The sequence below is a fragment of the Marmota monax genome, unplaced genomic scaffold (genome assembly GCF_021218885.2).
Source record: "Marmota monax isolate L192 unplaced genomic scaffold, Marmota_monax_Labrador192_F-V1.1 WCK01_AAM20220418_F8-fsc00033, whole genome shotgun sequence".
NCBI classification, from domain to species: domain Eukaryota; kingdom Metazoa; phylum Chordata; class Mammalia; order Rodentia; family Sciuridae; genus Marmota; species Marmota monax.
In genome coordinates this window covers 9,597,150-9,885,507 of record NW_026694282.1, presented here as the reverse complement: position 1 = coordinate 9,885,507, position 288,358 = coordinate 9,597,150, and the positions used below count along the sequence as shown (strand labels likewise).

General features: G+C 37.1%; 1 protein-coding gene across 17 annotated transcripts; it reads left to right on the top strand.

Annotated features, from left to right (window-relative positions):
• The first annotated feature begins 72,833 nt into the window (after positions 1–72,833).
• Elavl2 (ELAV like RNA binding protein 2) lies at positions 72,834–226,181 on the top strand. 17 transcript variants are annotated; one of them, XM_058586386.1, is made up of 8 exons: positions 72,876–72,927; positions 155,594–155,684; positions 158,422–158,665; positions 187,747–187,850; positions 212,646–212,799; positions 215,820–216,045; positions 222,740–222,778; positions 223,378–226,176. In XM_058586386.1, the coding sequence occupies exons 2-8, from the start codon at positions 155,613–155,615 to the stop codon at positions 223,706–223,708; spliced, it is 1,170 nt and encodes a 389-aa protein (XP_058442369.1). In that variant the 5' UTR covers positions 72,876–72,927; positions 155,594–155,612; the 3' UTR covers positions 223,709–226,176. The 17 variants fall into 17 exon arrangements, with proteins under 17 accessions (XP_058442375.1, XP_058442369.1, XP_046323337.1 ...); XM_046467381.2 differs by lacking the exon at positions 72,876–72,927 and adding an exon at positions 97,125–97,665 and having other exon boundaries at positions 158,425–158,665; positions 223,378–226,181; XM_046467383.2 differs by lacking the exon at positions 72,876–72,927 and adding an exon at positions 97,125–97,665 and having other exon boundaries at positions 158,425–158,665; positions 223,381–226,176.
• Positions 226,182–288,358: the final 62,177 nt, after the last annotated feature.

Below are 288,358 nucleotides of genomic sequence, written 5' to 3'. Positions count from 1 at the left end.
AACTTCAAGGCAAAGTCAATCAGAAGAGACAAACAAGGACATTTCAAACTGCTTAAAGGAATTACACATCAACAAGACATAACAATTGTAAATATTTATGCCCCAAACAATGAAACATCTATGTACATCAAATAAACCCTTATCAATTTCAAGAATCAAATAGACCAGAACATAATAATATTGGGTGACTTTAAGTCATCTCTCACAATACTCAATAGATCCTCCAAACAAAAATTTTAAAAAGAACTATAGAACTAATAATACAATCAATAATTTAAACTTAACAGACATATATAGCGTATGTCATCCAGCAATGACCGAATACACTTTCTTCTCAGCAGCACACATACCTTTCTCTAAAATAGACCGTATATTAGGCTACAAAGCAACTCTTATCAAATACAAAGAACAGAGATAATACTTTGCATTCTATCAGATCATGATAGAATAAAAGTAGAAATTAAAAATAAAATAAAAATAGAAGATACACTAACACCTGGAGACTAAATAATATGCTATTTAATGACCAATGGCTAGCAGAAGGAAATAAGGGATGAAATTTAAAATGTAATGAGAATAGCAACACAACATATCAAAATCTCTGGGGCACTATGAAAGCAGTTCTAAGAGGTGTTCATTGCACTCATTGAGCTCATTCATTAAAAGAATAGAAAATCACCAAATAATCACCTAACATTATATATCAAAGGAGATATAAAGAAGAACAAATCAACACTGAAAACAGTAGAGACAGGAAATATTTTTAAATAATTCACTGCTGATGTATAGGAGCACATTTGATTTACGAGTGTTAATTTTATATCCTGCTACTTTTCTGAATTCATTTATGAGCTCTACAAGTTTTCTGGTGGAGTTTTGTGTATTCTAAATATGAAATCATGTCATGGCATAAAGGGATAGTTTGAGGTCTTTTCCTATTTGTATCCATTTAATTTCTTTTCCTATTTGCTCTGGCTAGAGTTTCAAGGACAATGTTGAATAGAAGTGATGAATGAGGGCATCCTTGTCCTATTCCATCACAAGTTTTAGGGAATGCTTTCAATTTTTCTCCATATAGAATGATGTTGGTCATGGGTGTAGCATATGAAGCTTTTACAATGTTGACATATGTTCCTACACTCCCTAGTTTTTCTAGTGTTTTGAACATGAAGGGATGCTGTATTTTATCAAAAAAAAATTTTTGCATCTATTGAGATGATCATATGATTCTTGTCTTTATTGATGTGATGAATTACATTTATTGATTTCTGTATGTTGAACCATCCTTGCTTCCCTGGGGTGAACCCTACTTCATCATGGTGCACAATCTTTTTAATACATTTTTTAATCTGATATGAAAGAATTTTATTGAGAATTTTTGCATCTATATTTGTCAGGAATATTGGTCTGAAGTATTCTTTCCTCAATGTGTCTTTGTCTGGTTTTGATATCATGGTAATAATAGCTTCATAGAATGAGTTTGGAAGTATTCCCTCCTTTTCAATTTCATGGAATAATTTAAGGAGTATTGGTGTTAGTTCTTCTTTTGAAGGTCTTGTAGAACTTGAGAATCTGTCTAGTGGAATTTTGATGGAGTCTTATATTTCCTTGCTTGAAATTGTTTTGTTTAAATTGTGGATGTCCTACTGATTGAGTTTGGGAAGGTCATATGTCTCTAGAAATTTGTCTATATCTTCAAGATTTTCTATTTTAGTGAAGTATAAGTTTTCAAAATAGTTTCTGATTATCATGTGTATTTCAGTAGTGTGTGTTGTGATATTTCCTTTTCATCACAAATTTTAGTAATTTAAGTTTTCTCTCTCTTCACTAGCATAGCTAAGGGTTTATCAATTTTACTTATTTTTTTAAAGAACCAACTTTTTGTTTTGTCAAGTTTTTGTGTTGTTTCTTTTGTTTCAATTTTATTGATTTTAAAAGATGAAAAAGAAGAAAAATAACATGATACCTCCTAAAGTTCAAAATTCACCAGTATCTGAATACAGATGTATTGAAGTGAAGGAGGTACTGTATAAAGAATTCAAAAAAATGATTATAAAAAGAGTCAATGAATTCTAAGAGAACACAGAAAAACAACTAAATGAATTAAGAAAGTCAGCACACAATGTGGATGACAAATTCAATAAGGATATAGATGTATCGAAAATGAATCAAACAGCTGGGGATATAGCTCAGTTGATAGAGTGCTTCCCTCACATGCACAAGGCCCTGGGTTCAATCCACAGTAGAAAGAAAAGAAGAGAAAAGAAAAGAAAGAAAGAAGCAAAAGAACCAAACAGAAAGCTTTGATATAAAATACACAATAAATCAAATAAAATATTAAATTGAAGTCTAATAGAGTAGACCATGTTGAACACTGGAAGACAAAGTGGCTGATCCTGAACATTCTGACAGTATTTTTTTATTAGTTGCTCATGACAATACAATGATCTTGACATATCATACATTTGATTCAAATGGGGTATGAATTCTCATTTTTCCACATGTACAATATTAAAGAAAAGAAAATAGGTGACCAAGAACAGAATGTATAAGTACTCTAGGACAACATTAAGAGACTAAATTTAAGAATCAATAAAATTGAAGAGGGTTGTAAGATACAGGCTGATTGCATGGATAACTTCTTCAGGCAAATAATAACAGAACCTTGAGAATGAGATGACTATCCAGCCATTCAACACTCTTTAAATAGACAAGATAAAAACAAAATGAATAATTTTCTACAACACATTATAATTAAAATGTCTAACCTACAAAATGAGGATAGATTTTTTTAAAGCCTCAAGAGAAAAACATTAGGTCAAATCTGGAGGCAAGCCAATCAGAATTACTTCCAATTTCACAACACAAATTTTAAAATTCAGGAGTGCTTAGAATGATGTGTTCCAAGCAGTGAAAGAAACTAACGCAATGGAGATCCAAAATGGCAGGCTAGATTGAGGCTTCATTCTGTGTCACTTAGTGACCTAGGATTCAAGTAGTGGGAATACTGTTCCTCTGCAAGTGATAGAGGACCCTCAACAGCTGCTCCTGCATAGGAATCAAGGTTAATGTGCCCACGGAGGTCTCCAGGTCTCAGCATCAGCCCAGGACTCTTGGATACTCACCCACACAGGGCCCCCAGGAGCCTGAGCCGCACCACCAGCATCAGCACCCTTCCAGGTCTTCTGGCCACCAACCTGTGAAGGAATCCTGGCCACTGCTCCCACACAGGACAACTGGACACTACGCACATGCAAGAATTCTGGCTGCCACTCCCTTGTGAACCCCCATCTATGAACATGGGGCTCCCTCAGTTGCCTCCACCTGAGGACTCTACAGCCACTGCCATAGTCCCCTACACGTGGTAGTCTGCCTGTACCTGGGGACATCACACAGGGCCTAGAGACAGCTATCAGCTACAACACTGCAAACGACAGAGCTGCATCTTTGAACATATCACCCAATGCCACTGCCTGGCCCCACCGGACTGGACCCAACTCCCCATCACTGAAAGCAGCCACCTCCATCTTAGGACACCTCCATCAACATCTTTAGTTGGGGTAACTCCCAGTTTGGAACACTAGCTGGGCAGGTACCAAGAGTCCCCAAATACCCACTCTCCCAAGCAGCCACTAACCCAGCACAGTGACTGCCCAATAAACAGCTCTCTCCAAGACAAGTGTGCAGCTCCCAGAGTGCAATTCACAAAACTTCCCAAGAGAACAGTTCCTGAATGGGAAGCAGAAAGAGAGGGGGTGAGTGAGATATAATTTAGAGACTAGGAATTGTGATATAAGGAGATAAGATCAGGCACCCACATTGCACGAGCAGGTCCCAAAGGAGATCCTTGAGGTGCAGTCTCCCATCCAGAACAGCAAGTGCTATACCCTACTTTCAGGACCCCTGCCCCAAAACCAACCCTATAACCTTGGTAACATTCACCATCCTAAAAGTGGAGATACCAGAAAACAACAGACAACCCCACCTATTGCATAAGAAGGGAAGCAGGAAAGCTACTGAACTCAAACAAAAACAATCCTTGTATCTTCCTTTGAGATTTTTTTTCTTCCTCTCTCATCTCCCACACTCACATCTGCAACATTTGTGAAACCAAGTACTTTTCATGAATTAGTTTACTAAAGACTGGGATGTCTAAATTGTATATTACACTTGTGTTGTATATTCTTCTCTTCCCTAATTTTACATTTTTAAATGTTTCTTAATATTTATGATTGTTTTTTTGTACTGCCCAATAAACAGCTCTATTGTCTTCCCACTTTCTAGTCTCCCCAAAATCACTTCCTGTCTCTCTGCTACTAACCAACTTCCTTAGATTCCTCTTTCACCCTTCCTAAGACCTAATAACTCTATATTCTCACCTCAACCCCCTCAGCATCTCATCCTAAACCTCACCCCTGGTACTTTGTCCACCATCACAAACTGTAGACACTTTTGCAAAATTACTATGTATGTTTTAGATAATGATTGAAATCACCATTTCTATATATTGTGACAAAACTATGAATATTTTAATAGCAGATATTTGGTTTAAGATTGTATATTGTTTGTATTGGAATATGTTTTCTTTGTTATCCCCCTCAAAGGAGAGATATTGAAACCTGAAGGGGCACTATAACCCTAAGGGTACAAACCATAATGCCTCAGTCAGATCCACAGTGCTAGAAGGGAAGACACATGAAAACATGAAAAAACAAAGGAAGAAAGTGCCCAAAACAAATCAAGATAAGAATCCATTGCCAGCACAACAGACGAAATGACAGAGAAGGAGTTCAGGATGTGCATAGTTAAAATGCTCTGTGAATGAAAGGATGGTATAAGACAGCCAATAGAGACAGCAAAAGATCATTTTGATATGGAGCCACATAAGCAAATTCAGGAAGCAAAAGCTTACTTCAATAAGGAGATAGAGGTTCTGAAAACAAAGAAAAAAACAAACAAACAGAAATCTTTGAAATGAAAGAAAAAATAAACCAAATTAAAATCTCAAAAGAAGGTATCACCAACAAGTTAAATCACTTGGAAGACAATGAAGACAAAATATATAATCTTGAAGAGAATGTTGACCATACAGTGAGGACAGTAAGAAACCATGAGCAGAACATTCAAGAGTTATGGGACAAAATAAAAAGACAAAATTAAAAATTATTGGGACAGAGGTAGGCATAGAGTTCCAAACCAAAGGAATGAACAATCTATTCAATGAAATAATATCAAAAAATTTTTCCAAATATAAAAAATAAATTCGAAAATCAAATACAAGTGTCCTATAAGATGCCAAATGTACAAAATCACAAAAAAATCCACACCAAGTCACATTATAACAAAAATGCCTAGCATATGGAATATGGAGGAAATTTTAAAAGTCCCACAAGAGAAAGGAATCAGATTATAAAAAGGGAAAAATCAATTAGGATCTCTACAGAATTTTCAACCCAGACCCTAAAGGCTAGAAGATCCTAGAACAACATATACCAAGCTATGAAAGAAAATAGATGCCAAATAAGAACCTTATATCCAGAAAAATTAAGCTTTAGATTTGATGATGAAGCAAAAAACTTCCATGATAAACAAAAGTTAAAAGAATTTACAACTAGAAAGCCTGCACTACAGAACATCCTTGGCAAAATTTTCCATGAAGAGGGAATGAAAACCAACAATAAAAATCAGCAAAGGAAGGGATTACACTAAAGAAAAAAAACAAAGTAGAAAAAGTCAAGTTAAATACAAAAAATAAACAAAAATGGCTGCAAATAGATATCATGTCTCAATAATAACCCTAAATGTTAATGGCCTAAACTCACCAATCAAAGGACATAGAGTGGGAGATTGGATTTTATAAAAAGATCTAACAATATGCTGCCTTCAAGAGACTCATCTCATAGGAAGAGACATCCACAGACTGAAGATGAAAAGTTGGGACAAAATATACCACTCACATGGACCTCAGAAACATGAATGGGTTTCCATCCTCGTATCAAATAAAGTAGACTTCAAGCCAAAGTTAATCAAAAGGGATAAAGAAAGACATTTCATACTGCTTAAGGGAAGCATACATCCACAAGACATAACAATTATATATATGCCCCAAACAATGGAGCATCTATGTTCATCAAACAAAATCTTCTAAAGTTCAAGAATAAAATAGACCACAACACAATAATTCTGAGTGACTTTAACACACCTCTTTCACCACTGTATAGATCTCCCAAACAAAAGCTAAACAAAGAAACTATAGAATTCAATAATACAATCAATAACTTAGACCTAACTGACATATATTCAATATTACATCCACCAATGAGTGAATACACTTTCTTCTCAGCAGCACATGGATCCTTCTCTAAAATGAACCATATATTATGCCACAAATAAACTTTTAGCAAATACAAAAAAGTAGATACTACCTGTATTCTATCAGATTATAATGGAATAAAATTAGAAATTAATGATAAAAAAATATAAGTTACCCCAACACCTGGAGACTAAATAATATGCTACTGAATGAACAATGGGTTTCAAAAGGCATCAAAGGCGAGATTAAAAAAATTCTTGGAGATAAATGAGAACACTGATGCAACATATCAAAATTTCTGGGACACTATGAAGGCCCTACTAATAGGAAAGTCCATTGCATGGAGTTCATTCCTTCAGAGAAGAAAAAGTCAAAAAATAAATGACCTAACATTACATCTCAAAGCCCTAGAAAAAAGAAGAACAAATCAACATCAAAAGAAGTAGAAGACAAGAAATAATTAAAATCAGCTAAAATCAATGAAATTGAAACAAAATAGACAATTGAAAAAATTGACAAAACAAAAAGTTGGTTCTTAGAAAAAATAAATAAAATTGACAAACCCTTCGCCATGCTAACAAAGAAAAGGAGAGAGAAAACTGAAATTACTAACATACGTGCTAAAAAAGGAAATATCACAACAGACACTACAGAAATGCAGAAGATAATTAGAAACTATTTTTAAAAATTATACTCCAATAAAATAGAAAATATTGAAGGCATTGACAAATTTCTATAGTCATATAATTTGCCCAAATTGAATTAGGATAATATACACAGTTTAAACAAATCAATTTGAAGATGCCAAGAGAAGCCTATCAACCAATAAAAGCCCATAACCAGATGGATACACAGTCAAGTTCTACAAGACCTTAAGAGAAGAACTAATACCAATACTCCTCATATTATTTCATAAAATATAAAAAGAGGGAACACTTCCAAAACATGACGCCAATATCCCCCTAAATCCAAAACCAGACAAAGACACTTCAAAGAAAGAAAACTTCAGACCAATATATCTAATGAACATGGATGCAATAATTCTCAATAAAATTCTGGCAAATCAAATACAAAAACATATCAGAAAGATCGTGCACCACGATCAAGTGGGATTCATCCCAGGGATGCAAGGTTGGTTCAACATATGGAAATCAATAAACATAATTCATAATATCAATAGTCTTAAAAATAAGGACCACATGATCATCTCAATAGATGCAGAAAAAGCATTTCACAAAATACAGCACCCCTTCATGTTCAAAACACTAGAAAAACTAGGGAAAACAGGAACATATCTCAACATCATAAAAGCTATCTATGCTAAGCCCCAGGCCAACATCATTCTAAATGGAGAAAAGTTGAAGGCATTCTTTCTAAAAACTGGAACAAGACAGTGATGCCCTCTTTCACCACTTCTATTTAACATAGTTCTTGAAACACTGGCAAGAGCAATTAGACAGACGAAAGAAATTAAAGGGATACAGATAGGAAAAGAAGAAATAAAATTAGCACTATTTGCCGAAGATATGATTCTATACCTAGAACACGCAAAAATTCCACCAGAAAACCTCTAGAACTAACAAATTCAGCAAAATAGCAGGTTATAAAATCAACACCCATAAATCAAAGACATTTCTGTACATCAATGACAAATTCTATGAAAGAGAAATTAGAAAAACTACTCCATTTACAGTAGCCTCAAAAAAAAATACTTGGAACTTAACGAAAGAGGTGAAAGACCTCTACAAACAACTACAAAACAGTAAAAAAAGAAATTTAAAAACTCCTTAGAAGACTAAAAAATCACCCTTGTTCCTGGATAGGCAGAAATAGTTTTATTTCTATTATTTCTATTACTATCAAAATGACCATACTACCAAAAGCACTATACAGACTTAATGCAATTCCAATCAAAATCCCAATAACATTCCTCATAGAAATATAAAAACGAATCATAATATACATTTGGAAAAATAAGAGACCCACAATAGCTAAAGCAAGCCTTAGCAAGAAGAGTGAAGCAGGTGGCATCACTATACCAGACCTTAAACTATACTACAGAGCAATAGTAACAAAAACAGCATGGTATTGACACCAAAATAGATTTGTAGACCAACAGTACAGAATAGAGGACACAGAGACTAACCCACATAATTACAGCTATCTTATATTAGACAAAGGCACCAAGAACATACATTGGAGAAAAGATAGCCTCTTCAACAAATGGTGCTAGGAAAACAGGAAATCCATATGCAACAAAATGAAATTAAAGCCCTATCTCTCACTATGCACAAAATTCAACTCAAAGTGGAACAAGGACCTAAGAATTAAACCAGAGACCCTCTGCCTAATAAAAGAAAAAGTGGGCCCAAATGTCCATCATGTGAGATTAGGTTCCGATTTTCTTAATAAGACTCCTATAGCACAAGAATTAAAATCAAGAATTAATAAATGGGATGAACTCAAATTAAAAAGCTTCTTTCCAGCAAGAGAAACAATCAGTTAGGTGGACAGAGGACCTACCAAATGGGAGCAAATTTTTACTACACGCTCATCAGAGACAGTACTGATCTCTAGGATATATAAAGAACTCAAAAATCTTAACACCAAAAAAACAAATAACCCAATCAATAAATGGGCCAAGGAAGTGAACACACAATTCTCAGAAGAGGATATACAATATACAATCAATCAACAAATATACAATGTTCAACATTTCTAGCAATTATGCCCTTCAGTAGATGAATGAATAAAAAAATGTGGCATATATACACAATGAATATTACTCAGCAATAAAAGAGAATAAAATAATGGCATTTGCAGGTAAATGGATAGCATTAGAGAAGATAATGCTTAGTTAAGCTAGCCAATTACCCCCCCCCCAAAAAAAAAAACCCAAATGCCAAATGTTTTCTCTGGTATAAGGAGGCTGATTCATAGTGGGGTAGGAAGGGGGAGCATGGGAGGAATAGGCAAACTCTAGATAGGGCAGAGGGGTGGGAGGGGAAGGGAGGGCACAGTGGGGTAGCAAGGATAATGGAATGTGATGGACATCATTATCCAAAGTACATGTATAAAGACACGAATTGGTGTCTTCATACCAATTTTTCATACTCACAAAACTTAACACCAATGAACAAATAACCCAATCAACAAATGGGCTAAGGTACTGAACAGATACTTCACAGAAGAAGAAATACAACTGATCAACAAATATATTAAAAAGTGTTCAACATCTCTAGCAATTAGAGAAATGCAAATCAAAACTACTCTAAGATTTCATCTCACTCCTGTCAGAATGGCAATCATCAAGAATACAGGCAACAATAAATGTTGGCGAGGATGTGGTGAAAAAGTTACACTCATGCATTGCTGGTGGGACTGCAAATTGGTGCAACCACTATGGAAAACAGTATGGAGATTCCTCAGAACACTTAGAATAGAACCACCATTTGTTCCACCTATTCCACTCCTTGGTTCATACCCAGAGAACTTAAAATCAGCATTCTATATTGACACAGCCACATCAATGTTTATAGCAGCTCAATTCACAATAGCTAGACTGTGGAACCAACCAACATGTCCCTCAATGGATTATTGGATAAAGAAAATGTGGTATATATACTCAATGTAATATTACTCAGCTTTAAAGAAGAGTAAAATTATGGTATTTGCCAGTAAATGGTTGGAATTGAAAAATATCATGCTAAAGAAATAAGACAATCCCACAAAACCAAAGGCCAAATGTTTTCTAAATAAAGAATAAAATCAAAAACAAATAAAATAAAAACAAAACCAAAGGCCAAATGTTTTCTAAATAAAGAATAAAATCATGGAATTTGCAGTTAGATTGATGGAGTTTTAGAATATCATGCTAAGTGAAGTAAGCCAATCTCAAAAAACCAAATGCTGAATGTTTTCTCTGGTATGATGATGCTGATCCATAATGGGGACAGGGAGGGGGAGCATGGGAGGAATGGAAGAACTTTAGATAGGACAAAGGGAAGAGAGATTAAAGGAGGGGGCATAGGGATAGGGAAGACTGTGGACTGAGACATTCATCATTACCCTAAGTATATGTATGAAGACACAAATGGTGTGACTCTACTTTGTGTACAACCAGAGACATGAAAACTTGTGCTCTATGTGTGTAATATGAACTGAAATGCATTCTGCTGTTATATATAATAATTTAGAATAAATAAATTTTTAAAAAAAGGAAATAATGCAACAAATATTGCAGCATCCAGCAAAGATATTCACCAGAATCAAAGAAATAAAAGCTTTCCAACATAAGCAGAAATTAGAAGAATTCATGTCAACTAAGCTGGAAAAATGCTTTTAAAAATACTCCACACAGAAGAAATCAAAAGAAAACCACAGAGCTCACAAATGAACAATTCTCAATTGAAGAGTAGCTAATCAAATGAGAAATGGGATGAAATTAATTATTAGAAATAATTAAAAATGACAAGAATTAATACATTTCTTCATATATTAACAATGAATATAAATGGTTTCAACTCTCCAATTAAAAGAAATAACTGGCAGAATGAATTAAATGTTATTTGCAGGAGATTCACCTTACAGGCAGAGACTGCTATGGGCTGAAATAGAAAGAATTGAAATTAATATCCATACACATGGTACTCCAAAACAAGCAGGTAAGTATCTACTGTCATAGCCAACAAAGCAGAATGATTTCAAGCCAAAATTAATCCGAAAAGACAAAGGTCACTTCATAATACTAAAGGGAAAATCCAACAAGAAGATATAATAATAGTAAATATTGATATCATGGATGTTGATGCACATAAAACAGACACTATTCAAATTAAAGATTCAGATAGTCCCCCGTCCTCTGCAATAATACTGGTTGATTTTAACACATCTCTCTCACCAATAGATAGGTCACCAAGACATAAATACAGTAAAGACACTTCAGTCCTACAAACATTATAAATAAAATGGATTTAACAGACATTTATAGAATGTTTCAGACTACAAAAACCAAATATACTTTCTTCTCAGTGGCTCATGGAAACTCCTCCAACAGACATATTTTAGGCCATGAAGCAATTCTTAGCAACAACAAAAACATAATTCCTTGCATTTTATCTGATCATAATGGAATGAAATCAGAAATCAACACCAAAAACCCTACAGAAACTATATAAATACATAGAGATTGAAAAATACACTGTTGAATAATGAATAAATAATAGAAGAAGTTGAGAGAAGTTTAAAAATTCTTAGATTCAAAGGAGAATAAACATTCCAGAACCTCTAGGATACTATAAAGTTTGTTTTATCATTAAGATAGTTTATAGCTATGAGTACTTGCATAGGAAAATCAAGCAACCTAATGATGCATCTCAAGACTCTTGAACAAAGAAGAACAAACCAATCCCAAAACTAGAAGGAAAGAAATTTTTAAGATCAGATTCAAACTCAATGGAATTGAGAATAAAAAATAATACAAAGGATCAATGAAACAAAGAGTTTTTTCTTTGAAAGCTAAACAAAATTCATAACTTCTAGCCAAACTAACCAAAAGAAAAAGAGCACACAAATTAATAAAGTTAGAGATGAGAAAGGAGATATCACCACAGATACTTCTGAAACCCAAGTATTAGAAACTATTTTGAAAGTTTATATTCCAATCAACTGCAAAATCTAGAGACATTGGCAAATTTCTAGGTACATATTACTTGCCCAAATTGAACCAGGAATATATAACAAATCTAAACAGACCACTAGCAAGTAATGAAATTGAAACAGCAATTAAAAGCCTTCCAACAAAGAAAGGCTCAGGACTAGATGGATTCTCAGCTGAATTTGACCAGACCTTTAAGAAATAACTAACACCAATTTTTCTCAAATTATTCCACAAAATGGAAAGGGAGGGAACACTCCCAAATACATTCTGTGCAGCCAGTATAACACTGATATGAAAACTAGACAATGCACCAAGGAAAGAAAACTACAGACCAATATCCCCAATGAACATAGATGCAAAAATCCTTAGTAATGAATTAGCAAACCACATTCAAAAATAATCCAGAATACACCATGGTCAAGAGAGCTCGGAGTGAGGCAAGGGTGGTTCAATATATGCAAATCAATAAATAGAATTTACCACTTAAACAGAATTAAGAACAAGAGTCATGATCATCTCAATAGAAGTAGAAAAGATCTTTGATTAAATGCCTCATCCATTCATGCTAAAAATGCTGGAGAAACTAGGGATAGACCAAATTTACCTCAACATTATAAAGGCTCTATATGATAAACCCAAAGCCAACATCATACTGAACAGAGAAAAATTGAAAGATTTTCTCTAAAATCAGGAACAAGACAAGGATATCCATTCTCAACCCTTCCATCCAATATAGTTCTTAAAACTCTAGTCAAACCAATCAGGCAAGAGAAGAAAATTAAACAAATACAAAGAAAAAATAAATTCAAACTATCTCTGTTCGCTAATGACATGATCCTATATGTAGAAGGCTGAAAAAAATTTAACAGAAGACTTCTGGAGCTGAATAAATGAATTTAGCAAAGTAGCAGGACACAAGATCAACACACGTAAATAAATAGCTTTCAGATACTACAACAACATTCTTTTGAGAAAGAAATCAGGAGAACCATCACTTTCAAATAACTGCCAAAAAAAACAACAAAACTGGAAATTTATATAACCAAGGAGGGGAAAGATATCTACAATAAAAAGAACACTGAATAAAGAAATTGAAGAAGACCTTAAAAGATGGAAAGACCTTCCATGTTCTTGGTTAGGCAGAATTAATATTGTCACAATGGCCTTACTTCCAAAAATAATATACAGATTCAATGAAATCCCAATCAAAATACCAATAATAAAAGCAATTCTGAGCAAAAAGAGCAAAACAGGAAGTATCACAAAGTCTGATATCCAAATATACTACAGAGCCATAGTAACAAAAACATCATGTTATTGTCATCAAAATATAGAGGACAACCAATGGAACAGAATGGAAGACAAAAATATATATTTATACTTCTAGCTATGTGATACATGCAAAAGGTGCCAAAAATATATGCTGGAGAAAAGATAGACTTTTCAACAATGGTGCTGGGAAAACTGGATATCCATATGTAGAAGGATGAAATTAGATTCCTATCTCTAGAATCAAAATGAATCAAAGACTTAGAAATTAGACCAGAAATCTTAGAACTGCTACGAGAAAACATAGGGTCAACACTCCAACATACTGGTTCAGACATTGACTTCTGCAACAAGACCCATAAAGAGCAAGAAATAAAACCAAGAATCTATAAGTACGATGCTATCAAATTAAAAAGCTTCTGCACAGCAAGGGAAACAAGAGCATGAAGAGAAAGCCTAAGAATGGGAAAAATTCTTTGCCAGTTGCTCCTCTGAGAGGTAATTAATATCCAAAATATATGAAGAAATCAAAAAGCTTAACACCAAAAAAATAAATAAATAACCCAATCAATAAATGGGCAAAAGACCTAAGACATTTCTTTAAAAAAGAAACACAAATGGCCAACAGATATATGAAAAAATGTTCAACATCTCTATCGATCAGGGAAATGCAAACTAAAACTAGACTAAGATTTCATCTCACACCAGTCAGAATGGCAAGTCACAAGAGCCAAATTAAGGAATCAGCCCAGATGCCTGTCAATAGAAGAATGAATTAAGAAATTGTGGCATATATACACAATGGAGTTTTACTCAACTGTAAAGAAGAATGAAATAATGGCTTTTGCCAGATGGAAATGGAGAAAATGATGCTATGTGAAATAAGCCAGACTCAGAAAATCAAGGGTCCAATGTTTTCCCTCCTATGTGGAAATTAGAGCAAAACAAGGGGAAAGGGTGGTGGGGGAATCAAATATCATAAAAATTCAGAGAAGATCAGTGGAGTAAAAGAAGGAGAATGAGACTATGGTGTTCGTTATGGAGGTTCCCCAAAAGACAAGTTGTAGAACCATCATCTGACTGTTATATAACTTCTCAGTATTTATCCTAAATAATTAAAGTCAGCATACTATAGCAATACCTACATACCTATGCTTCTAGCAGCACAGTTCACAATAATCACACTGTGAAACCATTCAATGTGTCTGTCACTGGATGAATAAGAAAATGTGGTGTGTATATATACAATGGAGTTTTATTTAGCCAAAAGAATTACAGCCATTTGCCAAACAAAAAATGGATATAGCTTGAGTACATTATGTTAAGCAAATTAAGTCAAACTCAGAAAGTCAAAGGTCTTGTTTTTTCTTTCACATGCAGAAACTAGAGAGCAAAAAGGGAAATAAAGGTGTGGGGACACTCGTACATTGCTGGTGGGATGGCAAATTGGTGCAGTCAATGTGGAAAGCAGTATGGAGATTGCTTGGAAATCTGGGAATGGAACCACCATTTGACCCAGCTATCCTTCTCCTTGGACTATACCCCAAAAACTTAAAAACAGCATACTACAGGGACACAGCCACATCGATGTTTATAGCAGCACAATTCACAATAGATAAACTGTGGAGCCAACCTAGATGCCCTTCAGTGGATGAATGGATAAAAATAATGTGGCATATGTACACAATGGAATTTTACTCAGCAATAAAAGAGAATAAAATAATGGCATTTGCAGATAAATGGATGGCATTGGAGAAGATAATGCTAAGTGAAGTTAGCCAATTCCCCCCAAAACAAATACGGAATATTTTCTCTGATATAAGGAGGCTGACTCATAGTAGGGTAGGGAGAGGGAGCATGGGAGTATTAGATGAATTTTAGATAGGGAAGTGGGCTAGGAGGGAAAGGGAGGGGGCAGGGGATTAGCAAGGGCGGTGGAATGTGATGGACATCATTATCCAAAGTACATGTATGAAGACTCAAATTGGGTGTCAACATACTTTATATATAAACAGAGATATGAAAAATTGTGGTATATATGTGTAATAAGAATTGTAATGCAAAAAAGTACATGTATAAAGTCATGAATTGGCGTGAATATACTCCATATTCAAAGATATAAAAAATTGTACTCTATATGTGTAATAAGAATTGTAATGCATTCCGCTGTCGTGTATTTAAAAAGATAAAATCAATAAAATTAAAAAATAAATAAATAAAAACAAAGGTAAGTCAGTAGAGTTCAGGAAAGGAATCAGGAGGAAAAAGAAGGGCAAGGAAACTTGGAAATGATAATGACCAAATTATACTGCATATTCAAATAAGTAACAACAAATCCCACCATTATGTAAAATCATAATGCACCCATAAAGATACGGAAAAAGTACTAAACAAAATCAATCTATAATAAATATCACATTTACAATTTTAAAAAAACTATGTAATATCTAAAATCTACAAAGAAAAAAATGATAAATTTGGCCATAAAATACCAGAATCAAACCTCACAGCAAAATATTTGTCATATATTTTTGAAATAAACATGTCAGAGAAAAAGAGAAAGGATTATTTTTTAAAGAACTTATAAAAATCAACAAAAGATAGTTCAACTTTTTAAAGAACAAGGATATTAAGTGGCAATTTACAGAAGTAAAACAAAGCAAGTGACCAATACAGCTACGTAAATATGCTCAATCACATATATTGAATAAAAAAATAGTTTTCTAATATCACATTTTACATGTCAATTTGCCCAAAATTTAAAATTCCAAGTATTGTTACACAGCAAAAAAATTTCGCATGGAAATGGAAGGAGACCCTCAGGGTTATACAAAAGTACATACAAGAGGAAGTGAGGGGAAAGGGAAAAATAATACAAGGGGGACAAATGAATGACAGTAGAGGGGGCAGAGAGAGAAGAGGGGAGGGGAGGGGAGCGGAGGGGAGGGGGGATAGTAGAGGATAGGAAAGGCAGCAGAACACAACAGACACTAGTATGGCAATATGTAAATCAATGGATGTGTAACTGATGTGATTCTGCAATCTGTATATGGGGTAAAATTGGGAGCTCATAACCCACTTGAATCAAAGTGTGAAATATGATATATCAAGAACTATGTAATGTTTTGAACAACCAACAATAAAAAATTTTTTAAAAAATGATAAAAAAAATTCTATCTTTTTTAGAATGCAATTCAGCACTATCAAATTTCAGATATGCATGTGCTTTGAGATAATATTTACATTTAATATTACTCCAAAGAAATACTTGTACAAGTGTGCTGGGAGCCATTAGCCAAGTAGGTATGACAATTTCCTTGCCAGCATACCCCATGTTGCTGACATTTGCAGTGACATTGAATGTAGGTGACCTTGCTCAAGGACCAAGGCAGATTAGGGCATTCCAGGTTTAGGTTCCAGGTTTAAGGTTTAAGATTATTCCTGCTGGGAATAGGGCGTATCCTGCTGCCTGAGTTCCCCTTGAGTTCTCATGGGATTCAGACAGTATTTTTTTGGAGATAGAAGCCCAGTGGAGGTGGATTTGGGCAGAGAACGTGGATTTGGGCAGAGAACGTGGATTTCCCCAGAACGTGATTGTAGACGGCTGGTGTGAGTTCGGGAATAAAGAGTTGCTGTTTGAATCTACAAGCTGTGTGGTGGCTCGTGATTGTGTGCCCAGCCAGACTGCGGCATTTGTGCCCAGCCAGACTGTGGCACAAGTGAACAAAAGAAAATATATATTATCAGTTTATTTTATGTATATACATATATATATATGTGTGTGTGTGTGTGTGTGTGTGTGTGTACATGTTATTAAAGAAGAGAATCACAGGGTAAAATGAAGAGAAAAAAGGTCAAGTAAGATGTATAGTTCCATCCTTTAAACAGAAAACAAGTGTATTACATGCTTCTAGGGTTTTTGAGCAAGGCCTATGAACAAAGCTTCTTCCCCATTTAGAGTTTATGGGAAATCAAGAAATAAGACCAACGAATGATAGAGGAAAAACACCATGTTTATGCCTCAACTATATTTGACAAGATGTCGAATGAAGTTTTCACTCTAAAAGAATATTTAATCATGTGAGTAGGAAACTGATAATAAATAAGTCAAGAATAAATAAAATTAATTCAGAAAAAAATTTTTAAAACCTTATATACAGAGACATGATAAATTGTGGTATAAAGGTGTATTAAGAATTGTAATGCAAAAAAAAAAATAAAAATTAATTAAGATACTTATGAGTGCTCTGAGAAAAATAAGAAAATAGCAATAGAGAGAAGATAAGAAGTGTTATTGGGAAGGGAGTTACTCCAGAATGGGTGGCATGAAAGGACCTCTTTGCTGAGTTAAATATGAAAGACCTAGGAGATAAGTCAAGGGCCTTTCAGCACAACAGAGCTGGATGTGCTAAAAGAAATAAAGCTAAAGCCTCATAAATAAAAGCAAGAAAGTCAAAAACTGAAAGAAAAGAGTCTGGAAACAGAGCCCATGGGATATTTACACTTCGATGGGTATTTGGATTTTATTCTGAGTACAATGGCATGGTTTTAAACCAAGACTCATGTGATCAGATATACACTTCAAAAGGACCACTTTCCTGGTAGGTGCAAGGTCTAAGAGCAAGAAGGAGAATAAGGACCAAAGAGTAGAAGAGCCCACTTCAGAGGTTCTACATTACAAAGGCAAGAGCTGATGATGGCTTGCTCTAGAGTGCATGGAAGTAAATGGACTAAGCAAATGAGAAAAGCAAAGGCTATTTATTCTGAGTTTGGTATAGCAAAGCAGTCAGCTACTGTCACTTTTGTTTTGGAAGAGGAGTGGAAAAGCTCTACAAGTGGAAGGAGAGCACTCAGTATTTACTCTGAAGAATTAAAGTCACCATACTACAGTGATACATGCATACCCATGCTTGTAACAGCATAATTCACAATAGCTAAACTATGAAACCAGCCTAGGTATCCATTGATGGACAAATGGCTATAGAAAATGTAATACATATACAGATGGAATTCTATTGAACCATAATGAAAAATGAAATTATGTCATTTGTAGGAAAACAGATGGAAATAGAGGCCATTATGTTAAGCCAAAAAAAAAAAAAAAAGCTAAACACAATAGGTTAAATATTGTGTGTTTTCTCTCAGTTGTGAAAGCTAGAGAGAAAAAAAGGGAAAGTTGTGTGGGGGTATCTTATTAAAATCAAAGGGAGAATAGTAGAAAGAAAGGACCAGGGGATAAGAGGAGAGGAGGGAGGGGGCAAATGCTGGGGAGTGATATTGGCCAAATTATATTATTATATTGTGTGCATGAACAAATATGCAACAGCAAATTCCATCATTATGTGCAACTATAATGCACCAATTAAAAAATGTAGTAAGAGACCATAATGGGAGTGAGGGTTAGCTTCAGGTCTTCAGGTATGCCTGACCCTGGGGCTGTGGATATGGAGAAGCTAAAGGTATACTAACAAGGAGTAGGACATCCTATATAATTGGTTAGGGATGCACACTGGCTTACTTTGGTTGGTCCTACATTGGGAGCAGAAACAAAAATTAGAGAAGCTGTCAGTTACTAATGAAGTTCTGGCCATTTGGGGATGATTATTACAGAAGCTATTGTTTAGCTTTCCATATTTTTACAAGAGATAGTAATCTGGCTTCCTGCAAGTATGACTTAATAGCAGGGTGTAAATACAAGGATTGACTTCCTAGGCAGGTTGTTCTATGTTCCTGGGCAGAGTTCTATTTTACATATTGTCCAGCCACTGTTCATTTACATACTCAGTCTATGAGTTGGTAGTGGTTGAGGAGAAAAATGACTGGCTTCATAATGTTATTTGTCTATGGACCTGATAGGACATGTGAATAGGTTGGACATAGGAGGGTTGGGGAAAAAGAAGAATCTGAAACAACTCCTGCTGTGGAGCCCTCATATTCATTCATGAGTCATAACTGCTTTTAGCATCAAAAAAAAAAAAATCAAGATCTGACTTGGGCCACAAAGTTGGGCACTTGTATCTAGAGCAACAAAATGTTTCTGTAAAGGAACAGTTAACAAACTTTCAGCTTTGCAGCCTATATCATCTCTGTTATGACTCTTCAACTCCGCTGTTGTAGAATAAAACAGCTTTAGATAAAATATAAATCAATGAAAAAGACTGTCCTAAAAAACCTTTATTTATGGACAACGAAATTTCAATTCCAGCCAGGAGCGGTGGGGCACACCTATAATCCCAGCAGCTCAGGAGGCTGAGGCAGTAGGATTGAGAGTTCAAAGCCAGATTCAGATACAGTGAGGCACTAAGCAATTCAGTGAGACCCTGTCTCTAAATAAAATACAAAATAGGGCTGGGGATGCGGCTCAGTGGTTGAGTGCCCCTGAGTTCAATCCTTGGTATCAAAAATCAAACAAACAAACATACAACACACAAAAAAGAGGCAATTCAATTCAATGTGCTTTTGCTTTTTCTAATCATTTAAAAATGTAAAAACCATTCCTACCTCACACATTTGACAAAAACAGACAGCAGACAGGATTTGGCTTAAGGACCAGTCTGCTAGCCCATTATCTAGAGTCAAGGTTTACCAGTTTCATAAGTCAAACATCAGGCAACTGATTATATAGATTATCTTATAATTCTCATGACTCTATGGGTACAACTACTATTATTACCATTTTCATAATTAGGTAACTGAGGCACTGATAAGAAAAGCAACTTTTCCAAATCACTTTCTTACCTACTAAGAGGCAATGACATTTGTTTCTAAACTAACAATATTTGACTTGCGTTCAACATAATACCTCTAATTACTTGGCAGATAACTTCAATACTCTTGGTCTTTCTCAATTTTTTTTCCATAAGATTGAGAATGATAATAATATATATCTAGCATTATACGACTATTGTAGAATTAACATGAAATGTCACAATTTAGTGCATTTTATAAGCTGTAATGCTTTTATCTTACGGCATCATAGTCTCCCTCATTTCATTCAGGTCTTTGCATAAATTTCATGACATGAAAAAGTTTTTACTGATCATCTAAAGACAGTACCCTCAGTACTATCTAGCAACCATGATGCTTTTTTCCTTAACGCACTTTTCATATTCACAGTATAGCACTTTTTTTTTAATTGCCTGCCTCCCCACACTAAAACAACACCAGAATAGTGATTGTTCAGTTTGCCACTATAGTTACCTGTTTTCAATCGGTGTTTGGAAATACCTGGCAGAATTAGGAACTTAATAAATATTGTTAAATAAATTAATATATTCATTAAAAGTTTAATGTTAACATAATATTTTGCCATTTTTCTTTTTTTGCAAGAACTACTAGAAAATAATCTATCTTAGAACACATATTTTTTTTGAGAGGATAGTTACAACACTAAAACAGTTATGGAAAAAATGTTAATAATTCTCCTGTTTCCTTAAAGAATACATCTATAATCTTAGTGTTGGCTCTATTTTGAAGAGTAAAAAAATAAAACTCTTATATTCCATGGAATTCTGTCAGATTAATTCATAATACCACAAGACAGCCAGTAGATAAATACAGAACTTAATAGTTGAAAAATAAAGTAAAAACTGTTGGTTGAGTTGGACGATATTGTTGTAGGGACAAATGAGGCAAGACATCGAAGATAGCAGGAAACAGTTTTATTTGGCTGTAGCCAGGTTCAGAGGGCACAGCCTTTGCTGTAATCAATCAATCCCCTGAACTCCGAAGTTGGGTAGTTTCAGAGTTTTATACCCAGCATGTAAGGGGAGGGCCTCAGAAGTTCACAGTGTGCAGAAGTTCACATAAAAGCAGTTTTTCCTTTCACTGTTCTCGGCAAGTTAACCCTTCAAGGACAACACCCGAGAAGGGGAGAACTTCTTCTCCCCTTTCTTTCCTCCCCCTGCCAGCTATTACCATGGAGCCCAATTGGTAACTTCTCTTATCTTAGAAATGTAGACATCTGAGCCCCAGCTCAAGGCCAGAGGCCTTATTTACACATTTTTACAAACTACTATACTGGATGCGTGTTTGTGAGAAACTAGTAAGGGGGTGTCCAGCACCTGGAATGCTGATTTCTTCCCAGCCAGTGGCCAAGTAAAACAAGGCAACATGAAAATTGGAAGTTCATCTACAATGAACTCTTTTGTAGAGACTATTTTGCTGAGAGTCCTAAAATCGGCCATGGTGAAGATTTCTGGAGAAGCCCAGTTAAGACTTTTCTGTGGAAAAAGGGAGTGCCACTACAATATCTTATAATAATGTTGTGAAGCCAGTCATTTTCCTCCTCAAGATATCTTGAGGAGAGATTACCATACAGTGACATCCTGTCAGTTATTAGTTCCAACTTTTTTCATGTTTTGACTTTTTGATTTTAAATCATTCTGTCATGCTACATCAGTATAAATTCTTAGATGTATCTAGTTTTTCATGCTTTTAAGTTTTGATTCAACTAGCCTTCCTATGTCTTCTAAGCAAGTTCATGTATTTTTCTGTGTGTATGATTTATAGAAGTACCCTAAAATTTATTCTTACCTGATAGCTTCTATTACTTTCTATTTGCTTATTTGCATTTATCCATCACTTAGAATTCCATATTTTAATTATTTTATATTCCTAAATAATTTTTGAAAAGCTACATTTTACTCACAAAGAGAATATCACTTCCTCTTCAGATAAAAATTGTTGTTGTTGTTTTTTTTTTTAATACCCAAAGATCCCTTTTCCAGGTTACATTTTCCTTTCCATTCATGGCTAGAAGATTCATTAACTAACCATTGATTCAATATACCTGGAAGAATTCTTATCTGAATGTATACAAATATACAATATAAATACATAAATGTATACTAAGCATTTAAAAACAGAACTTGATCTATAAATAGATGCTGTCTAAAAAAATAAACAGCAGCAAATTTATCACAATTCTATTTGAAATTCTTGAGTGAGTGATGCCATATTTTCAAACATTAATTGAAAAGCTCCATTATGTGAAATTTACCAAGGATTATATTCTGTAAAAATATTAACCAAGTTAGAATATTGATTAAAAACATAATGTTTGAAATTGAAATGCATGAAAGGGCATAATGGCAATCTAAGAAAACTTCATTTGGTCTAGGAAATAAAGAGCAATAAAAGAGTAAAATTAGCCCAGAATAACATTTTTTTCCCTAATATTCATTCCTTGAATATGTGCATCATCTCAAATCATACTTTGTGTTGATTCTAAAATGACAGCTGCAAAGTGAAAAGATACCAATAACCTCACAATGAAAGAAACAAATATAGCAACCTTCATCACAATTAGAGTTACACTGCAAAGAATAATAATTTATTGACTTTAGCAAAATCTTATAGCTTCATTTCTATTACCAAGATATGACAATAATGGCAAACAATGGACACTTACTTACCCAGAAATATAAGTTTGACTGTTTTAAACATTTTATCATTTGCCTGTAGGCTCTAAGTATGACAAAATATGTGACTTTCAGGAACATGCTACAGAACACAGGCAGATTAGCATTTGTTTTTATCCACTCTTTGATGATTTTTAGACAAAGTGAAAACTCTCCCTTCATTATATTTGTCTCTATGTTGACCTCACTCAGGGACCACCATTGCACAGTAGCACTCTAAAACACAAAAATTACAAAATTCTGGTTGTTTTAGCAATAGCTTATCTGTGCCAGTACTTATTTTTTTTTGTCTAGTGATCTCATATTTCTACTATTCAATTCTTGCTTAAACAATTTTTGGCTACCCTTTCTGGTCCAATTAAAAATTATTCATTCATCCATATATTAAGTCGGAAGACATTTATTAACAGGGTACTACTGTATGCTAGGTTCTAAAAACATATAGATGAATTTTACTGTTCCTAGCCACAAGAATTTTACAGTAAGAGTTACAAGAGTTATAAGTGTGTGTGTGTGTGTGTGTGTGTGCGCGCGCGCACGCGCGCACACGCACATGCATGTGTTACAATAGCAACACTTTGTGGTAAATATCATAATGGTAGCAGGGGAAAAAAGATGGATTTATCTGCCTTTGCAGAATTAGGGAAGGCTCTTCACAGAGAAAGTAATATTGCAAATAATATTTTGGAAACTGAAAGGAAGGAAAGAAGTGCAGATAGGAGAAAACAGTGTGATCAAAGAAACAGAAATGTGTAGGCAAAAAGAGAAGGGTTTTATGGTTGGGGATGGCAGAATATAGGATAGGAACAAAGAAATTAAATGACTATTCATCAAGGTTGTTGAATAAAGTACTCAAAACAGGAGAAAGTTGAATTATAAGATCCCTTTCCACCTCTAATATCAGTCTGTATTCACTAACTGTTGATCACATATATAGCATAACATATTATTCTTGCTTCAATGAGCTATTTGTAAAGTGACTAATCAGCTTCTAATTTACTTGTTAGTAATTCACAAATTCACATAAAGACTTTGCTTACACTTGAAATGCTCCCAATAATAACTGCCAATCCAAAAGTATCTATTGATGAATCATTCTTGTCAACTTTCAAAAGCTGTTTTCTTGTATAAGGTATTCTTGGAGGGGCCAGTATACAGCTTGGTTATCATCTGCTTTAACAAAGTGTCTCATGGATAAGTGATTTGAAGCCCTCTATGACAGCAACACTAAATAAAGATGATAAAAATGATTACTGTTCACTATTAGAGTCCAATAAGTCTCGCAATATAATGTTAATATCAGATTCTCCTAGAAATGAAAATGGCATAAACTTGATTACAAGAAGCTAAATATTTTATTGGGGCATTTTGTATTTCAAATTCTCTTAAACACAACACTGAGTATCCATGTTAATCCCAAAATATTTAAAAACATTTGGGTCAATGGCATCATGCATTCAACATCTCTAATTTAAGAATTAATGTTTTTAATATTCATCATTTTGTGAAAGCAACTTTCCTATATACTACTAAGACCATTCAAAAATTAAATTTATAACATTATGCATTTTTGTTGGCAAATTGATTAATTTAACATTTGATTCCCAACATCTTGGAAAAAGACACTCCTAATGAGTAACAGTGGTCCTGTCAAGAGTTTTGCCAGTCTAGCCAGATCTCTAAAACTTGCCAAGTCCTAAGTGTAGTAGAATAAACACAGACATAGCTTCATAGAGACAGAGTGCCAATTTTTAATCATCCCTTTAATCACCTCCAACATCTGCCAGCTTTCCTCTTTCCGAAAACGCTGCCATTTTAGCATAACCCCCCAAGAGGCAGATGCAAAATACAAAAAAACACGGTACACTGCTTTCCAATTGATTCCCTCTTGGCTTTCAAGTGAATAATGTCCCATCCTGGTTTGGCTGGGATCAGATGGGCAAGACCCCACCCCCACCATCCAACATGACAACACCACAGGAGTAGAGAGTCCCAACAGGCTCTCTCGCAGTTCCTGAAATAAAATAACATAAAGGAAAACCATCTGTAAATGGGGGTCAAAACTGGTGGGAGGGAGGTAGACACTAATATAATATATTATATTATATTATATTATATTTTATATTATATATAATACATATATATATTATATATGTGTGTGAACAATATAAACAAATCACAGAAAACTATACAAGATTCATCAACATATCAAATGCCCTTCTTTAAAACAGCAATTCTGATTGCAAATGAACTGTGTAGGATGAAGTATTGGAGACAGTTTACAAATCAGATAGATTCAAAGAGTGCTTCTACTGGGGCTTGGCTTAGAATAAATCCTGCCTGAGTACCCTGAAATTCCGAGTTTAAATAATCAATTGCTATTGATTTTTCACTTTTGTTCTGCCAACATTTGGTTATTCCCCAGGTCACGCAGCCTTGCCATTTGAGTCAAAGTCAATAAAGAATTTATTTATTCATTAGAATCTGTAGAGGTGGAATGTAATGCTGAAAACTTACATTTAGATTTTCTACAGTAAGTATCAAACATTTTGTGTGGGATTTAATGTGCATGACAAATCTGTATTAAGGACAGAAGCAAGATAACCTTATGTCTTATAAGGACTGTTTTAACTAATTGAATTGCATTACTGCAGGAGAAAAGTAACTTTAAAAGGATCCAACAATAATTTATTTTTGTATCCTTGTACCAGGATTGTGAATATTAATTTGCTCATATTAATAATCATAAAATATCATTATTATTTTCTTTATAATTCTTGGAAGCACAGTACAGTGTTGCCATCTGACCTCTACTGGTCAAGTTCATTGCATGATAAACTACTGGTAAACAGAGTAGCAATATCAAAGTTAATAGTTCCCAGGTTATCTAATCATTGCAATTAGTGCTTATGAAAACATCTCAATTACATAGAAAAATATTTTTCATTTCTTACTTAGTATATTTGCCCTAAATATTCTCTTTAATTTTTATGCAAAGACATCAAAATGCCTTACAGTGCTTTTTAGTAACCAGAAAACTCTATCAATTGCATCCAATGGTAATATAAAATTGGTTTTTTAAGTATATAAAAATTGTAAATGTTGCTCAGAATATTCTGGTAAATTAATAAGATTCCATTTAATCATATCATTTAACAATTATTCTAATACATCAGAAGTTTTTTTTAGAATAATTTTTAATTTCTTTCTGGAAATGTTTTCAAAGGTAACCATTGGTGTACAATCTTAACCACATTTTTAATTCTTTACATCATTTAGAATGTGACTATACCAAACTTATGATTACAGAAACTTCCTGGATCTTTTATATTTATTTATGCTATGAGGTCTTTGTATAGTGCTTTTGTACATCCAGAAAATTTCTCATTAATTTCCTATGCTATCCTCATACCATTTATTTCCTGTTTTACTCATGAGAAAATGGATACAAAAAGATAAAGTGAAACTACTAGTATTGGAGAATCAAGGCTGGGAGCATAGCCCAGTGGAAAGCACTTGCCAAACATACACAAACCCTAGGTTTGATCCCCATTACTCCCCCAACCCCACACACAATTTGAATTCTATGCTTTCCCGCTATATTACAGTTCTATTCTCCTGCTTGAGTTAACCTTTAAGTACAATTAACCCCATAAGTACAATAGTTTCAACAATATCAGTTCAATGGCATTTTAGCTACACAATTTCATTTTGGGACAATGAGGATACATGCCTTCAAACTCAAAATCAATTTATATATATTAATTTATAAAATGAACAAAATGCTTGATCATATAAGCATGATTTCTTGTTCCCAAATAAGTTGATATATTCATATAAATTTAATATAAATGTAAAAAAAGTATCTTTTTTATTTTTTATTTATTTATTTATATGTATTGCTGAGATTTGAACCCAGTGCCTCACACATGCTAGGCAACTGCTCAACCACTGAGCCACAATCCCAGCCTCTAAAAAATTATCTTATAATTTTTAAAGAATTATAAGTTGGGAGAGAGTCTTGACAAAAATAGATACAATAATTATTTGCCTTAAGTTTCTTTTCATTGGTAATCTTAAGAATTCAACATGTGGGTTTTCAAAACCCATGTCCCACCATCCAAAGCACATATTTTTAAATAAGTCTTCAGATTCTTATGGATTTTTGTTCTTTTTCATACCATGTAATTCATTTCTATATTAAGACTGACATTTTGAATCATGAGATATTTTTACCAAATAAAAAATTAAATGATTGAATATCTCAACATTTTCATTTTACAAATACAAAATGCAGATTTCAAAGATAGATTCAACAGTGTTTTTTGTGACTCTAAATGGTATTTTCTTTCTGCTTTTTCAAAACAGGCAAAAAAAAAAAATAAGTGAGGGTTTGTGTGGCATACAAGTGAACACAATTAAGGAAACCCTCATTGTTGTCTTCTGAATAGACTTGTCACATTACTATTCACAGCTTTGTCTAGTGACAGTGGAATATCAAAAAGATACTGAATAATATAGCAAAAATCTATTGTGCCACTGAGATCTAATCTTTGTCTGAATGTAATTGCCTTATTAAAAGATTTGCAAGCTTACTCTTTCTGTGATTCTAAAATAAGCCAAGAAAAACCATGCTGTAAAACTGCAACTGTAGTCCCCATGATATGACAACAGCGTGTAAGTCAAACTGAAAATTAAAACCCCATTCCAGTTCCCCAGCAATGGCATGGATGCTTCTAGTACTGCAATTATCCCTGGTGGTATGAATGGCATTTGGAAGACTTTCTTCCCATGAACTTAGCTTAGAGTGCCTGAGGAACTGCTTATGTAAATATGAATATCTCATTTAGATTGTTATTTATGTTATGTGGCAGTGTCTGCCTCTTAGTATCTGTTCATTATAGCGCATAGACTCAGGATAAGCTCTTTTGTCTTTTTTATCCCCCATCCCCCTTCACCCTGAGACACCTTGCTCTAAGCCTTCCTAGAGGGAGAACAGTTTCACCACGTAGCAGAAGTAAAGAAATAATTGTACATCCTGGCGCCAGTACCCATTATAAACTCTCAACTTTAGTAAACAGTATAATGTATGACCCTTCTCCTCCTTGTTTTTCTTTATCCCTTTTTACATATCATAATGTTTTATGATTTTGTGAAAGGCGTTGCTTCTCAATCCCCTACTCCCTTCTTGCAGACATAACAATAAGACGTAATATAAAGCATTAATGAACTTCAGTGGTGGACTGAAGTTGCTGTTCTCAGTAGAAAAATGAACAACAACCAATTTCATTTTCCTATAATTTATAATATAATTATCTCATTTGGGAAATAGTAGCCAATTTAATAAAACTCCTTCAATGAGAGTACTTTAGGGTGGAAAAAGATGGTAGGAGCTGCTAACAGATTCACTTATATTTCAATAATGTTAAGTTAAAAGAATTTTTTGTTATTCATCCAGCCTTGATGGATTTTTGACAAGTATCAGATATGTATAAAATATTATGTATGGAAATTAGATAAAGGTTTTCTTCAAGTATTTTCTTTCCACTTTAATAGCATAGGAATATTCTATTCACACAAGTGTGAATTTATAATGACTGTTCGTCAAAATGAAAAGCCAGAGTTAAGGCTGATCATAAACTATAATTCATCACCACAACCATCATAAAACTTCAATTTAATTCCAAAAATTACATTGGAGCTCATCATGAAAAAACAAAAATTTGGCATATCAACTAGGGAAAATGGGACTTGTTCAACTTATTAGCAAAATCCAAAGGATGGAAGTTTGTTTGTTATACCAAGCTTCTCCATATAAAAATCCAGATTTGGGTTTGCTATCATAGAACATTAGGACTACATCATTGTCTCTAAAGGCAATATTTTATTCATATGATAGATATATGAATTAACATGACCAAATACATTTGCAAGTAACTCACATGTGCTAATTTATCTGTAGCTTCACTTCTAGGTAGTAACTTCTTTTCAACACAAGTGTTACTTTCCAGAAGAAGGCTCTATCTCGACATATTTTCCAGTTCTTTCCTCTTCAACTCCTTATCAAATCTTAAAAATTTACAATTTATATTTTAAGTTAGAAGATAGAAACAGAATAATAAAAAGAAATAAACCTAAGACTAAAAGAAAGTCTCACATTAAGAAGATAGATACCCAATTATTAGTGTCCCTGACCAAGAATGAGATAAATGCTGCCTTACAATAAGATTAACTGAAGCCTGTCAAATGCATGGTACACAATAGCCCAGTAAAAGCAAAATTTAGGTTACCCTAAATGTCTTTAGAATTTGAAAAAAGACATTGAGTCTCTAACATTTTGCAAGTCTAGTAAGGCCATTCATTTTTCCCCAAAGGCTCCTGAATTAGCGGCAAGAATAGAAGACAAAGTGAACGTTCATTCTACCTTGTCCCATTTCTATTCCACGTTACTCCATGAGTACAATTTAATCAAATGAATCACTCAATGCCTTGGGGTTTTTAACCCAAGATGGACCCAGTTCTGAGAATGAAAGAAGGAACTACTGTCAATTATACCAAGACAACAAGTGTAAGCAAAAGGATCTCATAAAAACTAGGAAGTTCTGGTACCATATCCTTTTCTCCTGATCTCCCAGATCTATTTTTAGGGCAGAATATACTTTCTTAGGACAGAAAAAGTGGGCAACAAATGTAACGCCTCAGATGGAGATTTGGCTGTTCCCGGAGATATCCCTGTGCAGTAAAAGGAGTGATGGGTAAAACTTTAACCTTTGGCATCTTAAATTTTTCATTTGAAGAATGAAGATGTTGAAATGGCAAACGTACAGGAAATATTTCCTATTGTAATATACTATTATTTCTCACATATACCTGGAGATATGAATAAGGAAGGGGGAAATAGCAAATGTTTTACTCTTTGATTTAAAAATGTTAGTAATACATTAAAAATAAGAAAATACACATTGTCTTCTCTTAAAAGTGAAATCTTTGAGAGCCTTTTAGAGATAGCACATAAGGGTCTTAACTTCATAAGGGGAGAAAGCATTTTTTAATAAAATCTAAGTATAAACCAAAATGAAAAAGTGAATTGTGATATAAATATTGTCCTAAAGCTATCAGGTTTTTAATATTTTAGAGGACTATAAATGATAAAATAATCACATATGATTTTTATTTGTAGTATCTACAAAATATCGCTGACATCTCTCCTTTTCTGAGTTTATCTCCTTATAGGCTCCTACACCTTCACTAGAGATTATTTTCTGTTTTCCATTTGTGAAACAAGTTATCTTTGAGATATTGAATATTCATTTCTTACCAGACAGGGATTTTTCTTTAGTAATATATAGGTTCCTAACAAGCAAAATCAGTTGCATAAGTTTGATTCGAGGTAATCGAAGCAGATATGAATGCATTATAAAATAAATCACTGAAAAATACCAATACAACTTTATAGGCATCCATTCTAAGTTTTTTCTACTTGCTAACATTTCTTCACCTTTTGTTCTTAATTCTGCCTTATGTAATAAGGGTTAGCCTAAATGTCTTTAGAATTTATGCAGAAGATAGAATATGCCTCATATCTCTATGAAGTATTTATTTTATTAAGTATTTATTTATTGAGATTATTTTACAATCTATTTTCATCCTGTGATATATATATATATATATATATATATATATATATATATATTCATTATCACAGTCTTGTCTTGATTTTAAATTGCAAGATATACTTAGCAACATTTTCATTATTGTCAAGCCAATGAAACAATCGGTAGCCCATTGAAAAACTCTGAATCTTGCTGGACATGGTGGTGCATGCCTGTGATACCAGTGGCTCGGGAGGCTGAGGCAGGAGGATCACAAGTTCAAAGCCAGCGTCAGCAAAAGCAAGGTACCAAGCAGCTTGGTGAGACCCTGTCTCTAAATAAAATACAAAATAGTGCTGGGGATGTGAGTCAGTGGTCAAGTGCCTCTGAGACCAATCCCCGGTACCAAAAGAAAAAGAAAAAGAAAAACTCTGATTCTCATATAATACATGAAATGTATCCATAACAAATGCAGATTTTTTTAAAAAACTACAATCTATTTTAGATATTAACTAAAAAGTCTTTATAAAACAGTGTATTCTTCTTTGAAATTCCTGGAATCTGACCATTTTCAATTTTAATTTGTTATATATGACAGCAGAATGTGTTACAATTCATATTACACATATAGAGCACAATTTTTCATATCTCTGGTTGTACACAAAGTAGAGTCACACCATTGGTGTCTTATACATGTACTTAGGGTAATGATGTCCATCTCATTCCACTGTCTTTCCTACCCACATGCCTCCTCCCTTCCCCACCCTCCCCTTTGCCCTAACTAGAGTTCATCTAATCTTCTCATGCCACCCCCAACCAAACCACATTATGAATCTGCTTCTTTAAATCATAGAAAACATTTGGCATTTGGATTTGGGGGATTGGCTAACTTCACTTAGCATTATATTTTCTAACTCCATCCATTTACCTGCAAATGCCATGATTTTATTCTCTTTTAATGCTGAATAATATTCCATTGTGTGTGTATATTTTATTTATATATATAGATATAGATATAGATATAGATAGATAGATATCACATTTTCTTTATCCATTCATCAAGGGCATCTAGGTTGGTTCCACAGTTTAGCTGTTGTGAATTCTGCTGCTATAAGCATTGATGTGACTGTGTCCCTGAAGTATGTTGTTTTTAAGTCCTTTGGGTATAGACCAAGGAGTGAGATAGCTGGGTCAAATGACAGTTCCATTCCCAGTTTTCCAAGGAATCTCCATACTGCTTTCCATATTGGCTGTACCAATTAGCAGTCCCACCACAATAAATGAGTGTGCCTTTTCCCCCACATCCTCACCAACACTTATTGTTGTTTTTATTCTAAATAGCTGCCAATCTGACTGGAATGAGGTGAAATCTTAGTGTAGTTTTGATTTGCATTTCTCTAATTACTAGTGACGATGAACATTTTTTCACATGTTTGTTGATTGATTGTATATCATCTTCTGAGAAGTGTCTGTTCAGCTCCTTGGCCCATTTATTGATTGGGTTATTTGTGTGTGTGTGTGTGTGTGTGTGTGTCTGCATGTGTGTTAAGATTTTTAAGTTCTTTATATATCCTAGGGACTCAATAGATGGGATGGATTCAAACTAAAAAGCTTCTTCTCAGCAAAAGAAACAGTCAGTGAGGTGAATATAGAGCCTACAATTTGAGAAGAAATTTTTACCACATGCACATCAGATGCAATCTGACCTTTTTAATTCTATATCTGAACTATACTATGATTCACATTTAATTTGCCTTTGTTTTACTAGACGTAAGCTTTTTAAATTCAATGCTATATTAGCTACAATACAAATCAGAGACAATGTGCTATTTAAGTTTACTCTAAGCATCATATATTCTCTGACAGATTTTATATTATATGTTGGTATTGCCATAAAAGATCTAATAATTTTATGTCTTCACAAATCAATTTGGATTAAATATGAAAACCACCTACACATTTCTTAATTAACCTGCTGATACTTATAATAATATTTTTAATTTGATAGTGTTTTAAATGAAAGCTATATATAAGCTTTAACTAAAATAATTTCTACTATAGATTTTTATTTTACTTTTTTTACTCTATCACTTTTATCATATTGTTAACACAACTGTTACCTAAAATTTGTAAAGCAAAGAACAGTAAAGAGACAAAAAATATCCACTGTCTCAAGATCTGAAGACAGTCTTTATTACCCTTTTGGTAATTTTCCTACAAGCCTTTATTCCATAGATTTTTTTTAAGTTGGTTCAAATTACACTGTATAAAACTCTATATCCTGAAATTTACATTTAACATCATATGATGTTTCTCACAGTAGTATAAACTATTCAAGAAAGTCAATTTTAAAGATGCTATGAGAATTACATTAGGCAGACAAAGAAAAGACTCAGAAGGTTCAAGATACAAAGTCACTATGTGTTAGCATATGTCAGCTATCTTCATTAAATTTACTATTATGTATAATCAACCATAAAGTTCTATTGCAACAGATATGAATATCTGATCATTAAAAGATATTTAGGTTCCTTACATTTTTAGGTTTCTAAATAAATAATGCTGGATTTGATATATTTTATATGAAAAGCTATTTCAATGTTTTATATTATATCCTTAGGAGAGGCTTCCAGAATTGAATTACCAAATCGAGTGGAAAACACATTATCTAAGACTTACTACACAGTATCAAATGTTTGCAGAGAGTTGTCTCAACTTTTGTTCCCACTCACAGTATATAAGATTGGCCCCTTTATGACATCCTGACTTTCAATGTTCTCCATGTTTTTTTTTTTTCTGGCACATACTTGTATACTCTAATCATGTTCTTAGTATATCTGGCTCTAGTACCATATCATCTTTTCTGCTTTGAAGAATGTATAATTTGTCATAATTTAAGAGTAACAGAAAAGCCACATGAATAATACAAAGAATTCCCATTACCCTTTACCAGATTCCCTGAAGGTTAGCTTTTTATTACATTTGCCTTATCTCTTTCTTTCTCTGTAGACTTAGACATAATTTTTTTCTAAAATGTTTAAGTTGCAAAGTGACACTACTGTATTTCACACACCACATGTTGTATTTTATGGCACTGACAATTTAAAACCCTCTTTATTCTAAATCTCAGCTAATTTGATACATGAAAAATAGTTTCTTGATTTAGTTTACATTTCTCTGTTGATTGAAGCTGAACATGTTTCCATATATTCACTATATCTAATTTAAATAATTTATGTATTATAATTTTAATTTATATATTCTTTTGTTACTCATCTGTTGATGGTGCTTGCCCAATATATATAACTTTTACTTACATATTTGCTCACCTACCAAGATACAAACACTCCTCAAGAGCAGGAAAGACCAAGTACCTGCTCACATAAACTTATAACCTACTTTGAGAGTAAAGGTGGAAGACAATAGCTTTGTTTAAAAAAATAATGTTTAACCATGGAGACTATCTTTAGATAAAAACGCACATGCAAGTACAATGAAAGAAAAAGGAGCCTGTTCTCTCAGAGCAGCAATGATGGAAGACTCAGATCCCATCCAATTCCCTCTCCCTTTCCTCTCAGCTTGCAAGTGTCACAGAACTCCAGCTGATGCCCACTAGCAGCTGTATAAAAGCTATCAACAGAGGTGGGCTTCTAAAATTTTTTACATTATTTATACAAAACGTAAATATATAATTATATATCAAAAAGTAATTGTGTGAGATTTTCCCCTACTGTGTATTTTTGACTTGTTTTGCCCACAATCCGTGAATGAAGCTTATGTTTAATGCAGACTTTTGTGAGAGGTTCATCACATGACAACTGTCCTCTAGATATGCTCGCTCCTTCCTTCCTTTTTATGTTCCTACAACACTAGTACCTATGGTGTCAACTGAAATAAATTCGTGGGTATGTAAATTTCCACACATAACTGTTCTCCCAGCTCTTTCAAAGGTAATAAAGTACAAGTAAATTTGTTGGCTCCTTCCCAAGGCTTCTGAGAACCTGTGTCTATCTAGGAGTGAGAGGAGGGGACATCTGAGTCCCTCTTAAGCAAAAGCAAAGCCATTTAAAAAATAATTTATTAGAGCTGGGCACAGTGACACACGCCTATAATCCCAGTGGCTCAGGAGGCTGAGGCAAGAGGTTTGTGAGTTCAAAGCCAGCCTCAGCAAAAGCAAGGCACTAAGCAACTCAGTGAGATCCTGTCTCTAAATAAAATACAAAATAAGGCTGGGGAAGTAGCTCAGTGGTTGACTGCCCCTGAGTTCAATCCCCAGTACGAATAAATAAATAAACAAATAAATAAATAAATGAAATAATTTATTGATATGAAACTAGACTCCTGGCTCCATTTTGGCCCCTATACCCTATAATGTTTACCTTTCTTTTTTTTTAAGAGAGAGAGAGAATTTTTTAATATTTATTTTTTAGTTTTCGGCGGACACAACATCTTTGTTTGTATGTGGTGCTGAGGATCGAACCTGGGCCGCAAGCATGTCAGGTGAGCGCGCTACCGCTTGAGCCACATCCCCAGCCCATGTTTACCTCTCTTTACCCTTCTTCTCATCACTCTCATCACAAAATGATGTTGACTCCTAATAAGAATATTTATTCAAGAAAAATTTGTTATCATATTCTCAGATTGGGCAGGGAATATAATCTAGGAAAATATTTAAAGTTGTCTTTTCAATTAATATATTTGCCTAATCTCTCCTAACACATATACAAACTCTTTCAAAAGTTCTCGTATCAAACCCAAGAAATCACCTAGAATCCTCTGGATTCTGATCTGCTTAACATTTTTTCATTCACCTTTTTCTTATTTAGTTATCCAGGGAGAAGTTGAAACTCAACTCTTTTACATGAATTTTTATTTTATTAATTTTAATTTTAGCTTTTCTATGGGTGTGAAATACAGCTCATTTGCATTTCTCAAATAACTTATGATATTTTCATGTTCTTATTAACCATTCATTTACATGTTTTGTGAAGCATCTGCCTTTTTGCCTGTTTTTGTGCTGGATTATATGGGTTTTCTTTCTATTTGTAGGCATTTTTCTATATTTTAATTACATTCCTCTATAGCCTCAAAGAGACAAAAACAGATATAGAGAGAATATTTTTTCCCTGTGATTTGCTTCTCAATATTGTCTTCTTCCCCCATTCTAGCACTTATTTAGAAAAGTTTTACATATTAGGATAAAGCAGAAGTCAACCTGGAATCTGATCATTTGCAACCACACATTCCTGATGTAATAGTAGTCATGAAGAAAAGCCTCTAAAAAGTATTACACTTGAGTAATACTAAAACGAAGGCTCTAGCCCTTCATCAATCACCTCATAATGAATGTAAGCTTTGGCCATTGATTATCTCTTATAACAAAATACTTAAAGGGGCCTGTGCTGTAGTTCATGGATAGAGCACTTGATTAGAATGCATGAGGCCCTAGGTTCAATCCCCAGCACAGGAAAAAAAAAAAAAATCCTAAAGCAAACCAATGTCTGCCATTAGTTTTTACACAAAACCCACAATCCATATTGCCACCTTCAGAGACTGACATGTTTTTCTCTGTATACAGATGAAAAGCCCCACTGGTAACAAAATGGCACATCAAGAAAATAATCTCAGGCTGGGGTTGTAGCTCAGTGGTAGAGTGCTTGCCTCGCATGCGTGAGGCCCTGGGTTTGGTCCCCAGCACCATGTAAAAATAAACAAATAAAAAAAGAATAATAAAGATATTTTTAAAAAGAAAGAAAATAATCTCTACTATGTCTTTATAAATTGCCATAGTATTTTTATTTACAATGTTAAAAGAATAAAAACATACACTAACAAAAATTGAACTCAGGTTAGCCAAATAATACCTCTCAGAATCTTTCTTGTGTTTCTTGGATAAGGACCCTGAAGCTAGAATGAGTGTCATTAGTGAGTAGTCTACTTAAATCCTCATTAATTTTGGGATATTTATGTGGATTGTGTAGATGTTATGCGTTATTTGGTCTTTTGAGCTTTCATCAGTAAGTTATACACAATCGATGGTTCCATTTTTTTTCCTGTGTATGACACACACATATTCTAGTTCACTTACTTTGTGTTAACATGTCTCACAAGACATTTGCTTCTATATTTAGTTTCAGCTATCCACTATATTTTTCTTATGTTATACAGAAGGGACCAGCAAACTATGGCCTGTAAGCCCACTCTTTTTGTAAGCAATATTTTATAATAATCCAGCCACAATCATTCATTTATACATTATCTACAGTGGCATTCATGATATGGAGACTGAGTTCAAAGTTTTCAGCTGACAGTATACCCTGCACACCTAAAATGTTCTCCATTTGGCACTTGAAGGAAATGTTTCCCAGCCCCTGTTCTATACACAATTGGATAATGAGTACACATACCTCACCACATTTTTGTTGAAAATCAACAGTATGTATATGGATCTATATTTGGACTTTCTATTTTATTCTGTTGATCTACATATCTATTATTATGCTAATACTGCATTGGCTTGATTACTACCTTTTTAAAGTAAATTGTCAAGTCAAATACTGTGAATCTCTACCTTTGTTTTCTTTTACAAAATTGTTTTGGCCATCCCAGATCATTTGCATTTTAATATCAATATTAGAATCAACTTGTCAACTTCTCAAAAAAGGCTCTTGGGATTTTGGTTGGGATGGCATTAAACCTATGGTAATTGTGTAGAAATGTCATTTTAAGAATATTAAACCTTTCATCTATTAATTTAGGTCTTTTTGTTTTTCTCAGCAATGTTTCTTAAGTTGTCAGTATAAAAGAAGTCTTAAATATATTTTACCAAATTTGATCCTAAATATTCTGTTTTCTATTGCTTTTATAAAAGAATAGGTCTTATTTCTCTTTTCTAAGTGGCTTATGCTAAATACAGAAACACAATTGACTGCTCTGTTCACTTGTACAAGTTATTGTGCACAAGGTGCCATATAGATCTTCTAAATATTTACTAATTTTATGTATATTGTTCTACAGTTTCTCAGAGTAGTGTATTAAAATCTTGATCAATGGTTATGAATATGTGTATTTCTTTCTTTGCTTCAACATTGCTTCATTTATTTGGAGCCTCTATTATCAGATGTTTTCATATTTATGATAGTTATGTCTTCTGGTTGAAGTGACCCTTTATCCTAAAATATGGTTATCTATGATAATTCCTGTTTTGATATCTTCTTATCTTATACCAATATAACTAAACTAGGTTTCTTATGCTGTAGTTTGTATTATGTGTCTTTTCGCCTGGTTCTTTGTTTTGTTTTTGTTTTTGTTTTACTCTCAAACTACATTTAAAAACTGTTGTTGACATTGTATTTTTACATCTTACCTTTTATCCAGTCTGATAATCTCTGACTTTTAATTAAATCATTTGTACTATCTCATACTTGGTTATTTATTTGCTATTTTTTTCTTAGACTCTCAGTCATATTTTCCTGTTTTCTGCAAGGCTAGAAAAATTTGTACTGTACATTGAACACTATGCATGATGCAGTGTAGAGACTCTGGATTTTGTTACATTCCTTTAGAGAGTTTTGAGGTTTGGGTTTTGTGAGTGTATGTGTTTAATTTGGTTTTTGTTTCTTTTCTTCTAGTATAAAGTTAAGTTATCAGGATTCAAACTGGAAGCTGTCTTCCTTGTGATGGACAGAATCTGAAATTTCTGTTCAATTTTTTTTTTCTTCACCTTTCCAACTTGATATCCACCTGGCTCTTTAGAGTCTTCCTCATATATGCCCAGTTCAGGAACCAGCCAATGATTTGAGGAGAGATTAGATTAGGAGCTGAACACACTGTGAAGACTTCTGCACAAGATTTAACACTTTCAATCTGAAGCCACTCTGATAGTCCCAAACTTCATCCTCTAACACTAAAAGGCAATAGCTCTGTGGTTTTGCTCAAGTTCTAGCACTGCAGACAAGGAAAAGTCCTTGAAAGAAACTCCATAGAGATGTGAATCTCACACAGTTTAGTTCCCTCTTTCAAGAATTAGGGTTTTTTGTTTGTTTGTTTTTAGGTTTCATTGTTGTTATTTCTTGCTAAGAGCCACAGCCAAGTAATATGATGCATGGCATTTTTGGTTGAAAGGTGACGCCAGCAAGCCATTGAGATGATATGATTATGTTAAGATCTGCATTCATATGGATATTGGGCTCCTGCTGTCCACCTCGGCCTGCTAAGGGACTCCTGGAGAGTTCCCATTGGTTGGGGAAGTGCAGTAGGAGGGAATTCCAGAGGAGGGACTTCCTGTGGTGGTCCGGGAGAACGCTGCGTGTGTAGGTCAGCATATTTCCGGGAGCCTTAGGGGCATTGGCGGCAGTTTCAAAAATAAAGTTTGTTCCTGCTTGAGTGGCTCGTGATTTTGTGCCCAGCCAGACTGCGGCAATTTCTGATTTTGATTAAGTTCTATGCCTTTTAATGTGTGTGTGGTTTTTTAACTTAATCTACATTTTATAATTGTTATATGCAGAATTATCATTCTAATACAAAATCCTTGGTAATTACTGGAATAAGAAGTTAGTAATTTTGTAGATTTCCATCAAAATCTAAAACATTTTGATTGGGATGGCATTAAATTCATGGATAATTTGTGTAGAATTGTAATTTTAACAATATTAAGTCTTTCATCTATTAATGTGGGGCTTTTCCATTTTTATTTTTCCTCAGCAATGTCTCCTAACTTGTCAACATAGATGACTTAAACATATTTTATTAAATTTGCTCCTAACAAATTTCCCAAAATCTATTCTGTTGATCACAGGTAGTTCCTTGAAATGAACAATCAAGAGAATTTGTTATGTGGTCAAATATTTAGGAACTCTACTTACTCTTTCAACCATGATCCTCCTAGACACTTACAACTTCTGGCATACTGAAGGATAGTTCAAGACTTTTGGTAAATAAAACTATTAAACGTTAACAGTGTTTCATTGATTTATAAACACTTATTAAGATTTTAGTATTTTTCCAGAAATATTTCCTGTTGAACTCATTTTAATCACTTTTTTATATTTCATAACCCAGTGTTATTTGCAATACTTAAAAAATACTGCATTAAAAATATAGCTTTTATGCATCAAGGACCTAGGAATTAAACCAGAGACACTGTGCTTATTAGAAGAAAAAGTAGGCCCAGATCTCCATCATGTCAGATTAGGCCCCGACTTCCTTAATAAGACTCCTATAGAGCAAGAGTTAAAATCAAGAATCAATAATGGATGGATGCAAACTAAAAAGCTTCTCAGTAAAAGAAACAATCAGTTAAGTGAATAGAGAACCTACATTTTGGGAGCAAATTTTTACCACATGCACATCAGAGAGAGCACTAAACTCTAGGATATATAAAGAACTCAAAATCTTAATACACACACACACAAACAAATGATCCAATCAATAAATGGGCCAAGGAATTGAACATACACTTTTCAGAAGAAGATATACAATCAATTGGCAAATATATGAAAAAATACTCAACATCTCCAGCAATTAGAGAAATGCAAATCAAATCTACTCAAATATTTCATCTCACTCCAGTCAGAATGGCAGCTTTGCAGCTATTAAGAATACAAACAACAATAAGTGTTGGCAAGGATGTGGGGGAAAAGGCACACTCATGCATTGTTGGTGGGACTGCAAATTGGTGCAGCCAATATGGAAAGCAGTATGGAGATTCCTCAGAAAAAAAATGGAATGGAACCACAATTTGACCCAGCTATCCTACTCCTTGGTCTATATCCAAAGGACTTAAAAACAGCATACTACAGGGACACAGCCACATCAATTTTTATAGCAGCACAATTCACAATAGCTAAACTGTAGAACCAATCTAGATGCCCATCAGTTGATGAATGGATAAAGAAAGTGTGGCACATATACACAATGGAATATTAATCAGTATTAAAAGGCAATAAAATCAAGACATTTGTAGGTAAATTGATGGAGTTGGAGAATATAATAGTAAGTGAAGTTAGCCAATCCCAAAAAACCAAATGCCAAATGTTTTCTCTGATGTAAGGATGCTGATTCATAATGAGGTTGTGGGGGAGAGCATGGGAGAATTATACGGACTCTAGATAGAGCAAAGGGGAGGGAGGGAAATGGAAGGGGAATGGGGGGTTAGGAAAGATGATGGAATAAGATGGACATCATTACCCTAAGAACATGCATGAAGACACAAATGGTGTGACTCTACTTTGTGTACAACCAGAGATATGAAAATTTGTATAGCATGAGTCATAATGCATTCTGCTATCATATATAACAAATTAGAATTTAAAAACTAAAAATAAATAAATATGGTCTTTAGGGGTTGGGGTTGTGGCTCAGTGGTAGAGCACTTGCCTAGCACGTGTGAGGCCTTGGGTTCAATCCTCAACACCACATAAAAATAAATAAATAAATAGAATAAAGGTATCGTGTTCATCTACAACTAAAAATATATTATTTTTAAAATTATGGCCTTATATAGGATTTATATAGGATTTCCTCCCTTAGCATTCATTTCGGAAATTTTTTATTCCAGAAAACTGGCATATTAACCTTTTGAAAATATAGGAAATAACAAAGTCAGTTTCTCCTACTATACTCTCATAACACATAACATTTCTGTGACCCCTGATGTATAAGAATTTTTCTCTACCAAATACCAGTTTCACAGATTATTCTCCAATGGACAATAGCTGAGTGTCCTTTAATTCAATTTAATTTAGATAAATTTTGTATTAATTCACAGACTGAGGACTCCATCCCACAAGACCACCTCCCCTATTTCTAATGGCAATCATAAGCCCAAGTGGTTGTACCTATGCCTCTGACCAACTGTATACAAATCAGAGTTCCTGCAACCCGCTTCTTAGAGTCAGTTAATCTGCTAGAGTGCCTCATAGAATTCAGGAAAACAAATTTGTTAGCTTATTACAAAGGATATTACAAAGGACACAGATGAACAGACAGATCCCCTCCGAGAACTCCTATATGTTCAGATATCTAGAAGTCCTCCAAATTCTGTCCTTTTAGGTTTCATGGAGATATTGCATAGGTATGATTAATTATCTCACTGGTGATTAACTCGATTTTCAATCTCTCTGCTACCTGTAGGCTTCGAGTAGAACAGAAAGTTTCAACCCTATAATCACAGAGTTGGCGCCCCTGGCAACCAATTCCCATCCTGAAGCTATCTAGGGACCCACCAAGAATTGCCTCATTAGAACAAAAGATGCTCCAAGCACCCCGATCACTAAGGAAATTACAAGGGTTTTATGAGCTCCATGCCAGTGACTGGTGGCAGAGATCAATATGTATATATCTTATTATTTCACAACCCATAAACACATCTTATTTGTTTTCTACCTCCATTATTTTATTTAGGGCAATTATATTAATCAATACATTTATTCCCTAACTAGTTAATTTATATTTCCCAATTATTTCACCGTGGAGGCCAATCCTATTTTATTGCTAATACTCAAACTAGAAGCCCACTAAATATCTAGGACAGTTCATAAAAATTTTTCCCATAGGTATAGCACATTATCAGAGAGCACACAGAATAACAATAAGGGCAGAATTACAGCACATAAAGCAAGATGTCATTTGTTTGGTTACCTATTACTATGAAACAAACTGTCTTAAAACTTAGTGCCTAAATCAATAATGTTTTACCATATCTCACAACTTAGTGGGTCAGAAACTCAGGCAAGCTTTAGCTGACTATCTCTTCTCTTCTACATGTCAATAAGACTCAGGGATATTCAGAGAATTTGAGGCTGGTAGAAAGTTTAGATGGCTTCACTTATTTCCCTTGTACCTTATAGGTATGGCTGGTAGACTGGGCTCTATGGGAACCCTCTTCATCTTTTATAGCCTCAGAACTTCTCCATATGATAGCTTCTGCCAAGGAGTCAGGTTTTTGTCCATGGTGTCTCAGGGTTCCAAGAGATAAACTTGGAAGCTGTCATTCCTCTTGAAATAATGCCCAGAACAATGTCAGGAGCCCCTTTCGCCACTACACCCTTTATCAATACAGTCATTTTCCATCCCAGATTCAAGACAAGGGAAACCAGACCCCACACTCTATAGGTGAAATATCAAAGAATTTGTGTTCATCCTTAATATACTACAGCATTCTCAGGATAAAAGGCTGTAGACATTTTGCTGAAAGTTCAATGAAAGAGGAGTTCTGTTCTATTGTACAATTATATAGAAGGGGCAATAAACTAGTAGAAATTAATAATGTCAAGGAGGAAATGATTAGAGACAGTGCAGAGATCAAAAATATGAGTATATTATGAGCAATTTCATGTCAAAATATTTGAAAATTTGGATAAAAGTGAAAAAGTTCTAGAAAAGTATAATTTATTTTAAAAAAAAGAACAACTTCAGGAAAAAATAAAATTACCTAGGTAGTCCTATGCTAATGAAGAAATTTAATCAGAAATAAAAAATCTTGCAATGGAATGCCCATACGAGATCACTAATAAAGATTTCTAAACATTCAAAGAATAAACAATTCCCCTCCCTCTTCCAGAGAAGAGGAATAGAGGTTACATTCTATAAGTCATTTTTATAAGGCTAGCAAAATCTCATGTGAGATATGTTTCTTAAAAAGATAAGTCCATAATTGCCCTTCTTGTGATATCCCAGCATATTAATGACCCCGTTTTGTTGGTATCTTGCTTAAAATATGGCCTACAGTATATATTCAATATTAATATAATATCAAACACTTAATGAACATTATCCCATGTTAATGCATGATGATCAGACCCTTAAGAAACTTAAAGAAAACAGATGAATAGATTCTAGGTGATATTTTTGCTTTTAGATTTTCTGGGTATGACAAAGAAAAGGGATTTTTAATATGAGAGCATACTGTTTTCCTTTCCTTTCTCTCTCTACTAAAGATCATTTTGTCATTGCCCATTAAGATTTTCTTCCTTTTTTGTTTTTTTTTTTTTTTTTTTGGTACCATGGATTGAGCTGAGCAGCACTCAACCACTAAGCCACATCCCTAGCTCATTTTCCTCTATTTTTTTTTTTAAATTTTGAGACAGGGTCTCACTAAATTGCTGAGACTGACTGAACTTGTGATCCTCCTGCCTTAGCCTCCCCAGCCACTAGGTTACAGATGTGTGCCACCTTGCTGGCTTCCCTTCCTATGTTGTGATGAGAATTCCTTCTTTTTTTTTGGAGATGTTCTTTAATGATGCAAAAGTATAAGAAGGAGAGAGTGAGGAGAGAGGGATGATGGAGGGAGTTTTCAGCCATGTCTATTTACATAACAAAGACTTGGGGGAAGGGGACAAAAGAATTGAAATATCTGGGTGTCAGAAGAGTTTGGGGAGGTTCCTCTATAAAATACCTCAGAGAGCTTACAAGGTCAATAAAGACTATTTTAGAAAGTATAGTTTGGAAACATAAATTTGATTCTCATTTTTTTATCTATAAATTCAAATAAAGATTAAAATTACTTTCTAGTGACTTAGTGGTGGTTATTAATAGTGTTAGCCTTTGTTAATTTATGACACCTTCAAAAAATGAGCAACATGAATGACTACAATGAGCATATTTATTCTAACAATAAAAATTAAAAGAAAAAAAATCATTTATTTAACTAGGAGATCAGCTGGAGTTTCTTGTCATGGGAACTAAACATATTTTACTTGAACGAATTTCTAAAATAGTAAACATTTTCAAATATTACAGCAAATCCCAGAGGGATTCATTTTCTCTAGAACCTCTTTTGCCACCATGGTTCTTGCTGCCATGTATATGCAATATCTCTGATATGTAGCTTGAACCTGGATATGAAACTCAACCCTCTGTCCAGTGTAGACAGATAAACACACATTATGCATTTTTGAGTTTGGTGGACTTTACTAGTATTAGAGGGGAACATGGGAAATAGGCTAATATATTATATCCAAACAACTACCAATGAAATATTGAATTTGTGTTATTTTTAAATGCCTTTTTGCTCAATATAGTCTTAGGTTTTCCCCAACTCTTCAGAAGCCCTTGCCCTCTTTTCTCTTTCTTTGTCTTTGTGTAGAACATTCTTCCCTCTTTTGATGGTGAAAATAATAATAGCTAAGTTTTTTTTTAGCATTTCATGTTTCAGATCCTATACTTAATGTTTTAAATATATTCTGATACTCCCCTCAAAAATCCTCTTAATAACTACTAACATTATTTTCCTTTTTACAGAGGAAGAAACTGAAGAATCTAATAATTTTTCCATGGTCACATAGCTAATGGCATGGCTGATAATTGAATCAATACAGTCTGATTCTAGAGTGTCCTTTGAACCACTATACCATACTGCTTCCAACTGTGATATATGACTTTGGCAACTGCCACACCATTTTTTTTTTTTTTTTTTTGCATTTGAACATTTCCCCCATATGTTTGAATTATGATACCTCCTACATCGCATGTTACATTAGCACCCTAAATCTCCACCCAAAGGTACGTATCTTATTATTTCATGAGGCAAAGATCATTTCTCAGTCACCAAAGTCTTGAAAGTATATGCTCCCTAAAGGATGATTCCTCCAGTGTGCCCTGTGGTTATCTTGTGGTTTTGTTGCTTTTACAGACAATTTGCAAGTTGTCGGCAAGGACCCAGGTACAAGGATGCAGGCGGTTGCTCAGGAGTTGTTTGCTTTGCATTTATATGATTTGGATATGAGGTGTTCCCCAAAAGCTCCTATTGATGCAGAAATATTCAGATGTGAAAGACTGGAACTGTGAGAGCCATAACCTAATCAGCTTCAATGGACTGACTTGTGGTAACTGAATATAGGTGGAGCATGGCTGGAGGAGGTAAGTCATTGTGTCTTGCCTTGGAAATATGCATATTCCATGTGGCCCCATCCCACTTGTCACTCTCTCTGCTTCCTGACCCAGCCATGAGTTGAACAGTTGCCTCCACTGGGCCCTCCCTACCCCAATGATATACCTCCTCATCTTATGCCCAGAGTCATGGTGTCAACCATCTATGGATTGAGACTTCTGAAAATATGAGCCCCAAATAAACTTTTTCTACTCTAAGTTGTTTTTATCAGGTATTTTGGTCATAGTGATGAAAAGCTAACAAAAATAGCATTCTAACAGTTTTGGAGCTCAGTTCTTTTGAGACTCAGTGCTTTCTTTGTAATCCCAAATTCCTATCTCACCTTGACACAAAGTACCATTAACCCAAATGAACTTTCTAGGCCAAAATGCTTCTTACCATAAAAGCACTTCTGAGTTCAATTGTTTAAATGGTAACATCTTTTTTTCACCTCATCATGCATATTTTTTAAAGCTTGAGACAAAAATTTGACATAAAACTAAATAACAAAAATATTATTTGATCACATATGTGTAATGATAACTGAAGTTATGAGACTCAAAGCATGTGATCTTCTTGGGAAAGCAGGAAAAGACAACAGGAAAGGGGAGTGGTCAGGAAGGATCTGAAATAACACGCTACCTTAAAACAAGGTAGGCCTTGGGAAATGTGGTGGCTGCAACAACAGAGACAGGTAAATAACATTGCATCCTACCTATGTAGCTTTGATATTTGCAGCCTCTTCAGTGGAGATCAGAAACCAGAAACACAGAAGCAAACAGTAATTAGGAATAAAAAGAGCTGGTAGTGGGAAGATAGAAGTCACTGCACAATACAAGGCTTTCTACTGGAGGCTGGCTGAGGAAAGCAGACAGTAATGAGATTCAAGGCAGAAATCAGCTCCATGACTACATAAACCTGTTGTAGAGAAGATTCATAAAAGGTCCTGAGAACATGAACCCCTAAAAATGGGAGTCTTAGAGGCATCTCAAGGTATTTATACCTGTCAGGGTTCTCCAGAGAAACAGAATGAATAGAATATGAAAAGAGGGAGGAAGGGAAGGAGAGAGGGAGAGAAAAGAATATATAAGTAGAGAGAAAAAAGAGAAAGGGGTGGAGTTTAAGGAACGTCCTTACACCATACTAAGGGGCTCCTGCTTTTGGAATTTGAAACTTGTAGGACAGGTTGGCAGGCTGGAAACTCAAGTGTGATTTTTGTATCATAGTCTTGAGGCAGAATTCCTTCTTTTATGGGAAGACATAGTTTTTGTTCTTAAGGCACCTGACTAAAGAAGGCCCTCTCACATAATCCAGGGCAATGCCTTTATGTAATGTCAAGAGATAGTAATGTTGATCACTTGTACAAAATACTTTCACAGCAGTATCTAGACTAATATTCCGCCAAACAACTGGATACCAAAGTCTAGCCACATTGACATGTAAATTTTAACAAAGTATTCTTTTGAGACATTAGATTCCAGATCCATTTATCAAGGAGAAATGGTCATCAAGCAACAAGGGGGGTTTGCCAACAGAAAAGAAAGATTTGGGACAAAGCCAAGAGCCAGGCTAGTGTAAGACTAGTGGATATTTCTTTGAAAAGATAGTGAAATTCTTTGAGATGATACAGAATTACAAGATTGTGCTATTAAGTTTTAGATGAAGTAAGAATTATCTGTGAAATGTATTTTAAAATGTAGGTCCCTAAATTTTTGATTCTGTAAGTCTGGAGAGGAATTTTCATTTTAAAAATTACCCAAATGATGTTGATGCTGATGCAAGTCACACAAAGATGACAACTGAGGAAAAACTGAAGTTAACAGCCAACATTCCTCTCAGGGCTAAAGAGAAAGTAAATTCCTAAACATAACACAATCTCAGTGAGGACGAGCTTTGCCCACTGAAATGACAGAATGACCAGCTAGGCCTGAATCATGCCATCCCACAGAAGGAAGATCAGCATCGTAAACACAAGAAAATGATAGCCTAGATATGCCAAGCAAATTTAATTTCAGAATAGCCACTTTTGAATGTACAAATGGAATCAGAACTAATCACAATTGAAAGCCAATTCAGGATGTGACCTGTACCCCACTTCCTATCCCTCTGCCTTTCATTTGTTTGCAGTAATGAAATTAGACCACATGGCAGAGAAATAGAACAAAGTAACTGCAATGCTAAGTGAACGGTTTGTTCTCTGTACCCAGTTTTCCAAACTGCTGTTTGGTGGGGGGAGAAGCCTGCATTCTTTGTGCCAAATGAGATGCTTGCAGTTTGCATGACTTATGGAGGGTATAGCACTGGAATGCAAGCATACCAAGGACAAAGCTGCTGAGAGAAGATGGGCTGGGAACAAAGTTTTAACTGAATTACTGTTGATAACAAGAGAATAGAGAGTGAAATCAAACTTTCATCTTATAAGACAAGGCATTATAACTATCATGGGTTTGAAACAGCTCACGGAGCCGTGCAAGCAGACCACATCCCTTTGAAGGTGATCTAATTCATAATTACATCCAAGGACCTCTACCAGTTTCCTTTCACTTAGAATCATGGATTTCTAGAATCTTCCATTTATAAGTGCCCTTGATATTAAATCCAAATATCAAAATCCCCTGCACAAAATACTGGCCAAAGCTCTTCCAGCCTCTATTTTAAAAGCTCTTGACAGAGAGAGTGTTACCTGAGAAGTAGCCCTGGACACTTGGAAACACTAATTTAAAAGTTACTCCCTTTGATATTTTCTTTTTTCTTCTCCCCACATTTCCAGTATGACCCTCACCTCCACTCCATCTTACCACTTACCTCCTCACAAGCACACACACACACACACACACACACACACAGACACCCCTCACATCATGAACCACACACACTCCAACTTCCTAGGGACTTTTACAAACACTGATGTGACAAGGAAGCAGACAAGCAGAGCCAGAAAACATTTGATTCCCCTGAGAAATAATATGGATTCCCCATGGTAATCATTTATTAAGTCTACAATAGTAATATATTATTTAACACTTGGGAAGTCACTGACTTTCAATTTACTAGCCATCTCAATCTTTCATCAGAAAAGAGACTAGAGCTGTAACTACATAAAATATTTCTAAGCATTATAAATTGTTCCTCCCAAAATGTTTGCTTCACTCTTCATACTGAAGGCATCTAAGAAGGTGGGAAGAATGAAATTTATTTTGGTATCAGGTTGACAAGTCAGTAGATAAGTAACAGTGCCATTTCAGAATAGCCAAATTTCATGACCCCTCATTACAGAAGAAACATTTTACAACAAAATCTTTAATGGCTACTTTCTGTAAAAGGGATGTTCTGATCCTATACATTGTTAGGGCCACATAAAATGTGATCTAGCAGTGAGTCAAGGTTCTTAGTGTCTTCTGTGTTTCTCATACCCCAACACACCATAATAGATGAATAAAGTTAGATACAATTTAATTCATTATTTTTATATTTTGGTACCTATATTTTAAAGCCATTAATTTAGAAAGATAGTTTCCTAAAAGTGTTTAAATTTTTTTATTTAATATAAAAATTTTCAAAATTGCTCAGGTCTCTTTTTACAAACACTAGTAGAAAGAATACTAAATTTTTACAAACTTACACCCCATGAAATTGGTAGCACAGCATTATTTACTGATATTTCTTTAAAAATTTACTAAAAGTTAACATAACTATCTCATTAAGCTCATAATTGTACTTGTACATAATATATAGCAAATGTAAAATTAGTTTACTTTGTATGAAAACCTGAACCAAAGAAAGATAAATCTTACCTTCTGTACTTGTCAGCTGTGTGATAATCAAAAAAAAAAAAACTAACTTCTCTGATCTTCTCTCTGTTCATTTGTAATGTAGGCATAAATCATTATTAATCTTTATTTGTATTAAACTTCATACAGCAAAGTTATTTACAAATATTTTAGGTGATATACTGGACACAGTACTTGGTTTATACAGTGAGGCTCAGTAAACCATAACTATTGCCATTGTTTTAGTTATTTTGGGTGACCAAATGTCAAAGAAAAAAATTCAAAATAAACTAGAACCTGCATGTAGTTGCATGTGCCTATAGTCCTAGCGTCTTGGGAGGCTCAGGCAGAAGGATAATTTGGGTCTACAGGTTAGAGACCAGAATGGGCAATATAATGTGACCCTGTCTCATAAGAAAAAGAAAAAAAAAAGGCAGAAAGTTTTCTAGGCTTGGAGTGTAGCTCAGTGATGGAGCACTTGCCCACCATGCTCCAGACTCTGGGTTTGAGGCACAGCATCACAAAATCACAAGAAGATTTTTTTATTGGGGGGGGGGGGGGGCGTGTAGTACTGGTATTTGGACCCAGGGGAATTTAACTACTGAGCCACATTCCCAGCCCTTTTTATTTTGTATTTTGAGACATGGTCATGCTGAGTTGCTTAGGCCTTTGATAAGTTGTTGCTGGCTTTGAACTTTTGATCCTCCTGCCTAAGCCTCTGGAGCTACTGGGATTACAGGTGTGTGCCACCAAGCCTGGCACAAAACAATTTTTTTAAAGAGGTTTTTTAAATCTCTGTGGTGCTTATATGATTCTTTTGCTTTTACAACTTATAGCTATTGAAGTATCATTAATATAAAAATTCTTGTACTTATTCTTGTACTTATTTTTTCTATTAAAAAAAAAGGCTTTCCTAACATACTACATTAAAATAAACATACAGAAAAAGACAGAAATTATCAACAGGCTTTAGAAAAGGAAACTGGGTTTCAGAGAAGTTGCCGTTGATCAGGATCACACAATTAGTGTATTGGAAAAAATCAGTACATGAGGAAGGTCTGAGACAAATTTTAGCACTTAGAGTGATAAAATTATTAGGAAAATCAGAGCGAAAAATATCAATTTTCCTTTAAATTGGATTGGTACAATATCAGAACACTGAATCAAGTAGTTTATGAGCACAGATACTCCAAATTACTGAATTCATCATATAACCCAAGTAAAAAAAGAAATTATCTCTGTCTACTGATACTGTGTTCATTAAACTACAAAATCAAATGTAGAATCTATTAAGACATCACCTTGAATTTTTCCATTTATTTAAAATTAATATGCAATTAATATTACTGTATGATATTAATATACTTATATATTTATTATGATAATGATAGTATATATAATTATATTATTATTGATTTATTATTATAAATATTTCCTGGGAATCATAGAGAGGTGACATTCACTACATGTGGAAAAATGTCAGTTAAGTCTCAGTATTCATCAAAGTATGTTCAACAGTTCATTTTTTTTTTGTTGGTCAAATTATTATCCTGTGGTACCTAATATAAAAAATTCCATAACTAGCAATTTATCAGCAGAATGGGGGTTTTCCCCTTAAATTCTAGTCAGGCAAAGTGTGAATGAGAAAGAATAGTATCAAACAGATGAGTGAGTTGGTCCACCAAAGAGAAGCTCAATAAATATTTGTTGATTATTTGACTAAACTATCCATCAAAGATAAAGAAAGTTACCTTAAACTTAGGTGTATTTCAACTTTGATATTTTCAGCTCATTGTCTTCAAAAGCCATTCTGAAGAAAGAGAATTTTAAAACCTTATGATACATCGTAATTAATATAGGACAAGTCATTTGATGGTAATGGGCAATCAGTTATGTGAGAGATGCCACTCTTCTTAGATATGCATATAAAAGTAGGTTGAAGTAAGGGTGAAATGACAATGTCTGCACTTTGCCTTAAGATATATCAGCGAAAGTATATACAAGAGAAATACATAAACATGGTCATCAAAAGACACATATAAGAATGCTAATTGCAGCACTGTTTCTGATACTAAAGTGAAAATAACCAAATGCTCAACAGATTTGAAATTAATACATAGGAGTCTATTAATACAGTTGAATACTGCACATCAACAAATGAACAAACTACAACAAAGTGCTGCAATGTGGATGGATCACAGATACAACTGTGAGTAAGGAGAGACAAATACAAAAGTCCATGCTATAGGATTTCATTTCAAAAAATTTTCCCCAACAGGCAAAATCTATGGTTATAATGGTAATGACATTAGTTATCCTCAAGGAGGAGTGGGGTCAAGAAGGGGACATAAGAAGAGGGCTTTCTGCTAATGCTGTGCTTCTTAATGTGGATGCTACAGGGTTATGTTCTTATGGTTTGTACACCTTTCTATAGTTTGTTATTCTTCCAAAAAACTATGAAATACTTCTACAAAATAAAGTTATAAAGAAATCTTGGCAGAGTCTTGGTAAGTCCTGAAATTGGGTCATGGACATATGGGGATTTTTTTTCTTTTTTGTCTGTTTGAAATTTGCATAATAAAATTATAATTAATCTGGGCTGAAGTTGTGGCTCAGTAGTAAAACACCTAGCATGTGTGAAAACTTGGGTTTGATTCTCATCAATGTATATAAATAAATTAATAAAATAATAAGGGTCCATCAACATCTTAAAAACTATTTTTAAAAATTGTAATTTGAAAAATGTTATATCATTAGGGACCTGGAAATTTAAAATTTAAAAATCTTGAGGGCTGGGGATGTAGCTTAAGAGTAGAGTACTTGCCAGGATGAACAAAGCTTGGATTCCATCCCTAGCTTTTTTTTTAATAAAAGAGACAACTTGGAGGCTCCTGAATAGCTGTTGATGCTCTAAAATTTATGAGCTTTTAGAGATAACGAATTCAAGGATAATTTAAGGTGTAGGTTTATATAAATATTTATTATAGGTATATATTACATTGAGTCTTTGAAAAACAATGAAGATTCTGCCCCAAAAGCTCTTCTCCTACACACATAAATTAAATTGAGCTACCCACCTTAAAGAGATTACCAGGCTAACACAAATATAATTACATTAGATTTCAACATTTCCTTATTAAAGAGCCCAAAGAAGTTAAACCAATCACAGCACTGTAGAAAGACGGACATTGTCCCTGACACCTGAACAAAACAGCTATGCCTTTGTGATTCTTATTAGTGTTTATCATGTGAACTCTAGAGACTAATTCTGAAAGATCTGGCTTGGAATAGGAAGAAAAGAAAAAGAAAAGGTGAATAGCATCAGAAGTCAATTTTCAGCAAAGATAACTGCAGATTTAGATACAGGCAGAGTTGGACAAAATATCATTAGGGTATTGATTTAAGGAGGTAAAGAAAAATTTTGCCTACAAGGAACAGTACAATATTTCATTATGTTAACATTAAGCCTCAAGAGATTGCTGAATAGAACCTACTAGATATACATGCCCAACACATTGTCTTTCAGATGAGGCCATTTTTAGACTCTTTCTGAGTGTTATTAGTTAAGGTTGCAAACTTAAATAGATATTCTCATGATATATGGAGAAATAAATAATTTCCCCCCTCCTCTTTGATTCATTTCTATGAATATGCTTTTTACATTATATATAATCAGAAAACTTGATGTCTGAGGTAAGGCTGAAAATTAACAGTTCTAAGTATAGATTGATTTTTTTTTTCATTTTGAAACCATTTGCTAGATTATTTCTACTTCTTTTTGTCTAAATTGAAAAAAAATATTTTACAGCAGCCATTTACAACAGAAGTCAGTTCCTTTTTAGGCAAACTGGTGCTGCTTGTTGCTTTTTATGTTACAGCTCAAAAGGAATTCATACCTAGTCACAGGGTATATGAATTGTAGTTAATAAACCATTACTCTCTGTGAACATTATGATTCTGGGTTCCACTATTATATATTCCTTAAATTAAAAATTTAAAAAATCTCTCTCCATTCAGCACAAATAAAACAAGCTTAACAGTAAGTAATTGCTGATCATTTTTGCCAGATATTTTTACTAGAATTGCATGGTAACCATTAAAATGGGCTTGCATTTGCTTTGGGAACATTAATTTTCGGATTAAATAAAATACATGGTCCTATTTTAAATCAGGCTCATTTTATACAATAGACCAATTTTTTAAATGAGCTACCCTACACTTAATGTCATTAGTAAACAATGCATTTAGTCACAGAGGAATACTAGGCTCATACATTTAAAACACTCCAGCATCTTGTTATACCAGCTGAACCCTTATACAGTGACATTAACTTAACAATAGCTTCTTATGAAATTGAATGGATCTAGAAGTACAGATTCTCCAGCACAGATGTTGCCTCCTGTCTAGTCTCTATAAGACAAAGTCAAAATAGTAATCATTATTTCCGTATGTTAAATCTATTTGTCACTTTTCTGGAAAGAATGAAAAAAAATACTGTTATCCTTATCTTTTTACAGAATAAAAATTCAAAGAAGTCTATCAAATGAGTCCCCCCCCCCCCGCCCAAGGAAATAGCTCCTAGCTCAAGAGCTTTATTAAGGTATGTCATATGGCCAATCATAGGGTACATCTGGTAGGTATGAAGGTTAGGATTCTATAATTTATTTATTATTATCATTAATAGCTAGTGAGTACTAAGCATTTACAAGGCAATGTGCTAAATCTTTCATATGCTTGATCTCATTAAAGACAAAAGTCCTATAATAGATTCTATTTCCTCATTTTTATTTCCCCATTTTACAGGTTAAGAAACTTCAATTGAAAAATGGATAAAGAATAAGCTAACACTTACACAACTGGGAAACAGTGAACTCAAAATTCAAATCAAGTCTAAATTACTCTAAACAGAAAATCACCCCAGCCAACTTTTAGCTTTTTACAAAGGTGAATCTTATTTATGCTGTTTTAATTTTGTCTTCTATTCTCCTGTAAAACTAAAGTCCCATCATTTTTTGGTAAAGTGGAAGCTTTGACCCTGACTGTAACACAAATTAAATCTATTTAAGTTATTCACAAATAGGTCTTATTCTCTGTACTTAAATAAACTTCAAATTGTATAGCCTCTATATAATATGAAATAAAAGATAAAAATTAGTAGGTACTCAAATATTTAGATAAGATCAATTTCCTAGTTGTTACCAATTATCAAAAAGATAGTACAGATTTCAAAATAATTATAATACAGAAATAAAATAGGTTTATAAATAAAGAAGGGATTTTACAATATTTGAATCATAGACTATGGAGTTCTATGTTCCACCTTACCATACCATCTCACTCTAATCCACCAACCACAACACTTACATGTGTACCCATCAGAAGATGCTTCAGTACCCTCCAATAGTGTTACCACAAATAGAGATTCCATCTCTGCTTAATTACTCACTGACTTAAGTCTGCTTTATGTTGCCATAAAAAAAAATATCTGAGACTGTGTTCTTTCTTTTAGAAAGGGGTTTATTTTGCTCACTCCTGTGGCTGGGAGGTCCAAACAGCAAGGCATCAGCATCCAGGCAAGGGTTCTCTAACTGTGTCTCAACATGTTAGACAGACAAGGAACCAGGTGTATGCAGAACAGTCCAGCATATGGCCTTGCTTTATAACAAGCTGCTCTCAGGAGATAGCATTAATCCATTCATGAGGATGGAGCCACCATTATTTAATTACCTTCCTATAGGTTCCACCACTTAAAGCTTCTACCACCTCGGCATATCACCACACGGGGGATCAATCTTCCAGCACATGAACCTTTGGGAGACAAACCACATCCAAACTATAGCACTCACCAAAGATGGGAAACAGACTATCTTACAAAGAAGTCTATTGCATTTTCAGTAGGTTCCAATTGCTTATATTTCTCCAAAAATAATGCTCATCTCCCAATCTCACTAAGATAAAAGTTCAAAGCAAAATTGGTCAGAATAACAATTGAAACATTAATGATAAGTCATCTTTCCTCACATTCTGTTTGTCCTTGTGAATTTAATGATCTTTAACTCCTTGCTGATGAATTTAATGTAATCTTAGGACAGAGTAGGGATTAATTCATTTTTTCAGTGGGTTTATTTAAATGGGAGTTTCTCAAAGGTTTTCACCTCTCATGAAAGGCCTCTTATGATTGATTCACTCTCAGGAGTTTTTTGTTTGTTTTTGTTGTACTAGGGATTGAGCCCACGGGTGCTCTGCCACTGAGCTACACCCCCCCCCCCAGACATATTTATTTATTTATGATTTTATTTTATTTTATTTTGAGACAAGGTCTGGATAAGTTCCCAGGCTTGCCTCGAACTTGAGATTCTTCTGCCTCAGCCTCCTGAGTCACATTGCTTCCAGCTCAGGAGATTAACTAGAAATCGTATAGTGTATACGTTTTGTACGTTAAATATGTCCCTCTACAAAACACTCCAATTTACATACACAATTATGACACTTCAGTTTATGCAGAATGAAGAACTGTTTTGCTTCATGAGAATGAGTAAAAGGAAAATCAACCCTTTGTTCATAATTTTTAAAATAACAATTTAAATTATATAGGTATTCAACATGAAACAATTTGGTTTATAGATTCATATGATAGCTCACTAAAAAAGAAATTAGAAATCATTTTACCCATGTTGGAACATCAAAATCAATCAACCAATGGAAGCAACATCTAAAAATCTGACTCTAAGAAAGCAGTTTGTTACTTTCGCATTTCAAAATTTAATCTTATAAAAAATGATTACTTTGTTATTTAATTCTGAGTATTCTGCAGATATGAGGATGGCAAATAATTGTGCTTGTTTTTTGAAACACACTTCACAACTTTTAAGTGGCAGATGAATGCAAATGCCATTGCTCTGAAAGCCATTGGATATTCAAGAGAGGACTGATTTCTTTATCTTTATTCATTTGTAATATTAGAGACTCTTTACTGCATAGTGCCTACAGGTTAAACTTGAAAACAAATCTAGTTTAATTGCCTCAAAACCTGGAGCCAACCAGAGCTAGCAGTCTTCTATCCATTTACTGCAGAAAATGATTCCACAAAGTTTTGTCACAGAGAACTCTCATTTTTAATTAAAAAAAATGCAATGCTATTAATAGAATATGTTAGAATATTTGTTATAGGTAATACAAAGTTTATATTTAAATTTAGATCAATGGGCTAGGGATGTAAGTCAATGGTAGAGCATACGACAGGTCTTGGGTTCAAAACCTAACACCTCAAAAAATAAAATAGAATAAAATAAATTTACACTAACATTCCAAATTATTCCTATGGCTAAATGACAGCAATACTAAAAATTATCAAAAAAAAAATGAGGATAGAAGTTAATGCCACTCAAATAGTAACAAAAGTAGTTCAAAATATATATTTTCAGTTTAAAAGTTCAATGAAAAATAATGTAAAACACCCCTCCAAAAGGAATTATTCATTATGTGAATTATACCTTTAAATATCTAATTACGTTTATGTTAATAAAATATATTTGTTTTCTAAATTTCTCTTTTATACATCAAAAATATTTTAATTAAATATTTTGTTAGACACAGTTGGAACTCTGAAGAATGATGCTACAAAGAATTAACTCGAGTCTCTGAAACATAGTCCTAGACACACCATTGAAAATCTAAGATTTTTCTGTGAACATTAAAAAGATTAAAGATTTCAAATAAACAACCTAATGCTATTATACTTAGGGAACTAGAAAAATAACTAAATTGAAAGTTAACAGAAAGAAATAATAAATACTAAATTAGAAATAATGAAATACAAAAGACAAAAATCAATAAAACAATAAAAAAAGTTGTTTTTTTAAAAAGAAATAAAAACCAAATAATTCTTAGCTAAATTATTAAGAAAAATGGAAGACATGCAAAATAAATGAAAGAAAAGACATAGATGTTTCCAAAATTAAAAAAAAAGATTATAAAAGACTATTATATACAATTATATTCCAGAAAATTTGGAAACCTTAGAAGAAATAGAAAAATTCTAGATACATGCAAGCCTCTAACAAAATTCCAATGGCATTTTTACAGAAATAGAAAAAATAATCCTAAAATTCACATGTAAACATAAAAGACCTTAAACACCCAATACAACCTTAATCAAGAAGAGTGAAGCTAGAGGCATCACACATCCTGAATTCAAAAATATGTTACAAAGATACAGGAATCATACAGTATCATACTGGCATTAAAAAGATATGCAGAGCAAGGGAGCAGAAAAACAAAACAAAAAAAAGTCCCATGCAATTATGGGTTAACTGAACTTTGACAAAGGTGCCAGGAACTCACAATGAAGAAAAGGGTTTTTATAATAAATAATATTTGGATAGTCACATAAAAAGAATAAAATTTCATACTATATACCAAAATCAACTCAAAATGGTTTAAAGAGTTAAACGTAGACCTAGAGGGGAAAATTTCTTAACATTGATTCTAACAATGATTTTTTTAGATATAACCACAAAAGTACAGGCAACAAAAGCAAAATTAGATAAGTGTGATTACAATACATTAAAAAGCTTCTGTTGAACAAAAATAATCATACTCATCCTCGTCAACAACAATAAAGTGAAATGCAGCCCACAAACTGGGAGAAAATATTGGAAAACCAAATATTAGATAAGGCTTTAATATCCAAAGCATTTAGGGAATTCATTAAATTCAATAGCAAAAATACAAATAACCACATTTTAAAATGGGCAAAGGACTTGAATAGACCTTTTTTCAAGAAGACAAATAGCCAACAGTTATAAGAAAAAATGCTCAAAATCACTAATCATCAAAGAAATGCAAATCAACACCACAATGTATGTTATCTCACATGTGTTCAAATGACAATCATCAAAAAGACAAAAGATAGCAAGCTTTGTTGAGGATGTGAAAAAAGGATCCATTATATATTGTCAGTGAGAATGTAGATTGGTATAGCCATTATGTGGAAACAGTATGGATTTTCCTTTAAAATTTTAAAATTAAACATCTGGTATAGTTTGGATCTAAAAATGTTGCCAAAAGTCCAATGTATTCAAGGCTAGTCTGCATCCTGGCACTATTGAGAGGTAGTATATATCCAAAATATTTGAAAGGAGGGTCTCAAAGAGATATTTTCACACCATGTTTCTAGCACCACTGTTTATAATAGCCACCGGGTATAAGCAATCCAAATGCCCACTGCCAGACGAATGCATGACAAACTGCAGTATCTACTCACAATGGAATATCAGCAACCTTCAAAAGGAAGGAAATTCTGCCACATGATACAATATGAGTGAAACTTAAGAATATCATGTTAAGTATAATAAGCCAGTCACAGAAGGTCGAATACTACATGAGTCTGTTAAGTCCGTTTATACGAGGTATCTAAATTAGTCAAATTTATGGATTCGGAAAATCGAATGTTGGTTACCAAAGGCTGGGAAAAGGGGGCTAAGGGATGTTAGCATATTTAACTTTTTGAATATCTGGCATTAGTTACAAGGATTTGATATGAATGGATTCATTTAAACCTTATAACAATTCCTTGAGAACATAACACTATTACCTCAGCTTTACAAGAGAAAACTGAGGCTCAGAGAGTTAAACCAACTGCACTTGCCATTCCACCAGTTAGTTTATTTCAAAACTGTGTGCCTCGAAATGCTAACCTATGCTACTTCTTCATTACTGACTTAAAACCAATTTGATGATAAATGTATATCTCAGCTGGATCAAAGCTATAAAAGTAGCTCAGAGTATGGAAAGAGAGAGGATCCTGTGAAGCAAGCAATTTCCTCAGAAAATAGTGTTACACTGATATGAAGGGAGAATGATGAAAGATGTTCCCTCTTTCAGCCCAAGAAAGAAGCAGGCACAAATGCAAAACTGAAGGGGACCATTTTTGACTACTATGAATAATACTGCTATGTAAATTCAAATGGATATTTTGGGTGGACATATGTTTTAATTTCTCTTGGGTACATCAATAGCAACAGAAAATAGATTAGTGGTTGCCTAGACCTGAGGGCTGGAGTGGGGGAAAGGGGGAGTGATTGCTGATATATTTTGTAGAGGTTGATTAAAATTTTCTAAAATCCTATTGGTTGAAAATTCTCAGAATATTTTTTTAAAACCTCTCAATTATACACTTTTATTAGGTAAATTCTATAATATGTGAATTATATCTCAGGCATCAGTTTAAAAAATGTAAGGATGTACCCAAAACACAAGTAATCAAGATAACAGTTTAATGCAACATTTGTGAAAATCAAAACAAAAAATAATCCAATTTGGAATCAAATATCAAAAACTTAAATAAAAATGGGTTGTTATTGTTTGCTTACTCTACAACCTTGACTTATTTTGCAATGGAAGAGTCATTTCCATATAGTCTTGATTCCAGGGCAGAATAATGTGTCCTTCCCACTGGGCATGTTTACAGGGTTGACAAAGGCATGCTAATAGATTAGAAAGTGATGAGGCTTTGCATGTAATCATTTGGTGTTTGTGTGTTTGGGGGCAGGGAGAGTTTTTAACTGTTTTTTTCACTTTTAAAAATATTGAAGTATATTTTATAAGTGCATGTAGGAGTGCACATTTTTTCTTTTGCTGCAGGTACCAATGTGGCTCAGCAGGGTGCTAGGAAGGAGCTTCCACTGTAGCCAATGAGAGAGCTTGAGATATGTTCTTTGCAGGGGACCCTACCATCTGGGAACTGAGAGGTTTAGATGGTAAAAAAGAAGCTAACTAACCACTTGACAGGTGTTTTAGTCAGCTTTTTGTTATTCTGACCAATACCCAACAAGAACAAGAAAGAAAGAAAGTGGAAAATGATGTGAGTTCTGTCTTTGAGGGATGTAAGATCTATATTCAGAACAAAAGCACTCAACCTAATTCCAAGTATATCACAAACGGGAGTAAGCTATAATACTGCTGTCCAAGTAGGAGCATTTAACACTGGAAGAAAACCATCACAAAACATGCAAGGTGAGACCAGAGCCCAGATGTTTACTCCATCTTATAAATTCACTCCTCATTCCCCAGTTTGTTCTAATGAGTCGGGGGTGGGGGATGTCTAAAATACTAAATTCCCACCCTTTAAACATGACATGAGGAAAACAAATCCATCTTAGTCAAGATGAAAGAGTTGTCAAAATGTTTGTTTCATTACAGGAAAATAAATGCAGTTCTGGATAGATCTGTAAGCACAAGCAAGATGAAAAGAAATAACATGGCAACTAAGCAAGCAAATTAGGAAGAGAGGAAGAATGTTGGAAAGACCCATTTTGAAATATGCCTGGGAATGACAATGCAACAAAGTATATTAATTTCTATGAAAATGTTGTACCATTTAAAGTAACTTAAGAAAAATTAAATTAGAATTCAAAGACGAGTTGAAAGAATGCAGAAAAGATGGACTATAAACCTAGGAAAATAGAGCACTGAAAGAATATCATTAAGGAACTAATAATAAACTTTAAATGCAAGAAAGACTGAGATAATCATAGTAAATGCAGATTTTTAAAAAGAAGAAGAAATTAAACAACCAGAAAGTACCTCATAGAACAGGAGCACTGACAAATTCTATACAACATTGCAACATCTTTTAGGTAGAAAACCCAAAGGAACACAGCAAAATATATACAAAGGCATATTTTTTTAAATGAAGAAACTTCCTCTGAAATGAAGCAAGAATTTAATCTGCAGATTGAAAAGGAACATGAGCTTCAAGGTAACTTTATTACACTCAGCCCTGAGATAATTATGTCTTTAGTGCATCTCATGTTATTCCGCAGCAACATTCCGTGCCAGAAGTCACTGGAAAACATCTAAGAAATTCTGAAGAAAAAGAAATATAATTCGATATTATAAACCTTCAAAGTGCACAAAGCATCCAAAGTGTACAAATCCATATACAAGATATACAACTCCAATGGAACATGCAGAATCTTCAGGCTCAAAGAAGCCTGAAGAAAACAACACAGATGCTTTCTTCTTCACTGAAGCCAAACTAGACTGAAATAAGAACCGGACAGGCACACATTATGTACTGAATAATGAAATCCAGGTACTGAAGAAACAAATGAAAAGGAAAGAAACAGATGCATAAAGAGTGTTAGGTTAATATTGTATCAATTTTAAATATAATAATTATAAAACAATATAAGTGTATCAAACTTGGCAATATATAAATAATGCTATGAATAAGATCAAGAGGTGGAAGAAGGAAAAGGAGAAGGGTAATATCTTCATTGTTCACTTGATGCCATCTACAACTGAAATATATAAATCATAAATCTATGGTCTCAACATCTTAATTTTTTAAGAGAGAGAGAGAGAATTTTTTAATATTAATTTTTTTTTTAGTTTTCAGTGGATACAACATCTTTATTTTATTTTTATGTGGTGCTGAGGATCGAATCCAGTGCCCCTCGTATGCCAGGCAAGCTCGCTACTGCTTGAGTCACATCCCCAGCCCATCTTAATGTTTTTAATAATCTTTTCTTAATAGTTAAAGGGTCTCTTAGGAAATAATATATCTTGTTCTGAATACAACATTTGTTTGAAGTTTAGCAATCCATTCCAATTCATTTCAGCTTCATTTGGCTTCTTTCTACTTCAATACTTATTTATAAAAATAGCATTGTATTATACATTAATAATAGTAAAAAGGGATTTGGGGTGATTGTTTTTTAAAACCTCTTTTTACTTTTCTGCATGACTTGAACTCATTATAATGAGCAAGTGTTATATTTACAAAAATCAATAAAGTAATTTTTCTTTCAAAAGTGAGCAGGAAAGATAAAAACAAGGAGACATTTAATTTTTTCAACAAACTGATTTTGAGCTCAATAAACACCATGTTGTAATTTAATTATTTCTCAGACTTAAATTTTTCTCTGCACTTGGATAGATCTCATCTCAAAATTCCAGATAAGCACTTCCATTTGAAAATCCTTTGATTCTGTAAACAGAATTTAGCATGCAGAATAAGTCCTATCATTTAAATTACTGATTTGGCTGCTAAATAAACAGCATAGAAGAGATCCAAGGTTGGAGCCAGAGAAAATAATGAAGGCTTAAGACTGAAAATTATTACATTATTGTAAGAATGCAAAAAAAAAAAAACCCTGTTTTTTATTTTTATAAAGCGATCCTTTCTTCTGTTTCTTCTGATTATATCTATAGCCATTCCATTTTGGTGAACCCCTGTTTTTTAAGGGTATTGTGTGCTGGTTTTGAATAAATGCTTTCCTTGTATACATAGGTGTGATGCTTTCAGGTGAAAACCAATACTAAACAGAACAGGAATTCTGGTACCACATATGCCTTTAAATAGATACATTCATATAGGCTATTGCTTAGCAATTCCTGTAAAGATTTCCTTAGAATTTTCAGACATGGAACCCCTAAGAGCAAAGAGCCTGGCACATTTTTACTTGCACTTTTTCTTTGAGAATCTTAAGGAATGGATGTCATTACAAATATTCACCATGAGAAACTGTTCCTTTGCTGTGCAGATGTAGGAGACAGAATAATGCCCCACCCAGAAATGTTTATGTCCTAATTCCCACAGTATGTGGATATATTATATGAAAAAGAGAAATTAATGTTGCAGATGGAACTAAGGATACTAATCAGATGCTCTGGAAGTAGGGAGATTATCCTGCATTATCAGGGTGGACTCAATGTAATCATAAGTATCCTTAGAAGTGGGAGAGGAAGGCTGGAATCAGTTTCCAAGTGCTGCAGTGTGAGAAAGCTTCCACCCCTATTTCTGACTTTGAAGATGGAAATGGGCCACAAGCCAAAGAATGTCACTTCCTTCTAAGAAGCTGGAAAAGGCAAGGAAACAGTCTTCTTTAGAGCCTCCATCAGGATTTTAGCTCAAAAAGCCTCTATTGGATTTCTGAACTTCCAACGTGTGTGTTGTTATGTTGTATTTTTTTTAAGTCAGTAAGTTTGTAGCAGTTTGTTACAGCAGTAGTGATAATTAATCCAGTAAAATAAAAACAAAAATAGAAAGGTGAAAATGTGGTACAGCTCTCCTCTCTGGACCATGCTTCTGAACATCCAGTAATACAAGGTTGGCTTTAGGCAAAACTTAAAGTAGCACCTTGGGCAACTTTCTCGCTTTCAGCACCTTACTGCTCTTTCTGGGTAGTTTGGCTTCATAGAAACCACAAATTTTCAAAAATGAAAGATATTCCCCTTAGGATACCTGTACTATACTGTCTTCTCAGAACCAGACAGGTAACACATGCTTCAGTCATTTTCCTCCCTCAGAGTCCTGAGTGATGGGTAGGATAACTGCAATGAGAAAGCCTGTAGTGTACAAAAAGGACTGGCTAGCTGAACAAAGAAACCAGGCATGCAGTTCACTATTGAAAGGACATTCCAAGGAAGTATTCATCTTTTATTTTCATCAAGGGTGGGGAGGACCTAGGGTGTTAAGAGAGATGCACAGAAAAGACAGAAACACAGTCAGCAAGTAAATCCTACAACAAAAATCAGCAGTTATTCAGGCAGGTAGACGGTTGTTTAGTATCAGGGAAAATGAAAGAGAAGTATCAAGCACTTGGACAGGGTGATGAACAAGATCTGTTCATGGGCATACCAATCAGTTAACTGTATAAGGATCTAATATTAATTGGCAAAGAAAAAGGAGAACAAGGGCAAGAAACTACATACTAGGAAATTATGGTTAGAGTTGAAAAACTTTTAGCCTGAATCAATACTAAGCTAAATATTTCTAATGTTAAGATTCACATATTGCCCTTGCTCAGAGGTAAGAGTCATCTAAATGTGTGTTGAAGTTAAACGCCCCCATCAGGGAATGACATAAAACTATATGAGCAGGATATAAGCTCATCATTAAGTGCTTACTGTTGTCCAAACCCAGTACTTCTGAGTCCTTTTCTCACTCAAACCTTTATTTATGAAAATTTAACCAGGTAAACTAATTGAGACAGCATAACACAGTAGAGTTGGACTTCCCCACCTTTACTGCTGCTGCTGCTATTTTGTTTTTATTGTTTATAACCCCTGTACCCCTGGAGGCTGGAAAATATACCATAAATCCATCAGTAACAGTAGTTAATTATGGCAAGTGTTCTCATTTGGAATCTCTCTGGAAAGGATGCTTCAGGCCATCAAGGAATGGTTTGGAAGAGCCTCTTTTTGCAAACAGATGATTCTGTTATATGCTTCCTCCTGCCCACACTGTATCACCAGAATCCATCACACCACTCTATGAAAAAATAACTGGTAGTTCCAACTCATAATCAGAAGGCCAGGATTGAGTTGGCTCTGTGACTAATTTGACTCATGCTCTGGACTAATTCATAACCTACATGCAGAAAAGTCACCTTTTAAGTTCACTTAAAAATGAACATTTCTTTTTTTCTTACATCTTCATACATGATTCAAATGTAAAAAAGAGAGAGAGAGAGAGAGAGAGAGAGAGAGAGAGAGAGAAAAGAAAAAGAAAGAAAGAAAAAACTGAACATTTCACTACCCAGGTCAAAACACCTTGAGGTCCACCTTGTTCTCAAGGTCTTTTTTTGTAATCAGAGGTGAGAATTTGGTATTATGAAGATTGGAAACATTATATGATAAATGACTTTAGCCAAATTATTTCACTTCTTTGTTTCTTAACATTAAAAAAAAAAGAGGATTAAAAAAAAAGAGGTTTGCACTGGAAGGTATTTTTAGACCTTCTAGTTCCTACTGTGTGGCACAGTGAAAAGAAAGGGATTTTGGAACCAAAAGGATATGGGTCCCAATATCAACTCCACCACTTACTGTTGAGTGGAAAATTCAACCTCTAATACTCTCAAATTTTTCATCTGGAAAGTGAGACTAATAACAACATCCACTTTGGAAGACTGTTGTAAGAATTAGCAATCATGTGCATAGATTGTTTGGCAATCTTTAAGATGATCTTTATAAAATTTTCCATGGTAGCCAATGTCATCATCCCACATATAACATGATGACTTAACCCCATTAAAATGTTGTTAGGCTTTTATGAGTATTAATATTGTAAAGGTGCTTGAAGAATGAAATACCTGTTCTTCACATGGGGTAGAGTATCTTAATCACATACTGCCAAATAATATATCATGCTAAAACTCACTGGCCTAAAACAATAAGCATTTACAATTGCTCCTGGATCTCTGGGTCAACAGGGCAGTTCTTCTACTCGGAGTTAACCTTATTCCTGTATCCATTGTAGGTCCTGTGTGCAGCTCTCCTGATCTTGGCTGGATTCTCTTATACATTTAAGAATGGGGCTGGCTGTGGGCTGGTCTGGATGCCCTCAGCTGGAACAAATGAGTCTCCTCCACGTGAACTCTTGTGTTTTACTAGGCTACTCTAGGACTGTTTACATTGTAGTGCCAGGGTACCAAGACAAAGGAAAAGTAAAGGATTCCTGAGGCCAAGGTTCAGAACTGGCATGCTATCCCTACTGCCATATTCTGTTGGTCAAAGCACTTTACAAAATCAGCCCAGACTCCAAAGTTTGGGATACAGATTACTACTCTTAATAGGAGTAACAGCAAACTCATACAACAAAGGAAATACCCCTTTGCTTACGTCTAGAGCAGTGTTTTTTCAACTTTTAGCTTGTATCAAAATCTCTCCTAGAAGGCTTAAATAGAAGTCATGGGGTCCACCTGAGTTTCTGATCTAGTAAGCATGGAATGAGGCCCAAATATTCACATTTCTAACATTTTCCCAGGTGATGCTGCTGCTGACTTTGTATCACAATTTGAGAACCACTTATCTATAGTGAAGCCTCCTCTGTGAATAAAAATTACTTAAAATTTAATATATATGTAATTTTACTTCCAAGTAAATTTTATTTCCTGAACATCATAACGTGTGTTACTCATGATGTATTTCTCTCTTAGCAAAATGTGAAATCTTAAAAATATAAATATTTTAGAGGACTTTGATTTACCCTCCTTCCTGAAAATAAATGTTATTTGAGATCCCGATCTTAAACAATAGTAAACTCTAATCAATCAAAAACCACTGAAAGATTTTACTTCATTACTCTCTCTTTATCTACCACTTCTACATTCTATCCCCCACCAGACCAAATACAATCAGGTCAATGAGGCAAAGGTCTTGTTGAGTCTGATTAGAAAAACTGTCTTTTATATTTTGTTAAAATTAACTGGAAAGAATTCATATTTCCTTTACTCATTGTATTAGGAAGTAACAGGCTCAGAGGAATTGAGTAAATCACCTCTTCTTGATGTGTCATAAACACATACACTTTAGATCCATAGGCATCTATGTTCTGCATTCATCTTAGTTCTCCAAGTAATAAAATACCTCAGAATATCTTTTATAAACTCCATTTTAATTGTAATTTCCTGGTTCTTATGCAATGCAAAGAGTTTTCTACTCTGTATTGACAGGGAGAACAAGAGTAATTACAAAGGTCTTTCCTTTTTTTTTTTTTTTTTTTTTTAAGAACATTTTCCTGGGAAGATAGCATTAGTCACTTTTACTATGGGAAATGAAATTTGAGATACACACTGGAACCAGAACTGGTTTGTCTAGGATCAAACTTCTTTCTTCTATAACAAACAAAATAATAAGTATCCAGTTCATGTTAACTAACTAGAATTAACTCATAATTAGCAAAATTATTTTTAGAGTTGCAATTCTTGGTAGCAACACTTAAAACAGTCTAATATTCTTTAGATTTTAAATATTTCAAAGACTTCTCTATTTGCCTATCATGGTACTATTATAAGTAAAGCTTGATGATCACCTACTATATGCAAAGCATTACACAAAACCCCCCTATTTAATATCCTACTTAATATTCATGACAACTGTCTAAGATAGGTACTATTTTTAATCTTCATTTTTAAAAGATAAAATAACAGGCTTAAATGATTAAATAACCACTCAAATCCAATTGCTAATAAGTAGTAAGATTGGAGCTCAAGTGAAATTCTGTTTGATTCAGAATCTTACTAACTTATCCATGGCACTATTCTGTCTTGCTGCTTGTACTTTTAAAAAATCAACTATTGTAAAGTGATAGTACTAAAAAAGGCTTTGAATCAATTGAACATAGCCTGCTTCAGAATAAGAAATTTATGGCAGAATGGAAGGGGAAAGGTGAAAAGAAAACATCTGGTTTGTTCAAAGAAATTGTAACTGAAAGTAGCTATAAGACTGACATGTTTAGCTAACACATGTGACCAAGTGTGTGGGCCTCCAAAGCAATCACCTTGGGAAGACATATGCTTATTTGAACAATGCCCTCATTGCTGTGACACATTTTCAGATCTGCTGTAAGTCTCATTACTCTGTGTACGTACATAATTGGGGTTTTGTTTTGTTTTTAGCAAATCAAGAAGAAAAAAACACAACAACAACTAAATATCCCACTCTACATTATCCAGTTTTTAAGTGATTGCACACTTAACTTACTAAAATTGACTCTGAACAACTTTTGGGGTATTTTCCTAAATCAAATCCAATTTTCACAGAACATATTTGTTAACATTGCTATATTTCTGCCATTTTCTACAATTGTGATTCAGATTCTAGACATAATTCCTAAAGGAGACATTTAAAAGTGTTGGAGCTATGGCACAGAACCAAGGTCATCAATGAAAAAAATATTTATAATCCTCCAAGGTGAATATTCCAATATGAATACATATTCCAATATGAAAACATTTAAAAGTGAATACATTGTAAAATTTTTATTTGAAAAAAAAAAGGCAGGCCAGGCTTGATCGTGCAAGCCTGTAATCCCAAGTACTTGGAGACTAAGGCAGGGTGATAGTAAGTTCATCTGAAGCTAACCTGGGCAACTTAGCGAGACCCTGTCTTGAAATGAAAAATAAAAAGGGCTAGATGTAGCTTGATGATAGTGTACCCCTGGGTTCAATCCCCGGTCTCCACCCCCAACCCCATCTCATACACACCACACACACACTCACACAAATGATCCTTACAAACCTGGTTCAATAATCTGAGTAGATTATACAACACAAAACTAGAGATGTGGTTATGAGTGGAATCTCATAGAAATCCTCTACCTGGAATTCTTCGACATAGGCTGACATTCAGGGTCATATAAATAATGATGACAGAATTCATTTACAAGGGGGAAAACCACAACAGTACCAATGTGTTGGTTAAGAAAGCTTCAATTTATAGAATAATAAGCTAAATAGCTAAATATAGCTTCAGTAAAGAGCAGTTAATTTCTTCATATATGACAAGAAGTCTAATGTAGGCAGTCCCAAATTGAGTTGCTCAAGTATGCCATAAGGAGCCTAGATCCTCCCCATCTCTCAGAGAAAAGATACAAACTGCTTCATAACTGCATGATGGCTTCTCCACCTTTAGACATTAGACAATATTTCAGATAGGAAGAAGGGAGTAGGGCAAAGGGGCAACAGGTAGGAGCAACTGTCTATTCCTCTTTCATGAGGAAAGCAAGTATTTCCAGAAGATCTCTCAGCAAAGATGTATTTAATTTGCCAAAACTGTGTCAAACAGACATTACTAGCTGCAAAGAAAACTGGGAAATTAAATATTCAATTTTCCAGTCTCTAAATCCAAGTAAGACAAGGAAGGAGGAGGTTGAGAAGTCATGTTGAGTGAGCCAAATTACAATGTCTGTCTCAAAAGGGCTGGCATTTTACTAGGCAGTGTGTTTTCACACTTTATATCATTAAATCATCACAACTGTGGGAGTTGGGTTTTGTTCTTTTCATTTTACTAAAGAGGGAAGTATAATCTAGAGTGGTTAAGAAAATTGTCCAAGTTGCCCTGTTTATAAACATTGGAACCAATTTCTGTTAAAGAGCAAAAATGCTCTTTAATGTGGGTAAAGAAACCATAAGAACATGTAAATAAATGCTTTCCCAGATTCTGAGTATTGAACTTGTTCTTAAAAGGTAGCGTATATGAGAATCCTTAAAAACCCTTATTGAATCCCTGAACAATACTCTTGTTCTTATATGTAACAGAACGTGTTGAGAAATTTCTAAAAGGAGAGAGCCAGGGTCACTTGGGATTAACCACTTTATTCCATTAGTCACTGAAGCCTGCACATGACTCCCAACATTTACCCATTGGTGGGAGATTTATAGATGGTAAATTACTTATTTAATACCTAGCTTATATATTTTCCAGACTTGGTTTTACTTTTATTGATTATAATGTAGTCCTTGATGGATGCCAAAGAAAGTATTTTGCCCTCTATTTTTCCCTGCCATAGATAGAGCAGGGCCTGAAATAAGTCAAGCCTATAATCATACTAATAAAAATAGAAAATAAAACATTCCTTTGTTCAGGTATTACATATCCTCTTTTCAAAGTTGTTCTAACACTCTCATATAGGTTATTATGGAATAGGCAAGAAATTTTTGGTAGGATAAACATTTTTGCAGGATAGGATTTTAAAATTTTATTCATAAGTTTTTCCTTGAGCTTGATATAGCTTTACCTCCTAGAAAATTTTCAATTTACACTTAAGTGTATAATTCTTGCAAAATCTTTATTCCACACTTGCTAGGCTCAAGTTCTTCTCATTAATGCTGAGTGAGTTTTGATATGTCTTAATAATCTCCAACTGTGTAACTTCTCCAGGTGCAACCTTATGTTACATAAGGGTAATACATTTAATATATACTAACTGGGGCTATTTTTATCACATCTTAAAATTTTTGTTTGTTAAAGGATCCAGTTTCTAAATTCATTGTTCATTTTTTTAGCTTGCTTTCCAAAGTGTCAAGAAAAAATTCTTCCATTAGTTAGTATTCCCCTTCCTTCCATTTTTCCTCTCCTAATAACCAAAGTTCTAGAGTTAAAGGAACAGAGAAGAAAGGGAGATCAGATAAATGTGAGTTTAGTAAAGTGGATATTTTTCAGGATGTCTTCAAAATTGTTGAAAGTCAATTGCAAAATGAACAAATAAAAACACTTGTCCAGCCAGCTAATGAGATATTTTTTTCAAAAATGCCCTTGTAGTTTTCAATCAGCAGAATATGTTGAGAGAAAAGTATTCAGTATTTTGCCCAAACAGGTCTTGAGAAAATGGCGACATTTAATAGCAAATCTTTATCATTTATTGTTATGCTTATGATTAATAGCATACTACAAATCCATTCCCTATCTCTAGTCCCAACTATTTTATAAAATTAGACAAAGGAAATGTTTGAAGTTTACAGATGCCCTTAAAACACAATTTACATAGAAACAGTTGTTTGGCCAATTACATATGATACTTACCCTTATTCTTTAGGGTATATCTCTAAGAAATTCTTCAAGACATTCTTTATTAAGTTGGTGTTATTGTTAATAAATCAATTGTTATTAATTTATATTTCTTAATATTTCCAACTGCTCTTCCCTTCTCTCCCCATTATATTTAATTATAGGAAATATGTGAGCAGAAGTCTGGCACTGACCTTCAAAACACAGAATTGGAAAATTGCTTGAAATGTAATGGATCTAAAAAAGGTGGGTAAGCTATGTCCTTTAAGGTTAGGAACTGAAACAACCACAAAAGGTCATTACCACACCCTTCCTTCCCTTTGTTGAAAGTCTGCTGCCAAGAACTCCCTTTCCCATCTATCAAAGTATTTCTTATTAGAAGCAATTAAGAGCTGCTCCTTCTTTTACCTTCCCGAGGATCAGGGATCAGAGGTTCTTTGAGGAGTGGCATAGAATCTTCTTCAGTGCTTTCCCATGGCCTAGAACAGGCTGTAAAACCTATAGACACAAATTTTAAGTGATTAATAAATAGCTGACATAAAAGGGAGAGATGCTTCATTAGACATAAATGCCCCGTTTTCTGTGTCTTGCTTTCTCTTAGCTGCTATAAGACATCAATGATAAAAACATAGAAGTCAATTGCAGAGTGTCAGAGAAGTGGTGCTCCATAAACTCTAATAAACATGAATAAATACCATCTATGTGGTTCTGGAAAAATGGCTCAGAGTGTTTGGAAGGTGCTTTGTGGCCACATCAAGAGGGTGCAGCCTCACAGTAGTAAGTTGGAAACGGAAAGTTGAGCATAAAATAAAGGGGCATATTTATCAACCTAGTATAAAGTATCCTGTAAGGCTTTCCTATAAATGACAAACCCGTGCCTCTAGACTGAGTACTTGGGATCATTAAGAAAATTGAAAGAAAAAAAAAAAGTAGACGTAGATATTTTCAAGGGAGTGGGGGCAATGGGAAGGCAACAAAACAAAGGTCCAAGACTCCCCACAAAGGGAGGCAGGGGAGAGACTTTTTTTTTTTCTTTTCTGCCTTCCTGGGGTAGGCTGGCCAGCCTGGGATAGATACACACAGGGGAGATTCCGAGAGCAGGTGTCAGGTCTGGAGGAGTTGGGGAGCATAAGCAGCGGTGGAGTCCTGCACGTGGTGACTTCGCAGCGTACCTGACAGGACAGCGCGCTGAAGAGGAACCCGGAGCGGGGATGAGTGGGGTGGGGGAGGGTCAGTCTAAGAGAACCCGACCGCCACCTCCTCACCCGACCTTTTCAAACCCCAGGACTCACTCCAGCACTCTGGCAGCCCCTCCTGGGAGGCTTTACAGCCCCGCACAGTGCTCCTCCCGGTAGCGCACGGTCTAGGTGCGGGGTACCCTCCTGCAATTTCTGCCCGGGCGGGGGCCTCAGGTGTTTGTTTTCTTTGCCTCTGCTCACCCAGCTGCCCGCCCTCCAGGTGGCCCCCTGACCTGGGAGGAATGCGGTGCGTGGGGCTGTGCTGTGCGGCGCCTCCCTGAGGTGCGCTGAGTTCCTGGTGCGCGTTGAAGGACAGTGGCAAACTATTGGCCAGTTAATGTCCCGCTCCCTCCTCATCCAGCACCACCCTGCTTTCCTCGCCCCTTCCGCCTTTAGTTTTCTATTTTACGATCTTCTTCTTAAGTTTGGGTAAATTCGCTGTTCCTAATCTGTTTCGTTGGAAAGGACCCGATGGTTTTCCTACTTATTTGAACGCTAATGCATAAAATGAAGTAGTGAGGTGGGAGGTGGGGAAAGAGGGAGGGGTGTGTGTGTGTGTGTGTGTGTGTGTGTGTGTGTGTGTGTGAGAGAGAGAGAGAGAGAGAGAGAGAGAGAGAGAGAGAGAGAGAGAGAGAGGGTGTGTGGGGGGGGGGGAGAACAAGAGTAAGCGCGAGAGACCTACCTAGGGGAGGGCTGGGGGCTTCCCTCTTCTGGAGGACAGACAGAATGATACATACTGTCATTAACAGTTTTGACCCACCCAGACCCCACCCTTCGGTTGCATCCATCACACAGTCATTACAAAGGGGCAGCCCTGTCGCACTGCTTGCCCTGCTCCTGGGGCTCTCCGGCTAGTTTAATGAAGTGCACCCAGCCGGGGCTATTGTGCAGCGCGAAGGAGGCAGGAACTAGACAGCAAGGATCTTAGCAGCTGCTCGCAGCATCCCCGGCTGCAGCAGCCCCGCAGCAGCAGCTAAGCCCAGACCTCAAGTGGATGGATGCCTCTGGAAGTGTTTTCCTGAAAGAACCCATCAGGCAGTGGAAGACTGTGGCAGGGCTAGTGAACTTAGATGGGGCTTTTCTCTCCTGCAGTTGAGCTGGCTGGAGGCAAGTGCAGTCACTCGGGTAATCGCGGGGGTGCTGGGGGGCGGGGGTGGTGGTGGGGGTGGTGGTGGTGGCGGTGGTTTTAAGCCGGTCCTTGGTCAAAAGGCGCCTTGTATCAATTTCCCCTCCAACCACGCAACTCTCCCTTTTACCTTTTGTTTTGTTAGCTTGGCTTTTTCCACCCCCTCCCCCTCCCTGTTATGATCTGAACCCTGCGTCTTGCTCTGGGGTTTGATTGTGCATTTAAATGTAATTCTGATTGGTGACTGTTCTCTTCTTTTTGTTGTGATTACTAGAGATACTTTAGTCCTGCCTTCCCAGTTCTGCGCCTTGCACAAGCAGTTTTGAAAAATTAAGTGCAAAAAGCATGACAAAGCAATATGAGGTTGCCCTGGTAAGTGAACTTTTAAACCAAAAATTACCATTTCTTCTCGTATGCTTGGTTTGTGGGTGGCTTGAAGGGAAGTCCTCACACACAAAGGGTTGGGGGCTGGGAGGAAGGATGATATAAGAAACAAACAAAAAACAGTACTTCTAATTTTGTTTTTCTCCTGTGATCATTAAACAAGTTTTGTGTTTATTTGATACTATTGGGATGGTAATGGACTTGATGCATTTAAAGTGGGTGAGAGTTGCCAGTCAGCAGGGGAGAGGTGCACCGGAGGGAGAGGAAGGGAACTAGGTTATTGTCTGGTTTCAAAAGAACCCTGGAGCTCTGACTTTCTGAACTTGGCACAGAAGCCAGGTCATTCCTGCTAGAAACCCTAAAGAAGAAAAGGAACAACGGGGTCACCCTCCCCTAGTACAACTATCTCTGTGTCCTCACCTGCACCGGAAGATCTTTCCTTTTCTTCTTCATACTTCCTCAGGTAGCAACATTAGAACCCATTCTTCTTAGACAAATTTTTAAATGCTGAATGATGATCAAATAATACTTTTGGAAATTCATTGTGGTCTTAAAAGGAATTGCTTATTACCCTCCTTACCACTGCTTATTTCTCTCCCTAAACCTTTTAAAACTAAAGTGTGCAGATTACTTTAGGCATGCTTCTTCAACATCCTCTTTGGATCTTTTTTTGTTTTAAAATAGGAAGTATATTCCAGGAAAAGATTTCTGAGTTTTGCTCCTTTATCTCATTCATTTTCTGAGAATAGCTATTCAATGTGATATTTGTGGCAAAGCTAACAATTCCAAGTCTGATGAAAGGCCCAACTTTTGCTTTGGAGAATTCTAAGTTGTTTGGATAGATCTGCACTTTTAAAGAAGAATTAATAGTGCTCAGTGTCCTAAAACTTTTTCTTTCTGTGGATCTAGTTGACTTTCAACTTATCTGAGGCTGTTGCCATGGAGATGCCTGGGATGCCCTATATTGGAATGGACCTGCACAGTCTCTGATGAGGCAAGGCCATCTAAGATTTCAAATTAGAAGGATAGGATTAAAAACAAAAATGCCCCCTAGAAGGGATTTATTTTGCCAAGCCCATTCTTAACATTAATTTCTATATGTGTAGTTATGATTGCATATGCCTATGGTTCTCAATATCTATTCTAAAATATTTTTAATAATTATGAACTTCCTATGGTCATAGGAAACAAATAACATTACAATAAAAAATCAATATATTTTAACTTATTTTAACAACTTAATTCTTGTCTATTCTACAAAAAGTTATTGTCACTTACTAGCAAATAGCACAGAAAAGTGATGCCTTATAAAGTCAGTTTTCAGAGTTATCAAAATTGCTTTTAGTCTTTGGTATTTTCAGTTACCATCCTTAACAGTGTTTTCCCTTTGGAGTTTCAAAACCAAATGCCCAACTAACTTATTGGTACAAGAGGAATCAATTCAGTAAAACTTGTGAAAAAAGTCTCAAAAAGAGTTTGGATTAGAATATCTGTATTTTATACATTTGTAATGTAAGAATTTTAATAGGGAAGTTTGCTTTCCTTCTGATTTTAGACTAACTGTGTCATTAACTATATCATTCATTTTGGACCATACTACTCGACTATCATAGCTATTTAATTATGTAATTAACCTTGAACTATATTAATACTATTTGGGGATTTTTAAATACACTTATTTAACTGTATGTACACAATATTAAAAATAAGAATTCATTATCTATTATTGTCTTATAAGTAAATATATGCCAGGTACATATGTAAAATTAGATTATTTTAATAGTTTGAGAAAATATCTTTAGTCAGTTATTCAGTTACACTCAATCTCAAATAAGCACTCAATTTTAGGTTTTTAATCTACATATTGAAAATATTGTTCCAGTTGAAGATGCTCATAAAAATAATTATTTAAAGTAAATTTGATAACTGAAAGTTATCTTCTAAGTTATAATTAACAGTACATGTAGTTTATTTACTTTAAAAGAACTTAAAACTATTTAATGTCATACATTCCTGATTCTTTCCCTCACTAATATGATTCTATGCCAATTTTAGGGTTGTAAATAGTCTCAATATGGAAAACTTTTCATCTCAGATTATAATATTATAATCTATTTTTCTAGAAAGTATAAATATCTTAATATATCTTTTTATACAGAAAATATAGATATTTTATTTAGATGTTTTGGGCACATTAGAAATATAGACTATAAGCAGCGCACAAGACATAGTGCAATTGAACAGGATGGTAATGAGTGAATCTGATGGTATGGGTGAAGGTGGTCACACTAGAATCAAGGGGATATGTATGTCAGAAATGTATGTTTGAACACCACATAAAATAAAAAAAAAAAAAAAAAAAAGAAATATAGTGACCATGTCCTGATATTTTCCCTAAACTGCAGTTCATTATAGTAAATTTTAAAAATAGCAGAAAGCTTATAATGTTTATAATAACAAAATTGTGTTTTGAATTAAGTAGTACTCTCCTAGAAATACTCATTGTTTCACATAACATTGACTTCATTTGAATAAATAGATGTTTATATAAAAAGGAGAAAAGTAGTGAGTTGTGGGTGGGGCGTCCAGGTTATCTAATGTTATATTACACATTTGACCCTTTGTACCATATCTAGGCCTTGAGATGTTTCTGTGAGCAGAGGCAAAAAAGAAATGACTGAAGTAAAATTATTATTTTAAAAATGCAAAATAGCATTCATTTATTATTTCTAATTAGTAGTAAATAGCTGAAAAGTTAACTTTAATAGTTAGCATTTGTCATTACGTTATCTGTCAGGATTCAGTAACATAGGTAAGTACTTTACACACACACACACACACACACACACATACACAATCTCAGTTAATCTTTCTAGTGTGTTGACTTTGCTTAGAAACTGAACAGTTAGGATCAGACAGCTCATAAACCATGAAGAGAAGATTTGAATGAAAATCTGACTCCAAACTTGGGTCCAAAATCAAACAAAATGAGAATCAAATAAAAGAAAAATATAAAATTGTTTGCTAGATTTAAAAAAAAAAAACCCTTCACTTAAACCCCACATAATCTCCACAAACTCTGATTACCTATTAATCCTGGTACTTTGCATGATAAAATATTTTTGAAGAAAATTTCTCTCACAGAAATATCCCTAATTATATCCCGATATTGGGTTTGGATACACTCACCTGGGTTGGCTAGTTATTTCTCTTTTGGAACATTAGTTGGGGAGAATTCATTGCATTCTCCATCCCACCCCAAAAAACAAAAGAAGAAAAATATTAACTCAATTATAATGACAAAAGTATTTTAAAATAAATACCAACAATGCTCACTTAATGAAAGAAAAAAATCTAACTGTAAATCCAGTTTTCCTTAAAAAGGAACTTAAATAAGCAGAGTGATTGTTAAAAATTCTACCAATTTAAATGAGTTGTAATTTTTATCTTAAAGACTTCAAATTTATGAATATGCTAACATTTGCTAAAGTAATAAAATGTTATATGATTTTATAGGTAGCAAATATTTGATGACTTTTTACCATAATATTTACCTTCTAAGTTAGAATTTTTCTTGTTGTATTTATAATCAATTACTTTTCCCCCCAACCATTCAGTGATTAAGGACTCTCTGCATTTTTTTAAGTCCTCATTTGATGAATTAAGAGAAATATAAATACAGAAGGTGATACAGAAAATTAAAAGCTTCACATGGAAACCTACTATCTCATTTCTTTTTAAACATTGATGTTGACAGACTCTAATAAATACTGAGGAAACAGCCTTTTCTGTTAAGATGCTTTACTTATCCATTCATTCATTCATTCATGCATTTATAAAATCTTTGGACCTGGAAGATTAGGACATAGATATTCTATGACTCCTGTTTATTTATTAGCTTAGATCTGCAAAAGTAGAGATGTTAGGATTTCATCAAGATAAGTCAAGCCCCTCTAAGTACCAATGAATAAATGTTAAAGATATCCTTTACATTCTACGGACACCTGTTCAGTATTTCACTTTCACCTGAGGAGAAATGAAAGCACTCAGAATAACTATCTGTGCTTTATGCAATAAATGGGCTCCTGACTTGTTTTGTGTAAATCTTTATTTTTTTCCTGATTGATTTACTTTTTTTTAGAAGTGCTGAGAGCTTGTGCATTTTAAAAAAGTATTTGCATTAATGATCTTGTTAAGTGAAGAACTTTTTAAAAATTGATTCATCCATTTTGTAAGTTTCAGATTTTTCTGAAGTAAAATCATTCAGATCTACCTATTTAACCACATTACTATGAGAGTAACAATAAGTGTTTTTTTAAGTCAGATAATTTTGAACTTTTAAGTACCATGATATAGAATGTGAGGCTTGAGTGTTAAGTTCCACACTGTTCTAGTGATGAATTATATATAACAACTCTGTTTCACTTTGACATTGGAGCAAAACACCTGAATTTTACCCCCAAGAAACTAATTTTAGTGGCTGCCTCATTAAAAATGAAGTTCAGGCTCAGTTTTAAGTCATGGTTAATAAAATATTTATATAATTTTCAATTTTATCCTTGATTTGCAAATTTATATTACATTATGATGTACCAAAATCAATGACTGCATCTAGATATTTTCCTTTCCATTTAAATTTGTCCAAAGTACACAAATCTGTCTTTATAACTAATAAATACATGTAAATATATATATAAAAAGTTATGTGTGCATCATAATGAGGCAAAAGAGAAAAGTTATTAAAGCAGTTTTTCAGTTTTAAACTTATGGGATAATTAACACCACAAAACTAAATTGTAACTGATAAAAATGTTAACCATATTTATTGTTAGCTAAAAAATACAGGAATATTTTAGAATACATCTATAGAGTCTATTTTCTTCTACTTCTCCATTATTTCTTTCTTATAACTTCATACAAAATTATAAATTAATAGGAAAAATATGAACCATTTTTAAGTCAGAGGGGGAAAAAAGGACCTTAAGGAGATTTAACATGGTCTTGGAATCCCTCAAGCTATGCACCTCATTATTCCTGTAAATTCTTTTGAACATGAAATCATTGTATTTTGTGGTAACAATGAACTTATGTGTTGTGGACTTTCACAGCTTCTTAGAGCATGAAGGGTTACAAGGAAAGGTAACTTAATATCAACTAGATATCACTACACTTGACAGACATTGATAAAAACTGAGAAGGCAGTGTTAATGGTTTCAATTTTTTAAATTAGGGATTATGAAGTTAGTAAAACCTGAGGTCATTACCATTAAGAACTAAACACTCAGCTTTTTGAGTATTTACATAAAACTAATAATAATAAATATAAAGAGCTGATTAACATTATACATATTTAATAAAATCTCAAAAATTACCACTATCCCTTGTTAAAGATAATTAGCACTAAGATTGCTATAGAAATCTAATTTGAATTTCTAACGTCTAGTGTTTACTCTATCACCATTATGTCTGATATCATGGCAAAGAATGGTACTTATCGTATGTTTGATTTTTGCCATGAGTACCATAACATTTTGATGTCTCTTGGAGTACACATGAATAATATACTTCACTCAACAAACATTGTATGATTATACTTTTAGGTTAGGCATGATGCTAGAGCCTGGAAATGCCCTGCTTAAAAATGGTTGTGTTGCCAAGTAATGTTCAGGCTGCATATGAGATAGACATGTCAACAAAGGTTATATGCATTGAGATAGTCAGTATTAGAAGTATGACTAAGATGTTTTTAGACCATAGAGGAAGCTGTCACCAATTTGCTTGCAATTGGTATTCATGTGGAATTTAGGTAGTCTCCTCAGTGGAGGTGAATTTTTGCATACTGACTTTGTGGGTTTTTTTTTCATTTTTAAAAAATGTAGTAATAGATCTTCAGATAATATTCAGAAAGATGAAATCTGAATTTTTTTCTCTTCTTTACATTTTGATATGTATTTATGATGAGGGAGAACAGGTTTTCCATGTAGGATGCTGAGTGTTTCAAGATTCATTAGTGTAATTTCTCAGATGCACTGCCTTTGATAAATGTGCACAGCCGGGAGAGCCTTTAATATATTGATTATGTTAGTGTTTAGTTGCTAGTAGCATAATGGATAAAGCCAAGGCTCCATTTTTATTCTTCCATGTTCTAAAAAAAAAATACACCACACACACACACACACACACGTATCCTGTAGATTGTATAAAATATCAAAAGCAAAAGTAATTAAACACTGTAAATGCTGAGGGAGATTGCCCGTGAACTGAGCTAAAATGAAAAAGGGGAGTGATAAAGAGGTTATTTGAGAGGAAATGGTGTGAAAATGTTTTAGAATAGGAAAGAAAGTTCTGCTTCATAACAATAAGATATCACCTAAAATGATTTCACCTTTATATTACTTTCACATTTGCAATGGAGAAGGGAAGTATTTTTCATCTGAAATGTTCCTTATTTATGATCAACTTCATAATTATTTTCTTAAACCCCAAATGTATGTAGTTTTACTGTGAAAGCCCTTCACTTCAGAGTGATTAGAACTTAGTGTGAATATCATTGTGTATTTTGTTCTCTGATAAAAGTGGCAATACAGTTTAACTCGTTCTTGCTGGGATTCTCTCCTTGGCAACAATTTTTTTATTTCCCTGTGTTCATTTTTTAGGAAAATCCTCTCAGCATTGTTATATGTATTATTTTATAGGAAGGAAGTATGTAAAATACACTTGAACTCGTTTTACTTGTGAATTTGAATAGCATTCAGATTAGAATGATTTCCCAGAATTTTGTAGGCTTGCCCAATCCAGCTGTATATTTTATATGCTAATGTAAATTCTATTTTTGTTCCCCTTGGGGGTTTAAGTGATTATAATTGTTGCTCTTCAAAAGCCAAACAGATGATGATTGCTGCTTCAGGAGTATACCAAAAGAAACTGGCTTTCATTAAACCTGCTCATCCACTTCATAATTATCTCCATTTTATCTAGCTAAGAAGCAGGAAAAAATGGCAAGTACAGTTCATTGAAGCCAGCTCAGTTATTTAAACATCGCTTTATTGAACTAGCAGGAGGTGTTAAAGTAGGGGGAATGTTTTCATTCTAATACTGATATGTAGCCAGTGGCCCAACTCAAGAGTTAGTTGAGCATCAAATGCCAGAGGCCACAGAAAATGAAAGGGGAGATATTTTGAGCTATTCTGAGAGGAGTCCTCTAGTGGATACAATAAATAGTACTGCAGTGACAACTATTCTAAAATATTCTTTTTTGCTTGTTCTCCTTCCTATAAGTTCGAAGTGGAGTTATCAATTTAGTATCCACTAAGAAAGACTCAGAAATACATGCTAAATGAAATGGGAGATTTCCTATAGAATGTGGGGGAAAAAAAGAGGGTGGGGGATACTGAAAATTCTACAAGGAGGCGAAATCCTGAGATCAAGAGTCCTTCAGGGAGTTCTTGTGAGCAGTGAGCTTTATGATCCAACCATGGCTCAGAAAGCAAATTCTCATGGAGGCTGGTTTTCCTCAATATCTCTCCTACATGAGTGACACAGTGGCTCTGAGTTATCTGTTCCTTACCCCTAGGCTGGCCTTGGAGTTAGGTTGCACTAAAATATGTTTTTGACCATATATATTGCTGGCTGTCCTCCTTGAACTCTTTCCCAGGGGAATATAAAAGTGTCAGAGCCAACAGCTGTTCAAACTTCCAGCTGTGAGAATGTAACTCTGCTGGTTGGAGAAAAATTCAGAAAGGGCTCTCCCTCTAAAATTTTGAAAGAGCCATATTTTAGAAACCAAATTCTCTTAGTTATAACATTATTTTCATAAACAGCAACCAAAGAAATGTAAGGTTTCATTTTGACTATAGACTTTCATTTTCATGTTCTGTGATAGTTGAGCCAAGTTTCAGACAATTTCACTTACATTTTAACATAGGGTTGTAATCTTACAACTCGATTTTAAAATTTTTGGAAACTCACATCAAAAAGAAAATCAAAACTTTTCTGTAATAATAATAATAATAATAATAATAATAATAATAATTTTTTAACAAAAGAAACATGGACCTGACAGGATTTGGGGTAATTTACTAGAGAGTTGTATACATTAATTTTTCTCTTTCAATTCCTATGCCATAAGAATAAAATTTTTTCAGCATTGATATATGTATTTTGTTTTTTGCTTCACAATAATCCCAGGAATTAAGAAAAGCAAATGTTGTTTTTTATATATATATGAATGTTGTTATATATATAAATCTACAGTTTTAAAACCAGAATCTGGGCATATCAACCCCTTTTATCAACATCTTAATCAACATCTCCTTGATCTACCCACAGCTTGCCAATTAATGATTTTGAATTATATCTAGACTGCAAAGTCTTTTCTAAACCCTGAAAGTAGAATGTTCCCAAGGACTATGTATTTTCCCAGTGATCCCCTAGGTAATCTATGAAATTTGCATTTTTCCATCCTGGGCAACAGGATATCAATGGCTTGTTCTCTGGAAAACCTACATTAAAAACTACCTGGTGGTGTGGCAGCTTTGGAATTCCTGTGTAGAGATTTGCTTGGTTATACAACACTCTAGTTTCCTACCAACAAGCCCTACAAAAGCCATAAGTCTGAGAAAATACCTGCTGCACCTAGACCTGTCCTAGATAAAAAATGATGAAAATTACCTAATTGATTTTCTCACCTCACCATCACTTTCTTGTCTTACATCTAGGACATAACTGTGCTTTGTTATCCTAAGCTTGTGCTGCCCCTGTTACTGACATTGCTAAAATCAAGCTCTGCTAGGACAATATCTCTTTCCCTTCCAAGGTGAAAGGTTGTTAGTCTAAATACATTAATTTCCGTTAATGGAAAAATATTAAGGAGAGTTCTGGTTGTGGTTAATTAAAAGTTGTTACTAGGGAAAATGCCATCATTTTTATAAGACAGTTCTTGTGAGTAACTTGTAGAATGATCATGACAGGCGAACTATTTATTTTTCTGGTAGTTTCTTAACTGCATATTATCTCTTGAGCTCCATCGCTGAAAGGATTGCTTACTTATTTTAAAGTAGGACAATTAAAAACAAACCAATAGGAATACATAACTCAGAAAAATTTGATTTGGTAGTATTGGATTATCTTTCTATGGCTTCAGTAGACGTAAAAGCTATAAATAGAGCACACTAAAATCTATCTTTCTCAGTGGAATGACGGTAATATCACAGGATTATTTCACGTATCTGTTGTTTTATTTTACTAACTGGAAATTCTGGAAAATCACACATATTCTGTGACCTCACAGCCATGTAAATGTAAATAAAATCTTATTAAGATATTCCAGTTAAATTTCTTTCAGCATAACATGAAGTACATATTTGGCAACTATTTGAATTAATCTACTCAACAGAGAACGCTGCTGACTCAAAATAGTTCCAGCCACAGTTTATTTTAACTCCATGTTAACTGAGCAATCTGTCCTGAAAAAAAAAATCAGTAGTTTTTGTTTACTTTATATTCTTTTTTCATCAGGATCATCTTTGGAGCTTTTATAAGCACATTTACTTAGACCTCACCTCAGAATTACTAGCTAGACTCTCCCAGAGTGGAGACTAGGCATATATACTTGAAAAAGACCTCCATGGGTAGATACAGGCATGGATGCACAGCTATGTGTGAGAACCCCGGGGCTTCCTTCTCACCAGTTCTATCATTCATTGACTCTATGGCAGGCACTTTCCTGAGTGCTTGACAAATGCTCTTTCACTTAATGCTCACAGCATCCCAAAATGTGACTATTATTTGTAATGCCCATTTCTTTTTTTTTTTTTTGTATTTTATTTATTTATTTATTTATTTATTTTTTATTGGTTGTTCAAAACATTACAAAGCTCTTGACATATCATATTTCATACATTTGATTCAGGTGGGTTTTGAACTCCCAATTTTACCCCAAATACAGATTGCAGAATCACGTCAGTTACACATCTACATTTTTACATAATGCCCTATTAGTAACTGTTGTATTCTGCTACCTTTCCTATCCTCTACTATCTCCCCTCCCCTCCCCTCCCATCTTCTCTCTCTACCCCATCTACTGTAATTCATTTCTCTCCTTATTTATTTTCCCATTCCCCTCACAACCTCTTATATGTAATGCCCATTTCACCAAATGGAAAACTGAGGCTTAGAAAGGCGGGGCAAAATGCCCAAAGTTGTATATATATCAAGGACATGGGAGAGGCAGAACCAGAATTCATGTCTGCTTGAATACTTTTAACTGTGACACCCCTGAACTTAAAAGCCTTTTTAATATACAGAGAGAAAATGTATGGCTGTATTTTATAGCTGTAATTTCCCACCTAGAAGCTTCAATTTTGCTGCTTTGATTACCATAAGAATATCCAGAGCGTACAGAGATTGTTTCATTTTATAGCCTTAAAAGAGAGTCACTATTTTCGTGTGAAAAGAGACATGGTCTAATAGGTAAACGATACTTTAAAATTATAAGTAAAATGTTTTGCTTTCTTTGTATAAAGGTCACTTTCTACATCAGTTCTTAATTTACAACTCAAGGAACTGCCATAATTTCATTGCAAAGATTATTCAGATATGTGACAATGCTGGAAGGGCATGATTTTCCTTCCAGGTTAGTTCCTTATAAAAATATTAACACTTGTCTAAAATCATTGCTGATAAATGCAGTTTCCAGAGTGGACTATGCAATTTTAAGATTTGTTCTTTCTGATTTAGGGCTGACACCAATATTTAGAATAGTGATGACTCATGGATAGGACTGAAATTTGTTTTTCATGGGTTTATACATTTTTCCCCTTGAATTGCACCAAAAATGGTTTTTTAATTGGCTTTAACTCATGCCCAATAAATTGGATGAAAATTGATTGCCGCAGTCATGTTTGGTTTAAAATTATTCAAGACTGCGCCATGAGTCAAATGAGTGCATAAGTGAAGGCAGTGGCACTTTTTGTCCTCTGTTTATGACAAATAGGGTTTTTTCAAAATGGTCATAATTCCTATTTAAAAATTAATGTATGTCTTCAGTTCTTAAAGCTTAAAATATAGTAACATAACACATGAAACACATCTTATGATAAAAAAGTTTCTCTTTTTTGCTGTTGTTTCTTAGTACCTTGTTTACCAGTTCTTGCAACACCACACATTTAATCATAATAAGCTTTTAAGATAGATATAATACCTAATAGTAGCTCTTATTAAACTCCTAACCATGATATTAGAGTATTTCTAAATAGTAAAATGAAAATGTTTAGTGACTGCATCATCCTGTAGAGTTGAGACAGTGTGCCAGTTTCCCATTCTCTGTAGAGGCATTTTATTTATTTATTTTTGTAGAGTGATTTTAAAGATAAAAATTAAGTGATATGAAAATTGAATTAACTCAGGTGACTGTTTAGGACACTGAAATAACAATTCACTAAATGCTGCCTGTCAGGAAGCCAGTTTCTGTTCTAATTCATTATAATTATTTATTGTACTATGGTTTTCATTTACTTATATGCCATAGAAATGTAAGCAAATCACTTTAAAGACTTTTCTGGTTGGTAAGGAAGGTGAATTTTATGGGATTCTTGAGTGACTAAGGGAAAGTAGGTAATTAGGAAAAAGAAATAATTAAATAAAAAAGAAAATTCTTTGACCATCATAATATGGATTGGCAGTAAATGAAGGAAATAGTTGATGCTCTTGTATCCAATTAATATTAGGTAATTCTGATAGGTTAGGGTAATTACTTCTGATATTGTAGTCTAAGAAACTGGTAGGTCAATTTCTGAGATTTTGTCATATTGCTCTGTAATGTTTATTTTTTATGTGTTTAAATCTCAAGGCTTGTTTTTGTAAGTAAATATTATTTTGTTTATAAAGCATAAAGCTCCAGGGCTGTGAATCTGACCCCACTCTGAATCTAAGTCATCTTTTAGGAGGTCATTTGTCCTTGCCACCCAGTATCTAGCTACTGCTCCAACCTGGTGGCTATGAGAGCCTGAAGCTTGAACTATAGAGGTTCTTTTTTTTTTTTTTCTGTCAAAACACAAACCTACATGTTTTGCTGATTTGTAAGAAAGAATGCATGCTCAGAATTTTTACAGATGTAATAATGCATAAATATAAAGGAAATAGTAACCATAAATTTCATATCACTAATTACTTCAAAATAGCCACTGTTTAGTGTTCTAGTGAACACCCTTTATATGAGGTTAAATAAGCTCAATAATTTTTCATGAAAAATCTTCACATATTATTAAATAATAAGTACACTATCCTTTTTAATGTCTTTATAAATGTTTACTATATGATAATAATACAGGTCAATAAGTTGACCTCTTAAAATATATAAAAACTAAATAATTAAATCTCTTTAAACCCAAAACCAATATTACCTGGTTGCTGGACATCCTAGGAAATCTTATATTTCTCAAAATCCTAGCATGTTTGATCTGAATCATTTTTAAAAAGCAGCTATCAATCTTATATCTTTTCCATTTGTCAAGATAAGTGGCATGGCAAGACATAAGTATGATTATTTCTGATGTAAAAAGAATTTTGTCTCTTTATGTTAACTGTCATATCTATTTTCTTTATGGTTCTGTTCTCTTTTACTTATTATGTCATCTGCTGTGTATCTTTAAAGTTACTGAATTTTACATCTAAAATTACCTAAGAGATAATCTAATAACTAGTAGTTAAGGACTTGGCCCCTGGGGACAAACTGCTACAAGTCAAATCCCAAATCTGTCCATTTCTAGTTACGTGATCATGAACAAATTACAGTGTCCTTAGTTTCCTCATCTGTAAAATGACAGGAATATTGTGAGGGTTAACTGACTCGGTGCACCTAGAGAATTCAAGTGCTTCCTGGCACATTGCACACATCACCCATTATCATTGGGATTACTAATCTAGGTTTCTGTGATGTTCAGTCAGAGTGCTTGCTGAAGGGAATCAGCTAGTTAGTGGGAGAAATCATGCTAGGATTCATGTCTCCTTAATCCCAGCCTAGGGATCTTTGCCTAATGACAATATTTGTCTTTTCACAGCAGTGTTAAGATCTCCTTAGGCACAAAGATACATTTGAGGCACACCACAGCTCAGCAGGGACCCTGCCCCAAAGTTTCTGGTTCCCTGTTCCTCTCCCTCATAGCCCTCTAGACTTGTTGGCATGAAACTATTATCTGAACAGAACCGTGTCATTTTTACAGTGCCTGCTATTCATATTTTGACCATAAAACACTTGCATTATTATTGTAGTCATGCATCCCTCTTCTACAACTGTCAGTCTGTCCTCTATCACTATATTATATGATTTTCCCTCTCATTCCAAAAGGTCTTATTGAGTTTTAGACAAAAGCTCCTCAACCCTGTTTACGTCTTGGATCTGACTCCTGAACCTTTGAATCTCTTCCTGCTTAGCAGTTAAAAAATTCACAGTTGTCAATGGGTATAACCTGTTTCTGGTAACTTTGCATCTGAACTTCCGTTTGCTGACTTTCAAAGCCAGCATATGACTTGACTCTACTAACAACCTGTTACCCTCTGTTTTCCATTCTCCATTTCCTCCACTGTTGACAGCCTGGTCTTCTGTACCAAAACCCTTCAGTTTTTACCTCTGAACCTCCTTTTGTTTGCTCTGAACACAGTCTTCTATCCCAGCAGAATAGACTTATATGAAAAACCTTTAAAACTGAGCACTGAACACTGTAATATATATACATATACACACACACATATATGTATATATTAATATCTTCCTCTTGTATACTGACCTTCTAAAGAGGTTCAAAATTTTGTTTATTCTTTTGCTATGACTAATATGGAGACACATCTCTTTTAGTATTCCTTTTACATCTAGAGAATATTAATATTCTGGAAAAAAATCAATGTTCTATGAGTTAAATAATGAGTACTGACATAAAAGGAAGGCTTTTCTTTTTATTGTCTGTACAAGGAGTCTAGAAATATCAGCAAGAGAAAAAAAGAAATTTCACAGTAAAATTGTGTCAAAATAATTCAAGGAAATGTCTATTTGTTACTCAAAAAGCTTAAACAGTCTGTAACACCATTCATTTATGTTACAACTTTCAACTTGTGTTTACAAAAACTGACATTTCAAACAACCATGTTCTCTAATTTTTTATGCTAGAATGACAGTGACCAAAGGAATATAATATTATTTCTAGTACAACACTATCCTCAGCCTCAAAATGCATATATATATATATATATATATATATATATATATATACTCCATCAGAGAGAGAGATTTTCCACTTAATCATATCAACAAGAAGAGGTAAGGGTAATTGGTGTGAAATGGCAATAAACAAGAGCATTGGCTATTCTGTGTGTTTGCATAAGTGGTTATTCCTGGGGTTAATTATACTTCCTCATAGAAATTTGGTAGTCACATGACTGAGCGTGACCTTAAATAGGTTAATCTTATCAAGTTAAGACACTTTTAGAATGGACACAGATGCCTGTTGAAACTTAAGAATACTAAGTCTAGCAGGGCATGGTGGCACACACCTGTAATTCCAGTGGCTCCAGAGGCTGAGGCAGGAGGATCCCGAGTTCAAAGCCAGCCTCAGCAATTTAGTAATGCCCTAAGTAACTGAGGGAGGCCCTGTTTCTAAATAAAAAAGTAAAATTTTGGGATGTGGCTCAGTGGTTAAGTGCCCCTGACTTCAATTCCTAGTACCAAAACTAACAACAACAACAACAAACCCATTAAGTTTGTTCCATTGTGACTTACAGTGAAGCAAGACCTCCAAAGTTTATGATTCATTCTTTAATCAGGCTACAAATATTTATCTTCTTCCATTTCACTTATTTACTGATAGTTCACATCTATAGCTGCCTCTGTGCCAATCCGTAGTAAAGCAAGCCCAGGAGGAAATTGCAAAACTATAAACTATAAGCAAGATTTAGTATTTTTAAGTGGACATTATTAGTTCTACATTGTTTTGTTTAAAACAAACAAAAAACTATTATAAAAATCTGTTTAAATAGATTGCCTTTATATTCCTTTGAATATTTATTTTGATAGATTTTTCAAGTATAGACAACCTAAGAAATAGAAAACTCAACCTGAAAGCACTAGTAGCCTATGTAATAAGTAGCCAAATATGTGTGTGTGTGTGTGTGTGTGTGTATGGGAAATGTGACAAGGACATTAGAAGTGATTTCTTTTAATGCTATAAATGATCAGTAACTTTTAAAATCTTGCTTTAGAATTAACACAGAATGGTAAATTAGAATAGATAATGTATATATGCATAAAATTGAAAAATATATATCTTGATATAAAATAAAAAAATTTAATTTGATTAGACTGTGATGATATATTTTTGACTCAACTTGATTTCACAAATAATTAACTGAATTATAAACTACATTTAATGTCAAACACTAACATCTGAGTCTAAAGTAACAATAGCCATAATTAATACCAAAGAGAATAAAAGATTACAGGAAGACCAACATTCAGAAACTGCTCTCTACTTCTATTCACCTTAGAAATGTTGCCTAAATTCCTAATGCCTAAGCTGTGCCCCTGAAAATGAGAAATAATTTATGTCCTTCCTTACCTCCTGAGGTTACAATGATAAATATGTAAAAGTGCATTGAGCTTTTTGTGATAAAAGGTACTATAAAAATCTAAGGTGTTTTTATTATTATATCAGTCAAATGGGATCTCAGACTCAGTTCCTTTTTGAAGATCCACAACATTTTATGGGAGAATCATGAAATTGTATTGGGAAATATATTGAAGTCACATAACAGGGCAGACAAAAGATTTTATGTTTTCTGGGGCCTTTGAAACTTGGTTACAATTAGAAATGTGAGAAGATATTTATCATAGACTATGCCACATAGGACATTAATGAGAGCAAATTAAAATATTTAAAAGATTATGTAAAGGCAGGAATTCTAATTCTGGCTTCATCAAACAATGTGTTAAGATACCATTTTGTTTCCATAATTGTAGTTATCTTGTATTGGTTCTTCCTCCATTCTAGGAAGTTTGATTATTTTAACTTATGATTACATTTAAACTCATGCTGAACTTAAATTGATAATTATTATTATCATTTTATAGATCAGGAAACCAAGGATTAGAAGTGATAAAGTAACTTGTCCAAGGCCCTACAGTGGTGGAGTCATGTTCAAATCCACGTACATCTGAAGTCAAAGCCCAGGCTCTTAACAATTTGCAAAACTGTAACTCCTAGAAGGGTAAATTTACAGTGTCTATTTAAAATAGGGTTGTTTTTTTTTTTTTTTTGACAAGCTGTACTATTAAAAACTTATAGAAATAGTATACAAAAAAAATTAGAAGGAAATGCAATAACAAAACCCAAACATACTGTGAATATTTTGTACATTCACTGGGCTATTTAAACCTCCCAAATTTTCCTTTTACTGGGGTCTTCCTGAAAAGTATTCTGATTTGTATTAAGCTTTTATTGTCTCTTGTCTAATTCTATCATTCTGGCATATGATAAGCACTCAAAAGGTGCTTGAATCAAATTGAAATGAGTCTTTTATCAAAAATTAGGAACAAATATTTAGAGATGGGAACTGATTATTGCTCATTTGACCTCTGATGATAAACATAGCATCTGGAAAGAAACAATTAGTTATGTCTGATATTTTGATAATCAAATTATTATCAGTTATACACAAAAATATTACAACTTTTGGATTATTCAAAAGCTTCCAATATTGTTGCTTTTGTATACCATAGAAAGGCTCTTTGCCTTAAGTACATACTATCTTATTTCTTCAGAGAGGAATTAATAATAGAAAATATTTTTTAAAATAAATTTTACAGTTTTGGGTATTTTATCATTTTCATCATTTACAGTAAATTGCTATGCCTTTAGAAACTGGATATATCATTCATTTGTGATAACAATAAGACAGGAATTGTTTTTATATTAATTTCATACTAAAACATTTTATTTAGAATCAGGAAAATATTTAAAGTTATCTTTTAGTTTTGGAAAGTTATAATAAGCTATATTCATGAAATATCTTTTTTTCACATTCCACGCTATAAAACTTAGTGAGAGTGCATATTTTAGTTTTTAGGCAAATTCATCTTCAAAAAGTAACTTTTTACTGCATATATGAACAAAGAATAGTTTAAGCTGTTTATTGTGTATATATTTTCAATTTGATAAAGGAAAACAAAAATAAAATTATAGCCTAAGGGTTCATTGAAGGTGATAATTCAAGCTTGTTTGAGAAATATCAAAATTCAGACTTGTCAGAAAAATATCTTAAGATTATATTATAGTGCCCAAAATGCTGGAATTCATTAAGAGAACATTTCTTAAAATGCTTTTATAGTAGTCATTATTTAAACAAATATAACATTATGGAAAATGACAGTATGGAAAGGAAAACTTAGCTTACATAACCACAAATTTATTTCTCATTAAAGGGTGCACACAATATTCATTCACACATACAGTTGAATTAAAAAAAGAAAATCCCAAACACCTGTTTATTGTTACATGCTATAAATGATTTTCACATATAACTATTCAACAAAAATGTCTTTGAGATTCTGTCTTAATGACATATTTATTTGCTTCCCACCCTATGATTGATCCAATGATTTCAGAATTTAAGATTATTTTTAATATATCAAAATAGTTTAACAATTACTGAAACATGAAATAGAATTAAATTGTTCTCAACACTTCTTCCAACAAATTTATCTTTAATTTTTTTCCATACCTGAAAGTGATTTAAATAGCTATAAAGCAACAGCTATGTGTATTCTAACATTAATTTAAGTTTTGGGGTTAAACAAAATAAGAATTGATTGATTTAAAAAAAAAACTGTATTAACTGTGTTGCCAGCTGAAGGTACCTTTTTACAAATGTTCCTAAGACAAAATAGAAATGCTGTGTAAAATGTAATACAACCTCTGATACACATCACAAACAAGCACAAATGAACTTGCAATCAATCCACTTAAATGCAAAGAACAAGGTACAGTACTGGGTCACTGGTAAATCAAGATGACAACATCACTGGCTATCTGCTGGTAATTTTACATATTAAATTTGGGGGTTAACATTTATTCAAATATTGCATAAAATATTTCAAACCTCATGTTTATAAAAGCAGTAGAGGATGGTGGATATAAAACATGCTATATGAATCAGGTGGTGTCAGGAAACATACTTGGATTTGAGGGGTTCCTTACTTACCCTATTATAATGACCTGGGTAAAGGGGAGAGAGAGTTGAAATATAACTGTTTTTACTGTAAGTAGCTAAGTAGACTCTTTTGAAGTTAACCACTTATGCTATTCTAAAAATCACCCTGAACCCCTCCTGCAACCCAGTCACTTCAACAAATAGGCCAGATTAACTTTGGTTTTGAAAACTCCTGTATCCTGTTGATTTGTTTTTCTTAAAATGGAAGGAAAACTTTGGTGTCCCTTTGGGATCCACTTGGACTGCCCCCATTCTGATAAAGATAATATTCCCTTTTATGCCACATTGGTTAAAATCGTTTCTTCATCTCTATAATGCCAAACTTCAAACAATTTCAAACTTTATTTTTTGAAATTGTTTATTCATGGTAGTCATGATTAGGAATCCTGGCCATATGCCCGTGTCCTTTTCTTCTCCTTGTAGCTTTCCCTCCCCAAATAATTTTTAACTCTGTGGGCTCTTTCCTCTCACTGTTTTTACTCCCATATAAACAAACAACAAACAAACAAACAATATCCCCTTCCAGGCGCCCTCTCTCTGCTTGCTGAAAGCATTTTAATGACAGTTTACTTTAGCCGTCTAACAGCAGACTGCTGCCTCTGCCACCTGAATTTCAATTTCTTAATTTACAGCCCAGATAAAACAGAATGGAGCAGGATCTGGGCTGCTCTCTACATTGGGTTGGCCTTATCAAGCGTGAAGTTTGGCGCATTGCAAACCTATTCAAGTGATTATCTGTTGAGGACCTCTCGAGCCATCTCCATCTCTGCAGCAGGCTGATAAGACAGCTGTTTCTCTAGCCGCGGTGTCTCCCCGGGCCTCAGTCTTCTTCTGATACAAACTCCGCCTTTGTCACCGTGCCCCGGTGCTGTCACTTGCTCTGTGGGGCAAGGGTTTGATCTGAACACACGTGGGGGGCAAAGTGTGAGTGTGTGTGAGAACAGAGGAGGGAGGAAAGAGGATGGAGAGGGCAGAATGAGGGAGGGGGTGGGGAGAGGAAGAGTTAGAGACCTGAGGGATGTTGGGGGCAGGGCGGTGTGCCGGGCGCAGTTGATAGCTCTGATTGACTGGTTGCTCAGCCCAGCTTTATTATTTCAAATTAGACGTGCATCGCACACAAGTGGAAACATAAATCTTCAATATAAGAGCGAGCCTCGGAGCATCGGAAGCAGAAAAACCGTTTCTTTCCAGGTCCCGGTAAAGGGACCCGCGAAAAGACTGATTGCTACCAGCTGAGACAGATGGTTTCCTTTAACTTTGGAAACTGCTATTTTTAATTACTTGTATTAATTTTGCATGAGACGTATTGGCTTCGAGAGGAAGCTTAGAGAAGGCTCTTAACACTTTAACCAAAGAACCGGACACACTGCTTTGATTTGCCCTTTCCCACCTCCAGCTTTTCTTCACCCTCTCTGGGTTGCCTAGATGCCCCTTTGCATGCTAGCAGAGACGTGTGTTTTTCCTCCTAAAAGCTGATACTGAATAACAGAGGTGAGGAAAATCCGAGGACATTCATAGGAGCTTTTACGTAAATGGTCATCTATCCGAGGCTGCAGATATATTTTCAGAGACATCTGGGACACGTGCAACAGATCTTAGTCTGAATATCTACAGGCAAAGCATCTAAAGGAGACTCATGCAAATTTTGCCAATAATAAAAAAAAAAGTGTCTGTGTGTGTGTAGGGGAAGGAGTGACAAATTAGACCGGTCTGCAAGGTTTTGTGCCACACTACATTTATTTATTTATTTACTTATTTATTTAACATAAGAGATAATTCACGTCTTTAAGTGTAAACGGCAACGTCAGAATTTAGGAGGAATTCTCGTTTGAGTGTGCGTCTTTAGTCTTTTCCCTGGAATAGGAGTTTAAGTACATAATGTAAAGAGAAAGTAAAGGATGTTTGATCCTGCTTGCTGCCGCCCTGGCACTGTCCCTTATGGAAATGTTTGCAATATAAAGGGTCATTTACAAAATAGTCGTAGACGCTACTCACCTTTGGATGAAAAGACTTTGCCCCTTTGCCTGGCGGGTGAAAAGAACTCAGAGAATACTGGGGGAGGGGAACAAGAGTGATCCGGCAGGCGGTCTTGCTTCCTTTCCCATTGGTAATTTCGAGGATATAAAACTCTGGAGGTTTATCAGACTTTTCGAAGACTACCTGGATTTGCATTTATTTTGTGTGAGCACTTTGATGAAAGACATGCTCATCCAGGCAAGCGAAATGTATGTAAAAGAGGATGACAGTAGCAGGTGCCCTGTGAATTCGGGGCTCCAAGTCTCTTGGCGGTGGTTGGTCGTATGGCCAAGTCCTAACAAAGTCTCAACAAAGTCCGTGTTTCTACAGAGTAGGAGGGTGTCTTCCTCAAAATACAGTGAACCCAAGAAATGCTGTTTCCGTGTCTCACAAGAAGGGACAGAAAACACTGTACCAGGCTTAGTGAACTTTTATGCAGGCAGGGTCTGCTGGTCTCTGTCCATGGTGCTAATTCCTGCCTCATTCTCTTACCGGGTTGCCAGGGTCTATACTCACATTGGTGTCAATTTTCTCTACAACTTTTCCTGTTTTTTAAACTGTAGGAGGAAAGTTAACATACTACTTTCAGAAGAATAAATAAAAGGGTAATTATCAGGTTACATAACATGTACATTTCTTAGGCAGGCATTAAAGCATTACATTCCCAACATTATCAAAACAAAACACCCAATCTGCCCAACAAACTAATGCAAAATATTTTCATTCATCTAAGAAGGTGTACTGTTTAGAAATTTCACTCTGAGCCTAACATTGTAAGCTCATTTACTCAACTTGTTTTTTTACTTAAAAAAACTCACATGTAGTTTATAGAACCCTTTTCTATAAAATATTAAAATCTCTCCCCCACCTTCAGAAGAACTAATGTGAGTGGGTTATTTATCTTAAACAATATTGTTCATAATAGCTTTAAATATCCCTGAGAGGGGCTGTTATTTTGCAAAGAAACTTCAGTAAAATATTCAATTGAATTCATTACTTTTCAGCTTTTGAGAACCTTTTTTTTTTTTTTTGGCAACTTTATCCACATCAAACTTTTCCCTAAGCTTTCAGTGGCTCCCTCAATCTTTCTTCTTTCTGCTGCAATTCAAAATAATGCCTAGGACTTTGAAGATATGTCAGAGCTAACATGTCTTAATCAAAACAGATATCTTTTAAATGCTTTTCTAACGCAAGTTCAGATGCTGTGGATAATTCTTTGAAGGAAGGGTTGATTGCATTTTTGCTTAATCTAGAGTGAAATGTTTGCACATAGCCTTCCTTAGTTGTAAGAAGTACAGTACATGTTAATATTTCAGACCATGACAAATGAATTTCAAAGTGAAATCTATATCCAGATATAATTTTTGAAAAGTGGTTGTATTTAACTTTTATTTTTAAAAGTTAGAAAACTACATGTTGCTTATGGTTATATCTGTCCACTTAAAGATTTTCAAAATTTAAAACGTCTGTTTTATTTAGGAAATAAATTAATATTTTAGGATATTTTCAGTTTCTTAAATAATTAAAATTAATTTCACCTGTAGAGAAAAGACATGTGGAAGGTGACAATATTTTGAAAATATTTCTCTGACTAAAATGAAAAAGAATATGTGTATACACACATACTGAATCTACAGAATTTAGTATTTTGTATTTGAATAAACAAGTTTATAATTTTCCTTGTAGTATTTTTACATAACACACATGCTAGATTTTCATTACTTCATACCACTCATAGCTTTTGATCTCCCTATTGTTTTGGAAAACACAGCATTGTAATCTACCAGTCTTTCCAGTGGAGATTTCAACACACACATACACACACATTTACATACACGCATGTACTTACATCAAAAAGTAAAACAAAGCATTAGTTTGCACCTAGTTAGAAGGCATTTATATAATATAATGGTAGAGATTTTCTTTACAGTACTAAGATTACATGAACACATGCAACTAACGTGGTAACAACCTAAAAGCATGGTAAAAAGGAAAAAAATTCACTTCACAGATAAGTCTGATGAAATAAAATAGTATAAACTTTTACCCAAATTGTATTTATTTCAGAATTATTTCTTCGTACTGAGCTGGGGGTGCAGGGAGAGATTGAAGGAAGATGACAACAAGCCCAGTCTTCTGTTATTCATACATCTATTATACATAGCTATGATCTGTCTTTTTCTAGACCCTCGACTCCATTTCTTCAAACTGCATTTCCCCTCTCCTTCTTCTTGCCCTGAGTTTTACCCAGGTTTAGAGAATTGTTTTAAATTAAAATTAAGACCCCAGGTGCTGTTGTTATATAAAAAGTGGGGATGGGGGTTAGGGAATCATAATTATAAATGCTAATTACAAAATAACTTATTCAGGCCTTCTTTCCCAACCCCCTGTGATTGTTATGCAAAGTAACAGAACTCAGACATTGTTATACACGTCTATACAGGAGATAAACAGATCCTCTGTTCTTTGCCATTAATCATTTATCAACACTCAAGGACACTCATAAGGAACACTGATTTACTTCTCACTTCCAAATCATTTTGCTCTCTTACCATCTTTCTTTTTCCCCTCCATGACACTCCACCTTCCTGCAATCTTTAATTCTTACCTGTGCCTTCTCTCTCTCCGGCATTCTCAAAGCAGCGACTAGTAGTAAATAAACAGGTAAAGGAATTTGTTCAGAAAGCATGTGCCTTTAGAGAAGATTTAGCACATTGTTTTTTTAAGAAATGTAAGTACTGTCTAGGAAGTTGGCACTACCTTTCAAGATTGAAAGTAGAAATTCTGGCTGGAAAGAACATAGGTCAAGTGAATATCGTCTCTACTTATACATCACTACAATCCCAAGAATCTCACTTGCACTTAGAAGAAGAAATAAATGTCATGAATAAAACACTGTATTCAAGTCTCCTGAATGTTAATAAAATATGGGGTTCTGATAAAGCAATCTTCATCTACAAAGCAGAAATGTTGACAGCACTTGGTCTTCTGGTTAAACTTTCTAAATTTTCAGAGAAAGAGCCTTGGTAAAGGTTCAACTATCTTTACTGTCAGCAATACACGTGTGGTCCAAGAACTGTACTGGCAGCAAATGCAGAAGAGTGGCTTATTCTAATTTTATATACAACTGTTCTTTTTGAGAGTCATCATACACCCTCAAGTCAAGGATCTTATTTCTACTCAGTACCTGTTTTCCTGGACAGGATGTTTATTCTACCCTTTTCTATTCTGACATGAAGTGAAAGCTAATTCACACTGTGCAGCTTTATTTGAAAGCATTTTTTTTTTACTTCTTTCTTAGCACTAAAGAATGTGTTTTTAAAAAGAGAGATCTGCAACATGCATATATTAAAATAGAGAAATACATACAATTGCCTAATATCTCATACAGAATACTGGAACACAAATTGAAAAAGGCATGCGGGCAAGTAATGGATGTACATTCATCCTTTTCACTCAGATCAAAGAGAGTGAGCTCTCAATGACTCATACATTCCGGACAGAGAGTTTAATGTTATAAAGAACTATGCCAAAGATGTAGCAGTGATGGCAAAGGAAATGAATCTTTCGGAAGCAGAAAGATTTAAGAGGAAAGGAGATCGTGCCTTATCGCAAACTCTGATAGTACAGTTCCAACCCTCCCACGTTGCTCTCTCTCCATCTCTCTTAGCTTCTTGCATTTCCCTTCGCCGCCAGTGTTAAGTGTGTACCTCCCCGCACAACTTACCTTGAAACGGGACTCCATTGAGCTCTCCAGAGTGACACAAGCTCGTAGCCAATCGTATCACGCAGCCTCTTCTGGGCGGAATCAATGGGGGCAACTGGACCAATCAGAAACCTGGAGCAATAAGCAAGTTGCGTTGTGGCACGACTCGGCGTATACTTCCGCGCGTGCTGCCCGGGATAGGAGCCTGGCAGAGCAGCTGCACACACGGCAGTGCGGAGGCAGAGAAGGGGTTGGTGATACGGTGCTATAAATCTGTGGTCCAGTCCACCTCCCTTTTAAGACGTCCTCCCCCCTTATTTCTCTTCTCACTTAGAGATGCAGCAGCTTACTCCTGTAGCGACCTACTAAAAAGCAACAAGGGGAAAGACATCGTCTTTTTGAAAAAAAAAAAAAAAAAAACAACGTTCTTTCGTCTCTTTTCTTTGTTCCTTGGTTTGTTTTTCTTGCCCCTTTTTGTTTAGTTGAACGGCAATAGGAGGATAGTCTCTCCGTCTTTTTAAACTCTTTTAAGTTCCCCCTCCCCTTCATATTTTTTTTTTCACCATTTCCTTTAGCATTGGACTTTGGGGTCGAAAGCATTTCTTTTTATTTGCTTCTTTTAAGCCGAGCACAGTTTAGGTTTCGTGCTGTCTTAAGAGAACTATCCAGCAGCTTCTTGCTCATCCTTATTGGGAGAACTGCACCGTTACTTTAAAAACACACATACACAAAAACCTTAAGGGAGAAAGGTAAGTTTCCGTTTGGTTTCTTTAATCATTAGTTGCAGCGATGTGCTGGCAAACCCAGAAAACCTGTAAGTGAGCGGAATACAGAATATGAAGTTAATTGCACATGTTTGCCTCATTTCAAAGCGATTGCTCTGCTTTTTAATTCTGGAGAGCTAGACTAAAAGACAGTGGACGCATGCTTAACATACTGAATGTTCCAGGATGTTAATGGCAGAAACTTAAGTGGTAAATGTGGCCAGGGTAGAGCAGGGGTACAATGGGAGGCTGGATGTTGAGTGAGCTTCGGGATGGAGGTTGGAAGTTCGTTTCGTGGGAAGAGAGGGATAACTTAAGGGGGATGCATGCCTCTACTTTCGGAAAGGAACCGGAGGACCAAAGAAGCTTTAGTATCATTAAAGGGAATCAGAAGCCCGGACTTACAGATTAGACTAGAGGGGAAAAAAAAAAAAACTGGCTTAATTGCATTAACCAGATAGCATGTGCTGGGGAGATGGGATTGCCAGATGGAATTTAGATGCTGCACAGGCAGCGAGTTGTAGTTGACTGAAAAAAGTACATGCCGCCTGAGGGCTGGGGCTGGGCTGGGGCTGGGGTGGTGAGAAGCTGTCAAAACTCATCTTTGCTAGGTATGCGGGATCTAATTCACAGATGCCAATTACCGTAATTCAAATTTAAAAGAAGATAGTCAATTTGGGGCGGAATCTTTAAGCCTGTACCGGATATGAGATTCCCTTTGTTCAGAAAAGCGTAAATAAGATCCTTGGAGCTGTGTCTGTGAAGTGGCGGCTGCCTGGGAACCTCGCTGTGCTGGTCGCTGGGAAGTGGTTTCCAAGCCCTGTCCTTGGTCCTACGCGGCTGAGTTCGCCTTCGGGGAAAGGGGGAACCCCTTCGCAGCCGCTAAGCTTTGCAGCCACCCCAGGAGCCAACTCGGCTACGTAGCCCTCACCCCCTCCTTACCGCTCCCCTTCTTCGAATAGCTATTGTTAAACTGACGCTGGGAGAAAGATGGTTGGGAATGAGAAGCTGGGCATACAGGCATACGGTTCATTTTAACTTTTGTGATATCTCAGGGTTTAGGAGAAACCAGCTGGCTTTCTACTGCGAAAAAGCGAATTCCGGGTAGACATGGGAAAGGTGGAGGATGTTTATGGGGCGGGGAGGGCGGGGGTGGTGGTGGATGGAACGAGGTGCTGGCTTTGCCTAAGAGAAGTTTAAATTATTGGCACGAAGGGGTGTGGGTGAGTGTGTGAGTGAGAGTGCCTTTGAGGCAAAGGATGGGAAAATGTACAAAGCCGGCTGAGGTTAGTTTCTCCTGCTCTCCACCCCACCCACCCTGTAGTTTGGAAAAGCCAACCCACTGCCAGCCTCCCCTAGACTGGACTCTGTCAAAGGATGGTGGGGGCGAGGCATGACAAGGTGGCAGTGCCCACGATGGGCGCTCCGCGGCAGACAGGACCTCGTGTGGCCATTGTTGCTTAATTTATGCCCAGCACGTTGCTACGTACCCACCTATTTCACGTCTGTAAAGAATTAATAGGAAAGCTCTACAACTGGCAAATCGGGGGTTGGATAAGTTCCCCGTTTTCCATTTTCAAGTACCGGTTAGCAAAACTGATGTGGAGACCGGGTATTTTCTCTTGTAATTAAGCTGCAGGTCTGGCTTTACTGTGGTGAGGGTGAGAGAAATAGTCAACCATTTAGTATTTACTCTTGACACTGCTGGACGGGGATGGATGTCTCTGTACTTCCTCCCCGAAATGCATGGCTTCTTTCCCCGCCCCCACCCATGCACGAACACTCAGGTTGTTAAGATTCTACACCTTCAGTTCTTCTCCACATCCCTATTTATTATACCTCTCCCCAGGAAGGTGGGGATGAGAGATGAATATGTTTTATTTCATAGGCCTACAGTATTGACTGCAGCCTATAAAACGTAGGCTTAAAATGAAATGGGGGAGGGAGTAGTACAGAGTAGAAAGTAGTAGCCGAAGAAATTGTTTTCCTAATTGAAAATCAATTCTTAAAGGTCAGAAAAAGGGTGTTTGTGTTTTGGGAAACGGAAGTGTAGGAAATCTGTCTGGGCCCATAAGACTTCTTTGTAAAATGGCTTCTTTAATGGGACATTTGAGAGATCTGTCAGAATTTGAGCAAAAAAATTCCGCAAAAAAAGGTCAAGTGTTTTAAAGTCATCTTTTATGGGATTCATTTTTACAGAAAAACTATTGCTCTTAGTTTTTTTCTGTTGTTCCTAGAGTCTGTCTTAACAGCGGGCCCTTAATGGCTTCTCCTTCCCTCTTCCAACCTAGTGCTTGGGCATCCCGCTTTATAAAGCTAACCTGTTCTGGAGTTCCACATGAAAATCAAGACTAGACAGAAGTGGTTTGGGATACTTGGGAAATTGTTGAGAGAGATGTCTCCCCTAACTTGAAGAAGATAGCTTCGGGAAGTAGGGTGTAGAACATTCTAAGAGTTTTGGGTTTGGACTGGCAAATTAGGTAGGCCTATTTTCGCCTAACGTTTGAAAACTGGCATCTTGTCAATCCTGCCTGCCCAGGAGTGGGATATTATAATTAACTGTTTAGAGGGAGGTCAAAGAAGCGCAGGCGCTTTAAGTAGTTTTCCCAGGAACCTACACAAAGTCAATTAAGGTCACTTAATTGTAGATCTGTTTTGGGGTGACACAGAAATGCTGATATAGAACCGATTAGCTATTTCCGGTGTTCCTAGTCTGGCTTCCCAAAATTGAGGGACGGCCTGTCTCTGTTTCGCCCATGGTTGAGTCCCTATTTTACTATGCCTGATTTGACTTCGCTTAAGAGGGTAAATTTGCCTTCCCCACTCCCGCCCTGGGTTAGAGAAATCCTCCTCCCTCCCTTCCCGCCCCGCCCGTCGCGTGGGGGCGGGGAGCGCTGGGCGCCCTTAGCGGACCTTGCTGCATCAAACCCGCATCATGCCCTTGAAGCTGTAACCTCGGTCACGTTCTTGCAGCTGCTCAGTCGCCCACTGCTCAGTTCCTTTCTCTTAACTCTTGCAATTTCAGGTAGGTATGACAGGTTATATATTAAACGTAGTTTTTTTTTTTTAAACTTAGGGAGAAGGGTTAAAAAAAAAAGCCTTTGCTATATATATATATAAAAAAAATCCCAGTACGACAGGTGCTCTAATAATTAAGCAGCCGAGCAGGTGTAAAAACGTGCTCTAGCCGCGTGGCTCGGGGGTCGGTTTTGACTCTGTTACAGGTATGGGTTGACAGGCACAGGTTTTTCTGGGAAAAAGGGATTGAGCTGGGCCAGGGGGCGGGTCGAGGGAAGGCAACGTTGGGACGCCCCCTCGGTGAAGAGTTGGCCGTTTCGGGGCTTTAGTGGGGGGCACTGGAAGGATGTGGCTAAAGACAGACGCACAGTCGAGTGCAGGATTTCCTACTTGGCATTTGAAGCAGAGTATAGCACCCCTCACAGGTACTCGGGGGCTTATTTAAATGTCAGATTCCATCGAGAGAGGTAGGGAGGGGCAGCAGAGACTAGGCCTTAGTTTCCCGTCGAGGGACAAAATCTTTTGGTTGTTAAGTGGTGGGGGGGGGAAGGAGCCTTTTAACTCTACTTGCAAAATGTGTGTGTATACATAGATATGGTACACAATACACATATATACCAAAGTAACCCTGGCGCAAGCTGCTTTGACTCTGCGTTAGCGCTCAGAGCCTCGGGGTTTGTAAACTTGCACCTGGAATTGGCCGCTTCTGGGCTAGGGACTCTTTCCGCATGGTCTAGTGAAACCTTGTCGAGGAGCCTGGTGGGAATCGGAAGCCCGGAGGGACCCAGCTGAGCGGCTCTGTCCGGCGTCTCCCCGCAGGCACCGACCCGTGGGGTGGCCCGGCAGGGCACGCGCCGGCAGCGGCCGCAGCGCGGCGAACTCGCCGCGGGCCCCGCCTCCTGGCGCTCTTCCAGGCAAGCCCCTCCTCCCCGCTCCGCTACAAACGGCGGGACAGCGGCGCCGGGGCGTCACTGAGGCAGCAGCCAGCCGGGTGAGGAGGGTGGTCGGTGGCTCGGCGCGGGTGGGGCGGGGTTCCGCCAGGTTCCAGTCCGCCTTCCCGCCGCTGCCGCTGCCTCTTCGCGGAACCCCCCCGGAGCGACTCCTCCGCGGTTTGTGCCGTCGCCCGGCTGCACAAGCCCTAGTAGCTGCAGCGCTGAGTCGTAGCAGGCAAGTGCAGGGGGCGTGGGGGCAGGGACGGCGGCTGGGCTTTGCCCTAGGTTCTTTTTGGATGCCGAGGTTAAAGGCTGTGCACGCCACCGCGGCGCCTTACTGGGTACGGCCTCGGCTCGTAAACGCTGGTAGGTGCGGCGGAGGTTGTGTCCGCGAAGTTCCTAGAGCTCGGCCTCTTGCAGCGGGAGTGGAGGGCACAGAGCGCCTCGGGAGGTGGCACCGCCCCTACAGTGGGCACCAACTGGTTGGGGGCGGCGGGAGCCAAGCAGGGCCAGTGGCGCCAGAAAACGTGCAGGGCGTGGACGTGCCGGGTACGGCCGCGTGTGGTGCGAGAAGGAAACTGCGCCGAGACGCAGGTGAGTGTATTGGAGGGAAAGTGGGGGAGGGGGGGTTTTCTAGAAAAAGGGCAGGATTCCTGTAGAGGACTGGCGACCCCGCCTCGTGGGAGGATGTGGGCACTGCGTGCTTCTGCTGCACACACCGAGGTGTTTAGCGTCTGGTGTGTGCCCACTTAGTACGGCGCCTCCTCGCGCGCGGACCTTGGAGCTCCGGAGACATCTGGAGACTTGCAGCGGCCACGCGGTGTGCGGAAGGTGGCGTGAGGCCGTGGGCGCTCTGGGCAGGAGCATGATTTTTCCCTAGTGCTCCTTAGGAGGAGGTCGGGCGCAGCCACGGAGGTCGCATCTCAGGTCTGCGCCGTCCGTGCGCTGCGCCGGAAGCACGGACGCTGTGCCCTGCCAGCAGGCTCAGGGATGCAGCTCATTAGAAGTCGTTGCGTTAGTAGTTCTCCCAGTTCAGCTAGGGGGACTCCACCAGTTGTGGCTCCAGTGCACTACATGTGTTTCTGTGATGGTGAGATTGTTTTTGGTCTTCCTGCCTCCTCCAAACAAAAAAACACCTCGGTTTACCCGCAGGTGCTTCTCCAGCTGCCGTGACAATGACCATCAAACACTTTCCACGGAAAAGCCTACTTGTTATCCTTGAGGGCCAGAGCTCAACACCATGCCTCTAGGTGAGAGCTCCCCACCTGGAGTTGTAGCCTTCCAAATGGTAATTTAAAATTGGGTACATATTTAAATACCATCTTTATGGTAAAATATTTCATCTGCTGCTGTCTTCTCTCTACGTTTTCTGAAAATGTGGGAAAAGGAGGAATTGCTACCAGTTACTTATCCTCCTTTTTACCTCACCAAAGAAGGTGCTTAGCAATGCCAAGATGTAACGCCAAGGACAAAAGAGCTTTTTAACACTTAATTTTTTTCTGCGATTCTACCCTTAATCATTTTGTCTTCATAAAAATGTAGCTCAGCCTCAAAACTTAGGGTAAATAAAGTCCATTTAAAATCACTTGAATGTTAGTTGGGAGTAATTTTCCTATCCCCTTAAGTAAAATCTGTGTGTTTCAAATACTGTTTAGTTGCCCTTGAAGACCTTTTCCTCAAGAATTGTTTTCCAGAGTCCTTTGAGTTTGGCTCTTATGCAAGGTCGTGCTTCACGTGGAAGCTGACCTGGAGTTTCCATTTTGGTGAACTGGTGGAAAAACTCTTCTGAATCTATTTTTTCTTCTGGCCCCCTGGGTATACAAATGGTGACTATCTTGCTGGATGGACCTAAATGTTACTGCATTAATTTGGGCTGTTCTTTATTAGGAAGGTTTGTAGGCATGTTAATTTAACACTGCTCAGGTTGGGGGGGGTATGCTTAGAGAAGTTTTCTTGGAAATGGGGGTGGAGGGAGGAAAAAGGAGGAAGAAGAAAACATCTGGGAAACACAGGCCTGTGATGGGTAGAAAAAAATTAGGTTATGAGGAAACCATTATATCCAATTTTCTGTGTTTCCTCTCTTCTTTTCCTTCTTGTTAGTGATTAAACAGGGCCTCTTGTTACCTAGTTGGGTAACTTTGTGCTGCCACCTTTTGGGGAGTAAACATTTTTTTCCTCTTCAAAGACAGAACCTTAGGCATTTAAGACCCTGTTTCCTCTCTGACCTCTAGGTATTTCCTCCACTGTGTGGTGTATGCTGTCAGGAATCCTCAAGTCAGCTGTTGGGGCAAGAGTATGCACAGCTGTAAGATTCAGAGAATTTTAGTTTGAGGATATGCTGCTTCTGTGGAACAAGAACCCTGTGCTGATCATTATTGTCTGCCAGCCTACCTGTTAGTCACTAAGGAACCATAGTTTCCCTTTCAAGACCCAAGACATCTTGTAGTTTCCTTTTGGTTTTGGTATATTGGTTGGTCATGTTTAACACTGCTGCTTTCATAGAGAAAGAAGATCCTGTCTCTTTTTCTGTATTTTTAGTTAAGACCCAGCTCCTAGTAATTTTAGGAAGAATAATACTACCCCATTTCTTGAATAACACTACCCCAGCCAGAAAAACAGATGTTTCTGGCTGAATCCTTGTAATCACCTTCAGCTATTCTAGCCTTTGGAATTTTACTTGTTAACATGAATATGATTTGTAAACAATGCTTTCTCAGATGCAAGTCTCAAGTTCTCTTCAGCGACATGACAGAACCATCCAGAAAACCCAGACTAATAAGCTAGGATCAGTTTTTTTCTTATCTGAAAAAAAATTTTTTTTTAAACCTGTGATGCTTTTCAGGCATTAGCATGGCACAAGAGCATGGCAAATTATTCTTAATGCTCTTTTCCCCCAAAGAACTGGATACTCTGAAAGGTACCATTCACCTCTTTGATCTCTTGTCTGCATGATAGGTCATTGCTTTTGTTCTCATTTTAAGTACTATTAAATCTACCACATCATCACATTCTTTCTACCACCTTTTTCACTTATAATATTTGCATGGAAGTGAGAGAGGGAAGTGATGTAGCTTAGTTAGCCTGGTCAGGTTATTTTTTTCACAGCATTGTAGGGATTGTGTAGGTGGGATGATACTGGGCCTGGGTGGTGTGCCACCCTGTGGAAAACCTGCCCATAGCAGTCCATCCCAGCTCTTTTTGTTTCAGATACTCTGCTGGAAAGGCTAGATACCATGGTAAGCGACCACATTTCGTCTTTTAAAAAAATTTAGTTAGCATGGGTATTGGGTTAGAGATGGGGCTTCTTTATGGGCTTGTGACCTATGTAGTTGTACATTCCCCCATCTTGCAATACGTTAGAATTTTTGAATAAGAGACCCTTTCTTTTTTTCTTTTCTTTAGTGATGGAGATTGTACTCAGGAGCACTTTACCAGTGAGCAACATCTCCAGCCCTTATTAATTTTGAGACAGGGTTTCTCTCTTCTTTGTCCTGGCTGGCCTTGTGTTTTCAATTCACATATCCTCATTCCTCAACTTCTCAAGTAGCTGGCATTACAGACACATACTATTGCACCTGGCCTGGGACCCTGCATTTTTTTTTTTTTTTTTTTGCATTGGGATCCTCAGATTATGTAGTTTATCCTGGTTTGATGCTTTTCCGGTTGTATTTTGTTTTGGTGATATGTTGTGGAACTGTTAGCAGGCTTTGTGCAGTGGAGATGCCACACCCAGCTTTATGGAGGACATAAAATGCATGGAATGTTTTGGTGGGTTTCATTTTACTCATGTGTAAGTCTTCACTGGTTCTGGTTACTCCCAGAATCTACATTTTGTAATTTATTGCCAAATCTGCCATTTCATGTGTTTCTAATTTGGGAAGAGCATTTATTGTGGATTTGTTTCGAGATCCTAGCTGGTTTACAGCACTAGTTGCTTATTCTTTTTGGATTTCAGGTAATATAAATTTTCTAAGTAGAAGCAGAGGGCACGAAATTGAAAGACAATATTTGCTCTAAGGTTTTTTCAAATTAAAGTGCGTGTTTTATTATGGTTTAAATGGTAACTTTTGGACTCTGAACTAAAAGTAGAAACTGATATAGTAAAATCTTAGGTTTTATGAAGTATTGAGGAAAAATTTCACAAAAAAATTAACAGATTTGGCTGATTGGCAACATAACTTTCGTTTTAGTAAGGTCGCTAGGTGAATCTTATTTCATGGGAAATAAGAAATTATCTCAAATCTTGTGTCATGCAAAACAAAAGGTGGCTCTTGCATGAGTAACACTGTGCTAGTTGCTTTCTTATATGTGTCTTCCCCTCAATACCAGGGCTAAACTTCTGGAGATAGGTCGTTATAAATATATCTGTTTTTGGAAAGGGTGTTATTTTCTCAGAGCTCTGGGTTAGACTGCATCACTTTCACTGGTCCTCTAAACTGCATGTTTTCTCTTTTGAATGTTGCTGAATAAAGTTCTATGACATGCATAGGTTTTCATTGTAAAATATCCTCATGCAGAGAAGAATAGGGGCTTTGGGAAGGAGAAGAATAGGTAAAACAACCAAGAAAGTGGCATGGGATTAAAACCAAACCAGTTTGTAGATTGCTTTATTAACAGCAAGTCAACCACGGTGTTGTCTTCTTTTGTTTTTTAGTCCTTCCTATTATCCAATTATATTACTGATTTCTATCATCAATTTCTGACTGAAAATAACAGACAAGATTTGCGGGTAAAACCCTCTTTCGCACTTTTAAAGAGTCTTTATTTCACAAAAAGACTCAATAGACTTGTTTATGAAAAAACAATAAAAACTTTTTAAAAACATTGACGGTTTTGCTTTATCACCAGGTACATTTTAGATTTCTAGGTTGAAGTACATATGTATTTTTCTTTCATTGAACTTAATACTGCTAGATTAATACTTTAAGGCTTTTTTTCTTTGACTTAAGAGTTTGTATCAGAAAAAGGAAATTTGAATTCTAAATGACTAGTTTTCTTTTTCTCCAGGTTTTTGGTTTTTTTTTGTGTGTGGGCTGTTCATTATTTCAGCAACTTTAAGGAGGACATTAGTGAAATATCACAGAAGTCTGTATTTTCACAAACATCAAACAGGTAAACTGTTCACGCAGGGTGGGATTCTATTTCATTCACTTATTGTTAGTAGCATCAAATTCACTTAAAGCTTGGGTAGACAATTTGACTGATTTTTACCTCCTAAGGACAGTGTGGTGGGGAGTGTTTGGAATTTTTAGTTTTCGTGAATCCCCTTATTGTAGAGTCATCCTAAAATTGAAACTTGTTAATATTGAGGGATCTAAGTGTAGCTCTTCTCTCCCTAGAGAGATGCACATGCACAGAAATTTTTATACAGTTTACAGTTTTGTCCTCTGAAGATTTGTTAAAATGGGGTTCTGTTTGGAAAACAAGGCTTTAGAAATAGGAGTTGTCTTTCACTAATGAGTAGGATGAAGCCATTAGGTTCTTATTTGCCCTTGAGTTAGTGATGGGGTCTTTAAGCTTTCTCGTAAGGATGATTCCAAGTTTGCCTGGCTTCTCGTAGTTTGTTTTAGAATCTATCCTATTTTTGTAAACAAATATTACATGTGTAAGGTCTTCTTGTGAGCATAGCGCTGCCAGTTTATCTGCTGAGTTGTCTTGCCTCAGTAGGTTTTGTCACATAGGTTGAAATTCTTAATTTAGCAGCACCAGGTAGGAAATACTAGATTGGAAGTCTGAAATAACCTGCATCTGGTTTTGACTGAATTACCTATGCCCTTGGTTTCTTACCCAGTGTGTGTATGTAAGTAAACCCTCCCCCCATCTCAAGAATTGGGTAAATAGTATATTGAAGCACAGCATTTTTGGGCAATGTTTACTGTCTGAAATGGTGGTAATAGGTGGTCCCTATAAATTAGTTTCTGGCTTTCAGTGTACTGTGATTATAAGGAACTACTTTTAGTGATTCTTTGTGTTCTGGATGGAACCTAGAGCCAGCCTCTTGCTCATCTATGAAGCTTATCTATACCATGGAGCTAAACCCCCAGCTCAATAATAAACCATCATGTGTTTATTTCTGCCATGGAGGAAAAGAAAAATGCCAAAGTGCAGGAGGTTTTGAGAGTTATGACTTTGAGATTTCAGTTTGGAAATGGATATATTTTGGATGGAACTTGGAGAGTTTAAAATGCATTTTCCTTGAAAATATAAATAATGCTGAAAGATGATGTGTGATTATAAGAACACAATCGGCTAACATTCCAGGAATATAAATTTATTAATGTTTTGCATATTTTTCAGTAATTAAAATTTTAAACTTAAGCATTTAGTAAAATTATCAGTCTATATTTTCTTGATTTCAATTGTTTGAATTTTATTTAATCCCTTCCAAGGATCTATTCCTATATATCACAAAATGGAGTTTACACAAATACATATTTTCCTCTGCTTGTTTCAATTCCTTTTCACCACCCCAAGTGAAAAGTCATTGATGGATGTCTTGCCAAGTAAGTTATTGGAAATTGCTCACTTATTCAGTTCTTAAAGGATGTTTAACAATTTTTTATTCTTTATGCATCATTTGTGTATATCAGAAGTACAAGAGATATTTCTCAAAGCAAATAAATCACAGCATATTTGAAAATAAATGCAGTGAATTGAGTTTAGTGGGGGAAGTATTCCTGGAACTGATCATACTTTTTTTTTTTCCCCCTGTGAGCTGCTTTTCAAAATAGAAAAAGGTGATGTTTTTCTGTTTTAGTGACTTATCTTTACTGAAGGTATCTCTGCTGACATGGGTGGGGGTCCCCATCTTTATTGCAGAATTGTCCAGAACAGGCAAAGTATACAATGTTATATACGTTTTTAATAACCTATTCTCAGGTAAGGTCTATTTTTGAGTTTTCAACCATTTCTCTACTTCCTAAGTGCTCCTTACTGATTGCTGACTTATTTTGTTTAAACCCTTGGGGTCCTTTCTGGCCTTTGGCTATGAATGACTCATGGACTTTTCCCAAATACCAGGTCAGCAGTGTTTTTGACTTTCATCCTTCCCTACCATTGTCTGTGCAAGAAAGTTGAACTACCCAGAGCTTTCCTCTCTGCTGTATGAGCCCTCTGTACTAGCCTCTGTCCCTCGTTTATGCTTCTGGGTCTTGTCCTAGTTCTAGTCTTGGTAATTTTGGGTCAGGTGCATGCCTACACATTTGTCCCTTTAATTTCTTCTGCTTGCACTTTTACATGGTCTCTGATTTGCATTTTACATTGTACTCACTGGAAATATCTTCTGGGTCCAAGTGAATCTCTGCTGTTAGACAAGTGGGTATCAATGGACAAATTGTGCTGCAAGTCCCAAATGGTGATCCATGGGCAGCATATGGACTATTGCTATTTAAAATTTGGGTTGAGCTGTGTTTTCAGAAATAGTGATTTTTTTTTTTTAAGCGTTGTGAAATATAAAGATCCAGAGGCACATATCTTGCCTCTGTAAAAGTTGTAGGGACCAAGCAATACTGAATCCACATTCATCAAGTGCCCCCTTAAGATGAAGCATGATTTGTTTCATTTCAAAATAAGTCACTAGATGTTTGTTTGTTGCTACAGTTCCTGAAGCCATGGAAATTAATACTATACTCGCATACCAAGAAAAAGCAGATAGTTCTGAAGATTTTATGTCTTTTGATTTCTTTGGGTTTGCAGATAATGTTTGAGTTATGTTAGATTGATCATTATAATTTTAGATTTTTGTAGTCTCCTTTACTTCAATTAGGGAAATCTTGTTTTGCGCCACTTCTCCCTTAACTTCTGATTGTAAGTCATTTTCTCCTCCTAGTACAAGATGCATTTCCATCTGCTTATCTTACCTTTTTTCTCCTTTCTCCTGGGGTTCTAGATCTGTCCCTATTGGGAGTGGGGATTTTTCCTTGCCAGTTCCTGGCTTCTGTTTGTTCAAATGCTTTGGGTCAGCAGCAGATTCTTGTTGTGAAAGCCAATAGGATGTTATGAGCTGTTTATAAGAGGCTTGTGGTCCACCTGCTTTAGCTCCTTGATGGTGTCAGCTTAGAAAGGAAATTCTCTCTTCAGATATCTTAAAAAAAAATGATAGGACAGGCTGCTAGGTGTGAGGTTTATGTGTGTTGTTTCTCTTTGCCCCTCATTCTTTTCCTCTTGAGCCTTTTCTCCTGTCTATAGAAACAGCTGGGCAGCTTTAGCAAAGTCTTCTCCCATGCGTGCAGTTGAGCAGGCTGATGCGCCAGCAGAAGTAGAAGGAGGCTCCACATGTTATGTTTGGACCAATGCTGTAATTTTATTTTACAATAAGGAAGGTGGATATTATTAATCTGCTCCTCAGTGTAATAGCATGATTTGAATAGTAGAGAGCAACTTTGGTGTGTGTTAATGTCTGGTGAGATGAATACATATGAATGCTAAGTAGGTGGAAAATGTCATTGTAGAGCCTTCCTTTTGGTGACTTTAAGCACTTATATTTCTAGTTAACTTTTTGTTCAGCCTGGCAAACAGATACAAAGATCTGTTTTATCAACCCGGTATTAATGTGGCTTCTCAGGATGAACAATGCCCATAAAGCTCTGCTCTCCTGGCAGCCACTTGAGCTAGGCCAGCTATAACGATAAATTAGAATGTGTCCCTGTATTGAACATCTTAGCAAAACTCTTAAGAATAATAAGCGCTAAATGCTGACAGTTTTAAAAATTGATGCTGTCTACAGCCCAGCTGATTAAAAAAAAAAAAAATACAGAGTGTGAGTAAAAGTATATTCTTACTTTAAAAAACTAATTTTGAATTTTAACTATTTTTTTTTAAAAGGTACATTTTTTTTGAAGGCACTTGAAAATTCTTGATACTAAACACATTCCATGATTACATGATTCTTTTAGAGCAATACGTTCTTATTTTTAATGCTCTCTTATAGCATTTTGTTTAGGGGATCACCAAGGTTTCTTAGTTATTGGATGTGAATTGAAAATTAGTGAAACAAAAACTATCTGGCATGTTTTATGTCCCTGAAGATTGGGAATCAATCTAATGGAGCTTTTATTGCACATTCAATCAGAATGACTGATAGGGGTAGGTTGGTCGTTAACCTGGAGTCTAGACCTTTTCTAAATTCATGTGTGTGTATGTTTTAGTTAAAGAATTAAAAAAAAAAACAAAAACAAAAAACGCTTCATGTTTTGTATTGGCATTATGTTTAGAAGCCAGGAAGTTTGTGTTGTACTTACTGTTTCTTCACATGTGACTAGTACAAGATAGAGAGGGAGCTTTAGAGAAGTTTATAGGGCATTCTTGTCTTCATACAGTATTCCTTGGTCTGTCTGCTTAAGGATAGGAGGCAGAAAATACTAGTCTAAAAAAAACTCCTCCCGCACACCTAGGAGTTTTAAAGTAGAAAGTGAGTGCTTGAAAACTTGAGGGAAGGGCCATGTCTTTGTATTCTGGACATCAGGAAACAGGTCAGGTTGTTAACATACTGCTTTGGGGAGTTCTTTTGCTTTTATGTCCCTTTTCCTCCCCTTCTTCCATGGCAATTTTGTGCTTTTGATTCTCTTGTGGTATGAATAACTATTTCCTAGTTTGCCAGGAGCCCAGTCATAGGTGGAAATATTTATGCAAAACCTGCCAAGTTTTAAGTTGTAGCTCAAGAGAGACGCTGCTTTGACTGTCTTCATTCTGCTATTGTCCTAGAAGAAGTGATCCATGGCATATATGTGAAACTCAGCCTTACCCTTGGTTTATGTCTCAGCAACATTATGTGCCAGCAGCCTTCTCTGAGTATAATATTTATTTTGTAAAACACCTAGGAAACAGACAATAATTGTGTTTCTTTGGCTCCTTTGCTCTTAGGAGTGCAGTTCCAGGAGTGAGAGGCAAGTTACAGGTCAGAAGCTGGAATGTGTTCAGAAGATAGATCTGTACCTTCTCCTTGAGTTTTCTTCAAGCATTGAGCCGTGTCCTCCAGGAGCAAGTATTTTCAAGGGTGTCAGACTTTAGCTTTTTTACTTCAGTTCTCAGTGTCCTCTGATCTTCTTGTTGCCTTTTTTGCATTAGTAGCATTTACAGGGGTATATTTACTTCTGAAGGTGATTGAACAGTTTTACTTGCTGGAGTGGTTCCTTCCTTCCATTGCGTCTGGCTTGTTGGGGAATAACAGGTATTCTTGTTTCTTGGTCCGTCCTCATGTACATTCCCCTGAGTTTGGTTGATCTTTAAACATTGTCTTGTGGACAGTAAGGGGGGTGTTTGATTTTTGTAATGAATAACAGTTTAGTCTAGATGGGAAGAGGGAAAAGATCAGTTTTAATTTTCCTTTTATACAACTTCTATAGTAACTTACAAATTACTGCCTTTTAAGAATTCAGAGTAAGAAGTAGTATTATATTGGTCAGTCAAGTTGGCATTGTTGGGATGGGGTGGCAGCTTCCCATTTTTAGTTGCCAAACATTTGACTGTTAGGAAAAGAGAAGAATGCACGGAATCAGCAAATTGGGGTGATGAGCTACTTCCCAGAATGATGGAACCAAAAGATGGAGCCTTTCCTCTAGTTCAGTGACAACACGGTGACATGAGCCTTACTATAGCTCCTGGGATAAGCAGTTTTAGAGGTAAGAATGAGGCTCAGAGGTCAGGTGGTTTAAGTAGGGAAGTATAACTCAGTTCTGTACCCCCCCTTTTTTTTTGGGGGGGGGGTGTTCTCTTTCTGGCAGTTCTGCTGGCTGTGATTTTAAGATGGCTGAGACCAGAGATGCAAGTGCAGGAGGCAGCTCAGCGTTAATGTTTAGAGAATATCTTGCTTCTGTTGTGGCTGCTTTGTGATAAATAAAATGGGTGAAGCAAGAAGCACCTGTATCTTGTCTTTAAGCTTAATTGTGTGGTTCCTTCAAGATGGGGTTGTTGTATCAGCTTTTCATTTTATTGTTATTTATTAAAGCTTCACTCTGGTCCCAGTAGCAGTTCAGGAGAATTGCCCACGACTTGTTTCCTCAAGGCCAGATTCCTACCCTGGGATTATTTTAGGTCTGTGACTAGGTGACTTCTGGAAGTGATTCCATCACAGGCTTGTGTCTTCCTGATGCCAGCTGGCAGGAATACTTTTTGGAACCATATGAAGTACGGATTGGTTATTTTCTGTAAGTGAGGGAGTGAAGACACTGTCTACAGACTTATTTTAAGATGCTGTTAAAAATCAAGAAAAAAAGATTGAAATACTGTTTATTCTATTCCTGGTGAAAGTGACATTCAGCTAACCTTGGCTCGATGTAGTAGATAATATGTAAGGGTATTCTTTTTAAATTGTTTTGGGATGTGTTCCAAGTCTGGTGGGCTTTTAGAAATACTACTTTTTTTGTTGTTCTGAAGGGACCAAAAAAAAAAAAAAATCTCAGGTTGGTATTCAATAGGATATATCATGTCCAAACTTGAATTAATAAACTATCTGCCAAGTAGAAACTGATTTTGAATCGTCTTTTCTCCCATAAATTTCTAGATTCAACTTTCTGACAGCAAAGTTTTTGCAACTTTACTGTCCGAAAAATTGGTTGGTGCCAGGAACAGTGGCGTACCCTTGTAATCCCAGCAATTTGGGAAGCTGAGACAGGAGGATTGCAGGTTTGAGGCCAGTCTCAGTAACTTAGTGACCCCTATATAAAAAAAAAAAAACAAAACTCAGACCCTGTCTCAAAAAATAAAAGGGGTTGGGGCATGTTGCTCAGTGGTAAAGAGCCCTCCCAGGGTTAAATCCCACTATCAGGGTGCATGCGTGCGTGTGAGGTGTGTGAATTGGTTGGTGGTAAATGGGAAAGAATACAGAGTGAAGATAATCTTTTTCTTCTAACCTAGAAAGACACATCTGCCTTGTTCATTACTTCTTACAAACCTACTACGTAGTACAAATTCAGCCAATATTTAATTCATATGAACTTATTCAAGTTTGGAAAACAGATATAGAAAAAAAAAATACTGTACTTGAGTTATTTGCCTCTAGGTAAATCATGAGTGATAGGTGATCTTATTAGAAGTTTAATCATTACAAGGAAGTTTTTAGCAAAAGTAAAAAAAAAAAAAAGCTGCTTTAACTAATACTTTATTTCTTCGTGCCTTCGATGTATAATTGTTATATTATTTTTTCATCTCCTAAATGTCCACGGTGATTTATTGTCCCCCAAATCTGTGAGGCTAGTAGCACACCTTTCAATTCGTGATGTCTTAGCTGAATATTGTCATATTCTTTGACTTATTTTTTTCTATGTATATTTTACTCCTTCTAGAATCTAAATATTATTCTTTTGTTATACAAATCTCTTGTAAATCGAAGAAAATAAGGCTATTTAATTTGTTCTTACATATTTCAAGTAGGTGCCTCTGCTATACAATTGACCCAAGGGCTATGCACAGAGGCATAATGGAGCATTACAATCAAGAGGGAGCCTGCCAGGGATGCTCCACTCTGTTTAGCTGTAATTTAGGACATTACTAGATGAAGCAGGAGTAAAGATTGTTGTTAATTTAAAGGTAAGTAGTGTTTTACATCATTCCATTTTGTAGAACAAAACTTTCTCTTAACCTTTGATCTAATGATTATGTACCACTTTCCTTTAATTTTTCAGTGTTTTAAAAATATTTACCCTATCCTAGTCAATGATTTTATTGAACAAAAAGTTCTGTATAGAAGTTTTCCAGTTCCCTAACAGATTCAGAAACATGGGGGCTAGGGTTGTAGCTTAGTGGTAGAATGCTTGCATGGCACATGTGAGGTGCTGGGTTTGATCCTTAGCACCACATAAAAATAAATAATTAAAGATATTGTGTCCAACTACAACTAAAAAAAATATTAGAAATGAAATTCAGAAACATGAAGAAATCCAAGGACTTCTTAAGACTTGAGTGTCCTGTTTTACTTGACATTTTCCTTATGGAGTTTACCATAAGGAAGTTTTCATTATGGCTGGTTTATTGGTCAGTTCTCTGTCACCATAACAAAATACCAGAAACAATTATATATAAAGAGAAAAAAGTTTATTTTGGAGGATTTGGAAGTTCTAGTCCATGATCCAGTAGCCCCATGTAAGGTAGTACATTATGGTGAAAGTGCTTGGTAGAGCAAAGTACTCACCACAATGACCAAAAAACAGAGGAAGAGACCAGGGACCCATAATTCCCCTTCAAGGTTGTACCCTTGTGACTAAGGTCCTCCTAATGGGCCCCAGTTCCTATAGGTTCCAACACCTCCCAATAGTGTCACTCTGGAAATAAGCCTTTAACACATGGACCTTTGGAGGGGACACTCATCAAAATCATAGCAGTTAGCAATTCTTTCTGTTCCCCATTCTTCATGCTTATTTCCTGAATGTTATTGTTTCAAAAAAAAAAATGACGCAAATTTGGTGAATATTTGAAAATATTCAAATTATTTTTGGCAAAATCTAGTATATTTATTGGTAGCCTCTTTAAACTTTAATCTTGAGATGTCTATCTTCTGGAGGGGTTAAAATTTTATGATTTTAACCTTAATGATATTTTGGGTTCTTTTTGTCATCCACTCACCGTTTTGCTTATTGATCTAACTGTTTTTGCCCTATAGTAGTTTGAAACAATTATTTTGCCAGCTTATATGTGAAAATTCTTTGTTTCCTTGTGTAAAATTTACTTTGATCAGTAAATATGTGTTCACACTACATGCCACAGGCGGTCATCTTGAGGGGTATAGTAGTGAACATAATATAGTTAGTCCCTGCTGACATGGATGTTAGAATTCACTGGGAGACATACATGTTAAGTTCTGCAGGTTATTATTTACAACTGGGATTTATGCTATGAAGGAGGATTCTGTGGGGTTCTAACCCAGTGTGGGAGGTGGTTAATTAAGGTCATTTGTTGACGTTGTTATATATCTTCCAGCTATCATATCCAAAGATAGACATTTAGTTTTTAATTGTATAGGTATTAGAATATTAGCATAGATAGGAATCCTTAAAATTAAATTCTCCTTGATAAATTTGTGAAGTCTGAGTCCTGGAGCTGATTCTTCCTACCTAGTTTGTGTCTACTGTAGAAGTGGAGTTTTTTTTTTAAACATTTAAAGAGATTTTAATGTTCTTTTAAGGACAAAACACTTAGGTAGTTGTATTCTAAAAGCTGTACAGAGAAAGCCAAGTTCCACCAAAGTGATCTGTATTGCCTCCATTCTATATTCTCTTCATTCGGGGCTTTGAAAATGGGTTTTTAATTTTAAAATTAAGAATTTTCAGTATTTTTTATATTTTTCCAGTGTCTTGATTGAGATAGTAAGAGCTTTTTTCTTGGTTTAAAGAACTTCATCCATGCATCCAAAGTTGTATTTTGCCATTAGTTGAAATATTGGGTTATGAATGTTTTATATAATCCCTCTTTTTGCTAGGTCATGGCAACCCACCTCATTTCTTTACAGTGTTCCTTCCAGTTTTCATTTAAATTTAAACCTGGAAGGGCATACCATATTGATTGGGAATTTTTTAAAGACATCTGTTGGTGTGGAAGAGGCTTCGGCAGTTTTCTTTGTAGAAACCTTGGAAGACGTTAAGAGCGTTGAAAAATACTTTGTTCTCTTTTTCTTTTTTTTCAGTGCTGAGGATTGAACCCAGGGCCTCGCTCATGCTAAGCACACACTAAGCACATGCTCTACCACAAGCCCTACTTTTTTTCTTAAAATGGCTTGAATGGCTTTTGTACACTCCTTGAATCCTAAGGGTTACATAAGTTTGTAAGAGATTGGTAGAGTCTGGGAATTTAAGCAATCAGAATGACGAGGAAGGAGAAAAAAGGTTAAGGAAATGAGAAGGAAATAAATTCTTCATCTGGCTAGTTTCTTCATCCACACAGATCATCAGAACTAAACCGTACATTGAAGGTATGATATGCTATTTTAAAATGATATCTTTCTAACCTAATTAGATCATTATGCTTACTTGAATATATCATAGTTCCCTTTGAGTGATTGCAGTCTGTGGCTAAAACAGTTTTGTTTTTAATTTTACATGGTCTTTTGGGAAGTAACCTAATGTTCGAATCCCTTTGAGTTTGTTGTCTATAATTATTTAACATGGGTATAACATTTTTTTCTAGTTTATAACTTTGAGATACTAGGCCCTTTCTCTTAGGTAGAGAGAAGGCACTGAAAATACACATAGTAACCTCCTCTCTTGATGGGCTTGGGAGAAAACTAAAATATGACTTATTCCAGGATCAGAGATTTTTTTGTGTGTGTGTGTGTGGGGGGGGGTTGCTGGGCATTGAACCATGGCCTTGTGCATGTGAGGCAAGCACTTTACCAACTGAGCTATATCCCCAGCCCTAGGATCAGAGAATTCTAATGTTACTTCTGGCATGGATAGAAGAGATGAAGTTAGGGAGCTGGTGAGAGAAGAAAGTGCTGGGGGTCAAGCTTGCCAGTTGCCTTGGTTGTCTGCACTCTCCTTAATGACTTTAAAATTGGTTGTCTTTTTAGGGCACTTCTCATGTGTTGTTTGTAATTACACTGCAAATTCCTTGATGTCAGTGTTTTCTGTCTTATACCCTTGTTTCTCGAACACAGTAGGTCTTTTCTTGAATATAGGACATTCTATTTCTTTAGAGATTAAAATTATAAAATTATGTACATGGGGGTAAATATTGCTCGTAACTTTTCTTTTAAACTGGCATTTAGCCTTGGTATTCTGGTCATGATGAAGTAGGCATTAAAGCATATTTGAATAATTATAGTTAATAAAAATTCTTAATATTTAAACTATAATGAGCATTTATGTTTTAATGGACATCATGTAAAAGTAATTAAGTTCTGAATACTAGATAAGTTAATATTTTGAGATGACTTATCTTAGCATTGTTGTTTCTCTTCATCCATCTCTCAGAATAATTAAGACTTTACTCTATCCATTACTTGTTCCGCACAGGAAAAGATTTGGTGTGATGCTTGCGATCAGTTTGACTAGGCTGAAACTATGCCTTTTACATGTATTTATGACCTGTTTACACAGTTTCAAAGCATGCTATATTTTTTTTTAAAAAAATCAACTGCTTCAGGGTTGGACTGAAGTGACTGTTTGCCAGGAATAATGCAGCAAGCTCCAGGGATGACCGCTGGGCCAGTCACTTAATAGCCATGTGAAATTTCCTTGGGCTGTGAGAAGAATGGCTGCTTTCTGCTCAGCACCGAGTCTGTCTGGAAGCAGATGGGGCAGTCGGGGTCTTGGGCACATGCTGTCATCCTTTAGAATGGTTCACCTTAAGAAGGGTTACTGGGCCAGGCTCTTGTGTATACCTCGGCACACATGTGTGTGTGCACACATACGTAATCCAGGGTGCAGCAGCATCTCCATCTGATATGTTGTAGTCCTGCCTTGACATAGAACTGTTTGTTCTGAAGCAACTCATTTTAAAGCAGCAATATGTTAAATGGGCAGCTCATTATTGAGTGCCTCTGGTATGTTGGCAGTTTATCAGCAACAGGGTTGCGATCTTGTCACTTCTTGTTAATGAAGGCTTTTATTTAGCTTAGCAAATCATATTTCCTGTTAACATCCACCTTCTCAAATGGTAAACTTGAAAGGGATGTTTGTGACTTTTTATTAATTAGTAGCCATCAGGGCACTTTGGCCCTTGCTTCTTAGAACCATTTAGCTATATTTCTTCTACCCAGATGTGGTTTCTCTTAAACTAGGAAAATCCCCAAGTGACACTACAATCCTTTTTTGTTTATCATTTTTGAAAATTTTTTTTTTATCTTCCCTATTAGGTGGTCATTTCCTCCAGTCTGATTTTCAAATTGCTAGCAGGAGTTTTATCAGAGCACTTACTTTCCCAGTGCAGCAATTTGACTTTCATAGCACTTGGTTTTTTTTTTTTTTTTTTTTTTTATGGCTGGGTAGCCCAAGAGGATAAGCATTCCATATGCAAGTTTAAAGTGTACTTTTGTTTTCTTCTTTTCTTTTTTTTGTTATGGGTTCTTATTATTGTTGCCCAGTCTGACCTTTAACTTGATCCTCCTGCCTTAGCCTCCCAACCTGGAATTACAGCCATGTTCCACTGTGCCTGACTGAATTTTTTTATGTGGCAAATTCAAGGACATTAGAGAATGTTAGAACTGAAAGAACCCTTACCCATAGTGTTGACCAAACACTTTAATTTTACACATTCAGAACTGATTCTAAAGGTGTTGTTATTGCCTAATGTTTTTGGACTTGTTGACAGCATTTGGCCGTTCTAGACCTATGGCTGGTTCCTGATATGCCTTTTCCTGCTGTCTTTCCTTTATACTACTGCTTTGTTTCTTTTTCTTTTTTTTTCCCCAAATGCAGGTGATGCTTTGGTAGCATTGTAAATTTATAAATTAAAAAGTCTTTTTTTTTTCCAGCAACTAGCATGATTAAGAACACCAGAATTGACTATGAACCAGCAATTTCTTTTAAAAAAAATTATTTTTTTTTAGTTGTAGATAGACACAATACCTTTATTTTTATTTTTTTTAATGTGGTTCCAGGGATGGAACCCAGTGCCTCACACATGCTAGGCAAGTGCTCGACCACTGAGCCATAACCCTGCCCTCCCCACCTGAAACGGCAATTTCTATCTTTAAATTTTAATTTTGCTTTCTTGTGTAAGATCTGTTGTAAGCATTGTTTGAAATAGCCAAACCCTGAATGTTCATCAGTATAGGGTTGGTTGAATTGATATTATATTGTAATATAGTCATCTATATAGTAAGAACTCTATGTTCAAAATGTAGAAAGCAAGAGACAAAGCATTGAGAAAGATCTCTGTGTTGAAATGTTTCCTTTTCCTCACCTGTGCTTGTATTTTCATTGGCCTATTAAAATTGTTTATGAAAGTTGAGTGTGGTGGCACACGTCTGCAATCGCTGGAGGTTGAGGCAGGAGGATCAAAAGTTCCAAGGCAGCCCCAGCAACTTAGGGAGGCTCAAGCAATTTAGCAAGGCTCTGTCTCAAAAATCAAAAGGGCTCAAGATGTGGCTCAGTAGTTAAGTGCCCCCAGGTTTAATCAATCCCTAATACAAAAAAAAAAAAAAAAAGTTAAAGTGTTAACCTCTCAAGTATAGGCTTCTAACTTTTATACTGTTCTGCAGCTAGGATCTTTTTGCATCAGACATATAATTTTTAGATTGTAAAAATACCATTAACAGAATTATTAATTACTTCAAAAGACAATCCTGCTTGTATATTTAGAGCATTTTAGTAGATTTTTGCTTTCTCCTACCTCTGAACTGTTTGTGTTTCACACCTGTATCAAGCCAAGATTGTTCCAGGGAATTCGGAAGCAATAGATGTGAGTGCTGCTTTTCCATTGTTTAAGTCTACTGGGCATCTGTGGGCAGGACTCAGGATGGTGTTGGGTACATCCTTGGTGAGGGCTGCTTCAGCAGTTGGGAAAAGTTCATGAAGCCAGGTGGATGTGAGCAGTACTTCTGGAGGTTTTATGTAAGTTGAGGGAAGATGTTTTTCTAGGGTAAGGGATTAAGCAGGATGTATTCCTACTTTTGACTGTTAGAGCATTAGATGGGTTTCTAGAGGGCCTTGAAACTCTAGCAGGAACATTTCTGTTTCACGTTTGAGAGAACTGCACTTGCAAAGGTGGAGAAAAGTTGAAGTAAAGGACAAGAGCTGCTGTGATGAAGAGCATCCCTGGGGAAGGAGGAGCAGGGCTTCTGGGAGGAGAAGGAAGATGCTCTAGTGCCTGACGGGGGTTCACCAAATGAAAATGAAAACCTACTTGGTAGCCTTTGTATTATTTTGTACTGGGGATTGAACCACACCTCGAGCCCCCCCCCCCCCCCCCCCTTTTTGTTGGAGACCAGGTCTTGCTAAGTTGTTTAGGGCCTTGCTAAGTTGCTGAGGCTGTCCTAGAACTTGAAGTCCTCCTTCCTCAGCCTCCTGAGTCACTGGTATTACAGGCATGCTCCACTGCACCCAGCAGCTTTTGTGTTCTTTAGTAGAGACCCTTAAGATACCCAAGCATTTTGTAAACCAAAGTAAATGTATGACATTAAACAATTTGTGGTGATGCTTTATAAAGTGTCTTTTCTGAAAGTCAGAATGTAAAATTATATCAACCATGGTTTTAGATGAATTTTAGATCAAAGGAAGTTGAAGTCATTAACATTTTTTTTCTTGTAAATCAGGGTAATACTGGGCAAAGAAGTAGTTTACATAGTTCCAGGATTGGAGGAACATCCCTTTGAAGGTAAGGAGAGCAGTAGGAAGCTCTTCTAAGGTTTATCTCTATGTGCTAAAGGAATTCACCACAAAAGAGAACTCATTTAGCAATGAGTTCAGCCAGCAATTTGCAAACCTTTTGGTCCTAGAATCCCTTTACACACTTAACGGGTTTCTAGGGGCCTCAGTTATTTAGGTTATGCTTATTAATACTTACCTTGTTAGAAATTAAGATAACAAAGTGTACAAACATTTAGTTAAAAAATAATAAACCCACTACATATTAATAAAACTATTTTCAAAATGAGGAATATATTTTGTTCTAAAAAAAAGTGATAAGATTGGCATAGTTTTTTCATTGTTCATCCCTGTAATGTGTGACTACAAGTCAACTGTAGTCTCATCTTGTAACAGACTGAATGAAGGAACAGAGATCAAGTGACCTTTAGGAAGCTCTGTTTTGATTGCAGGGATCTGTGAAGAAGGTCTCTGGGGTCCTTGGGCTTCTAGACCACACTTTGAGAGCCACTGGAGAAAAGTGGCTTCTTGAAAGAAAGAAGGCTTGGCCCATCTGAGCCTTAAAACAGTCTGCATTGTTGGGAAGAGGGAGCAGCCAGCTTACCAGAGAAACGTAAAGTTGAGAATGAATACATGAAATCAGAATGATTGACGGGGAGCTTGTCCTTGGATTTGAGGACCTAAATGCCATGAAGGGCTCTGTCATGAGCAACTTTCACCTTGGTCCAAGTCTTGATCTTGCTTTCCTTACCTAAAATTGATACTGTGGGCTAGCTTTTGGAAGGTCTTGTACCACTAATATTCTATGATTTATTCATGTATATATATATTTTTTAATAGTGCTCTCAACACTTTTCTATAAATATGTGCATGCCCACACATTTGCATACACATACTTGGAGTGCTTTGGAAGGTCACATGTGCTAAAAATGCACCTTGGAGTAGTTCACCTAAGCATTTTCTTTATCCTATATTGGTTTCATTGTCCTAGTTTGTTTCTTAAATAGAAATTGACTAAATGGTACTGAGAGTGTATATGGAATCTTAACCTCTTTTGTCAGTTGTTGAACGTGCCTGCACTTCTTTTTAAACCTTCCTTTGCGTTCATTTTCCCTCCTAATTAGTCAAGAGATTAGGTTGGTAAGGAGCTGATAAACCATGATTATCAGACAGGGCTCCACTTCTCCACTCCTGGTTGTTGGGAGAAGAAAATGCCACTGTAGTCACTTTCCCCTTTAAAAGTGCAGAATGGGAGTGTGGTGGTGAGGGGTGCCTGTTAATTGTTAAATGTGAAATCATACACAGAAAAACATTCTGATAGAATTATTTTTTTTCCCAAAGTCAAATTTGCTGATTTAGACATTTTTTAAGCAGTTTGATGTAAGAAGCTCCCAAACATTGTTGCTAAACTAGATCAAGAAATGTCATAACAGTGGCATTTAGCACTCCTAATAATATTTATTTCCATTTAAAACTAAAGTCTTAAGTATGGCTCCTGTAGAGGGTAGCCTGGCTGGTGGAGGTAAGGATTGTTGTTGTTCTGGAATATGTGGTTATAGGAACTTAAATGCTCTGAGAACTGTGTAGCCCTGGAAGGCAAAGACATTCTTAATGTTATCGTAGTTCCTTTTAGATAGAGCTTAGTATTTATTGAACAAATGGCAGTAAAACTCTTCCTTTCAAATATAAAATTCAAGATAAGAAACTTTAATTACTTTTATTTTGGAAATCCCTTATAGCTGTAAAAATGAAATCTTGAACCTGATAAAATTTCTGCCTTGTTTAAAGAAATAAGGCAGCAGTGGGCTTTTAATTTTTTAAAACACTAAATTTGTAGTGCTGTTTTTGTATTTCTTCTGGGTTTTTGTATTTATTTCATATTTCAGGTGTTCAAAAGCAAAGAGCTGTTTTGAGAAATAAAGTCTGGAAGGCTGTTGTATCTGCTGGGTAGCTCCAAACTGAGATAGCAGCAAAGACGGAAGAGAGGGAGGATTGTGCTATGTACTTCACAATGTTTGGGGTGTATTTGAATTCTCTATTGGGTCCATCTCTGTTGGGTTACTGTGATGTGTTCTTCATCTGAAAAGCCCAAAGTGAGGTACTCTTGCTTCATAAGAGGAAGAAGATGCTACCACCAGTTTTCCCATGGCTGGTGCCTAATAAATGAGAATGGATTCCTATGAGGAGATTTTAACAACATTCATGCTCCTTAAAGGTACCCAGGTTGAATGAAGATAGATTTAAATTAGTCTTAGGAAAAAAAAAAATTCCCTAAACTAAACTTAAAGTTTAGTTTTTAACTTTTTCTGTAACTTACTTTCAATAAGTCAAGTTTTTCATTTTGTAGAATATATTTGCAGAAGAGGAGTCTATATTCTGTGTTCACTGCAACCTATTAATCTGAAAGTTTTCCATTCTCACGCTGCTTAAGTCAAAATGAGTTAGCTTTAGTAAAAGGTGGTCATATGACCCATGTCCTTTGAAAGTGTTTTTTTTTTTAACTTTCACTTTATTATTATTTTAAGAAAGTGAATGGGGCTATAGTCCACTTTTAAGATATCTTTGAATGAGAGGGAAGGGGGCTGGGGGAACAAGTTCCAAAGGTCTCAGTCTCTTGGCATTGAAGCATGGAGGCATGTGCTTATGCCAGTAGAGTTGAGTTGCCCTGAGATGTGAAGGGGTAAGCTTAGGCCCTGCTGTGCCTACAGCCTGGTTACAGTGCCTGCCGGTGTTAGAGAAGCTGGGAGGAAGGTTTTTTTTTTTTTTTATTTTTTTTTATTTAGTTGTAGATGGACACGTACCTTTATGTATTTATATGTGGTGCTGAGGATCGAACCCAGTGCCTCACACTTGCAAGGCAAGTGCTCTACCACTGAGCAACAACCCCAGCTCCATAGGCACACTCTTGATGGTTGGACATCTGGACTAAAGACTTCTGTCCTTAACTCCTGTTGCTTAGCCTCCCCAAGCCCAAGGGTCTGAGAATCAGGCTAGCTACCATGAAAGTTGATGGTGACAGTTTAGAGGGGAGCTCTCCAAAGAAGTAGCTACTTTTCCTTATTCCTGAATTGGAATTCTTCAAAGAGTACAGATAAATTGCATAAATGAGAATATTATAGGAGAAACTATTGACGTTAAGGGCTTTGATTCTGTAATATTTAGAATTCTTCAAACCTTGTGTAATTCAAGAGCAGGTCTGTTGTCTGCACCCATGGAGTCCTTAGACAACTAAGTTTTCAAAGTACTTACTTGGTTTAGGTTTGCTGGAAAACCTCTCACTCTTGGGAGAGGAAAAAATGAATGGGGAAATGAAAGGGCTTAGATTTCTCTCTTCAGTGATAAGTAGAGTCCTTTCAGGATTTTCTACTTAATAGTTGTTTTTTTTTTTTTTTTTTTTTTTTTTGCCTAACTGTGTCTGTCTTTTGGTGTATTAGGTCTGTAAAGAATCTTAGTCTAGCCGGAAGGGACTTGGGTGTGGTAAGGCAATTAGAGGCTCTCAATAGAAGATACACTAATTAGTGATCTGCATCTCTTTCAAACGGAGGGTGTTGGCTTCTGGGAGTAGCTGGAGTTACTATTAAGGATCAGTGACTAAGAATTAATCTTGTTTAGCTGCAAATGGGGATAGATATTGTAATTAGATGTAAGAGACACAGTGATCTGACTTGAAAATGTAGACCTTCAAAGTCATTCTGGTTTTCTTACCCTTGTGGTGTGGTGGAGTTTGCCAGCAGACTCTTGTTTTGTGTAGGAGGACACTTGGATTCTACTCCTGTTTGACCCTGAGTGTCTTAGGAGAGCACTTCACTTTTTAGGGTCTCTCTTCTCTCTCAAATGTGGGATGGGAAAGGAGAGAACACAGGGTTGCTTTTCTCCTTTAAAGATTCGACTTGCTTATGTTAGAGCCAGGACAAGAGTTGGTGCTGCTACTCATTACTTTATTTTCTTGTTTATAAATCATGAAGGATTCCTGTCACTGTGGTGGGTAGTTGGAGTTAAAGGTGGAAAGTTTAAAAAAGCCACTGTGAGTTGACATTAGGCTTTGTTAGGCTCTACACTCTCAAGATTATATCTGTCATACTTGGGTAATAATTAGCACTTTAAGAATGCCATTATGATAAGGGATTTAATAGTACTTCCGTTCTTTATATGACCTCCACCTGGGAGAAAAGTTTGTGTACCTATCAAGAGGAAGATGATCAAGTTTGGGATTTAAAAATTGCGAAACCTTGATTAAATGATACCTATTAGGTTGTAATTATATCTATAAAAATGGATGATAGCAGATTCGATGGCTGGTTTTCCTAAAGCAGTCTTAAGATAATGAATTTTAATTCCATGTGTGTCTGGGAACCATTTTAAACCACTAAGGGGGGGAAGGTGGACAAGGTATATCGAAAGAAAGTGTTCATCTAGGTATTTAGCTTTTAGAGTATGTTTTTGGTAGGACAGGAACAGAAATTTTACTGCTCCCTTATCTCCCTTCCCACTCATATGCCCCTACAGGGGCATATGAATCCTGAGTCAACATTGCTTCATTTTATATGAAGTTTCACAATAAGTTTTCAGACGTCAAAGGATGTGGTACATAGAAGTGGTTGTGTCATCATCATTGGAAGGCTTTTTCTTTGTGCCACTGTCCTAAACAGTCTGCATGCATTTACTTACCTAAGTTCTCATAGAACTCTGAGATATGGGTGGTAAACAGTTCTCCCATTTATAGGTAAGTCAACTGTAGCAAGTTATTACCTCAAAGGCATGGTAAATGACAGCTAGAATAAGAACTCACCAGTCTGGCTCCAGAGTGCACGATCTTGACGACTATTCTAGAATTCTGTGTGCCTACATATTAGACTTAAATTGTGGATCAATTTGAGTACAATTTTGCTTTTGCAGCCTTTTTAGCATTGACTTTCTGAACTTCACCTCAGATAAAAATAACCTTGTAAGATTTACATTCATGTTAGAACCTTGTAAGAAATAAAGGACAGTTCTAGCTCTGACACCCCTGCCCGAAAAATTCAGTGGCTCCCTATTGCCCGTAGTACAGATTTCAAGCATTCTAGCCACTCAGTTCCCTGTTATTTTCCAAATGCACTTTTTGCTTCATAAACAACTGCAGTCAATTTTTTTCCTTTTAACATGGCCAGTGAATTTTTACTCCATACCTTTTGTTCAGATAGTTCCTTGTAGCAACCCCAAATCCTACATGACACTGTTTTCATCTCATGTCAGCCTCTAGCTTTTATTCTACCACTTTTAATCCCCACCCCAGCATCCTAAATCTCAGATGTTAATTGCTAATATCTGTTATCAAGGATCATTGTACAGGTTACATGTGATTTACTTTATTACACAAAAGACAATTGGCACAATTTCTCACTTAGTTTGTGTTTATATTTACATGGCTGCTATAATCTGTTAGGGACTTGTGTGTGTTTATTTCAGGGTCGCTTATGTTTTAAGATTCAAGTTAGAGTTTTAGAAAATAGTTCTTTTTCTGTAGTGCTTTCTCTGCTGTAATTTTTGGAAAACACTTGTGGTTTGTTTCTTGAACAGAATGGAGGTTTACTTTTGGGCTAAAATAAAAAAGTAGATTTTATTCTGGATTTTGGTGTTTTTTTGTTTTTTGTTTTTGTCTCAAATCTTAAATTCTTTAAGTTCTATTGTTAGCACCTTAGGACTCAGCTGGGCACATGGTAGCTGTTGAACAGATCAGGACACTGAAACATGACGGTCTGGTTAATTCAGTCTATGTTCACTTAGCTAAGTTGACTACCATGGCATGCTTTTGAATCAATGAGCTTTGTAGTCCACTGTCCCTAGCCTCATTCTTTATGGTTAGCTATCTCAGATACATCAATAATATTGGACCTCAGAAAAATGGGGTTAAAGTGAGTACATAAGCAAGCCCAAATTGATTCCCTTTCTTGAATTTTATGGTGATATTGAGCCAGACAGTATAGTAACCTTTATCAAGGGCCAAGTTAGGATCAGTTGTTCTCAGAATACCTTTTGTTTATTTGGAATGTTCATCTTTGTTTTGAGCCTTAGTTACAGAACTATTAAATATTTTCTTGTGCAGAGAACCACATCTGTAAGTATATATTCGAGAATGTCAGGGCTTTGTTTAAAGATGCTAAACCCTGGATCTCTTACGGAAAGTCATCGCCCAGTGAGGCAAATCACACGTCTTTGGGCCATAATGACTAAGCAGCAGAATTATAATCTGGCAACTTTGTGGCATTACTGTTAGAGTGTAAAGCTGCTTTTGCCTTTTGGCAGTATTTTGTTTTCATCAAGATGATCTCAGCTTTCATTAAGTTTTCATCTAATTGAAAAGATTGATTTTTGAGTAGGTGAGAGTCCTTTTATGTAATGTCTCAAAGGACAGAGTATGGGTCAGATCACTCTTCAAATGGATGGTAATTGTGAGGAAGAGGCTTTTAAAATGGAGATAGCAGGTTACCCAGAGCTTATTGGAACTAAGAGCTTTCATGTGTAAGAAGCTTCCACGTTTGTAAATAACTGGAGCCATAATCACCCAGTGAAAGCCGGAAGACCTAGGCTTGACCAGAGCTCGCTGTAACATCGATCACCATTCTGAGAGTAGCATTTTATAGTAGGACCTAGAAGGTTAGTTACTTGACTTTTGACTTTTAGTTTAACCCTTCCTTGGATTAATGAAATATTTTACTCTTTGAATTTTTGTGTCTTGTGAAATCGAGACCCGATAGAAAATCCAAGAAATGACACACTTGCTTTGTATGATATTCCAAAATATGGTGATGGGAAATATTGAGATCCTGAAAGTCATTCAGAAGCATCCATTTCTGCATTTCCCCAGTTTATGAGGAGGTGGTGGTGCCACAGAGCAGGCTGTGAAGAGGATTCACAATTAAAAAATGATGTCTCAGCTCAGGCTGGATGCTGTGGCTCACGCCTATAATCCCAGCAGCTCAGGAGGCTGAGTCAGGAGGATTGCAAGTTGAAAGCCAGCCTCAGCAATTTAGTGAGGCACTAAGCAACATAAAAGATACAAAATAGGGCTGGGGATGTGGCTCAGTGGTTGAGTACCCCGAAGCAAATAATCTGATCAGATAAATTATCCATTTTATCATGGTGAGCCTCTGACTTTTATGTATGAATTAGGGGTTTAATTTGTTTTTCAAAATAGTTGGCTTTGAAACTACTGCTTAGAAATGTTTTCTTTTGACATCTAAAGAGCAATAATTTTATTTTACTTATTCAGTTTATTTTGATAATTATTGATAAGGTGCATATATAGGTGTTTTATTTTGTGTCTAAGACAAAATTAATATGAAAATTCAGTTAGAGATGTTGATTCTTTTAGTTTTTAATTTTTTTTTCTAGGAGCTGCATATACTTATATAGCTCTGGATCTCTGCATATCATTGAAATGATACAGGGTGAAAAGATTAATACATACTTTGACATACTTTCTCTGTGTAACATTGGTCAGTAAAATTTCCCAGACTTTAGGGGAGAGCAGTTGGTTGGTGTTCTGGCTCTGAAAAGATTAGGTTGCATTTAACCACATGCATTTTCATATGATTTCCTTGAACAGTATTGTGTTCAAGCTCTGATTGATTATACAAGCTCTGCGTAATTTTAAATAATTATTCTTGTTTGACTGATGTAGTTAATTGTTGTGAAAATGTTTGGTACTTTGGAGTTCTCATTCTAAAACTTTTTTAAAAGGAAGGGTATCTGATTCAACCTTGAATTTAAGATAGAGTTATCCATCCAGTATGTATTAGAGTATATCTTTCTTACCGCTTTAATAAATTGTTGTCCTCAGATGCTTTTGAGAGCTCTGGCAGGACAGCTTGCTTTTTCTCCTGTAAGAGGCCTGCTGTGCATGTGCTTAACAGTCAATCTGTCATAGAAGTGGGTGGTTCTTTTCTCTTGATGGGAAGCTGATGGCCTATCCCTCTTGGGCACTTGGTGTTCCAGGAAACAGCCACTGAAGTCCCTTAATGTTGTGCTCTCAGCTTGCGCCTGATTCCCGGCCCTGATTGTAGATCTGCCTAGTATCATCTCTACCAAGCATGCCTAGGTAGAAGGGTAATCTTGTGGAGCAGTGTGAGTGCCCCTGGTCTAGTGGGTGACCTTGGAGCGTCTCTGGGTGCTGCTGTGCACTTTGATTTGGATCAGAGCGATGGAAAAGCCAAGGCTCTCTTAGTATAAACCTGGGTTGAGTCTCAAAGAACTGCCACATACAGGTGTAAGCCATTGGGGGATCTGATAGGTGTCTCTGATGTGTGTATGCTAAGTTATCAGGAAAGAGTCCTTGGAGTTCTGACTTTAAGGAGCTAAGCAAAGTTTTTTGTAGTGGTGGTTGTGAGTGCAAATTGGAGCTAGTGGGGAGAAGATGCCGAGGGGAGAAAATAGCAGTTATGAAAGTATGGAAATGGAAAGTCCATTGTGTGGGACAGAGGCTATTTGGGGAACATATACGATCAAGAGCTTTGTATGCAGTTTGTTGGAAATCTTAGCATGTTACCGTGTTTTGCCACCCATGTGGTGAAAATCAATAAGGATCCAGGGAAGGTTATGAAGCTCATTTATATTTTCATAAAAAGAGGGTTGAAAAGGCTTATTCTGCTATTCTGCAGAGGGAAGGGATAATTGGAAATTGGGAAGATCTGAGAGATTATGTAAGTTGGAAGTTTTTTTTTTTTTTTTTTTTTTTTTTAAGATAGAGTGAGAGAGGGAGGGAGAGAGAGAGAGAGAATTTTTAATATTTATTTTTTAGTTTTCGGCGGACACAACATCTTTGTTTGTATGTGGTGCTGAGGATCGAACCCGGGCCGCACGCATGCCAGGCGAGCGCGATACTGCTTGAGCCACATCCCCAGCCCCATGTTGGAAGTTTTGATATTAGCGTTTTGGTGATGGTTTTGGGGAAAAAAAAGGGACAGTTGAGAGCAGACTTGTAACCTTGGAGATCAAATCTGTGGGTACCTCTCAGGGCCTCTAGACCATACCAGGTACTTAGGATAAATACAGGAGATGGTGAGAAACCAAAAACTTGAATTCCATGTGTGTCACGTCTCCCTTATTTCCTATTTATATGGAATCAAAATTGATCTGTGTGAAAGTTAAACATTCCTGGCTCTCAGATATAAAAAGTAGTTTCTGTTTTCAAGCCTGTTTTCAAAGTCCAGCCAAAGCCTCATGGGTGTCCTCTCTATTCTCTACCACAAGTAGAGTTATGGACATGTTATGAAATTTGTGATTTTTCTAAGTCTTAGAATATTGCTTATATTATTTCCCTTTTGCTCAGATCTTGTAGAAGCAAGCACCTGGCAGGATAATTGATGGGGCCAAAAGTCTATTTGAATGAAAATAGTTGTGTGTCAGAGCAACATTTTGGAAAGAATTCCCTCAATTCCCTTGTGATTGGGTGATGCTTTTTCATTAAATTTTTTCTTCCAGCCACCATTTAGAAAGAGGAAGTAAGCAGAGGGTTACTTTCTAAACTATTGCAATGAGAATAAAAGCAAGGGAGTAAGAAAATGCAAGAGATATTCACAAGAATGTTATGGGTCATTTTGACCTGTGCATGATTTTTTGCGTGAGAAGGCAGGAGAAAAGCAGTAGGGCAGATAAATTGGAAAATTGAAAAGATCCCTGAATGCAGGCCTTATGCATACCATTGGTAGTTTTTAAGCAGGAATAACATAAGATGTTCTGGGGAAGTTGAAGCTAGCAAATACATGAAGACCCGAATGAAGAATGGGTGGAAGGGGACTGGGGATATAGCTCAGTTGGTAGAGAGCTAGCTTGCCTTGCATGCATAAGGCCCTGGGTTCGATCTCCAGCACCACCTTAAAAAAAAAAAAAAAAAAAAGGTGGGATGGACATACAGGAAGCAGTGTAATGTGGTGATAAAGGCTTGGCTTGGTGTCATGTGAATTGTAGGTTGAGGAGTAGTAGTAGTAGTAGTAGTAGTTAGTAGTTGTGAAGGAAGAATGAACAGTTGTGGATAGGTGACAACAGGGATTCAAAAGGGAAAGGGCTATTGTTCAGTGGGTATATTCTTAAGGTTCACCATCCCGGGAGTTTTCAAAGATGGGGTGGCAGCAGTAGGAAGAAAAAGGTGACTGAAATAAAGAATTGGCTTGGGGGTTTTATTAGTCAACCTGAGCTGCCATAATACTATGCCATAGTATTATGGTTGGCTTAGACAATAAAAATTGACCTTCTCTCAGCATTTCTGAAGGTTGGAAGTCCAAGATCAAGGTGCTGGCAGCTTTGGTTTCTGGTGAGACCTTTCTTCCTGGCTTGCCAGAGGGCTACCTTTTCTTTGTGTCCTCATGTGGCCTTTCCTCTGTGTGGTGATGGAGAAATCGCTGGTCTCTCATGTATGGACACCAGTCCAATTGGATGAGGCACCCTTCTTAATGACTTCATTCAATCTTAATTATCTCCTTAAATTCCTACTTCAAAAAGTCATATTGAGGATTAGGGTTTCAACATTTTGGGAGATATAATTCAGTCTTTAACACTAGGACACTTAATTTCTATAGAGATGAATAGAAATGAGTCTCTATTCCTGAATTTCTGATCGAGAGTTTTTCTTTTTCAGTATAGAATGGAAATGCTTTCTGATCTTTACTGTTGGTCAAGGCTTCTAGCTCCCACCCTCTCAGTGAGGTGTTTCCTCTTTGAGGTTTGTTTCCTTTCCTGTTTACAACAGTTCCTGACCAACTCGGCCATGTAGAATGGATGGTTGATATACAATTGATTTCTTTTCTAACCTCTTCAATTTTATAGTCTGACCTCTTGTTACAAACTGCTTTTAAAAGCCCCATGCTTATGCTTTAAAAGCCACTTAAACCAAACTTATATTTAAAAGACACGATGCTTTTGCCACATGTCACGAGGGTCTTGGGAATGTTTCTATGGGATGTCTGCAGCTCTGAGACCCTGTTCCCCCTTTACTCAGGAGCATGAAGAGGTTAGAGGTTCACGATGGGACCTTTGATAATTTGGGTTGGAAATGCTGAGAGATGTGAAGTTTAGGGTGTTTGTTGTCTTCTTTGTATACTTTCTCAGAGCATGTATTTACAAATCCCAGCTTCTTAATGGGATTCTGGTTTTCAAACTAAAGGGAAAATTAGCAGAGGAACCATTATATGTAAAACATAAAGCCAGAGCTCCAGGACGAATGGCCAAAATTCAGTTGTATTAGCTAGCTAGTTTCTAGTTACCCGCCCTGACCTAGTTAGTATTGCTTTCCTGTCTCTTCAGGATGACCATCAGAGATCCAAACCTTGAACTTTCTGCTTATGAGGGACTGCAGTGGGATTTTATGCTTTCTTTGGGCTGAGGTTTGTAGGTGTTTGTGAGATGAGATGAAGGGTGTTATTCCAGTTTCTTTACTCTGGTTTTTAGTGTGACCTCATTTTATTTGAAAGTGAATTCCCATAGCAGCTGATATGCCTGTAATTAATCCTAAGTAGAAATCCATTTCAAAGCCAAAAATGTATTTTTGCTTTACCTGTGCAGGCACCAAATGGGAATAGGGGCGTGTGGGTCTCTGAGAATGTAGATTCAGATGGTGTGGTAGAAATAGCCGCTGTCCTTTCATCCAGGCAGGTGTTTCAGTACATTTTTGTGCCCTCTCTCTCTTTTACCCTTTCAGTCACAAAAGTTTATTTCAAGAATCCCTCTCTGATCTCTCACTGGTATTCATTATACCTGTTAGATCTATTTTGTTTCCAGTACAAGTGAGCAGCAGTAGGACCTATCGTTTCTTTTAGAGTGGTTCTCTAACCAAAGAATGATTTAGAAAATTTCGCGTTTGCTGAAAGGTTTTTAAAAATTCTTCCCAGCAGCTGCCATTTTGTGTGTATCTTAATGGGTTATCCAAGCATTATAGCTGTTTCCCTTTGAAAACTTTGGTTCCAGACATTAGAAATTAATGTAATTACTTCACTGTAGGAACATAGTTCTCTGGACCTCTGAGCATTCTAAAGAGTCTATACGCTGAAGAGAGGGCTAAAAAGAACATAGAGGACTCTTTTAAAAACAACTTCAAACGTTCAAATATTTTTCTCACTTGTAAGTGATATTTAGTAAAGGCTTGGAAGATAAGAAGTTAACACTATACTCTAGTTCCCTCTTTCCCCCCTTTAAGAATATTTATGTCCTTTTCTGGGGCAGGGGAAGATACAGTAGTTATCCACTCAGGTTTCCATCATAATGACTAGAAGTAATAGATTGGAGAATATAAGAAATTATTAAGGAAGCGATTTTTTGCCATTTAGATTGTGGATCTCAAAATCAGTTAGCTAAAGAATTACCTACTGAGTGTGTAGAAGTCATCTTAAGACATAATAAGGCACATGAGAATGCAAATTAGATAGTTTAGTCACTTGCAAAATTTCCTATCATTTGGCAATGTGTCCAGGTTTTAAGTTGTATAGGTAATTTTGAGTAATAATTGAAAATTTATCCAAATCATAATCCTAAATTTAAGTGTTTCCTATATAATTCTTGGTTCCAAGGATTATATACAATCATTTAATGTATATTTGTCCATCTTATGTAAATGTGTAACACATCATTTGATATATAAACTGCCTGGTCATACGTGAAATGATGATTTTGGTTTTGGTAGGTACATTGTGCCTGACATTTAGGAGACATTTCCATTGCTCATGGCTCTATCTAGCACCTGGACACTGGCTAGACTGATGAAGAGGGCAACTGAGTGTAGAAACCGGACAGGCAGGCCAAGCTTCTGTTCTTCATTTACTAGGTCTTTCAAGGCCATCTAAAAATCTAATTGTAAGAACAAAAACTTGGGGAACTGTTTTTGTATACTCTTAAAATACAGAAGCTCTTGGTCTGGTTTCTGTTACTTGGGTTATCTCATTTATTTCTTCCAGTACCTGAGCAAGAAGATATGATGATTTTCTCAACTTTCTAAGCAAGAAAATTGAAGCTTAGAATGGTGAATGCTAGAAAGGGTCACCCCTGAGCTCATGGGTGTGCTTACCAGGCTGCATCTGAGTACTCAGCAAGCCCTCCTTGATTCTTCCCCTTCCTTTATTTTGTGTTCCTATCGGTATTAGATTAGACAAGTGTTACTTTTTCCTTCTCTTCTTAAAATTCACATTCTTTTTGTTATATCAGTTAAAAATATCATTTCATGTTCTTACCTGTAGTCTGAAATATGGATTTCCTAGCTTGTACTTTGTGCTCTCAGCAAATGATTCTAGCTTACCTTTTCTACCTTTTTAATTACTGCTCTGAGTAAAGCCTCTGGTCAGATTTTCCTTGAACTTGCTCTCACCCTGCTGTGCCTGGGCACTTCCACCGATGTATTTTGAAGTCTCGTTTCGCCTAAAAGCTGGATGCCTTCCCAAGACTGATTGTTTGACTCATTGTTTGTTCATCATGACCCAGCGGATAGTCCACTTGTCTTTACGGTGGCTCTCCACTTTGGCTGCACATTATAACCAAGTAAAGTACCAGTGACTGGGCCCTTAGGAGAGATTCTTATTTAATTGTTTCAGGGTGAAGCAGTGCATTGGTTATTTTAACTTCTTTACTGATGAGATGTGAAGAGCTGTGCTTTGGAATCTGATAGACCTGAATCGGCAACTTCGTGGTTCTGGAAAAGTTTATTTTTTATCAGTGCACTTCTTCATTTGAAAACAACCCATTTTGCTAGGTTCTTAGGATCAAATGTGGTTAGTGTATCTTAAAGGGGCTTAGCGCACTACCTGGCACACCCTTAATTAACCTAATAGTCTTAACGTCAAAGAACAACCTCTTTTACAAAATGCCCATATGCCTTCTGATGGTTGCTGTTTGTTTATTGCCCCATGTATGAATTCATGTTTTTCCCATTAAATGTATTTATAGGCCCAAGATCCTCAGTGATGAATTTCATTCTGTGCTTAAGTAAAAGCACACCTTTTAAAAATCTACTAGACATGAAAAGAAGCTTCCAAAGAGAACTAGAGAAACAGCATCAAAACTTCTTGGAATAGAAAAGTAAACTGGGTCATGTGGGTGTTAATTTGAGATTTCAGTGGCTTATATTTTTAAAAGATTTCTCTTTTCTCTCTCCCCCTCCCCATAGTAAAGTCTCTATTGCTGAAACCACTGCATGTTTCCTGATAATACACCTTGTGAACACTTAAGGTCTTATATTTTTATCTTAATAAGCTTCTAGTCCTATTTTTACCTTGCAGTTTAGTTTTTTCTCCACAATTCTTATAGCTTCAGGGTGACTTTCTCAGTGATAAATGTTACCTCCAGTGGTGAAGGGTAGATCAACACCACTTGAAAACAATAACTTTCCATTTTTAAAAGGTGGATTTTTATTGAACTGATTTTTTTAAAGTTAATTGAAACAAGACAGTTTTTTTTTTTTCTTAGCCTTCTCATATGTCAGTAGTCACCATTCAGTTGTTGCCATCTCTATAGCTTAGGGTCCACATATATTTTTAAATCATTTATACATTTATACATATTATTATGAAATATTCATTCAGCTGAGTGCCTTGCCTGAAATAGTCTAAGCTATCTAGTTTTCTATCAATTAGGTCTTCACTGCTTACATCATTTTGAATAAATGAGGTATGAAGATTTAATTTTCTTATAGTTCCCCTTGACTGTTATATAGTATAATTTTGTTCTTGAAGGCATTTTCCTTTTCTATGTTACTTTTTTGAGAATAGCGTACATGACGTGGGCTTTCATGGCAATTCTGAAAGGTGACTTTTCTTCAGTAACAGAAATGCTCCAGTACAGACACAAATGTTTCTGATGTCCTTGGAAAGATTTAAAAATCTCAAGTTCAACTAGCTTGAGACAGTGTCCAAAACAGCAAAGATCAGCCAGGCTGTTTTTCCAGTAGATCAGTCAGGATTCTGGGAGACCTCATCTCTTCAAGGGTGATCTTATATGGTAGTGTCAAGGACACAAAAGTCTGAAATTCTTACCTAGGTCACTGTCTCTTCATCAGAGAATATAAATGAAGTGAACTGGTGAGATAAGCTTCCTGGGTTGGGCCCAGTATCTCCTTTCCTATAAGATGAATTTCATGAACTGCTGGACTATTCCCTTCCACCCTATTGCCCTTTCCAGTTTTGGCCTGGTATTCTGCTTAGGCCAGAGCTAGTCACAAACTCCAAAAATACCTGTGTACAGGTGGACCCAGAACTTGAGCAGCTGCTACTTGGCAGAATAGGTCTAGATTTCTGCCTTACAACTGATTAGTACCTGGAGTAGGAGTTTGGGTTAATGGAGCACAAGGCAGTGAGGGTTGAGTCATAGTAACTCTATTCTGAACCCCCCCACCCTGGGCCCTTAAAAAATACAGTGTGAGCCTTGGAAAATAAATGATTAAAACCTAATGTTTCATTTTGACAATATTTGGGATTTAAAGGGAGCTGCAATAACTCAAAGACCATTAAGTCCCCCTCCCCTTTTTTTTGGTGTCCTAAGACAGAATTTATAGAAATTTTCAGTTTGATATACTTTGGTCTATTCCTGGACCCTCTTGTTTGTGGTTGAGTTCTCTGAATATCTGTGTCTTCCTGTTTATCTTCTTTGATAAGCACCATTTTTGTTTTCTTGTATGATGACTAGTGCTGCTGTGAACTCCCTGTCTCTCCCCAACACTTTGTAACAGTTCTTGGTGTTCCTGTTTCCTGAGCAGTACTGTAAGTAAATGTGTGTGGCCAGTGGTGGTGTGGGGGGCTGCTGGCTTGACCAACTCTGTTTTGCCAGGGAAGGGTATTTAAAATAGACACATTCTGTTATCGTTATCATTTCCTAGGTGCTTTTTAGACATCCACAAGTAGGATATAGATAATTTCTGAAAAGAAATTGAATTTTACATTTTACTTTATAAAAAAAAATTGCATTTCTCATTTTGCCATGAACTGAACCCCTTCCCCCAGCTTGGCACTTGGTCTGCGTATTTCACCTGCAGATATTAAGTGTTCCTTGTACATTACCAATTTACTGAGCTCTGACTTTTCAGATTAAATCTCTGATTAACAAGCTAATTGGCCATATGATATAATGGGAGTTAAGGGTGGTCCCCACCTCTGCCTCCACTTAGTTGAGTGACATTCAGCTAGTCTTAGGCTTTATTTCATTCATGCGAAAAAAGGAGTGATTGGTCACAAGGTTTTCAAAGTCTTTCTAGCATCTTGAGTCTCTGTAATTGTAACTTTCTGTCTATGGAGGCTTGTACCATGTGTGGCTAAATCCCTAGAAATAGATTCCTTGGGCACAGGTTATATCTTCTCCTTGTTGTGTGCCACAGTCCTCTACCCTCCAAAGACCAAATACATCTAAATATGTTTCATTAAGTGTTGACTTAAATGTCCTCTTTTTGAGAGGGGTCTTTTCTTCCGATCACTCTTTTGTTCACATAGCACCCGGTTCTTTATGGCACGGAGTGCAATCTAAACATGACTTTTGTCCTTTGCCTTGTTTAAAACCTGTCTTTCCTACCGAATTCGCTGCATGCCTGTCTTGTTGATGCTGTGGACCCTGTTTGAAAATGACAATAGATAGCCTAGTGCATATGTCCTTTCTGTTTTGAGCCTTTCTGATTTTTTCCCCCACTGTCATCCAGATATAATCCCTGCTTCTCACATTACCAGATTGTGTCCTGTGTTGTGGTTCTGCATGTGTTCTGTTCTTTGCTAGACAGTAAGTGGGAACTCCTTATCTGAGTCATCTTGAGTAGCCAGCAGCATGCCCTGCGTATTACAGAATTTGCATATTAGAATGAATGCAGATGTCTTTGTCCTTCTAATGTGTTGGTATTTCAGGTATATCTATTTTTCTCTGACCTTTTCATTGTGACTAAAGCCTCATTAGAAAGCTCAATCTCCAAGATGCTTGATGCCTTTATTCAGTAACCTCCTTGTTTTCAGGTTGATGCGTGAGCACTTTGTAGTCATCCACAATTGTCCGGGTTTGTCATGCTCTCTGAAGTTATTTGTGTTTCTCAGTTTAACAACTTTGGTTTTGCTTACACTTTCTCCATTTAAGTGGTTCCCAGATAGTGAACAGAGATCTTGCTGTTTTCCATTTTTGGCACTTTGAGCTGTTCCTTTTATGTTTACAAGCTAATTTCTCTTTGGCTATTTCTGTCCTTACAGACAGAAGGACAAGAAATAGCCAAAGTATTAAGATATGAGGTAAGATGAAGTATTAAGATGAGGTAAGGATAATTCTGCCAATGAATCCTCTGGAAGCGGGACAACTACCATTTCAGAGTAGAGGTTGACTACCTTTTACAGCAATTGAAAAAAATTCTGTATTTCTTGCCCTTTGAAGATGTGAGTTTGTTGGATGCCTAGAAGATGAAGTAGGCTTTCCCTCTCTAGCCAGATATTTACCTATTTAGGATCTTGGTATCAGGGAACTTGGCTGAACTCTCAAATGGGAGAGCTTAAGAGGGCCCAGTGAACTGCAGAGATGCAAAAGTAGGAGGAAGGAAAGGACCTGATAGCACATGCACAGGACTGTCAAAGCAGTCGTTCTTCCTTTCTGCTTATCATCTCCCTGACCCCCTTGGCCTTTCCCTGCCATGGGATCTCCATCTTCACTTTTGCGCTCTCATTGTGCCCAAGTCTATTTAGGAAACTGTAGTGGTTAGGCAGCCTTTTAATTGAACTTAATCTCTAAATTTAGGTAGAATTGCCTCATCAGAATGTACCAGGAAGTATACGACTGACTGTACATAGTGATTTGCTTGTTGCAGGATGGTACATACTAATTATTTACATGATAAATTATAGTTCATAGTTTGTTGTTTTAAATGGCTTAATCTCATATATATTTTTGACATACCAAACATTTAATATCAATCACAGCTTGCTGTCAGCTTGGTGACCATGCTGAGGCCCTGTATTGAATACTCTGCTAGGTTCTGAGCAGATGCCCCCTTGGGCTCTGGCTATGATTTTCATAGGTTATCTATAGTGTACGATTCTTAAATTGGCATCTGGACATCACTGTCAGTTGCTCAGTAATATATGTTTGACTTGACTCTTGGTTTGAACATTTTCATGTTAAAGAACTTTTCAGATACCCAGTGCTTTGTGGTTTGATGACGTAAATAATTTGGTACTGGAACATAATATGTAAAATATGACAGAATTCCTGTTAACTTGCACATCAATTTAAGGTAAAAAAAAAAAAAAATCTTCTGAGTAAGTGAAGAAAGAAAACCTTGATATGTATGCAGGTGTGTGTGTGTCTTACTGTTACCTTGATTTTTCTTAAGAAATCAAGGTGATTATGGCACCTTAACCTTACCATAAGCCAGAAATGTGTTAAAAGGGAGAATATGAGAGCAAAGAATAAGTCTCAATAGGTTAGTGTTTTTAAGAACACTAACCTTCTTACTTTGTATGGTATCTAACAGTTATTATTAAGTTGTTTTTTAGTCTGTTATTTAACTTACTTTAAAATCTATTTAGTATGCAGAGTTAAAAAATGTACTTTATAGATAAGGGAAAGTATTAAGGTTAAAAGTTTGTCAAGAGGTCACTTGACAAATTATTAAGAAATATATTAGGACTGGTAGCCATTTTCTTTGGACTTCATGTTGCCTTTACTTCTCTCTGGTCTGTTTCTGTATTTTTGTAGTTGTTAATTTGGGACCTGGAAGGAGATTATTTCCTCCCTTCAGTGCACTCCTAATTCTGACTTTGGTTAATGTGAAAACTTAAAATTCCCACATGCTGTATAGCATTTATTTACTTGAAATTAACCTCTCTGAAGAACTAAAGTTTTTATCATCTTTTGCATGTTTATTTCTGGTAGTGGAGGTTGAACCCAGGGCCTTGTGAATGCAAAGCATGTGCTCTACCATTGAGCCATACCCCCAGTCTGAAGCCTTCCTTTCAAGATTTACGGATGCAATTAATTCTGATGTTTAAGTATTGGAAGTAGTGGTTATATGGGAGCTGTTGTGTGTACATCTGATAATTTTGATTTTAGACTTATCCAGTGCATTTATTTCTGTAACCTTGGCACTTCATGAAGAATATAAGGATTACCTTGGTGTGTGGGCCAACATAGTTATGCATGTGAGCTAAGAGTTTATAATTCTAGAGTTGAGTTCTTACAAGGTCATGGTCATGACCAAAAATATGAGAAAATTTACAAAGACCCATAAGGACTGATACTTTATCAGATTGGAGGTATTTGGTATGTGAAAGCCAAATTCCACATTATTAGCTTGGAAATTTACCTTAAGTTTTGATGACAATCAGGTGTCAAGGGAGAACCATAAACACTTATTAATGTCTTCAAGTAAAACTTGAGAACCTCTAGTCCTGTTTAGTAAGTTCTGTATTGTGGGACTGTTGTTTTGATTCCAGATTCAAATGTAAAATGATCATTGTGCCGAATGTCCTCTTCTCAGCTCATGTTTAAAGTGTGGCCCGAAAGAAGAGAGAGCAAGTTCATCTCAGTTTTTTTTTTTCAGAATGGGTGATGTGTTCTTGCACATTTAGGAGACATACTTTAACTCATAAGAGAGATTGGACTGGAAGTTTGGGGTTTTTTGTTTGTTTGTTTCAAAGGAAAAATACCATGGGTTCTAGGGGGAAATAGTAGCATTAAGGTAATACTCTGCAACCTTAAAGACTTGCAGTTGATAGAGAATAATTTAATGTGCCCTATAAAAACTTCAGTTTTGGAGTTCCTTCAGCTTTTTATTTTTAGCTGTGGCTTTTTAGTTAATGAGAAGAGGTGAAAAGTATAGTTTTTTTCCTGGCCTTTGCCTGAAATTACTGAAACTTTCAATGCTGTGAAAGATCAAGAATTCTTGGAGAACATCAGTATGCATTGCATCGTGCTGTCCCTTCTTTGTTCAAACCTCAATTTCTAGAAAATTTGTTATTTTTAGAGAATAAGAAAGGATGGCGAGTTAATTAATTGTAATTGCTTTGATTTTACCAAATGGACATAGAAACAGTCTTGTAGTAGTTGTACTTTGAAATAGGAAATAAAACAGCTCTGGAGCCAAGGGATGCATTAGATTATGTATTTAAGCAAACCAGGAGCCCTTCCTTGAATATTCACATTCCATTAATCCCCCAAATCATCCATTCACCCTGCTACATAGGAAGCAGCCAGTCTTTAAGCAGGGCTTTGCTTTGTGTGTGTGTCTCTCTCTTTTTTTTTTTTTTTTTTTTTTTTGCCACCAGAGGATTTCTGTGCACCCTGGTATTGCCTTCATTCCACCTTTGGCCTGTTTCAGTCTTTAAGTTGGTTCTCGCAGGGATCTATTTGGGTAAACTGAAGGAAGGCAGCAGAAAAAGTGTTAAGTATGGCTTTTTTACAATTATATTGGATCTCTGCTTTTCCTCTGCCCTACCTCCAACATGAAATTTATGGCATATCATGAACTGGATTATGGGTGTTCAACTTGCAAGTCTGTTTAATGTTAGTTTCAGGGCTTCTGGTGTAATACAAGGTTATTTTCACCTTTTGTGTATGCTAACTTCCCCACACCCCATTTTGGGGATAAAACATTTGATGTTTCTCCATAGTCCCCAGAAAAGACAGGATGTATTCGGTTTTTTGTGTGTGTGTGTGTACAAGCTGGCTTTCAACTCCAAGTCCAAGGAACCATAAATGTACCACATGGTTCTTAATTTAGAGTGCTTGGAGTGTATGTGGTAGTCATAGTAGGGTGTTCAGTAATACAGACTTGGTGCTTTGTCACCTCATTTGTTAAGCTCATCACTGGGACATTTTTATAGACGATGAGGTTGACCATCAAAGATCGTCAGACCAGAATATGTCAGATAGTTAGATAGTTCAATTAATTCACTCCCACCCTGCCCACCCCTGTTGCATCTCAGTGTTGTGCTTTCAGTGAAGTTTCCAAGTATTTTATATGAGGGTTGCCCCTGCCACCTCCAGTTCTCTGACCTCTGCACCTCTCTGCCACCATGGTAGAAAAACTAACATTCTGAGCATGAATAGTCACTAGGCTATGATACTCTTTTACTTGGGACTCAGCCCTAGACCTAGAGGGGACCGGGGTGTCAAGGCAATTTGAGGAAAACTAGAGAAAACGTTCCCCGTTTATAATGGGTAACTGGATGGGCAGTAGCTGTGTGGAAGTGTGGACTCTGTGGCCAATTATTTCACTCCACCCCCTTCCCCTTTTCCACCACCTCTTCTTTATTTTTTTAAAAACAAGCCAGAGTGTTTTTTAAAAAAAATTTAAAAAAATTGGTAAAATTTAAATGTTGAACATGACTAATTAAAATAAAGACAGTGGATAGACCAAATAGCATACGTGCAGACTGTATCCACCCTACAGCTTCCTCTCCTAATTCTGGCCTTCAGGTCTTGGAGCAATACAGGACTGCTTGTTTTCACCGCTTCTATCTCTCCCTTGGCCTCCTCCCAGGAGGCATGTTCATGGTCATAGGTGGTGTTTTAGTCAGCTTTTTCAGTGCTGTGACTAAAGGACTCAACCAGTATAATCATAAGGGGGAAAAGTTTATTTGGGGACTCAGAGGTCTTAGTCCATAGAAGGTTGGCTGGATTCCTTGGGGCTTAAGATGGGGCTGAACATCATGGCAGGAGACTGTGGCAGAGGTAAGGCAGCTTACATCAGGAAGCAGAGAGAGACTCTACTGGCTAGATACAAATATATACCCAAAGCCACGCCCCAATTCCTGTCTGCACCAGCAAACCCTACCACTTCAGTTAATCCCATTAGGGATTGATTCACTGATTAGGCTAAGGCTATAACCCAGTCATTTCTCCTCTAAACCACACTTGAGCTTTCCGGAGACACCACATCTAAACCATAATAAGTGGTTACTGATGACTATTTTTTGAGTACCTTTCCTTTTTTTTTCTCCATTCAGTTATTTTTCTGTAACCTCTTTCCAACTTTGTGCATGAATCATTTAAACACTTTATTGTTTTTTATTCATTTTTGGTTTTACTGACTAACCATCAGCTCTGCCATTGATTTAATGCATAATATATTATTTAAGACTTTCAACTCTTCCCCCCTCCCAGACTCTTCTTCCTTCTGGTCAGGGGCACTGTTGATTGTTAGTTATCATGCCATTTGTTACATGATGCACTTTATACCATGAAGAATGCCAGAGTGGCCACCTGGCTGTTTTTGGCAATGTTTATGATGATCTATTTAGTGTGCAGCCAGCCTTGATGGGAGGGTTCATGTGTTTGCATTTTGGTCAGTTTTTAATGTAGAAGGTCAAGTATCTTTAGTATTAGCAAGTCAAGATTTGGACCATTTTCAATTAGAGCAATTAGAGAGATGCTGCCACATCTGGCCAGCAATGCGCAGTGGTTGCTCTTTTTCAATCCTGTGGCGGTAACTTTCGGAATGTTTAGTGCAGTGGAACATCTTTCCTGTCTAGTTTACTACTCTTTCTTATACCTCACCAATTTCCTTCCTCTTATCCTTACTCTTCTTGAAATGGAAAATGAGAAATGGTGTCCTCATTCCTCAGCTGAATTCCAGGGCCTGCAGTCCCCATGTCTTTGGTGTGAATCTTGGGTGTGAGCTTGACAAAAGATGGCTTTAAAAAAGCATGCGTGGGTAAGGCAGAGGGTATATAAAAATGACATTTCTAAGCCATTCTCCTTCCCTTATAGTGACGCTCAACCGGAGCTTGGCAATCAAAATCAAGCCTCTTTCTTTCTTTCTCTCCCCCCCCCCCCCCCCCGCCCTTGGTACTCAAGAGCTCCCTACCACCGAGCTACTTCCCCAACCCTTTTTCCTTGAGACGGGGTCTTGCTAAGTTGTTGAGGCTGGTCTCAAACTTGTGATCCTTTTGCCTTAGCCTCCCAAATTACTGGGGTTACAGGCATGTAATTTTCCACTGTACTTGAATAGTCAAGGACCTATTTAAATTACATCTAAGAATGTACTTGAGTAGATCTCCATGTCCTTTACAGAAAAATAGTGAAAATTTTGGGGTTTGGGGTCATAGGTCCCTTCAGAAGAGTTTTTTTTAATATTTTTAAATTATTGATGGACTTTTATTTTATTTATTGGTATGTGGTGCTGAGAATCAAACCCAGTGCTCCACGCATGCTAGGCAAGTGTGCTATCACTGAGCCATTACCCCAGTCTCTCTTTTTTTTTTCCCTTAATAATCATTTTATCCAAATTTTGTGAGATTAAAGTAGTGATGATTGTGAAAAATTTTCTTTTTTAGCTGCTCTGAAAGCAATTGCAGTATAATTGCTCTAGACCAGCAGACTGCCTGGTATGTAGTAGGTACTTTCCAAAAGTCTTGCCAATGATGAAGGATTTACTGCCAAGCAGTTTACATGTGAAATCTCCTGTACTGAGAATCCTTTTACAGAAACTTGCTCTTTATATGGGATAAAATTGTAGCAGGAAATGGTTACTCAGAAACTCTAAACCAGAAAAAATTGAGCCAGTGTATCTTTGTAATTTCAAACTTTCATGGTGAAGCTGAAGTCTAGTTTGATGTGAAATACATTGTGAATACTGTGCACAATCTCCTGTTATTCTCTTGCATTTTATTTTATTTTTTCCCCTGGCATTTTGAACATTGGGAAGCAAAATGCTTCATTTATGTTTTGCTCACATATATGTCCAAATTCAGATGCTTAAGTTAGAGGTGGTAGTTTCCATAGCAGCAGTGACTTTGCCCTTTTTATCTTTTTCTTAGATAGTGAAATATTTAGCATAGGTCAGCCTGAGAGATTATTATTCCTGTCTGTGAGTTCTGAAAGGCTTCCTTGTATGCCTTTGACTTCTTGTGGTGCAGGTCTGTTCAGGAGAAGCCCTGTGAAGGGTGGAATGTAAGTGTGTTCACCTTTTTTTTTTTTTTGGTCAGTGTCCAGCACAGTGCCAGGTGCCTTAACTCAGGGAAATTATTACTTTGTGGTCTTGGAGGCTTCTTCTGTACTCCTTCCTCTTCCTGTTGATATTTTACCCATCAGAACTTCGCTGGGCCAGAGAGAAGTGTTAACTTCAAATGTGGTCTTGGTTTCATATATCCTTGATGAGATTTTCTTATTTTAAACTATGATGTGATGACAGTGGAACACACTTGTCTTCCCCTTTCTCCCTTTCTTACTAAGGCTTGCACTGTTGTAACAAAGGCTTGCTGCTAGGATTTTTGTTGTTAGTGCTGATTCAACTTAAAGTATGAGCTTACACTATAAACTTGAGTATTATAATTGGAAATGGGTATGTGTTAGTAGCAGAGCATGAAGGTCTTCTGCCTTACAAATAACCTGAGATGACTTGGATTCCTCAGGTGCATAAGGCTGCAGTAGAAAGTGTCCCCACTTGGCAAGAAATGCAAAAAAACACATGGATTAATAAGTGCGAAAGTTTTTATTTGCCACTTGAATTACACTTCACAGTCATTCATCCTCTTTCTCTTTCTAACTCTTTGCATTTATTGTGACAGAGGTTATAGGCTTACATGGTAGATATGGGCTCACAGGAGCATAGAGGAATTATCTGGTCCAGCTCAGCAGTTCACAGCAGGCACTGTGTTCCCTCTTCCTATGCTGAGGCTGTTTCAATTAGTCAGGAGAAGAAAGGTGGTGAAGCTATTGTAGATGGAGAAAAGAGGTTGAGCAACAGTGGGAAGCAGCCTGGTAGTGGGAGGAACTACTGGGACTGTGTTTGAGCTTATTGTGTGCCCAGGAGCAGTGAGCATGCTGATGGAGAGGTGAGTGGGAACCAGGTCAAGTTGGATGCCTCACTAGGGAGCTGAGATATTGCTTTTAGACAACTTGAGTCAGTCTTACAATGAGAGATGGTTGTAGGATGCTGACTATTTTGGGGTGGATCTGTACCATGGAATAGAAGATAGATGGGAGGTGGGGGAAGCCTGGAAACGGAGCCTTTTGATAGTCTCAGCCCTGTTTTCAAATCGCAGTTTCTCTGCTCAATACCTGTGTATTGAAATCCTCATTTGTAAATTGAGGATAATATGTATAGCTCATAGTGCACAAGAGGATTAAATGAGATTTTTTGTAAAATATCTAGCTTCAGGCCTGGCACCGAACAAGGAATCAATAAATGCTAGTTTCTTTTCCTTCTCCACTTTTTCCTGTACTCTTTCGATTGTAGGATTCATTGAATTCTGCTATAAAAGGCAGTCACATCACCTGACCTCTTTTCTGTAGCAAAAGATACCCAAGTCCTATGGAGAGTTCAGGAGTATGTCTTGTTTTTCTTTTAAAATTAAACTTCTTTAAAATCACAGTGCAGACATAAACAAGTAATGTTGAAATTTAGGTTGCTTATAAAATCATGATAGGAGAAAGATGGCAGGGGGCTATTGTATGGTTGTATGAATATATTTGAATCATTTCCCTGAGTTGTGAATTGTATACACTTTGGTACCATGTGATGATCTCATAATGTTCACACTGTCAGTCTGGAGTCTGCAGTACAGTCATGGATGAGACTTCTTTAGTGCCTTTCTCTTTGACTTATATTCAGATTTCTCATTTACAAGGCAAAGATTGCTTGAATCATCCTTGGAGTCTTACTGGCAAAAAGAGCAAGGAGGGCAGTGATTTGTAATCTTAAATATTAAAATTCCAAGAGGTTGAGCATGAGAAATTGGGGAGGATGGAAGGTGTGTGCACTTTTTGGAGGAAGGACTTGTACTTTTAAAATAAAATGGGCTGGGGATGTAGCTTGATTGGTAAGCGCCCCTGGACTCAACCCCCGCCCCCCCCCCAAAAAAAAAAAAATTAAGGTAAAAATAAGGTAAATTAAAACAGAAAGGCTATAACTCAGATGTGAAACACTCAAAATATTGGCACCCAATATATTTAAATATAGTCTTTGGAGGTCGGGGGTTAAAAATTGCAGCAATTTAAGTAAAAATTTTTATCTTTCTTAGTCACCATTTGTGACTGTGAGCTAAATGTAGTTTAACATAGCATCTGCTTTGGAGGCCCAGGACAGGATCTGACAATCACAGTATGGAAAGCCTGCAAACCATACTTTCTGTCCGCACTGTTCCCTTTTCATGTTAAGACTCTCCCAGCAGAACTGTGCAGCCTGGTTGCCTATTTCAGGGAGACCAGGCCTTACTTGAAAGACAGATGAGGAGATTTTCTCTGGTAGCATTTAAAAGTGGCATCTTCCTTGATCCAGCAATAATGATAATAGCCCCTAATATTCATTTAGCTCTTCAGAGTTTGTAAAGTGCTTTGACATTGTATCTGTCAAAATATGTGTACATAATAAAAGCTTTTAAAGAGAACATACCTGTTTACCCCCTCCTCCCCTTTCCAGAGTGGAAATAATTCAAAGGCTAAGTGCTTTTGTAGTTTGTTTCTTAATTTTCTGATGTTAAAATGTAGTCTGTGATTTCATCTGTATCCTCCTCCTTCAGCCTATGGGAAATGGCTACCACATCTCAACAACTGTCGGAAATACATATGTACACACTCTGGTTATATTACACATTTATTATGCTCAAAGAATTGCTGCGTTATTCATCTCTAAGGTGGAGAAACTTGCCCCTGCAAACTAGGAGAGATCCTTAAGCATTCATTTTAAATGTGCTTTACTTTAAAAGGGCTTTTGAGATAGCATGAAGCTGGAAGTCTGATGAAAGTAGGAGTGGAGGCACTTAGCTGTGTGCGCTAGTCAGGAGTCGTCTAGAGCGGCAGCATCTTGTCTCCTTCCTTGTTAGATAACTGAGATCTAGGATTGGTGGTGTCGACCTGTGTGGATGTAAGTGGATAGCATCGGAGGCTGAGAAGGGCCTTACCTTTTCTATAGTGTATAGCATTGACTTTTGTTCCTTTTTTTAAAAGCATTAAATCTTCTGTTCATTCTTTACAAATTTCCTTGTGATACTGTCAGCAGTCTTAACTTTTTGGAGTCACTAGGAGTAAAAATAACACTAATTGAACGCAATTGTTGTCTTTTTTTTTTTTAAATGTAGTAAATAACCAGGAGCTTAATTACCATAGAAAGTCAGATGTACCAAGAGTTTTTTCCTAGCTGATACGTAGTCTTTAAGGAAAGTTGTCTTTTGAAGAAGAGCTGGACCAAAGGAAGTAAATAATATTCTTGGTAAGAATTTTTAAGATGCCCTAAATTTCCTTACCAAGTAATTTATAGTCGGTCTAAATCGGAAGTGTACATCTCTTGGGAGTCTCATCACTGAACACATCAACTGAACAGAATGTTTTATAAGCAAATACGAGTAAGTGAGGTGATCTACATTTCAGAGAGGGAGAAAGCTGGCAGTGAGTACTGATCAAGAATTCTAATGGACAGGGGAAGAGTACATTTCTCTGCTTTCTATAGTGACTCAATGATTCGAAGATCTTATATGCCCTGGGATACCACATCTTAATTTTCAGTTTCCCCAAAGTCCTACAGAAATAAATTTTAGTCTTCCAGCATTACTTAGGAAATATGTATACCTTGTTTTGTTGATACTTGAGATGCCATTATTTTGGTATAATCTTCTTGAACACTTAACTGTAGCATTTGGCTTCCTTTGTAAGTCCTGCTAAATGACAGCGAAGAGTAAAATGTTAGTCTCAGTGGACAGATGGAGGATTGTGGCTCTTTATAATCGTTGAGAGTTAAAAAATGTTATTGTGTCCATAAGCCTTCCTTGACTTTCATATTTCCTTTAGAGTAGGCATTCTTCCTGTGCTGGAGCTCAAATATGACAGTATTTTAGTTTCTCTGTCCTACAGAAGAGCTATGTTTTAACCTCCCTAATGAAAATACTTAACTACTGGGATTAATTTGAGGATTTCCAATCAGCCTTTCACAACTGGTACTATCCTGAGGGTGTTCCCCATAGCTGTGACTTTCCTAGAAGAATGTGAAGTTAATCCAATTTCTATGTTGATTACTATGTTAAATGTCTTAATTTAGCAGTTGAAATCTATCTGCCTGTACTAAACAAAAACTCTGCTACAAAAGCTGTGGGTGTAGTTGATTTTATTCTTATTGTACTCATATCCTTTTTAGGTTCTATAGCCAAATAATGGCATGGAAATTAATTAGGCCCACTGAGGTTGGAATGAAAGAATGAGGTTGCAATGATTCATCACCAGAAGGTAACAGTTTAGCTTGTTCCAGCCTATAACCAAGATTGAGTTAACCTGTGATTTAACCGTTATAAATGACCTGACTGAAAAATACAGATTTAAAAGTTTATTTCCATTTAAAAAATTGTAATTTATTCTCATTAGTTTTTGTCTACTTTGTTTTTAAACTTTGGGAGCAGGGAGGAAGCTTTGAAATATTTTTTGATTTTTAATTTCCAATGTTTAAAGGGGTTCTTTTGAATTTGAGAGTTGTTCAGTGGTTGCGTCTTTGAAGTTACTGATTTTTTGATTTTATATTTGCTATTAAATGAATCGGTTGCTGAATTCTTATAAATAATTTTATATATGTATATATACACACACACACACACACACACACACACACACACACACACGTGGGGCTGGGATTGTGGCTTAGCTGTAAAGCGCTCGCCTAGCACGTGCAGGACCCAGGTTCGATTCTCAGCACCACATAAAAATAAAGGCATTGTGTTGTGTCCATCTACAAAAAAGATATTCATTCTCTCTCTCTCTCTCTCTCTCAAAAAATTATATAGTGAATAACTCAATATTTATAAACTCAGATTTTTATATGTTGGGTTTTTTAAAAGACAGTCCCCCTCATTTCAGATATCTATAGAAGTTCTTTGTTTATTCATGTGCCCTTGTCCCTAGCACACAATAAAACAGTTGGTGGTTTATCTGAATATGTGAGCACTTGGAGTCTAAACTAATTTCTTGATGATGGATTTTAAGAGTTTACTGCTATCCAGAATCTTCTGAGCATATCTAGAATCTGACAACTTCTCTTCTGACATCACCATGGCCAGTGTCACTGTCATCCTACCCCTGGATTACTTCAGTTGCTCCTCAGCTAGTCTGCTTCCAAACTTGCTGAGTGCTCCTGCACACCCACACACAGTTTATTTTCATAGAAGCCACATGCTACTCTTTTGCTTAAAACCTTTCATGGTTTCCTTTCTTATAGTGGCCTTCTAGGCCTTACGTGGTGTGGCCTCATTACCTCTTTGATGCATCTCCTTCTACTCTCCCTTGCTATTCTTCTGCACTGAACAGCTTTGCCATTGTTGGTCTCTCTACCTAGAATGATCCTCTTCTGATAGTCCCATGGGGGCTGTTTTTGTTTCCTATTATACTTATAGCAAAGTATTGTAAACTTAACAGTACACAAATTTTTTATGTTCTAATCCTGAAGGCCATGAGTCCACCGAAGTGGGTCCTTGGGGGCTAAGATGAATGTACTGGCACATCTGAGCTCTTTCTGGAGGCTTTGGAGGAAAATGCTTCCTTGCCTTTTCCAGCTGGTAGAAGTTGCCCATGTTCTTTGGCTGGTGACCCCTTTCAAAGCCAATGAAGGCCTGTTAAATTCTTCCCATGTTGCATCACTCTGATGCTGACTTTCCTGACCCTTGTAATCACATCAGACCCACCTGAATAATCCAGGATAATCTCTTTTCAAGATCAGTTTATTTAGCAGCCATAATTTCATCTGCAACCATGATTTCCCCCACTATGTATGATAACATATTCAAAGACATTGGGGAGAAGGAAGTGGACATGGAGGGCAGGAAGGGGGACAGTATTCTACCTATCACAGCAGCCAGCTCACATGTTTTTCAAACCTTGACTGCAACCTTTCCTTCAACCTGAAGCTACCCAAGCCCTGTCTACACATTCTCAGGTCCTCTCACTCCATATTTTCATTGCAGATAAAGATACCAGGGTGTTACTTCATTGCTGTAACTCAAGCACCTTGTACTGAATTTAGCCCATGGTAGTCGTATATGTATATTTGTCAAATGGATGAACAGGGTATGAAGCTTAAGCAGATCTTTACTTCCCATTGCCTGTTAATGGACTTAGAGTGTAGGGAAGTACTTGGGACCCTAAACTGAAGTTTCAGAAAGACTGGTGTTGGAGACATTGTATTTTGTTTATAGGAACAATAAAGGGCCAAGAGATGATGTTGGCTGCCAAAGAACATTCTTGTGACTTCTTCTGGTAGCTCTTGAACCTATGTTAGCCTTAAGGACAAAAATCTGAGTTTGAGGTTGTTGGAATCCATAGAGCTGGTGAGTGTGGAGCAGGCCTGTAATTACAGTGTGCCTGTAATCATAAGATTGAGAGCCATGACTTTAATCTGATGTGTTTCTAAATGCCTTTGTGCCTGTAATCCCAGAGGCTTGCCAGGCTGAGGCAGAAGGATCACAAGTTTAGAGTTGGCCTCAGCAACTTAGCGAGGCCTCTCAAAATAAAAAAGGGCTGGAGATGTGGCTCAGTGGTTAAGTGCTCCTGGGTTTGATCTTTGGTACTTTAAAAAAAAAAAAATGGTGTGATGGGGTGGAGAGTTGACAAGGATTCTAGGATTGAGGAACTACCTTGAAGCTTAAAGTCACAAATTATTTTAGGAACATAAAGCAAAAAGATTTAAAGAAAACAAACTTAATGGGTCTGTCTTGTAACTGACATGTTAGCCCTGTGACTTCAGTGCTTGGTTAACTGTTCTCTTAATTCAGTAAAGCCGGCAATGTATCTTGAACATGCCATTTTAGTGACTTGAATGAGAAAGATAAAGTGTTTGTTCAGAATGGTGTCCCCCAGACTAAGGACCCAAAGGGCTACTTATCCAGTGCTCACCTGTGAGCTTCTGTGATGATTTCTCTGCTTGCTTTGTGTGCATTACTTTCTTGCCTCAAGTTCCCTAAAGGAAGATACTTCTTGGCCAAGGCTGTGGGTTTTCTTGCTTTTGCTTTTTGCTGGGCTTAGTTCTTAAATCTGAGAGACAGATGTCTCCAGCTCACCTTGTAACTTGGCCTTTAGAGAGAGAGAGACTTGATGTGATCAGAGGGAAGGCACTGGAATGCCCTGACCTGGTGCTGTGCTACCTTAGGTATGGAGAACCTTCTGGCTGCAAGTTAGTGTGGAGACCAAGGTCACTAGCCACACAGTACCTTTCAACTCTGGGAGATGCTTGTCCTTGCCTCTAGCCATGATTCTTTACAGAGATTGTTTTCATTTGTGTTTACCTAAGCTTTTCTAGTCAACATAAGATTGAGAGCCATGACTTGAACCCTGTGTTCTAAATGTCTTTGTGTCAAAAACCCTTCCTTTTTTTTTTTCTCTTCTGAATTTACCTTTTCTTCTTTCTTGTTCCTAAAATCATATCAAAATCTCACATGACACATCTCTATAACCTTGTCAGAAGCTTGGAACATCTTTATGTCATGATTTTGGATTTGTCCTGGCTTCCATGTTTTTGAGTTGGCAAGTTGGTGAGACAGGTTCTTGAAATAAAACCGTACAACTGATTGCTTGAAAAATCAATGGTTTCCTTTGTTGTAATGTGTAATAGAAATCTGGACTTAAATGGCTGAGGTTGGCTGGTGGGATGCGCCAAAAATTGAAAGTATGATTTCATAATTATCTCTGATATGAAATATTTGAAGTAGGGTAGAAAACCAAGCTACAAGATTTGCATGCAATTAAGGATATGGTTTGTCCTTAGGTTTTTTTGAAGAAACTATTTTTATCCTTTGCCTGCGCAGACCCTTGACATGGGGATAGGGTGGATTGGGGTGCGGATCTTGGAGGCAAGCAGAATAGCATGAGCAAAGGCAGGGAGTGAAGCACTGGACTTTTGGAGGGAGAAGGAAGAGCTCATGATTTTTAGGTCCCTGAATAAGCAGGCTGGAAGAATAGTTATAGAGGCTCACTGGTGTTTATACCACTTCCATTGAGTAACTTACAGGTAAATGATAGGTAATAGGGAGCCATTGATGGTTTAAGAAAATCCTCCTAGGAATAGGCTGATTTTTGCACTGGGGTGAGGAAGGACCTTTCTAGAGGTTCTAATCTGGTGGTCCAGAGGAGGGTGAGAACCTGATTAGAAAGGTAACCATAGCAATGGAGTGGGTATCAACTGCATAGATTTAGCAAATGCTGTGTAGTGGCCATCTCTCCAGTCTTGCTGAGCCTTTAATTACAGAACTCTGGTTACTATATCATGTGGTTGTGGAAACTTGTTCTTCTCAGATACTATACCAAGTGAATTTAATGAGAATTCTGAGAATATATTTAAGATGATTTTGGTTAGCAGTCTTGTCTGTCTTGGTGGTTGTCTGTTGAAGGTTTGAAAAGAGTGAAGAAGCTGATTGTCTTAGCTTTCAGAGTTTTTTTTTTTTTTTTTTCCCTAAAACTAGGAATGATTGTGAGATAGAGACTTCTCAAGAACATCTTTTATGTGATCAGGAACTATTGGACCACTTCAACTTCTCTAATTCTTAGTATTGCCAGATAGGAAAACTAAAGTAATAGCATTAGTCCCACAATTCCACTTTTGCAAGAAACTATAGATATTGAAGTACACAGTGGACCATTTAAAGAAAGAAAGAAAGAAAGAAAAATCAACCTAAAAAGCCTCTATAGCCTTTTGGAAGTAAACTTGGTGACTGTGAAAAAAATTAGTCTGCCTTCCTCTCTCCCTGCAAATTAAAATCCATGCTCCCACCAAACTAATACCTCATTATTATCTCTTGGAGCCCACAAAGATGTAGAATATTCTAAATTGAGCTGTGCTAAAGTGTCTTTTCATAAATTACTATATAGAGAATGATAGGAGGAAAACCAGTCTGAATTGGCACAATTGATCTCTAAATTAAGAGGCAAATATATATTGAAACATTATTTTTTAAGTCTTGAAACTAATGGCTCTGTTTCAGTAGAATATGGCCTTTTTTCCTTCCAAAGAGTTTCAGAGCCAATGGGATCTATAAATAGTACACAGCCCAGTTGTCTGTGGTAGATTGAGTAGAGCAGAATCGCCTGTCCTTAAGTGAAGGGGAAGTAGCTTTACATTTTTAGTAACTGAATTGTTGGCCAGCATAAAGGTAAGGGCCATGTGAGCAACTTATTTATAACTTCCCATAAAGGTATGTGTCTGCCTCAAGCGGAGATACTGTCTGGGGTGTTTGAAATGTAAAAGTGCAGTAGAATCATTTTCCATACACAGCCTTCCTAGCTAGTTGGTTCAGTAAAGTGATTGTTCATATCCCTGGGGCTTTCGGAAGGAGGGGTGTCAATAGATGAGCTCATTATTGTCCACCTCCTATGGAACACAAGGGACTAAGGCCATTATATTTGAATCTGGTTTTATGTAGTGAGGGATGTTTAGATATTCATTCCCAAGGATTTTCTGGACATAAGTCTAGGCTTGGTTTAACCTGCTGGGTGTGGTCCTTTTGCCCTCGTCCTGTGGTCTAACCACACTTGGGTTCTTGTTGTAGTATTTCATGGATATAAAGCACTTTTTTTTAATTTTTTTTTTTTTTTTTTTTTTTTTTTACTTTTTCACAGGTTCAGTTTGACTATAGGTAGTTTTTCTGGAAAATAAAGAACAGAGTCAGGCCGAATTTTCTGGCTGCAGTGGGAGAAGGGAAGAAGAGTAAAACATTTTCATGGCATCCTGTAAAAGTATGTTAAACCCTCTTGGTAGATGCCAGAAAATGGAATCCATCATTGCCCATTATTACTGTACTTCCTAGCATCATGAATGAATCACTTAATAGCCATGGAAATATCTAATGAAAATTTTAAGTTATAAACATAAGGGACATTTTTGGCCCTCCTTTGGTATTCATTGTCTATTTTCAAAGAATCAAAAAAAAATTTTTTTATTATACTGACCATTTAAAGCATCTGCGTGTATGGCTGAAAAGTAAACTTTGGCTTTTGTGCCAATATCATGGCTCTGTTTAGTATTTGGGCAAGTTGTAATAAGTGGTAAATGGCCCATTAACTATATGGGAGGCCTCATGGCAGCACTAATTTCAAATCGTGCTGGGTTTACAATTTACATATTAAAAAATGTTCATTTGATTTTGTTCAGGGACAGCGCTGACATCCTATACAAACATTACTCCAAACAATCCTATTTATTGGTCCAATTATTTCAATTGAAAGATGCTGGTTTACTGCCTCTTTGTATATGTGAACAACTCTCAGTGAAACTGTTAGAGAATAGTTTGACTATAGTGGCAGAAAAACCTCACAGGGTTTCCATTCACTTTTAATTTTAAGTCCCAGGATTAAGGATCATTTGTAGTATAATGTAACAGTGGGGCAGATATAGCTTCTCTTAATGCCCTTTTGATATTTTTGGGAAAGCATACTTTTATGTAAAGCAATCACTTATGAATTGCATGATCGCTTTTTCTCACTACAAAATTTCATTCACATTTCCTCCCTTCTCCCACGCCCTTAAGAGAAAGGACAGCATGCAGTATTTTGCTTTTTTTTATTTTTTAATTTTTGAGGGATGGTTTAAGGTAGTTTTTAGGATAGATGCCAAGATAACTAGCTAATATTGTTTTAAAATCAGGCTCTTAATTAAAAATGCTTACATTTGTGCAAGAAAACTACATGTTAAAATGAATTTAGAAAGATTAGATTGGAATTGCCTCAAATTCAATTAAGCCACACTGCATGGACGTGCTGGGAATATCAATACAATCACTGTAAATTTTGTACAAACTGATTTGTTGCATTATCTTGCTCATCTAACATACGGTACTTTTTGTGTCCATATTGCAGACGGCAACTCCAAACTAACATGGCAGTCAGACTGTGTGATGTGGCTTCTCTGCTTAGAAGTGGTTCGTGGGCAGCAGAGCCTTGGACTGGGGTCTGTGGGATTTTTCTTAAATTCTGTAGGCTACTTTTTTTTAGCATGTTGCAGGAGTGCTGAGGCCATACCAAACACTTGAACCTTTCATTTGGCATACTAATTGTTCTTATATTTAACCTATATGGTATGGCCATCATTAGGATTTAAAGCACATTGCAATTTTAACTAGTGGTATATGTAGATCAGAACCATACTCTTGTATGTAACTTTTTATAATCTAAATTAGGATTTAGCACAGACTCAAAAGAGTGACAACATGCTTTTTTTAAAAAAAACAACAAAAAGTTTTGGTATGGTCTGAATACTAAGTTACCGTAATTCTTTACATTCTGTTTACTATGTATTTTTTTGGTTACTACATTTTGAACTTATTTAAAATTCCTGATGCTCAAAAAAAAAAAAAAAGTTGAAATTGTAAATCTGGCTGGAAATTATTTGCCCAGTAACTGTTGAAAGACTTTGCATTCTGTGAACAGTTGTGTTGAGCCTATCAATGGAATATGCATTATTTGTAAAATATAGCACATTAGTATCATTTTATTCTGAGCAGATGGTCCTATAGCTGAGAGATGCTGTAATTTTCAGTGCACACAGCCTACTGCAGCTGTTCACTTGAATGTTGGCTTAGGAGCTCATTCTTGCCACCTGAACATGGAAATAAATGTGCAATTAAGTGAGGAGTGTTTGTTGTCCTTGCTAAATCCTGCTAATTTCAGTCAGTGAACACTTTATTTCAAATGCCATCCCAATGAGCTTTAGTCCGAATCTCACATTTACAGCTTTCATAGCTTCTGCACATACCCTAACTTTTGAATAGTGGTTTGTTTTAAATGGCTTTGGGCACTTTCATCTTGTAGTTAGTTCATTGTTTTCATAACTGCTCAGCATAGGTTAACCCCCTGAAGGGCAGTCCACTAACATTCAACAAACTCAAACAGTTATACTTTATTAGGAAATCTGAAACCTACCTTCTAATTTTCAGATAGATTTGTTAAGTATAATAAAACCCATATCTTGAATTACTTGATTTTTTTTTTCTTAAGGATTTCCAAAGGTTTCTCTATTTTCCTTGACCTCCTTAAATTATTCTCTGAAAATATTCACCTGAAAAAGGTAGCTTGCAGCTTGGAGAACAAATACCCAATTCTTTGAAAGTGAGATGCAATCATGGAAAGGTTACAAGTTGTAACTAATGATACTGCCTAGCCATTTTGGATTTGGTCTTTTTGTTTGTTTTTATTTTGTATTTTAACTTGACAGCACTGATTTCTTGTCCATTCTGACCAGACTCAATCTGGTTAGTTAACCAGTCTCGATCTGTCTTTGTTGCCTTCTTTTATAAACATCTCTTGACAGTAGAGATTTCTTAGCCACTAATGTGCCCCGTTTATTTTTCTTAGGCAATTTGCTTTAAAAACAACATTTTTTTTTCTTTAGTCAAAATGGTAGCCCTCTTTCCCTCTCCTTTGCTTTTTTTCTTTACCTCAGATTCTTTGCCTTTTCTATATTAAAAATTCCCTAAAATTAGCATTCCATCAATTTAGAGTTGTCATGTTGAGCAGTTGTTCTTTGTGGAACTGAGTGGTGCTTTGAATGAAATGCAAAGGATAATCCTTTCAGTGATGCTTTGATTTTTGGGTTTCCCCACAGTCTTGGCTGTCCAAAGTTAGGTAACCATTGGAAAATGCTTTTGGAAAACTTGGGGCTATGGTTTGTGATTCTTGTTCAAAGAATAATAGGATTGGTTTTTAGGGGACTAGATCCACATTTGCTTAATAAGTGATTTTTGTAGAGTAGCTTGAATATTTTGAGGCCATTTCCCCCAATTCTGTCACTTACCTGGTATTTGCTTAAAATGAAAATTCCTTGGGCTGGTCTGTTTGCAAAAATTGATTTATTTACATTGTTGTTTTGGTGGACTGGATATTTTTTTTTTCCTCAGTCAAGGAAAATATCATACTGAATTGTTTGGGGATTTTTATTTCGATGCTATAGTTCAGTTCCCTTGTTGGTGATCTTTAACTGCCAAGATTGACAAGAATGGCCTATTACATTCTACAAGGTAGACAAAATACAGCTTCACTTTTAAGTTACCCTATAAATCCTTTTCATTCCCTAACATATAACATTTTTCTTATTTCCTACCAATGGTGAGGTATAAGATATTGTCAATCAAATATGAAAAACATTTTCAATATGTAACCAAAACAGTACATGTTGACAAATTTGTATTTTTTACAGTACTCTTGCTCCTTGATTTTAAGTTAATGGATGTCTGTCAGTTTTAGAATATTGAACTTCTTAGGCTAATTGAAAATCCTCTTCAGATTTAGTAGGTCATTTTTTTTTGTTTGTTTTGGTAGCATGTTAAGCACTTTTATTTTCTAGTATGATTTTTAGCCAGGGCTCATTCTTTGCCCTCTGGTACTCTGGACACTGCAGGTGAGTGAGGCTACGTGAGTAGAGCAAGAATGTGATGCTAGAAAATTCACAAGATTTAAGTTGTGCTCATGTGCATGTATGGAATATATATGTGAAAATGTAATTGCAATATTTAATTGAATAACTTAATATGAAGTAAAAATTAGTGTAGGTGTTTCCCTTTTTGTTGAAGCTTTGTTTTAATTTCAGCAGAATAACTTGTGTTTAGTGACAAGTGTTTAAACTCTTAGATGGAATCTCTAATAGGTTGTGAAATATGAATTCTGACATTTCTTGTTTTCTCTGTTTTTAGCAGGTAATTGCTGCCATGGAAACACAACTGTCTAATGGGCCAACTTGCAATAACACAGCCAATGGTCCATCCACCATAAACAACAACTGCTCGTCACCAGTTGATTCTGGGAACACAGAGGACAGCAAGACCAACCTAATAGTCAACTACCTTCCTCAGAACATGACACAGGAGGAGCTAAAGAGTCTTTTTGGGAGCATTGGTGAAATAGAGTCCTGTAAGCTTGTAAGAGACAAAATAACAGGTATGCAGTTTTATATAGATAATTCATGTTGAAAGGGTTATGTTTCAGGATATGAGAGTTTAACAAGTATGCTATTTGGAAATCATTCAGCACTGCTGTTATTCACATCTAGACTTTCTGTTACTGATTGTTCAGAACAATGAAACTTTAGAGTTTTAAGTTTCCTTTCAAAGCATGAAAATTTTGAAGTGCAGTATCCACACACACACACACACACACACACACACACACCCCTAGTTGATTGCAAACATTAAGATTGTATGAAGCATACATAGGCCTCTTGCATATTTTGTGTTGTAAATTTGAGTGCTAATATATATTCATTTGTGTTGCATACCTTATAAGCCCAAAATACCAAACTAAATATTTGAAGTCAGTAAAGAATACTGAGTGTAGTGTTAAGAATGAGACCAGGAGTATGAACTCCTAATTAATCGTGGGACCTTGGACAAGTCAGCTCTTAGCCTCAGGGTTCTCTTGGTAAAGTGAGGTAGAATGCAGAAAAGGGGTCACACTAGGTTATTTCTCAGGTCAGTTTGGATTTCTTCTGAGAGAATACTTTTGGCTGTTCTGTCATCAAGACCTCAGGGATCATTCTCTCTATGGGAGTTCCTAGATTTAGCACCAGGACTTGATTGGCCTCACTATCCTGTTTCCTTGAGCCAAAGATTAAAGTTCACAGGGAATTTATTTATAGAGTCAAACAAAAGCTGATCATTATCATTCCATACCAAATCATTATATTTTTAACCAATTATATTGCTTTAAAGTTCGCATTGATATTATCAGGAAAGTTCTTTTATATTGACTACTGATAATCAGATGGATGAGATTTTTCAGTTTCTTTTCCAAAATGAGACTGAGCAGCATAGTGAAATTTATAAAGAAAGTTTTTGAAAAGTTGGAAAAGGTGGAGAACTAAAGGCTCTCCTTCATGTCTCTGTGAATTTCTTTTTAATTGTTTTTAGCAAACAATATTATTTTCATGTGCATTTCCTAACCTCTTTGACATAAATGATAAAATGTGATAAATGGCATGAAGACTGTGATATAAATTATGTGGTTTGTTTTAATAGCCACATATACCATTAAAAATGCTTAAATGGGGCCTGGGGTTGTGGTTCAGTGGTAGAGCGCTCACCTAGTACGTGCGAGGCCCTGGGTTTGATCCATAGCACCACATAAAAACGGTAAATAAATGAAATACAGGTATTGTGTCCAACTACAACTAAAAAATATTTTTAAAAAATGCTTAAATGCATAAAATCACATTTCTTTGGTATGAGACAAGGAATGGTAAATGAAAATATTAAATCTTACATCTTTGTATTAAGCAATTGCTATGGGAAACATTTTATAGATTTTCAAATCTTATCTCTGATCAGACTTGAATTATCTTATTCTTCCACAAACCTTTTACTAGTTATATGACATAATAGAATAAATTTGACTTCTGCATCTTTACACCCTTGCCTCTCCAGCTTCAGTGTAGTGAACAGTGGTAATAGAAATGCATGAAGGCCAGGTCTGGTGGTGTACTCCTGTAGTTCCAGTTCAAGGCCAGCCTCAGTGACTTGGTAAGACTGTCTCAAAAAAAATTTAAAAAGGGCTAAAGATGTATAGCTCACATTAAGCACCCCTTGGTTTAAACCCAAATACCAATAAATAAATAAATAGTAAAAATAAAAGAATCTGATATCCCAGCTAGATATTGGAAAAACTGTTATTATTTGTTGTCCATTTGCTGCACCCCTTATCCTCTCCTCATTACCTTTTCAGTGAGACGGAGGTAATGGATTTCCCCACTGTGATACAGTTTCTTAAAATACCTGATAACCTAGTTGCAGGATGTTTTTTAAGCTTCAGGAGATAATCATAATTATTCCTCAAAATAAGTATCCCATTGAAAAATCTGAGAAATGCAATAGTTCTCTATCCATGCTGCAGATAATTAGCATATTAAGAACTATAAAGACACTATAAAGTGCAGTAAATAAAACCCATTCAATTTAGTTACCCAGCCTTATTTTATTTCAGAATTTATTTGACAGGGGTGGGTGGTGTCCCCCAACACTAAATTTCCACTGAACATGTTGGCTATAAAAGCTTTTGAAGTCATTGTAGTTGCCAAACAGTTTAATCTGAAATTCTTCCCTAACCTGATCACATCAATAAAATACTAGTATATTCATAAAATGAATGAAGTGATAATGAAATATAAGTTTGAAAACTGAGAAGCTATGCATGAGTATTGCATACCTCTACTTCTGTAACCCTGTTTTTATTTAGCTTACTGACATCTTATTTGTAGTATGAGTGAAAATGGCTTTCAAAAGGGTCTGACTCATTTAGCTTTAAGCAAAAATTGCCTTAGAATTGTTTTTTTAAAATTCTGAACTTTTAAATAAATGTTTGTATTGGACAAAATAGTCTGTTAGATGGTACATATAAAATACTGAGTTCTGAGTGGTTTTATGTTGCGAAGTAGGCATATATTTCTAAGACTTAGTATTAACACCTCTAGGAAGATTTCGAAGGAAATTTGTGGGAATGTGAACCCTGCCCTATTGAGTTTAGAATTGGCCATATTGTGTAGTTTCTCAGTACATATTTTAGAGACAGGTCAGGATTCTTGGTTTCCTCTCTAATTATTCAACTCCTAGGGAGCAGCTGGGTCAGACTTCTGTATTTCGATATTATAGCAGCTTGAACAGTAATTATCTGGGTTATATGAAAACTTGAATCACTCATTAGGAAGGTGATTTGAAATTCTTCCTTTCACTTTACTTAAACCTAATTTAATGATGAATTAGAAAATTATATCCCAGATACAAAAATACCTAGTTAGGAATGTGTGTACCTACCTCTTTCCTAAGTTCAAGAAGAGAGCATATAATTGTCAGTGTTAGCAAATTATGTCACTATTTTGATAGAATGAGGATTGGTGTGGTACATTAGGAAATATCTTCAGAAGCAAATACAATAACCTTCTCTCTACCCTATATTCTATTTATTGTGCTGTTTGTCAGGCCCTCTCTTTGGGCTGGTGCCCAGCTTTATGCCTCAGCCTGTTTCCTCTCTATAGGCATTCATCACAAAAAGCCACTGTTGCTTGCACAGCTTAGCTGGTGTTGGTCCATACTTAAGAGTTCTTAAATCACTTTCAAGTTGTTGACACCTGCTGATGCTGCATTCTAGAGGAGTGAAATGAACTTTCTATTGTAAGGAATGAGTAGAACCAAAAAGCCCTGTAGGTGACCTTAGCCAACCCTTTTACCTGTTTCCAGCAAACAAGTGATGAGAGACCCAGGTTTGTGAAATGACTGGTTCAAGGCTACACAGCTATTACATAGCATAGAGAAGTGTTCAGAATATTGTCTTAGGATTCTCTATTCAGATTTTCTTCTTAGCCTATTGTTGGAGGCATGAACTCATTTTAAAGTTAAGCATAACCATGAAGATATAGTGACACATCCAACAAGAGGAGGGGATTTTGTGGGCCTATTTTTTTGAAAGGAAGATAGAAGATTCATGAGGGAAAGGATTGAAGGATACATAGAATGAACAAGAACATCCATGCTTTCCTAGAAATATTATCTGTGGTTTTGAATTAAGATGTTTTAGCGCACTGTCTCCTGAATCCATCAGCACATCTTTACCTAAGGGAATTAAAAAAAAAAAAAAAATATATATATATATATATATATATATATATATGGGATGCCTTTGGACCTTGCTCTCAGGCAGTTCCCAGGTAATTTCAAAGCCCATCCATTTTGGGCATTGCTGGTGTCCTTGGAAGTCCCCTTGGGGCAAGTGGGAGAGGTGCTGTCTCTGCAGTGCCTAATTCTGTGGCAGGCATTCAGGTTCTCCTCAGCATTGGTCTCTGATGAGTTCATTCTTGGGGATCAGGACTAGAGATGTTGAATGTGAAAGTTCTGAGGCTGTGACTTTACTGACTACCTGCCTTTCCCTGAGTGTGTATGTCTGTGTAGCTAGTATTTTGGAACTCCGGGATGGATCATTCTCTAATGGTTACTTTTCTTTTCTTCTGAAAGAAGAGCTAGACAATTATAGAGGCTTTAGATAATGAGCATTGCTTGTTTTATCCTGGTGTGATGCTTCACTTTTACAACATGAATTGTTTGAGGTGGGACTTGTGCCGACCCCATTAGCTTCCACCTAGAAGCTTTCACACAAGAGGGAAAAATAAAATGCAAAGTAGACAAACAATGTAAACTATAGGGGCCCAAGGAGACTTTGTAGATGTCAACTACCTCTAAACAGGTGGTGCCTTGTAGGTAATCCGGGCCTCTTTTTCTACTGTTAAGCATTGGTATAGTGAAATCTTTTTTATATAAGGGTTATTAGTTTTCTGAGAAATTTTTTATACCTTTATTTTATTTATTTATTTTTATGTGGTGCTGAGGATCGAACCCAGGGCCTCGCATGTGCTAGGTGAGCGTTCTACAGCTGAGTCACAACCCCAGCCCTTCTGAGAACTTTAAAGCTAGTTTTGATCTTGTTTATTCTATGGAATACTGATTTTGAAATGTTATTTTAGTGGCATAGGATTCCCCTAACCTGTTTTTTTTTTTTTTTTTAAATAAAGACAGTCTTAGCTCCTTGGGTTTTAAACAGATAAGTGGTATTCTTATTAGTCTAATGGATACCTTCAAATTTAATAGCATTTATTTGCTGTGATGAAGTCAGTCGATCACAGTGAACACAGGCTGTTTTGATGACCATTAATTTGAAAATGTGGTTCTGTATGTCAATTACAATCTTAAGTGAGTCTGTTAGGATAGGTCCAGAGTAAGGAGATCAAGATACCTGAGTCTCACAGACAAGTAGTTGAAAACAGCAGGGTGGTTGGGCGAGTGGGTGGGTAGTAACTTAATAAACACCTTATTCTGCAGTGTTTGCTATTTAATCAGAAAGATGATGGAAAGGCTTGTGTGTTCCTGGGTTTGTAGGAAACAGATAACTTGGCTGGCCAGGGGTAAATGCTTTGGAGGCTCCAGATGTGTTAACTGGAATACAGTATGTTTGAATTTATTTTCAGATTTTATTGGCTAAATTTGTATAAAAAGAAATTTGTACTGAGTTTGTGGAATCCCTGAGGGAAGTTTGAAACATTTCTAACAGATAAAAGGTACCAGAAAAGCTTTTTGTTTATCAATATGTCTTTAGGTCTAATTATCTCCCATTGTATCTTTTTCTTTTCCAAAGGTCATGGTCAATCATTTAAAAATTCTATGTTACCACTATAGGAGTTGTTTTATGAAGTTTTGGAAAAATACCTTTTGAATTTATTCTTCAAGGTTGTTTTTCAGCTGAACTTGGTTATTTTTATGGAACAATATTCAGTGTTATTGTTGATCATTTTGATCAATTATAGGATAATGAAACTAGAATTTATAAAATTTAAGAAGTCAAATACAGTTCGTTCTTGTCAGAGGAAAGACTTCTACTGTTGGATTAATTTGTAGGTCCTCAGATACTAAACGTAACAAAAGGCGGATTAATTAGAGAAAAGACACGTGACATTTATTAGTATTTCACAGGCTCCAGAGTTCATAGAAATAAGTGAAATATAAAGAGGCAGTTAGACTTAGGGGCTTCTATAACATTTTAACAAAGGAAAGGTTTGGGTTTTAAAGGATGATATATTGTGGGTGAGTGACTAGAAAATACATGGAGACAATTACCAAAGGAAGAATTATTTTTACCATGGATTGTTTATGCAGACTTATCTGGGTCTACTCTATCTCTAATGATAAGAGTCATTTCTCCTCTTATCAGTATGAATAAGGGGACACCTTCATGTGGGTATTTGTTCTTTAGGGCAAAAGGGGGAAAAGCAGAGAATTCTTGCATCTGTTGATTCTCATTTGCCATCAGCTTAAAATAATACTTAAAGCCAAAGTGGAATGTCTTAGGATGGCATATTCTGGGTTTCACCATGAAGTAAGTTAACTCCCAGCTAGCAGACTTATACAGAAAAGCTGCTTCCTTGGGTATCCTATGGTGGTGAGACATTTAATGGCTAGTTGCTGGGAAGAGAAAATGTTTATTGTAAGGAAACAGAAAAGTTTAAAATAGTGCTATTCCCATTAATGGGTAAATAGTCTGAAGTTTTATTTCCCTAATATAGCCCAGGTGTTCATCTTTGTGTTTATATAGTTCCTCTGAACAAAAATGCAATATTATATTTACAACTCACAACTATGCAGTTATCCAATAGCTTTTAAAGAGTATTTTTTGGAATATAAGGTTGAACTTATGAAGTAAATGAATTTTAGGAGTTGTAATTTTATGCATTCTTGGTGCTTGTCCCTGGGACTTGCAGAAAGACTATCTTACTGGGACTTTAGGCACATAATCTTTTTAGTTTAGTTTAACTTTATTCCTTTGGAAGTTTGTTATAAACCACAAATTTCGTTCATGTATTTCAGTTTATACAAAATGAAATTACAGTTCTCTTGCAAGGATTCACACTCATAATTTAGTAAGGCATGAGTGCACATGTTTGCTTATTCCAGACCTTTGTTTTGAGGGTTGTCTTGTTTACCTCTGCATTAGAAGAATGTATATCCCTTCAAAACAAATTGCACATGCTATTAGTAAATATTCTGATTTTATCACATAAAATGTTCCAGTAGGACTGTGTGCTTGAAGAATAGTGGTACAGAATAAAAAGCATTCTCTATTTATGTAGTGGCTGTCATAGTAATGGTTGTAAGTGTGGAAGAGAGAGAAACCAAAATGAGAGAAGATTAAAAAAAAAAAATTTGATACACCACTACTGAATTCTTTTATAGTCTAGAGAATGCTAAAATCCTGTTTTTCCTCAGGTATGAAATTGCCTTTCCCCCCAATTTCATAATGTAGTATAAAATCAACCCATTTTTCTTTTGATGGTTTTAGTTATTTTTATACTATCCTATTTCTTCCATTTATCTTAGCACTACCCTTTGTTCTGTCTGTCTAAATCCTGAACAGAGCGGAACATTTGTATTTAGTACGTATTGGAAAATTTCCTTTGAATATTCCTGAACAGAATAGTTGATCATTGAAGCTAAAGCTGTGCTTCAGAATTTGCCAACTTCTTTAGAGCTTGTTTTTAAGTTAATTGACTTTCAGCTAAGTACACTGCTGCTACTGAATTTTGAAGACTGTGGAAACCCTCAGCGTACCTTTCCAACTAAAAAGGTCAACTTTAACAAATATTTCCTGACATTTTACTTGTGTCATTTGATTTGTCAGGTCTACACAGTGGCTTAATGAGCATGTTTTACTCCTGATCTTTTTTCCCCCTTCTTTTTTGGCACTATTGGAGGCCCCTTTTATTGGTGACAGCATCTGTAATCAAATATTTTTTGCAGGCAGTAAGCAGCAAACTAGCATTGTAAGCTCTTCCAAGTATTGTGAAAAACACAGTTCTTCAGTTAAAAGTATCTTTTGGGAATCTAACTCCTGAGTAATATCCTATGACATACATCATCTTTATCTTTAGCTAATTGAGGGGTGATCATTTTGTATTCTGAATTAGAATAAAGGTTTCTGCTTTATACTTTATGCCTCCTTCAATGAAAGAAAATTGCAAGATGGTGGTATGTTAAGTGTATTGAGTTCCTTACTATCCTGTGATGTGGGCATGATGCAGTTGGTAATAAGGTTTGCCTGAATCCTCCCTATGCTAGGTAGGGTTAAAATAGAAAGTTCATCGCCTCCTCTGCAGCTGGAGAGCTGGTCTCTGGAGCACTGGTTTTGGAGACTTTAGCATGAAAAAAGAACATTGTTATGCTTGCATTTAAGTTCAACCTGGCCCATAGTTGTGTTGTGGGCTTAATGTGAGCTGTTAGACTCCAAGCTTCAGTTTGTTCCATAGAATAGGGAACACAGAAGGTACTTGATCTTGTTCTATTCTTACCAGTTAATTTTTATAAAGTCACATGACAGTTACAGATTTTTTTTTTTCCTGGAGTAAAGCAGTTTTTGGAAAGACATCTTCGGCTAGATCTATCATCGTAGAATTCTTAGTTCTTCATGATGTGGGAAGAATGCAGAGTTAATTTTCTGTCCTCAGCTTTCTAGGTGATTTAGCCTCTATACTTGGTTTTCTAGGGTGGGACAAAACAGGAATAGGAGTAAAAGACAAGACGTGGGAACCCAGAAAAATGACAGATGATTCACCACCAGCCTCTCTGAACAAGAGCATAAAAGTGTGGAGCTATTGCTCTGTGTGGTATTGTGTGCATGTTACTCAGAATGAATTTGCTTGACTTAAAACATGAAGGTACTATCAGCCAACCTTCCCCAATGGGCTGTTAACTTGCCTGGAAGTTGAACAGGTTGTTAAATTTAGCCATAAAATATTGGTTAGACAAACTGTGGCTAAGTTTTACTTTTATTGACATTTTCTTCCTTAAGATGTATATCCCTTCAAAATAAATTGCATATGCTATCAGTAAATATTCTGATTTCATCACATAAAATGTTCTAATAGGAATGTGTGCTTGAGTATCCAGTTCAGAAGCCCAGTATTCCTGCAGTGTTAGCAGATTAGAGGACATAGCAATAGCAATTTTTTTTCCTATCTTTCTTTTCTTCTCTGTTGAAATATTCATCAAAAACATGGAAAGCATTGCTTCATTCAGTCATCACAGATTTTACAGATTTCATTTTGTGTGGGGTGGAGGGGCGATTTTCATGAGGGCATGGTTAACTTAGCAGATGCAATTTTACATCTTGTTTTCCCTTTTTGTTAAACCCTTATGCATATTGTGAATTAGAGTTTATTTTTAGCTGTTAATGAGTTCTTTTCTCATCATTGTACTTTTTGTTGGAACTGTTTTCTACATAATGCTTGGATTTTGAAGGGAGAGTGTATATAGCTTACAAGTCCTGTATCCACCCCCTTCCTCCAGCTCATCTGAAATCTGCATTTCTTGGTGTGGGAAGAGGGACTTGATTGTTTATTACCTTGTAGAGGAGATTAGGTGATGCCCTCTATTCTTTATAATCTATTTGTCCTTGAACTTTTATCTGAGAAAGATTCACCTTAAAATTTCAGGGAGGGAACCAATGCATGTGAATAGGTAAACTACAATTGTTCCTTTTTTTTTTTTTTTTTGCCCAAGATCACAGGAATAGCTGCTGTATTTTTTCACATTATGGTGATTTCAATCTAGTCTTGATGGCTTTCTAGGTAGTGTATTCTGACTCCTCCTTCCTGGTCCTAGAATTAGTCTGCCAGAACGTTTTTTATATCATCAAAATGAATTGTAGTTTGCTCTTAGTTTACTTTAAAAGGTGCCTAAAGGGCTGATTATGATGTGTGAAGCCAGTTGACTTCTCTTGTGCATAAAATAAAGTAGGTATCCTAAATGATATCTCAAGTCTTACTTTGAAGTTATGTGACTCTTGTTTTGTGAACTTGAGTATTGAGTTAGCTCTCCTTACACACAGTGCCAAGTGATTCTACCATGGAGGGTAGAGCCAGCAATTATCTTCTCAAGCAAAATGATTTGGGATTTAATATCTTAAGACAATAAACTAGGTTTGTTCTTAAATCTTTACAGTCTTAGTATTTCTAGGCCTTTATTTCAGGAGCAATTCCATTCATGTTACAATAAGATTAAAATACAGAATTGGCAATATTGATTTATTAGTACAGTTTATATCAACAGATTTTGTTTAAGTGCTGAAAGTTGGACACCTTGGCAAAACATGAAAATGCTCAATGTATTACACCCTCAATTCCACATTGGAGATTCTTCTAAGATGAACCTGTTATATTATTTAAAATCAGATGTGGAATTTTCTGGGCTTCGCTTTTGTGTAGTTGAGACTCTAGTTCACTGAGTGCCACAGAAAATAGTGTTTGTATACATCCATCAACATTGGGAGGGTGTCCAAGAATCTACAGTTTTTGTCTCTCCCCTCTTAGTGAGGGCTGAGATACTGCAGTGGACTTAAGTTAGCTCAAGGTGTACAGCTTCTAAATGGTTTTGGGTGGGTAATGTAAGCACCAGTGAGAAAGGAGCGGGCTTAGCTGCTCTTCAGGCTATGATGAAAGCAGGTCTCAAGCCAAGTTCTTCCACAGATACTGATATTAACAGGTAGCCCCAAAGTGATTCATCAACTATTGTGAGCTTGATGAAGTCCCAGTTGTCTGTCTTTGTGTGTCCCATATTCATATTCTCATTCTCATTTTCTCTCTCTCTCTCTCTCTCTCTCTCTCGCATTGGAGAACCTTAAATGAAATTTACACTTGAGTTTGGTAATATCCCAGAGATGAAATCCTGTATTCTTAGTTTGCATTATGCAAATAAGAAATCCCTTTAAACAAAGTCCAGAACCTGGTTCCTTTTAATACTTACAGATTCTATCCACAAGATGGGACCATCTTGGATTAAGCCATTTTGGGGTTCTTGTGCCCCATTTACAGATGGGTGGGTGGTGTATCTAATTTAGCCCCTCTACATATCTTGAGTACTTTTAATTTTACCAGTAAGAGCCCAGTTCTAACACCAATTGCACTAATTAACAAAAACTGGATTATAGAACAAAACTCATTTTGACACTCATTATTCAGATTAGTAGAGGATTGGTTGTTGATTTAAATGTGGAGAGTATAGAGGTTTATACTTTTGGATATTAGATAGGTTTACACTTGTTTTATGCTAGTTAACTACTTCTGGACTATGTTAATAATAGAACTTTACATGGACACCCCTAGAATTAAGGCTTACACAACTTGTGCCTACATAACATCACACTGATCTATAACACATTTTAAACTTTATTGTAATAAAATATACATTACATAAATGTGTTATTTTAACCATTTTAAACATACAGTTCAGTGGAATGAAGAACATTTATGGTGTTTTGCAACCATCACCATTATCTATTTCCAGAAACTGCATCATTCCAAACGGACATCTCTGTATCCACTAAATAATAACATTCCACCTCTCTACCTTGTCCACCTTTTTGCTTTCTAGTTCTATAAATTTGCCTATTTTAGGTACCTCACATAAGTGAATTCTTATGCTATTGGTCATGCCAGAGTATTTACAGGTAAATTATAGTGATTGTTTTAGGTAGATGATAATTTTTTGCCTGTGGCTATAGAATCTTCTGTGTATTTTATTTCCCTTTCTCTCCATTTGGCTTAAGGAACCAACTCCTACCCCTGAAATAAATAGCTTCTTTGTATTCAAACTTACGTCTTGCAACTTTTCCAATAGAAGAAACACCTAATTAAAATTCTGAATTTGTACAGTATATGATCAGTTTGTTGATTACTTGCAGGGTCTCCATCTTCCCCTTTTGCAGTTCTTCAGCTGGGCTTAGACTTGTCTTAATCAAGTGGAATTTGCCTCTAATCTCTCACTCAACATCTATGGAAGGCCACCTGGAGGAAGAGAGGATGACATGCACATGGCAATTCAGAAAGAAGAACTTAAGTGGTTTTGCTCCGCATCAGTCTCTTTACATGTTTTCTGCTTCACATTTTCCCCAGAGAGTTAGAGCATTTCAGGAATGAATCTCGTGTGGGATTTGGGGACACAGGACACAGTAGCCACATCCCCACACTCCCTTCTCTTTACTCTCATGATCCTTTTTTTGCTGAAAACCTGATGAAAATCTTGGCAGGAGCCATTCCTCACGTGGAGGAGACAAAGGAAAGTAGGGACTCCCTTCTGTGGTTTAGTTTTTCTATTTTCTCTCCTTTCCCTCATACTCATTCCACTCATTCTTCATCAAGCAACAAACAAAAAAAATCTCCCACCAAAATATCAACCAACCAAACACTCAGGGTGGAACCGTTCTTTTTTTTCGGATGACGAGCAATTTGTAATTTAAGAGTGAAGGGTCTTCTGAAGCATGTTTGGGAGGCGATGTTAAAGTACATTTAATTTAGAGGTAGGTGGTCTGTGGCCTGTTTCTGCCTTTACATTATTTCCATTTGTGTTACTGAGCAGAGTAGTCTTTTTAATCATAGGTCTCTTGTCCTGGCCTTCTGCCTTCTCTGTTAGCATCAGCCAAATGCTTGCTGGCTGCAGGAGCATCATTCCACTCTTAGTGACTGTATTTATTTTCAAATGTTGATGATTGACGACTGAAAAGCAGTTGCATGTGTTGGGACTTAACAGAAAGACTTCCTTTTTGTGGGAATTTAATAAAAAAGGATAATGCTCCTCATGGTTAAGATTTCTTAATTTTTTTCCTTTGTTTGTGCTGAGATTGAACCCAGGACCTTTCTTGGAAAGTATGTACTCTACAATTGAGCTACGTCCCTAGCCCCATGGTTTAGTCCTTAATTCAATTTCATGTAAACTTCTCTTCCGCTGCCTGCCTAGTACCTATATTCATAGCGAGTTTCTAGAGGCCTCTTCCTGGGGTCTACTACCTCTGAAACCGTAAGGTGTTGGGAAGATGGGTGAAGATGACTTCAGCTTGACTGTTTGGCAGCCTGGGTCTAAGGTTTTTAGGTGTCCTGGAGAACATCAGCCAGTGTTGTGTTCCTGATTCAAATGGTAGCCATTGAAGAGAGCCTGAGTCATGAAATATTCTGGTAACGTCACTTTTTGTGGTGGTTCCTGCTGGTTAGGGTGAGCCAGAAGTGGAGTGAATTGGACATTTTGTGGAGTGGGTGTGCAGAATGTTCTAAACTGGTATTTGCCTTGTTTTGGAGCTATGGTATAGAAGCAGTATAGACTGGCTTATGAGTTGGTCATTAATATTCAGTATAATCCTTTATTCAATCAAAATGGGAGGTGTTTTTCTTTGCGGTTTGTATGGAAAGATTTGAAGGTCTTCCTTGGATTCAAGAGAAAATTGTCTCATCCTTTCATTTTATTAGGCCCTTTCCATATATGAATTGTCTCTTCTAGTATACAGCTGGTGAGAAGATAATGCCAGAAGCCAATGGGCAGTTCCTTCTGTCCCTGCTGTAGTATAGTCATAGAGCCAGCAGAGGACTTAAAAAGTCAATTGGGCATTTTCTGTCAGGACCTGGGCATTTAAGGAAGTGACTGAAGGGTAAGGGGTGACGGAGACCTAATCTGTCTTTGGAAGTAGTGGTTTTACTTCCTGCCTCTTAATTCTGAGGAGCCTGGCTTACAGCCTGTCCTTCTGAAAATCTTCTGCGTCTCTTAAAACAAATTCTTTTTGGCTAGTTTGCTAGAGTCGATTTGCATTACTTATAATTTAGACTCCAGTGAAATAATTTTTGTGTGATTTTATATTTCTTTCTGTCAGCTTACTGAACACACCAAAAGGACAGCTTCTTGTTTGTTGTTGTTGATCCTACTTTCACGTGTAAGAAAGTAACTTTTGCAATTGCTTAGAAGTCCCTGTTTTGCACTCACCATAGCTATGGTGAAGGAGTTTGTCTCAATAGTTGTGTATGTATGTGTATTTTACAAAGTTACTTGTCGGTGACTTTATATAGTTGGCTCAGATCTGCTTAGCATTGTCAGTGTTGGAGGAAACCAAAATTCTGATATAACTATGCAAAAGTAGAAGAGTAGATACAATGACAATACTGATAGCCCCTCTTGAGAAACCTCTGCAACTTCTCTCCCATTTGATTGCTTCTTGTTCCTCGGTTTCAGAACAACCTCAGGAGGGTTGAGGACCAGCAATGGTGGCTTTTCTCAGACATACCAGATCTTTCTGGGTGTTTCACTTTTAGCTTTTAGTTTTCAGAGGAAATACTTGGTGGAGTCCATTGCTTACTGCAGCTGATATGAGCCACGTGTCTGGAAAAAACAATCTTGCCTATGAATGACCTCCATTATTTATTCCTTCTGCCGACTTAGTCATCATTTAATTAAAGCCCTTTGGTGCTCAAACTCGTGGGGATGTTTATGTTTAGAGACATTACATTTTTTGGTGTCCCTTGGGTTTAGGGATCTACGTCATTGTGCATTTTTTTTTTTTAAACAGTCCTCACTTCTCATTCAAGAGATTTTAAGTCTGATTTTACTTTTATTTTTGTGTGTTTATTTCTAACAAGTAGTTGATGCAGAATCATAAGTGTAATTGTTTAAAAATCGGTGAATTTTCTGTTCTTGCAGCCTTAAAGATATTTGTATATGCTTCCAGGAGTAGAATGGGATGTCTGTTGAGAGGCTGTAAGTGAAAACATGGTGGAGGTTGGGACAGAGGAAAGACCTGGCCAAGATGTCACCAGGCTTCAGAAGATGATACAGAAAGTCTTTGCAGGAAAACCTTCATTAGGCAATAGACTGTGTATTCAAACAGACTTCCCTTGGGAATTGTAAAAATGTATCTTAGTTCCTGGTCATTTAATTTGTAGTTTTCGATAAATTTGGTTTACTTTATTTTACTCTCTTTTCCTTGTAGACAGAATGCAAACAAAGGGACAAGTTAAAGAATAGTAAGATCAAGGGTGTTGGAATAGCAATTCAAGACTGGAAAGTGATTATGTCTTAGTTGTAAAATTTAAAATCTGACTAGAGACAGTCATTTGATAACAATCAAATTTTATAACTATAATCTTTAGATATTTGTTTCTGAATATTCAGTCTAAAGTCTCAATTGCTAAGAAAGAGAAGAAATTTAGTTAATTTCTATCTTGTCAGTGGAAGGAGTAACATTAAGATAGTTAAGTAGCATGGAATAATCAATTGAATCTAATATGTGGAGTATTTTTTCAGTGGGGGGTAACTTGTGATTGAACTACGGGGCACTGGACTCCTGAGCCACATCCCCAGCCCTATTTTGTATTTTATTTAGGTTCTCACCAAATTGCCTAGCGCCTCATTGTTCCTGAGGCTGGCTTTGAACTTGCCATCCTCCTGCCTCAGCCTCCCGAGCTGCAGGGATTATAGGCCTGCACCACTGTGCCTGGCCTGAATATAATATGTGTTTAAAATTTTTAATATTCTAGTGACTTAAAAAAAAATTTATCCCTCTACCTTCTTCAAAAGAATGATATTGAGAGGCAGGCAGTCTTTATCTGATTCTGAAATAATTTCAGGGGTGTTTGAAGATTTTTATACATTTGTATATCACAACTGTGGGTATAAAAGACAGCCTTTTAAACATGGTCAAAGTTCTTCTCCCCTGAAGGTTAGTATTGGGTATAATTTGGGGAGCAGGAAGGTAGGATAAAGAACTCCAATAAGGTACATGGGATTTCTGTATTAAGATTAATTTTGGAGTATATATATTTTTTCTTGCTAAACAAAATCTTGCTTGAGAAAAATAAGTTTAGTAATCTGAATATAAAGGAACACCTTAAAGTTAGGGTTGGTTAGGGAAACCTAGAAGAACTTCACGGGTTGTATTGTATTTGGGAATATAGCTTGACTAGTTAAGTGGTCAGGCAGCATACTTAAGATATTTCAAGTTTTTCCTCAAATAAAAGAGATGAATTTACAATATATAATAGTTATTTGGTTCTCAGTTCCTTTATAAATAGTAGGGAAGAAATTGTAAGCAACAAAATAGGAAAACTCCTTGACACTAAAGGCTATTGAGAATAGGAATGAGCTGAAAGATCAGTCTTTAGTGAAAACTTCATTTCTTTGAGTGTGTTCTTCTAATTGAATAGCTCACATTCTGTATAGCATTCTACAATGTAGGAAGCTGTTTAACAAAACTAACACATGGGTCTGAATTTATTGCGAAGTTTACTTGATAAGGTGATATCATCCATCTTACCCTTTAGCCTTGATTTTTTTTTTTTTTTCCACAAATGAGTTGCCATTTAACAGATGTAGGTCTCGAGGTCATAAAGCTATTTAGCAGGAAGCCTTTAAATGCCTCCCTTTTTTTTAGGGGGTATTTTGTGATGACAAGATAGGTTGTTCTAATCCACCTGTCTTTGCCATGATCCTAAAATAATATTAGTAGAGTTGCCATTATAACATGACCCATTAAATGCTGAAAAATTACATATAGAAGGTACGTCCTACATCACATGGTCCTTAATATTGTTTAATCTGGTGCCATCAAAACATAGCACCTCCCCCAGAGAAGAAATAAATCAAGTATGTTCAGTAGCAGTAGATGAAAGAAAGCATTTTATTTCACATTTTTAGATGAGTTAAATTAAGGTGTTCATAAGTAAGACTTTTTTTTTTTTTTTTAAACACCTCTGACCTTTTTGTAGATTTGTAGGTGTCCTTGAGAGGACAAAATGGTAGTAAACTATAAAGCTATTCTGTTTTGTGGGAAAGGTGTATCCTAAATTGGCCTAATAGTTCCGTAGACCAAGTTGCTGGGTGTGAGGTTTAAGTATTTCATTGTTAATATGCTTTTTAATCATGGTTAAAAGGAAAAAAAAAAAAAAAACAAGCTTCTGTGCCTCTCGGGTTCAGTATGATGGTGTATTTACTGATACTGATGTAGCTGCTATCACGTTATTTCTGTGTCTTAATGGCTTATTGTCTAGGCAAAACCTTTTCTGAGCATTTGTTTCTTCATCCAAGTGCCAATGTGAATTTAAATTTGGGGGATTACAATAGGTAATCTTTCTAACTTTTAAACGAGGTGATTTGGGAAGAACTACCTAAGTGTGATACAAATGTGACAGTCGTAGGAGCTGCACCATTTTGTATTTCTCTTTAGAAGCCATCTGTTAATTGGTGGGCAAATTGCCCTGTGGTTTCAGAGTGGTTTGCTGTAACATAAGCTGTCCCTTAGCAAAAGCAAAATGGGTATTTATTTCCCTCAAAGTACCTCATTGACTTAATTTGTGGCTGTGGTTCCTGTCCGACCCACAGCCTTGACAACTTCTGCCAAGCACTACTCCCCTTCCTCTGTCTGTTATGTTCCATTGAGGTTCTTTCCCCTCTACTGCTTCAGGGCAGCTTTCCTGTGGTCCTTGAAGCTATGTGTGCAGTATCTAAATAGGTTTCCGTTATGCTCAGGAGTTATATCCCAACCTGCCCAAACACAATTGGGCCGTTTGGGTATTTCTCCTAGGCATAAAAAAATCACACTTTTGTGAGACTATTTTAAATTTATGGGGAGGGGAAAAAATGTTCCTCCTGCCCTCTTGAAAATGTAACTGCCTCTCTTCATTAAATATAAACTAAGCAAAATGTTCTACACAAAGAGAAAGAAAATCACATGTTATTTATACCTAAATCTTTGTGTTGAATGGGGACAGTGAACGTCCTTTGGAAATTTACTTCCTTTATCTTTCTAAAAATATCACTAATTTAATTCTGCTCTTTCTTTGACATGAAAGGAACTAAAGTGGACACTTGTCCCCAGGTGGATGCCTTGTATATATCACTTTGTAGCAGTCACTTTAAGGTGAAATGTTTTCACTTTATTGAAACCTTCCTGATATTGTGATGCTCTCCACTGTTCCCTTCCTAGTGACCCAACCACCTTCCCTCCCTCACTCTTTTTTAACTTGATGTCACCATATGATACATGATGGGGTCATTTAGTAGTTATGTATAATATTATAACTCACACACAAAATGTCAAATAAGGTTTATTGCTTATGGTAGTTTTTGCCTATTTATGGTGTTATTAGTACTTTCTCTCCACTTATAATAGCAGTTTAACTGGAGGAAGAAAGCATTCAAGTCCACACAGTTTTGCAGATATACAAAGGAGGCCTCAGAAAGTCATAAGCCTTCACTGGGGCAGTTACCTTGGGCTTTGATTTTTGAAGGTCGGAGTCATTCTTAACTGTTAAACATGTAATGAATGAATACATGTAAGTATATGGGGTTGGTGCACTGTATTAATCTTTGGGTATTAACCTGTAGTTTAAAAGGGTCCTTGCTCTCTTGTTACTTTTAAACAGGTAAAAAGCTGTCATGCCAAGGAAATGCAGACCCTCCAGGGTCTGCCTGCCTTACCTTTCCTTTCTGGCCCTTTCTGTGGAAGGTCAATTGAAGGTAAAAACATATGTGGTCCAGAAGTTCAGTTTAAGGAAATGTGGACTTGTATCTTTTGAGCCTTTTATGTTCCTTATGAGCCAAGAGTACATTTGACAGAGACTTGGAGAAACGCAGCAAGGGGTGTGCCTTGGAATGGGAAGATCTGGGTTGGGTTATCTGGATAGAAGTTAGCCATTGAGGATTGGGGCAGTTTGCAGGGACTTGATGTAGGCTTTTCATCCTCTGACTTCTGTTGTTTTAGTTCCCATTGGTCCTAGATCAGCACTTGGGATTTTCTTGGCCCTAGTTCTGTCTGGGGCCTGTCTCTCTGTTCAGTGTCCCTTACTGCTTGGTGCAACCTGTAGTTTGGCCACTTTACAGAGTCATGTGGTGCAGCTCTGCTCTTAGGGTGGAGTCAGTTCAAGTATCTCTACACAGACCACGAGCTGTGCAAGGTGACTTGGGCCTGAGTGTCGCCAAGCTTCTGCACAAATGCCACCTTCTTTATATTCCTATTTCCTTAGTTTCTCTGTTAGGAAAAGCCTGAATTTCATCTCTGTCTTGACACATTTCAGAGTTGATTTTTCAAGTTCATCCTTGGTTATGCCTGAAACCCCAGTGGTTAACCTGACTTGTTCCGAGTTCATTAGATGCCTGCACACCCCTTGTTTACATTTGTGAGCATCTTAGAGGGCAGGGACCATGTGGTATTGATCCCACCTTCTTTTCTACAGCTAGGAAACCATACTATGCGTATGAACGCATTTTACTGCAATCTGCTGAGGAGAGAAGTGTCTTGTGTGGGAGACAGTTTTGGCAGTAGTGGAACATGTTTGTCTTTAGCCATAAGAATTACTTTCTGAGTTTCTGGAAAAGGAGTATGTAAATCAGGACCCATTTTAAATGAATCTTGTTATAATGCAGTTATTTCCCATGTATCTGTTTTGTAATGATGAATATGTTTTGAGGGCTTAAATGGTCTGCTCTCCTACAGGAAAATATTCCTTTCAAAAGGTATTTTTCTTTCATATGTGGTCTCTTCATGGATTAAGAAGGAACTGTGAAGTTTCAGTTAATTGATTGTATGACAGTGAACAAGAAATAAAATGCAGGTTTATTTGAAGATTATAAGTATTCTAATTGGAAAATTGTGATCTTTAGATGCATAGGACTCTGCCTCAAACTAATTCCCAAGCTTGGTCAAAGGCAATGCAATGTACACTGGGAAGACCAAGTTTGGAAAGTTCAGATCTGGCTTTGAAACCTCTCTGCCATTTACTAGCTAGCTTTGTGTCTTTGAGCAAGTTAATTAGTGTCTCTGAACTTCTAGATTTATATCTGTAAAGTAGGTACATATATATTTACTCAGCTCTGTTAGAATGAAATATGAGTATATGAATTATAAGGATCACGATTTGCTTGATAGAAGTGTTAAGTAGCAGTATTTTGCTTTCAGGCAGCTAGAGAAGTGCATATGGGACATAGGGAATGCACTTTTCCTCACAAACTTACTGACCTTTTCCATACTGGAAAATTTGGGCTGTTGAACCTTTAACTTTTGGATGAGAAATATTTGGGGTAAAAGTAACAACAACATATATTTAAGAAGAAAATTGATCTCTAACAAAAATTCTTTATCATGTGGACCTGGTGGGTTTTATGTAATGTTTCCCATTCTTCTGGACAAGAGAGGGACCTCTGTATAGGGGTTTGTGAGACTCTGGTATAATTTCAAAAAAGGGCACCGAGCTAATTATAGTGCTTAGGATCTTTAAATGTTTTTTCTTGGAATATCTTCATTAAAAAAAAAAAACAAAACACCAAAAAACGATGTCTTACAGAGAAAGAAACACACGGAACCTGTGCTGCTGCTTAATGGACTGCTCGCTGGTCCCTTTGAATGTGCGCACGTGCCCATATGAAGATTGACACCAGCTGGTAGTGCAGGCAACAGCAGATGCCCTTTTTACTACCACATTTGTTAACTGGTTTCCTTCTTTACACAGTACTATTTTGAGGAATACAGATCCTTTGCCCTCATCCCAAATGATATTTACTTGAACAACTCCATTGCCTTTCAAGTAAGCACAGGATAAATCAGATAACTTAAGTTTGTGGTGGTAGTGGGGTCTGGATCAACATTATGATCATTCATTATGATCAACAAACAAGTGAGAACATTGTAGTGGGCCCAGACCTTTAACTGAAAGTAGATTGTGCATCAGCCTGGAATTGTTGGTGTCCTAACTTTCTTTGAACTGTAGGGTTTTTCTGGCTACCTGCCAGCTTTTTGGCTTTTGCTCGCATCATGGTGGCAGCAGTGTCTGAAGGTAGAACTGCTGATTTTTCTTTTTGAACAACCACTTAATAAGTAAAAAGACCTGGCTTTGGTTTTGGTGCTGGGATGCTCTGCCACTTCACTCCCATTCAAGCTGGAGAATCTGCTCCAAGTCAAGAGTCTGATCCTAAGACATATATACCAAAAGGAGTTGGTTTATTTTCTCACTTCCTGCAAAGATAATTTTTCGTAATCTTCCACTTGGATGTAAGACATCTTAGTACCCAGTGCAGTACTTGATGAGAATTTAGAGAATTTAATATGCTGTTTCTGTTCTTGATAGCCTAAGACTGAGTTGTGTGGGAGTTCTTAATGTTGTCTGGAAACGTGATATATTAAGAACCCACAGTTTTGCCAACTTAAGCAAGGTCACACTGCATTGCCAGCAAATTCATAATTACTGGGACTGGAACTATAGGAAATAGAACTTTACCAGTTGCATAATCAGGGGACAGATATGGCCATTAAAATGAACTTGAAGGGAAAGTGCCGTGGTGCTGAGGACATAACTGCTCCCTCTAGAACTAGGGTGCTTAGGTAATTTACCAAATGACCACTATTTACGACTCCTATTTCAGCAGAAAAGTTAAAATTTAAACTCTTCCATGTATCTGACATTCTGAATATCATTTGAAAATGTTAGGTCCTTCAGTCTGAGGCCAGCTTTGTTAGCATAGGGGTAGAAGATGAGTCTTTGAGTGAGCCATCTGTTTTCTGTATTATGTGAGTCTCTAGGTTGAATTCTGTATCCTTGTGATAATCCCCATTAATGTCCTTTGGGAAGTTGGTAAAAATGCTTCCAGCATTCAGAGAGGCTGGTGTGCACTGTAGTAATAGGAGCTTGCCAGTCTTCTACCTCACCATTTGATCTTACTTATTAGAGGGCAGCAAGGAGGAAGTGTTTAATGTGACCTGAACTGGTTGAGTGTTTAAATGGAAGGACCCAGGGCATCTGGCATACTGCATTGGAGGAGACTCCAGCTAAGTCAGGAATTAAAATTTGGAGAGAAACGTGACTACAGAGGATTGCATCCCTCTGTTCTTGTAAAGATTCTCTCAAACCTTTCCCCTGTTGTGTGGTACGCACATGTTTTGCTGTATATCAGATCCGAACTATTAAGAAAGCTCCTTGGTAAAGTCTGGAGCACACTGCTCTGCTGCCAGAGTTATAGTGCACAGCCTGTCTGAACAGACATACATAATGGGTGCCCAGGAACAGAAAGTCCATCTGAAAAATGACAGCATATTTGTAACTTTATTGTGTGTTTGGGGGAGGAAGAAAGAAGGATGTTACAATGAGAGAATTAAATCTTTGTTAAAAACATAAAAATTTTTTCTTCAGAAATTAGAATTTACCCAAAGCAAGTTATTTGCCCCTTTTTTGTTGTTAAGGTGTGCAGCTTTATATGGGGGTTGTGTTTGGAGACAGCAGATCTTTTCATTTTTTCCCCCCCAAGTATTATTGGACCTCAGGTTGCAAGAGTCTTGCTTGACACACAGGACCATAGATGACCTGTTTCTGATAACTGTGGAATTTAAAAAAAGATTCATGCTGCTTTTATTCTTTTATTTCATAAAACACTACTACTGCTCTAAATGAAATAATAGATACACATCAATCAGTGTAGTCACCTTTTATTGTTGATTCAACTACCAGGTTTTTACAGAATTCACTCTGCATTTTATTTGACTTGTGCATGAATAGTCTCGGCAGACTTAATTATATTAGTGAAAAAGCACTTTCAACAAAATTATATGCTGACATCCCATAATTCATACTTACAGATTTGTCAAACAGATTTATGTAAATCTATCAAATTACTCTAGATGACATTATTTTTCAAAATTGAGATTTCATTTTAACAGTATTTATAGAAAAATTTTATATGAAAAATTTTACATGAACTATTTAAAAAAATATATCACTCCCTTAAGAAGACAGAATACTGTAACATTTTAGCATCTTGTCTCTCTCCACCTGTACTCTAAACCACCTATATAGGGACACAGGGAACATATTTATAGGGGCAACTCTCTCCTAAACCATAAGCTCCTGGAAGGCAGGTGCTGCTGTTTCTTCCATTTGTTCATCCTCCTTTCATTTATTCAGTCACTGAACATTGACTTAATAAAATACATACTAGGGCTGCCTTTGTCAGGAACTGGGCTCAGCCTGCCCTTGCTCAGCAGTCCAGTGGGATGGGCGACATCCAGATTAAGTCACTACACATACATAGTAAAAGTTAAAATCAGGGGCTGTGAGAGGACTAGGGAGGAGTATTAAAGAGTGTACATTTGAATAGGACAGGTTATGGCAGGAAAGGGTCTCAGAAAAAGTCTCATAGGACATGTGACAGTTGGCCAGCTCTGGATGTCTGTTCCAGGCACTGGGAACTGAATGTGTACTTCAGGGCGCAGGTTTAGTGGAAGGTGAGCTAAGATTGGAAGTAAGCAAGAAGCCTGCAATGACTGGAGGCCAGAGCAAGGTCAGAGTTGTGTTTTAGGAAGGTCATCCAGAAATTATATAGTGGAGGATGGCTGGTTTTAGAGTTACTAGGAGCTTAGGGAAGGGGTGATTGATTGCTTGGGATAGTGAACAGTAATCCAATCAGAATAATAGATGAGAAGGGATGTTAATGGCAGAGGAGAAGCACCTTCTGCTGGTTGAACTGGCAGAACGTTGATAGCTGCATGGTAGAACTTTGAAGGATGTTTGCTTGCACACCTTGGTGGTTAGTCTGTGGGCTGCTTCCTTCAAATCTCTGGTCATGGTATTTTAATAGCAGCCCTGCCACTCCTTCTACTCCCCACTTGCATCTCTCATTTCTTATTTCCCCTTATTCTTTGACTTTCACTGTTGCTCTGTAGAATTTGTTCATTTGCCTCCCTGTCTCACATTGCAAACTTTTATGAAGAGGAGCTTCTTGAGTCCTCAGGGTCTAGCAAAGAGTAGGCCTCCCATAATCCTTGAATAGATGGATGCTTAATGCAGGTGAGAAATATGTAGGGTAACTTTTTCCCACAATTTCATGTTCAGAAGCACCTCATTTAATATTGGTTGAATAAAGTTAATGTGCCAGGTTTATAATCAAGAATTATGACAATCTATTGCCTTTAGCTGTAGACCAGAGGGGGTAATTTGATATTCTGAACATCAGTAGTAATTTTAAATAGAAAAGACTAAATAAAGTGACCTTTCAATGAAACAGGTCCAGAAGATTGTGTGTTTTTAATTAAAATATGCAATTAAATTTTTAATTAAAGTGTGCTATTAAAAGCAATGTAGGTGGCAAGGGAATGGCCGATGCTTTGAATTACGCACAGTTTGGGATAAATTGGCATTTGCTGTGTTTCCCACAGTAGCACTGTGTCACTAAACAGATTCCCTTCTTGTTTTGTTTTTGTGCTCTGACCCTGTGTAGCTCATGATGGTCCTCAGTCCCTTTCAGAGGCCTGAGGGGTGTTGAGGGACTGTGTTCACTTGACTGATTCTAAGCAGCGTGTTCATTATAACAGTTCTCCTCGCCAGGGGCATTTAAAAAAAATGTTTTCCTGTATCTTTTGTGAAAAAGGGATTCTTTTCCTGTGACATGCATTTGAGAGCCTGTCAAAAGTCAGAGGTCGTATTATTCTTCAAGTAGCTTCCTCCATGGCAGAGTTCTAGAAGTGTAAAGGTCTAGGCCTTGGGTTAGTGGCTGCAGAATCCTTGAGATCAAGCGAGCACAGGTGGTTTATGAGGCTAGCCTGGGACAAGTGGTGTTGACCCTGTTCTTGATGTTCAGTTGCTAGGGAGATTTTTTTTTTTTTCTTCTAAAGATGAGATTTATTTGTCTTAAAGCTCTTTTTGGAAGAGCCATAGCTTTGTCATTTTAGTCAGAATTTTCTTTTAAGTCATGTTGGTTTCCATGATGGTTATATTTGGAATTTAAATGTAGAGTTTTATAAAATTTTTAAAGAAGTGTTTCTTGGTTTTAGGATTATCAATATGTACATTCTAAATTCAGAGTGAGTTGAAAAATAGATTTGGATGATACGGATCAATGGCACTTGGTTTCCAAGCTTTTCCTGGTGGCTCATGATGATGGGTAACTGATGAACAGGAGAGTGGGAAAGAGGATTCTGGCTAAGTGTTTTTTCCTTGGTGTTTAATTTTGATACTACTATTAGATTTTTAAAGATCTGCATTCATTTATAACCAGAAATGTTTTACAAATTAAGATATAATTTATTGCTTGGTGTGATGATGCATGCCTATAATCCCAGCTGCTTGGGAGGTTGAGGTAGGAGGATTGAGAGTTCAAAGCCAGCGTCAGCAACTTAGTGAGGCCCTAAGCAACTCAGTGAGAATCATGTCTCTAAATAAAACACACAAAAAAAGGGCTGGGGATGTGACTTAGTGGTTAAGTGCCTCTGAATTCAGTCCCTGGTACCCTGCATGACACCTAACCCTGCAATATATTTTTGGGGTGTGTGTATTTGTGTCAAAAGAATGAAAAGTGGGCTTGGAAATCCATATATAGTGAAACTGGTATTTGCACAAAAATACACAGAAACTTGAGATTCTGGGTAACCAGTATTTTTTTTTTTTTTTGTAAGAAGATGCTTGGTGGCATTACAGGCATGTTGAAAGTACTTTAGATTCAGGGGAGAACACAGCATTTGATAGTCCTGGGTTACAAGGCCTTACATCACAACTTTATGCTTTTCCTTTTTGAATCATAGAAACAAATTGACCTTGCCAAGCTTTAGGTATAATTTTTACCTTTTTCTAAATATCAAACATGATTAATGTGAGACTACAACTAAACAGCAAATTATATGTAGCTGAAAGGTGAGAATGGGGAGAGTACTGACTGTGATGATTTTGTATATTTTAGGCATCTAATAAATATTTGCTGACTTGGCTGACTTAAAACAAAAATCTATAAAGTTCAAAACTTCCTTGCATTTATATGCCAACATTTTAATTTAATATGCCAACAGTGGATTTAGAGTGCAGCCTTTTAGCAGTAGATAGCCTCTTTCATGTTATTTTGCGTAGGATAATAGTAAAATTTTGCTTCCTTTGAACACATTCTAATTGATGGATGGCACTTTTACTAATAATGCCATTAGTCAAATTAGAAAATTCTTACGAGAAGGAGAGGTTATTTGATGACAAATATTTGTTCGATATAGTCAGATTATAGGTTGTAGACATTTGATTTGTTTCCTAGCCATAATTGTGTGAGTCAAGTCAAAGACACATTCATGGATGGACTCTCTGACAGTGGGTTTTAAAAGTAATACATTTGGTTAAATAAATTGTATCATTAAGCTTCTCATTAAGTCATTTAATAAATCTTTGATACCTGTAGCTTTGCTAAATGGAAAGACTCTGAGGCCAGCCTGGAAGGTAGCAAAGTGAGTACAAAACAGGTTTTTCACTTTATACAGTGATCCAGCCCCACCAGGCACTGCTGTGCCCCATACTGACCTTAGGAGGCCAGTGAACAGTTTCCTAAGTAATTCATAACATGAAGGGTTTAGGAAAAAAGCATCCATATAGATCTTAAAAACGCAACTGGTAGCTGGATGCAGTGGTACACGCATGTAATTCTAGTGAGTCCTGTGGCTGAGACGGGAGAATCACAAGATTGAGGCCAGCTTCACCAACTTGGCGAAGCCCTAAGAAACTTAGCAAGGTCTCAAAATAAAGTACTGGGAATGTATATCAGTGGTAGAGTGCCCCTGTGATCAATCTTTAGTCCCCACCTCCCCCCTTAATAAAAGGGGGGGCAGCTGGTGAAAGGTGGCCTTCTCTGTATAGTCACTTCACATGCCCAGACCATCTTCAGTATTGGGTCCCTCTCAGGATTTCCAGAAGCCCCCTATAGCTGCCAGTTCTCAACATTGTTGTACAGTAGAATCACCAAGATTTTAATTTAAAAAGTTGGTTCCCATACTTCATAATAGAATACTAAAATGAGAATCTCTGACTGTGGGATTCAGGCATCATTTTGCTTTTCAGGGTGTTCTGGATGATTCCAGTGTGCAGCTGAGGTTGAGAATGCACTGTGATTAGAAGGAGCTACAACGTGGGTGGAAGGGTAGTGTCAGTAGGTAGAAGAATTGAACTCTTTATGCGGTACAATGGATAATTTGGTTTATTTTGTCATAGAAGAGCAGTGAGACAAAACTACGCAATTGTGATATTTGTCTTGCCTTTTCCTTTTCCCATTATATTTATAGCACCTTCCCAATTAAACTTTGTTAGTACACTTAAAACTCTTTAACATGTAGTAGATAAATTTTCTTCATACTAATTTTTGATAGGGTGATTGACATTAATATTGAGTATCATCCTCACCACCTAAGTACCTAATTTGGTAGGAATTATTATCCTCATTTTAGAGATTAGGAAGCTGTGGTTCAGAGAGGTTAAGTAGCTTTTTCAGAGTCACACAATTGGTAAATGGGTGAGTTGAGATCAGAACTCGGGTGCATCTCTCTCCAAAGCCCATATTCATTCCATCGTTAGTTGGTCCCTTGAGAGTTTGTTGTGTTCTGCCAATTTGAATCTTGTTCACTGACAGTGGAACTGCAACACGTTTCATAAGAGGGATCCCTGCATGCAGTAGACAAATGAACTGTCAAATTGGCAAAAAAAAAAAAAAAAACTGCATGCTTGAAAATACAATAGTTTAATTTGAGCCTTTTTTTTTTTTTTTTAAGAACTGTGAGTGAAATAAAACCTCTGAATTTTATTGCAAAGGAAACAAAATGAGCTGAGTTTTTAACTTTCTCCCTCCTCACTTTTTTTTTTTTTTGATATTGGGAAGAACTCTGAGGTTTTTTTTTTTTTAATAATTTCTTTTTTTAGTTGTAGATGAACACAATACCTTTATTTTTTTTTTCTTATGTGGTGTTGAGGATCGAACCCAGTGCCTCATGCATGCTAGCCAAGCTCTCTGCCACTGAGCCACAACTCCAGTCCTCCTCATTCTTTTTGAAAAACAAGAAGAAAATACATTTTGATAAAAAAAAGCTGTCCTAAATACCCATCTTCATAGCTACTTGGACTACAAGTGCCCCAATAAGGAGAAAACCTTTGCTTTACTATTCAACTGATGCAAAAATAGTATTTAATAAAAGTGTTTGTACTTTCTAGGAATTGTTAATTGTCTAACCTTTCCTTACTCCCATGTTTGTCACCTGTATACTGTTTCACACCTTTTTAAACTGAGGAACTTTGCCTAAGGTGAATATTGAGACTTTCGGAGTGATGTGGCTTACCCATGTTTGATGCCTCCTATTTTTTGCAAGTTGGGGCATCATTGAGCCAGAGGCGAGAGGACCCAAATGATGGGGTGAAGAACGACGACTTGCTTTGAAGTAGTTCTTACTGTCAATGTCTTGTTTCTGTTTATGCTTTATTCTCCTTTCCAGCTGTTCTTGTCGGTTAGGATGTCCTCAGTGAAACCTCTGTGTCCGTGTTTTCTTGTATTCCTTACTAAATCATAAAAAAACCCTGTAGAAGATTTGAGTTTATTTGAATAAACCTTCCTCTACAATAAATGGGCATATGTGTATATGTATTCTTGTGTTGCTTAATGCTGGGGACACATTTTCAGAGATACATTATTAGATCTATCATCCTATGAATCTCATGGTGTATACTTATACAAACCTAGAAGGTATAGGTTAATCACATGATGTGGCCTCTTCATGCCATCAAAATGTGGAAAACCCAAGATGCAAGAGGCTGCTGCTAGAGTAACATGGCATACTGTTGTGTAGGAAACTGTTTATTTTAATAAATAGCCATATGCTCTAAAATAACGATTAAACACAGGAAATGCTGAAATCGGTAACATAGTTTATTATCTCGTTGTCAAGTATTATGTACTGTTCATCATTGTACTGTACTTTTGTGAATGGTAGTGCAGTAAGTTGGTTTACACCAGCATCAGCACAAACATGAGTAATGCGTTATGCTATGCTGTTATCATAGCTATAACACTATGTCACTAGGTGATAGAGATTTTCAACTCTTAGAAATTTTTTGTAGTTGTTTCCAGGATTGAACCTAGAGGTGCTCAACTACTGAGCCACATCTCTAGCCCTTTTATATATTTTATTTTGAGACTGGGTCTCACTGAATTGCTTAGGGCCTCACTAAGTTGTTGAGGCTGGCTTTGAACTTGGCATCCTCCTGCCTCAGCCTCCCCAGCTACTGAGATTACAGGCGTGTGCCACCATGTCTGGCCTCTGTTAGAATCGTATGGGACCACCATCTCATATGTTAGTCCATCCTTGACTGAAATGTGGCATGTGACACCACGTACACACACAGTCTTTACTGTTCTAGACTCTGAAATAATTATACTTGTTAAATGTGCCCAGGTGCAGTTTACTACAGCATGCTGACAGATTCTTGGTTGATGTTTGTTTGCTATCTTCACATTTTATGGATAAAGAAACAGAAGCTGAAGAGGTCTTGCTGGTTACACCCTCTTAGTAGCTCCACAACGATTTGCACCTGTTTGCTGAAGCTGAATGTTGCCTCCCTGCTAGGGCGCTTAGGCTTAAGCAGGCCCTGTGTACGGATGGAACTCCCCCTGGGATGTGTGCGGGTTTTTGTTTGTTTGTTTGTTTTAAATGGCACTGCTTGAAGAGTTCTGATATTTCAACTGCAAATACAGTAGACAGGAGTTGAAGAAAGACTGCACGTATAATTCTGTAAGAATGATGGAGAGTTCCTTTGAGAAAACATGCTGGTGTTAATGATAAGACCCTATGGCAGAGTGAAAGTTCTGTGTCAGTGGTGTAGAACTAATGTGTGCCTTTTTCCCCTTCCCTTCCATCAGGGCAGAGCTTGGGATATGGCTTTGTGAACTACATTGACCCCAAGGATGCAGAGAAAGCTATCAACACCCTGAATGGATTGAGACTTCAAACCAAAACAATAAAAGTATGTTTAAAGTTCTTTTAAATCTGCTTGTAGAACAGAAGTTTAAAAAATTAAGGTTTACTCATAGTCCTTTCCTGTATTTATTTTGGGCCCATACAAACACTTTTCTGGGAGACAGAATATTTTTGTTTGTAGCACAATGGGGAAACTTTATTAATGAATACTATATGTGATTGTAGTCATACATTAGCAAAGGCCCGAGTGGCTAAACAAGTACTTCATGAAGCCTACTGAATTAAATCTCCTTGCCTAAAGAGAATTACTTGCCAGATGACTTGAAAAATCCTTAGACTTGTCCTGAGTGCAGGGATTGGTAGTTGTGTTCTATAAAGGGTTTGCATGCAAGTGTAGCTTCTGTCACAATTTCTTGTCCTAGAATTTTCACAGTCTCTGCCCTGAAATCATGAAAGTAACTATAGACACTACATAAATGAATGTATGTGGCTGTATCTAAGAAAACTTTATGTATGGACACTGAAACTTGAATTTATATTTGTGTTTCACAAAGTTTTTCCCCCAAGTTAAAAAATGTAAAGAACATTCCTAGGTCACCAGTCATGCAAAAACAGGTAGCATTCTGGATTTGGTGGTTGGGCTGTGATCTAACTCTGTTCTAGTAGATTTCAGCTTGCTTTGAGGAAGGTGATTAGAAAGCTTACCTGACACATGGGCTATTTTTTCCTCTTATATTTTTATTTTCAAGACATATAGTAAATAATTTTGTGGATACTTCTCTGCTTTAGTGTGTTTTTGAAATTCTTATGTGGATTCTCTCTGGATAAGAAGTTGATCTAGTTTATAGTATAGATTTCTTTTCCTTTAGAAAATACAAGTGATGTTGCTTCTAGCAAATTGTTAGAACCCATACCGTCAATTTACTCTCCTGCCCAGTGTAGACATTGCCAATCAATCATGACACCCTTTCTCATTGAGTCTAGATGTGGCTCCCAAATATTTTTCAAAATAGTGTTCCAGACAACCTCTATCAATTGAATCAAGTTGGAACCTGTTTTCTACCAGTGATTTAAGAAATCAGCTCACACTATAGCCTGAAGTGGTGAGGGGAAGTTAGTCAAGGCTGACTGTGGCATTCATCTTGCTTAGAGACTTGTCTAGAAGATTTGTGCTCATTTTTTTCAGGTATCTGGAAATGCAGTGTCATCTTTGTGCTTAAAAGTTACTTATTTTAGAATTGTCAGTTAAGGTAATTTGTTAACCCTGGGTAGTTTTGACATCTTTTACTTTATATTTCTTGGCCCATAAAAAAACAAGTCCTGTCAGCTGTGTTTTTGCTAAAGAAAACTTCATGGTGGCTCCCAAATGCACTCAAATGTAAGGTGTCCAAGAATTCTGTGTGTTCCTTGGACTTTTTTTAATGAAGAAAAAGATTTTACCCTTAAGGCAGAAAATGAACTAGTTACTGTGTTATCAAGATTTGAAGGAAAATTAGATTTTTAATACAAAGATAATAAAGACTTAAGTTTCCTTTGAATTTTGTTAAAATCTAAATTGCTTTTTATGAATTGTTCACACCTTTTGTATTTTTTGTGCCAAGATATTAATCTTTTAATAATACTAATAAGTAATAGTCAATATTATATATGATATATATATAATATATATACACACACACACATGTGTATATATATGAAGGACATCCAGCATCTAGTTGTCTATAGACTGTTTTGTCTACTCTTTCCTGCATATCTGTGCAGGTATCCCCTTCCCCAGCTTAAATTAGCAGGAGTCCTGGATATCGGTGTGTCTTAGGCTGAGGACCTGAGATGTGGTTAAGACAAGCCTGGGATGTATGGTTGAAATGGCTGTGCCCAGGAAACACCCTTTTCTGCACTCCAGACAAGTCATCCTCATTTCATTTTTAGTTCTTTTGCGTACATCCCAACTGCTGTAATGATTCAGAATAAGGTAGAAATGCAGAGGAAACTGATCCCCCTAAGAGAAATGTCCAAGGTTTTCAAGAGACCATTGATGACAGCTGCTTACTTACCGTCCATGATCCAGACTTCTTTCTTCAGAGCCCAACTGCTTGGGCTGAAAATGTGGAAGAAAGGACAGTAATGCCTTGTGGCTTTTATACTGTAACATCTGCTATTCCTCTTCTGATTTTCTGAAATGCGGGTGGGGTGATGGGTGAGCAGCAGGCTGCTACTTTCCCCACCCCCATTTGGTTCCTGTAAAAATATCAGATATCAGCTGGTATCCTCAATTTGGCCCAGATTCCACTGAGAGGCAAAGCAGACCACTTTCCAAAAGTCTATATCACCAATTTTGCCTTTTTTTTTTTTTTTTCATTTTTCCCCTTAGTTTGAATTAGACAGGTCCTGTGTATTACTGCAAAGGTCTTGAGACAGATTTTTTAAGTGTTCACAGCTATAAGTACCTTTTGCAAGCTGTATTTCTTTCTAGTCCTGGGGATGCTGTTTCATAAGTTAGTCTCTTTTTCTCTTCTCTCGTCCATCCTGATGATGGCTGTCAGGCTAATCTTTAAAAATACCACTATCCTCTAGTTACTCCTCAGAAGGAATTTTGTCATGTTCTTGTTTCACCACATCATTTGGCTCAGTTTTGGGGACTTGTCGCCAGTGCCGTTGCTGTTCTCCAATGTAGTAACACTAACTCTTCCCTTGCAAGTGGCTCTCTTCCCAGTCTCTGTGTGTATGCTCTTGGGGCTCCCACTTCCTGGTGCACCCTTTCCCGTTCATTTTTGGTTGAGTTGCAGCTGTCCATCTTTTGGAGCCCATCAGAAGTCCCACCTGCAGCTGCTGCCTTGCTGAGTTGTTCCAACTCATGCTGGGTCCCTTCTTGGTATTTTTTTTTTTCCATGAGGAGCCACAGAAATTTTGGAATCATGTTGTGGTTTAGGTATAAGCATTATTTTCTGTCCCCAATAAGAGTAAAGACCATGGTACTCTTAAAACACCAGGCACAAAACTGACTCAAATATTTGTCTTCTGATACCTACATCAAAATTCTCGCCCATAGCACCATGCATTATTTCAGAAAGTAGCAGCTTATTTTTATTTATCAGTATACAAATGTTTGAGTACCCCTCGAGTTTAGAATTAGACACAAGAAATACCACTTAACAGTTAGTATGACTTTGGTAAAATTCCTGGTTATTGGAATATTGAAATAGTGAATCAAGTGCTGTGAACGGTGGTTTATTTAGCAGTTTCTCCTGGGGCTTCCTAACAGCATCAGCACAGTAGGGCTTCTGGTAATAGATGGGATGTTGAATAAATGACACGTACTTGCTGTTTCTGCAGTGAGTTGAGCAAAGTCCCTCAGGTACTGTGTGATCCTAAAGCAGTTGTTCCCAGACTTGGTTACGTGATAATCACATGGGCAGTGAGAGAAATACAGGTTGCAGGACCCACTTCAGCTCTATTAGGTCATCTCCAGATGAGATTTAGGAAAGGATTGGTTGGTGGGTTTATACTGGGGGTTAAACCCCCACAGTATTCTACCACTGAGCTACATCCTCAGCTCTTTCTGTTTTGAAACAGGATTTTTTCTAAATCATCCAGGCTGGATTCCACTTGCCTTCTTCTCCTCTCAGCTTCTTAAATTGCTAGGATTATAGGTGTGTGTGTCATAGCACAATGGCAGATAATTTGTGACAGCAAATCTGAGGCCAACCACTTAGGAACTGCCAAAACATACCTTTTTATTGGTGGGTTTTCTATTTGATATTTGATATGCAAAGTTCCATTTGTCTTCTAGTTTTTGCCTTGGTAACCCTTTTGTGGTTAATTCTTTTAACCAGACTACTACTTCAATTTTTTTCTTGAGTCTGCTAGATGCTAGATTAGAATTTGGAGCTTAATATGATTCAAACAGTCTTTGCTTTTAGAAAGCGTGGATTAGAAATTAGAAAACTTAATATGCCCATGTTGGAATTATTTCAAGAGTGTCACTAGTAGGTTAAAAATCTCAATATAGTTATTCTCTTTTCCTACGGAACACTTTTTTCCTAAATGGAGAGAAGTCCTAGCATCTTATCTCGATAGGGATATCAGAGCATCCTTCAGCTACATGATAGGTAGCTCTTGTGGTTTGAACCTTGCCCACGTGGTCCCTGATATTGACATGGTGAAAAAAGGTGGGATTGTTACAAGGTGTTAGCTTCAAATATTAGAGAAAAGGTGTAATATATGTACAATTAAGCTACCCAGGGGGCAAAAAAATATCTCTTTGCAGCATCAGAAATGGTATTGTGGTGGCAGGAGCTTCTCATCAGCAACTCTCTGGTCCCCATGGGAACCTTTCCACTGGTGGACTCTTCAGGGTTCCAGTGGTTGATACTCGTCTCAGGCTTCATGCTCTTTTTCTGCTCATTTTGATTTTAGGGTACCTTAAGTGTTGATAAAATGTAAGTATAATAGGAAGTATTTCTGGATTAAAGCAGTGCAGACTTCAATTCATGATCAGAAGTAAAATCATTACTTTTGCAAAATAAAATCATTTCCAAACATGTATGTGCATGTGTCCCCATCATGTGCTCTGGATAGATGATTATGATGAGTACAGTGAAGTGGCCGGGTGACTGCTGCCTGCTCTCCCAGCTGTTGCCTTTTCTACAGGTAGCTTAGGAAACTCTAGTTTTCCAGAATTCTTGAGGAGGTTTTTTTTTTGTTTTTTTTGTTTTTTTTGTTTTTTTTTTTTTTTATTGGAAAATAGGAGCCATTATCTCAAGGAATAGAACTTTTATTCTTTTTTTGTTTTCATGGGACTAGGGATTGAACCCAGGGCCTCGCATAATGCCAGGCAAGCATGCTACCACTGAGCTAGATCCCAAGCCTATTTTATTTTATTTTTTTCCGCTTTTTAAAATCCGTGCATTATAGTTATATGCAGTGGTGGGATTTGTTGTTACATATTCATATACACACACAATATAGCAATATAATTTGGCCAATATCATTCTGCAGCAATTCCCACTTCGGTTCCTCCTCCCACACCCTGGTCTCTTTACTTATCTCCCTTTGATTTTCATGAGACCCCTGCCTCACCCTTTCTTTTCCTTTTTCTCCTCTAGCTTTCACATGTGAGAAAGAAACATGGGACCCTTAGCCTTCTGAGTTTGGCTTATTTCACTTATCATAATGATCTCTAGTTTCATCCCCTTTTTATTTTGAGGGAGGATCTCATTATGTTGCCTAGGCTGGTCTCACACGCGTTGCCTCCTGCCTCAGTCTCCCTAGGAACTGGCATTATAGTCATGCATCACTGTGCACGCCTGGAATTTTTTATTTTTATAGGCACTGCCCTTAGAAACCAGTCTCTTCTCTACCCACAAAAGAAAACCCCTTCTAGAAATACTACCAGCATAGAAAAACTGCCTGAATTTGGTCTTGATGAAATCGATCTTTTTCTTAATCATTCAGGCATAGAACACGCTACACTTACCTTTGCCTAAAGATAATTAATTTCTATTTAAGCCCATATGGAAAATTTCTATTATAAGTAATTGAAATATTAAATATTAATAGTAATACCCATCCTTAAAGTTTGACAGCAATTAAGCAAAGCTAATAAACCTTAATTCTAAACTATTGTATTGCTTTTAACTTTTTGTTGTTAAATTTATTTCTAACTAGCCTATCTTTTTCTCAATTAGTAAATGTCATATTTGCAGTTAAAAAATCTGTTTAGCATGAACTGGACTCTGAATATAAGAAGAATGTAGAACAGTATTTCTGAAGTCTTATTTTCCCTAAGTCACCTTGCTGTGCAATCTTGGACAAATGTTTTAACCATTTAAGTTTCTATTTATAGCTGTATAATGTGTTATGGGTATAAATTGGAAAATCTGAAATGCTCCAAAATCTGGAAATTTTGAATGTCATCATGACACCACACATGGAAAATTCCACACCATGAAGCTTTATTTCATGCACAAAATTATTAGAACTATTATATAAAATTACCTTAAGGGTATGTGTATATGGTGTACATGAAACAAATGAATTTTGTGCTTAGACTTGGATTCTATCCCCAGGTTATCTCATTATGTATGTGCAAGTATTCCAAAGTCTGAAAACATTTGACATCTAAAACAAATTCTGGTTCCAAACATTTTGGGTACGAAATACTCAACCAATAATTGACTTAGAATAATTAATTTTTACTAATAACTTCTATTCATAATATTATTTATATCTTTGGGGGGAGAGAAATTTTTCATGGTCTCTGAAAAATTACATGTTAATTGTTTTTTAACGAGATGATATTTATCCTGTGGAATGAAGTGGTTAGGGGTGACAGGCAGCATCCTATTCTGTTGACAGTTTTAACTTCTCCCCTTTACCACTGTTGAAGAGTTAGCAAGAATAGTAAAATCTGTGTTGAGCAACACCGTTCTAGCTCTACCGTTTTTCACTAGGATTATTGAGATGAGCCTGTTTTTTTTTTTCTTTTCATTTTAAGTTCTGTAAAATTTAGTTCTAACTATTGAGAAATAGCATATAGGTGCTGTGTAAAATGGACCCTAGTGTAGGGAAGGAAAGGGCATGGAAGATGGAATGTAAATTTGCCAAGGGCTTGCTCACCTGGAAGGTGCTCTAATAAAATGCCTGCAGCACAGTTCTGAGAGATTTGAGACAAATGTCACCATTTTGAGAGTGACACAGTGCAGGGCATGGAAGTTTGAAAGCTGGCATTAGAGGAGGCACTTGGAATTTGTTAAAGCAAGATGGGAGGCCCATGTGGGAGTGAGCCTGAGAGTGAGGAGGGATAATAAAAGCTGAGTGTGCTGCAAAGGGGACTTGCTTTGATTCTCAGGTGAGAGAGATTGGCAGAGTTTTCAGCAGAACAGTGATACAGTTGGGCTTGAGTATTCATTAAGAGAGGCAAGTTGGCTTTGTACTTCAACTCCCCATATCTCAGCATCACACCTCACTGCTTCTGTGGGTTTATTTTTTGTGTGTGTGTTTACTTTTTCTTAATTTTTTTTCTTCTGAGGGTTTATTGTTGGTGATGGTACAAAGTGTAGAAATTTGTAAATCATCTCTTATACTCCTCATTTTTAGACTTGTCTATGGACCATTATTTACCTTTACCTTGAACAGATTTGGAAAATTAGGATATAATAGTTTCAAGGATAGGCCTCAAATCTCCTGAAAACTTATATGAAATGCTAGCCTAATAAATGTCTAGGCAGATCTGTTTGTGGAGTACAAAAACGTTCGTGGAACAATATATGCCAAAATTGAGGTAAGAATGGAAACATTGAGTAAATGATTTTGTCTTTTTAAAAATACAGACCGACCTGGTGCATAATTCCTTTTATATATTGTGTGTGGTGCTGGAGAGAGAATCGGCACGTGCTAGGCAAGCATTCTACACTGAGCTACATCCCCACCCCAACTTTCTTTTTAATCTGTGGTTTGGAAGAATATTCTAGAGCCATATGTCAGGCTTTAACAGTATATTGCTACTTCTGCTTAACAAAAACTCTTCAGTATGTTTAAATAAAATTCTTACACCTTTAGAGTCCAGTAGTACATGGTCATTATTTGAGGTGAGAAATAGGGATGACTTTTTGATTAATGTGTTATTTATGTAATGCCCTTTATGTGTTTTTTAGAATGCTCCATTATGAGCTTGGGTCTTTTGACACACAAAGCCCAGAGGTTTCTTCCTTACCTAGTGGGGTCTTAGTGTGGATTGGTGGTGGCCTATAGGTTCCTGACTTACTTGTCCTCCCTTTGGGACTATTGTGTTCCTCCTGCTCCTTCCAGCTACTGCCAGAGTGAGAGTTGGATGACATTTGGGAATTCCCAGAAGGCAATAACTTGTCCTTCTTCAAACAAATTTTCTTCATATATTTTCCCCCAGTTATTTACAATGGAGATAGCCAGCAGAGAGGGAGGGGTGAGGACCTGGGTGCCTGGTGGCAGGGTCCCCAGTTGGATTTCTGCCCATCCCTGCTTGTGGACCACAGTGGGGGGTGATGGTGGGAGCCTCAGTAATTGACTGAACCCATCTTCCTTAGGAGGAAGTTGATGGATCATTTTGTTACCCAAGCATGCTGCTCCACAGGAAAGTCATGGCCCAGGTAGACGCCTAAACAGTGAGGTCCATACCACAATATCCTTGCTGTTTCTTTTCTGTAACCAGTGTGGAGAATTTTAGTTTTTATAAATTCTTCTTTTGGAAAAGCTGCCTCTTTGTGATCCTGTGCTTGTTGAAAGGTGGGGGAAAGGGCACAGAAGTCATTCTAGTGTGGTTTTAGGAAATTGCTCCTTTTTTTGTTTGTTTGGAGGGGGGAGATTCTGTTTTTGAAATTTAATCACTTAGAGTCTGTGGGAACTTTGAGGTATTTGTAGGCCCTAGAATGGTAAGTATAAAATTGGTTGTGTCATAATAATGAGGCTGAGGAAGGGGCTCAAGTGCTCCACCATACAGTACAGCCATGTAATCAGATCCTTTTGGGTTCTACCCTAGCAAGGAGACAGGATTAACTGATACTGATCTGAATGACCAGGACTCCTTACACCTGAACAGCACTCTTCTCCTTGGCTCTTTATGCTCTTCTATAAATGGGCATCTCCACAAGCATCTCAGTGAGGCACTTTTAGAACTTCACTTTTTTTGTTTTTGTTCTAATTAGTTATACATGACAATAAAACACATTCTGATACATTATACATAAATGGAGTACAACTTCTCACTATTCTAGTTTTACAAGATATAGACTCACACCAGGTCATGTAATAATATATAATTAATAATAGGGTAATGATATCTAATTCATTCTACTATGCTTCCTACCCCCAAATCTCCTCCCCTCTCTTCATTCCCCTCTGTCTAACCCAAAGTATCTCTATTCTTGCCTAGCCCCCCACTCCCTTACTGTGAATTAGCATCCACATATCAGAAAAAAACATTTGGCCTTTGGTTTTTGGAAGTCTTTATTTGGCTAACCATGATATTCTCCAGCTCCATCCATTTACCTGCAAATGCCATCAGTCCATTCTTCTTTAAGGCTGAGTAATATTGCATTGTGTATGTATAGCACATTTTCTTTATCCATTCATCTGTCAAAAGGGCATCTAGGTTGTTTTTATAGTTCGACTATTGTAATTGAGTCGCTATAAACATTGAAGTGGCTGTCACTGTAGTATGCTGATTTTAAGCCCTTTGGGTATAAAACAAGGAGTGGGATAGCTGGGTCAAACAGTGGTTCCATTCCAAGTTTTCTGTAGCACTTTGCTTTTCAGTGGTTGTTTAAGAGGAAGGTAGGGTTGGGCTTCAGTTCATTTACAGCCCAGGAAAGGTGATGCAAGGCCAGTTTGGCTACAGTCTTTTCTGTCCTAGCTAGCTTGAGAGTTAAGGTGAATGTGCTGCTGGCTTCCAAAGATGGAGCCCTTCATTCTTGCTGTCTGTTTTTCATAGTAACGTCAGAGGACTTCTGTCTTTTTATATGGATTCATGCAGAAGCATCAATGGTCTCTGATAGGCATATACTTAATTTCTTCCATGAAATGAAGCTTAGTGTAAGGGACTTACTCTTCTTAACAGGTGCTAATAGCGCTACTGGCTTCATTATGGCTGATAGGATAGCTTTTGTTTTCTCCTACCTCATGTTGTTTATTGATTATTTACTTAGAACAGGTTGTAGGTTCCACATAGTATAAATAAGCCCGATACTCTTGGGGGCCTTTCAGTGTCTTGAGACTCTGAACAGAATTAATAGGGTTGAGTGGGTGGAAGAGCTATATTGTCTTTGAGGTTGAGCTCTTGAGACAGTCCAGAACTTCAGTCTGGGATGAAAACTGGTGTATGGAAGTCATATTTAGAAGATAGGTGAGTGAATGTTGATCAGTTTTTTTTCCAATTATAATTGAACAACAAAGGAATTACTGTAACAACTTCCTGGATCTATTTTATAGGAGACTATCCCTTCTTCAAGGATGCTTTTCTAGTAGGTTCTGAGAATCTTCGATGTTAGTTTTAAAATGACCAAAAAGTACACTGGTGTTGATCTCTTTAAATTTGTATAAGCTCTTTAGAAAAGCATGGATGGTCCATTTCTTTTCACCCACCTTTGCCAGAATTTCCCAACTTGTCTTTAGCATCACTTTTTTATCTACAGTGCTACATCAGACTTGTTTATGAAAGTTTTGTTTCCAGAAGTATTTTGACATGTTGCTTATGGGCAAGTGGAGAGGACTAAATTTTGAAAGTACACAATACATAAAGTCTGATCCTTGCCTGCCCTTTCTCCCCCACTTCTTTGCAGGACTCCTTGGAATGTAGCAGGATTTGGAGTTCTGGATTTGTTTTCAGTTTTCCCTTTCTTGGTCTAGTTTTCTTGTTCATAAAGAAATCTAGTACCATGTTGGAGATGGTACCAGCGTATAGGGTCACTGTGAATACCACTTATCAGGGCAGAACATACTTGTGTTGTCTTATGAATTACACAAGGCAATGATCAGGAATATTCCATTGTTTCTTGGTCTTCTGTTTCTATGTCAAAATTTTATTTTAGAAATCTAGCTGAGGAGGAATTATGAAAAAGCTACCCTTACTCTAAAGGAAACAATTGCAGTGCGTAGCTTAGTTCTTTCTTTTTTTTTTTTTCTTTTTAGCTACTTTAGCATTTATTGTAATTTATGTTATGGAAAAGTGGGTTTAGGGAGAAAAAGCAATAAATCTTCTGGTGTGCTTTGTTTTCCTTCTTCCTTTCTTTTTTACTTTTTTTTTTTTCATTTGGTCATTAGTGCAAAGTTTCTTCCTCCCACAGGAATAAGAAATTTAATCCTTCCTGCTCAGGTTCTGAGGTTACTAATGAGTCCAGAAATGGCCATCAGGTAAACCACAGGAAGGGCAAGGACAAACAGCACTCACATGGTCCTGAAAACTGATAGTTCAGGAAAAGCATTAGTTTGCATGAGTTTTGTTAAATGTCTGTATTAACAGTTTTACTGTCCCTGCTTGCTCTAGCTAAATGACTCTATTCCCATTCCTAGAAAGATTTGAGAGTGATTTCCACCTCAAAGGCTTCTACCAAGCATAGTGGTCTTTTCACAGAGGGCAGGCCAGACTGATGGGCTCCCTAAAGCAGTCACATCCAAGCAGTCCGAGTTTTAGAAATTATTTTGGATGGGTTTTATGGGCTTTGTTTTGCTTCTACATTTTTGCATATGTTGATTTGTATTTTCTATAAATGCTTTCAAGTGATGTGGGAATTTGTCTCATTCAGAAACTAGCATCAGTGGATGGTAAGGAGGAAGATTTGGTATCTGATTTTTATGAACTCTCCAGGAAATACTAATAAGCCCCAGAGTTTGAAAATCACCTATTATACATCTATTATGCAAGGGGCTGCCCAGACTTGCATGTCCATCAATATTGCTAGGAAGGAGTGGTTGATAAAATTCAGATTTCTGGGCCCCAGCTGAATCTGATCATCTACTAAATGAAGAGGCCAAGGAAATTGTATTTTATGGGCCACCACAGGTGATTCTTAAAACAGGTGCTGGCCTGCCCTGAGAACCACTTTTTAGTGTACCTTAACAATTTGCATTGGAGTACTCTGTAGTGCTTGTTTCAAAACAAATCTCTGTGTAAATAACAAGGTTCTCATTTGTGGTTTATGTTAAACTACCTTGAGTGATTGAAACTAATTAATGTGCTTTTAATGAATATAATGCTGGATTTACCCAAGAAATAATATTCTTTCAGCATTTGAAGGTCATTAAATACTTTACCAATACATTAACATAATTTATTGCATATTTGATTCTGAGAGTATTTGGGGAATTGCCATATGGTTGTTCAGGTCTCATCCATTTAAAATGGGTGTTTCTTGTCTTGAGTTCAGAGATAACTAATATGGACCAAGATGACTGTGATTCTGTAGATCATGAAAACTGCTTTTTCAATTAAATAAAAATTTGTCTTTTATAGCCACTCCCCACATCTATACCCCTCTCCCACCCTTCTTAATATCTGGATATTTGCACATTCAAGCTAGGGCCTGAATAAATGGGAATTTGAGCTCTCATCATAAGGCCTCCCACCCATAGCATGCTATAAACTTTTTAGGACAACACTGATTATATACAACCTTAATTTAGAAACCCATTGACCCTGTGAACTGAATTTTGTCCCACAACTATATAATAGGAGGGCATACTCTTGCCAAAGGTTCGGAATGTTTCATCCTGCTCAGATTTGCCCCCCCCCCCCAAAAAAAAAAAAAAAAGATTAATAAGAATTTTTCATGCTGGGGCTGTAGCTCAGTAGTAGAGTGCTTGCTTAGTATGGGCGAGGCCCTGGGTTCAATCCTCAGCACCACATAAAAATAATTGTATCCAACTACAACTAAAAATAAATAAATATTTTTTAAAAATAAGAACTTTTTACTACCAAGTATTTTCTTTGGTGTTCTTTGTTAAGCAGTGTCTTGGGGGAATTGTGAAATATGCATTGCCTGCACACTATCCTGGCCCACAGTGTCAGATGGACTGTGAAGGAAGGGCTAGAAATACCCTCACCTTTGTACTTCTTACCTTGGTGTTAAAGGGCATTGATCTACCAGGTAGTAAAGGGGATGCTATTTGGAGATTTAATTACGGCCAGCAACAGTTACTGATGTTATCAATCAGTGAGACTTGGGGAAAAAGGGCCCAGTGCCAGATCATTAAGGGTAATTAAATACCTGGGGACAAGATTCTCAAGGTAAAGTCAGGGTCTTCCACAGATCTGAAACAGGAGAAGAGCACTTTGCCTTGGAGCAAAGATAAAGGTGGTTGTCCCCTCCTCTCTACCCTCTTTTTACATTTCTGAGGGAGTTCTATAAATGGCAATGATACAGCCTCTTTATTGTGTACTGTGTAGGTTGTCATGTTTTCCTTTAAAACCCTCTTGTAGGATCTTCACCACTGACACTCAAAGGGCTTTAGGAATACAGTAATTATTTTTTATTAAAGCTGTTTAGGGAAATACAGCTCAGGTGTCTAATAGTTATTTGGAGAATGAAGGATCGTCTTTGAGACTATTAGTCTTGCAAATCAGTTCATTTTAAAAAAATGCTTTCCCTGTGATTATTCTCCAATGTCTAATCACGTTAAGAGAGAAATGTCTTGGTAGATTTAAAGTCATAAAACACTCAGTAATGTTTTAGGGGTTATCCCCTTATGTATTGAATAAATTCTTCATAGTTGTATAACTTAACATCAGGTCTGCAAAATACATGTAGGTAAAACGTCTTAGGCTCTGCGAGGAGGGCTTATAATATTTCTGTTACCCCTTTTTTTCTCATTTATGATATGTATGTATCTCACACTGATGTCTGTTTTGCTCTGATTGAGAGCTAAAGGCATAGACAGTCCAAGATAACTTTGAAAGAAAAGGAGTTGGTTTCCTAACATTTCATGTGTGGATATATGTGTGCATGTACACACACATTAGATCCCTGGCAACTGAGTCAGGTCAGGCCTAAAATAGCCTTGGATATTGTATGGTTTACTTATTAATATAGACATGGACTACAGATATTAAATTTAAAACAGGTATTTGAAAGGGGACTGAACTGCTGGGGGAAAAAATCTTGATCTTTGTTCAAAAGAGGAGGAAGATTATTAGGAATTTTTTGGATGTTCAAGGGTTAACATCTTTAAAGGTGAATTAAAGGTTGAGTAAAAAATGATCATTTCATGTTTAAGAGTTCTTTCCCCTTAGGGCCCTATTATATGAAACCAAAACAAGACTAATAGTCTCTAAATTTTTAGGGAAGGTTGCAAATCTTAAAAGTTATTCATGTCCAATATAATGTTTTTCCCCCTTTGCTTTTTACTACACAAAGTGCAAGCACAAACAAATGTGAAACTTTATCTTTTTTTTTTTTTTTGATTGAACTACATCCCCAGTCCTTTTTTTTTTTTTAAATTTATTTTTGGTGTGTGTTTTTTAAAAATATTTTAGTTGTAGGTGGACACAATACCTTTGTTTCATTTATGTGGTGCTGAGAATCGAACCCAGGGCCCCACATGCTAGGCAAGAGCTCTACCACTGAGCCACAACCCCAGCCCCAATCCTTCAAATTTTTTGTTTAGAGATGGAGTCTCACTATTTTGCTGAGGATGATCTTGGCCTTATGATCCTCCTACCTCAGCCTCCCAATCACTAGGATTATAGGTATGTGCCACCTCACCTGACTCAAGTGTAAAATTTTTTTAAAAGGTATTTAATTACAAGTTTTTTTTTGTTGTTGTTGTTGTTGTTGTTAGTACGTAACCATGGCTATGTTGTCTTGGACAGGTAATATCTGTCGGCAGTTCAATAAATTCTTAATTATACAAGCATTTTGAGTGCTTAGTGTGCACCAGTCAGCTTAGCTCAATGTTGGAACAGTGTTAGAAGAAGACAAGGGGTAGTCTTGTCATTGATGTCGTGCAGTGGGGAAGGTGGACTACAATGGAAATGGCCATGTTGCTGGCTGTCTGGAGGTCTCTGCAATAATTTTAAGGGTGATAGGGTTTTACAAAATATATTTTACTAGGTGAAGAAAAGGAAAGTATTATGGAGAAATGGCTCATCCAAAGACACAGAGGCCTTTATCTGATGTACCTTTTAGAAGGAACTCATATCTGAAAACTACTCAGTGCACATGTTCTGTCACGTAATAGCATTTTACATAAGTGATTGGTAGGGATATTTGACTGAACCTAGCTCCATATTTTGCATTTATTCCCCTCTCATGAAGACTTAATTTATTGAGGAACTATGGGAATGAATTTTGAATAGATTAATTCATTTTATCACAGAAATGTACTTGCCTTGTTCTGCAAAGATCTACAGTGACCTGGGGCTCATTTAAACTACTTGCAAATGATACCAAGATGAAGTTTGCCTGTGCAGTATTTACTGTACAGAGATAGGATCATTATGTTTTTATTAATGTATATATAAGTAGGTCAGAGAAGACTTGGGTAGCTTGGCTAACATTGTGGTGAAGCAGTTTTTTTTTCCCCAGGTTACATAACAAAGGGGAAACTTAGTGTATATGGTATTTAATGAGCTTTTTGACTGCCACACTGATTTCAACTGTTCCCTCCTAGGTTATGATGGGAAAACTCATGTATTCTACTTTCCTATGTTTCTGTCAGCTGATTCTTCCCCACATTTAAACTGTTATTCCTCTGCTCATAGAAGTTTCACCCTGACTGATATCTATGGTCTCTGAATCTGCCCCCAACTCACCATTGCAGAATTAACTTTGTCAACAGAAATCTTTTTTTGGATACTGGGGATTTAACCCATTGTGGTTTACCACTGAGCGACATCCTGAGTCCTTTTTCTTTTTTCTTTTAAAACTGAGTTTCATTTAGTTATTTAGGGCTTTGCTAAATTGCTGAGGTTGGCTTGGAACATGAGATCCTCTCACCTCAGCATGTGCCACTGTACCCAGCTCACAGAAATCTTGATTCTGGCTCATCTGGGGTTTCATCCTCAATATGCAAGTCTAATTCCTCTCTTTATGCCTTGCATTATTTTCTAATTGCCATCTGCCCTGCATCCTGTCATTTATCAACTTTTCTTTGACCATAAAAGCACTTATTTTTCACTGCACGTTTCCTTTATTTCTCTTTAGTGGTCTGCTCTCTGAGGGAAAAGGGATCCCTGTTTTCCAAGTACCTTAAAGAATTCTTATGTTTCTGTTTATAATTTCTACATCAGGAGGTTTCTAAATATTGTTCACAAGAAGCAGTGGAGACCTGCCCAATGTGCTCAAAGTTGGAAAGAAAACAATTTAAGTACAGTTAAAAGTGAAACATTCTGTGGAGTTCTTTTTTTGTTGTTGTTTGATCATCTTTAACTTTGGGTGGGTGGCTCAAAACTGGCAATTCCTGGTAAGCATAAGTATGTGATGAAGATATGGTTAGACAAAGAACGTGTAATGGACTTGCTGCAGCTGTTTGCAAAAGATGGGTATTTAGTTAAGGCTGTCCCTTTATGAGGATTTTCTTTCTTTGTAACATCCACTAGCCCATACTTTTGTCTGTCATTAGTGTCTTTTTCATATATTTTTTTTCCTCTTAGGCCTTAGATAATGAGCCTGTGCAAGCCCTTAGGTGTTTGATCCACCAGAATTGACTTGAGAAGAATGGTTCTTTTTCTCCATGCCTTACCAACTAGTTAACTTTTATTCTTAAATGTCTTCAATTTATGAATGTCATCCAACCCATAGTCTTTCTTTGATTTTCTAATAGTATTTTAATTTGTTGATAATGCTTTAGGCATATTTGATATTCAAATACATACAAATTATATTTTAAACATTTTTAGAGATAAAATTCTAATAATTTTCTTGATAACAACATAGCTTGTGTTGGAGATGTCTTATGATCAGGTTTTATAATCTTGAAAGAACCCTTAAGAAGCCATTACTAGAAAATGGCTCTTTAAGAAATAGATGAGTACTGTTTATTTTTCAGTAAGCCATTTTAGCCTGTATTGTTTCCATGAAAGCATAAAAAGCCAAGTTGTTTGGGGTAAGTATCACAATTTATAATCATCTTGACTGAGCAAAACTTTAGAAATAGCTCCTGCCTAGGCCATGCAGGATACCTACTTGCCAGCTGCTAGAGTACCTCCTCAGTGGGTATGACTCTATAATAGGCATACACTTAACATTTCAACCTCTAGGAGCTTAAAACCTACGACGAAAACCGCCTTATATTTCAGTGTTGTTGTCTTGGAAGGAAGCGCCAGAGGTAGTCTGGCCTTTTGGCAGAATTAAAGAATCCTTACCTCTGAGTACAGACTACTAAGTACTGAGATTTCCCTTGTTAAGGCTCTCAAACTTTTTTTTTTTTTTTTTTTTTTTGGTACTGGGGTATTGAACCCAGGGAACTCTACCACTGAGCTACATCTCTGGTCATTTTTATTTTTTATTTGGAGACAGGGTCTCACAAAGTTGCCAAGACTGGCCCTGAACTTGTGATCCTATTGGTTCAGCCTCCTAAGTTGCTGGGATTAGCGGCATGTGCCACTGCACCCAGCTAATAGTATATATGTGATGAAAGTGTCTGAAGTAACAAATTGTTACTACCTGCTAGAGTAACCAGCCCAGAGTTTTTTATTTTTTCTCTCTGGAAATCACACTGACACATTGGGTAAATAAGTTGTCTCCTACAGGCAGAAACACACATAACCCTGATTTGGAGCTGGGTGTTATTCTGTGAGGTCCATTGTAACATCTTCTATTATTTTCCCAACATATCCTCTGCTTCTCATTTTGCATCTTCCTCACCTGGGGTTAGGTTCTAACAGATGATAGAGAGTGGGGGAGTTGGGGAGAATTTAGTATATAATTAATATATATTTAATATTATGTTTATTTAGTAAGTATGATTGGATAAAGAAAGTGGGGATTTTCAGTCAGCCCATTTAAAGATGCCGAATGGTGACTCTACTGCCATAACACAGCCTCAGACCTCAATCAGGGTTCAGGCTGTCCTGCACACTCATCTGTCATCCTCTTACAAATGCCTGTACTCTTCAAATTGATTTTAATAATTGCTGTGGATTTGGAAGATACCTCATTATGTAAACTTTGAACAGCATTTCTGTTAAATTATGTACATCATTCCTTGCCAAAGCTTCCTCTCTGTCCTATTTGACCCCAGAGATCTGTTTTTTTTTCTTTCATAAATTGGTGATGATGATTACGCCCAATTTTATTTTTATATACTTATTTTAAACATGCAGAGATAGTTAGGAATTAAGAAGACAGTTGTAAGTCACAGTTTAAGAATATATTTACCAAATACTCTCTGTTTGCATTTACCAACATGAGACACCCATGTTGAGCCAACCGTCTGCTATAACTAAGGATGAACAATAAAGGACAAAATTATCTACCAGCTATCACACCTAAATAAAAAATAAAGATGTCTCTCAGGACAGTCTTCTTAGGTTCTCATTTAATTGGTACACATGGATGAAACAGTTTAGGTAGGACTTAATAAACCCTGCTCAAGGTAGATTTTTCACAGGCTGAATTTAAGACTTGCAGACGGAAATATAACTTGTCGAGTCTGCAGTTTGATTAGTTGCCTAAAACAAATGTTGCAACCAGTGTCCTTTTACTATTCAGTGGTTTTAGCATTATCTTCAACAATGTCATATGTTCAGTTCTTAAAACACCACTTAGTTTCATCTTTAAGTTGAAGCTAAGATCAATCACTTTGGCATTTATTGATGATATTGCACAAAAACTTGAAAAGGATGTGAGGCTGATACATCTCCCTAGTATAAACAACCAGTTGCTGCCTTTCTTTTCTTTTGATTCTATGTAATTTATTTTAAAGACAGAAATTCTTTAATAGCAAAAAGATTCCAACTATTTTGGGTACATTTTAGTTGGTGTAAGGCACTGGTCTTCAGTTCATATTTTTTTCTCTTCTTTGCCCACCTCCAAATATTAGATTTTTCTCAGACCTCTTCTAAGTTAATCTCAGCCATTATTAGAAGTATTATAACCACTAAGTGAAGCACTCAATGTTGATGAATTCATGTTTCTTTATATGTATAAGAAAATGTGTTATTTAGAAAAGCAAGATTTTCTTTACAATCTCTCTTCTGGTATCCCCTTGGAAATGTCTGATCATCGTTTGAGTAACTGTCCTTTAGCTAAGTGACTTGTGATTTCAAAGGCTTTGTTTTAGCAAATGGTGTAATGGAAAATGCACCAATTGAGAGTCAAGACCTCTGAATCCTACATCCAACTCTTTTTCCTTTGTCTCTGGATAAGTCACTTTGCCTTTCTGTGCTTTAGTCTCCTTATCTGAGTAGAAAGAATTTGACCTAAATGATCTCTGCATTTTGTTTTTGTTCCAAAAATTAGTAAGACCCCCCCCCCCCAAACAAACAAACAAAAAAAAACTTGTTATTCTGTTGAAGACATTGTTTCCTATAGGGATTTGTATCGCCAATTTGAGAAATGAGATTCCATTTTTAAAATGTTTGATAGAGTTTTTAGTCTGTTTTGTATTCAAAGCATCATCACCTATGACAACAGATTGTGGCTACTATGACAGGTAGGATGATGGCAAGGTTTCTTATTTCAAGGAGGTAAGCCAGTCATAAGGCAAGTAGCTAGTATATAAGAGAAAAAATATATAGAGAGCAGGGTACATACAGCTAAGAAAATGATGCTATTGCAAGACTTCAGTGAGCAGGATTGATGAGTATTGACTTCAGGGACTAGGTGATGAACTTCAAAGAAGGAACAACTTCGATTAACATGGGAAGTGAGGGAGTTGGAAGTCTTGGGAAAACTTGGAGGTTGTGCGCTTTTTAAAAAAATGGTAGGCAATGACCTGAGAATAAAAGACTTAAGAAAGTTAAAATTAATCTTCAAAGCATTAGGGAGTCCTTGAGGGATTTTAAGCAGAGAATAATACCGTCACATGTTGTTCCATGGTATCTCTGAACTCCTCACTTTAGTTAAGGTCTTAAAACAATTTCAGTTTACGTAAAATTGAGGTTCCATATGTATTTTCTACTGAAGTAGTTTTCTAAATCCTGTATCTTGGAATATCAAAGGTAACTGCCCTAATCTGAAATACCCTTCATAAGCCTTCCTGTTAGCTGTGATTATCTCTTTTGGCTCTAACACCTTTGTTGGAGCTAATCTAATTTCTTACTGCTCGGGCTTACATTTGCAACCCGTTGTGAAGCATGCCCTTCCTTATTGAAAACTCAGTCTTGGACTGTGATATGCATATGCCTTGATGTGTGTTTGAAACCTGTTCCTGGTAGGGTTTTGCGTTTGGAAGCAGATCAAAGCACACACACTCCTTTTGGGTGAATTGTAAGGTCTGTGGCCTGAATTGTGAGCTGAGATCACCCCTTCTGTGTAAGGTACTTTTGGGCTCTTCAGGAGGAGCCAGTGTAGTCAGTTGTCGGTGTAGCCATGATGCTATTGCAAGACCTTTGCTGCTGCTTGCCAGAGCTAACTTTTATTTAGTAATAGTGTCATTTTTTAGATAGTCCCATCAAAACTCCATTTTTTGATATGAACAGCAATTAACTTGCAGTTTAAATAGGAATAGCTATGACCTTGTCTATTTCTTAGCTGGGGAGATTGAATGGAGCTTTTTAAAAAGTCTAAAGTAGCAAGAATCTAATTTTCAGGTTTAATGTTTGTAGTCCTGGGTCAGTAATAGACAAGTGATAAAAGTTGTTCAATGGTGATCTTGTCAGTGGGTGGTTTTTCAAAGCTTCTTAGTTTAAGAAAGGAAGGAATTGCTTTCTTTATTTTTGGACCTCATCACTTTAATCTGTTAGTATTAATGTCCACTGTCACTAATCTTTCTACCTGATGAATCAGAGAAATGAAAATAGTTGTGTTTTGAATAAAGGTGTTTAAGATGGACTTCTGTTGAAAGAATTGTACTAGGATATTAAACTTTAAAAAAGTACCAGTTTTATCCATAAGATGTTTTCATTCCTTAAAGTCTGTGTATTTTGATTAACTTGTGTTTTGATAGCCCACTCTCAGTATATGTCATTTATCTTTGCATGTTTAATGTATAATTAGTTTTAGGTGTTGATGAAGAAATGAGTTTTTAATTACAATATAGTATATTTCAAACTATTTTTCATTTTTGAGACCTCTAATTACTTTGATAAATCTATTTTTATCTCTATTTTGTCCAGTCTAATCTCATTTGCGAAGTCCAATTTAAGAAGCCATGGGTGAGAATATTTATTTGCCTTTTATTTCTAAATGCCTCTACTCCTCTACCCTCAAGTCATCTCAGTATTGCTTGTCTCAGTTTATTATATCACTTGTAGGGTTGTGAGAACTTGCAGAATAAACCTCAGTTTTAAATTGCTATCTTTGGAGTAGATTTGGTGTTCAGTTTTGTTCTCCCTGTATCATCTTTAAGTATTTAAATTGTAGACTCTCTGGCTGCCTCCTAAATTAGATCCTTCACTTAGTAGTTTTGACATTTCATAACCTTGCTGCTCAGGCATTATATATTCACCTGTTTAAATGGCAGTGGAAGTTTAAAATCCAAACCCATATATTAATCCAGTGAATGCAGATTGGAGAACAGCTTGCACTTGGTGAAAGAAGCTGTTTAGACCCCAGTAGGGTGTAGGCTGGAAGCTCATTGTATTGAAGTCTTTCTAGTGCAGAATTTGCCACTTAAAGCAAACCTTCTCGTGAGTCTTCTCCAAGGGAATTGAGTCTTGAAGACCCACAGGCATGCTTCACACTTTGAAGCTGAAGATAGCCCCTCTGGTTCTCTGGATGAGCAATTTAACACAAGGTGGCTGTACAAGTTCCAAATCCACAGAAAAGCCAGAGTGGAGAAGGTTGCTGATAATTACTAGATATAAAATTTGGTCTGGTAACTGATTTAAATCCCCAAAGTATAAATCCTTATCCCACTGCAAGCAGCCCTCTCACTTTGGTGTAAGTACATTTTCTACTAAAAATCCTTTGAGATGGAAGAAATGTTTTGCTTTTTCTGGAAGGGAGGATGATGACAGACCAGAGGTAGAGGGAGCTGCATTCATCCCAAGTAACAGCAAACATGTCGTGTTGGGATGGAAAGCTATGTTCCCTTTCTTCTACTTCTGGAAGTGCTTTGGGGTGGCATTGCTAATTTTTAAGAACTAAAACATAATAAAACTAGGTTATCATGTGCAGTTTTCCAGTTAAAATCAACTATTAACCACTTTGAGGAAAAGTTATTTTAAGAAAATAAATGAAAAATGAGGGCTGGGGATGTGGCTCAAGTGGTATGGCGCTCGCCTGTCATGCATGCGGCCCAGGTTCGATCCTCAGCACCACATACAAACAAAGATGTTGTGTCTACTGACAACTAACTAACTAAATAAATAAATATTAAAAATTAAAAAAAAAGAAAAATGAAATAAAATAACTTTGAACTAACCATTATATATATATTGAACTTTTCCAAATTCTTGAACAAGGGAATGTATAAGGTAGTTTCCATAGTATGATGATGCTATGGAGAGAGAACTGGGTGAGGAGACAAGGATTGGGAGTCAAGAACATCAAAGTGGGAATCAAGAATTGAGCACCAGCTCTGTATAACCTTAGGCATACCTTATAACCTTATCTTTGCCTTTTTCCCTAACCAGAAATTACTTCATGTATAATCTCAACCCTGTTTACCTGACAGTGTTGTTGCCAGGCACATTCAGAATACTGTATTTGATAATGCTTTCTAAATGACAGACCCTTATAAGCATAACTGTAAGTCCATTATTACATGATGCAATTTAGTCATCTCTGTCCTGCCTGTGGTAATGCAAACAGCTCTTAGACAAGGTTACTGAAAAATGCCATCTTGAGAAGGTTTGTCTTAGAGCCCTTTTAATGTGCTTGGGAATCAAGCAATGTGAACTACAGACTGGATATTGAAGGGAAAAGAAAAAATAAATAAAAAGGAAAACATAACTGACCTGGGTATGTTTTCAAAGCTTTTATATAAGCACTAAATATAAACCTTTTTTTCTAAATATATTTTAGGACACTTTTAAAACACTCCACCCACACTCATCTGAAATGCACAAAGCAGTGAATATCCCTGCATGAGTAAATTATTCTGGAACACTGTAATGGACTCAGGTTACTTTAAACTTTAATGGTCTGGGTCTTTTCCTAAATATCAGATGCACATAGTGGTAAAATGATACTCATAACACAATCACTTAGGTTTTTAGACATTAGGCATTTCAGCTTTTCATGTGTATTAGAAATTATTTTACTTAATTATTCCTAACAACCAGACAAAGAAAGTGCAATTATTTGGTATAATAAGCTTAAAGAATTTGTCCCAGAGTAACAGAATCCATGAAAAGCGAACCTAGTTTTGAGTACAGGCACACTGATTAGAGCCGTTGTCTTTAACCATGGTTACACTGCCTTACACTGTGCTCAGAGTCTATGTAAAGGCTGCCTGCCTGCCTGCTCTCTGCTGCCTGCTTTCAAGGCCTCAGGAGTCAGCCTCCTTTGGGAATGTATAATGCTTGCTCTGGAGCCCACAGAAGTGGCCCTTCACAAGGGGAACACTTGAGTCACATGTTCCATCTGGAGCACTGATGTATAACTTGCAGAAGTTCCCTGCCTCAGAAATAAAGCCATGGAGTCCTAGATATGGACGTGGGCATCAAGTAGTGGGGTTTTCAGCTTCCTTTGAAAATTGGGAATTGTCGTCTAGATAAGAACTTGGATATTCATTTTGTCACATCATTGAATACATATATAATTAAGCGGCTGCTGATTTAGCAGTTACAGCAATCCCAAGACTAGATTCCATTTAAATCACATGAAATTGTCCTCTATTTCTTATTTTGCACGTATGTTTAAGTTCCCAGTCTTTGTTATTTTAGGCATAGAGAAAAAAGTTATATCTGAATAGTGTTTTATTCTCTCGACACCACTATTTCAAATTCCTTCTTTTTGTAGGATAGGATAGGAGTATTAAATGTAAACACTCTTGGGGAAGGGGTGAAAGATAGCAAGAACTTAAAAGTAATGTAGAAATCTGGTCTGTTTTTCTTGTTTCTGGGGAGGGAAAAAAAAGTAATAGCTGTTGGCATAATTTAAACCAAGGAGAAAATATTGAGTGTTTCATGCTAAAAGTTCTTTTTAAGGGTAACAAATGAGGTTAAAGATGGGCACTCATGTAATCATATTATGACACCCTGGCAAATTGGTCCCAGAGTTAAATGCACTAGTCATTTTTATGAATAATGTTGGATATAGATTATATTATGGAAATTTCTTTGCCCTTAGCTCGTCCAGAAGAGCTTACAGTCAAAACAAAGGGAATGTGGTCAGGAATAACTCAAGAAACTCATAGCTGTCTAAATATTGGCGGGCAGAGATTATGGGAAAAGGAGTTCTTGATTATGATTTAGGCAAAATATCTAGATGACTTGATGAACTGCCCCTTTAAATGCTCTGGTCTAGGACACAATTGTGGACCCTCAGGATCAAGGAGATATTGGATAGGCTTTACTGATCAAATTTAGTATCTATCACCTGTTGGGCATTAACTAGACATTGAGGATACAGTGATGAGTGAGACATCAACAGTGGAGATCATAAACAAACTATTTTGTCTTCCATCCTTGAGATTTAGAATACTATAGTTCAAAGATGGGAAGCATCTTGAGAATACATAACAAGGCAAGCAAAGTCAATACAAGGACTTAGAACCTGAAAATCCAGGTTATAAAGACTTGCAGACAAGAAGATAATGGAGAATAGAGGGTGTAGCTCACTTATGCATTGGAATTTGTGGAAGAAAGTAAGTTCTTTTGGCCTAAATCAAAAGGGCACACTTACTGACAAAGGGTCGATATTTAGCAATGTGGTACCACCATGCCATCTATATCTTATCTTTCTAGGATAGGCTGGAAAAAAGGTTATAAAAATGTGTCTGATGAATTTAGAAGCCTGAGTGATGGCCCCAAATCTCTGTTTTGGGGGGTTGGCCCCGCTGAGGACAGCCTGTTACCATGAGTGGTCCTGATCTGTTTTGAGAACTTAAACACCCTCTTATGGCAAATGTTCTTTCCTCTCTACCCAGAGGAATGGCCCTTGCCATTTGTCTAGAATTTCCCCAGAAGTGAGCAAATCGGGTAAACATTAGCATCAATGCTTGTTATATGCTGTTTATGGAAAAGTTACTAAAGGCAGTTTTTGAGTTTCTGAAAGGAAGTGATTGAGTTGCATATACACTTAATTTTATTCCCCTTTTCCAGGTTTCTTATGCTCGCCCAAGTTCAGCTTCTATCAGAGATGCAAACTTATATGTCAGCGGGCTTCCGAAAACAATGACCCAGAAGGAGTTGGAACAGCTGTTTTCACAATATGGACGCATTATTACTTCTCGTATTCTTGTCGACCAGGTCACTGGTGAGTAGGCAGTGGTTCTGGACAGTCTTTTGCTCTTTCTAGCTGGCAGATTGTGAAATATTCTGTCTTCCCATGCCGCAGTCTTGCCTCTAGAACACATCAAAGGTATATGTGGGCCAGAAAATGCAATTTTCTGCTGGAATTGTTCATAAATATGCATGGACAAAAATAGATTGTGGAGTGTAGTGCGTGAGCTTGAGTCATTTCCACCCTGAAGGTGCAGGTTTGAAGCCTGTTTCATGGCTTGTAATAAATTTATAGATGCCATAATCTTCATTTCCAAGCCACTGCGTGAAAAAAGCCCCCATTCTCCTTATAAAATACTAATAAACAATCTTATTTTTGTAAAGAGCAAAGTTTAATGCAGCAGTATGCAGCTAGTCCTCCAAGGGAGGATCACACTACAACCATGCTGGCGATTGCTGCTCAGGCTGTTCTCCAGGTCCACGCTGTACTGTACAGTCATATGCAGTAAGAGCACAGAATTTTGAATGTTAAAAATTTATGTTATGCCTAATGCAGCTTTTAACAGAACTGAGAAGAATAATATGTTTATTAAAGAAACTTTTGTATATAAGGTAACATTTCTGTCAGTACTTCTTAAAGAAAAGCTGACAGTTGATTATGGAGTTTTAGAAAAAAAATTCAGGCATATTTTTACAGCAGCAGTACTCATTTTTTTATGAACATTTAAAAAATAGAGAATCATGATAACATGGGGAAAAATGATCACCCATAGTACTGTGTTTCCAAGCAGCCACATTAAGACCCTTACATATTACAATGTGTGAATATTTTTTAATAAAGAAAGTAGCATATTAGCCTTAGAATAAAAATTAGGCTAAGTTTGTAATCTTCAATTGCAGATCAGTGTAGTTGATTTGAATTTGATCAAGAGAGCCTGTTCTGCCCTTATGTGCTGGTAATTGGCTTCATAGGAAGCACCACCCTTCGACTTGTGGTTAGAGATTTCTGCCACTGTATACATGCCTGGAAGAATGGCCTGTAGGTTTTGCTGTCATGAGAAAATTCAGTCAAGTAAGAGCATATACAATATGGTTTTAGCTGCATTAGTTATTTCATAATCCTTCTTACACATTTTATCATACTGTTGTATCAAATAGATTATTAGGGGGGGGGGGGTCAAATAGAAATCCAGACACAGTAATCCTGATAAAATTTGTTCAAAGCAACAAAAATGCCCTTTTTTATTTTGTTCATATCATTCATGCTTTTTATTTAATTCATTTTAAAGAGAAGTTGATAAATTGAGAGTAGACTTCATATATGTTACAGAAAGCCCATCTCACCTCTTAACTAGTTGATAGTTCATTCTGAGCATGTGGGATCACAGGTGGACCTAGCTCACCACTTTGTGTTTTAGTCAGTGATTCTCAGGTATGGGTCGATATGATACCTACATCATTAGCATCCTTCTAGAACCTTACTAGAATTGTAAATTCTTGGACCCCTCCCCCCAAAATATCTACTCAATAAAACTCAGAGGATGGGCATTTTGCTCTTAGATTATTCTGATGCATGCTCAGGTTTTAGGACCACCAGTTTAGGTGACTCATCCTGTGTAAAGGCCATTTCATTGCAAATCTAATGCATTCCTAATGGAACAGCTGAATCCTAGTGGTCATTAGTTCTTAATAGGAGGTAGTAGATAAGTGAAGGGATATATTTGCTGTAATTTCATCTTCATACTTATGGCTTTCAAGGAAAACTTACTCACTTTACCTGAAATGAAAAAAATGAAAACCTGCAATTTTGTTATTTAGCCATCAGGTGGTAATAATGTGCAATGAATATAGCTTACATACAAAAGGTAAAGTGATAAGGGCTTTCTGAGATTAAGTGCATCCAGAAAAAAAAATGCCTTATCTACTTCAGAAAATTCTGAGCCATTGACTTTATACACAATTAACTGTAAGGCAAGTAGACCTTCATTTCTTTATAAAGTTCCTCTAAATGATGATGGTCTAGTGCATTTTCTTAGTAACTCCCCTTTTCTTCATCAATACAGTTTCTGAATCATCGGTACTTTTCTACCTGCTGGTCCCAGATTGGTGCCATTAGTGCCTACTTGCTTGCCAGGAAAGCATTATCCTGCTGCTGCTCACCTCATGGTGACCAGCCATGGCCACCCCACTAGCCTATTCACAGTAATTTTGTGGAGTAAGCTGGGTTTCCTCTGCCATCTCTCATAATCTGAAAAAGTTCTTGGCCATCCTTTGCTTTATCATTCTTGTCTCTCAAAGTGGGGAGAATATGAACAGGAATGGTCTTCCATAGTTAAGAGTAATGCAGTAGAGGCCAGAATGCTTTGAATCTCTACTTATTTACTTATTTTTAAGAGCTGGGTCCTCCTTTCCCTCTTTTCCTCCATGTAACATTACATTTCTAATATAAGTTAGCTCATTAGAAATACAGGGGAGTTTAGGAGAACCAGAAGACCATCTTGGGACAATTTTTTTCCAGGACCTACATCCTACATAATATTATTAAGCTGAATATATTATTTAAAGTTTGAGCTAAAGTGTATCTTTCTACTACAGTGCATGTATTTTTTAGTAAATGCCTGGTTCTGCTCTTATTACAAGAAAGGGAGCTGTTGGGCCCCTTACTTCTGAACTATTTATTCCATAGTACATTTGGAAAATGGAACTGATCCTTGCTGCTGACATTATTAAGGAGAGTGCATGGGAGAGAGAAAGGGAGTGTGTGAGGGAAAACATGGACGGACATACTTGTGCTTTCTCGTTGTCTTGGCTTATTGGAAGGCATGTGATAACTCAGATTGTTTAGCTGACTTCATGCATTTTAAAAAATGCGGAATTATGATTCTGCATCGAATTGCTAAGGAAAAACATTCCTTCTGATGTGATTTTGTGGCAAATGCTTTATGTGAGTGAAAAGATGTTCTTGAGAAGGAAAAATTAATTTATCCTTTCTTCTCTCCTTCCCCTTCTCCTTCCACTCCCTCTTCCCCATATCTTTACTCACATCTACCATAGGCATATCAAGGGGTGTAGGGTTTATTCGATTTGACAAGCGGATTGAGGCAGAAGAAGCTATCAAAGGCCTAAATGGCCAGAAACCTCCTGGTGCCACAGAGCCAATCACTGTAAAGTTTGCTAATAATCCAAGCCAAAAAACCAATCAGGCCATCCTTTCCCAGCTGTACCAGTCTCCAAACAGAAGGTATCCAGGACCGCTAGCTCAGCAGGCTCAGCGTTTTAGGTAAGTCTGGTCTAGTTCTCATGCCCAGCTACTGAGCTAAAAGAGAATGCTCAGGTTTACTGTCCAGTGCTTTTATTAACAGGATATTTGGTTTGTTTTGTTGTTAATGTCGTTTTTTTCTTTTTTAAATGGGAAAAAAATCTACTTGGGGGAATAGTTTTCTTTTGCTATTTAGAAGTGGAGACAAAAGGACAATTATCTACAACAGTGGACAGTGGTTCTCCACCAGGGGTGATTTTGCCTCTAGAGGACTTTTGGCAGTGCCTGGAGATATTCATATTGGCATAATTTGGGAGCTGTATGTTTTTGACCTCCTAGAATCTAGTGGGTAGAGGCCAGGGATTCTACTAAATAGCTCACATTGTACAGATAGCCAACAACAACTTATCTGGCCTAAAACATCAATTGAGAAATCCTAACCTACAGATGGTCTAATGAACTGCCTCCAGAGCTTCTGATTTATTTCCCCTTTGTAAAAAGTTTTTCTTTTGATGAAGTTGAAACACAAAAAAACTTTTAAGTCAAGCTCTTTGAGTTATTGTTTTGTAGCATATACATCATCCAAAAATCATAACCTATGCTAATACACTTAAGTTCCTAAAAATGGATTCTCCCCCCCTCTTTTTTTTTTTTTTTTTTTTTGTTGTTGTTGTAGGTTAGAGGTTAGCAAACTTTGCCTGTAAAGGGCCAGATAGTAAATATTTTAGCTTTATGAGTTACAGTATTTGAATGTCTTTTTTTTTTTTTTTTAAAGTAAACAGATCTTTACAAATGTAAAAGCTGTTCTTATCTCTTGGACCATGTAGCATTTGGTGGCTATGTGGATTTGGCCTGAGGGTGGTAATTTTTGACCTCTTTGTAGTCCATAGAATGACCAGGACATTAACCCAAGGAAGAACTGTCTCATTGATAGGTATAAATATTTCAGCTTTTCAAGTTTTACTCTAATCCTGGGATAACAACCAACCTAGGAAATCATTCAAAACCATCCCTAATCTGCATGTGAAAATAGAGACTTTAAGAAATTCAACAGAGCACAGTTTCTGGTTTCATAAACAAGTTACTCAGTTTTTATTTTCCAGAATTTTTTTAATGTCCTTTTTGGCCATATGGTGTACTATAGCCATAATGCCATCTAACCCCCACATATTTTTTTATTACAAGCACATATTAATTTTATTTCTTTCCTGAGACAGAATAATTAGCAAAAATATAACCAAACTTGACCTAATGAGATGGAAGTTATGTTTTCTGACTTAAATCACATGTATTTTTTTCATTGGGGTTTTAGAGTACTCAAGAGAGTGGGATAAATCATTCATAATATCTTATTTTAAAAAATATTCAAGTATGTTACCTGAAATGTGAGAAAGAAATTTGCCATAAACACCACATTGAATTCCTACTTAAATCGGCTCTTGCCATGGCAGAAGAGATGGTACTGTCAAAGGCTATGTTTGAACTGGGTGATTGGGTTCCTATGTGATTGAGCTCTGCTGCTGTAACTTTGTGAGGAAAAAAGCAGTGTGTGTCACCTTTGACTTTGGTGGATGGTAGTGCCAGTTGGACTAGAAGAGAGATGCATCAGGCTGCTTGATACTTGCCCTGATGGAGAAAGAAATAACATAATATTCATTTTGAGCTTTTCTTATCTTCCTGTAGATTTCCACTATGGCATCTTCCTCCATGAGTTTCTGTGTGGTGTAGTGTGTGTGTATGTATGTATGTATGCATTCTGAGAATTGAGGACAGATAAGCCCAAATGAATTTTACAGGTGATTCCTTGGCAGCCTGTTGGTTAACTTCAGCACACTATTATAAGAAAACTCTATTGGTTTTAGTTATTTTTAATTTGTTTTTCTGATTTAAGCTCCTTTTTTTTTGTTCTGTGGTAATCATTAAGTAAAACAGTGTTAGAACCAAGACTGAGTTCTGAGCAAGGCTGGGCCAAAGGACTGAAGAGATGGCAAATGGAATCAGTCCTCCTTGAGACTCCTAACTGTTGTCTCTCTCCTCACCTCCATTCCTCCAGTTTCTGTCCAGAGAGTCAAATGTGAACTTCTCCAGTGTGCTCAGTGAAGGTGTTTGGTCTAGAATGGGTATTAGAGAATCTGTTTCTAGAATTCAGGTTTAACCTGATGTGATTTGTGCTTTTGTTCATTTTCTCTAACTTGGCTGTCATTACCTTGGCTGTCATTACCTGGATTTTTTTTTTCCCCCATGTCATTCTGTTGAATAAAGGTTGACCCTTCTGTCAATTTACAAAGTCCCTTGAATGAAGGGTCTTGAGTGTTTTGTTGGTGTTTTGCATAGTTCAGGTCTAGTGCCCTGTACAAAGGCTTTGTCTGTGTTCTGATGCCCTCAGCTTTTGAGTTTGTCACCTTCAAGCAGACATTTTAGAAAATGTCTCACTTTATGTTATAGTACATTGGGAGTTGAGAGGGATTGGAGAAAACAGTTGTAAGTATTATAATAGTCAAGGAGCTTTTAATATCCAAAAGTGTACCACATATTATAAGATAAAAAATTAAATCCATGTAAATGAGGATCAGGTTTAAAAGTGCCCATGTGAGGTTTATGACTCAGTCAACTCCCATTAATAGTAAATTTTCTTATTATGAGCATTGTTGATCTAATATGCTCAATAAATCAACTATAGTTTTCAAAATAAGACAAGCCTTATTTATTTGGGAGGATAGTTCAATTTCAGCCCCTTAAGTATATTATTGGGCATTATATTATATTATTGGCCAAATCTCTTCATGTTCTTTTCTGATGGAGCAGCTCAGGCTTCATCAGAGGTGATCTAGACTAATGCCAGCTTCTGGGAGCCTATATAATATACATTGTTGAAAGAGTCTTTTCAGTCAGTACTTGAGCTGCATTTAGGGCATGTTGCTGGTTGCATTGTCACAATTTCCTTTTGGAAGAAACTGGTATCGAGCCTCTGGGATAACTTTCCTCGTTCATAGGAGACAGATGATCCCATCTAATTGGATGAGGGGGTACTTTGTTCATCTTGCTTTGGTCAGTCCTTTGGAGAAGTTTTGATAACAGTTACTTGTAGAATTTTATTTTTTTATTCATTAGTAGTCTCTCTTCATACTTTTTATTTCTGACTTTGATTCCTCACTACTTCTTTACTTGAATATAGCCTCTCCCACAGTCTGTCAGATGCTTCTTGAAAATTAGGCAGGTACTTTATTTTTATTCTCTATTTATAAACACCTGGCTTTCAAATGGGAAAGCTTTATCTAACATATGGTGTATTCAGAATATTTCCAGTAATAAGTAATTATAGTTGAATTCCTATTGATAAAATCATGTTTGTGTGTGCTCTTTCATAAATTATATGTGCATGTGGACTTGGGCTATGATATACATTAAATTATAAACTCTGATCAGAGAATAAAGAAAGAATAAAGATGAACTGTACAGTATATCAAATGTGTTATTGATTTTCTTGTTGGCTGACTTTATATTTTATTCACCTAATGTATTAGTAAATAACATACCTTTAAATCAAGATCCATAAAAAACTATCAATAACAATATTTTATGGATCATGATTTATTGATAGTTTTTGATTTCTTAATTTCATGTGATACATGTTAGATTATTTTATGTCTAACTTCAGAAAGTGGCTTATACTAGAATTGATAATTGTCTCTCCCTTTTCTTAGTTTTTCTTACTATTGTCATTCTCAACTAGATTGCCCCTCCCCTTCCACAATATGGGAATCCTTTTTAAGCTACCTTTTAAGTCGAGATAATTTTAATTAAAGCTAGGTTATCCAATCTAATCCTCCAAATCCACTTAAAGTTATTTATAAGGGGATATGTACAGGGTAAAGACAGATGATGGTGCCATTGGTCACCTCTGCCCTCTGAGGACTGCTTAGTCTTCTGTAGGGAAGCATGCATGGTGCATGGGGACTGAATGCAGATCTTGGGTGCAGTGCATCTGTTAAAATATAAGTAAAGAATGTTATTTTTAAGTAATAAAAGTATGTATTTGATGGAATCTTAACATTTACTTCCCATAGTATAGTATCTCAGCATGCAAACTTGAGTCATTCTGATGGCTTGGTCTCCACTTAAAAATTGATGGTCATTTTTAAATGACTGTGTATGGAAGATATCCTCGAGCTATGGACAGACCCAGCATATATATATATATATATATATATATACACACACACACACATACATACACACACACACACACACACACACACACACACAATTGTAGGGAGTAATAGTGGTTCTTTGGTCCAAGCAATCAACTATTTTATCTTGTCGCTGCTTAGTATATAGTTTCCCAACTGCCACTAGGCTTGTGCTGTGAGATGCTCATGTGATGGACCCTCTGCTTGCTCTAAGCTGCTTGGGAAACATGGATGCATAACACTGAGAGAACAAGGAAAACTGGGCCATGTATAGACAGAGGGTTTCAACGGGGTCTTGGCCCAGTTTCCTGAATCCATGTCCCCCCCTACACTTCCTGATAGTGGGGGAGGAGAAGGGTAGATAACTTGCTTTTAAATTCTGAGAAACTGAGTTTTTCCTAAAGTGGGAGCTAAGTAAAGAATTCAGTGAAGATCATGGTGTCTCATAGGACTTCACATGTAGGGCATATGTGAGGCCCATCAGAGGGTCCTCAGAGATGCTTGTGTAAAAGTCCTAGACATCCTGCCTGGAGATTTCAGGGATGGGGTGGATTGAGATGTCTTTCTCTCAGTTCTGGGGCAGGTTTAGTTTCCACTCTGTTTTTACTTTAAAGTACTGAAAACTTTTAGCAAATTCTGTCTCTGGACTTGAGATTGATGTCCTATGTGGGTGGAGGGAAATCATGGCAGTCCCATCCTGAGGACACAATTAGTAGATGTAGATGGCATATCTCTATTTGGAGTGAAGTAACAAGATGCCTCTGAATTCTGGCCTTTCAGCACTTTGGACAGAGGCCTCGTGGTGCTGTTCTGTTCTTCAGGTTATCATATCCAGATGGATCCTTTACTCATTCCTGCAGCTTGATGCAGTTTTCTGTATCAGATAACTTTCAAATTGGTAATGCCAATTTGCACTCATCTTTGTTACGGTGTTTGTGACCTTTGTTCTTCGGTATAGAGGCCTGGCATCTTTGAGTATAGTCATCATCTCTATGGAACACAAAGACCTTACATATAGGTTCTCTTCATACGTGTGCTCTACCACTTGCATGTGCCAACAGGTCTACCGAACCAGTCTTTTTGGTAGTTTGCATCCTGGTTTAAGTAGCTTATCATAATCTTGGTAACCTTGTTGCTTTTATTTAGTCACCAGGTATATATAATTAACCAGCAGTGACCCAGGCCTGTCCACTGTGCTTAGTGGTACATTGAGAGGGTAGTGGGACAAGACACACACCAGAAGAGGATCCTGTGTCATGGTGATTTGTTCCATTTTCTTAGTTCGTGTTACATTGACCTAGTCTTTCTCATTTTTGCAAAACACATAAATTCCCAGTGGAAACTGGGGGCAGGGATGGGCATAGAAAACATTCATCCATTTCTAAAAGACCAGAAGAGAGATTGGGCTTTTATAGGACTAAAGGTAGTTGCTTATTCATATGTGCTGCAACCTGTACCTCAGGCTCTATAGAAAGGTTGATACTTTTCTCAAACTTAATCTTTCAGAGGTGTTAAAAGAAGAAAATATTTGTGCCCCCTGACCTGGGTTGGCATTTGGGGAGTGTTAAGCATTGTGGCAGCTTATGGTGGTCATATAGCTATACATTAGTTTTTTTGAAACTAACAAAACCAGGAAGGATCAGAGACTCCAAGACTAATTTATGCAATGGGAAAAGTATGTAATTATCCCAATCACTTTCTTTTAAAAAAATTTTAAGTGCTGAGTATGTGACTCAATGGCATGTACCAGGCCCGGGGTTCAGTTTCCAGCATTGAAGAAAAAAATTATTTTAAGATAAGTTCAAGTTGGTTGTCTCTTGCCTAGCTTCTTAAAACTAAATGGTCCTATACCTTTCATGGCACAGTTAAACACTGCATCAGGTTCAGAGTCTTAAGCTCCTGACTTTTTGCTCATTAAAGCTAAGGTCCTTCTCTAGACCTTAGCAGAGTATATTTAAGAAATGGGAGGATTAAGCAAGATGGTCCATTAGGTTTTTCTATCTGTAATTATACCCCTTTGAGTCTAAAAGATGAAAATCCTTCAAAGCTGAGAGATAAAGGGAAATTTAAAGAATTCAATAAACTTCAGAGTTTGAATATTAATTCCTTCATTTTGCTAGCCCTATGTTCTTGGACATGCCACCCAGTCTATGTGTGTGTATTGATATCTTCAAGAATTAGTAAAGCAATTTTACAATACTAAAGTACTTGTGGGCACCCAGCATTTGCTCAGTGAGAGCACACATGTTAACTCTTCCAGAGCTTCCATATTTCCTCCAAGTAGTTTCCTCAAATGACCACCACTGTTTCCCCTGCACTGACCCTTGTAGAGATTGGCTTTATTCATTGGACAAGCTGGCAGTGGTACCCCTTTTCTCAGGAATGTGAAAAGACCCAGTCTTCTGAGGCTTCACATAGAAGTAATGTACAGATGTCCCCTTGGAACGTGGCAGTAACAAGCCCAGTTTTCTTCAACATCAAGGGGAAACATTAAAACTGAAGTTTGCTAAATGTGTGTTTTGCAGGTTGGACAATCTGCTCAATATGGCTTATGGAGTAAAGAGGTAATGATAGAGGTTCATGATATTCATAATCCCTTCCCACAGTTAGTTTCTTTGATTTGGGGAGTGATATTTCTACCCTCATAAGTTTGTGTTGGATTTTATTTTGCATGTTAATCTAATGAAAAGCTGCTTTCTGAAGCATGGTTGACTCATGGAATATTTCTATACCACTGGATGCCACCTGGTCATATAAAAACCCATTATTTTAGTGTTGCATTGTAACATTATAGCATGTTTCTATTTGTGTTGATTTTTGCTCCCCAGTCCTGCATACCTCATGAAGCCCGTTCTAAGTACATTTCTTTGCCATTGTAGATGGTATTATTCAGTGCGGCAAGTAATGACCATTTCGTAGTTTAGTAATACCTCGATAGTGCAGCATGTCACTGCAAGCCACACATAGCTTGATTGAAAAATTGAATAGCTATACATGTATCTTTTGGGGAGGAGAATTGCTAAAATTTGGGGGGATTAAAAAAAAAAGGAAAAAAAGTCCATTGCTGTAACCAGTTTTTCTTTCTCTCTCTCTCTCTTTTTTTTGGTGTGTGTGTGTGTGTGTGTGTGTGTGTACATGCATGTATGTCCCCTATTTTGTTTAGTAGGTTTTCTCCAATGACCATTGATGGAATGACCAGTTTGGCTGGAATTAATATCCCTGGGCACCCTGGAACAGGGTGGTGTATATTTGTGTACAACCTGGCTCCCGATGCAGATGAGAGTATCCTGTGGCAAATGTTTGGGCCTTTTGGAGCTGTCACCAACGTGAAGGTCATCCGTGACTTTAACACCAATAAATGCAAAGGTTTTGGATTTGTGACTATGACAAACTATGATGAGGCCGCCATGGCGATAGCTAGCCTCAATGGATACCGTCTGGGAGACAGAGTACTGCAGGTCTCCTTTAAGACAAACAAAACGCACAAAGCCTAATGAGCTCTTGTCCTCAGTCCATTTATATATGAAAACTATACAACAAAGGCAAGTTAAGAGAAACTTTATACATTAGTAAATGTCTTTGTAAGTCAGTGTTGAGATGGGGATAAAACGACTACTTAGCATCCTAAGAAATATGTGAGATTTTTTATTGCTAGTATTTGAATTAAAACTTCTTAAATATCTTTTATGTTTGAATATGGACAAGAGGTACAGGGTTTTTACCTGTCACATTGCATTCTATTGCCTTCTTTGAAGAAGGTGGACCTTTTAAAGTGTTTCAGCTAAGGGAAGACATTTCTTTTCTTTTTACATAACTGCCTTGAACCTGTGAGTAAATATTGAGGCTTTGTGTTGTAATTCTTCAGTTGGTTGTGTCTTATTTTCCCCCCTTTTTTTTTCCTTTTCTGATTAGCTTTGTGTTTGGTTTACATTTAAAGCATTGCTGTTATGTCTAAGAAAAGTATTTTGAAGTTTACATTTTTATTTATGAAGTTAAAAACAGTATTTATTTTGTAATTATGATTTGGGTTGGGGAAGGGGGGGGCTACATTATAAACGCTTATTGTAAGAATACTGGAGAACTTTTCGTAAAGCAGTACCTTGCCAAAGAGATAAGAGCCTCTTTGATGTGGGTTTAAAAAAAGCATCTATTTTTATAAAAAAGAAAATTTGGAGAAACTTTTTACTGGTCCTGGAACAAATATTTTGACTTGAATACTTTGAGAAATCTCTTCATATGACACCTAGTGAGCTTTTAAAATTTACCAGGAAATTTGCAGTGGTTGGAAAATTTAGAAAGATTTATGATGTAGAAAATACTTTTGAGATCTTTGTATGAAAGGAATAGAATCAATGAGGGAAACACTGCTGGTTTCATTTTTGTAATCACCAGTGGAGCGTCTGATCATCCTGGTTATTATGTGATAGGTGGCTCACATTGATTTGTGATTTTGAAACAAATAAAAAAAATTTACAAAAGAATATATAAGAGCAGGCAAGAAATTTAAATTACCAAGAGACGGGGGAAAAAATCTGTTCTTCCTAAAGAAATCCCTTCAGATAGAGCTCATGGTGTTTAGTGATGTACTTGCAGTATTGTTTGAAGAATTGTTTTGTCTTAAGGAAAAAAGATGTTGCACATGATTTGTACTGCAGCAAATCGGCAAAAGTGATCTGAGTTGGATATATTTGAAGGTATTTTGAAAGTTACGTTTAAGGCTAACACCTGAGCTTTGTGTAATGTAAATAAGACCTTGTGTTTATGAACCTTTCAGCTAATTTGATTTTTTTTTCCCTTACATGCCAAGTGATGTTCAGGTTTTGAATGTTTTTGTATCAGTTTTTTCCTTTGTAAATGGCATTAACATTGTTACTTGAGGTCTTGCTTAATCACTTTTGTTGTCCTGAGGACTTGAATTTACAGTGCATCAGATTCGTTGCTAATTTTGTCTGTAGATAGTCTAGCTTCAGCTGTTTATGGTGATGCTACATTTTCGTTTATAAATATGTTTGTGGTAAAAAAGAAAAATGAGTATAACCATAGGTTTTGAACAAATTTCCTTACATTTTTCATACAAAAATCATAAATATCTGTATGCTATTGAAATTTAACTTTGTATGATGCTTAAACCACTATTTGGGGAAATAATAAAATAAGTCTTTACCATGTATGAAAGAAATTTTAAAAAATACAAAATATTTTCTGATTAGCATCTAGCTTATAATAAATTTTCAAAAAAGCTGAAGGCAGAATTTGCCTTCATCAGGATGCACTGAGAACTATATAGTTACGTCCTGCTTTTTGTATAAACTGAGATGCTCACATGCTTCCCCTAGAACAGGCAATGTGCTATGCATAACATAGTTGTACATTATCTTTGCGGTTGCTTTGAGTTTTATTTTTTATTATTTAAAATTGTAGTTATAAAAATTTCAGTATAGTACAGTACATATACTGTGAGGCGCGTGCTAAAGTGAATAAGCGAGTTTTCATGCTGACCCACTCAATGCTGTTCAGAGATCAATTGGCTTAGCACTTTCTCATATCCTTAGGTGCATTTAGATTGTCAGAGTTAACCTTCTGCGTTTAAAAAAAATAAATAAAATACATGTATATACTTAAAAAAAAAATAAGGTTTCCCTCAGGGGAAAACAGCAGCTACATGCTTCTTTCCTATACTACTGTAGCAAACCGAGGCATTGATGAGAGGGCATGCAAATTGTGCTTCACTTTACAGTGTTTATCAGAGCACTTAATAAAATGTAAGGCTGGTATTTATTTGAAGTTGTACAGTATGACTTACTTCACATCTGTTGGAATAGAAAATATATTCTGTTGAGTATTTAAGAGGCTGTACATGTTTTCTTTTGTGTTTGAATTCTTTGTACTTTTTCATGTTCAGTACATCAATAAACAAAGTTGAAGGGAAAGAACAGTGTGGTGAGTAGGTCTTTATACACATTTGGGGGGGGGCTACTGTGCTCTAATAAAATTTACTGTCTTGAGTTAAAGAGAGGTTCCTTCAGAGCTTAAGTTGAAAGCGGTGTTAAAGAATTCCAAAAGGCAAGTTAATTGAAGTAGAACTGGGGGGAGGGGGGTCCTTGCTTAATGATACTTTCTGATTGGTCAGCTCTCTAATAAACTAATTCTTATAGGAGCATGTACTTCCATCTGTTAGTTGTAAAGTTTGGAAAATCAGATACTGATATTATTCTGTAGCTATGATTTTTACCTTCAGTCTTTTGCACAAATGTTAATTACTCACACTTATTTGAGCTAAAGAAAAAACAAACCCAGTAGAATGATGGTAACTTACACCATTTCCACTGGCATGGTGTTATTTATCCATGGGAGTAAATGTTGGTATGCGATATTTATTTCAGTTGCACAATTGGTATATTATTAAGAGACTCTTTTCTCAAGTCAGAAACGTAGTTTCTGTTAGGTTAGGGTGGGTGTGTATAACACACATGTTCATGTGCTTACAAATCAGGAACTCTGTCAACCCAGTGTTTCACACATATGTTCAATTCTTGGAAACACATACTCTAACAGATCTATGAATGGAAAAAAGATTCCTTAGTGTTCTGTGCGAGAATTATACTTCTCTAGAATTTAAGAAAATATAATAATGAAGTACTTTTTAAAAAATTCTATACCAAATGGCTTATTTTAATTTGATTGTCGAGTTTTTTGGTAAAAGCCATTCTAAAGTAATTGTCCTAAATTTGCAACCTAGTAGTCAAGAGCTCAGTTGAGTGACAAGATGCTTCCTTTTCTTTCAACATGCAATTAATCTCCAATCTCCATACTCCCTTTTTTATTATATGAATTTAATACTCGTAATTTGGAGACATTGGAATATCCTCCCCTCACCTCTCTCCTCTGGCATGCTTTATCAGTATTTTGACTGGTTTTCATGTCAGTATTTCCTTTATATTTGAGCAGATATTGGAAAAATTCTTAGTAAAGGAGGTTTGTGAAACTGCTGGTATTGTGGGGAGAAATTTCTTTCCCCCACTTTGGAATCCTTCCTCACATGTGCTTGCAAATCATCTGAATGGTATTGCAGTTCACTATTAGAGTGGCTGACATAAATTCGTAATCTTAACATCATTTTACATTAGTTTGATCTGAGGAAAAGTGTGAGCAATTTAATCATTTCTTGAAAAATAGATTGCAAGATTTATGACACTTATAAGAGGATCAAAAATAAATTATAGTGGAAACTTGAAAGTACTTCCTCCCAGGGTTACCTAGTGAAACGAAAACACATATTTTAACAATAGGTATGTTAAAATTTCAACATTTGGATTTCTTAATGTACTTCCAGAGCAATATGCTTTTGGCTTTTATTGGGTAGAATAAGAAAAAAAGGCAGTGGTTTTACTCCTTTTTGCTTTTGTTACCAAACTGGAATCTCAAGCAGCAGCGGAAAATGGAAATATTGATGAAATCATAATTTATTTGCACGATGAGCATATATGGACTCGTCATTGCAATGAATAGTCCATTATCATTCTGCCTATAGTGTGCTTTACATACTTCCTCTGAAAATTCCCAGACAAGTTTTTTTTTTTTTTTTTCCTTCAACTGGAAGGCTTAAACCTCTACACCATGAATATGGGCAGCCTGTTGGTGTTGATGTAGGACCTTACTGAAGTTAATATTTCCAGAAGTCTGGTTCTTCGAGTTAGCATTGTTTTTTAGTGGGTCCATGTGGGATTTTGGTTATCTGCCTACTGTGCTGTGCCTTGGTCTGTAAACACAAACAAATGCCCCTCTGACCTTCCTGGAGAGTACATAGAAAGGAGGACAGCCAGCCACCAATGCATGGCTGGCAATGATATCAGATCCATGAGCGCCGATAAGCAGTGGAGATAATTTGCTGTACCGTTTATAAACCCATTTTACAGCTCATAGATGTGAACCAGCCTGCTCTTCTTACAGAGTCGTCTTTGCCTTTCTTTAATTTTTAGCTCACCTCTATAATTTTCAGTACCCTGTTATTTAGTTGAGCAAGTCTTCAGATGCACCCATACTGGTTAAGTTATCCAAATCCTTTCTGAGGCAAAATTACAAGTTCATAATACGCAATAAGACTCTACATACCTGAATGGTTGGATCAACTGAGGAATTTGGTTGGATCTTCTTACTCTCTCTAAATGTGTCTCACATAGAGCAACAATTTGGTAAGCACTAATATGCCCAAAATACCTGAATATCAGAACGTGCTTGACTGCATCCACTCAACACACTACAACCTTAGGGTCTCGAACTTGGTATTAATGTTACTTTTAGTTTAAAGAACTAACGATGTAGGTCAGGACTAAATTGATGCTAACCTTCAGAAACATGGATGTTACTTTTTCAAGTAAATATCTATTAGCAACCTGTTAGATGTAAATGTGAGAAAATTTTTGTGCATGCATGAATGCATGGAAAAGAAGCCTCCACCCTCACGGACCCTGTCCTTGAGACTGCTTACTCCACTTCTACAGATAACTAAACAGGGAAAGGAAAGAGTGCTGTCACTGAGGACATTGTTTTAAAAAAGAGGACAACTTGGGCTCTTCAGGTGTGTGCTGGGGATTAGCAGAGAGAATGCCAAGCCATACAGCAGCGGTAACAATTGAGCTAGCCATTAAGAGTGGGTGGATGGAAAAGAAGTTGAGGGAGGGAATTGAAGAGAACCCTGTGATCAAAGGCAAGGCTAAGCCTCTGTCCATTTGTAATATTTTGGGGGAAGTTAATATTATTAAGTAATATTCGGTGTAGACTGAGTTCCTTAAACATTTTTGTGAACATGACTAGTTTAATCTGAGATTAGTCATTAGATAAGTAAACTGCAGCTCATATTAGTCATTAGAAATTTGAGTTCATGATGAAATAGTACCTACTGCTCATTGAAACTTCATCCTTTTTCTCTTGCCCATTCCTACTGCAACTTTGAAACTATTTGGCAAGATAGATTATATGTGAATTGGGAAGTTGTGTAGGACTTGCTAGCGAAGATATTGCCTTCTTTTAGAAGAGGCATTTATTTGGAGCAGTATGGTGAGCAGTACAGTGAGCAGTATGACATGTCCAAAGACCAAACAAAATTAAAATCTGCCCAAAATAGAATGCTGGACTGATTATTTTTCAGAGTATGTGCTTTTCAAACTGAATGACTTAATAGAGTGATCCTCTTAGCATTTATACTCTGTGCAGTGTCATAGTACCTGGTTTACTTGGTTGCACATGTATTTCACATTATTCTTACCCATATCACTCAAGCATCACCTGTATCAAAGTCGAGAAGAGAATTATAAAATCCAAATGTTTCTCAGATGTTTCCAAGAGAGGTTTTCATTTGACAGCTTTTTAGCTTTTTGTTGTTTGGAAGCTTAATAGCAGTCCCTTCTCCTTTGATAAAGAGCCACATAAAACAAATATCATTTAAGTCAGTGAAAGGAGCTGGTGGGTTTGTTCATTTGGTAGGGAAGGCCCTTGAACTGGACATTACAGGTTGTTGTTACCATGGGCTATCTCTAACTGATTTTCATGACCTGCTGCTTTCTGACAGTCTTTCCTGTGTAGCTGAATGTGTGTTTCCAGCCGACTTGTGGATTTACAGACATGCGGAGACCAGCAGCTACCTTAAGGGTGACCAGCCTTTGGAATGAAGCACAGACAGCAAGGTAGCTTTATTACCTGGATATCAGGCTTTTCGTTGTATAGAGGTAAAGGCACAAAAGTTGTCTAGGAGAATGGGAGTGGAAGGTCATGAATCATAAATACAGGTGCTCAGACATCCAGTGGATGCAGAACTTTTATTTTCTTAGGCCCTAAATTAAAACTGTCATATCAAGAAACACTATGGAGTACTGTGTGGAACATTAACCCCCACACATTTATATATATGTTATAAATCATCATCTTTCCCCCAAAATAGGTTTTTCAAAGTTGCAAAAGTAAGTAATAATTACAAGAAATAATTCAGAGGTTCACACCAAAAATTCCCATTTACCATCAGAAAGACTGAATTGCCATAAAGATGAAACAAATTGCAAGTATTATAGTAAATGTTCTTTAGCAAGATTTTATCTCAAGAATGATTACTGTGGTGTGTTCTCTGTATGTACTCAACTATACATAAACTTATTCCGTTTTTTAGAAGTTATTCTTAGAGAACTGCCTGTTTTACATCCATACATTGCATAAGAAAACCTCTTTGTTTCTATAAGTAAATTGCAACTCATATTTTTTGGATTAAGTTTAGACAGCCTGAGTACCAAATGATAAGGGCTGTTGTCCTGAGAGAACTCTGTCTTGACAGTTCTTATACCCACACCCAAGCTCAGAAGCACACCATGGAACACAGGGTGGAAATCTCTGTTTAAAATACATGTGTATTTATTTTTAATTCCCATTATTTTGCTAAATGTATGTCAAGTGCCCACTTTGTACCAGTCACTGTGCTGCTTCTAGGTTGAAGATAGAATTTTTGTCTATTTTTCACTCTTGATCTGGAAGACACTTCAGGAGTCTTGGTCAGCACCTCATTTTGCAGATGTCTGAGTCAAACCCAGAGAATTTCAGGCTCTCCAGAATTCTTTTGCTAGCCTGAAACCTGGCACTTTTAACCCAGCTCTCCCCTAACTCTTGGAACTGTGCCCTTCATTATCATTGAAGTACTAAAACATAAACATAATTGACTTTCATAAACTGTGTCCTTTTGTGGAGCCAAATTTCTGAAATGCTACAGGAGATGTGTGTGGCATTTAGAAGTTGAACATAAGCAAATGCATGTCGTTTATTGGATTCACTTCACATCATTTGTATCCTTGTGAATGATTTCAATCAAAGATAATAGTCACTGTAGAAAATATAGTAAGTACATAAAATACAAGTCAATATTTACTTCATCCTCTCTTGAAAAAGGGATTTTTTATTCCCTATTTGTCACTTTTCCATACACTTTAAACATTCAAATTTGCTTTTTTTCCCTTCAATAAATTTGTTTTCCATTTGATTTTGTTCTTTAGTGTATTGAAAAAATTTTAACAGACATAAAATAATGCATTCTGATTTGGGTTTAAGGCATGTCAAATGAAAGCTGTTGTCTGGTTTTTATTGTATTGATCATTGTTGACATTATGTCAGGAAGAAATAAAAATCTGGAATTCTGCAAGGTTTCCCATTACAACTCCATTTCTCCATGCCATATAAGGCTTAAGACAAAAGGAAGTCCAGAAACCAGGACAGTCTCTGCAAACCTCAGTTTTGGGGATGGTGATGCCTAAAATAACTGCTTGCCACCACCGTGCCGTAGGTGGGCAGTTTGAGTCAAGCTTGTTCTGCAGCAGGGTCCTCCTGGATGGGGAAAGAAGTATGCAGATACTTTTTCTCTTTTTGGACAAAGGTAAGTAGATGTCCTAGAGGACCAATAAGTCAACTACTTCTTTCTTTTCATAGCAAGAAAAAATGCTTCTTTCCTTAGTGGGGACAAGTAGGAGAGGATGAGGACGCTGAACCCAATTGTGGGTGAGTAATTTTTCCTCCTTCTTCCTTGGGTCTCTGATTGCAGTGATCTTCTCTCTTGCAAGAGTCTGGGTAAATACTGGCTCCTTATTGCATGTGCTCAGAGAAGTAGCTGATGGCACTTTTAAAAGGATTGACAAGACTGAAAGACGCTCGTTAGAGTGCACCTGGATCCTGCCATGACATCACAAGCGGACCATAAGCGGCTCTCCAGAAAGCACGGCAGCCTTTTTTCACCCCTTTCTTAACAATGAGACGTAGATTGGGCTTGTTCTCTATTCAAGCATCCTTATGAGTAAATGTCTATTTTTATGATAGAGCTGCACTTTAAAAATAGTTCCAATCAGTGCGACTTTTTCCCCCATATGTTAAAAGTTATACATGAGTTAAAATATCTCAGATTGCTTAAATTCTTCCAGACGCAAGGCACATTCCTTTTTTTTTTTTTTTCCTTTTTGGGGGGCTGGGAGTGGGTGGAGGGGTAGATCAGATACAAAATAAGGACTTAACTTTTGGGCCTCCTCAACCCTGTGCTTGTTCTTTAAGACTTTTACCACTAGCAAGGCTTTTCAACCAAGATTTGAAATTTCTAACTGTTAAAAAATTCATTAATATTTGGCGGGTACTGTCTTCTTCCTGGAGCGATTGTTTATTTTTGTTGCTGAGAGCAATTAGCTAGAACAGTCACAGTTGCAGCTGTTAGATACCATAAGCTCCAGCAGAGATCACAAAAGGCCTTATGCACATTTAGAGTCTGTGTTTGGATTGTTTTTAATGGGTGATGTTTCTGGAGTCTACTGTGTGAGCAAATTTGGTTGGGCGAGCCTGAGCCAAATCAAGTGTACAGTGGGCTCATCAGCCTGCTGTGTTGATCAGAGCCACTTAAACACCTTGCTGCTTTGTGGAGACCAGGATGGCTGTGGCTGCTGTGTGCAGAGAGAATGTGTGTTGCTCCTTTCTCTCTGAATTCTCCCTGTGCAAACCTGGATGTGACTCATCCCAAGATAGTATGTTGTCTTCTCAGGAAGTTTGACTTTTGTGTTTACTTCTTGTTTGCTGCTCTTGACTTGTTGGGGCTTTTGTGGGATAATCTGCATGTGTGAGTATGAGAAGGAGATTCACAGATACAATCTGGTGCCCACTGATTTATGTCTTTTTCTAGAGTAGCTTCTTAGAGAATCTTGGCTCCAGTTTAATGCCTGATACTTTAGAAACAGCAATGCAAATGAAGGGATCGTTTCCCTATTTTTATAGTGCCTGTACTTTTGCCTCTGAGTATCCTTTTGAGAGGGCACTGTATGTGTCTGTGCCTGCTTAATAACTGTGCTGCTTTAGGACTCAAGAGTGTGCCTTTACATAATTTCTCATCTGACTCTCCGGGGTGACCTGTGAGGCAGAGAATTCCAAATAGTCTCCATTTCACTGCAGAGTAGGTGGGCTCAGGCTTGGTGAGTAGCCAGCCACCTGCTTACCTTTCTGTACTGGACCCATTCACTCTGCAAATAAGAAAACACTTTTTTTTTTTTTTTCTGTATTTTACTGGTAGCTGAAGTAGCTTAATAGTCTCAACTCTATTTTAAAAGCTGGTAGAATTTGTACTCATGCACAAGACTGGTTTACATGGTTTGTTGGTAGAAAAGAATAGAATCAGGGTATGTTGCCTTGTCTGTTTAGGGAGGAGTAATTGAGGAATCTTGGAGGATTTTGATAATTATATTTTAAGTAGGCATCTAAAGTGTACACTGAAAGTTTGGTCCTTGGTAGCTAACTAGCATAAATTAATGAGAAGTCATTACATTTTGATGAGATTTTAGACACTTATACAAAGATATTTTTAGAGCAGTCTTTCAAATGGCAGTTGATTGACCAGATGGCAATCTGTTTGATCAGCCAGCTTGGAACTATTACTAAGTCAAGTGGTGTGGCTGTTTTTTAATCACACCCCACTCCAATTATAATTTTCATATAATTGGAGAGGTATGGACACTGGTGAATAAAAACTTCATCTAGTAATTTTAATTGACTTTTTCTGTGAATATTTTCTCTCCTCTTAGGTAACTTTTTAAAAATGATACTACAGTCTCCATGTTTTGAGTTGACCACACAGTTTCTGCAAAATGCAATGCACTCTTCCCTCATCCCTTCCAAAGAAGATTAGTTGTGGTAATACAAATTGTTGATGGATTTGTTTCTTTGTTTCTTCAAACTCTTTGAGGCAATTTCTCATGTTCTAGGAAACTGACTGAATATAAGAAACTGTTGGAATTGATATGTTGAAAATTGAAACATTGAAGACGTTGCAGTTGAAGTATGTCTTGGAATTGAAGTATGTCTGTAAGACAAGTTTTTTGTTTGATTTTTTTTTTTTTTTTTTTTTTTTTTTTTGGTTCTAGGAATCCACCTCAGGGCCTCAGACATACTAAGCACATGCTCTAACACTGAGCTATACATCCACAGCCCTTTAGACAAAATTTTTTTTAGTACTCAGACTTGATTATGAAAGCAGTATGACAACATCATCATCTTGGATAAATTACGTAAGACCCAACAGAGGTATAGATAAGTGAGATGAGAAGGACAAGGAACCATGAAGAGGGATAGATGGGTAAGCCAGATGTCCCAGTGAGAGCTGAGGACACCCCTCTGTCATGCTCCCCTTTCCACATACTGAGCAGGAGCCCTCAGGAGGAACTCCAGTAAAAAGACTTCTGAATGGACTTTGGGTCAGTGGCCCTTTCTTTACATCCCTTTATATGTGGATACTTCATAAGATCCTGAAACCACAGATGATAGCAAACTTTGTGTATATAGGTATTCCTTGACTTATGATGGGATTATGTCCTGGTAAACCTATGATGAGTTGAATATAGAGTAAGTAAAAAATGCTTTTTTGAATACACCTCACCTACCTAGCATCATATCTTGGCAACACTGTGTATCAGACTACTGGTTGTTTCCCAGTGATTTTGTGGCTAAATGAGAGCTGCAGCTAACTGCCACTCCCCAGCATCTTAAGTATTGTACTGCATGTCACTAGCCTGGGAAAAAGGTAAAACTTTGAAGTGCAATTTCTCCTGAACCTGTATTGTTTCATGGCATCATAAAATTATAAGCTGGAGACTGCTATTTTTCTTGGTGGGGGGGAGATACATACTTAAATACAATACAATTTAATTTATAAGTTAGGCACAGTAAGATTAGCAATAATAAAAAAATAAAAATTGAAACCACATACTGTAATAGAAGTTATATGTATGGGGTCTCTTTCTGAAAACGTCTCATACTGTACTGATCTTTCTTGTTGATGGGGAATACCTGAAATTACAGAGGGCAAAACTTCAGATCAAGGGGAAGCACAGTATCTGGCTCAAAGTAAAGCATCTGATCTCAGCTGAGTCACATCTAAAGCAAATGTCTGAATATTTACAAGACATTTTGTCTTCTTCAGTAGGTCTCAAACTTAGGTATGTGTGGACCCACTTTGGAGCTTATTCACAGAGATGCTTCAGGCACCTCAGCTTCCTGATTCAATGACTGTACAGTGAGTTCCAGAAGAGCTCCATACCAGGGACGTTTTAGCCAAGGCAGACATACCATTGGTTTAGTGGCTAGACCTAACTTGAAAGCAGAGGAAATCTGAGGTGTTCTATTTCCTTCTCTTCCTCCTCCTCCTTGATTGTGTTCTCTTCAGGTTGCAGGAAGCTCATGGTTGCATAGTCCTACTCCAGTCTTCACACAAAAATCTCAGATATGACAGCATTGTATGCAATATCTCATTTAACACAAAAAGAGGCATTCTAAATTCCCTACTTCACAGAGGAAAAATATGAGATGGCAGGATATCAGAAACATTGTCCAAGGACTGTAGTTAGTAACTGTTGAGCTGGAGCTGCACCTCAATGTCAGAGTCTGTAGTCTTGCCACTGTGTATGGTGGTGGTTAATAGTGGCCATAATGGAAAAACTTGACTTGTGCCCTTAAATGAGGTGACTTGGTTTTACTGCTAAAAATCAATCTCTTGGGAAACAGCCCACCAGCTGAGAGTTTTTTCTTTTCAGTGGGGTGCTCTGTAACATATTTTAGACATCTTTATTCATGTTTTAGCTTTCTAGACTGGAAAACTCCTTAGTGTGGGATCTTTCTGCAGTTTAGCTTGGTGTTTCTCTTTGTGTCTACCACAGTGCTTTGTGTATTATAAATACTCAAAATGGTTATGTATTTGTTTTTATTAAGGAAGGATGAAGTCTGAGTTACTGCTACTTATTCAAAGTTAGTGTGTGAGACTTAGCTTACCCTAAAATTTATTTTCTTTATCAAGAAGTTAGTGTTGATCCTATGCCTGTATATTAGTTCATTTTTTGTTGCTAAGAACACAGCACCACAAACTAGATAAGCCAAAGAAAGGTGGTTTATTTGGGATCAGAGTCCAAAAAGAGGCCATATCTGGTGACAAGTCTTTTTTCTTGAATGTGTTCAAATGATTTTCATCATTCAAAACCTGTCTTGTTACATTGGCTTTCTTTTTTGAATTCAGCCATGACCAAGGTACTAGACTGGGCATTTCACATTGGTATTGCTATTTTCATGGTAATTCTGAAAGGTACATAGTATCCCCATTTCACAGATAGGAAAACATTAGTTATGGGGAAATAAAACAGTGTTTTTGCTGCCCTCATCATTGCCAAATAAGATGGAAAGAGAATTCTCTGTTCCCAGGGAGGTGGATGATAAATGGTATATTTGGGAATTAAATCATGATTCAGCGACTAAATTTTGGGACCAAAACCCAGATAATTCTCTGTCTTGTGATCCAAAAACTAGCAAGCTTTAGTGGAATAGAATTCAGATTAAAATCTTCATTTGTCTGCCTTCAGAGACAAGAGAGCATTTGTCCAGTTATCTTATCCTTTTTTGTGTGTGGATAGTCCTTATCTCAGTAGCAGTTGTGGCTATTTCTGTTTTTACTGTTTGCTGTTGGTCATGTGTGTTATTGTAGCTGCAGGAGTACAAAAGCCTATGGATGTGTTGGTATAAATGGCCTTATTTGGCAGGTGAGCAACTCGGGTAAAGGAGAAGCAATTGACTTGACTAATGTTGAACCTTCATTGTGTGATTAGAACTGCAAACCTGCAGGTACCAGGCTGTGATTTAGAAACATGTGAAATGATACCTGGAAATATTCAAATACATTTTCTTGTAGCACTCTCTATCTAAATTAGAGGGCATAAGCTTGTCTAAAATGCACAGTATTTCAGGCAGTGGTCTGATTACTTACCATCACCACCACAGGGGCTTCAATATCATATAATCTTGGTTTCCAAACTGGTTGCTAATAAATAATTGTAGTGCCCAGAATAAGAGCCCTGGACTCTGTTCTCTAACATGCTTTTATTATAGTGTGGCCCATGGATCAGCATTTTCACCTAGAAACTGCTTTGAAATGCAGATGTACTGTATTTCCATCACCAAACTATTGAAGTGTAATCTGCATTTTAGCAGAGTTCCCAAGTGATGGTGTACGGATTAAAGTTTGAGAAGAAGTACTGTAAGGCAGCATTTCTCAAACTTGAGTGTGCTTAAGGTTGACCTAAGACTTTGCAAAAACAGACTCTTGCACCCAGAGATTAATTCAGTTGGCCTGGGGTGTGTGCATTGAGAGTTGTGCTTTCACAGGGTATCTTGCAGCTTTTTGATTGGATGGCCCATGGAACAGGGTCATTTCAAATATCATTTGAGTGGTGGAGCGCAGTGATGTTAAGATCCTTTGCAACTAATTTGGGTTTTTTTTTTTTTTTTTTTTTTTTTTTTTAAATCAAGGACTGAATGTGGATTCACTGTATTTCCACATTTATTTATTGAAAAGTGATACTGCAGAGGCCTAAGGCTGATAGAAAACGGTTCTGTAGTCACTGGGAGAGATGAAGATCTGTATAAAGATAAATAGAACAGGAGAATAATGCTCACACAGTTTCCTGTAAAGCATTTAATGGATTGGCTAGAAGCTTTGCCCTCTTTATCCATCAAAAAAGAAGAAAAAAAATTGTCCATCTCAGCTTTTCTTAAATTCCACTTCCTTCTAAGAACTCTGATAAGTTTTCATTGCTCCTCTTGCCAAGAACTGTACAACAAACAGACCAGATCTCAGCAACCGACATAGCCATCCGGTTTTTCCTTTTTAAGTTGATTTAGAGCAGTTCTCGGGCAGCCTCGGCTTGGCTGCCTACTGCTTTGCCTTCAGGCATTTTTATGTGTTTATCCTTTGAGAGCGTAGGTACCTTTGAGGCTCACAAGCAGTCTGTTGATCAGCGTGGTCAGGAAGTGGAGACTCCTACCCGTGCCAGACAGCTAAATCTGCTACGATGTGGATAGTAGATGGGTTTTAATAGGTGCGTTTGTGCTCCTGTCAAGATGAAACTCTGAGTTGACATATATTTTCATGTGTATCAGGAAATATTTAAACAGGAGTGGCACTGGAAAATGCACACTCTCTCCAAAAGTAAATTTTTTTTCTAAGGATTTTCCCCCTGTGACATTTGAACCATTATTCTGTGTTGACATTATATACTTGATTGTGTTAATAAAGGGGAAAACAGTTGCTTCATTCTTGTAGTAGGTGCAGTGCTTAGCAAGTTGCTGTAGGTAAACTTTAGGTATGTGAAGTTTGACTCAAATGCCCTTAATTTTCAGCTAAATCTTTTTTTTAATATTTATTTTTTAGTTGTAGCTGGACACAATACCTTTATTTGTTTATTTTTATATGGTGCTGAAGGGCGGCACATTTGCTATGTGAGTGTTCTACCACTGAGCCACAACCCCAGCCCAGTTAAATCTTTTTAATAAGAAGAAGTAACCTGCTTATAGATACACGAAGTAACTGCTAAGAGTTAAGATTCTATGATAGGTGTCAGAATTTTAAAAGCCCACGCCTTACAAAATTTATTTTGTTTCAGTTTATGCAGGTGTGCTTTTCAGGATAGTATAAGAGTTAAAAAAAAAATTGCAAGAATATTTTCTGAAAAATGTGTGGTGATAGGAAAATCTGTGCTTTGTGCTCAATTTAGACATTGCATGTGTATCTACATACTACATAAGATATTATGATACCCAAAAACCGCCAGGTAATTCTGGCGGTTTTAGTTGAAAGGGACCATGAGATTAGAAGAAAGCCAGTGTTTCACTATAAGCCTGGCCCTCTCAGCTCTCAAAATGAGTTGTGTTCCACTTTCTAATAGCTGAGGAAACAGGTGTCTTAAGATTTATTTGCAGAGCTGAGATTTAAATTTGGGATTTGAACTTGGACACAAGAACCTCTTCTCAGCGTACTCCCTGTTTCATTGAAAGCTGAGTAAAGTAGGTTTGAGTCCATGTGGGCTTTAAAAATGAGAATGTCAAAATAGAAAGACAGTGGAATGATCCTGACATAACTTTCCTATGTATATATGTGAATACACCATAGTGAATCTCTGCATCATGTGCAACCACAAGACTGGGATTCTAATTAGAATACGATGTACTCCACATTTGTATAAATAAGTCAAATTATACTCTACTATCATATATAACTAAAAAAAAAAAACCCAAAAAACAAAAAATATCTTAAAAATTAAATTAAAATTTGAGAATTTAAAAAAAGAGAATACCTGCCTCAAGGTCTTAAAGTTTTGAATGTATATTTTAATTTAACCCCAGAATCTCATGAAATAGATAGGGCGGGTGTTATTACACTCATTTACAGGTGAGATTGTATTTAGTAGGAAGAACCTGAAGCCCAGGTTGAGGGGCTTGCTGGATATAACAAGGCTGGTGAGTGGCAGTGCCTGGGATCACACTTGGCTCCTGTTGACCTGCTTTCTCATGCCTAACCTGTTAAAAGTGCTTTTAAAAGTGACTGGAGAGGTTTTGAAGCAGAAGGTCTGGGGACTGTAACATTTCATACAAAGCATTATAAAATGCACCTTTACTTTAAGGCCCCTCTGCCTCCCTTGTGCTTTACAAACTGACTGTGGGGAGCTGTGTGGTGCTGAGCGCCACCTGGATGAAATTTGTTAATAGGTGCATTCTAACTTATGGACATTCAATACCCATGACTTGAGAGCTTAATTTTCTTGGGGGGAGGTGGATCTAAGTGTTTTACCCTTTTTAAAGTTCAACATTCTTTTCAGCAGATACTTAATGCTTAGTGTGAAAGTTTGTTGATCTTTTGGCTTACGTTGCAGCCTGATGCTTACAAAGTTAACTTTGGCTTGTGTGAGCAGGATTTGGTTTACCGCAAGAGCTTTTCTAGCCCTTTTGCTCTAGAGACCTCTGGAGTGTATTGGTAGCATCCATGGCTCTGATAGTAATTATTGTAAGGTAGGCCCTTTTACTTCTGAAGGGCAACACTGCTTTTTGCTAACACCTATCATACCAGCATGTCAGGCATGTCTAGTCATGTGTGGGTCTGGTCTTTCTGTCTGGTCACCCAGACTTGGGAAGTGACTTGTCAACCCTCTCCTGAGAGCCTGCTTCAGAGGTTTGGCAAACTCTCCTGGTCCTGCTGTGAATCCCTGAGGCTTGTGAAGGATGACAGATGGTTGGCCTAAACCCAGAGCCACCCCTCTACATAATGATGAAAAACGACCAGCCTCCTGGTAAGTGAAATCAAGACCCAGGCACCTTTTAGTTCTTGTCAACAGGACTTTAAAAAGAAACACAAAGCAAAAGAGGAGGAAGAAAGCCTTTCCTAAGTTAACCGTCTGTCCTCATTGGTATTTTTCTGCCCTTATTAGTAGGAAAGTCTTGATGTCTGTTCGTCTATGTGGTTACTCCTCACAGACTACTGAGACTAAGAAGTAATCCTCTTTGCTCTTTTGGGTGTAAGTAATTGCTGCTAAGGGCATGTGAGGTTGGACACCATTAAGATGCAGACCTGCTTCTGTGGTTCATGAACAGCATGGGGCCCACTGTGCTCAAAGCCCGGTCCACATTGGTTTCTCTTTCTCACAACTCCCGAGGTTGGGACTCACCCCAGCCCTATTTGGCCAGGCTTTTTTTTACCTCCTTCAGCTGATTGGACTAGTGGTACCTGCCTCAAGGACAAGCGGTCTAGATGCTAACCAGTGGGTGACTTGGGCAAGTTATGGAGAATGGGAGTAAGTTAATAGGTAGAAGAGCTGAGTCTGTCTCAGGAACAGTGGCTCACAACAGTGGAGCACCACAAATCTCTGTTGCTTGGAGCCTCTCCAGTTAGTGTGGCTCCTTGAAGCATGTAGTTAGGATCTTGGTCCTGTCTTCCTTATGGTCACTTCTGTCCTTATGACAGTGCTCCCTCATGAATTAAGGCCTCTGTGAGTCTCTGTTCACATGTACTCAAGCATCGTGGTTATAAGAGCAGCCAGTCTCTGAAGTAAACAGTGTGCCTTCAATACCAGCTCTACCCATTCCAGCTGATGAATTCTTTGATAAGGTCCTTAATCTTTGTAAGCATCCGTTTTCTTTTCCTCTGACTTGAGAAAACAGTACCGTCCTCACAATGTTGCAAGACAATAAATTACAGGTGAAAGTGTTAGCATTAACACCTGGAACATGGTCAAAAAACGTTAGATGCTGCTGTCACTGTTATTATTGCCATTACCATTGTTACTACTCAGAGGAGACTAATGAGTAGATCTCTGTGCTGGGAGAGTGCAAATAGTTGTCCATTTTCTGGCCACTGGTGTGATGGTGGTGTGGAGCCTTTTGATGGTGACATTAAATGATGCAAGGCTTCCCTTTGCTTTCCCTACCCTTAAAAGTCTGATCATTGGCCTAGTCCTCATCTATGGACCTGAGGCTGTTTTCACCTGTTCCTGTTGGAAAAGAAACATCTAATCAACAAAGGGAGCCCCAAATCCCGCAAGTCTCAAGTTCCTGAGGAATCACTATACCAGCATAAAAATCATAAATGGGATATCTTTCCTTGGTACATGTTCACTTTGACTGTCTCTCTGCCAATTAGTTAAAAACAGAATTGAATGATATCCCTATGCAATTTCCCAAAGGACGGTTGATCACTGAGATACACAAACATGCCACAGACCTTTTGCCATGTCTTTCTCTTTTGATGACTGAGGCTCTGGGTTCTCTCCTGCTGGCACCAGGACCCAGAGAAGGTAAGCAGAGATAGTCTTTTATCTCTGGACTGTTCACCTTGGCTCAGTGCCCTACTGCTTGTGTACAGGAAAAAGAAGAAAGAAGTAATTATTAAAGAGAACTTCCCCACTGCCTGTGCTGTGGCCTCCTTCTCTGACAGCCAACTTTTAAAACAGCATCTTAATATTTCAGCAGATGGTGCTAAGGTTTGTTAGAGCAGCCTACAGTATTCCCAGTTTGTTCCCACATTTCTGAATTCTTTGTAATTAGCTCGCAACATGGTAGAAAGTTAAGCTCAGATGTAGCCTAAACCCATGGAGCTTGGAATAAGAGAGGCATCTGGCGAGAGGTGGGTGGGTAGTCTTGCTTTGCTTTCAGGGAGTTACCCCAGAGGTAAGCTTTATGATTTTCACAGCAGCTAGAACTAGAAGTCACTGTTGCTGTTCTGTAGCCTGTCCTGGCTGCCCCTTTTGCTTCCAGATACAATTCAAGTGTTGGTTTTCTTCTGTAAAGCTCTTTGTCATTTTTGTCCCCAGCCTGGTTGTCATGAAAAATCAACTTTTTTTCTTTTTTTCATATGTGAAAACCAACTCTTTGTTTTTGCTTTATGATTTGTTTATTTGTCCCTGTCCCTACATTTTGTACATGTGTCTAGGAATCTCAGATAGAGGGTGTTATAATTTTGGAAGATCAAGGAGTCAAATTTTGTAAGCAAATAGTATATTCTTAAAAGGTTGTAAGACTGAATTTAAGCCAAGTAAGTTTTTCTACATTGGGCTCAGTTATGTTATTTTCCTGATGTTAAAGCTACATTTTAAGACCTCCACTTACTTGAGGTGGTTTTGTCCTTCTCTTTGGTGTTAAAACCATATGAGGCAATGCTAAATTGCCTTGTTAGGCTCAAAAGTGACTCCACATGATGGCATGGGACCAAAAGCACTTTAAAAATCAGAATCATACTGGGCATAGTGGTGCATGCCTATAATCCCAGTAGCACAGGAGGCTGAGGCAGTAGACTTGCCAAGTTCAGCGCTAGCCTCAGCAACTTAGTGAAGCCCTAAGCACCTTAGTGAGAGCCTGTCTCAAAAAATGAAAAGGGCTTGGGTAACTCTGTGGTTAAGTACTCCAGGGTTCTGTCTATGGTATCAAAAAAAAAAGAAGAAGAAAGAAGGTTAATAATTCTGACCATAGGAAGAGTGAATGTAGCATGTAACATCTTTACTAATAAGAATCTCCTTTTGTCTTCAAAAACATGACTCTGAAGGAAGTCATGAAAGGTAACTTTCCTAGTGACTTCTTCCCTGGTCTATCCTCACGGCTGCCTCTTGATAGCAACTATTCTCTTAGCAGAAACTTTGCTCAGCAGTTAAGTACGTATTAAAGGCTTACTGTAAATCAGACAGTTAAATGAGACATATGCATTTTCCCTTATTCCTCATACTTTGTCAAAAATACTAGGTTATTCTTTCATAGACAAAGGCCCTGAAAATACAGGGTAATAAGTGGTAGAACTGGAATCTAAGCCCGAGTCCATCATCTTCAGAAGGTTGATGGCTGAGATTAAGTGGAAAGAATCTTGTCAGCAGTTTTTATTTTTTAAAAGTTTTTTTTCGTTGTAGAGGGACACAGTACCTTTATGTTTATTTTTACGTGGTGCTGAGAGGATCGAACCCAGTGCCTCACACGTGCTAGGCATGAGCTGTACCCCTGATGTTCCAACCCTGTCAGCAGTTTCTTAATATCTCTGCTTCTAGTTGCCTGACTTCCCCCATATCTGATCTTCATTTTATCTCTTTGCTAATTATGGACCAATGCTCCATGCTATAGAGAATTAGTAATGGCATAGAGAGAATTGTCAGGTCTGAGTTCTAATTAACCACACATTTATGATTTGTTGGTGAGGGAGAAATACCCTTTAGAATAAAAAGGTTGGGATATCAAAGATGAGTTCAAGTGGTTCCTGAGGAGATGCATTGCTGAGCCTAACAGAGGAGAGCTAGCTATTGTCAGAGCAGAAGGTAGACTGTGCTTCTGCCTCTACTTGGTGTTACTGCTCCTATGTGGTGTTACTTCCGCCACCTTAGAATATTTACTGTCAGGAAAGCAAACAAATTCTCTGAAATGGGGTGCCCAAATGAGGCACTGTCCTTGTCTTCGTCCTGAGAATCTTCTGTTGTTAATGATTATTTGAGATTTACTATCAAGGGCAGAGTTGGAACGCTTTGTGAAGATTTTTAACAGAGTAAATGCCTGAGGTTCTAGATTTGGAACCCAGGATTCCCCTCCTGAATATTAAGCAAACTTGAATAGCAAAGGTACTCCTAAGGAATCCTCCTTGGCCAGATGGACCAGGGATATATTTCCAAAATTAGTGCTGCACGGAGAATTCTCTCTTATGGACAAATTCTTCTCCCCCTCTCTGAGGACCATCTGTCTCATGGGCAGAAGAAAAATAGGCATCTGTTCAGGTTTGTAGGGTTGCCACCTGGACCTGTTCCTATAGTGTTTCCAAGTAGAGAATTGGAATATCTCTGGGCCAACCCTAAATCTTTAAAGTACTGGGGTCTTCAAGGAATTGCAGAATCAAGACAAGATAATTTTTATCCAGATCCTAGTTTTATAGAGCAATAACAAGTGGTCCACCATTGGAGTCCAGGGGCTGATAAACCATTACATATGAGTTCTGCTACAACTGTGCTTTTATGTGATACAAAAACAGCTGTATATAATGCGCAAATAGGCAGTTCTGGCTATGTTCCAATAAAAGTTTATTTGCAAAAAGGTGGCCAGCAGGATTTGGCCCATTAGATGCATCTTGCAAAATTTTTTCCCAGACCAAAGGGATTTAGTTTATGTGGGTGATTTTCCCAGCTAAGGATTTATACTTATGCAGTGTAGTTGTTGGCAAGGCTGATATTGTGAACTCTCTATCCTTTGGTTTTGTAAATTTGGCTTCAGGTAGTCACCCATCCTCCTCCACAGTGTTATCTGTTTATTCACGGAGCCTCTTATTTGGAAGTAATTTCTTCATCAACACAACATGACACTAAGCTTGCATGCTGATGTTAGGCTCCTAGTGGAACATCAGGTGTCTGTGAATGTCAGTCAGGACACATCCATTTAGATATGCCTCTTTCAAATTGGGTGCGCCTAACTCAGTCCTGGGACGTCATTAGGTATACTGAATAAAGTTAGTTATGTTGAATAGACTGTTCCTTTACTTCTAGGATTTGCTCGTATGTGGGTTGGAATTCTTCAGTATGAAACTAATGACTTCCTTCTTGTGATGCTGTGGGTGGTTCAGCATATCACAATCACAGATGGATTTAGGCCCAGTACCTTTGTTCTCTTCCCCATTTTGGTTCTGAAAGGAAACATTGAAGGGAAAAAGCTGCAGATGTGAGCCACCAAAATAAACACACTTCTGACAGAGCTGATACTTCCTGTTTCTTGGTTGGGCTTAATTCTTTACATCCAGACTGATGGTTAACTGTCTAGGCAAGTGAATGAGAAATTGTGTACAGCTAGAATGCGAATAGTCAAATGTTCCTGCATTATTTTGTATCATTTCCTCTCTCTTCATTCTCCATTGGGAGGGGGGTGGTAATTGTGCCCATCTGAAAGTTCTGTTTTTGCAGAGACAGGGCCTTCTTACATCCAATACTTTTTGGTAGGTGAGCAAAGGACAGTATTAATATTTATGTATCTGTTGTGAGACTTAATTTTTTAGGTACATGAGTCAAGCAATCGGGCACCTTTTTATGCCCCACTGAAATGTCTCAATGTCAGAGATACATGGAAACCAAACCCAAATGCCAACAGTGCCTTGTGCACGTCAGATCTTGGTTTTGCTAGGAGAATTCACTGTCGGACAGCAGAGAAGAATGAAGGAGAGAAGGTAAAGAACTCTTGTGAGACAGAGAGGTGAATACTGACTTATTTTCTGTCTTATTCCTAGTGCAGTCTCTAGGCCTTAGTTGGTTCATGAAATTCTTATAGTCTCATGAAAAATGGTTGGTGGAGTCAATGTCTGTACTAATTTGTGATTATGTTAACTCACTGTATTTTCATATTGACAGGTGGTTGTGAAGTCCTTCAGAGGACCAGTAGCCAAGCTTGCTAACTAAGAGTAGAGGAAATGAAAGGAAGAGAGTAGAGAAAAATTATGTGAATATATAGTTTATTTTAGTATTGCCTCTCAGAATTGGAAGAACCATTCTACATCTTTCTTCAGAATTGCAGCAAGTTAGGAACAATGAGCAAATAATATACAAATATGGGTACATTTATTGGCTCATATAGAAAATAGGTTGTGTGTGTGTGTGTGTGAGAGAGAGAGAGAGGTTGGGAGGATTTCATGATGAGATACTCAACAGCTTCTTAAGAGAATGATTGAGAAAGACAAGAAGAAACGCATTTGCATCACGGAATGGCAAGGCAGGTCTGTCAGGGTGCTGTACAGGAGCACAAGGGGAGCACTTCACTTAGGTGTGAGGAGGCAGACCAGTTTTCCTGGCAGAAGTATCATGGGAGCTAGGACTCAGAAAGTTGAGTGGAAGAAAAGCAGGGCTGGTGCAAAGGTCAGGAGGTGAGAAAGGGAATAAGTGTGAGTTTAAGAATGTCCGAGTAATTTTTTTTTTTAGGTAGAATATAAGGACATGGGAGGGAATACTAAGGGGCAATGCTCACAGGTATGAACAGGAACTAGACCTTGACAGGCCTTGTACACCAACACTAGCTTTTTGGGTTTTGTTTTTGGTACCAGAGACTGAACTCCAGGGCACTCGACCACCAAGCCACATTCCCCACCCCACTCCACCCCGCCCCCGCAGCCCTATTTTTGTATTTAGAGACAGGGTCTGAGTTGCTTAGCACTTCACTTTTGCTGAGGCTGGCTTTGAACCCGAGATCCTCCTGCCTTAGCCTCCTGAGCCACTGGGATTACAGGTGTGTGCCACCGCTCCTGGCTGTTTTTGTTTTTTTGTTGTTGGTTTTGTTTTTGTTTTTTAACCCCCAGGGTGAGTGGGATATTTGAAGAGCTTTAAGCAGGGGGGTGATACAATCCAATTTGATCATTTGGGTGAAAATTTTGGATAATGGATTGTGAGAAAGTTAAGATTGTGATTAAGAAGATCAGTTTAAAGGTGGCTATAAAGCAAATGAGGAATGATGGCATCTCATTCTAAAATCTGTCCAATTAGGAATAATAGCTGTAGTAGCTTTTTATATTTGGACCCAGAGTGAAGAAGGATAGAAGTTTGGGATGATGCTGAGTATCCTGATTTGGTTTTGCTATGTATTCAGTTGCCCATTTGTTGCTATACAGAACACTGGAAGAGAGACAGGGTTGGGAGCAGGAAATAAGTTGATGGATGGTGTCTTACCCAACCCGTCTTAGCTGTTTAGGAAGAGGATCAAGCTGAACTTAGCTAAGATGTTATCTACTTAAAAAGTAAAGAAATGAGGCTTGGGGCCAAGTTATGGAGATCCAGGCAGGCTCTTTGTGAGGTCAGGTTTGCAGATGAAAGATGGTGGCAGAGTCTGAGAGGTAAGAAGACTTAGAGACCAAGTGACTTGCAGTAGGCCAGGCGAGAGGAAAGGCAAATGCCTGGGGAAATGAAAAGAAGAGGTTTACATGGTGCTGCAAGGATGGACATTGCTGGAATCTGGCTGTCTTATGGAACAGCATCTTATGGAACAGTCCAAAGCATTTTCCATGTGCACAACTGTCCCAGTCCTGCCTTTCCATTCTTACCTTTCATGGATTTGCACCTCAGGCAGCCTGGACAGTTTGCAATCTTCATTGCCTCTCAGATGAGCTTCATTTGTTGTATTTGCACTCTACTTTCCCCTTTCATCTTTCAGTATCCTTTTCCACTTACCAAAATCTGATGAGCCTGGGAGGGAGAGTAGGATTTCAATAGGAAAAGGGAACCTTTTCTTCTTCCTGAGGTTCACTTCATATGCCACCTTCTGCCTCCTCTGCTCTAGGTCTAGAATCTGTTGTGGTCTTAATGGTTAGTGGTTCTCACATCTGGCTCTGTTAAGTTTTAAACTCATTGAGGTGTACGTGGTGATTTGTTCAAATCTGATTCCTTCCACTGTCCCTAGTAGTTTTTTTTTTTTTTTTTTAAATGTTGTAGCTGGATACAATAATACCTTTATTTTATTTATTTATTTATTTGGTGCTGAGGACCAAACCCAGTGTTCCACACATGTGAGGCAAGTGCTTTACTACTGAGGCACAAACCCAGCCCCCTAGTAGTTTTTTAAGTAAGAACATGCACACACGTACTGAAGTCAACAGGTTGGGCTTGAATCTGTGCCATATTACTTGCTGTTACCTGGAGTAATTTAGTTCATGTTATTAAGCCTCAACTTCCTCGTTGTAAAAATGAGCATCACACTTACCACTTACCGTATAGATTTGTTATGAAGGATGCAGTGCGTATCCAGTTCTTAGGTGGTATGGCACATGGCAGCTGCCATTATGGAGAGCCACCAATAGCAATGCAAATTCTGGAGTGCAAGGAGTCCTTCACATAATGATTTCTTATAAATCAGAAAGAACATCTATAGTAATGGGTGTCCCAGAGTGCATGATTGAAAGGATGTTCAAATTATAAGTTCCAATAACTTTTCCCTACTTCTGAGAGCTAGCAGATACCTGAAACTTAGCAACAGGAGCCTTATGAAAGAGAACTACACCTACCATAGACCCAACCATATTTGACTTCCTGTTAAGGAATATGGAAAACCTTTTATCTCCCTTCTTAGTCTGCCTAATTATGGAATGAATCCTGTTCTAAGATCTTGGAAAATCATGTTGTTCCATTTCACAAAGCACCTCAAACCCTTCCTTTCCATCTTTGGAGATCACTCAGGGAGCTTCTTATATAGGTACCCGAGGTAAATAATATGCCTCAAAAAGTAGCAAGTCTGGTGATAGTGAATGAGTTCCTCTGCATGTGTTTCAATTTAACCCTACTTATTTCTCATAATTACACATAGTTATGATTCCTAATATTGCTTTTTCTTTTGGGGGGTTTGGGATACCAGGGATTGAACTCAGGAGCACTTGACCACCAAGCCATATCTCCAGCCCTATTTTATATTTTTATTTAGAGATGGGGCCTCACTGAGTTGCTTAGTACGTCACTTTTGCTGAGACTAGCTGTGAGTATTCTCCTGCCTCAGCCTTCCGAGCTGCTGGGATGACAGGCATGCACCACTGCACCCAACAATTCTTAAGATTTCTTAATGTTCTGTTTTACCATTTTTGTGTTTTAGAATAGATCAGTTGCATGCATTCTATGGACTCTTCCCCCTACCCTCAGATTTCCCTTATGTATTTCACTGGGAAAGGCAGACTTTGCCCTACTTAAGCAACTGATAGACTAGCCATATAGGATTCAAGTTATATAACCCCCTTTTCTGCCCAGCCATTAGACAGAGCCAATCTATGGATGACCTGAGCGAATAGTCCTTATTTTCTTCTTATTACCAATGTTTTTTTTTTTTCTTTTAAATGTGGCTCATAGTCTATAGATGCTCACCATGTCCTGAAAGTTTAGCATCTAACACAATTATCTTGAAGTGAAATCTGTTTGTGTTTTTAATCCACACAGGCAGTTTCTCATTACACTAAAGCTTTCACAGTCGAGTACCACAGATCTCTTGTGTTCTTGAAAATGATTGGTGATTAAAATCACCCCTTTTGCAAGCAGCTACCCACTGTTGCTCTCCACAGAGAATAGTAAACTACCATACACAGAAATATTAAGACACCACTTAGAGTATTAGAATTTTAACCACTTCATGTGGCTGAGGCACGGGGGCCCTTTCAGCTCCAATGCTAGTTATCTCAAAATTGGTAATGCAGCCCAGCTTCACTCCACTCTCCTGGGGCCCCGGGCTGCCTCCTGCAGTGCAGTGTGAAACTTAACTGTAATTTGTTGTGACTGATCCCTAATGCAAGTGTTAACAGTGGCTACTTGCCACGAGTAGGAGAGTGAGAGTAAGTGTTGTTTATCCAGACAAGAAGTGATACCAAAATGAGACTGGAGGTGTGATTCTAATTTGCACCTCCGTTTCATTTGCCCGGAGGAACTACATTTCTTTGTCATTATTTCTGAATATATATAGTGACAGGGGAGGCTTACCAAACGCGCTGCTAACAGATGTGGCAGTCACACTTCTCTGCAGCCCTTCGTTTTGTTCATTCATGCTTTTGTCAAATCACCTTGTGCAATGGAGGAAAGGCTTGTATCAGAATTGCCCAAGATGCCAGTCAAGTAGGAAATCTGAGTAATAAGAGCATTCTGAGATGTGTTCATTGTCCTGTGTCTTCTCTATGTTATAATGCTGTATTTTACATTGCACTGTATGAAAATGCCTTTATGATAGGAAGGTGAGTGTGTATGAGAGAGGGTCAGAAAAGATAGTGAACTATTTCTGATGCTTTTAAGGGGTCTATTCCAGGGATTCCAAAAGTTTATTCTGTGGAACACTTGGCCTACATGGTGTTGTATTTTATGAAAAAATTCAGTGGGGAAAATCTTTGAAAGATTCATAATACATATCAAACTATTAAAGGCTTAGAGGAATTCTGCAGAAAACAACCCATTTTTTTTTATTTAACTCTGGACTTTTGTATTCAATTGCTCCTAGAAAACTTTTCTCATTCGCTTATTTATTTTACGTTTAGAAATGCCAGCCTGTATTGATTCTTAAGATAGACATTGCACCTGTCACCTTTGGTCCTGCCTTCTTGGATAGACTGACCATCTTAGCTGTGTTGGCCAGCTACAGTAGTTTTCAGTAAGAATATTTGTGACAGTGTCATTATTTTTTTGTTATTGCAATGGACTTTAAAACAATCTAAAGAAAACAAAAGTGTAAGTTCAGAAAAGAAAGTATAGATGGAATCAAGCTGAGAGGATTGTATTTTTCATGCATGCAGTTAAGGAGAGAAGGGGAAGTCCTGCTAGAAACCTAATCTTAGCAGCTGTGGGAGTCTTCACTAGTCAAATGCTAAGGAATGCTTTTACCCTGCAGCCTTACTTATTAGAAAACCATGTTGGAGGTGTGCAGGCAAATTGAGACATTTCTTCATTTCTAGCACTTACCATGCATTGTGGAAACAAAGCTTTAGGAGGAGATGCATGATCAATGAATGCCCTCCTTCCTTTTGTGACTTTCAGCAATCTCTAACAAATGTGTACTTTGAGTCAAATAAAAGAGTATTGTATAAAAAAAGAACTGCAATACCAACTGAACAGCATTGCTTTGTAAAAACGCAAGAGGAGTGAATGTATTTATGATGAATCGGAAGCAGCACTGGCTGTCGTGGCCAGACTTGATCGCTTAAAGTGTGACCCGTGTAACCGGTTTTCTTACTGCAATAAGACAGACATATCACCCCAATATTATGTCAGATGGCTGAAAAATAAACATCATAGTTAGTGTTATCTGGAGCTAGGAAAGAAGAATACCTGCAGTTTCACTACAGTCCTTGATTACACCTCCAGGAGCTGCTTTGTGAAAAGCATAATATTCAAAGGGAAAGTGCCCAGTCATAAGTAGTGTTAAATGAAGGATCTTTTAAAAGAGATTTTGGGGAGTCATCACCATGGATCTTCCTATTTGTGTTAACAGAAAGTTGGGCAGGTATAAAAATAACTGCCTTGATTTCCCCAAATTTAGGCTCTTCAGCATGAAATTTAAGCTGGAGAAGTGACAGGATTAATCCTTTTTCAGTGGAGTAGGTGCAAGGGGTCTTCTAACTTGGTTAGAAAAACTGTTGTACAGGAAATAAATACATTTCACACTCCAGTCACATTTTATGCATTTAAGAGCTAGTGAGCAGAATACTACCCCAGGCATAGATAGCCCGCAGATCTTTTAAGGCTTGTGATTTTGCCTAAGATAGAACAGTTCTGGCCAAGGCAGCTTTCCCAGAACCCAGTTCCCTGACTTGCTTTCAGGTTTCAGAGGATTGTGGCTGGCCTCGTTTGGGGACTTTGAGGTGTGGGTAGACGAACTCACATAACTAGTGCGGACAGGTTATTTTATCTTCAATTAAGTTTCAGCATGCACCGAGATCAGATTGTTCTACCTAAATTAAAGATGTTCTTTCTGTTGCAGTTTGTGGAGCAGGAGAGGCTTAGAGGATGTATTGAACTACAATAGTGAGTAGCTCATCTGCTTTACCACTAACTGACCACAAACAAGTCAGCAAATCCTGTCTGGCTTTCATTTGCTTCCTGTGCTGTGAAGTAGGAGCTCTCAGGTCAGTGTAAGGAACACAATGCCTGTGTGCACCCGGCCAAGGCAGTCAAGAGTAACAGAGGAAAACTAATTTTTACACGGGAAAGGGCGATTAAATTGGTAAGCTCTCAGATGCTACTTTTCTAAGCAAAGGTTGTTCTTGTTAAAATTTTATACCTATTAATTTTCATCCCTGCTACTGATACTTCATTATTACCTCAGATCTTTCTGACTTGGGAGAAGCCACTGAATTAATGAGGAAGTAGTATAAATAAGTAGATTCATTCATTGAATTCTTAGGCACCTACCATGTGTCTGGGAATTGGATGTACCCAGAACCTGAGCTTTGTATGAGCTGGTAGTAGGAGAGACAGTTCCTAATATGAACTATTTAGGGAGGACTAAACTGTTAATTGTGTAAGTGGGAAGATGTGGCCCCTTTTATTAGTAGGGCCCCATTTCAGTGATGTATATGAAGAGCAAGAATAGCATAAAGAGGACAAAGGACTTCATGGTAGAGTAGGAGAACAGGCCTCATCTTTGTGGGGGGGACATTTATCATCACCCAGATCATCTGGTTCATACAAAGATCATTTTCTAATAAATCAAGTGGGATACCCAAGAAAGATGACAGAAGTTATAAACTCTGGGTTATTCATTTATTTCACCACATTGAATTAGAGTAGGTATTGAGACAGGCTCTGCCTTGAGGCTCGAGAACACAGTGAGCAGCCCATGTTTGGTGGAGACTGCAATGATGCTTTCCTTCCATTGACGGAAGACTACTGGAAGTGAATAGTCAGATCATTACAGATTTGATAAATGTTTTGAGGGAAACAAAAATACAAAAGACTGATCATCAAGAATCTTTGATGGAGGGTAAGAGGAAGCCATTTTTCAATAAATATTTGGGGTGGAGAAATTTAAGCAGACACTGAGAAGGTAAAAAGTGTGAGCATTCATGAAAGATGAAACATGCAGAAGCTCAAATATGGCAAGAGCATCCTGTGTGCCAGTGAGAGACAAGCAGTGAGACACTTCATGGTTGTTTAAGTCGATTCTCCAGAGAAACAGAAGCAATAGGGTTTACATGTGTAAGAGATTTGTGTTAAGCAATTGGTTCACACAAACATGTATGAAGGAAAGGCCCAAGATCTGCAAGGTGAGTCAACAAGCTGGAGTCTCAGGAAGAGCTGGTGGTACAGTAACAGACTGAGCCCAAAGGCTTGAGAATCCTGAGAGCCACTGGGTAGTTCCTGCCCAGGGGTCTCAGGCTTAAGACCCAGAAAAACTGACGTTTCATTTTTATTCCAAAGACAGGAAAAAGTTAATGTCCCAGTTCAGAGGCAGTCATGCAGGAGGAATGCCTTCCTACTCACTGCGAGGTGGGCCTTTGTGTTCTCTTCAGGGCTTCAACTGATAAAATGAGGATCATGCCTGTTAGGGAGGGTGAGTCGATGAATTCTGTGTGTCAATTTGACCGAGCCAATGAATGCCCAGGTTACATGTGATTGAACATTATCACCAGGTATGAGATTAGCCTTGTAATTGGTGAATTGAGAAATTGACCAACCAAACTGTAGCTGGAGAGCATCTAACCTATTAATGGCCTGAATAAAACAAAATGACAAAAGAGTACCATCTCTCTCCCTCTGACTGCTTAAGTTGAGATATTCTTCTCCTGCCCTTGAAGTGTAGGACCTGTACCATCACCACTCTTGATTCTCAGGCCTTCAGACTTGGATTATAATTTGCATCTGCAGGTTTTCTAGGTCTATCAGCTTGCAGGTAGCACTTTGTGGGACTTCTCAGCCTCTCTGATCATCTGAGTCAATTCCTTATAATAAGTCTCATGGTGAATAGTGATGTATTTTCATATTCATTCTGTTTCTCTGAGGAATCCTGACTGATACAGAGGGCAATCTCCTTTACATAGTCTACCGATTCAAATGTTAATCTCATCCAGAAACACCCTCACAAATCTATTCAATATAACATTTGGCCAGGTAGCTAGATATCTCTTAGTCCAGTCAAGCTGACACAAAATGAGCCATCATGCAGAGTCAAAAACAAAAAGAGCCTACTGTACATCATAAGAGATTTCAAATTCATTTTAATATATATTTGGGGGGACATCATGGAACTTAAGCAAGGAGTCGCTTGACCATACTTCTTTTAAAGCTCATCACTCTTTGTGCTGGGTGGAGACTGATTTGAAGGTCAAAGAATTGTGCAGATGAGGTGGAGGTTGTGGGCAGGATGATGGCAGCAGAAATAAGTCAGGTGGAGATACGTGAACCCGTTGGAGGAGTATTTTGGAAGATTAGGTTTGAAGAGGTAATGGAATTAAGTATGACCAAGCTTATGAAGAACTGTTCTGCCTTTTGCGTTTTCCATGGTAGGCTGTGGAATATGACAGTTGGTCAGGATATACTCAAACATCCTGCTTTGTTTTGTATGGCTTGGATCTAAGAATCATTTTTATGTTTCTTTAAATGGCTGAGGAAAAAAAATTTAAAAAAGGATATGTCATGACCTGCAAAAATGATAAGAAAATCAAATTTTAGTGTTCATAAGTAGTTGTATGGGAACATGGCCATTCTGATTTGTTTATGTGTTTTCTATAACTGCTTTGCCCTGAAACAGAGTGGAGTAGCTGCAACAGAGACCATATGGCCCATAAAACCTAAAATGCTTACTATTTGGCCCTTTATAGAAATAGTTTGCTGATTCTTATGCTTGTGTATTGGCAGTCTTTGCTGTTTGTATATCCAGTTCATCTAACCCTTAGATATCTGTTTGCTGGGCCACTGTCACAGGCATGGGTTTTTCTGTAGACTTAAGAAAAGTAAAGGAGCATCTTTTTCACCAGTATTAAGGCCGTGACCTGTTCCGACAGTCAATGAAGGAAGGCACTTACTGAAATTGAAGAGATCCTGGAGGTGATGAGTGATGCTCATGAACCTCTGCTGGGTTTGACATGTTTGCCGTGTCCTGGAAGGGGACAGCTGGGCAGCACTGGCTGCATGAGAATGGAAGAACAAACTGTCCTAGGGAATGGAGGGAATGAGTGCTGTCAGCAACTCAAATCTAACCCTTTTCTGAATTTAAATTCTCCAAGGTTTTCTCCTTGATTCAGCTCATCTGACCTTGAGAGGTGACACTCTGTGTCAGACATCAAGCTTCTGGCTGACATGTAGTGGGAGAGTTCACTCTCCTGATCACCTTGTGGTATAGCCACATTTTTCCTACAAACAGTAGCCCATGGACTGGGAGAGGAGCAAAACTTTCCAGCCTGCTTTTCAGATGTAAATGGAGCTTTCTTAAGTCCTTTGTGTCACTGTCATAGTGTGGCAAATATTCTCTAATAAGTATAAATTTGACACATTTAAATTTTTTTTCTATTGGAGGAAATATTCCTCAACATTTATGGTGGTCATAATTTCTCAAAACTGATATTATTTGAAATTCACTTTCCTAGAGTATATAGACTTGACCTTGACCTCGTGATCCAAATCTCAAAAGCATAGAATGACTTGTGCTGGGAATTTACTCTCTGGTTTTACTAAGGACTCCCGAGAGTTTGAGGAACTGTCCCATGACAGTACCCTGATCATTGAGGAAGCAGATTCCAGGGCACAAGGTTTCTGTCAGGGGCCGGAGACCACAGAGGACTCTCAGGAGCTTCATTGTCCTGGCTCTGTGTACAGTCCCCTGAGGGGCACATTCCTGGCTCTGCATCTGCAAACTGTGCTGACTCACCTTGAGTGATACCAGAGTGAGAGTCCTCTACTGTCAGAACAATGGTATGGATTTGGATGACTGAGATAGTGTAAGTAGGACTCAGATTTAACATGAGAAGCCAGAAATGAGAGATTTCCCAGAGGTAGCTCTCTACATTGGCACACTCGAAGATTCTTTCTTGGACTTGGTGAAATTTCTAGAGTAGCAGCACATCTTCAGTGAAGAGTATTTATGTTCCTTTCTCATCTTTGTTTACTTCCTGTTTCCATCTTCATAACCTAATGTTCCATTTCGCCTTTGCTTATACCTTGTGGAGAAATCTGAAAAGAATACTGAGCAGCAAATAGTCTTTAAAAAAGAAGGAAGAAAAAATTCTGCTGTTCCAGCATTATTTTTTCATACTATGCTAATCATTTTTGAATGCATCGTACAGATGGTAGGTTGTATTTTTGCAAAGGGTTTTTTTTCAAGCCAAGTTCATAGACATGATCTTGAATTTGTAATGCTGTATTCCTAAGTGTCTTTTTTGGCTGTCAAAATAGTGCCGTCTTTAAAAAGTACAATGTAGACACTCTGGGTGAGGCTGATTATTTCTGCTTTCTTTATAAAAAATATGTATTTTCCCTTATTACAGAAGTAACATATTCGCTATAGAAAACTGAAAAGGGAGAACAGCTTTTAGAATACTTTTTAGTGGTATAAGTACCACCTTCAAAAACAACCTCCTTTTCTTTTTCTCCACTCTTCTTGATTTTTGGCATATAATAAGCAACATGTTATAAATGCACCCAGTTCCATCTTTAAATATCTGTATGTCAGATATGCAGAGGACAAAATATCTGGCTGAGAAAACAAAAGAGGGCTTATTTTGTGGAGTATAAAGGCTTTGGGGACATGGAGTTCTGTGCTTTAATTCTAGAATTAAAGGTGCATGTTCTTGGACAGTTCTTGCCTGTGGTTTAACTCTAAAATTAGGTTAGTGGTTACATGAGGGGTGTAGAAAGAGCCTCTGGTAGTGTCTACCTGAAAGTCAAGTTCTTTGTGAGGGCAAAAGACGGCAATGATGGCTCTCATTTCCTAAAGCTTCTCCTTAGGGGCCTGGTTCTGCAACAGCCTTGTATTGTAAAAAGCTACATAGTACATATTTTAGGCTTTTTGGACTAAGTAGTAAAATCAAGGTTACAGTAGGTACTGACATAACCACTAAAATGTGACCATTTAGGGATGTGAAAAGTAAACATTTTAAGTCACAGGGTGCCATATGTAATAGTGAGCTACATCTGTCTGATGCCTGCCATAAGTCTTCACGTATTACTTGGAATCCTCACAGCTCTATGAGATAGTTGCTCTTCTAATAAATAGTAGACCCGAAGTCCACACAGAGGCATCCAAGCCTGGAAACACTCACCTTAGTTTTCAGGACCCCATTCTCCTGCCTGTTTTAGGTGCTCAGTTTTAGGGTTAATGTAACCATCAGGATGGCTGCTTCTTCTCACTGGTTTCTTCACCCACCAACTAGGATTCCACCTTCTTCCCCTCAACCCTGTTCTTGTGCTAGACCCCACCAAGCTCTCTTCCTCTTCAGGACCTTTTCCTTTGCTGATCTTCCTAAAATGTTTTTCTCCCTGGCTGTTCAGCGACTGCTATCCTTCAGATTTCAGACTAAATTTTACCTCATTTGAAGATTCCCTCCTGGAATACCTGTTTTTGTGCCCTAGGTGTTCCCTCACATCTTTATTTTCAAGATTCTTCCCTCCCTCCCTTCTTTCCTCCGCTAGTAGAATATAAGTTCCTCTAGGGCAAGATCGGGACTTTGTCCCTTACATTAGCACATTTTCAAGTTCAGAATTGTGTATGGAACAGAATAGTGCTTATTAAATATTTAACAGATGTCTTAACTTATCTTGCTAACTGTCCTTATTTTTCAGAAATCATCTTGAATTTTCATCGTGGACCTTCCTGATCCAGGTAGGTTTTCTGTAGTACTACCATTCTTTCCTCTCCCATTATTTGGGAAGCTCAGCGCCTGACAAAGAGAGTCAGTGTCTCTCCTGAGGTGGGAGGTAGGAGTCGTGAGCCTCTGGAGCCCACTGCTGCTGGTATTTCTGTATGAGGCAGAATCTTGTCTGCACCAAGAGAAGGGATGTCATGCAAGGAGAGACTTGCCTGACAAAGTCAATACCTGACTCCGGTTGTCATAGGAGCTGAGACTTGTGCTTCTCAAACTTTATGTGTTTAAGGGACAGCATGGGTCTTGTGCAGTTGATTTAAATAATCTGAGGGCAGGACTAAGAGTTTGAATTTTTGACCTACTTTAGGTGCTGCTGAGAACTGCTGGTTAACCAACCACACTTTGAGCAATACAGGCCCAGGTCAAGGTTTCTCAGCATTGGCAATGTTGACATTTTAGGCCAAAATTTTTCTTGTCTGAGGCTTTTGTGGGCATTGCAGGGTGTCTACCACCGTTCTGGGCCTTTACCTGTTAGATGCTACTAGCATTTTTGCAGGTTTGACAACCATAATTGTATTCAGATATTACTGAATGTCCCGAGTGGTAAAAATCACACCCACTTGAGAATGTGAAAAGGAAACATTTTAAGTCACAGGCTGCCATATGTAATAGTGAGCTACATGCTTCTCTGTCCTTGGTTTGCTTTTAGCTCTTTGAAATCTGAGCCAGTAGATTTCCTTTTTGCCTGAGCTAATTTGGTGGGATATTTTTGATTAGGTCCTAGAGCACACATACATGTAAGTAGTTATTTGTGTGCTTTTGTGTATGTTGCCTGTGTGTTCCACCAAGCTCTGTAAATGCACCTTCCATGTGTTGTAGTTTTAATGCTATTTCATTGCTCAGCATGGAGTCCAGTCCAGAGGAGGCAGCTGATAAATGCTGAATGAATGAAATTCTATAGGGAATGCAGCGCACATTCTCCCCCCTCCTCTTTTAAGCTCTGTGATCTTTTTTTAAAAAAGGAACATTTCTGTGTTACAGGCCCCCAGATTAGGAACAACATGACCAGCATCCCAGAAGCTTCCCTTGTGCCCCCTTTCATTCACTCTGTAATCTCCTAAATTTTCCTTGTTTTCAATAACAACAAAAATTTATTCATGTTGAAAAAATTAAAAGTATATAGTATACAAAGTCAATACCTGACTCCAGTTGTCATAGGAGCTGAGAGTTGTGCTTCTCAAACTTTATGTGCTTAAGGGACAGCATAGGTCTTGTGCAGTTGATTTAAATAATCTGAGGGCAGGACTAAGAGTTTGAATTTCTGACCTACTTTGGGTGCTGCTGAGAACTGCTGGTCAACCGACCACACTTTGAGCAATACAGGCCCAGGTCAAGGTTTCTCAGCATTGGCAATGTTGACATTTTAGGCCAAAATTTTTCTTGTCTGAGACTTTTGTGGGCATTGCATTTTACAGAAGCAAAAAGAGAAAAACATTACAATCTTTTATTATTCCTTACATTTTGTTAACATTTTGACATATATCCTGTCTTTTCAATGCATGTATATATATATAAACTGAAACAGTGTTGTGAGACTCATATTGTTTTTGTGTCTGGCTTTTCTCACTTAACACCATATTGTTAAGATGGATCCCTATGACTTCCCACATACCTAATTCATTATTCTCATGACAACATGTCACTCATTGTATATACACCAGTTTACCTGAGCCATTCTTTTCTTGGAAAATTGGATATTTACGTGGTTTCTATTTTTTGCTTTTATAAACATTCTTTCAGTACTTAATTATTTTTTAATATTATTTCTTTACTATTATGACTGAGATAAATAAGAACAAAACCTAATAAAACTAACAGGCAACATATATTTGATTGCTAAAACTACTTTTTTATTAGTTAAATAAGGTGTACATACATGCATATATACATAGAAATTGATTTTCTATCGAGAAATGCACTCTTTTTACTCTTTTTTGTTGATACGGGGAATTGAACCCAGGGGCACTTAAACACTGAGTCACATCCCAGCCTTTTTTTGTATTTTATTTTGAGGTAGGGCCTCACTGAGTTGTTTAGGGCCTCGCTAAATTGCTGAGGCTGGCTTTGAACTCGTGATCCTCCAGTGTGAACTTGAAGAATAGAGTGAAGTGTAGAGATTTCTTTCCCAAAACTTCCAGGACCTCTCCTCAGAGTAGGTGCCATGAATATTTTCCCAGAAATACAAGAATATTGTCATTAGGTGGCAGATAGGGTCTTTAAATAAAGATAATCAAATTTTTTCTCTGTGTAAGGTGCAAAATGTTAAATACTTAAAATCTCTGTTGTAACTACTCAACCCTATTGTTCTATTACTAAAGCTGACGTGGATAATACATAAACACATAGATGTGGCTATACCATGGTACTGAATTTTGGACTGTACACGGCTAGTTTGCCAGGATTTCTCTGTTATTCATTTAAATGTGTACTGTTTTAAAATGTGAATGTGTACAATAATTATACAGTTCAAAGAATGGGATATGAAATAGCTCTTCTTTACCAAGGATCTGGTGGAGACCATATTTTGTGGCTGCAGATAGTCTCCCTTTGGCCAATCAGGGTTCCACTGATGATCCCGCATGTTCTTGTTTTACCCTGCAAGTTTATTCTGGAATCAGTTACTTTGATGGCATGGATTTCTTAGTTTCTGCTAATGAAATTGATAAAAAAGTTAAAGTACAAAAGTTTTCAGTTGCTTACCAGTTTTTTTTAGCATAGTTTCTTCCACAAAACACACAACTAATCACTGATTGTCAGGGAACTGATCTCCGGATCCTGGTGGCCACTATACCAGCTGCCTGCTCTAGGGGCTTGTCTATGCTTCCAGCGTCTCCACAGTGGTGGGAGGAGGGAATGCTGTGTGGCGTAGTCAGATTCCCTGCCTAATTCAAGTTCAGACTAACAGTTGTTTCTTTATTGGGTGCAGATTCCCTGAAATACCTAAATAATTGGGTTTTTATTAATAGTTGTAGATGGATACAATGTCTTTATTTTGTGTGGTGCTGAGGGTCAAACTCATTGCCTCACATGTGCTAGGCAAGCACTCTACCACTGAGCCACAACCCCAGCTGAAAAATTGTTATCTGAGAACCAAATGTTCATCAGTCAAAGCTGAAGGTTTGACTTCTTATTTCTTAAAAGTTCCATGTCTAATGCTTTGTGGCTACACTTAGAGGAGCATTCTCTTGGTGCTTATTTTTCTTCATTGAGATTGTCAAAAGTATTCCCAGACCAGGGTTCTGTGGCTAGAATCGGCTGGATTGTGCAGCGGTAATAGAAAACCCCATTGGCTTAACATGACAATACTTTGTTTCTCACTCATTCATTTAGGTCATCTGAAGGCTCTGCTCAGGTCATCTGCATGCTGGGTATCTGCTGACAGAATGGTCTTGGCTTCTACTAGTGCTTCTGTTCTCTTCAAGTTAAATATGATTAATGCATCACCTATCAACCTTCCTATGGTGGGACTTTTTTTTTTTTCTCTTTTCTAATTAACAGTTCAAAAATCGCTACCTGACTTCAAACTTATTATAATGGTGCAGTAATCATGACAGTGGTATTGATGGAAGAATGAAAGATTAGATTAGTGGGACAGAAGAGAGCCCAGAAATTGACTCACAAATATCAACTGACCTTTGACAATGGGGCACAGGCAATTTGATGAAAGTCCTCTTAATAAATGATTCTGAAACAGCTAGACAACTTGGTACATGCAGAAAAGTGAATATAGACATAAATCTTAAACCTTCACAAAAATTAGTTCAGATTGGATCTAATAGATCTCCTAGAATATAGCCTAGGAGAAAATGTAGGTGATCTTGGGTTTGGTGATGACTTTTTAGATATAATACCAAAAGAATGATTCTTGAAAGATAAATATTAATAAGCTGACCTTAACAATATGACAATAACCCAATTAAAAAATGGACAAAAAAATGGACATGCACATAGACTACATAGACTCTTTACCAAAGAATAGGTACAAATGGAAAATAAACATACGAAAAGATGCCAAATTCAAATGTCATTAGGTAATTGAAATTAAAAAACAATGAGACACTGATGATAGACACCTATTAAGAATAGCTAAAATCCCCAAACCCGTAACACCAAATGCTAATGAGAATGTGGAGTAATTAAAAACAAACAAACAAAAACACCTCATTCCTTGCTCTTGGAAATGCAAAATGGTATAGCTACATTGTAAGACAGTTTGGCAGTTTTTTACAAAGCTAATTATGGTCATACCATGCAATCCAGCAATAAGGTTTCTAGTTATTTGCCCAAATGAGGTGAAAACACACAAACACACGAATGTTTATTCATAATTAGCAAATGTTGGAAATGTTCTTCAGTAGTACTGCTGTGTATACGTACATACAGTGGAATATTATCCAGTGACAAGAAATGAGCTCTCTAGACACGAGAAGACATTGAGGAACCATAAATGCACATTGCTAAGTGAAAGAAGCCTTTCCAAAGGGTGACACAGTGTCTGATTCCATCTGTATATGACATTCTGGAAAAGGCAAAGGACTCAGAGACCATAAAAAGATCAGAAGTTGTCAGATGTTCCAAGGGTGAACTAGTAGGGCACAAGGGATTTCAAGGAACATGAAATCATTGGTATCATACTATGAAGGTGGGTACATGACATCATGCATTTTTCAGACTCAGCATGCACAACTCAGAATGAATCCTGATGTGAACTAGTGACTGAAGTTATCAGTAATGTATCAATAGTGGTTCATCACTGTAAGAAATATCCCACATTAATAAAAGATTTTAACAGGAAATGCTACGTATGTAGAGCAGGGGGAAAAAGAGGTAAATGGGAGATTATTAACTTTCTGCACAATTTTTCTGTGACCCTAGAAGATAGTCTTAACTTTTAAAAAAATCAGATGCTTAGCTTTTCCATATTATTTTTACTTTAATACAATTTAAACTACCAAAATAAGGTTTTATGAGACTTTTCTATGGGAAAAGTACCGAGTCTTGAGGCAGTAAACGGTGTGACATGTGTTTTTGGCTCGGAGACCTTTTCACTTTTTAGATGGTACTCATGGGTATGATTGTTTGACAGCCAGGCTCTGGATGAGTGGAATATTGCTTTGTATTGGCTGTTTCTTTGTGGTGTATTTCCTTTAATCTAAATCTAGAAAGAGATGTGAAGGAAATTCTCTGATAAGGTATAAGTAGTAATATAAAAAAGCAATGTGCATGAGCAAATATCAAAAAGAAATTTGCATGGGGCCCAAAGCCTGTGGCACTCACAGCTGTTGCGCATGGTTTTCCCTGTGGTTTGGAAAAGTGTCTGCCATGCCTGTGTTCCAGGAGTGAACTTGGGTGTCATGTTCCCTTGGGAACTCTCTGAATCAACATTTCCAAAAAAACCTTCCAGAACCCTGTACTTGTTTCATTCCTAAGACATAGGACTGAGTGTGGTTGGATCTTCATCTACTTGTGTTGTTTCCTTGACTTGGTGAGTTTTCTAGGCTTTCCTTTTGTTTTCTTATTATGGCGTGTGTTGAATACCCAGTGTATTTTTGTTGTGACTAAATCAACTTGTAAATAAAGAAATCAAGCAAAACCTCTGTGTTAGTAAAGCTCATGTTAGTTACTGCAAGAAATAAATGCCAATATTTTATTCTTACTCCTTTAGGCTCCTGTTTTGTGGCTGTGACAGCTGCCTTTAATGTGGCTCCCAGGGCTTCAGAAGGGAAAAGTGTGGAATTCTTTCTTTGGGGGATTATGGGCCAGGCCTGGAAGTGTTGCCCATCACAGTACCTATGTTTGATTGGCCAAGTCTCAGTCTTTTGCTCAACTCCAACTCTCGGTGAAGCTTGGAAATCAGTCTAGCTATATGCCCATGAAGTTGATGAAATGGTGTGTGCAATAGCTAGCAGAACTCCACTGTAACCTTTATGTAGAATTAATCTACATTCGTATTTGAATTTGTGTTACTATTCATTGAGATAGTAAGCCAATTTTATGTAGAATGTGGGATGAAGTGAGGTAATAGGGGAGGGCATTTGGTCTCTCCTGAAGAAAAGTGAGTTGTTCAGATTGTTACCTCTGTGCTGTAGTAGTTATATAATATTTTCCATTTTTATGACACATTAAGCTATTGGTACTTTCTCATTTTGCAAAGCCAAATTTACCACCAGAAGACTACATGGGGAAAAAAATACTGTGCTTTACTTCACAGTGTTCCTTGTACATAGGACCTTACTTTTATCACCATGTGACAGTACACTGCCTTGCTCAACTAAATCGTGTATAGATTACATTATTTTTGGAGGATTAAGGCATTTCTCTAAGTGTGGTATATGTCTCAGTAGTACTAATGTTTGAAGGAAATGGTTTTCTGGAATTCAGCATAATAAGAGAATTAGAATTCAATCAGTGTGATAAATCACTGAACTTGCTGTTGAAGGGCCTAAATTTAAATAAATTAAACCTTTAAAAGCAATAACCTCTTTTCAATTTTGGTACTACCAGGAGATAATGGAGCTCTTAAGTGGAATGAATTTGATTTACAAGTATAGCAATTCTTTCTTCAATTGCTGATGTTTTCCACAGTATATGTTTTATTCCTTCAAAGTTTAATCAATAATAAAGGTAAGTGAACTGTCTCTTTCTCACCTGTTTCCTATCCACAATATTCTCTCTTCTAGGCTTGTAGAGCTTTTCATTTGCCACCAGATAGTTGGGTATATAGTTGTATCAGGTATTTGCTTAAATAATTTCCAGGCCAAATAGATGATTTTAAACACAAAATAAAAATCTCAGGAAATACATGTTTAATGGTAAGTGGACATTTCGCTAGGTAAGTGTCACATAACCGGGCTCACATCTCCTAGTTAGAGTTAACATCCTTTAACAGTGTATGACTCAAAAGCACTGCACTCAGAGCATATAAGTCGGTGCCCTCCTCTTTCTATAGCAGCGCCAAGAGACAGTCACCAGAGGTGGGGATTGCCCTCAGGAATCCATTTTCTAGAAGGTCAGTCTCCTGTGGCCTGGTATATATTGAGATCACTTTCTACCGAAGATTAGCACTATTGCATTAGGTTTTTTTTTTTTTTTTTTTTTTTTTTTTTGTGTGTGTGTGTGTGTGTGTGTGGTTTGTTTTGGCCGCTTCCACAAATTACCACAAACTTGATGGCTTAAAAACAATTGAAATTTATACTCTTAGTTCTGGAGGCCAGAATTCTGAAATCAGTTCCACTGGGCTAAAATCAAAGCATTGAGGGAGTGAGTCCTGTTCCTTTCTGGGGGCTCTAAGGGAGGATTCATTCCCTGCCCCTTTTTCTTCCTGTGGCTTGGGCATTTGTTGGCTTGTGACCACAACTCTTCAGTCTCTGCTTCTGTGACCACAGGCTTTCTCTGCTCCTGCCTGTACCACATTTCCCTTGTCCTTCCTCTGTGGAATTAGAGTTCACCCAGATGATGCAAGAGAATCCCCCCATTTTAAGATCCTCACATTAATTACATCTGCAGAATCTCTTTTTTCTGTATCAAGTAACTTTCAGACTCCAGAAGATGAGGATGTGGGTATCTTGTATGAGTGTGGGTCTGGGGATTATGGAGACTAGAAACATTAGAAGACACATTCCAGAAGTGACTGTTTTAGAAGTGAATTAGTAACTATAGTGTTGATTTTTTTCCCTAATTTGAGTTCTAATTAAGGCAAAAATAGAGCTTTCTGGTGGTTCACTGCACATAGCTTGTAAAATTATCCTTTCTTAAAGGCAGCTCATACTATGACAGAAAACAAAGGCAAGTTTCACTTTTTGGTCAGTTTTCATGTATAGTTTATTTCTGATATAGGTTTTCTATATTTATTGGCTATGGAAATGAAAATTATGACATCATAAGTATTTATTATTTTAAAAATCCCAAGAAGACAGTATCTTAGATTTTAAAGTGAAGTTCATATTTATTTCCTGATCAGAAAAATATAGTTCTTTTTAAGAAACATAAAACCCAGAGTAGCACGAAGAAGAAGAAAAAACTCACAAGCATAATAATCTAGAAATGACTAGTATTGATATTTTGGGTTTTTTTTTTAATTATAGTAGTTTTCTTCTTTCTATAATTTTTTTTTTCAGTTACAGAGGGACAGAATCTTTATTTAATTATTTTTATGTGGTGCTGAGGATCAAACCCAGTGCCTCACACATGTCAAGCAAGTGCTCTTCCACTGAGCCACAACCTCAGCCCCAAGTTTTCTCCTTTTTTAAAAAATATTTTTTAGTTGTAGATGAACACAGTACCTTTATTTATTTATTTCCATGTGGTACCAAGGATGAAACTCAGTGCCTCACACGTGCTGGGAAAATGCTCTACCTCTGAGCCACAACCCCCAGCCCTACATTAGTGTTCTAGAATGTTTGTCCATACTGATTTTAAACACATGATCATTATTTTAGCGGGAAAAAATGTTTGTGTGTGTGTGTGTGTGTGTGTGTATGTATATATATGTATATATATATATATATATATATATATATATATATATATATATATATATATATATATATATATATATATATATATATAAAATATATATATTTTGCTGTGCTGGGGATTGAACCCAGGGCTTGTGTGCCATGCAAGAGCTCTGCCACTGAGGCATGTCCCCATCCCAAGGGGAATAGACTTTTTAGCACTTGGAAAACTGACAAAGCAGAACTGTTGTGAAGGATTAGACTCTCTTCTTTGGTTAAATACTTGGCTTTAGGGACCCAAATTGGATTCAGATACAAAAAGAATCTAGTATTTTACAAGCATTTCCTTAAATGAAAGTCCTTGCCAATTTCTAGCATGTTGTTGTAGTCAGACACTAATCCCAAATGATATATATATATATATATATATATATATATATATATATATATATATATTTTTTTTTTTTTTTTTTTTTTAGTTTTTTAGGTGGACACAATATCTTTATTTTTATGTGGTGCTGAGGATCGAACCCAGTGCCTCACACATGCCAGGCAAGCACTACCACTTGAGACACATCCCCAGCCCCCCAAATGACATTCTGAGGAGAAAAAACAATTGTTACTAACAGGCAAGTTTGGGAACCAGTGAATACACTCATGTGCACATGCGCACATTTTAACACTGCATATTAGCATTTTAAAATATCAGACTTTCTAGAATAAGTAGCTTGTTAAATGTAGTTTCCCTCGGCAGATTTTTTTTTTCTTAACACCTATTACAAAGAATTTTGTAGCGCATAATTTGTGAAACACAGTAATAATGAATTTAGATAAAGGTATACCTAAATGTGTTTGGTTTGATAGGACTTTGGGTTAAAAAAAAAAGGTGTGTTTGTGTGTGGGGGTGGGTTTATGTAAGTGTATGTATATGTTGAGTTAAAAAAATACATATGTATGTATGTGATTCTATATCTGTATATTTAAAAAAAAAGACCATTGTCACCTTTGCCAAAATTTTTTTTTAAAACTTTTGATTCCAGTATCATAAAAACCTGATTAAAGATGTCTTACATTCTCATACATTAAATGGCTTTTCTTTACCCTTGAGGGAACTAGGTATTAAAATCTAGGAATAGTATCAAGCAGAGTGAAAGTTCAAGGAAAGAGTAAAAGAGATTTGTATTTTTTTTTTAAATGTAGTATGAAAGTCTCCCAACCTCTCCCACCAAGTGTCATTTTGGCCTAAAGCTGAATTAGTTCTCATCTGATTAAATCAGAACCAAATCCTAACTGCTGTGAAATGCAGATTTTTAAAATGTGTCAAAAACGCAAGAATGTAATCCTGGTAGGAAACAACTCTCTTTAAAGAGAATAATTAGCATTTCATTTATATCACCATTTTACAACTTTTCAACATACAAAATTATTCATCCTATTTATTTAATATGTAATTATTAAATGCCTGGTCAGAATACCAATATTAATTTTGAAATTCAAGTTTCTAAGATAGGGTCCATGAAGGTTTGCGAAATCTCAGTGATGAATGAAAAAACCATGTTAACTTTTTTTTAGTGTCTGTTAAGTTGGGGAATGATCTCAAGATCATAATTAAACTTGATTTTTATATTTAAGGAACGGAGAATGGGCTCAGGTATCATAAACAATGGCAAATTCAGAAGTTGTTTATTTGAATCTAGGAAGCAACTGCGTATATACATTTTTACATATTCTCTTCACACAAGTATGGTCCTAGATATTTAGGTGGTGAAAGCCTGGTTTCCCTGTTCAATTAAAGATTACTGTCTTACCTAAAAAATACAAAGATTTTAAAGGCATTTTATTAAGCATATTTAGATCTTGAATTACTTTCTGATCAATGTGATTGATCATTGTCAGTCCATTTCAGTTAATTATAAAGATCTTTCAATTATCATGGAAGTTGCTAAATTTTATGGCAATTATAAAAACGTATAAGCCTATTCCATACCTAAAAAAAGAAAAAACAAAAGTCTGTAAAAGAGGAGTAGAAGAGACCATTGTGATTGAAAACAATTTTCTACCAGGTGATTTTACTTCTCTTGCTAATTTGTCTTCACCACATTCCTATAGAGTAGTGAGTAGTCAGTGGCTTGTATGAGAATAGTAGGACCTCAGCATCATCCCATCTGATAGTTTAATTTCAGTATCAATATGGCTAGGCTGTTGTGCCCAGTTGCTTGCTCAAACACCAGTCTAGATGTAGCTGTGGTGATATTTCCTAGATGTGATTAACATTTAAATAAGTGGACTTTGAATAAAGCAGATTTTCCTCCATAATCTCAGTAAGCCTCATTTTGTCAGTCAAAAGGCCTTGAGAGAGAAGAGGAGGGAATTCAAGTACACAATACCTTAAGATTCAGGACTGACTGCAACATTGACGCCTGCTGGAATTTTTAGCTGACTGGACTGCCTTGCACACTCTAGAGTCACAAGGCTCACTACTGTGGGAGTTAGTTCCTTAAAGTCAATCAAACTCAATTTCCTTCTTCTGCTCTCCTTTCACTTTCTCCTCTTTCCCCACTTTTCCACTCTGCCTAACACACACACACACACCCCCTATTGGTTCTGTGTCTGTGGATAACCCTGTTATACCTGAACACTTGTTAGAAATGCAAAATTCCTGGGCCATACCCTAGACCTCCTAAATCGGAATTCTGGCAGCGGGACCCAGCAGTCAGCATCCAGCTGATGCTGATGACCCCATGGACCTGAGAGTCACGTAGGTAATTGAAAGAGGCCCCATTTACAGTTGAGAAAGTAGAAGTTGAGAAAGAATGGGCCCAAAGCCAGCTAGCTGTTTACTAGCATAGCTAAGATTCATTTTTGATACTTTTAAAAAAAGGTACAAATGGATATCTTGGTCATTTGAGTCTCTTTTTCCTTAAGGGGGGAAAAACATGAAAAAAACCCAGCTATATGCACCTAATACATGATTTCATATCTTTATACCCACCAGCTCTCTTTTATTACTTCATATAATTAAATTTTTTATTGATTATTTTTAAAGTCATAGCTGTTTTGCCGTGACTGCAACTCAAAGCTCCTGATTGTCATGAAATTGCTGGTGCAAATAGGCTATGTCTGATGTGACATAGCCTAGCCAAAAGCAGAAACGCTTGATGTTTTAATTAGTCTGTAAACTTTGCATTAGGCACTTTGAATATTGAACATACCTAAGGACTTTGATTACTGTATTGTAGTTTTCCAAAGCAGCTGGAGACCCTGGTTGGATATCTTTGCACTAAAGGTTATTTTTAAATATAGATGCCAAGTGTTGCTATGTGAGCAACTAAGATGTATTACAGGGCATAAAAGAGAAACTCTATAGATAGTGCCCAAGTCTCTGAAGTGTACCACTTTTTCAGTCACTCAAATAGATCTTCTGGCTCAGATAGTAATAGCTCTCCTTCAAGCAGGGCTGCTCAAAGACCCAGGACCTGACCTGTCTCTGCCGTCATCTTTGTGTGATCTCCAAGGTCACTAGGGAAGAGGGAGCCCTTGGAGGTTTTTAATGGCCAGGCTGAGAGTATGTCCATCATTGTGTTGGCTAGATCTCAAGTCCCATGGCCATATTTAACTGCATGGGAGGTTGGGGTGTCACTCTGCTTGGGAAAAAGAAGAAATTTCCTTGGTAATCAGCTGGTAGTTTCTCCCACCTGGGGCTCAGGTGCTTGGTGGGTTAGGTTTGTGCTTCTGCCCATGGTGAGTTCATGGCTTCTGATAACCAGAGCCATGGGTGGGTGTGAGGGTGGGAACACAGGTAGTCATTATGGAATGCTACCTGACTCTTTGAGTTTTTTACTAGTTATGGCAATAGATGGGACCACAAAAATATCAAATTGTGCTGGCTCTTGTCCACCCCTTCAGCAGGGATCTTCCACCACCCTGAAGCTGTCATGTACTCATGTTTTATAGGTCAGTCTGTCTTTCTCCTCCTCCTCTTCATGTAAACCTCTACATTTTTTCTTACGGTTGAAATTCATTGCCCATTTAGTCCCCTAAGGACACCGTAGTGCTGTCACCATGCCAAGAATACTGTCCCTCAGGCTCTCCTAAGGGGTTGGATGGTATTCAGAGCAGCAGTAAGGAGAATACCTGTTGTCTCAGTTATCTGTTGCTGTGGAACTAATTATTCCATAGAACTAAATTTATTTTTCTTTAGTATAGTTTGGATTTATTTATTTATTCATTCATTCATTTTTGGTACAGGGGGGTGGGGGGAACTTGGCATTGATTGAACTCATTCCAGTCCATGTGCTTGCTATTGGCTGGGGTCACTCCAGCTGATTTAGCTGGAACCTTGGCAGAAGCAGGTAAGTCCCAAACAGTCACTCATCCTCTCTCCATGTGGCCTCCTCCCCTTCAGTAGATTGTCCTGGACTTCCTCACATTTAAGACTAGCCCAGAAAAAGTGGCCACTTGCCAGGTCCCTTCTGGTTTTGGAAGTCTCAGAATAGCACTACTTTTGTATGTTTATTGGCCAAAGCATCACAAAGCCAGCCCAGATTCTAAGGGAAGGGAGAAAAGTGTGGTGTGTGCAGGAATGGGAGGAATTGTTGGTGGCTGTATTTGGAGCTTATTAACTTTTTTTTAATCCTTCTGTCACCTGTGTTTAAGGGTATGCTTCCTGTATTGTAGTAGGTCAGAGTCGCCATGAAATTCTTCCTTCATTCTACCACCAGTATAAACTTCCTCTGGAGTGTGTAAAATGTGCAGTGGAAACAGTGAGGTAGTTTGGTGCTGAGGGTTTGTGTTAGGAGGGTAGCAAGAATTTGAAGAATTTGAAGAATTAATCAGTGGACTGAATTGTAAGCCAAAGAGCCAGGGAACCTTGAACCAGTGGTGGTAAATTGCAAAGCAGTGTTCAAACATGAAAAATCTCACAACAGTGTATAAAGAAGATTGATTGGTAACTATGAGGAATAATAAGGCATTGCATATATTTAAACTTGCCAAAGACTTTTTAAACATTTTCACCCACATAAAATATAAGCACGTGAGGTGATGGATTTATTAATTACCTTGATTGTGTCATTTCCGTATGGCAAACATATATCAAAACATCACATTGAACCCCATAAAATACATACATTATACCAGCCATACAGGTAATATGCACAGGTTTTGTTAACTAAAAATAAAATTTTAAAAATTTGTCTCAGAAGGAAAATAGAAGGTTGTGTCATTGGCTGTGGCCACCATAAGCAGACGTGAAATGCACAAACCTGGACTGGAGGGAATGTGAGGCTGAAAGGAAGAAGGGAAGGCTGGTGTAGTGAACTGTCCTACAACTAACAGCTTAAAAATATGCTAGCAGAGAGATCTGAGTTAAACTCGAAACCCTAGAACTGACTGGGCATAGGTAATTGAGGTGCTTTATACTTGGTACTTACACTTAGTCTTGTTTCTGCTGGGGTACAGTTACTGTATCCGTCAGCTAGGGTATGTGTGCTATGGAAACAAATAGCCCCCAAATCTCAAGTGTCTTCCAAAGACCCAAGACTGATCAGAGATCAGTGCAGAACCACTTCATATCTTCTCTGTTTTGCTATCTAGGCTGAAGAAGCAGCCACTGTCTAGACTGTACCTTTCTAAGGGAAGAGGAAAAATGGAAATTGGTGGAAGTACAGGTTAGCTCTCAAAGTGCTGGGAGTCACACGTGTCTCTTTACTCAATTTTGTTTTTATTACTCAAACAATGTCACACAGTTGAGCTTGAGAATTGTAGCCCTCTTAAAGTGGAGATACAAGAGAAGCAGATATTTTTGAATAAATAATACAATCAGCCACAATTGCTTTTTTCTCTATTTTTATTATGCAAATAATGAAAATACTGAAAAGCACATGGAAAATACTTAAAATCACTCCAAGATTTCTCTCGTTAAAAGTAACTGCTGCTGTTAGTATTTTGATGTAAATATCTTCACACCTTTTTCTGTGAAGATTTTTGTAATGGAATCAAATAAGGTGCTGTCCTGTGATTTGGATAAAGACTTGGTGGTACATGGTGAAAATGCATGCATGTCAGTGAATTTTATCTGCATTCTAACTTACAATTGCCCATGGAATTCCAGTGAAAGTACATCAGAATTTAATTGTCGGTCATTTAGGTGTATTCAATCTGATGATAATAAAGTGTTATAAGCATCCATTTTTAACATTTATCAGACTTTCTTTTGGATAAATTCCTAGCAATGAAATAATTAAAAGGAATATCTTTTTAGAGTCCTTTTGGATTCATCATTGACAAATTTTTATAGCTTATTTCTTAAGGCCCACTCTTTCTTTTTCCTCTCCTAAAATGGAGTAGCGTTACCATAGCAATAGGAAAAAAAATCAGTACTTTCATGGAAATGCCTAATTTGTCTTTGTCTTCAGTTTAACTCAGCAAGTTACGTTTTGTGCCAAGGCTGGCACATAAAATACCTGTGCAGAGCCTCTTGTGGGTTAGGAGGTCAGCACTCTCTGATAGGCAACCTCCACCATCCCTGGTTACCCTGTTTACCCTGTTTTACAAATTGGCTTCCCTGTATCTGCTGGGAGATGCTTTGTCAGGTGCAGTTGGTCAGATAAGTTGCACTGTGTAGGGAGAATCAGCGACTGATAGGTGTCCAGTAATTTGGAAAGCGATTCTTCATAAATAAGGCGGCTTATATAAAGACCATTAATTTTTAAAAGTATAGTAAATTCACTTAGCAATTAATCATCTATTTATCTCTGAATGGTTAGAAGCATGGTATAGGCTGGATTTTCTTGAAGAAAGGAAGAAAAAAAATAAAGAAATGCTTTGTTTAGCATTTTTTCCCTTTAGCCCGTGTTCTAGGGAAAGTCTGCTTCTTTTAAAACAGTCCTCAATCTGATTCTGAAACTGGTGGTGAAACTAAAAGACGGTCAAAGCTGGTAGAACTGTAACATCAGAAGTCTCTGTGTGAGGAACTGATGGGTGAAGGAGCACACTATCGTCAAGGTATGGGAAGGGTGGAGATGAGCAACATGATAGACCCCCCAACTGTCAGTAGAGAAGGGGAAGAATAAAAGGGTATTGTGAGGGAGTTTTCCTTGGGCCTGGCCTAGAAGTGGTGCACATCACTGCTCACATTCCCCGGCCAGGACTAATTCATCACACCTTGCTGCACGTAGTGGGAGTGAGAAATGGAGCTTCTGGTTGATCTGCTAGCTTCTGAGCTAGACTTCTACAGCTCTGTAATGGTGTTAACTAAAGTACCAAGTTGCCTGTTCTGTATGGCAGAAATACATTTACATTCATGTTGCAAAATGCAGAGTTTCGCATGGTAACTGGAGCAAGAACCATTGTTATCTTGCTTCCTTTTTTCCCTTAAAGAAGGCAGGATGGCTGATAGGAGCTTTGCAGAGAGAGAGAGAGTCGGGCTTCTGTTGTGTTCTTGCTACTTTCCAGGTGTTTGACCTAGGCTTTTAACTTTTAGCTCTAAGCTTTCTTAATTCCAAAAGAAGTCATAGTAGCTATATCTACTTTATAGGATAATAAGATTAAAATACATAAAACACATAGCATGATCCCTGTGTAGCACATAGGGAGAGATTAATATATGGTGGAGAGATATACATATACATACATATATATACATATACATATATATAATTTCAGAACAAAGCCCTCATCATTCACATGGAAATGACTTTAACCTTAAATTTTGTTTTTGTCTTTTTGCTCTGCATACGGTAAAGAAGCAAACTCTTAATGTTTTAGTGTCTCAATACAATAAAATTTTTTTCACTCATTAGTTAAACATGAGTATTGACAAAGGATAATATTATATTTCAGAATTCAAGCTTCTTCCATTTGATGGCTATACTTCTCTTGAGATCCCCAATTATATTGCTGTCAACAGAGATGAGGGAAAGAATGGAGAGGTATTGCGAGGGAGTTTTCCATGGGCTTAGCCTAGAAGTGGTGCACATCACTTCTCACATTCTCTGGGCTAGAACTAGCTCATCACACCTTATTGTATGTAGTGGGTGTGAGAAACGGAGCTTCTGACTGAGCAGTTGCTTCTCAGCAACACATATACACCCTAGAAAGGGGGTATGGATTTTGGAGCATAGCTGGCCAGCTCTGTCTTATGTGCTCAGGTTCTAAAGCCTGGTCAAGAAAAGGTTTGGAAATTTTTGTCTGTCACTAATGTGTTAAAGGAAGACGTGATGAGTCATGGAACAGAGGAGATATATAAGAATGAACAATGATTTCAGGATTTTAACCAGTGACTGACTAGGCTATTGGGCAGGATGTATATTTTTTGGAAAAAGGCCTTTGTAGAATGTTTGGGGCATAAGGAGTTCAATCAACTATGAAAGTTACCATGGAAATATTGCCTAGACACTTGGAATAACATTTTAGAGCTTTCATGTGGCCATCTTTCCAAAGGACAACTGTTGTCTGCCTTTAAATTTGCCTGTGTCTATTTTAGGCATTGAATTGTCAGCAGGTGATTCCCGGGGTTTACCTTTTCTTCATAAGAAATGCTTAACCCAGATGGAAGTGGGGGAAATAGGCTTTCAATAGATATATTTTTTAGCATGTCCATTTTCAGGAAGAGTACACATGCAGAACCTTGGGACTGGATATACCTTGACGTGATTAGTGACTTATGCCTCTGCTGCCCAGAGAGAACATGCCATCCTTGTATATAAGAGAGCCGTGAAGAATGTAGATCCAAAAAAACTCCACGCAAGCAAGCCACTGTAATCCATGTAATGACATCATGATTCTGGTGTCTGCATACTTCTTTTGATATTGTCCTCAGTATGGAACAGGGTGACTGGCTGCTTTGACTTAAGCAGAATTTGTCAAACCCCCCACTTCAGGGGAGGAATTTTCTTCTAGCCCTCAATTATGTAAAGAGATATTTAATAGCCACAGCAGTCTTCTTTCAAAGCTTTGTTTGCAGATACCTCACTTAATAATTCAGCAGGAGGGAGCATGTCCTGTTGTACTTTTTGCTTCCTTGCTACTATCTGCATTTAACCCAATATGTCTTGTGTGAAGCATTCGTGGGTTTCCCATCCTTGAAAATCTGCTACCCTGTGAACCCAGGCAATCTTAATCTTGGCACAGTCTTTTGATACATGTAATAGTCACTCACCTTCACCAATTCAGTAGGTTTTACCTGACACAGAAATGTGGTTAGTGGAAATCAAGGTCATTTCCAGATTTCAGGTGGAGAAAAGAAATACAGATAGATCTGCCTTATCATATGTTTTTCCTTTCATGATGATAGTATAGATATTTTACCCTTTTTTTCTTAAGCATTCATGGTACATTTATTCACCAGGCAGTCAGCTGAGCCCAGGAATGCAGAGATTTTGTGGACATGGCCAACACCCTCACGTAGCTTAAGGTTTAAACAAAAAAAAGAGGGAGAGGAGTCAACCTTCAAACAAGTATGCATGGCATTGTGGTAAAAGTGCTGATAGGAGTTAGCATAGGATATAGCAGGACCCCATAACAACAGTGATTCATGCTGTTTCCTGTTAGAGAAGCTTATGAGAAAATGGTCAACTGGTGTTTGGCAATAAGACATAGAGGACACAAACATTTCAGAGGATGGAAAAATTAACTTAGAAATTTGCTTTATATTTCTGGACCATGGAGGTTGGAACATTTGTTTCTGTGCTTTTCAAATGTTATTAGCCATCTTTGCAGGATCACTGTGACTTTGTGCATTTATGAGAAAGTACGGGCAGACATGAATTCCTTTGCTCAGCAGCTCTGCATTAAACATTGACCTAAAGAAGATTAAGATCACCAGCCATTTCATCCCTGGGCACTTATGCCCACCTGGAAAAGGTCATTGGCAAAAGGGCACTGAAAACTGCCCTCAGGTTCTACTTTGACCTCATACTGTCAAGTAATGTCTCTTAAACAAGAAAATATAGTGCTGGCCCAAGAAAGAGAGTGTGCTTTTTTTATTTTTTGGAGAAGATTGAGCAAGATCTTTCTGAGTCAGTTTCATCTATAAAATGGAAGTGATGCCACCTGGCCTAAAGATTGTAGTCAGTTCTGCCATAATGATTGTTTTGAAATCATTCATTTGTTCCAGTATGATCAATGTTTGATCATAACATGGGTTTTGCATTTATGTGACATTTTGCCCTCAAGACATACTAGGTGAGTGCAAAGAACTGCAGTCAACTGAACAGAGCTACATAAGAAGGCACAAAACACACACTATTTTCAAAATCTACCAACCATGCCAATTCTTCAGGTCATGAGCCATGCCACCCACATCTTGTATCACAACTCGCTCTCCGATTTCAAATAACCCTTCTACTATTTTACCATAAATAATGCACGAACTGCAGCCTGTCAAGTGCCTACTTCCACAAGCAAAATGCAGGTCTTTTTCAAGATGTTATGGTAGGGAGCTTAGGCAGATACGAGCAAGGGAAGTGGGAAGAGAATATTCAGATCCTGCCCGTATGCTGCACCCAACTGGCTGTCACACCACCTAGGGACCACCTTCTTATAGTCAGATAGCTTCCTGTCAGTCTGGAGAATATTCCCAAAAAAGTCAAAATTGATGCAGGCACACTAAGCCACAGTGGGACATGCAGTAACCTCCCCAAATACGTAATGCATGAGGAGGGAGGTTTCCTCCATGTATAAAACCTTGTCGACTGGGAGACCCTGGGCCATTCCCTGTCTTGGAGGTGGTCTGCTTCAAGTGAGGACACACTTCATATCACTAAATAACCTCTTTATGCTTTTTCTCACTGTCTCATGATTGAGATATTTCCTTTAGTCAGATGAGAACAGAGGATACCTCCATCTGGTAACAAGTGAAGTCCCAAACCTATTGTGTGTAATATTTTGGTATTTCTTAATCATTTTTGTCTGTAATATTGTGCTCCTGCTCTTTGTTTCCCCTGTGTCAATGACAATGTTGTGTGAGTGCTGTATCTCTAGCCCGGATTTTCCCATGGGACCTACAGCTTTTACTGTGGGTTTTCACATACATGGTGATTGCTAGGAATACCTATGTTGTGTGATAGTAGAAATGACAGCTCTTTAAAGATTGAATGTTAAGATGAATGTAATAATATTTTTGGGACAGGATTCGCTCCTCCTGGGCCTCAGCACATGATGTCATGAGCTATACCACCCTCACAAAACCATTCATTGGGGACCAAATCAAATGAGAATGGTTTTATCAGTTGGTACCATTATGGGTCACATTTCCTCCTCAGGCAAGGGGACAGATGATCAGTGAAGAGCTCCTATCACCTGCTCTGTCTGTTCCATGTACCAGTGTACCCAGATGGGATACATGCTTTTTCTCCAACTTCCAAACCCCCTTCTCTCCTTGGCTTTGTGTGTGTCCTTGAAGCTGACTCCCAGTAAGATTCTGTCTCTGGGTACTAGAGGGAAAGTGGAAGGCTGGAAAAGGGATAAAGGGTTTCTTCCTTCCTGTTTGTTTGTTGTTCCTGTTTTCACCCCTGCGGTGGTTGGTTGGTTTTGGCACACCCAGTACCAGCCAGGCAGCACCCACTCCTTAGAAGTCTGGCATCTAGCCCTGCAGAGTTTCTTCCCCAGGCTTCTAGATTTTAATTACTCTATATCTTTGCTGGGTTCCCTGGGGGTTATTGTAGCTTTCTTTGGTTTTTATTTTTGCATTGCTTCAGTTTTCCTTGTTCACTTTCTGAGTTCCACAGCATCAATTTAATTTCTTTTATCAAATTCTCTCTGGTAAGGTATTTGTTGTGGTTTCCGCTTCCCTCCCAAGATGGAGACTGAGATAGCATGGAAGATTTTGAAACTACAGCCCAAGTAGCAGGAGTGGTATAAGAGCAAAAGGTAGGATGACACCCTGAGGACTGGGGTTTGATAGGCCTGACGAGGGTGCTAGTGGAATGCCAGTCAGCTGCCAAACTTGATTCCTGGAGCCCCAGCTCTGGCATTTACTAGTTGTTTCTTCAACCGCTTCTTTAATCTCTTTAAATCTGAATTTCTTCGTCGGGCAAAGTGAAATAATAGTGTCAGTGGGTCGTGTTCAGGACTAAACCAGGTAAGGCTTATAAAGTGCTTAGCAACAATCAGCACCTGTATGCACTCTCAATTTAGGGTTTTCCATTTCCATGATAAAGACCATGCCTGTGTAGTCACCCTGAACATGGCCTTTTGACATCTGTGGCTAAGGCTTTTGTTTTGAAGGGCATCAAAACAGGAGTCTCATAGCTCGTGCTTTCAGCTTTGAAGCGTAAGGGATCATTACATCGCTGCCTGTAGGAAACTTGCTGACTGTAAGAAAGAGTGACTCATCTTTTTGAAGTTCATTTTAAGCAGAAAACTTTCTTTGATGACCTGGATTTAGGATGGTTGGTTAGTTGCTTTGCAGGGAAGTTGTAGGTCATCTGTTGATGTTGTGTCCCAGGGCTTTGTCACAGGGGTTGGATGTTGGAATGTGCGAAGGCCTTGAAGACATAATGCAGTGATGCTGAAGATGCCAGGATTTCTCACTCCAGACAGTTGAGGACACTTCTACCTCCCCACACTGAAAGAGCAAAACCTTCCATAGCCTCTATGTGGGTCTTCCATCTGAATGAGGAAAAATGTGTACCTTTCTTACTAAAAACTCATATCTGAATTTAAGTCCCTACTTGCCAAAGTGGAGAGGTACCCAGCACTGCCTACAGTTTTATAGGCGGTCCCAAGACCTCACAGTTCTGGAACATGTCCTTTCTTATCTATGTTGGTTGTCACTTTTATTATTTACGTCACTGTGGTTCATTTTAAAGCAAAATTGGGCACCACATTCATTCATCAAGGCCCTGGAGAAGTTGATTCATCCTTTCCGGGTATTGTGAAAAATTCACTTGGCCACACTATTTGCCTTCTTATTTTTTTTTTCTCCCAAGTCAAACTGTTTCTCTTTGTTCAGCCCAAGTCTGGTTCAGAGGAAGAGAGTAGGAATCCCAAATCTGGTAGGGATTCCATCTGGTCCATGACAGGGCTCGGAGATTAGAGGATCCTTTTTAATATATGTTACTTTACTACAAGTTTCTGTACAAAAAACAGGAAAAATAGATAATATGCTTGTTGACTCAAAAATGAGACGGCTGGCCATCTGAAGAACTGTGTATTTCAGAATTATATTTCTATGAAAGAGCATTCAGCTTAAGTGTTTTTGCATTTTGCCTTCAAAGGGAAAAGTAAGGTGAACATAAATATAGGTGAAATTGTGACTGCGGCCTAACAAATGCTCTGTGAGAGGTAGTCACCTGCCAGAAGCCTGCTCCTTGCATTCATGTTCCATTGACACGTTTTTGATTTCTGGATCTGGTTTGTATGTTTGCAAGTAATTTTGGTACATTGGTATTTTAGATTGTTGGCCTAGAGCTATTAAACCTGAGATCACGGGTTATGAGGATGTGAGAGGCTTTGCCCTGACCCCTTTTCTCCTGAATCCACATAACCACACAGTGGCTTAATGACCTTTTGTTTTTGTTGTCCTTTGCTTTAAGAGCACCTGACAGAGGAAGATATGAGCTCATAATTAAAATACATGTTTAAATAGAAGAAATATTCATCTTACAAACACACAAAACAACAGCAAAAAGAGCAAACCTCAATCCTAATATTGTGTTGCTAGTGAACTGTCATAATGCTTTAAATTCATCCAGACAATAGCTATTTGCTTAAAGTGAAAAATGGCATACCAGGCACTGTTCCAAATGTTTCAGATATATCACTGATATAATAAAGATTTCTGCCCTCATGAATCTTATAGTCTAGGAAAGGGAAACAGACCATAGATATTAGGTATAATATATACAACCATATCACTTAAGGATGGTGATGCATTTTGAGAAAGCATTGATCAGTGATTTTATCATTGTGCAAACATCATAGTATACTTGGACAAACCTAAATAAGCAAAATTTGGAAAGGTATGTTACTCTCTAAACAGTACTTTTCCGTTTTGCTGGCATAGCAACTCAGGACAGCATTTGGTAGGAGAGCCGGATCATCCATGACTTACGCCTCCTGCAGTATGCTGGCAGAGTGAGCTCATTGATACCTTTGAAGGCTCCGAGGTGTTCTCACTGTGCCAGGTCACAGGGGGTTTCGATTTGAAGCCTGCGTTGTTGCCCTCAATCAAGATTTATCTTGTCCTTGAATGCCTTGAAACCTGGCATTGGCTTGACCTCCTTAAAGGTCAAAGTTTTTTTAAGCATCCATTTTCAGGATAGAGAAGCTTCGCCATGTTAAAGATTTGCTTTAGTAAATAATTTTCCTCCATAGTCAGCTTATGTAGAGTTTCTGCTGCCTTCATGTCATTATTCACAGGCTTCAACACTCACTCCCACATCACATAATCATAATGATTCTGAAATTGTTGAAACCACCCAGAGCTAGCAGTAAGTTTAACATCATGGTCAGGTCAAGCCTTGTCTTTCAGCATTGCAAACTTCTTGCTTTGGTCGTGATCATCATAGTGTGAGAGGTATGTGCTTTTATGTATGTCTTCTGTTCAGATTATTTCAAGTTTCTCCCTATCTGATATAGGACCTTCTCGAAGTTTTTTCAGTCTCACTGCTTTAATAAAGTAGATCCTTAAACAGATTCTGCTGCTTTGTTCTTCAAATTGTAACTGTAGATAAATGAGACATGCCAGAATGGTAAGGAATCCCTTGGTGATTCTACCTTTGTGATCCTTTGTCACTTATTTTGTGTGTATGTGTGTGTGGCGGGGGAGGGGATGCTGGGGATGAAACCAGAACTTCATGAAACTACCACTAAACTATATCCCCAACCAACCTAATCACTTTTCATTTTGTTTTTGAGTCAACCATTCACCGTTGTCTCTTACTGGCAATATTAGCAGTAGAGTTTGTGTGGTTAGGGACTGTGATTAACAAAACAGAAGACTAAATCAAACACAAGAAAAAAAGAAAAACAATGAAGAGATGTGAGAGGCTGAGGACGTGGAATACTGTTCTATGGAAAACACTTCTTTTTTTTTTTTTTTTTTTTTGGTACCAGGGAATTGAATCAGGGGTGCTTTACCACCGAGCTACATCCCCAGTCCTTTTTATTTTGGGGGGACAAGGTCTCACTAAGTGTCGCGATACACGACTAAACCAATCAGGGTCTCTCCAGGTGAAATGAGCTGGCACGAGATAATCACAGAGAGACAGAGAAATACCTTTTTGGGGGGGTTCTGTGATGGCTTCTCTGACCCAGTTCCCACAAAGGAGGCAAAGCAGGCAAGACAAAGAGAAAGAGCACTCCTCGAATCTCGGTTTTATTGGGTGTGGCTGTTCCATGGGATATTTTATCCCCAAAAGGGCAAAAGGGGTAGGATTACAAAGGAATAGGTGAGTGTAACTTAGCCCCAGCGGGGTGACACCTACACCTGGAGCCATGCCTTGTTATCCAAGCAGGGGTAACACCCAAGTTATTGTGACCTGGTACTGCCGTGCCAGACTGAAGGCAGTAATTGGTCAGAACCCAGTTCATCAGGACTTAAAGGTGTTTGCATCCAGGGCAGCTCCCGACAGCTATGTTGTTGAAGCTGGCTTTGAATTCCCACTCTCCGGCCTCAGTCTCCCCAGTCACTGGGATTACAGGCATGCACTTGTAATGTGTAATAAATATCTAATCCAGTAACACAATTTTTGTTGTCATGATCAAGTGTTATGTAGTATATACAATTGCATGTGCTGTCCTCCCACAATCCTGTCTGTTGTCTGTATTTCTTTCTTGTTGTTATACTGGTGATCAAACCCAGAGTCTGGCGCATGGTACTCTTTCACTAAGCTCCATCCCCAGACTATATGCTATACTTTTATATGATTGGCAGTATAGTTGGTCTGTTTATACCAGCATCACCACAAACTTACAAGTAATGCATTTGGCTCCATTGTTACCAAAGCTACAGTGTCACTAGGTGTTAAGAATTCTTCAGCCCCGTGGTCATCTTGTAGAATAGTTGTTTTGTATTTGGTCTTTCATGACTACAATGTTACACAGCATATAACTGTATGTATATACACAAACCTACAGAGGAAGTAAAAAAAAAAAAAGCTGTGGATAAAAGAGAGAATAAGGTAACAGCTATTGGATTTGGGAAGAGAATGCTTTTAAATAATAGTGATTACATTAACTTATGTTGAATCTTGCTGAAACTTTGAATAGAGCTCAACAAATGATTTCCAAAATGCACTTAAGGCCGAGTCTGGTTGTTTGGAGCCAGGTTTCTGTAGTGGATAGTAAAAACAGACTTGGCAATGTAGTTTCATTGTTTTAAGTCAAGGACAGGGAAGTGTTGTTTTCCTTCTATCTGTGATGCCACTTGGAAATTAACTAGCATAATTTCTACACAAATACATTAAATCTAGAAATAAACGTTAATTTTTGTAACACTTATTCAGGTTCTGATTTCATTATTTTATTTGAACAAATTGGAATATATTTGCTGATATGCTGGCTATATGCCATGTAATATCTACAAACTAATTGTTCTTCATAAATTAATGGTTATTTTTTTATTATTTCTCAAATTTCTTAGAGCAAGTTTTTCAAGAGAATGTCACCCACTCTATTTTTAAGGGTGAGTGGGAAAAACCCATTAAATTTATATTTGGCCAAATGTAGGAAAGCTGCAATGGGATTAAGTTTGCAAATTTAATTTGAAATCAATTTCTTTACTTTTCCCTCACCTGCATTCCTAAAGGGACCCATTTTCAACAACCTTTGAAAAATCTGGCAGTCAGCATTCAACTTGTATTAGAATTTATTCATCAAATATTTGTTTGGAGCATGTTATTCATTTCATGAGACTTACTATTTTTGCATTGGAAAATTTTATTCAACTCTTTGCCAGTCATCAACCAATATAAATCAAAATAAAGTCTCATTATAGCAATACCATTTCAAAGAAAGAAAATAAAACAGTTTAACAAAACTATTTTTTAGTTGTTTTATTTTTCTTTTTTAAGGAAACAGGAATTTTTCACTTTTTGAATTCTTTTTAGATAAACATGAGAGTAGAGTGTATTATGACATATACATACATGGAATAGAACTTATTCTAATTAGGTTACATTTTTGTTTTGGCCTAAAAAAAAAATTTCTGTGAAATAATAGTTTACCAAATGCCAAAACGTTGGTGTTTCATTTTTCATTTATATATAAATTGGAAATATATGTATGAAAAGGAAGAAAAGAGTTAACTCTGAATTCTGCTCCTTTGGTTCAAAAAGAACTCTAGCTGTCCTCAGCCTTGGCATATCTTTAGTATAACACACTTGTACAAAAGGACTCCTGCTGGGAGCGCAGGTCTGCCTATCCATGCCACTCTGCAGAGAAAAAGGAACCAGTGACTGATTGGAGGCTGGCAGGGTGCTGGGTACCAGTAGCAATGCAGATACGGCTGGCACATTGGTGACACTGCCCTGCGCTGTCTCCATAGCACATTTTGTGATTGCCATTTGTAATCCACATTTAATCCTCTGAAGTGGGTGGCTAATATCATCCTCATTTCACAGGCGAGCAAACAGATATAGGAAGTTGAAGTTGTCATGTAATATATGTTTTAACCAATTCTGCCAGTTATCAGAGTGGTGTTGTCCTCACAAAAGTTAAAATGAAACATAAATGCAAGACTGTGATCACTTATGTGTCCTCTTCCTTACTTTTTCCAGAAAATGCTCTCGGTGACCTTGGGGACAATTTTTTAAACAGCCTTCTTTCATCACATTGACCCATTTATTTTTATCTCCTTTCTCTCATGTGGCACTTGGTACTGTCTGACATTATAAAACATGTTTATTTGAGGATTTGTTTAGGTTTTCTAAAAATGGAGACAGAACATTTGCTGTGGTTCCCTAGCACCAGGTGTAATGCCTATAATACGTGGCTTCCAGGAAGCATTAAATTAATATTTACTGAAAGAATCTATGAATCCACTCCAGTGCTTCAGTGTGCATAGCCTGTGCTCTGCACTGCTGGAGGTTCTAAGAAGGTGATGCTGTTAGGATTTGTGACTGTGAAGCCCTGTAAGACACTTCTTGACCACTGTGAAACTTCAGCTGGGATGTCCTCGTGTAATACAGTTTTTATTACAGTCCTGGTCCCTGAAATTCTGAGGGAAACTAGCATTAGATAATCCCATTTTACCTGTAAAATTTGCCAGGAAACTCAGATAATTCAGTCCCAGTAAGTACAAAAGTAAGTCATCTGAGAATCAAAGCAGATTAATTTCAATAACAACCAGCAAATTTATTTTAGTAAGACCAAACGTAGGGCTGTAATGCAAACTATTTGGTAGTGCCATACATACATCCCCCATGAAACCTCTAAAAGAAAACTGGGCCCCTTTTTATGTCTCAGCTTTGGAAATCTTGCACCTAATATTAAGTTTGCTTTGAGAGAAGAGGAGGTAATATAAAGCATATTTATATCCCAGGCCAGCTGAGGGATGCCCTATAGGATCCTTTGTGGTTAAAAAGTAGCATGGTTCAGGTACCTAAGCTTTAGTGGGAGTACTACCTTTTCATACTTCCTGCTACTCAGATGATCTCTCACTGATGCCTTCAAGCTTTGATGACCAGCCAGTGGTGTCTCAATTGCATCTGCAAAAGGGTAATTTGTTTGACCTGGGAGAGTTTTTATGTTTGTTGCCAATCTCTCAAAGTTGGAGGATTTCAAATTTTTATTCCCACTTCTCTTGAAATATCAGAAGATTTGGTCACATCACACCTGCATGTTGTTAGGGGAAAACACTGGGCTGGAATTGAGTAGTGGCTGCCCCTTGGGTATACCTGGACGTTCCAAATTGCCCCAGTCCTCTCCATTCTCTAGCAGTGCCCATCTTGCTTCCCTCAAACATTGTCCATTTCCTACAAAATTGAGGCAATAACATACAGAGTAGGCTTAGAAAAACTATACTCTTGGTCATCATCCCATGCTTTTACTCTCTCCTCCTCAAAACACTGCGACTTCCTTTGGGTTTCTATTTTTTATAGAAGTGCCCAAGTCTCACTAAGGTAGCCACATTGATCTGAAGCTCTCTGGAAAGGCTCAAAGAGCTGATTTGGGGGATTGGCCTGTTTCTCTACTATTTCTGCTGCAATGGGAATATTCGATTCAGTGTCTGTGAGATCAAAGAATATAGACTGTTGCCTTCTCCTCCTTCCTGAGCTTTTCTGCATCAGGAGGAGGCTCAGTGGAAACTCAGTAGATGCTTAACATGCTGTGCTGATAACTAGCACCAGCACCAGCTATCAGGTCTGTACAACGGGGTAAGCACATTGACAGTCCTCTTTCTGCCCTCCCACTCCTTTTGATATTCAACAGTCTTCTCCTTTTGCGGTCCATTTTAGTTGGCTTTTATGTGACCCACTAGATAGAAACCTTAATGTCAGTGCTATTAAATCAGTACCTACAAAAGAAATCTGGAAATGCTAAGCCCTTGGCAGGAAGTATGTTCCATACTGATAAAAGTTACAGTGAGCTAAGAACAAAAGTGACTTCAGCAAGGTGGAGAAATGAGGGTACAGCTCCTCTGGCTACTTGGATTTTGCAAGGAGTCTCAAGAATTAATTTTCCTTGTTAAGTGTATTTGTAACTATTTTTATAAGGTAGTTTCCTTTTAAAAATTGTTCAGCATTTGAAAGGGATGTAAACATTCCTTTGCAAGGGTAGGCCTTTAAGAATCTGGACTCCTAGTCCTTGTGTGTGTGTGGGTGCCAGTGCAGAAGAGTGGGGATTTTAACTGCTGACCTCTAGCTACATGTGTTTGAGATGCCATAGAGTTTACGATGTGGATAAAACTTGCCAACTTCCCGTGAGCTTTGGGGAGATGATTGTGTTGGCTGTGCTCAGGTCAAACCTGCGTCCTCCACAGATACAGTAGTCTCAGAAAACTTACATTCTGAAAATGTGTTTTGTTATGTGTGAGAAAACTATTAATTTGAATATATGATTCTCCTTTTTACCCAACTGTCTCCTGCTTATGCTTTAAAACTCTTTATTCAAGTAGACATTTGTGCTCCCACCTCCCTGCTTATCTGGGCAAGATGTGCCTTCTCTTTGCCCACAATGTTATCTGTAATCCTCTACTACACTCTCTGTGATCAGCATCCTGTCTCTGCCAGATTTCAGCAGTATCTCCTTGAAAGAAATGTTCATTTCATCTTTTCATCCTCAGTGCCTAGCATATAACAGGAGCTCAATATAAGATGACCAACCAAATGAAAGAACGAGTGAATAATTGGATGAATAAAGAGATGAATAAATGCATTTATAATGATTACCCAGTTAGCGTCATTTCTGGATTTTATGTGTTATTGAAGTAAACTGTATCTCCTGTGATTACCTGTCATTTTGCTTTCCTTTTATGGATTTGCATATACTGACTTTAGGTTCTAGTACATTTAGATTTAATTTACTCTAACATAAATATGAAGCATTTTTTTTTCAAATTGCTAATTGAAGTGTTCTAGGAAAACTATGCATTTTTGAAAGAAGGAACATGGTTCCAAAGAAAGTGAGGGGAAAATGGAGACGTTCACTAAGATATTAACCTGTTTGACTACCACAGCACTGAGGAAGCTCGCGAAAGTTGTTTTTCCTACTGCAAGAAGAGGCATGGAGATTTGCCAACTTCTGCATGGATCAGGATGTCAACATAGGAGGGCACCAAAGGACAGTGGAGGCAGAACCCTTGAGTTTAATTCTACCCCCTGGAGTTCCTTTTTTTTGTATCATTTAAATTCCAATGTAAATGCCTTTGGTGTGCACTTGCCAGAGCCACACCTGTGTGTTATCTGCCTAGCCCCTGGGGAGATTTACTCCATTCTCATTGACTCTCTATTTCATGTTTTACTGTCCATACCGGCCTCTACCAGGAGCTTACAGATATACCCAAGGTCACTACCACCCCATCGTTTTTTATAGGCACCTCAGTGATTCCCATCTCTAGTAACAACAACAAAGTCATTTTTTAAAAAAACATGATTCAAAATGAGAGCTTTTCAGTGAAAAAGTCTCAAAAAGCAAAAAGACCTTTACCGTAAGGCAAACATTTATTGAACAGAAACTTTAAAGAAAGCATGTTGTTTTTGTTGACAGCCTCATGCATCAGAGCTTTTGTTTTCTTTGTTATTCTAAGAGCCAGGCAGCCGCAACCCAAGCCTTCAATGTGTTCAGCACATGAGCCCTGGCTCTGGGGGCTCTATGGATAAAATGATTTCAAAACCCACCACACCTCCAAAAATACTCCAGAAGGTAAAAACCATCTTAGAAGTTTGCCTTTAGCTTTTAGCACAAAGAGGATACAAAGAAAGTCTAAGGTAGCGGTGACTCTTCTTTAAACTTGTGCTATCAACAGGGAACCTAAACTCAATAGCATTGACTTTACTAGATAAAATGTAGGCTCTAAAAATAAAATAATACAGAATTATTTCTGTTTAGAAAATATTACGGTGTAGAGTATGTGGACTGAAGAATTATTTAAGCTAATGGAAAAACCACATAATCTGTTATAAAAATGTTGAACTATGGGTTTGCAAGGAATAGTAAGAGGTCATTCATTCAAAGATCATGTAGTTCTTCCTCCTGCTGTTTAATAGTCCTTAATTATCCCAGACAGCAAAGGAACAATGGAGGTCACGATTCCCCCCAAAAAGTCTTAAGTAACTCCTTAAAAAAAAAAAAAAAAAACTAGATATTTTCTGTATATAGAAAGTGTATTATTTATCTTCAGTAACGATGGAGAATAAGCTTAATATCTTTCGTTGTATAAAAGCCCTTTACATCCTTGGAAGATTTATCATAAAAATTTTCTTCACTGCCACTTTTCAGGGCTAAGTAAAATTATTTTTTAACCTTGTAGGTTAATTTTTCACCATACTCTACCTCTGACATTCACCTTAAATGAAAATTAGGATAGACTCCAGATTTTTTTAAAAAGAAAATTAACTCTATCTCCATTGAACTTTCTTCTG

Coding starts and splice junctions, on each gene's coding strand:
- Elavl2 (XM_058586386.1), top strand. CDS start 155,613: ATGGCAGTCAGACTGTGTGATGTGGCTTCTCTGCTTAGAAGTGGTTCG. Junction 216,046..222,739: donor CAGCAGGCTCAGCGTTTTAG/GTAAGTCTGGTC, acceptor TGTGTTTTGCAG/GTTGGACAATCTGCTCAATA. Junction 222,779..223,377: donor ATGGCTTATGGAGTAAAGAG/GTAATGATAGAG, acceptor TATTTTGTTTAG/TAGGTTTTCTCCAATGACCA.